General features: G+C 38.5%; 2 long non-coding RNA genes across 2 annotated transcripts; both read right to left on the reverse strand.

The window, feature by feature from the left end:
* Window positions 1-12,492: 12,492 nt before the first annotated feature.
* On the reverse strand, window positions 12,493-68,216 carry LOC141276257 (uncharacterized). Its single transcript, XR_012325526.1, has 5 exons — window positions 68,152-68,216; window positions 65,754-65,803; window positions 53,187-53,290; window positions 44,305-44,381; window positions 12,493-12,626 (listed from the first exon to the last, which is right to left on the reverse strand). It is a non-coding gene; the product is annotated as an uncharacterized lncRNA (long non-coding RNA).
* Window positions 68,217-85,117: 16,901 nt separating this feature from the next.
* Window positions 85,118-235,382, reverse strand: LOC141276258 (uncharacterized). Its single transcript, XR_012325527.1, has 5 exons — window positions 235,218-235,382; window positions 145,808-145,854; window positions 139,663-139,781; window positions 95,891-95,983; window positions 85,118-85,134 (listed from the first exon to the last, which is right to left on the reverse strand). It is a non-coding gene; the product is annotated as an uncharacterized lncRNA (long non-coding RNA).
* Window positions 235,383-243,793: the final 8,411 nt, after the last annotated feature.

The raw sequence follows: 243,793 nt of genomic DNA on the forward strand, positions 1-243,793 counted from the left end.
ACCCTCACCTGGACCCTAAACCGTCCCCGTCCCCTAAACCTAACGCTAGCCCGAACACTAACCCTAACCCTTCCCCGAAGCCTGACCCTCACCCGTCCCCTAATTCTAACCCGTAGGCTAACAGTAACCCACGCCCTCACACTTACGCTCCCCATAAAGCGTTGTCATACCCTCACCTGGACCCTAAACCGTCCCCGTCCCCTAACGCTAACGCTAGTCCGAACCCTAACCCTAACCCTTCCCCGAAGCCTGACCCTCACCCGTCCCCTAATCCTAACCCGTACGCTAACACTAACCCGCGCCCTCACACGTACGCTCCCCCTAAAGCGTTGCCGTACCCTCACCTGGACACTAAACCGTCCCCATCCCCTAACCCTAACCCTAGCCCGAACCCTAACACTTCCCCGAAGCCTGACCCTCACCCTTCCCCTAATCCTAACCCATACGCTAACACTAACCCGCGCCCTCACACGTACGCTCCCCCTAAAGCGTTGCCGTACCCTCACCTGGACCCTAAACCATCCCCGTCCCCTAACCCTAACCCTACCCCGAACCCTAACCCTAACCCTTCCCCGAAGCCTGACCCTCACCCGTCCCCTAATCCTAATCCGTACGCTAACACTAACCCGCGCCCTCACACGTACGCTCCCCCTAAAGCGTTGCCGTACCCTCACCTGGACCCTAAACCGTCCCCGTCCCCTAACCCTAACCCTAGCCCGAACCCTAACCCTAACCATTCCCCGAAGCCTGACCCTCACCCGTCCCCTAATCCTAACACGTACGCTCACACTAACCCGCGCCCTCACACGTACGCTCCCCCTAAAGTGTTGTCATACCCTCACCTGGACTCTAAACCGTCCCCGTCCCCTAACCCTAACCCTAGCCCGAACCCTAACCCTAACCCTCCCCGAAGCCTGACCCTCACCCGTCCCCTAATCCTAACCCGTACGCTAACACTAACCCCTGCCCTCACACGTACGCTCCCCCTAAAGCGTTGTCGTACCCTCACCTGGACCCTAAACCGTCCCCGTCCCCTAACCCCAACCCTAGCCCGAACCCTAACCCTAACCCTTCCCCGAAGCCTGACCCTCACCCGTCCCCTAATCCTAACACGTACGCTAACACTGTTCCGCCCCCTGACACGTACGCTCCCACTAAAGTGTTGTCGTACCCTCACCTGGACCCTAAACCGTCCCAGTCCCCTAACCCTCACCCTAGCCCGAACCCTAACCCTAACCCTTCCCCGAAGCCTGACCCTCACCCGTCCCCTAATCCTAACCCATAGGCTAGCAGTAATCCGCGCCCTCACACGTACGCTCCCCCTAAAGCGTTGTCATACCCTCACCTGGACCCTAAACCGTCCCCGTCCCCTAAACCTAACGCTAGCCCGAACACTAACCCTAACCCTTCCCCGAAGCCTGACCCTCACCCGTCCCCTAATTCTAACCCGTAGGCTAACAGTAACCCACGCCCTCACACTTACGCTCCCCATAAAGCGTTGTCATACCCTCACCTGGACCCTAAACCGTCCCCGTCCCCTAACGCTAACGCTAGTCCGAACCCTAACCTTAACCGTTCCCCGAAGCCTTACCCTAACCCGTCCCCTAATCCTAACCCGTACGCTAACACTAACCCGTGCCCTCACACGTACGCTCACGCTAAACCGTTGTCGTACCCTCACCTGGACCCTAAACCGTCCCCGTTCCCTAACCCTAACCCTAGCCCGAACCCTAACCCTAACCCTTCCCTGAAGCCTTACCCTAACCCGTCCCCTAATCCTAACCCGTACGCTAACACTAACCCGTGCCCTCACACGTACGCTCACCCTAAACTGTTGTCGTACCCTCACCTAGACCCTAAACCGTCCACTAACCCTAACCCTAGCCCGAACCCTAACCCTAACCCTTCCCCAAAGCCTTACCCTAACCCGTCCCCTAATCCTAACCCGTACGCTAACACTGACCCGTGCCCTCACACGTACGCTCACCCTAAACCGTTGTCGTACCATCACCTGGACCCTAAACCGTCCCCGTCCCCTAACCCTAACCCTCGCTCGAACCCTAACCCTAACCCTTTCCCGAAGCCTTACACTAACCCATCACCTAACCCTAACCCTTACGCTAACACTAACCCGTTCCCTAACACGTACGCTCACCCTAAAATGTTGTCGTACCCTAACCTGTAACCTAAACCGTCCTCGTCCCCTAACCCTAAACATAACCCTAACCCTTACCCGAAGCCTTACCTAACCCGTCCCCTAATCCTAAACCATACGCTAACACTAATCCTTACCCTAACAGGTACGCTCACCCCAAACCGTTGTCGTAACATAACCAGTACCCTAAACCGTCCCCGTCCCCTAACCCTAACCCTAGCCCAAACCCTAACCCTAACCCTTCCCCGAAGCCTGACCCTCACCCGTGCCCTAATCCTAACCCGTACGCTAACACTAACCCGCGCCGTCACACGCACGCTCCCCCTAAAGCGTTGCCGTACCCTCACCTGGACCCTAAACCGTCCCCGTCCCCTAACCCTAACCCTAGACCGAACCCTAACCCTAACCCTTCCCCGAAGCCTGACCCTCACCCGTCCCTAATCCTAACCCGTACGCTAACACTAACCCGCGCCCTCACACGCACGCTCCCCCTAAAGCGTTGCCGTACCCTCACCTGGACCCTAAACCGTCCCCGTCCCCTAACCCTAACCCTAGCCCGAACCCTAACCCTAACCCTTCCCCGAAGCCTGACCCTCACCCGTCCCCTAATCCTAACCCGTACGCTAACACTAACCCGCGCCCTCACACGCACGCTCCCCCTAAAGCGTTGCCGTACCCTCACCTGGACCCTAAACCGTCCCCATCCCCTAACCCTAACCCTAGCCCGAACCCTAACCCTGACCCTTCCCCGAAGCCTGACCCTCACCCGTCCCATAATCCTAACCCGTACGCTAACACTAACCCGCGCCCTCACACGCACGCTCCCCCTAAAGCGTTGCCGTACCCTCACCTGGACCCTAAACAGTCCCCATCCCCTAACCCTAACCCTAGCCCGAACCCTAACCCTAACCCTTCCCCGAAGCCTGACCCTCACCCGTCCCCTAATCCTAACCCGTACGCTAACACTAACCCATACCCTAACACGTACGCTCACCCTAAACCATTGTCGTACCCTAAGCTGTACCCTAAACCGTCCCTGTTCCCTAACCCTAACCCTTACCAGAAGGCTTTCCCTAACCTGTCCCCTAATCCTAACCCGTACGCTAACACAAACCCCTACCCTCACACGTACGCTCACCCTAAACCGTTGTCGTACCCTAACCTGTACCCTAAACCATCCCCGTCCCCTAACCCTAACCCTTACCCGAAGCCTTACCCTAACCCGTCCCCTAATACTAACTCGTAGGCTAACACTAACCTGTACCCTAACACGTACGCTCACCCTAAACCGTTGTCGTACCCTAACCTGTACCCTAAACCACCACATCCCCTAACCGTAACCCTAACCCTTACCCGAAGCCTTACCGTAACCCGTTCCCTAATCCTAACCCCTATGCTAACACTAACCCGTACCCTAACACTTCCGCTCACCATAAACCATTGTCGTACCCTAACGTGTACCCTAAACCGTCCCCATCCCCTAACCCAAACCCCAACCCTATCCCTAACCCTTTCCCGAAGCCTTACCCTAACCCATCCCCTAATCCTACCCCTTACGCTAACACTAACCCGTACCCTAACACGTACGCTCACCCTAAACCGTTGTCGTACCCTAACCTGTACCCTAAACCGTCCCCGTCTTCGTCCCCGTCCCCTAACCCTTACCCGAAGCCTTACGCTAACCCGTCCCCTAATCCTAACCCGTCGGCTAACATTAACCCGTACGCTAACACATACGCTTACCCTAAACAGTTGTCGTAACCGAACCTGTACCCTAAACCGTCCCCGTCCCCTAACCCTAACCCTGAACCTACCCCTAACCCTTACCCAAAGCCTTACCCTAACCCGTCCCCTAATCCTAACTCGTACACTAACACTAACCAGTACCCTAAAATGTACGCTCACCCTAAACCGTGGTCATACCCTAACCTGTACCCTAAACCATCCCCGTCCCCTAACCCTAACCCTAACCCTTACCCGAAGCCTTACCCTAACCCGTCCCCTAATCCTAACTCGTACACTAACACTAACCCGTACCCTAACACAAACGCTCACCCTAAACCGTTGTCGTACCCTAACCTGTACCCTAAACCATCCCCTTCCCCGTCCCCTAACCCTGAACCTAACCCTACCCGTAACCCTTACCTGAAGCCTTACCCTAACCCGTCCCCTAATCCTCAACCATACGCTAACACTAAGCCGTACCCTAACGCATACGGTTACCCTGAACTATTGTCTTACCCTAACCTGTACCCTCAACCATCCCCGTCCCCTAACCCTAATCCTAACCCTTACAATAACATTAACCCATACCATAATATATATCCTAACCCTAAAACATTCTCGTATCCTAACCTGTACCGTAAGTCATACCCGTCCCCTAACCCTATCCCTAACCCTAAGTGTAATCCTAACCCTTAGCTGAAGCCTTACCGTAACCCGTACCTTAGTCCTAACCTGTGCACTAACACTAACCTTTACCCTAACACTCACCCTAAATCTTTGTCGTACCAGAACCTGTACCCTAAACCTTACCCTTTCCTGAATCCTAACCCTAACCCTAACTCTAACTGTAACTCTTACCCGCAGCCCTACCCTAACCCTTACCTTAATCGTAACCCGTACACTAACACTAACCCATACCCTAACACGTACGCTAACACTAAAGTGTTGCAGTATCCAAACCTGTACCCTAAAATCGTACCCGTCCCCTAAGCCTATTGCTAACCCTAACCCTTCCCCGAAGCCTTAGCCTAAGCCGTACCCTAATGCTAACCCTTACAATAACACTAACCCATACCCTAACACGTACGCTAAAACTAAAACATTCTTCTATACTAACCTGCACGCTAAATCATACCCGTTCCCAAACCCTAACCCTGACCGTAACCATAACCTTAACCCTTACCCGAAGCCTTACCCTAACCCGTACCTTAATCCTCACCCATACACTAAAACTAACCCATACCCTAACACGTACACTCACCCTAAATTGTTTTCGTACCCCAACCTGTACCCTAAGCCGTACCCATTCCCTAACCCTAAACCTAACCCTAACCGTAACCGAAATCCTTACCCAAAGCCTTACCCTAACCCTTTTCTTAATCCTAACCCATACACTAACAGTAACTCGTACCCTAACACTTACACTCACCCTAAATCGTTGTCGTACCCTAACCTGTACTCTAAATCATAACCGTTCCCTAACCCTAACCCTAACCATAAACCTTACCCGAAGCCTTACCCTAACCCGTACCTTAATCCTTATCCGTACACTAACATTAACCAGTACCCTAATATGTATCCTAATCCTAAAGCGTTGTAACCTAACCTGTCCCCTAAATCATACCCATTTGCTAACCCTAACCCTAACCGTAACCGTAACTCTAACCCTTACCCCAAGCATTACCCTAAGCCATATACTAATCCTAACCCATACAGTAACACTAACCCATACCCTAACACGTTAGCAAACCCTAAACCACTGTGGTACCCTAACTTGTACCCTAAACTGTACCCATTCCCTAACCCTAATCCTAACCCTAACCCTTCCCTGAAGCCTTACCCTAACCCGTAACCTAATCCTAACTCATACACTAACATGAACCCGTACACTAACACGTAGGCTAACCCTAAAAGCTTGTCGTTCCCTAAACCGTACCTGTTCCCTAACCCTAAACCTAATCCGAACCCGAACCCTTACCCTAACCCATAGCCTAATCCTAACCCATACACTAACTCTAACCCGTACCCTAACACGTATGCTAATCCTAATCCACTGTCGTACCCTAACCTGTACCCTAAACCGTACCAGTTCCCTAACCCTAACCCTAACACTATCCCTAACCTACCCCTAACCCTTATCCGAAGCCTTAACCTAACCCATACCCTAATCCTAGCCCTTACACCAACACTAACACGTACCCTAACACGTATGCTAACCCTAAACCGCTGTCGTACCCTAACCTGTACCCTAAACCGTACCCTAAACCGTACCCGTTCCCTAACCCCCACCCTAACCCTAACCCTAACACTAACCTTTACCCTAGTCCTTACCTTAACTCGTAGCATAATCCTAACCCGTACACTAACACCAACCCGTACCCTAACATGTACGCTAACACTAAACCGCTGTCATACCCTAAACTGTACCCTAAACCGTACCCGTTCCCTAATCCTAACCCTAACCCTTACTCTAACCCATACCCTAATCCTGACATATAAACTAACACTAACCCCCCTGTTTTCCACAACAGGAGAGTTCGCGACAGTGAGAGGCCCGCGCACCACGATGATGAGTGGCCCCCGCTTGCCACAACTAGAGAAAGCCCTCGCACAGAAATGAAGACCCAACACAGCAAAAATAAATAAATAAACTCCTACCCCCAGCATCTGAAAAAAAAAAAAGCCCAACCAAGTACTGATCAACTTAAATGTACTTAAGACTTATCACTGTAAAGTTTATTTACATCGTGTCCTTATGATTTCCAGAAAGAAATGGATTTTTTAAATGTTCTTCAAAAGACTCGGAATCAAATTGGTGTCAGACTTCTCATAGGTAATATGCAATGCTTGCAGACAACAGTGTTTGAGGGAAATGACTTTCAACCAAGAGAAGTATACTTAGCAAAACCACCAATCTACTGGGAGAGGGACAAATTATATACAATCTTACCAGGCAAAGATTTAGACAATTACCTCCCTCCCTCACCTTCATAAGAAGTTACCTGAGGATGCATTCTAATAAATGAGACAAAAGAAGAAAGAAGAATACAAGCGATTTGGGAAATGGTACATCAAGACCCAGGGCAAGAGTGAATGAAAGACCCAGGACTGCAGCTGCAGAGCAGATCTTGAAAGCAACCAGTCCATATTGGAGCAGGATAATGTAAAACTCCAGGAGAAAATCCTCTGGATAATAAAGTGGAGACCATACTACAGTTACTATGAGTGAGAGACCAGAAATACCAAGAATGGGGAAAAGGACAAAAAATGCAAGGAAAAAAAAGACTACTTGAATTTCAAGAAACAAAATCTGTGCAAAAAATGTATAGTACATCATTGTATGAAGCAAAACACCAGTGCAGAATTGAAAGTCAGTGGCAGTCAAGTGATAATGCACATATGTAAATATGTGAGAAATGAGTCTAAAATTAAAACAAAAAGCTTTCATGTGCTCTTTCTTCATATGTATTTCACAGTCATATTTTTGTTGCCCCTCTCCTTTCTTCCTTTTACATTTCATGTAGTTAAGTTTTCTCGGTGCCTTATTTCTTATTTAAATTTGAGGCACCTGGTCTCGTATTTGTGACTTTTTCTTTCAATTTTTTAAAAGTAATTGTATTACACGATATTTTACATACATACACACAATACAGATACATATATATGTATGTATGCTTGGGAAACCACCACTTAACCTAAGAACTAGAATATTACCAACATTGCTGAAACTATCTGTGTGCCTCTCTAATTTCATCCTCTGTTCTTCTCTTTCCCACATCTAGTCATAAACACTATCCTGTGTTTTTAATAATTATCCACTTCCATTTATTAAAATATAATTTACCATATTTGTATATGACCAAAACATATAGATTGTTTTGAATTTATATAAATGGAATCATGTTGTACACATAATTAGAGACAGCTTTTTCACTCAATATCATGTATATAAGATTGACCCATGTAACTACCAATGCGTTTCTGGTTCATTCATTTTCACCAGCATGTAACATTTCACTTTGTGAATAAATCCAATTTTATATTTCCACTTTTTTCAAAAAAAAATGAAAATGGGAGAAAAGGAACTGATATAACAGAATTAAATTCCATTCTATCACAGAAAGAAGTCAGTATATAATGTCTAAAATTGATAACAGAAACAGACTCACAGATAACAGAGAACAAATTAGTGCTTTCCAGAGGGAAGAGGAGTGGGGTAGGGCCAAAATAAGTGAAGGGGATTAAGAGGTACAAAATAAATAATTTACTAGGATGTAATGTACACAGGACACAGAGTATAGTCAATATTTTATAATAAATTTGTATGGAGTATAATCTATAAAATATTGAATTACTATGTTATACACCTGAAACTAATATTGTAAGTCAATTATACTTCAATTTGAAAAAAGATAATCAGAATAAGATTGTAGTATGTTATTTATCAATAAGGATAGTACCAACAAAAGGGCTTTCTTTAAAAAAAAAACTTTAAAAATGAAGTGAAAGTTCTAAAGAAGAAAAAGAACAAATGTTAATACTCATTAAATCTCAATGATAAATATACAGATTTACTATCCTCTGTATTCCTCTAGAATTACACACACACACACACACACACACACACACACACACAAAGGTTGTGGAATCAAAAAGACTCAGTCAAACCCATAGCACTCCCAGAACTAACTAGCTGTGTGACTTAGGATAACTTCACTTCTCTGAACATCCTGGTTTGAAAGGTGGGTAATACTATCTATGACATATAGCACTGTTGTGAGAATTAAATGAGATTGAATATTTAAAAGGCTCAATATAGTTTCTGGCAGCAGAAATCTAAATTAACGACAGCTTCCTTCCAAAGTCCCTTCCCCTGGTGTTGATAATATAAAACTAGAACCTGAAGTCTACTTATTTATATTAACCCCAAAAGCAGAATTTCAGAAGACAATAAAAAGAGTCTCAAAATTTGTTTATTATCTAGGCTTTATAAAACACGGCCAAGGCAAGCTAAGCGTGGACCATCCTGATATAAATTTGTGAAATAACTAAGACAATCATTCAAGGAGCTCTTCATCAAAAAAGTACAAACGATTAGCCCCTACCAGTGATGTCATAAATGTTTCTGTAATAACCCTTGTTAGCTATTTTTAAAACTCCATGATTGGGCTTCCCTGGTGGCACAGTGGTTGAGAGTCCGCCTGCCGATGCACGGGACGCGGGTTCGTGCCCCGGTTCGGGAAGATCCCACATGCCGCAGAGCGGCTGGGCCCGTGAGCCATGGCCGCTGGGCCTGCGTGTCCGGAGTCTGTGCTCCGCAATGGGAGAGGCCACAACAGTGAGAGGCCCGCATACCGCAAAAAAAAAAAAAAAACAAAAAAAACCCAAAAAACTCCATGATTCTACATAGCATATGTGCCTATATAAAGTAATTAATAAATTTCTACTAGACACCTACTAAACGCTGAGAACTACAAAATAGTGTCCTCCAGGTTCTTATGATATGGTGGAATATATACAAAAAGGTGCATACCACACCGTTCCTGTTAAGTTCCAAATGACCATCTTCAGCCTTAGACTTGTCCTATTGAATTATAATTAAGATCTCCACTGTTAACAAATACAGCCAGATGTTACAATGGAAATATCACTAGGATTGATGTCAAGAAACCTGGTTTATAAGCCAACTCTTTGGGTGACTATGTTACATCACCACTTAATCTCTCTGAAATTCAAGTTCACTAGTAGTATACCATGTAGCCCGACTACCTCAGGTGCTGTTGTGAATGTTAAAATGAGTTGACACATAAGAAACTGCTCTTGAAGAAAACAGACTCCAGCTGGGAAGCTGCTCCCAGCTGTGTCCAAAACAGTTGCTAAATGTTCATTGATTTCCCCAGAGCAGATCCTCCAGTTTTCCTGTTCTTATTTCAGAAACTGATTTTAACCTTCTTTTGTCTTTCTTTAACCTTCTTTTCTCTTTTAGCCACCTCTCCTCCTGCAGTTACAAAACACAAGATCAAATCAGCAGCATTGCCTTTCTTTCCATGGGACAGAATTATCTTTACTTATGTGCGTAAATGCCTGAGGCCAGAAATATAGCCTAGGACTCCTGACTCCCAGCCCATTACCCTTGTAATGTCATACTGCATCTCTCTCTGCTCACAAAGACTAGAGCAAGGGGAAAAAGGCACCTCCAAGTAGAAATGTAATACCCTACTACCCAGCATTACCACAGCACCTCTACTAACCCACGTGTCAAGAGGTCAAAATTATCTTAATTCCATATTTTGATGATAGTGGTTTATCAAGTAATCAACTTTTCCCTATTCTTTTCCCTTTCCTCTATATTCTAATGTCTAATGTCATTGTTTAAAATCTGAAAATATTTATGATATATCAGTAAATACAAAGCAGTTGTATCATTGGTCTTGCGTGGTTACTTTATATGAAGAATTATTTCCTTTAGGCTAAGTGCACATGCTGGTACTACAATGAAACTTTGCAAACGTGAAATTATCAAGACCACATTGTCATCTGAAGCTCTTTAGAACTGATGCCTTCAAATCCAGAGAGTTAGGCTGAACTTTGCATAGATGATCTTATTGGTACAAGCTCTTACAGCCTCATATAACTTCACAACTTTGTTTCTAGGCAACCAAAGAGTCAGAAATATGACAACCTCATATTTGTAATGTAGAATCATGCTGGCTTCAAGATCATTTATTGTAATATTTCAGTACTTTATTTAAGCTTATAGGCTTAAATTAGGCCCTGGTTGATTTAAAAAAGTAAAAAACTATAGTTTACTTCCCTTTCAACCAACATTTATAGGATTCCAACTATATGTCCAGTACCATTTAAGGAAGAAAATTAAGTCAAGGTCCCTTCCCTAAAAGATCTTACAGTTTAATGGGGAACTCTAAAATACATATAAATATCTAAATCAGACAGTTATAATAAGTGTTATAAGGTAGGGATTTCCACACTTGCTAATTTCTTCATTTATTTATTGTAATTATTGGGAACCTCCTGCTATATGCCAGAGACTGTATTAAGTATAGGGACCCAAACATAAATGCTGTATCTACCTTCCAAGCTTACAAGGAAGGAAGGAAGTTGGCAATAAGAAACTGATTTTACATCACTATACGATAAGTACTGTATTAGATGTTCAGATAAAATATATGGCAACACGTAGGAGAGATATTTAAGGCCTTGTCCCTATGCTTGAAATGCATTCTCCACCCCTTACTTTACACACATACTCTTTTGTCATCCTTGTAATCTACTTACTCTAGAAGACTAAGCTCAATTCTCAACTTCTCTGATGCCACTTTTGCTACATACCGCAGGAAAATTAGGTTGCTCTATGCCCCATACACCTACCTAATGCTTAACGGTTAGGATATCTGGAACTTTTTCTTAAAGAATGGCTTTGCAGTGAGAATACTAATGCTCTACTGTATCATTTAATTTGGTATACCATGCTCTACTGTATCATTTAATTTGGAGACCTATACCTTCTCCTTAAAGAACCAAGAAATTTTGGCTACTCACCATATATGGACTCTGATATTTAGTAGTCATTACATTCAATTCTTTACAATGTCTATATCTGACACAAGTACAGCTTATTTCCAATTTAGACTCTTAGTTTAGCAAGTTAATACACCCAGTTCAAAGGTTGGAGCATCATGCCTTGTAAGATCCTAAATGAACATCAAGTACTTAGGAGGTTAACACTAAATGTTTGGTTTTTTCCAGTTCTCTGAATTTAAAGAGAGAACCCTCTTCATGCTATCATACTACACATCTGTCAGGCTTACTGACTCACAGGAACTTCACATTCTTCCCATAAATTAGATTGTTAATTGCCCTAAAATATGTGATTATTGAGAAGTGACATTAAGCATCAGTTGCCTATAGAAATATTAGTCCTAGAGCAACATCCCTCTCACCAACTCTCTCTTTGCTAAATATTTTTTAAGGAGTCTATTTCTAGTTCTCTTTCCTTTGTTCCTCTTTTTCTCTTCAATAGCCTAGCTTTATTACCTTTAGATGTTTCAGTGCATGCAGTCTCAAAATTATATTAAATTACCAAATGTATAGCAGAGTTGTTGCAGATCAAAGTATTTACTTAAAATATTCAGAAGCAGTTTCCCCTCTCTTAGAAAGTCAATTTAGTTGCTCTTCGAGACCCATTTATATCACAGAGTGAAACACACACACACACATGCACTTTCTGAGCTGAGAATTTTATATAGAAAACAAAAACAGCAGGAATATCGATAAATGCACAAAATTTTAAATGCAGATTTTATCTAGAAGCAACGGAATGTTATGACTAAAAATGAAACCAAAAAGCAAATAGCCTATATCTGTGTTTTGGTTACCTGCTGCTGTGTAACAAAATACCCCAAAACTCAGTGGCTTAAACCAACACTCTAGTATTCTCTCTCATAGTTCTGTGTATTCTGGGTTCAACAGGGTGGTTCTCACTTCGAGTCTCTCCCTGGATTCAGTTAAACAACATGCTGGAGCTGGGATGGAGCTATCTGAAGGCTTAACTGGCCTAGACAACACCTTCACTCACACATCTTTACCTCAGGTGGGCTGAGTGGAATAGCTGAGGAATATCCATACATCTCCATTTCTCCATGTGGCCTCACTTCTGGATACCTTGAGAGTTTGCTTATAGCATGGTGGCAGTCGGCTTCTCCCAGAGCACTTGTTTCCAAGAGACCTAGGTGAATGCAAGACATCTTATGACCTTGCCTCAGAAGTCAGGCAGCATCACTTTCACCACATTCCACTGGTTAAAAACTAGTCACAGGGCCATCCCAGATTCAAGGAGAGGGGACTGCTCAAGAATGTACACACTGGGAGGCATGGCTCAAGGGTGGGCCATCTGTGGAGACCAGCTAGGTCAGTCTCCAACAGTATTTGTTTAACAAGTGATATTTTAATTGAATTCTAAATTTTATGTCAAATGGGTGGTGCTCCAAGAATATAAAGAGACAGATAACTCAATGGATTTTATAAGATAATGTCTCACAATGATAGTTAACATTAGCAAATGAAAATGTGTTTGACTTCTAATTTTCTGTATTTATAAATAGTTCATATAAATAAAATTTATAGGTAATTCTTAAATCTTCATTTATGTCAGTATTAACAAACCCTATTTCTTTAAAAAAATAACTTTATAAAGAAGGTAATAAAAAGCATTTGTTGTATACTTCAATACAAAGGCTGTTTAAAAAAAAAGAGCACCTAATGCATTTGAGTTTTCTCTCTTTTGCTTTGGTACACATTCTAATAAGCAGTAGGCTGGCAAAAAAAAAAAATAGCATTAAACAATAACATGCCTAAAAGATGGCACAGAAAAATGAAGAGAGCTATTCCTTCCTGTTACTACTAGAAATGTAACAAAATGGGCTGCTAAGACTTGAGAGAGCCACGGATGTCAAAGAAAAACAATCTCTTTACCACAATATAAAAAGACATTCTTTGACTGTAAATTTTTATATCTCCCTCCTGAAAAGGCCTATGTTGCTTACAGTTGAGAGCAGGATGACTATGCATACTAATAATATGCCTTATTCCAGAACTCACTATTTGGTTAGAATTTATAACTTGATTTGGACCTGACTAGGGATATGATTCTGTTGACTAATCCATTTCTGTCTTAAAACAAGCAGATTATGTTTGTCAGTTTTTGAATACTATTAGGTTAATTCAATTTAGGAAAGCAAATTGGTTTAGTGTGTTATTTTTAAGAGGAAAAATTATTCCAAACCTAAGATACAGAGTAGAGATGTGTGCCTTCCTGAAGTGTTTAGAGTCAATGAAGTTTCCTTTCATAGGATGTACCATGACCCCAGGTGTAAATCGAATACCCCCAAAGTTTCTGCAGTTTTGAAAATCTGATGGGAGAGCAGAGTTTGTAGGTTGCCTGAGAATAAAGATAATAATTTTTTTCTGATTATGTTAGAAAAAGAAAGAATAACTTCTTGAACTAGGTAAGATGACATGCTTTCTGCTGGTCTATGTCTTGGTCCTCATTAAACCTAAAGATTACTCATCATACTGTGAGTTTAAATTTATCTTTATAAAACTTTTCAAGATGTCAGTTTAAACATGTAAGTGCGTGGTATTCCAAGAAATGAGAGTTAAGAGTATTGATTATTCTGTCATTTTCAGGAATTCAGATGATGTTTTCAGTCTCTTATGCCTCAATAACTGATTTGTGTCTAAACTGTATGGACATCATTCTGTTTTCCCAGTAACTATATAACATGGACAATAGTGTTTCAACAGAGGAGATAAACCACAACCCAGATAATTTGTTGCATTATATTTTATTTTGCAAATTTTCAGGAAAAATAAATGTATATTTTCTCTTTTTTGACATAGCCACTTTCAAATTAAGTAACAGTATTCAGATATTTCATTAGCTATAGTAATAATCTCACCTCAACACATGATGCTTTTTATTACTGGTTATTTGGGGGACAGATTGTTGTGTAATATCAGAAAAAAATTGTATTAAAAGAGACGAATGTATCAGGATTAGTTTGTAGAAATGGAGTCTATTAAGCCAGTGAACATTTACAAGTCTATGTCACTCTGGAGGAACAAACAGTTAAGGACAGGAAGACTGCAGAAATATTTACTTTCTTGTGACTCTGTGTGAGTTAAGCAAGGAATGAAGTAGGAAATTGACAGTGGAACAGAGAATTTATCTTGCAATAAACCATACAGGCCTAATTCTTGGTTGTCCTGGTAACAGTGCCACCTCCTCGTAACAAGGGTATGACGATGAGAAAAGACTTAAGCAAATGAAGTAACTACAGATAAAAGGTAGAGCAATACATGGTCTGGATCAGGGTTAGCAAATTACTCACTGTGGGCTCTTCTTATGTAGCCCTCAAGCTAAAAATGTCTGTTACATTTTAAAAGGGTTATAAAAAGAAAACAAAAAAGAGAGGACAAGGAGACCATATGTGGCCCGTAAGGGCTAAAATACTTTCTGGTCCTTTGCAAAAAGAGATGGCAGACTCCTAGACTACATCACTGTACTTGAGGGACACCTGCAGGGAGGTTGAGGAGAGGTATGCGTGATAAGTAGGACATATGCATGATAATAGGAACACAAGGAGTACGGGCTTAGATTTTGCTTCAAGAAGTTAGACTGCATCTTTATGCTTGCAAATAACTTAGGTATTGCACACCTACTGCATCTCTGGATGAATATGATTGTAGTCAATTTAAATATTTATTTAAGTATTTGCAGATATACGTTGCTCAAGCATAATAGTCTTGTAGCTACTGCAAATTATTCTCTTAAATTAGTTCTTCATTTCTTGTCTTAGGAAAAACCTAAAGACCTATAAACTACCATGCCCAGGCTCCCTTGCAGCTAAGGTTCTGGATGTAAATTAGGTTTCACTGCTTGGATACTCTCAGATGAAATTTGAAAAACAAAAACTATTGTTACTGGCAAGCCAGGTCATGGTGACATGATGGTTAAGACAGTTCTGGTGACTGGAATAAGTGCCTGAGTGTCCAGTCACCAGTTTGGTAAGTGTGAAGGCAGTTGTGAGAACAGTAATCACGGAAGCAACAGTGGCTAACAGAACTCTGTGTATTTTGTTCACAGCTATAATGATCTGCTCTTCTAAGTCCTTTTACACACTTAAATCCCAGTATTGAATCTCTTTCTATGTGAAATTGGAGTGACTTACGTTTCATGCACTAAACTCTGATTGTAATAGTGAGTCAGCTGCTACTATCTGACTACACTTGCCTCTTCACTAATTTCGATGATGAGAATGATTAAAATACCCTTTCATTCCTCTTCTCTGATGATTTTCTTCAGTCAAAAATACCTTTTTGGAGACCCTGGCTTTTAAGGTTTCACCTTGGGCAATAATATCTGTAAGCCTCCTCTTGTGGCAGATAATTGTACAGGCATCATTTTGAAGTTCATACTAATATTTAACATTAGTATACTAACATATTATGAACATTTCAAATTCATAACTCCAGTACAAGAAGTTTCCTACGTTTCTCTTCAGAAACACTCTGAAAATACAGAGCACATTGATGTGTACAATCAAATAAACTGCAATCCTACAAAATGCACACCAGAAAGGAATGAGAAACATAGGTCAAAAACACATTAGAGCAGAGTATGAGGCAGTGTGCCATAACCCCAAGTAGAAAACGTAAGCAATAATGTTTAGCAAGTGTCCCCATTAAAAAAGCTGAATGCACAGCAGCAGAAGACAGATAGTCCCTGGTGAGAAGCAGTGAGGAATATATCAGTGAGCACGAAGCAACCATGCTCTTTGGAAAACTAAGAGGCAAAAGGAACAGAATAAATCTCTTACCAACTAACAGCTATTGTCATTATCTAAAAAACATCCCATTTAAAGAGCCAGCATGGAAACAGCTATGGGTCATTCTTCGTTGCTACCTTCATACACTTGGGAAATTTTTTCCCAATAGATGACAGTACCCAATCATCTGTAAGATGCATATATGCTCTTAGTTGAAACTATTTATAGTAGAATATATAATCCCATACATCTGCATTCAGTCCCTTCCCATTATTCTCTATAAGAGCTTTAGAACCAAGATATGTAGGAGAATGACTGCTAATTTGACAATGACTTACTTTAAACTAAACCATATTAGGATACCTCTGAACTCAGATGACAGAATATTAAAATCTGAATTATGCTATGAAGCCACGTGGAACAACAAATATTAGTCTTACCAATAACACAAAGGAGAAAAACATTAAATTTATCCCTTAAGATAAGGAGTTAAAAGATGTAAATTCAATGAAAAGGTGATAACTTCCAAACACCATCAACCTGTATGGGATCTCATCTAACAAGTAAAGTGGTTCATCCTACTCCCCAAAACTAGATCACCACTCTTACACCGCATTCAACTTATCTTATTTCTATCACTAACACTGTAATTTATTTAGCTTTCATTTATTCATTCAATAAATATTTATTAAGCACCTACCTTATACCAAGGACTGTGCTACAAAATGAGAATACAGCAGAAAAAAGAATAAGAAAAACATGGTTGCTCTGCCTGGCTAGCAGATCTTGACACATTGTTAACGGAAAACCCACCCCATCTGCACACCCCCTCCCGAAAAAAAAAAAAAAAAAAACCTTTGCTCATGACTGAATTTTTGCCAATGTAATAGTAGTAGTTCCTTTTAACTTCTAGGTTTATGGAACTTGCTTGAAAATAGAGTCAATGGCTAATGTTACGAGGTTGGAAACAGTGCACTCTGCCCACTTTACAATAAGATTTTTCCACTATACTGCATTTTCTATAGCCTTGTTTATAAAAACAAAATATGTACCAATTATGAAGCTTAACAACCATCTCCCTACTGTATGGAACTTTAGTAGGGGTGTCATTTTCCTATTTGCCTCATTAGTACCTCTAATCACCATGACTCAGAGACTACAATTCCTAAAAACAGAAACTGGAAAGAAAATACTATTGTTCAATAAGAACACATTTTATCTTGGTCAATATGTCCCACAATCCAGATGCTGGAGGTTAGATATTTCCACATCTTAAGTGAATGTAATAACTCAGAGCATGCTAATGTCCCTGCAAAGACAACTAGAAAAATCTAATAAACTAGAATTCTAGAGAAGAGAGAACATTTCTTAGATGAGCTTACAATCACCCAGGGGCATTTACCAATTCTGAGAGTGGGCTGAGGATCAGGTTTAGCCCAAGAAAAAGTCTCTTCTGGAGGTAAAAGAAAAGTATAAAGACCTTAGTAGCCATGTGGAGCTGGAATAATAAATTCCAAACTTAAGGGGCCTCAAATTCACTGTATGTTTCTTTCAAAGAGTATTTGTTGAGTTTTGGAGCTGTGTCAGAGGCTAAGAAGTCAGAATGAAAGCTTATAAAGGTAATAGTAAATCTCCTGTAGTCTCACAGTACAGATAAAGAATGTTTTGGAAAGAGGGCCTTCCTCATTCACATGCCAGTCTCCCCATCAAGATATTTGCCATATTCTGAAGCTACATGGGGCTGGACTCTGGAGCTCTGGCCTAGGAAAATCAAAAATACAGAGTCGAATCTCCTAAATGCTTTGAAGAACACAGACACAAACACTTTAAAAACATTTAGTCAAAAGCCTAGAATGTTCCTAAAAGAACATGAGAGAAACAAAAGTAGACTAATCCATATGAAAACTATAATCCCTCTTAACTCCAGTTCAGTCCTTGATGGGCTTGAAGTGATCAACTCCTAAGTCCTAAATGCCTAGCAGAGGAAAGTGAGGCATCTCCCTGATGGAAGATCATAGGGCAAACTACTGCCCAAAAATTGGAAACACAGACAGCACGCTAATGCTCCTTCAAAGACAACTAGAAAAATCTAATAAACTAAAATTCTAGAGAAGAGAGAACACTTCTTAGATGAGCTTACAATCACCAGGAGCATTTACCAATTTAGAAAGTGGGCTAAGGATCAGGTTTAGCCCAAGCAAAAAGTCTCTGCTGGAGGTAAAAGAAAAGCATAAAAACTTTAGTCATACTAGGAATTCTAGATAATGCAATAAGACAAGAAAGAGAAGTGAAAGGTATATAGATTGGAAGGAAAAAACAAAATTATCTTTGTTCACAAATGACATGGTTGCCTATGTATAAAGTTTAAAAAGAGTCAACAGGGCTTCCCTGGTGGCGCAGTGGTTGAGAGTCCGCCTGCCGATGCAGGGGACACGGGTTCGTGCCCCCGTCCGGGAAGATCCCACATGCCGCGGAGCGGCTGGGCCCGTGAGCCATGGCCACTGAGCCTGCGCGTCCGGAGCCTGTGCTCTGCAATGGGAGAGGCCACAACAGTGAGAGGCCCGCGTACCGCAAAAAAAAAAAAAAAAAAAGAGTCAACAGAAAAACTCCTGAAACTAATGAGTGATTAAAGCAAGTTTTCAAGGTACAAGTTAAATATTTAAACCCAATTACTTTCCTACATATCATCAATAAACAAGTGGAATTTTAAATTGCAAAACATACCATTTACATTAGCACCCAAAAAATGAAATATGTAGGCATAATTCTATCAAAATATGTACAAGATCTATATAGGAAAATTATAAAACTCTGAAATTATAAAACTCTGATGAAAGACATTAAATAAATGGAGAAATATTTCATGTTCATGGATAGGAAGACTCAACATTATAAGAATATCAATTCTTCCCAACTTTATCTATAGACTCAATGTAATTCCAGTCAAAATTCCAGCAAGTTATTTTGTGAATGTCTACAAACTAATTCTAAAGTTTATGTGGAAAGGCAAAGACTTATAATGGCCAACATAACACTGAAAAGAACATAGTTGGAGCACTGACACTACCTAACTTCAAGACTCTCTATATGGTAATCAAGACAATGTGGTATTTGTGAAAGAACAGACAAATAGATCAATGGAACAGAAAACATCCCAAAAATAGAACCACATAAATATAGTCAACTGCCCTTTGACAAAGGAGCAAAGGTAATACAGTTTACAGGAGAAAGGATAGTCTTTTCAACAAACGGTGCTGAAACAGAATCCACATGCAAAAAACAATCTAGACATATAATATCTGCCTTCCACAAACATTAACTCAAAATGAATCACAGACCTAAATATAAAATGCAAAACTATAGACTCCTAAAAGATAACAGCAGAAAATCTAGGTGACCTTTGTTTGGTGATGACTTTTTTTTCCCCCAGACACCATGTTTTTTTTTAATTTTAATTTTTTACATATACATGTATCTGTTCTTTTTCAAACTCTTTTCCAATTTAGGTTACTACAGAGTGTTGAGCAGAGTTCACTGTGCTATACAGTAAATCCTTGTTCGTTATCTATTTTAAATATAGCAGTGTGTACACGTGTGTACATGTGTGTACAATTGTACAATTGTGTGTACAATCCCAAACTCCCAATCTCTCCCTACCCCTCCCCCTTTCCTCCTGGTAACCATAAGTTCGTTCTCTAAGTCTGTGAGTCTGTTTTTATTTTGTAAATAAGTTTGTTTGTATGGCAATGACTTTTTAGATACAACACCAAAATCACAACCCATGAAAGAAAAAATTGAGAGTTTGGACTTTATTCAAATTAAAAACTTCAAACACACTGGAGAGGATGAAAAGACAAGAAAAAAAATACGAGAAAATGTTTGCAAGCATATAAATGATCAAGAATTAATATCAAAAATGTACAAGGAGGGCTTCCCTGGTGGCGCAGTGGTTGAGAGTCCCCCTGCCGGTGCAGGGGACACGGGTTCGTGCCGCAGTCCGGGAGGATCCCGCGTGCCACGGAGCGGCTGGGCCCGTGGGCCACGGCCACTGGGCCTGCGCTTCTGGAGCCTGTGCTCCACAACGGGAGAGGCCACGGCTGTGAGAGGTCCACGTACCACAAAAAAAATAAAATGTACAAGGAGCTCCTCAATAAGAAAACCAAAAACTCAAGTAAAAACAATAGCTCGGTATATGTATAACTGATTCACTTTGTTATAAAGCAGAAACTAACAAACCATTGTAAAGCAATTATACTCCAATAAAGATGTTTTAAAAAACAGAAAAACAAACAATAGCTCGTGATCTGAACAGACATCTAACCAAAGAAGATAGACATATACAAATTATACAGATGGCAAAGATGCTCGCCCTCATGAATTATTAGGGAAATACAAATTAAAACTAAATGAGGGGACTTCCCTTGTGGCGCAGTGGTTGAGAATCCGCCTGCCAATGCATGTTCGAGCCCTGGTCTTAGGAAGATCCCATATGCCGCATAGCAACTAAGCCTGTGCACCACAACTACTGAGCCTGCACTCTAGAGCCTACAAGCCACAACTACTGAGCCCACGTGCCACAGCAACTGAAGCCCATGTGCCTAGAGCCCATGCTCCGCAACAAGAGAAGCCACCTCAGTGAGAAGCCTGAGCACCGCAACGAAGAGTAGCCCCCACTCGCAGCAGTGAAGACCCAACACAGCCAAAAATATAAATAAATAAATTTATTTTAAAAAATAACTAAATGAGATAACCAATATTCTGTGATAACCTATATGAGAAAAGAATCTGAAAAAGTGAATATATGTATATGTAGAACTAAATCATTTTGCTGTACACCCGAAACTAACACAACATTGTAAATCAACTATACTCCAATAAAATTAAAAAAAACAAGAAACTGAATGAGATACCACTACATGACTGTTAGAATGGGTAAAATCCATAAAACTGACTATATCAAACGCTGACTAGAATGTGAAACAAAAACAACTCTCATTCTTTGATGATACAAATGCAAAATATTACATCCAACTTGGAAGGCAGTTTGGCAGTTTCTTACAATGTGAAGCACAGTCTTGCCATATGATCCACACACCGGGTTCCTCGGTATTTAACCAAGTGAGTTGAAAACTGATGACAACCCAAAAACATGCACACAAATGTATAGAGCAGGTTTTTCAAAATTGCAAATGACTGTAAGCAACCAAGATGTCCTTCAATAGGTGAATGGATAAACAAATTGTGGTACAGTCATACAATGAAATATTCAGTGAAGAAAAGAAATTAGTTTCCAGGAACCAAAAACAAACGAAAGAACCATAAATATATATTGCTGAGTTAAAGAAGCTGGTCTAAAAGGCTACCTATTATATAATTTCAACTAAGACATTCTGAAAGGGCAAAACTATAGAGACAGTAAAAATATGAGCAGAGGCAAGGGCTCAGCAGGATGGAAGGAGGTAGGGTACACAGGGATGCATAGGTGGAACACAGGAGAGTTTAGGACAGCAAACTGTATGATACTCTAACAGCAAATACACGAAATCATACATTTGTCAAAATCTATAGACCTGTGCATCACAAAAACTGACTCCTAATGTAAACCAATCAATATTGGTTCATCAGTTGTAATAAATGTAACACAGTAATGCAAGATGTTAATAATAGGGGAATCTGTAAGCTGGGGGAAGAGGGAGTTAAGGGAATACTATGCTCAGTTTTTTGTAAACAAATTGTTGTAAAAATTAAAGCCTATTAATTACTGAAATACTCATTCTAAAGTAATCTGTTAAAAAATTATTACATATCCATTTGGAGTTCATATTATTTAGAACTTATGAATAAATGATGTATGCACCATATGTATACTTGGACTTTTTTTCTTTTTAAATAAACTTCAAATCTTTAAATACTTGGATATTTAGATCCTAACCCAAGGAACTAATATAGCATATATTGTCTCATAGCTCTGATATTTTGGCTAGTAAATATTATAAAAAGAAGTTATTATTACTGATTCAAAGTGAATAACATCATTTCTTACAAAATTAAAAATCGTCTACACTGTTCCAACACCTAGGTATTTGAAAACACACCCAAAGATACTAATCATCTCACATGCATAATTGAAATTGCTGCAATACATAATTCTGACAAATAAAGCTCAGAAGAGTCACAGAAACTGCTAGAGACCTGAAATTAAAGACATAAAGAAAATCAAAACAATCTAAAAATGTATACTGTTGGTGAAGAAGGGAGAAAGGGCATTTAATCTGTGAGGGCAAATGATTTAAGGGAATTGTCATTTTTAACCAACTGACTCAAAACACCACACATTTTTTTCATAACCATAAAAGGAGGAAAAGTAACAAGGGAGTTTTTTCTTTTATTCTCTTTTTTTAATTGTTTTTATTTCAATCTCAAATTTATAGAAAATTTTCCAGTACAGTATGAAGAACTTCTTTGCTTCAACGAATTGAGACTAAGTTGGAAACCTGATGCCACATCAGCCCCAAAACAGTGTGTACTTCCTACAAACGAGGACTGTTGCTTTCACAACTACCATACAATTACCAAAATTCAAGAATTTGATTGATCTGATACTAACATCTAATTGTCAGAAACTATTCAAGTTTCACCAATTGTGTCAATGGTGTACTTTATAACAAAAGGATCTACATCAATCCTATGTTGTATCTACTTGCAGTGTCATTTCAGAGTCTATCAGTCTGGAACAGTTTCTCCACCTTTCCTTGATTTTTATGACAATGACACTTTAGAAATCCCAGGCTGTTTCATGGTCTGTTCTTTAATTTGGATTTGCCTGATTTGTCCTTATGATTTGATACCAATAATACACCTTTGCCAAGAATATCACAGAAGTGAGGTGTTCCTCTCATTGTATCCTATCAGGTGGCACTTGATTTTGATTTATCCCATTACTGATAATGCTATGTATATTTTATCACAATAAAAATATAGAAAAATATATAACATGCATTGATTCAATATTTAATATTTCAATATACCTAGTAGATTTAAATGATGTCACATTACATAAAAGCTTTTCATTTTACTAAAATAAAAAAGTCACTTCTTTTCCCTTAGTTTTTCCTATAGCCCTTAGTTCTTAACTTCATATTATACCAATGTACTTATTTCATAATTCATCAGATAATATAGCTACTGTTAAAAATCCTTTAAAGATCTTAATAAGCAATGAATAATTTTATAAAAGTCATTACCCCACCATCCCCTACCCCAACTAGTCTATTTTGAAATTACTGATTTTCACATGTGGAGTTTCTTAAATAAACACCTGTGTTGTAAAAACATTTTGTTTCAGCTGTCTTAAAAGTGGTGATTCAGTTGTTGGCTTGTAATCTCCTAAAGTTTTTATTCACAAAGAAGACTCATCATTTTCAAAACAAAAAGTCAGTATATGAAATAGTCATCATTCTGACTAAATAAAGATTTATAAAGGCATAACAGATTTTATTTACTGCAATTACATGAGGGCTATTTCTCACAGAAAACAAACAGAAGGTATTGCCTCCTTCACTATTATAGCATTAAGTTTTTACCAAGAAATAATTTTATTTCATGTAGCTTCATTTATCAATGCTAAAGTTTACAATGTCCAAATAAAAGAGTAATGATAATAATTTCCACCTGTAGGTTTTAAGTTTCCAAAGAGTTTCCATATGCTTGCTTCTTTTGATGAAGACAATCTTGTGACACAATTTCAGTAGGTTTTATTCATATATTTTATACATGAGATAACTGAGGTTTAAAGAATTCTAATTGGTTATCTATGATTTCACACTAAAAGACCTCCATCTTAAACCAGGATTCTGTTCACCACCTTCACACTACCTCTCACGGCTATGATGACAGAAAACCTTTATCCCCAGCTTACCACTACTTACAACCTGCTTCATTAGCAATAAAGAAGGCTGGCAGGAAAAGTGTGTGGAATTGTGTGATTCCAACATTACCAAAGAAGGAACATCTCAAAGAACATATCTTATAGTAGCCATTGACATACTTTTTACATAATAATAAAGAGTCCAAAAAAAAAAAAAAGAAGAGTCCACAAAAGGAGACCTACCACTTCTGCAGGCATCATCCTATTTGATCGTTACAATATACATGTGAGGTAGCAGGCAAGACAGATGTTAACATGCCTGCTTATTTGGTAGACAAAGAAACCAAAACACAACCAGTCAAGTGTGTGGCATGGCTGTGTTGGGATACAGTGCTCATGGTGCCTAGATTTTCTCAGTACAAATCCTGGGTTATTTTACTTCATTAACGTGGAAGATGAAAAAAAACAGAGTGGATTTTATTACCTACATTATCTAATATTTCTGATGCCTAATGATGAACTCCCATGTTTAATGAATATTTTCCAATCTGAAGTTTTCAATTTTTACTTCTAGAAAATATTTTTCTATTAAAAATTATTCCCAAATAGTTCTGCTTGTTTTAAGATATTCAGCTGAATTCAGGAAATCCTTCATTTTCACTGCAGACATCTGTAATGCTTAAGATCTCAAGCCAGTTAGTGAGTAAAGGAACTTGTTTTTCTAGTTCTTTTTTTCCAAAGGATAAAAATGAAGAGTTTTCTCCTGAGAAAAGTGAGAAGCTGAAATATTTTCAGCCAAAAGGAACACTATTGAAAAGGTAAGATGTACACAACAAAATCCTGAGGTAACATCCTATATAACTAGAGATCGAATTCCCCCCTCGGTAATTACATAAATCATGTTTATGGGATGCTGCTTTTCACTAAATGGATAAATCATGGTTGCTAAGGGCTGAATGTACCCATGTTCCATGTACTCCCTGTGCTCCCTCTTGAAATCCTGTTTTCTTGAACCACGAATTTCAGCCTCTGGCTGCCAAGTATTTTTATGTCTTCAATAAACTAAACTGAACCAAGCTATTCTTACTGAATCGCAAACTATCAGAAACCAAATGTAGCTGTTGGTGTATCACCGTGGGAAATAAAAACTTATTATGTTCATTTTGCATGTAACCTAGGCAGTTGCATTTGCAAGCCATCAACATTTGCAAGGGCTGTTTCAGGTCTGGAGAGATTGCATAGGAGGCCTCATCACAGTTTCTGTACATGCTTTGGATTCCTAAGCCACCTGCCACAGAACTCGTTGTGCAGGAATTGAAGAATCAAAGTCCTCTTCCAGGCTGCAATGATATTTGCTTCACTCGTTTAAAGTAACCGTGTCCTTCATGCACACAAAAGTGAGCCCTATTTTTAAAAAATAATAACAATGTATAAAATAAAGCAATGAAGGGTGGGCAATAGCAGCATGGATGGACTGCATGAGGTGAAAAGCACCAACAGATTTCATGCCATAAGCATTCCATCACCAAGGACACCATAAAAGAAATACAATTTCCAGAAAAACAATGACTTTAAAACATCTTGCTAAAGAGAAAGAAAACAATTGTTTTTCCCAACACAATATCTACTGAACAAGTAGTATGACTATTAGCTAATATCTTCAGTGGAAGCCAGAAGTAGGTATAAAGGCCAGACCCAGATTAGAGCAACTATCTACTTAATTATCAAAGTTTCTCCTAGCCAAAGAGCTAAACCATAGCTGAGTAATCCAATACAGCATGAGATTCCTAAGCTTTATAAAATGTTTCAGAAGATAAATACACAAAACTTGGAGGCTTCCTCAAATTTTATCTTACTCTCTGGTGAGAGAATAAAATTAATCTTTTCATTAACTATTTAAAGGAAGAAGAGCATTAATCTTCCGCTAATATATTTTACACATTATACAGTAAAAACACATTATTCTAGTTAATTTTTCTACTGCTTCTGTGACCAAATTCATCTACTTCAGAAAGGACATGAAGTCCATGCAATAAAGCTTTATTTTTTCCAGATAGAAATGAGTTTGTATTCAAGCCTACTGACAATGATATTAGAACAATCTGAATCTATCACTTATAATATTAGGTTCTCTCCAAAGGTCTTTTTCAAAACAACTAGGCAAAAGTCAACAAATCTAAAGGAATAGGAAATCTCACTTTCCTTTTATTAAGAAGATAAACAATATTCTAAAAAGGAAACAGCCAAACACAAATAGAAAATTGAGTGTCTAGTCCATACCAAAAAATTACTGGCGTTTTCTCTTCTGGGTTATGCATGTATACAGAGCCCTCAGAGGTATTTCCAAATGATTTTAAAATGACAATTCCTCTCTTAACTGTAGTAGGCAGAATAATGACTCTCCAAAGATGCCTACATCTCAATCCCTGGAAACCCAGGAATCTGTTACCTTACATGGAATTAAGGCTGCAGATGGAATTAAATTTGCTAAATCAGTTGATCTTAAAATACAGAGATTATCATGGATTGTCCAAGTGGGCTCAATACAATCACAAGAATCCTTAAAAGTGAAGAGGGAGGCAGAAGAGTTGGTCAGTGATATAATGTAAGGACTATACCTGACGTTTCTATGTTTGAAGATAGAAGAAGGAGGCCACGAGTCAAAAAGACAATCTCTACGAGATGTCTCTACAGATGACAGCTTGCCTTGGAAGAGGCAAGGAAATGGATTCCCCCCTGGAGCCTCCATAAAGAAATACAGCCCTGCTTACACCTTGATTTTATCCCAGTGAGACCCATGTCAGACTTCTGACCTACAGAACTGTAAGAACATAAATTTGTGCTGTTTTAAGCCACTAAGTTTGTGATAATTTGTTACAGCAGAAAATAGGAATCTAATACACCAACCAAATTAAGATATTTTGAACATTTCCTTCTCTAAATTGCTATATATAATCAGAGGCTTGGAGTTTTTTTGCTTGTTTTTTTGTTTTTTGATTTTTTGCTGAGCTTAACGTGAAAAAATACATCTGTTTTTGGTTAAGAGGCTTTCTGGATGGGTCTCTATCCTGAGCCTTCTATCACGTTTCCACCATTTTCTAGGGCAGTGTTGGCAAATTTGTCTCTGTTAGTAGACAGTAAATAGTAAATAGTAAATAGTTTGGGCTTTGAAAACCATGCGGTCTCAGTTATAAGTACCCTACTCTGCCATTATAGCACTGAAGTAACCACTGACAACCATATAAATGAATCGATGTAGCTGTATTCTAATACAACTTTATTTACAAAAAAAAAGGCAGCATCCAGATTTGGCCTCCAGGCCATAGTTATTCAACTTCTGGTCTAGGGCCTTGGAGTTATTTGTTTCCTGTCCACTTCTAACTGGCCAGAACTTAATCCCATGTTCTAATTTATATATGGCTGTGAGTCAGTGAGAGACAGCTAAAAAAGTCAGTTTAACTGGGTGACTACCAAACAACTAACTTGGTGAACTATAGAAGTCTCTTCCATACCTTATTCATGCTTTGAGAAATTTTTTTTGATATTCCCATATGAGTTGTCTCACAGGCTCCACTAATCTTTGTACATACTACACGGTTATAGCACTCAATCAAAATCATTTAATTGTCCATTTGTCTATCTTCCCTACTGAACTATAAGCACCTACAGAGCAAAGATTCTACCAATTTACTTTTGTCTATTCTTGGAATACATCAGAGACATGAATAATTTTTCAAGGAGGGGCAAATTACCCAAAGCCTGAGGAAGACTGAAACCAGAACTACAAAGCAGAGATTTCCAGTTGGCATTTTTCTGTCAGTCATTACTTAATTACATAGCTCTATGTACAAACACCTGATTAAGTCTCTTCACACAGCTACTTATTACTGTATAAATATGCACAATCTCATACTGTTAACTCCTGCTTTTTCCTATTAAGGATGTCATTTCAGACCTACCTGCCTTATTTTTTAAACAGTTCTTAACCACTTGTAACTCTGGTTTATGCAAGCTCAGAGGCATGTCTGCTTAGTCAAGCAATTCACAATGCCTTTCAATCAAAAGTATTTAACATTCACAAGCTGTGCATCTCTGTTTTTTCCACGCTGGTTATCAATCATGTCTACAGCTCTAGAGCAGATCTCTGGATGCATCAAAACTAGAACACTGCCCAGGGGACTTCCTTCTCCTCTCTAGAGACCAGCGCCCTCTAGAAGAACACAGGGCTTAATTCATTCACTCAAGAAAGCTTGCTGAGCATCTTATTATGTGCCAGGTACTGTGTTAAATGCTAAGGATACACAATGAACAAGACAATCACAGCCATTGTCCTCAAAGAGCTGCCTATATGATGTCTAGAATCTCCATCTACTGAGCGTAAGCAAGCCCTTAGCACCTCCTGCCACTGTTCCCTCTGAAGAAAAAATATCCTGACGGGAACTCATGGTAAATTCTCCAGTGATCTCCTAACATCTCATCACTGTGATATCTGTACTGCAAAGATAAGGATACTGTTGTGGCCAAACTTTGGTTCAGATGTCAAGACTGATAAGACCATACAGGCACCATGAAGGTATTAAGATATTTATTACTCACAGAATGAGGCTTTCTGGGGAGAGCCAGGTCAAGCAGGTCTGAAAACAGCTTGATAGCAAAAAGGGGTAACTGACTTTGGCTTTTACTGTGGTTAAAAAGGTAGGGTTCACTAATGGTTCCCATAGGTGTGATGGCCTTGAGTGGTTTGAACTTCCCACCCACAGCAAAAGTGAGTGTTCACACTCTTTCTTGTCCAGATATGGGGCAAGAGGGAAGGAGGGAGGTGTGGGTCTTGAACACTGTCAGAAGTCAAATATCAAAAATGGAATCAGAGTCTTTATTACAGATATTGTCATTATTTTGTCACCATGGTGATTGCCCTAGTAACAAACAAAGCCTCTGGTAGCAAGGCAGTTTTTAAAAAGCCAATCTACAGAGATTGGAGAAAGCATCTTATGTCTCCACAGTGAATCAGTAAGTAATCATTTTGGCAGCGAAGAAAAAAAAAGTTAGTAGCAAGGATAGGGTCTGTCTGAGGAGAAGGTCAGTATCCTGGTGGACAAAAAAGTGCTCCCCATTTACATGTGTCAAGGCATAAGTCTGGTCCTAAATAAGCCAAGAAGGAACACACACACACACACACACACACACACACACACACACACACACACACACACACACACACACACACACACACACACACACACACACACACACACACACACACACACACACACTGATACCAGTGAGAGCTTAGAAAGATCACAACAAAACCTACCCCATCTAGAAGGAAGCAAAATGGAGAGTATATCCTAGTTAAATGATGAGGAGACCTGCCTCTAAAATACTGTTGTGCTTCCATAATTGATAACTTCCAATGATTTCATTCTGGATCAGAGTTTCAATTAAGTGACTATTTTAACTACTGAAACTTTAAAACATATGTAGCTCACACATCTTTGCCATGTAGCTATTGGTTAGCATTAGAATTCCATCATTTAATATTATCTGGGTTATAAGTAGCAGAATAGCCAATTAAAAAGGTTTAAACAATAACGTTGAGACTTCTGCTTCCACTCAGATGAATCTCTCCTCCTTAAATTTAAAAACCCTACATAAGCCAAAAAGCAAGCAAAGGAAGGCTCCAAAAGGAGGAAAGAAAGGAACCTTGACTTTGAGGAACATCATGGTGGTGAATTCTCTGGGTTTCCTTATCACCCTATATATCCTAGACAGGGGACTACAGAAGTCTCTGATCCAGAATTGCCAACAAGCACATACAAAAAGGAACTCTAAGACATACCTGTTTCCCCTAGCCAAAGAACTGAGGAAAGGGTACCCTAATACCAGAAAACCTTTTTGGCAATACCTAACCTACTCCAACCAAATGCCAACAGAAAAACCACATAACCCTTGCCTAGCAGTTTCAAAGGGGCCAAGGAGGGGAGTTGATCTTCATTTCTTTGCCCAGTGGAAGCAGGCGATGATTTAATTCTCCATCAGGGTGGTGTAAGAGGGGTCCTGGGATGAGCTGAGCCTCCACCTCCAGCCAATAACTAAAAGACTTAACAAGGTGGTGCAAGGCAGAGCTACTTATCCCTGGGCTTCACCACCACTCCCCCACTCCAATGTCAGCAAGGCCTAGTGAGCCTCCACCTGACATCCACGAGGTGTCCAAGGTCATGCAAATCCAGGTGAGAAAACACTCCACTTCCTCCTCTTCTGGTGTCAGAGAGGACCACTGCCATTCAGCTCAATTAAACTGAAGAAGCAAGAGGTCCCCCACATCTCTGGTGGGTAATTTCTCCTCTAAAGAAATTCAGACTAGTCAACACCAATTTCAGTGAGTTTTCTGAACTGCACAAAAGGGATATCCTGTGAGTAGCACTTCATAGGTCCACTCAATATATCACACAATACTTCTTGCACTATTCCCATTTGTTTTTTAAAAAATTCCCTCCTTTTCTTTCTCCTTCTTCACTACAGTTTCCATCAATTGTTATTACGTATTACATCTATTATTATATGTGTTATTATGTGTTATACTGAATATCAGTTATAAGTGAAAAGTCAATACCATGAACATCAAGAAGAAACAGTGATTTATCGCAAAAAATATGCCACACTTCATTTTTTAAGATCTCATGCATATCAGCCCATATGTTCATTTATTCATCCAACAAATATTTATTAGCTGCCTACTATGGATTGGCATGTAAACTTGTTCCCAGTAAATGAGTCAGCTGAGAATGGAAATGTTAATATATTTAAATGTCAATATTGCATGTCAATATTTGTCTGAATAAATGTGGCCCCAGTACAATCACTGTTGTCACAAAGCATGTGTATAGACATCAAGAAACAGACCTAGGAGGGAGGCTGGGACATACATCTACCCTGTTCCTCAGTAATCTTAAGCCCATGGAACCGGGGCTCTGTGTTCCTCTGCTATACTCCATAAAGGTTTGAAAAGTGTCTTGAATGCATCTAACACAAAACAAGTGATGCAGATTGAACTTCTGACATTTTTTTAAAGATTTTTTATTATTCATAGCAAAGATTACGTATAATATCAGATTTATTAGTAAACAAAAACTAAACAATACAGTTTGGACAAGTACCCTGATATTTACGGGTTTAAACACCATAGACAAATTTTCACATTTAAGAATGTGAAAACGCTGTCTACCAAATTATAGACCAAATGTCATATGAGGAAAGAAATGTACTAGGTTACATTGACAGTACCCTCGGCATGGGTTTTAAAGAAAATACTATGAACATTGCCAGTTTGAAGCAGCCTCAACCAGTTGCCCAGAACAGAGTTAAAGATGTAAATATAATGAGTATTCTTGATAGTCTTTCCCCTACAAAACTAGAAGACAGTTTTCTTGAAAGAATTAATTACCATATAACAGTAGTCATATTTTAAGGTCAGAAATCCATGTTTAAAAACTGTAACTTTATTTTCTGAATCTCATCTTGCTTTGGGGTTCCAATGCCCATGACAGCAGCAGGTAAGCGATGGAATAGGGAGAGGAATTTAAAAATTGCCTGTTAAAAGCAATTCAGGGTGCCAGGGGAGGGTGTGCCAGAGAGGGGCGCACAAAGACTCATTTCCGTGGGACCAGGCACCCCGACAACCTCTCTGCCACTCACAGCCCGTCCTCATCCCTGCATCACTGCTGCCAGTGGGGCCCGAGGGCCCGCAGGTGCCATGCGCTGTGCCAGGCGGAGCCTGTGCAGGTGACCCTCAGAGGACCGGGGCTGCCTGGTGGTGGCGGCGGGGACAGGCGTGCCTTTTGAGGCCACCGCGCTACCCGAGTCTGCGATCGCTCTGTGTCAGAAGCAGGGCTCGGTGTGCACCCCATGCACCACCGTGGAAGGGCAGCGGAGTCGGGGGCGTGGGGAGCCGGAGGGGAACTTCCTGGGGCCAGTGGCCGCCTGCTAATTTATCCAAGCATTTCTCAACTATTCCAGCCTGCCCTACAGTGACAAACTCATTTCTATGCTTCTGTACACCTACCATTTAGCCATGTGGATGAAAGGCTCTTGGTGCTCCAGCCAGGAGTCAGTGCTGTGCCTCTGAGGTGGGAGAGCCAACTTCAGGACACTGGTCCACAAGAGAACTCCCAGTTCCCCGTAATATCAAACGGCAAAATTCTCCCAGAGATCTCCATCTCAACACCAAGACCCAGCTTCACTCAACGACCAGCAAGCTACAGTGCTGGCAACCCTATGCCAAACAACTAGCAGGACAGGAACACAACCCCACCCATTAGCAGAGAGGCTGCCTAAAATCATAATAAGGCCACAGACACCCCAAAACACACCACCAGACGTGGACCTGCCCACCAGAAAGACAAGATCCAGCCTCATCCACCAGAACACAGGCAGCAGTCCCCACCACCAGGAAGCCTACATGACCCACTGAACCAACCTTAGCCACTGGGGGCAGACACCAGAAACAACAGGAACTACAAACCTGCAGCCTGTGAAAAGGAGACCCCAAACACAGTAAGTTAAGTAAAATGAGAACACAGAGAAACACGTAGCAGATGAAGGAGCAAGGTAAAAACTCACCAGACCAAACAAATGAAGAGGAAATAGGCAGTCTACCTGAAAATGAATTCAGAGTAATGATAGTAAAGATGATCCAAAATCTTGGAAATAAAATGGAGAAGATACAAGAAACGTTTAACAAGAACCTAGAAGAACTAACGAGCAAACAAACAATGATGAACAACACAATAAAACAAATTAAAAATTCTCTAGAAGGAATCAATAGCAGAATAACTGAGGCAGAAGAACGGATAAATGACCTGGAAGAAAAAATAGTGGAAATAACTACTGCAGAGCAGAATAAAGGAAAAAGAATAAAAAGAACTGAGGACAGTCTCAGAGACTTCTGCGACAACATTAAATGCACCAAAATTCGAATTATAGGCATCACAGAAGAAGAAGAGAAAAAGAAATGGACTGAGAAAATATTTGGACAGATTATAGTTGAAAACTTCCCTAATAAGGGAGAGGAAATAGTCAATCAAGTCAAGGAAGCACAGAGAGTTCAATACAGGATAAATCCAAGGATAAACACACAAAGACACATATTATTCAAACTATCAAAAATTGAATACAAAGAAAAAACAGTAAAAGCAGCAAAGGAAAAACAACAAATAACATACAAGGGAATCCCCATAAGGTTAACAGCTGATCTTTCAGCAGAAAGTCTGCAAGCCAGAAGGCAGTGGCAAGACATATTTAAAGTGATGAAAGGGAAAAAGCTACAACCAAGATTATTCTACCAAGCAAGGATCTCATTCAGATTCGATGGAGAAATTAAAACCTTTACAGACAAGCAAAAGCTAAGAGAATTCAGCACCACCAAACCAGCTTTACAACAAAAGCTAAAGGAACTTCTCTAGGCAGGAAACAAAAGAGAAGTTAAAGACCTACCAAAAAAAAAAAACCCAAAACAATTAAGAAATTGGTAATAGGAACATACATATCGATAATTACCTTAAATATAAATGGATTAAACGCTCCAACCAAAAGACACAGACTGGCTGAATGGATACAAAAACAAGACCCATATATATATGCTGCCTACAAGAGACCGACTTCAGACCTAGGGACATATACAGACTGAAAGTGAGGGGGTGGAAAAAGATATTCCATGCAAATGCAAATCAAAAGAAAGCTGGTGTAGCAATTCTCATATCAGACAAAGTAGACTTTAAAACAGAGACTATTTCAAGAGACAAAGAAGGATACTCCACAATGATCAAGGGATCAATCCAAGAGATATAACAATTGTAAATATTTATGCACTCAACACAGGAGCACCTCAATACATAAGGCAAATACTAACAGCCACAAAAGGGGAAATCGACAGTAACACAATCATAGTAGGGGACTTTAACACCCCACTTTCACCAATGGACAGATCATCCAAAATGAAAATAAATAAGGAAACACAAGCTTTAAATGACACATTAAAAACATGGACTTAATTGATATTTATAGGACATTCCATCCAAAAAAACAGAATACACTTTCTTCTCAAGTGCTCATGGAACGTTCTCCAGGATAGATTATATCTTGAGTCACAAATCAAGCCTTGGTAAATTTAAGAAAATTGAAATCGTATCAAGTATCTTTTCCGACCACAACGCTATGAGACTAGATATCAATTACAGGAAAAAATCTGTAAAAAATACAAACACATGGGGGCTAAACAATACACTACTAAATAACCAAGAAATCACTGAAGAAATCAAAGAGGAAATCAAAAAATACCTAGAAACAAATGACAATGAAAACACGACAACCCAAAACCTATGGGAGGCAGCAAAAGCAGTTGTAAGAGGGAAGTTTATAGCAATACAATCCTCCCTCAAGAAACAGGAAACATCTCAATAAACAACCTAACCTTACACCTAAATAATTAGACAAAGAAGAACAAAAGAGCCCCAAAGTTATCAGAAGGAAAGAAATAATAAAGATCAAATCAGAAATAAATGAAAAAGAAATGATGGAAACGATAGCAAAGATCAATAAAACTAAAAGCTGGTTCTTTGAGAAGAAACAAAATTGATAAACCATTAGCCAGACTCATCAAGAAAAAATGGGAGCAGACTCAAATCAACAGACTCAGAAATGAAAAAGAGGAAGTAACAACTGACACTTCAGAAATACAAAGAATCATGAGAGATTACTACAAGCAACTCTACGCCAATAAAATGGACAACCTGGAAGAAATGGACACATTCTTAGAAAAGCACAACCTTCTGACACTGAACCAGGAAAAAAAAGAAAATGTAAACAGACCGATCACAAGCACTGAAATTGAAACTGTGATTAAAATCTTACAACAAACAAAAGCCCAGGACAAGATGTCTTCACAGGCACAATCTATCAAACATTTAGGGAAGAGCTAACACCTACCCTTATCAAACTCTTCCAAAATATAGCAGGAGCAACACTCTCAAACTCATTCTCTGAGGCCACCATCCCCTGACATCAAAACCAGACAAAGATGCCACAAAGAACGAAAACTACAGGCCAATATCACTGATAAACATACATGCAAAAATCCTCAACAAAATACTAGCAAACAGAATCTAACAGCACATTAAAAGGATCATACAGCATGATCAAGTGGGGTTTATCCCAGGAATGCAAGGATTCTTCAATGTACACAAATCAATGTGATAAACTATATTAACCAGTTGAAGAAGAAAAACCATATGATCATCTCAACTGACGCAGAAAAAGCTTTTGAAAAAATTCAACACCAATTTATGATAAAAACCCTCCAGAAAGTAAACAGAGGGAACTTACCTCAACATAATAAAGGCCATATATGACAAACCCACAGCCAACATCATTCTCAATGGTGAAAAACGGAAACCATTTCCTCTAAGATCAGGAACAAGACAAGGTCGTCCACTCTCACCACTATTATTCCACAAAGTTTTGGAAGTTTCAGCCACAGCAATCAGAGAAGAAAAAGAAATAAAAGAAATCCAAATCGGAAAAGAAGAAGTAAAACTGTCACTGTTTGCAGATGACATGGTACTATACATAGGGAATCCTAAAGATGCTACCAGAAAACTACTAGAGCTAATCAATGAATTTGGTAAAGTAGCAGGATACAAAATTAATGCACAGAAATCTCTGGCATTCCTATACACTAATGATGAAAAATCTGAAAGTGAAATCAAGAAAACACTCCCATTTACCACTGCAACAAAAAGAATAAAATATCTAGGAATAAAGCTACCTAAGGAGACAAAAGACCTGTATGCAGAAAATTATAAGACACTGATGAAAGAAATTAAAGATGATACAAATACATGGAGAGATATACCATCTTCTTGGATTCGAAGAATCAACATTCTGAAAATGACTCTACTACCCAAAGCAATCTACAGATTCAGTGCAATCCCTATCAAACTACCACTGGCATATTTCACAGAACTAGAACAAAAAATTTCACAATTTGTATGGAAACACAAAAGACCCCGAATAGCCAAAGCAATCTGGAGAATGAAAAATGGAGCTGGAGGAATCAAGATCCCTGACTTCAGACTATACTACAAAGCTACAGTAATCAAGACAGTATGGTACTGGCACAAAAACAGAAAGATCAATGGAACAGGATAGAAAGCCCAGAGATAAACCCACCCACATATGGTCACCTTATATTTGATAAAGGAGGCAAGAATATACAATGGAGAAAGGACAGTCACTTCAATAAGTGGTCTTGGGAAAACTAGACAGCTACATGTAAGAGAGTGAAATTAGAACACTCCCTAACACCACGGACAAAAACAAACTCAAAATGGATTAAAGACCTAAATGTAAGGGCAGACACTATCAAACTCTTAGAGGAAAACATAGGCCGAACACTTTATGACATAAATCACAGCAAGGTCCTTTTTGACCCACCTCCTAGAGAAATGGAAATAAAAACAAAAATAAATGGGATCTAATGAAATTTAAAAGCTTTTGCACAGCAAAGGAAACCATAAACAAGATGAAAAGACAACCCTCAGAATGGGAGAAACTATTTGCAAATGAAGCAACTGAGAAAGGATTAATCTCCAAAATATACAAGCAGCTCATGCAGCTCAATATTGATAAAACAACCCAATCAAAAAATGCGCAGATCTAAACAGACATTTCTCCAAAGAAGATATACAGCCTGCCGACAAACACATGAAAGGATGCTCAACATCACTAATCATTAGAGAAATGCAAATCAAAACTACAATAAGGTATCACCTCACACCAGTCAGAATGGCCATCATCAAAAAATCTACAGTAAATTTTTTTTACAGTAAATACAGTAAATGCTGGAGAGGGGGTGGAGAAAAGGGAACCTTCTTGCACTGTTTGTGGGAATGTAAATTGATACAGCCACTATTCAGAAAAGTATGGAGGTTCCTTAAAAACTAAAAATAGAACTACCATACGACCCAGCAATCCCACCACTGGGCATATACCCTGAGAAAACCATAATTCAGAAAGAGTCATGTACCACCACAATGTTCATTGCAGCTCTATTTACAATAGCCAGGAAATGGAAGCAACCTAAGTGTCCACCGACAGATGAATGGATAAAGAAGATGTGGCACATATATACAATGGAATATTACTCAGCCATAAAAAGAAACGAAATTGAGTTATTTGTATTGAGGTGGATGGACCTAGAGTCTGTCATACAGAGTGAAGTAAGTCAGTAAGTGAAAACCAAATACCATATGCTAACACATATATATGGAATCTAAAAAAAAAAAAAGGTTCTGAAGAATCTAGGGGCAGGACAGGAATAAAGATGCAGATGTAGAGAATGGACTTAAGGACACGGGGAGTGGGAAGGGTAAGCTGGGACGAAGTGAGAGAGTGTCATTGACATATATACACTACCAAATGTAAAATAGATAGTGAGAAGCAGCAGCAGAGCACAGAGTGATCAGCTCGGTGCTTTGTGACCACCTAGAGGGGTGGAATTAGGGTGGGAGGGAGATGCAAGAGGCAGGAGATATGGGGATATATGTATATGTATATTTGATTCACTTTGCTATAAAGCAGAAACTAACACACCATTGTAAAGCAATTATACTCCAATAAAGACGTTAAAAGAAAAAGTTAATCTCATCCAAGAACACCCTCACAGAAACATCCAGAATAATGTTTGGCCAAATCTCTGGACACCCTGTGGCCCATTCACACTTACCTAAGTACTTACCCCAAATAAATAAATAATAAAGATACCTGCCCATACCAAAAACTTTATGTGATTTTTTTATAGTAATTCATTCAGTCATCTAAACTAAAAACAACCCAATGCCCATCATCTGTGAATAGATGAACAAGGTGTGGTATAAATACAATGGATTACTGTTCAGCAATTTTTTTTAATATACAGACACATGCTACAATATGGATGAATCTCCAAATCGTCATGTTATGTGAAAGCATTCTGCCACATTCAAAAAGGTACATATGATCTATTTATATGATATGCTGGGAAGGGTAAAATTATGGGAACAGAAAAGAGATAAGTGGTTTCCAGGATCTAGGAAAGGGAACTGACTACAAAGGGACACAAGGGAAATTTGGGGCTGATGTAAATCTATATCTTGATTGTGATCGTGGTCACATTTGTAAACCGTGTATGTTTGTAAAATTTTATCAAACTTTAACATGTAATCAGAGTAACTTTTTTCCCTCGTGTAAATTATACCTGATTTAAGTGGCACAAACTTTGAAGGGAAGGAGATCCAATTCTGTGATGCTAGCTGGTTTCTTAGGAATCTTCCACCAGTTGATACTTCCTTTACCTTTGCACTAAGCCTGTAAAGGACATTCCTTCTTCTAAGTTCCCTTCTCTCCCCAAAAGTGGGGCCTTCCCAATACTTCACCTCTGATGCCACTTATCTGCCAAGGCCCCTCATTTTGATTTCCATGTAGCCCATGCTCTGACCAGACCTGTTCTGAGTATTTCCCTTCTGAGAGGGACCCTCTCCTCAGGCAGTTAGTTCATCAATGCTGGGAACTGTTCTTTCCACTCCTCTATGAAATCCCCCAAGACTCCACTCCAAGAAGGCTCCAAGATGGATCCTTTGGTGTTCATTCATTTCCAAGCTCATACGAAAATTGAGGTTATAGAACTTACTGTCTCATTTTATAGGTTATATACAATTTTTTGTGTTCCCCTTGGTTCACATGATATGGGGACTGTAAAGAGATTTCTATTATCCTAACAGGTATGTTGTTCTGCATGTTAACTGTTTCAGGGGAATTTGTTGAAACTTCCTTTTTGCTTATTCTTTGATCAGATTTGGTAAATCTTCCGTATGTTCTTGAAAAGAATATGAATTGCCTTTTTATTGAGCACAGGAGCCATATAGTAGGTCAAGACTGTTAAATGTATTGATAAATTCATCTGAAGCTTACTAAATTTTTGTTTGCAGAAAAGTGTTTAAATAATCCATTAAGGGTGTAGATTTTTCAAATACTGTAATACATGTGAGTTTCCAAAATAAAATAACCTATATGAGGAAACTTTTTAACTATGAGCGCTACACACATTTATTATATTACCAGAGAAACAAATTAAATACATGACAACACTTGACATAAAAGTACCGATTAAAAATGTCCTGAAGGGAATTCATGTTGGATAATGAAGTAGGTACGACTTAGAGCATTTCTCATTAGCCAGAAAGGCTGCCTTAAAAACCTTTGCATAATAACAGTCAAAAGTGTCATAACCTTCGTATCTGTGAGTTCCCAGAAGATTTTATCTTGAACGACTACTGTTCCCAGGGCGTACCATGGATATGTCATTTTAGTTCTGTGTCTTCTAGCAAAGTCTTATTTGAGTTCAATAAATCTCAAGGAATCTTTTGGTAGAAGATATAAACCTTAGAGTCCCAAGGAAATCGATCTTCAAGGGGTTTTTTGCTTTTGTTTTTCTTTTTTTTTTTGGATCATCAGGTTTTACTGATACAAACAGGGTAGCTGGCAGTGAAAGACTATCAGCAGACAGAAAAATATATATTTTAAAGGTCATTGTTTTCATTTGTTTTCTCTGTAATAAAAAGCACAGCATTAAGACAAAGATTTCAAGGAGGCCTTTTAGGGTCACTGCAAGAAGTCACAGTTCGAAGCTAGAAGTCTGAGATCAGGTGCTAGCAGGATTGGTTTTTGGAGAGGCCCCTCTTTATGGTTTGCGGACAGCATCTTCTCACTGTATCCTCACACAGCCCCTCCTCTGTGCACATCCAGAAAGAGATAATCTCTAATTCTCTTCTAAGGATACCTGTCCTAGTGGCTTAGGGGCCCCCACCCTTATTACCTCATTTAAACTTAATTATTTACATTGGGTACTCATACTTTGACACATGTACTGGGTGTAGGGGCACAACTTAGTGCATAAAAAAAGATTAGCAAAATTAAAAGAGGTGTCTTAAAAGAAACATGTAATTAACACCAAATAATCCAATACATCTGAACCATAAACTAAAAATGGTGTCACAGATTTGGCACTAGGGGTCATGCAAACTGAGCTGAACTATGTAGACAGAATTGTAAATCTAGTTGATGCCAGTCAAAACAAAACACACCACAGTTTCAGCTTTAAATGAAAGAATGTACTCTATTTTTTATTGCTAAAATGAATTCTGATAATAAATTAGGTCTAAATTAAGTACACAAGGATGCAGAGTTTTGTTTTTTTCTTTTCTTCAGAGAGCAGGGGGTCATTTACTGCACTGTAGGAGTAATTTACTAAATAGCACTCCAGCATCTTACTAATTAAAGAGTGACTCAGGCCATGCACTTAAGTTCACAGAGTCCCCAGATGTCTCATAAGTCAACACACTACATAAACAACACTGTTTTGTCCTGAATTAGGTATATGGAACACTGACAAAGTTCAAATTTGCTAGAGTACATGCTTTGTAACCTGCACTCCATTTCAAGTATCTTGAGCAAGTGAAGCTAGCTGACAATCGTTTTTCCTTTGCTGATTCTGTGGTATAACATAACTGTTCAACCATGTTAATAACTTTGACCATATCCAAAACTATCTTGTCAAATTCATGAAAGCACTAGAGCTTTGCCAAGCCTTATCTCTTTAATTGGAGTCAAATAGCTGTTTCTTTGACACTAAGAGTTGCCCACCTAGATTTTGTAACCTAATTTGCTTAGCTAATGAGAACAGTATGTCACAGTACATGGAATTTATCTGAAAATGAAAGCAGCAAATATAACTGAGCTCTCTTTCCTAGGGAGGGTTACTCTGAAACCCAGTTAGGACACCACTGATTAAAAAGGAGGTAGTTTAGCTTCCACTAGCATTTCCAATGTGTGTGTTCTTGCACGTATAAATGATGAGACCAATATACAAAGTTAGTCATAATCGAGGGGGCTGTTCACTTGTTATTTAGCTGCTCTCTTACCCTCAGGTTAATGTTATAGCTGAAAACTGACATACCTAAAAATGGCTTCTAAAATTACCCAGGCATCAGATAAGAACTTGGAGCTGAAGAAGGTATAGAGTATTTGCTTATAAAATAGAATGTTAAGACTTTCAAAAAACTATACTAGGATAGTCATTTTTTAGTGGGAAGCTTATTGAGGTTCCCTAGGGTATTTTGTAAGTAAAATTAGGCCTTAGGTGTCTGTGAAATTATGAACCTTTTCACACATTAATTTGCACAAGGATAAATAAATTTCTGAATCTAGATCTAGGCTATATTGCTGTCTCTTGACATTACAGTGTCAACTTTACCTCCTAGGAGATCATTTCAACACCAGTGTCAACAAATACTGAGGCCTTTTATGTGCCAAACACTGCTCTAGGTGTTGCAGCTGACAGTCTAGTGGAGGAAATAGGCAATAAATAAGTGAAAAAGCAGACTTAATTACAGATGGTGATTCACTCAATGAAAAAATAAAAGAGAGGAATGAGTTAAAAGTGATGGGGAATAAGGACCATAAGGTAAATAGGGTGGTCAGGAAAGTCCTCTCTGGACATATGACATTTAAGGGGGCAACTGAAGGATAGGGAACTATCTACATGAAGACATAACGGAAGAGCATTCTGGGCTGTTGAAAAATCCTGAAGTGAGTATAAAAACGGTGTTTTTAAGGAACAGCAAGGGGGCTTGTGTGGCTCAGAGTACAAGGCAAGAGTGATAGGAAAGGAGTTGAGGTCAGGGAGCTAATTTAATGACAACTGACCCACTCCTAATGCCTATAGGTAGGAAGGACATGAGGGAAGGATATAATGTGTAATTTCCTATCTAGGAATGCGGAGAATCAAAAGCAGAACTTCAAGGGCAGTAGAAGAGAATGACCTCCTCCTCTGTGCTCCCCTAATATAATTATTTTTCTTTCCAGAGCATGGGTCAGCAAACTTTTTTTTCTTAAGCAGGGGCCAGTTAAAGGCCACGTGGTAAATAGTTTAGGTTTGGTGGGCCATAAAGTCTCTGTTGCAACTATTCACCATGCTGTTACAGCACAAAGTTAGCCAGTTGATACATAAATGAATGAAGGTGACTGTGTTCCAATAAAACTTTGTTTAAAAAAACAGGCACTAGGCCAGATTTGGCCTGCAGGCCATTTCTATTCTAGAGTCTCTAGAGAATTTCACATCCATGCAGTTCACATCTACATCAAAAATAGTGTCATTCTAATATAGTGTCTCTTTAGTAAGGAATACTAGGTTACTGTTATTCTACCAATGTTAACTGGAAAGAAATTCTTTATGAAAGATTTGAGTTCCAAATATTTAATAGTTAAATTAATTTGTACATCCTCAACTGATATATGGTATCAAGGAGGCCCCCCACACTGTATTTTCATTATCTCACTTTGCCCATCATTCATACAGATTGCTTCTGGGTAATTTCATCCTTCATTTCAAAACTCTTGTTACTAGGCAATAGGCCATTAATACAGCACATATATCTTCCTGAAGTCTAGATGAAGAATTTAATGAAGTTATAGGACACAAAATAATTACCAGTAGAATACATTTTTCCTAAATCCCTTATGGTATTATCAGCAAACTTAATGGTAGGATATTTCCATATATGATACATATTGGGGAGGTATTAATAAATTATAATATGTAAATAAATCACTACATCAGAGAAGGATTATGTGTTTGCCACGGTCAAAATACACAAAAAGGGAAGAAATCACACTTTTAAAATGATTGAGTCTTGAGCCATGAATATAGAAAAGTGCATAACTTCATGAATGAGTGTTAGGTCAGAATAGTTCTATCAAATGCTAATGTTTCATGCTCTAAAACGTCACTTCTGTTTAACCTCTAATTTTCATTTGCACAGCTTCTCACTTAGATCTCTATATACCTGGTGCAAAAATGTCTCTTGGTTTATCTCTAAGTCTCATTTCTAATTTAGCCTGTTTTACCCATAACCCCTAGAACAATCTCTAGATAATATTTTCATCATGGTATGACTCTGTTTAAAAATTTTAGAGTAGCTTGGAAATCTTCCCCCAAAAGGCAACCATATCTTAATTGATTCCTCACCCTTCCCCTGGAACTGGCTCTATACTATCTCAATGAACCAAAATTTGCCTGGTACACCTAAGTCTCTTCCATACATTAAACCTCTGCTCAGTACAATTTTCCCACAGTGACTGATGAGCAAACCCTTTCTTGGTCCTCCAGTGGTGAAGCCTTTCCCAACCCCACCAAGCATTAAGTCACTCCCTCTTTCATCCTTCATAATGGTGGCTATACCTCCTGGTTCAGGATTATCACACTGTATTATAATTATATGTTTAGTCATCTGTCTCCCCACAAACTAACTGTTCATTCTTAAGTGGTAGGTTCACTTTCATATTTATCTCTTTATTCTTACTGTCTGGTTCATCATGGGCACTCAATATGTGATTACTGAATAAATTAACACATTAATCAGCAAAAAATCTTCAGTTGTGTCAAGTTTTTACATTCAATTTTACTACCTTGATGATAAGAACTCCTTCTTCTAATCCAATGAGTGCTATTTCCAGAATTAAAATTGATTAAGGATATGCCCTCTAGATTTTCTAAATCATAGGTGTGAAAGAAAGTCCCAAGAACCAATCCTTTTTATTAGCACCCTGGGGATTTTGTAGCAGATGGTCCATAGACAACAATTTGAGCAATTCTGCACTAAAACATTCTTGGTATTGCAAAACCTTAAGTGAAGAAATTGGGGAGCTGCCCTCAAGGGAGCACTGCTACAGGATTAAAGGCATATTGGCCCTTTATTATGGTTAACCTAAGGTGTGGATATACAAAACTGTATAATATTTTGATTCTGATTTTACTTCTGACTTGTCTTTTTAAATAGCATTTATTTTCACTGAAAACATTTAGGCTGAGTTGAATTCTGTGAAGTAATGCCTAATAAATGGGAAAGAGAAGAGGGCAATATTTCAAGAAATGTAGTATCTCAATGGATAACCTTTGAGTAATTCTAATGGCTTAGCTCTGATTTTTTTTAGAGAAAATTTTGATTATATTTTCTGTCTTGGGTTCAAAGACCCCCTAAGCTGCACTCAAATGGATAACAAGGCTCTAGCGTAGCTTTTTGTTAGAGTCTTTAAAAGGGACTTTCTATCCAGTTATTTACCTCTTATGATAATGGAGCATTATTCTGTCTTCCATAATTCGTTGGCACGCACTACAGCCAGCTCCACACAGCAGCCTCTAGGAAGAAAATCGATTCCACCACTAGAAACTGGAGTCTCAGGAATTCATACCATGTGGAAAATCCAACTTCTTAAAACTACCAGCAAATTCACCAGCAGAAATGAGGACCTTCCAATGGAAATCAGTATCTTTCTTTCTATCTAGATCTAACCAAAGGACCAGTATACTGGAAGAAAAACATACCTTTTGTTTTAAGGGGGGAAACATTTGAGATGTCTAAGTATAAAATAAAGTTTCTGAAATGCATACCTAATAGACAACAGTAGTGTCTCCTAAATACCAAACCATATTAAAGTTTTTACACATTCAAAGAAAAATGAGAAAAATCAGACTCTGAGAGGCACCAGTTGATTCCTATTCACAAAACCACATCTAGAACAAAGCAAAACCCAAATCAAATCCCTTCTATCCCTGCGTGAGTGAAGTCTCATAACCATTTCTATAATTCTGCCTTTACAGTATGTACTTATCTTAAGCCATTTTGGAAACGGCTGTCCTGAGAATTATTAGCCTTCATTATATCACCAGTACTCAGTGTTGAAGTCTTTGGTCAGTACTGATTGTTACAAACTTAATTATAAGACCAAAAGTATAAGGTCTAATGCTGGCCCCTCGAGCTCTTTGCCCCTGGATCTCTGAGGATGTCATCTCCCTGAGTCGAGGTTTAGGTGTGAACAGCCCTCAGTGAGTCTTTCTTCAAGCTGACTGGTTCAGGATCACCTATTAACTCAAGTCTTAGGCTAAATGTAGAACAGATATCCAGAAAGAAGAGTGACCGTAGCATAGAAAATATTCACAAACTGATGGTTGTCTATTCATAAAGGTCTAGATTTTAGTCCTATTCTCCTATAGTCTATTCTACTGGATTCCTTGGTAGAATAAAAAACTAGAAAATATCATCATTATTATGTCATTATATCCCATCATATTCCAAACCTGATTTAAAAGGAGCCAGGAACTGAACACTTTGTAAGCACTTGTATGTTATGTGCTGTCTTGATACTTTGCATACTGTCTCACGTATCCTAACCACTTGCTATATTTTATAATTCCCATTTCACAGATGATAACATCAAAGCTGCCTGAGATTACCTTAAATGTTACACAGAAGCAATGTCAGGATTGAAATTCACATTTGTTAGACTTCAGCCCATTACACCACAATCCACTCAGTATATCAAGAAACTCTCTGCATGAGAAACTTGGATAAATCTATTTCTGCTGGTCTGAAGCTGATTCAGGTTTCGAAAGCAAGATAAGGGACCAAAATGACTCATCATAAATCTACTGGGGCAAGGGGACCCTATTCTGATAACGGTGTAATCATTCAAAGCATTTTGGATTTTTTTTTCTTTTGTATACAAATGCTTTCAGAAAACAGTAAATACGACACATACTGAAAAGCCAATTTTACTACTTCACAACCTTAATTTTCCCTTTTAATGCAATATAAATAAATTTAAAGCAATATAATTCAAATTGAACATACAATTTTCCCCTAAGAGTTGTCTCTAAATTACTTCTAGCTATTTCCGCACACATAATCCACCATGGGAGGACAAAAATTCATCAGTATTCAATATATTCAAAAGAAAATGCCACAGGCATGGTAAGTACAAGGTAAGATCTCAGAAAATGACTCAAACAATAGCAATATCAATGGAATAAGCTATTAACATTCTAATATGACTAATGTAAAGGATGATATTTATTTAGCGGTAAAGGTTCTGGTATATCTGGGTTTTTTTAAAGTATATTTTCTGCACTGATGTTAGAAACATAACATGTTAGAAGCAAACATTTAGAAAATATGTTTATACTATATCTAATAATACTATTCTAGTGATTTCATGACTTTAATAGAAAGTTAAATTCAATTTAAAAATACTATCTCCAAAATCTGATGGAATAATAGTACGATTGTAAAGATGATGGGAGGGTGGAGAAAAAGAGAGAGAGAGAACCAAGAGTTACTATTCAATATAACAGGTACTACCCTGAATTTTGCCTTTGAAACATTTGCTTTTATGATTAATAAATCTTTTTCCTTAGTAATTTTTTATTGATTCTTGAAGTGATAATATTTTCAATACATTGGTTAAAGAAAATATATTAAAAATAATTTTATCTGTTTTTCTTTACTTGTTGGTTACTGGAAATTTTCAAATTAACATATATGGCTTGTATTATATTTCTAATGGACAGTGCAGATTCAGACAATTCTTTCTTCTCCCCTCTTCAATGTTTACAATTTCTGTGACCTTTAACACCAAGAGTTTGCTAAGAAATAAACTGATAAGCTGTCTAAATTGTTAATAAGTGATGATGACTGAGTAGATTCATTCCCAGTTAACCTATTTTCATTTTTTTAAATTTTATTTATTTTTTGGCTGCATTGGGTCTTCATTGCTGTGAGCAGACTTTCTCTAGTTGCGGCGAGCAGGGGCTACTCTTCGTTGGGGTGTGTGGGTTTCACATTGTGGTGGCTTCTCTTGTTGTGAAGCATGGGCTCTTGGAGTGTGGGCTTCAGTAGCTGTGGCACGTGGGCTCAGTAGTTGTGGCTTGTGGGCTCTAGAGTGCAGCCTCAGTAGTTGTGGCCCACGGGCTTAGTTGCTCCGCAGCATGTGGGATCTTCCCGGAACATGGATGGTACCCGTGTCTCCTGCATTGGCAGGCGGATTGTCAACCACTGTGCCACCAGGGAAGTCCCCCTATTTTCATTTTTAACAGGAGTCCCTGATATCCACGTATAAAAGAATAACTAATAGGAGGAATTTTCTGATATCTTGACTGCCAGGTGGAAAAGATACCCTTGATTATATGCCTAATAAATCTTGACTGTCATTTAAATAAAAACAAATATCTGCTATTTATAGACAGTAAGTAAGTACTAAGTATGCATTTAAGCCATAGTATTTGTAGTTTTAGATTCTAATAATGTAAGAATTCTAGCTAAAATTATAGTGATGAAAATGCAGAAGAGGAGAAACCAGTGATACATATTCTGGTGCAATCTGGTCCCATAAGTACATGATACCTCTGCAGCCATGCCCTCTTCTTAGAAAGTCACTCACAATTGATTTTTTCCCACCTAGTCCACAGGTAACCTCACAATTATTCTCAACATAACCACCCAGACTTGCACCGTTAACAGATTGAAGTTGGCACTAAAATGAAGCTCATTTCCTATCCTAGGAGATGGTACATGGTCATCACTGACTCTAGGGAAGAAATGGAAGAGAAATCTCCACGTAATTTGGTTTATCAGTTTGCACTCCCTCTATCTCCACATGCAAACCAATTCAGAGAGACATTGCAATACATGCTATTCTTAGATGAAGGGCAAGGCAGAGCACCAGTGTTGAATGAATCATTACTACATTTAGAAATTAGAAAAACTCTTTAAGCTAAACATTATTTCTTTTGAGAGGAAAATGAGGTGCAAAGATGTTAAGGAACTTAGGTTCCTTAGGTTCCAGAAATAGTGACTGCTCAACTAAGTATGCTAAGTGGGTGTAATTTGCAAATAAGAAAGCTATTGTCCTGAATTTTATTATTGTGTTTACAATTTTTCTCTTGACTTGTTTTATATTTTCCATGTATACTATAATAGCAGATATAAATAGTGATAATGTTTTCAAATGTTATGCCTCTAATTTCTGTCTTTTTTCTAATTGTAGTGGCTGGTATCTCTAAAGAGTGTGGGTAGTGCTAATAATGGAAATCCTTAACTTGTTCCAAGTGTCTATAGGAAAAAAACTATCGCTTCCCTCAACAAGATTGATGTTGACTTTGGGGTTGAGCCAAATATATTTTTATCAAGTTAAGAATATTTTACTTAGAGTTTTAAGAATGTACACTGACCTCTTTAACAGCTTTATTGGTATACAATTCATATACCATTCAATTCAATGGCTTTTACAGAATTGTACAACGATCACTACAATCTAGTTTTAGAATCTAATTTTAGAATCTAATATTCATCACCCCAAAAGGAAACTCCAGACACATTAGTTGCCACTCTCCACCCCAGTCCCTTCCCCCATCCTAGGAAACCACCATAATCTACTTTCATTTCTATAGATCTGTCTGTTCTGGATATTTCCTATAAATAGAAGCCTACAATACATGGTCTTTTATAACTGGCTTACCTTTAATTCTTCCATTGCTTTTTCAAAAATTTCAAAATTGGAAATTGATAAGATTCATCTTAGATCTCTTACTATGATGAAGCATATTGATGCAATTTTTTCATTAGAACCATTCTCACATTCTTAGAATGACCTCTTTTTACTGACTACTGGTTTATCTTTGTTAGTAATGTATTTAGAATTTTTATACCAATATTGTCTTGTATATTGTCTTTTGTGGTACTTTTTGTTGGACTTTAGTAACAATGTTATGCCTAGTATTTCATAGGATAGATTTATAAGCTTTTCTTCATCATTTGGCTCTGGAGCAATTTAAATAGCATTGGATTTTTCCCCTGTGTAACTGTCTGGACACAGTCCTTTTTAGAGCATCAACTCTTTGACAACTTATTTCTTCTATGCTAATTATTCTTTCAACTTTTCTCCCCTTTCTGGAATCTGTTTTGGTAAATTTAATTTTCCTGGAAGACTATCCATTTCAAATTATTTCAAATGTATTTCCATGGGGTTTAGAAAATTAGCCTTCTATGATTCATTTCATCTGCCATTGATGTTATTTTCTCTCTCATTTCTTATTTAGTATATTTGTACATTCTCACTTTTTTCTGGCCTAGTTAACTGACATTAATCTCATATCATTTCTTGTTCAAAACCCAGCTCTTGGATACATATACAGCTTTACCATTTTTAGCTGTTTATCTTATTGATTTTGACTTCACCTTATTAATTTCTTATTTCTGTTTTCCTTTCAGTCTTTTTGTGAAACTCCTTTAGTTACGTGTTTAATTCATTTATTATCATTCTTTCTTATTCATTAATATAAGTGCATAATGATTTGTCCTCTGACCTTGCTTTTACTCATAAACCTCTGTGCTATTATATAGTGTTTTCATTACAAATATACTCTGCTACTTCATGTTTATTAATTATTTAAGAGAAAATGTCTAAATTTCTGTAAGGTGGGACTTTTCGATTCTCTAATTTTATTAAGTTCCATTTTATTGTATTTATATCACACAATTTTGTCTATACTATTTTATTTTATTATCGTTATTGAAGTTTCCTTTGTGGTATATGATATGGTCATTCCTTGTGACTATCCCACTGGCAGTTGAAAAGAAGGCATATTATCTTTTTTAAGGTACAAAATTTAATATGTATCAAATAAATCTACCTTAATATATCTTGTCCTTATATTTTTCATATCCTTTTTGTCCACTTGATTTTTTGTCCTCTTGATTTGTTATGGACTGAGAAAAGTGATTTAGTTCTATGACTATAGTGTTTCTATTTCACCTTATAATTTCCCTAACATTTCCTTTATGAATGTTGAGTCTATATTATTTAGGGCTTAGTAGTCATGACTATTATATATTTATTAGAAATTGTGTTCATTAGTAGTATTGGTACCTTTTTTAGTGTGTCTATTTTTTTCCATAAATTATATTTAACTAAACCCAATTCTCACTGTTAGTCCTTCTACCATAGTTTTCTCCTCATCACTTAGAAAATTTTAGTTCATCCTCTCATAATTCCTCTACAAAAATTCACGAGAAAAATATTCTCTGAGTACAGTTTGAGGCAGTGAAGGATGGACACAGGAGTGTCAATGAGTTCCAGTTTGCCCTTGCTTTTCCTGCCTCACGTCCACCTCTTCTTGACGATGGGCCATGCAGACCAACAGCGAGCCCAGGCCAAACACACAGAAGCAGAAGCAATGAGGAACCAATAATCCTCCAGTGACTTCTGCAATAACCCTCTTCATGGCCCCACTTCAGGAGCTGGATGTGGTTGCTTATGTATCCATCACCACATACTCTAAATATGTAGATTTTGTCATTGAATTTGTTGATTTTTTCTCTCTCCATTTCCGTAACCACTACCCTGGCTTATTATATTTCATCAAAAATAATACAATAACTTCCCTACCTCTGGCTTAACTGCTCTTTCTAAAACAAATTTTACACAACTGTAAATGTGCTCTTTCTTGAATATAAATCTGATAACATCATTCTTTTCCTCAAAACCCTTCAGTTAGATTCCACTGCCCACTGGAGGACACAAATACATCTTCTAATGACATAAGATTCCCACCATGACTTGATGTCTCCCCAGCCACCCACCCAATAGGTATCCCTCACACTTTGTTCTCTAACATCACTAAAATACACACTGCTCCTTTCACCACACCCTTTACATGCCTGAAATATCAACCCTCTGCCTGGATATCCTTCTACCTTTTCTTCCTCTGCTTACAAATTTGCACTCTTCCTTCAAGTGTCTTATGAAACATTACCTTCTCTATAAACCCCAAGGCAGATTCAGGAGCTGATTTTCCTGAGTTCCCACGACAATTGCATCTTGACTTCCCATTAAAACTGCATGTCTGCATCTAAATTAGACTGTGAATTTTTTTTTTTTAAGGCAGAGACAATGTATTTTATTGTTTTCTCTAGGATTTAAAGGAAAACAGAATAGAAGCCTGCAACTTCCCTCCCTGGATTAGAGACAGCAAACCAAGAACCCAGGAGATCTTACACAGCAGTGGTCTTTGAAGTGAATTTCTGAACCAAAAATAAAGATGAATTTTTTAAAAAATAAAATAAAATACAAAAGGGGGAAGCCTCTCTAGCTGAGAGCTAAATGATAACTTTTTTTTTTAACTGTATTGCTGTTTACTAGTCTAGCTTGTCAAAGTCCCAGGGACTCTGGAGGTAGTAAACAGGTTTTCTTGTCCTCACATCTGTTCAAAGAGCACTAACTCAGTTCTCACCTGGTGCAACTGTATGCTGGGTACTAAACCACACAGATGGAACACAACGCTTGCCCCGTGTGAGCTAATCTATCATTCTATGGCAATATGCTTTTTGTGTGAACCTTTGTGCAAAGGAATAGGATTGAGGTTCAGTGACTAAGAAAAAGCTTTGAAGTGCAAGGGATTAAGAATTAATCTTGGTAACTGCTAGGTGTCATCTGTAAATATCAACAGATCTCTGCAACTGAAAATCATTTTCTGAAATCAGCAGCTCTGTAGCAAATTTTAATTGACATTCACCTGGCCCTCATAACACACTCCCTGTGATATGCTTCCACAAACTTTGTCTTTCCCTACAGCAAGCACATTCAGAGTTCCTAAGTATTTCACTCCAAGATGGAGATTTCCATGTAAAGCAAATGTAAAGTGATCATAGAAAGAAATCTATCATAGAGATTTGCCAGCTGGAGGGACTAAAGAGCAGAAAGAGCTTTAGAACACTAAGAAGGAAAAAGAGAAAACCCAATAGGACTCAAATATACCTCCTGAACACAGGAAAGGAAGAGAGGGGTACCTCCAGGGAATGGTGTGAGTTCCCATCCATCCTTTTCAACTAATCAGTAGAAGTTAATTGTGTAGATTTTTTAATGTAGGTAAACAGACTGATGACTGCATGCTCTATAAACCCACAGAAGCTGACATCAGAAATAGTTCACAGGTAGGAGGTGGGATCAAGATGACACTGGGTTCGTCTCCCCTCATGAACACATCAAAACTGCAGCTACACATAGAATATCTCTCGCTGAAATCAACCTGGGGACTAGCAGGACAACCAAGGATATAAAGAAAGATCAACACACTGAGTTTGGTATGAAGGGAGGAGAAGTGATCTGGTCAGGACCCACACCCCTAGTGGGGGACACAGAAGAGGAGGGGAATATCACAGGCTCAGGGATCTTCCCTGGGGAGCTAGGGGTTCAAGCCACCTATTAGACACCACAGCCGTGGGGTCCAACACTGGGAAGATGAGCCCCCAGGCTGGTTTGAAAACAAATGGGGCTTACCAGAGGGCTGTAAGAAACTGAGAATCTGTTCTTAAAGAGCACACACACAGATGTGCTTACTCCCAGTCACAGCAGAGGAGCAGCAGAACAAAGACCACCTGGGGCTCTTGCTGGCTTGTTAGGATCACCCAGTGTACCCTCAGCCTATACTGCGCTCCAGCTCCAGCCCCTCTTGCTCTAGTGCTGCTCCCCACTAAGGCAGAGGCTGCTATTGCCAATAAAAGTGAGCATACTTGGAGGGAATGGAGCAAGTTTAGCCCTGCCTGTGACCACAGAGGAGGCAGCCACTGCCAGAAGGAGTGTTGGTGACACACTCAAGAGAGAGCAAGAATAGCTCCAGGGCAGAGACCTCTATCACAGGAGCACACATTCCTGTGCACACTCAGAAGAGAGCAGGGGCTAGTTCCAGTGGGGGAGATGTGCCACTTGAAGGTACGTCCTTGCATACAGCTGTGAGGAAACCAGCTCAGTAGTGTGGCACCAACACCTCCATCCCTGAAGCAGCCTCTAACTAAGGCTGGGAAAAAGCACACACACCAAGGAAAAAGTGAAACCAGCACAGAAGTGCAGCCTCAAGCCCTCAGGCCCTAGCCACACCCCAAACCAAGGCTGAGAATGCCACCCCATACACAAGAAACCCAACACTCTGAAGGCTCCTGCTCCAGGTCCTCCAGCCCTGAAGCCACCCCCAGGAGGCAGTGACAACCACTGAGCATAAGAGAAACCCCTGTTTACACCAGGCTCTGGCTCTAGCCCCACCAACTCCAGCTCTACCTTCCAACAAGGCAGTTCTGACCAGTACACACCAGGGGAAGATATGGTTTGTGCTTACCTTAGATGCAACTCTCTCACCAAAGCCACCAGGCACATGCAAACTGCACAAGGATACTCCCAGATAAGGACACACCTTCAAGCCAGGACAGGCAACTGTTTCACCTAATTCCATAGAAAGAGAGAGAAAGTTAAACAAAATGAAAAGACAAAAGAATGTTTCAAACAAAGAACAAGAAAAAAAAACCCTAATGAAACAGAGGTAAATAATTTACCAGGTAGAGAGTTCAAAGCAATAGTAATAAGAATGCTGACTGAACTGAGGGAAAAAAATAGGTCAATATCACTGATGAATATAAATGCAAAAATCCTCAACACAATATTAGCAAACTGAATTCAACAATATATAAAAAGGATCATACACCATGACCAAGTGGGATTTATTCAGTGGATACAAGGATGGTTCAATATCTGCAAATCAATCAATGTGATAAACCACATTTAAAAAAGAAAGGAAAAAAAAAACACAATAATCTCAATATACAAAAAAAGCACTTGACAAAATTCAACATCCAGTAGTGATAAAAACTCTCATCAAAGTTGATATATAGGGAACATACCTCAACATAGTAAAGGCATTTCTGATAAACCCACAGCTAACATTATACTCAGCAAAAAATATACTTTATACTTTCAGTAAAAAGCTGAAAGTTTTTTCTAAATTCAGAAGAAGACAAGGGTGCCCACTTTCACCACTTCTATTTAACATACTATGGGAAGCCCTAGACACAGAAATCACGCAAGGAAAAGAAATAAAAGGCAACCAAATTAGAAGAGAAGAAGTAAAACTCTCACTATTTGCAGATGACATGATGTATACATAGAAAACTTTGAAGTCTCTACAAAAAAAAACTATTAAAACTAATAAAATAATTCAGTAAAGCTGCACAATATGAGATTAATATAAAGAAATCTGTTGCTTTTCTATACTAATAATGAATTATCAGAAAGAGAAAGCTAGAAAAAAAATCCTGTTTAAAATCACATCAAAAAGAATAAAATACATAGGAACAAACATAATCAAGGAAGTGAAAGATCTATACTCTTAAAACTATAAGACACTGATGAAAGAAATTGAAGATGATACAAAGAAATGAAAAGATATCCCATGTTCATGGACTGGAAGAATATTGTTAAGATGTCCATATTACGACAGATCTACAGATTTATGAAATCTCTATCAAAATACCCATGATATTGCAACAAAAAGAATAAAATATCTAGGAATAAATCTACCTAAGGAGACAAAAGACCTGTATGCAGAAAATTATAAGACACTGAGGAAAGAAATTAAAGATGATACAAATAGATGGAGAGATATACCATGTTCTTGGATTGGAAGAATCAACATTCTGAAAATGACTCTACTACCCAAAGCAATCTACAGATTCAGTGCAATCCCTATCAAACTACCACTGGCATATTTCACAGAACTAGAACAAAAAATTTCACAATTTGTATGGAAACACAAAAGACCCCGAATAGCCAAAGCAATCTTGAGAAAGAAAAACAGAGCTGGAGGAATCAGGCTCCCTGACTTCAGACTATACTACAAAGCTACAGTAATCAAGACAGTATGGTACTGGCACAAAAACAGAAATATAGATCAATGGAACAGGATAGAAAGCCCAGAGATAAACCCAGGCACATATGGTCACCTTATCTTTGATAAAGGAGGCAAGAATATGCAGTGGAGAAAAGACAGCCTCTTCAATAAGTGGTGCTGGGAAAACTGGACAGGTACATGTAAAAGTATGAAATTAGAACACTCCCTAACACCATACACAAAAATAAACTCAAATGGATTAAAGACCTAAATATAAGGCCAGACACTATCAACCTCTTAGAGGAAAACATAGGCAGAACACTCTATGACATAAATCACAGCAAGATCCTTTTTGACCCACCTCCTAGAGAAATGGAAATAAAAACAAAAATAAACAAATGGGACCTAATGAAACTTAAAAGCTTTTGCACAGCAGAGGAAACCATAAACAAGACCAAAAGACAACCCTCAGAATGGGAGAAAATATTTGCAAATGAAGCAACTGAGAAAGGATTAATCTCCAAGATTTACAAGCAGCTCATACATCTCAATATCAAAAACAACAAACAACCCAATCCAAAACTGGGCAGAAGACCTAAATAGACATTTCTCCAAAGAAGATATACAGATTGCCAACAAACACATGAAAGAATGCTCAACATCATTAATCATTAGAGAAATGCAAATCAAAACTACAATGAGATATCATCTCACACTGGTCCGAATGGCCATCATCAAAAAATCTACAAACAATAAATGCTGGAGAGGATGTGGAGAAAAGGGAACCCTCTTGCACTGTTGGTGGGAATGTAAACTGATACAGCCATTACGGAGAACAGTATGGAGGTTCCTTAAAAAACTAAAAGTAGAACTAGCATACGACCCAGCAATCCCACTACTGGACATATAGTATGAGAAAACCATAATTCAGAGAGTCATGTACCAAAATGTTCATTGCAGCTCTATTTACAATAGCCAGGACATGGAAGCAACCTAAGTGTCCATCATCGGATGAATGGTTGAAGAAGATGTGGCACATATATACAATGGAATATTATTCAGCCATAAAAAGAAATGAAATTTAGATATTTGTAGTGAGGTGGATGGACCTAGAGTCTGTCATAGAGAGTGAAGTAAGTCAGAAAGAGAAAAACAAATACCGTATGCTAACACAGATATATGGAATCTAAGAAAGAAAAAAAAAAGGTCATGAAGAACCTAGGGGTAAGACAGGAATAAAGACACAGATCTACTAAAGAATGGACTTGAGGATATGGGGAGGGGGATGGGTAAGCAGTGACAAAGTGAGAGAGTGGCATGGACATATATACACTACCAAACGTAAAACAGCTAGTGGGAAGTAGCCGCATAGCACAGGGAGATCAGCTCGGTGCTTTGTGACCACCTAGAGGGGTGGGATAGGGAGGGTGGGAAGGAGGGAGATGCAAGAGGGAAGAGATATGGGAACGTATGTATATGTATAACTGATTCACTTTGTTATAAAGCAGAAACTAACACACCATTGTAAAGCAATTATACTCCAATAAAGATCTTAAAAAAAATACCCATGATATTTTTCACAGAAACTGAACAAATAACTCTGAAATTTGTATAGAAACATAAAAGACTTCAAATTGCCAAAGCAAACTTGAGTGGAAAAAAAAGAACACGGCTGGAGCTATAACACTCACTGACTTCAGACTATACTACAAAACTACAGACTATACCATCAAAACAGCATGGTGCTGGCACAAAACATATCAATGGAACAGAGTAAAGAGCCCAGAAATAAACCCACACACAGTGATCAATTAATCTTAAAGGAAGCAAGGATATACAATGGGGAAAACAGAGTCTCTTCTATAAGTGGTGCTGGGAAAACTGGACAGCTACATGCAAAAGAATGAAATTAGAACATTTTCTCAAACCATATGCAAAAATTAACTCAAATGAATTAAAGACCTAAATGTAAGACCATAAAACCATGAAACGCCTAGCAGAGAATGTAAACAGAACACTCTTTGACATAAATCATACCAACATTTTTTTTGATCAGTCTACTATGGCAAAAGAAACAAAAGCAAAAATAAACAAATGGGACCTAATTAAACTTAAAAGCTTTTGCACAGCAAAGAAAACCATCAGCAAAACAAAAAGACAACCTACTGAAAGGGAGAAAGTATTTTCAAATGATAAGTCTGATAAGTTTAATAACCCAAAACATATAAACAGCTCGTACAACTCAATATCAAAAAAAACCCAATTATAAAATGGGCAGAAGAACTGAACAGACATTTTTCCAAAGAAGACATACAAATGGCCAACAGGCACAGGAAAAGATGCTCAGCGTCACTAATCATCAGAGAAATGCAAATCAAAACCACAATGAGGTATCACCTCACACTTGTCAGAACGGCTATCATCTAAAAGACAATAATATTGGGTGGGCCAAAAATGCCCTGGTTTTTTAAGTAAAAATAAAATACACATTTTTCATTTTCACCAAGAACTTTATTGAACAATGTATTCACCCTTTTGTTCCACTACATTCTGCCATTTTTCAGGCAACTTTATAATTCCATCTTCCCAAAACTTTTTATCCTTTTGAGCAAAGAAATGTTCCAGGTTCCTTTTACAGTCTTCCAAGGAATTGAAATTTTTTCCATTAAGAAAATTTTGTAAAGACTGAAATAAATGGAAATCCAAAGGTACAATGTCTGGTGAATACGGTGGATGAATCAGAACTTCCCAGCCAAGCTGTTAACAGTTATTGCCTGTTCATCAAAGAAACATGCGGTCTTGTGTTATCCTGTTGGAAGACTATGCGTTTTCTGTTGACTAATTCTGGATGCTTTTCATCAAGTGCCACTTTCAGTTGGTCTAACTGGGAGCAGTACTTGTTGGAATTAATCGTTTGGTTTTCTGGAAGGAGCTCATAATAGATGACTCCTTTCCAATCCCACCATATACATAGCTTCTCCTTCTTTGGATGAAGACCGGCCTTTCGGGTGGTTGGTGGTGGTTCATTTCGCTTGCCCCACGCTCTCTTCCATTCCACTTTGTTGTACAGTATCCACTTTTCATCGCCCATCACAATTTGTTTTAAAAACAGAACATTTTCATTACGTTTCAGGAGAGAATCGCATGCGGAAATATGGTCAAGAAAGGTTTTTTTGCTTAACTTATGTGGAACCCAAACATCAAAGCAATGAACATAGCCAAGCTGCTGCAAATGATTTCCTACGCTTGATTTGGATATTTTGAGTATGTAGGCTATCTCCCCTGTAGTATAATGTTGATTTTTCTCAATTATTGTTTCGATTTGATCGCTATCAACTTCAACTGGTCTACCAGATGGTGGAGCATTGTCCAGCGAGAAATCTCCAGCATGAAACTTCGCAAACCACTTTTGACACATTTGATCAGTCACAGCACCTTCTCCATACACTGCACAAAACTTTTTGTGCATTTCAATTGCATTTTTACCTTTCTTGAAATAATAAAGCATAATATGCCAAAAATGTTGTTTTTTTTTCTTCCATCTTCAATATTAAAATGGCTAACAAAAATTCACCAATTTAGAAGTCTTTTTTTAAATGCATGCTGATATGACAGCTATCACATACCATCTAACAAAACTGTTTCGAATGAAGTTAAAGATAACTAAGTGCTACTAGAGCCATCTTATGGGAAAAAACGAACATTTTGGCCCACCCAATATATGTTGGCGAGGATATGGAGAAAAGGGAACCCTAGTAAACTTTTGGTAGAAATGTAAATTGGTGCAGCCGTTATGGAAAACAATATGGAGGTTCCTCAAAAAATTAAAATAGAACTACCATATGATCCAGCAACTCCACTCCTGGGTATATATCCAAAGAAAACAAAAACACTAATTCAAAAAGATATCTGCACCCCAGTGTTCATAACAGCACTATTTACAATAGCCAACATATGGAAGCAACTTAAGCGTCCATCAACAGATGAATGGAAAAAGATGTGGTAATATATACAATGGAATATTACCATAAAAAGGAATGGAATTTTGCTATTTGCAACAACATGGATGGAACTGGAGGGTACTATGCTTAGTGAAGTAAGTCAGAAAGAGAAAAAAGATACTGTATGTTTTCACTTATACGTGGAATCTAAGAAATAAAACAAACAAATGAATATAACAAAACAGAAAAGATTCATAGACAGAACAAACTAGTGGTTATAAGTGGGGAGAGGGGAAGGGGAAGAGACATGATAGGAGAAGGGGATTAAGAGGTACAAACTACTATGTATGAAATAAATAAGATACAAAGATGTAATATACAGTACAGGGAATATAGCCAATATTTTATAATAACTTTAAATGGAGTATAATCTATAAAAATATCAAATCACTATATTGTACACCTGAAACTAATATAACACTGTAAATCAACTATACTTGAAAGAAAGAAAGAGACAGAAAGAGAGAGAGAGAGGGAGAGAGGGAGGGAGAAAGAAAGAGAGAAAGAGACGGAGGAAGGGAGGAAGAGAGAAAGAGAAAGAGAGGAAAGGAGGGAGAGAGGAAGGAAGGAAAGGAGGAAGGAAGGAAGGGTTTACAGCTAAAGCCCCCAGAAAAGACTGACAATCAATGGATAAAGTTTGAGGTAATCCTAATTCATGAAATAGCAACTATGTGCTGGATACTTCTAGGTTTCTCAGGCAGGTAAAGTGAATGGGTTCTGAATTCTCTAAAAGGCAAGATAATCATTAATCATCAAGGGTCAGAAAGCGATAAGAGTGGACAGAAATTAGAGCTAAGGAATGAAGTTTACATTCCTTGATTGACATTGTATACCCAACTTTTTCTGTTTATGTATGAACTGCATTAAAAATTCACAAAGAGGGCTTCCCTGGTGGTGCAGTGGTTAAGAGTCCACCTGTCAATGCAGGGGACACGGGTTTGTGCCCTGGTCTGGGAAGATCCCACATGCCGTGGAGTGGCTAATCCCATGAGCCATGGCTGCTGAGCCTGCGCGTCCGGAGCCCGTGCTCCGCAACGGGAGAGGCCACTACAGTGAGACGCCCACGTACCGCAAAAAAAAAAAAAAAAAAAAAAAAAATTACAAAGATTTTACGATATATATAACTCTGCCATCCTCAAATGGTTCCTTTCATTTAGGGGCTCTTCATTTCCTCTAGGGCCTCAGAGTCTCTGCTGAGTCTTCTGAATATGGTCAGCTAATGAAGCAAAGAGAGAGAAGGTGGAGTATCATACACAATGATGAAGAAACAGTCCTGGGAGTGGCAAACATTGTTTCCACGCACATTCTGTTTGCAGGAATCAGTTACATGGTCCCACCTATGTGCAGTGGGCTTGGGAATATAGCTTAGATGTGTGTTCAGGAGGAAAAAAAAAAGTCTGTGAGCATGAAGTTAGCTATCTGCCACCACTCACCCATCTCACAGAGCCTAGCAACGTGATATAAGCATTGTGCTTGTAAAAACCATAGTTGTGGTTAAATACTTCAGATTTTTATTTAAAATTTTTTCATCAACAGTTAAAATATAAAATTTCCATAGAGAATTAAAGAATTGTTAAAAACTTGGTTTCACTCATTCTTCTAAAAAAAAACATTCTCTGTGTGTCTGTTTCTCCCTGTGTGTCTCTCTGTAGATAGAAAGATAGATAGATAGATAGATAGATAGATAGATAGATAGATAGGAGATGTAGATAGATGGAATCTCTCTCTGTCTTGGATTAAGAGTAAATAAAAATCAAACCTCTGGTTTGAGAGGCTAACTGAGCAGATATTAAAGTCCCTCCCTTCTACTCAATATATAGACAAATTACAGATAAAAATAGAAAAATCAGTTTGATATTACTGATATATTAAAAGATGCCAGTATAAAATAAAATAATATATTCAAATTGATGGAAGAAAATAACATCAATCAAGATATAACATATTCAGTAAAATAATCATCAAGAGTGAGGGAGAAATAAGGATAATTTCAGATAAAGATGAAAGTCATTGGTCCAAATATATCATTAATTACAATAATTATAAACAATAAACTCTTACTGAAAGTTAGAGACTCTTAGTGTACATTTTTTTAATCCCTGTATACACTTTGTGGAAGAAAAGTGTAACTAAAACGTAACAGTTTAAGATTAAAAATGAAAGAATGGGAAAAGATGTAGTAGTAAATATTGTCCAAAGGAAAGCTACTATGGCAATATGAATATCGAATATAATTTTAAAATAATATATTAATGAGGGGAGGGGACACATATCCCATAACACAAAAACAAATTAGAGAGCAATTTGGTAATATCTCCTAAAAATACACACACTCAAAAACCTAACCATTTTACTTCCAGAAAAGTTATTGCATATATTGCAAAAGGAGATAAGTATAAAGATGTTCCCTGCAACATTGGGGGGTAATAGCAAAAACAAAACAAAATAAATCAACCCAAGACATGTGATATCCACTGAGTTTGTGCAGACCAACCAACTCCCAGCCAACTCAGGAGATGACCATACAGACGCATTAGTAAACCAAGCTGAGAGTAGCTGAAGGACTGCTCAGCTGAGCCCAGCCCAAATTACAGCCCCACAGAACTGAGAGTTCAAAAAATGGTTATGGATTTAAGACACTACATTTGGCGATGAATTATAACACAGAAAAAACTAAGTGATACACGCATGTACAAATGAAACTGTTTATGTAAGTTTTATAAATTCACAAAATAATGCTAAATATTGTGATGCATAAGAACTTGCATGGCAGAATTATACAGTACAGATAAAGCTATATATGTGAAGTTCATGACAATGGATAGCACTGGAATGAAAGGAGGGGAATACAGGTAGGAAGGGGTAAAGGGGCGATTTTAAGTTTACCTATGGAGGGGGTTTTTTTCCCTAAAACTAAAAAAAACTTTCCAGGAAAAAACATAGGAGAAAATCTTCATGACTCTGGGGTAGGCAAAAATTTCATGGATAGGACGCAAAACTCACAGTTAAATTAAAAAAGTTAAATTGGACTTCCAAGTTTAAACTATCTGCTCTTTCTAAAACATTACTAAGATAATAAAGACAAGGAAAATTGGGAGAAAATATTTACAATGCATGTATCTAACAAAGGACTTGTACCCAGAATGCATGTTTTCAAAAATAGGACAAATAACCCCATTTTTAATGGACAGATGGATGATGAAAAAGTATATAATTTTCTCAACATCATTAGTCATCAAGGAAATACAAACTAAAACCACAATGAAATAGCTCCAACCATTAGAATAGCTAAAATTAAAAATACTGAAAATAACAAGTACTAGGTGAGGATATGGAGTAACTGGAACTCTAATACATTGCTGGTGAGAATGTGAACTGGTACAACCACTTTGTATAAATGTATGTCAGCTCCTTTTAAAGTTGAACACTTACTATACATCCCAGAAATTCTCCTCCTAGGTATTTAGCCCCCCCAAAAAAATAAAAACCTGGAAACAAATACCCATGAACAGGGGGATGGATAAATAAATTGTAAAATATCCATATAACTGAGCACGCTTGACAATAAAAAGAAATGATTTACTGATAAATGCAACAATGTGGGTGAATCTCAAAAACATTATGCTGAACAAAAGAAGTAAGATACAAACAAGTCATGATGTATAATTTCATCTAGCTAAAACTCTAGAACACAAATCTAATCTATAGTAACAGAAAGCAGATTAGAGAACTGGGGTGGGAAATTTCACCAGGAAAGTGAAAGAAAACTTTTGGGAGGTAATGGACATGCACTTTTTCTTGACTGTGTGGTGGTTACACAGGTATATACATTTACCAAAACTCACCACGCTAGATGATCAAAGTAGGTGCATTTATTGTGTATAAATCATGCCTCAATAAAGTTTTTTTTAATTTGAGAAAATGTGAAAATATCAATAATTAATTCTGAATTTTGAATGCTGTATCATTTACGGAGCTAGCAAGAAACGTGACAACCTCACTTGGAATTTGATGAAATTTTAAGGAAGGGAATATTAAAGGAGATATGGACAGAATTAAGGAAACCAAGCTGTATGTTGAAGCATTCAGGGACTTGCAACAACAGGCCAAGGCAAGGAGAGGTATCTTAATTACCTGAATCCAGATGAACACTAGGAGTCTCAAACACAACCTCTCTAATCCTCTTGGACACAGAAACAGAGCCAAGGAAGGAGGTAAGAGAGAACACAGACATTTGGATTTCTTAACGCTATTGGAGAAGAGGTGCTAGGGAACAGTGACCACAGATGAGAATAAACAGGTTTTTTAAAAGAGGGAGGAAGAGGGGCCTAATAAGCCAAAATAAGGAGTTTGGTTTTTAACCAGAATTCACTTAAGAGTTTCATGTAAAAAATGCATGAAAATGATTCCATTTTTAAATGATTACTCTGCTACTAGACATGGATTTTTTTTACTACTCTTGATTTAGAAAGAGTATGATTGCAGCATTATTAATAATTGCAGTAAAATTGTTATTATACATAAACTTCTGATGAAATGTTTTCTAGTTGTTTGTTTCTATTTTCTCCAGATTATTCTTTTTTAAATTTGATTAAAACTATTGACTTTATTATCTTAATTTAATCTGCTTCCCATTTGGAGATATTGTTTTCAGAAACATTTTCTCCTTCATTGACTTTTTAAAATTTCACCCTTTAATCCATCTGAAATTAATTTTAGTCTGTTATAAAGTATAGGCTATGATTGTGAGTGTGTAGCAAAGAAGCACTCAGCAGCTACTACTGTATCTTGCACATAATAGGCCTGAACGGTGATTTGTGGCATAAGTATTTGTCAGAGCCAACGGTTATAACAATTTGCCCACATACTTCATGTTATAGGCATCACTTTTTTATAAATTTATTTATTTATTTTTGACTGTGTTGGGTCTTTGTTGCCGCGCGCGGGCTTTCTCTAGTTGCGGCAAGCGGGGGCTACTCTTCGTTGTGGTGCACGGGCTTCTCGTTGTGGTGGCTTCTCTTGTTGCAGAGCACAGGCTCTAGGCGTGCGGGCTTCAGTAGCTGTGGTATGTGGGCTCAGTAGTTGTGGTTCGCGGGCTTAGTTGCTCCACGGCATGTGGGATCTTCCCAGACCAGAGCTCGAACCCGTGTCCCCTGCATTGGCAGGCAGATTCTTAACCACTGTGCCACCAGGGAAGCCCTAGGCATCACTTTTATCATTAATTACACTAGAGTATCCATAGCCCAGTGTTACAATAACAAGATGCAGTCAGTTTTCATTAATTTTTAAAATTCTGTTATTAATCATGATCAACCACCTAAAATTAACTTTAAAATAATGAGCTACTTTAAAAGTTTAATTGATTCATGAGTCATCTGTGAATTTTTAAAGGCAATGAGTGAGCTTTGTTGCCCTAAATACCAAGAAGAAACATGCTACTCAGAATGTCTCCTCCTTTACCTGGAAATGAACACCTTTGCAAATTATTTAACCAATGCCAATGTCCAATCACATGTTTTTATAGCTCAGAATCTTTTTATCAAGTACATACTAAAATAACCACAGTGGAGACATTTATGGTAAAGTGAAAAAAGTAAGCTGTTTCTCCAAGAACACCTCTGCTGCTCTTCATTATTCAATGATAACAAACACAAACATAATCCAGAAAAGTGCCTGGAACCAAATTTAGACTGAATGAAGAAATACTGATGGCATCATCAATAGCTATGTCTTAATTCCTCATCCAATTCATCAAATCTCTATACCATAAAATTTCTGCCTAGAATGATGGGGAGCCCCTCAGTTCCAGCTAACAGGCAAAGCCATCCAGGAAGGAGGCAGACCAGAGTGTCTGGGAGTAGCTGAGTCTACAGGAAAGAAGCCACAATCACTGGGCAAGAAAGAAGCTTTGAGAAAGCAAATCCCTTTCCCACTCTGGCCTTAAGCGCCCTTCCTTTTAGAATAAACACTCAGATTTAGGTTATTTCTAAGCACTTGGGGACTATGATGTTGAAGAAAAAGATAGCAAACATTCTGGGCTATTAGAACAAACCAGTGAATGACCAAGCACACAATCGGGCAAAGAGACAGCATTTGAATATGTCTCCAGAAGGCTCAAACGTAACACTCCAGGCATACCGACACCTCAAGCATCTGCTGTTGATGTGGGCAATGGGGACAGGTAAGAACAGGGAAGGTGATCCTCAGCATCACCTCAACATCTCTTATAAGGATGTGGGAAATGTTTCTGCAAGCAGAGAAGCAGTCCAGGTCAATAGCTATCAACCTTCAATGTCCCTCAACACCATCCCCAAACACAACTCATTCCCATCACACCTGCTGTTATTAGAAGCAGCCATTCAAAAACGGTACATGCCCTTCCCCTCTCTACAGAGAACATTTCAGAATATTGGTGAAGATATTTCTAAAAACCATGTAAAACATGTAATGGATGTACATATTTCTGCTTTGAATGGATAATACATTTACATAGTACAAAATGTAAACAATACCAAAGGCTATACAATGAAAAATAAATCTTCCTCCTATGCCTATCCCCAATTTCCCTCCCCAGAGCCACACAATTACCAATTTCTTGTGCATCTTTCTGAAGATATTCTAATATAACAGCACACACAAACTATAAACATATACTTCTTTTTATACAAATAGTAGTATATGTACTACTACATAGTTGAAAAACTTCCTCATTTTGCTTTCAGCTGGCTAGGATTCCATTGTATGGCTATATCATAGTATATATCACCAGTTCCTACGAAATTTTGTTTCCAATCTACTGCTATCACAGACCAGGCTACAGTGAGCATCTGTGTGCGTTCATTTTCTGGTACCTTTGCGAGTAAATATGGAGGATAAAACCCTGACAGTAGAATTTCAGGGTTAAAATGACTATATTTGTAATTTTTATTACAGATCATTTGGAAGACAAACAATAGCTGATTATAGCTACTTCCATAACTTTTAGCCAGATCTCGGTTCAGTTTCTACTTTTGCCACTTACTTTTGTCACAACTAGGCAAGTTAGTTCTTTCTAGATCTCAGTTTCACCATCTGAAAACAGGAATAAGAATTGTACGTGTTTTACAGGATCATTGTGAGGAACTGGTTAATAAATACATATAAAACTCAGAACAGTACCTGATACAAGATAAGCACTCAAAAAATGTTAATTCTTCTTATTATTCTCTTATTAGCTCATATCACATAAAATACAAGTTTGCATTATTGAATTGTTTTAATCTTTGCTAATCTAATAGCATTTTCACCTAACTCACTATGGTTCTCATTTATCTTTATCTTCTATTTTGAAAGTACTTAAGTATATTTTAATAAGTTTGAGTCATCTATAATTTCTTTTTGTGAACTGTTTATGACCTGTGCTCTTATTTTTATTGGATTATTGTTGCCTTATTAATGAATATAAAGTCTTTACATATTAAAGAAATTAGCTTTTTGCCTATGAAATGTTTTTTTTCTAAATTTTTTGTTATTTTTTTTTTTACTTATGGTTATTTTTGCCACAGAAGTGTTATTTTCAGTTAAATTTATGGAAAAATTCTTGTATGGCTTCGGGATTTTATATGACATTTTTATATGACATTTATATGACAAATGCTTTCTTATTTGAAAATTATTTAATTTTCGCTATGCTTTAGCTTAATACTTTTATTATTAATTTTTTACAGTAAAATCTTTGCTCCATATGAAATTAGGATGGGAGCCAATTTTATTTTTCTCCAGATGGCTATTCAGTTGTCTCAGCACCATTTATTGACTAATTCATCTTTTGTCCCCTGATTTTTCAATACCACCTTTAACACACACCAAATTCACAAATATATTGAGCCTATATCTGGACATTTTACTGTTTTATTGAACTATACATTATTTATACAAGTGCCAGTACCAACCTTTAAATTACTATATAACTATAACATGTTCAATATCCTGTAGGACTAACTATCCTCAGTGAGTACATTCAAAAGCAATAATTTTTATTTCCTTTTTTAGAATTTCCCTAAAAATTATTTTTATTTTAACATAAGAAAGTTAAAATAGTTTTTGTAGTTCATATAAAAATCTCTTAGTATAGTTATTGAGGAGAATTTTAAACATACAGTTTTACTGGGAGAGAATAAACATCATAATGATATTGAGTTTCCCTATCTAAGATGAGAAAATACCTTTCTATTTAAGTCTTGTTGGGTAACTCAGTAGTATTCTAAATTTTCATTCACTTTAATGTTTTATATTTTTTATTAAGTTTATTCCTAGGTATTTAATCTCTTTGTAACTGTGGTTAATAGGTGCTTCCCTTCAATTATATTTCTTCATCTTGTCTTAGATTGTATATAGGAAAACAGTTTTTTCTTAATATACCAACCACCTCACTGAATTTTCTTATTGTTATAATAGTCAGGTAACTCACTTGGGTTTTTAATACATACAACCATATTACCTGCAAATATTTTGTCTTCTCTGTTATAACTTCTACACTCATTTTTTCTCTAATTTTATTATGCTAGCTGGACTTCATTAAGAATGGTATCATAATGAACATCTTTCTCTTATTCCTAAATGTGAAGGAATGATTTCTAGATGTTCTAGATGCTGTTTTTTTAAAAATATGGTACAAAATTATGTTTTTATTATGTTAAGGATATTTTATGTTGGTATATTACATTGTATCAAGAGTTTCTTACCAAGAATGGAAGATGAATTACATCAAATACTTCTTCAGCTATAAAGAGATGATCCTGTGTTTTCTCTTTTCATTTATTAATTTGGTAAGTTATAGTATTATATATTTTGATATTGAGCTATACTTATATGTATACAGTCCTTAACTCAGCAGCAATCTTTACTGGCTCTAGGATTCTAATCTTTCATTTTTGTTCTATTCTTAAGGGGTTTTTTCAGGATATTGACTAGGGCAAAAATTCCCCAAATGCTACAATGTGTTAAAAACACTAGTGCATGCTTTTCACAGTATTTCAAAGGGCGTAAACTACATGCCAGAACAAGTTGGTCTGGAAGGACAAGGACCAGCCACAGCACATTTTCATAGATCAAGTTATCATCCTTGATCTAGAAAACAGGGGTTGGGGAGGTACGGTTGGTTAGGAAAGACAGAAAACTGAAGCCTAACAGAAAAATCTTATCAGTAAAACAAAAGTAGTAGATCTACTTTTTCACCAGGCATCAGTGACCTTGAAGCAGAGGTCAGGAAACAAAAAACAACAATTTAGGACACTTAGTCTTGGAGGAAGAAGCAAAAATTAAAGGTTTGTGTGAGCTAGTGAATTCTAGTTTGCAAAGTTTGCAAAACCTTGTAGAAATAAAAGTTAAATGAAATCATCAGTTTTTTTTTAATTTTGGGTTCTAAAAATGATACCTACTGGAATTGTGAAAGAGTTATTTCCATATTTTGCAGGACATTATACCACTTCGTGACACTCATCTTCTTGGGTTCTTCAGTAGTATTCTTGTTAACAACTCCTAATATAAATCAATTTCATCCTAAAAAATAAAAATGTAAAAACTAGGAGGGGGATGGAGAGCATATTTTATTTCTTGAGTTACTATTTTTTTCCAAATTGAACACTTATAAGTAAAAGTCATGTCCCTTAACAAAATTAAGACAGATCCTCCAAGGTAGAAATGGAGGAGGAATATTTATGGGAGGAAGAATCACTGTGAATCTCCAAGCACCCAGAGTTCCCTTCCCCTGGAAATATCCCAACAATCACCTTTATCAACAGTGTTTGACCGTGAAAGATGCTATTTTCTTTTCTAAAGCTCTGCCCAAATGATTATATAAGAACTTTGGGTTTCTTTTTTTTTTAATTTCCTAAGCATGAATGTAATAAAGCAGAATTAGTCAAACAAATTTTTAATAAGAAATTAATATTAACAAAACGGAAATAAAGTTTAGGAGTTACACACACCTAGCTATCCTGGCTTATGGGTATACCTTGTTCTCAGGAGCTGTCAGGCTATATCTCATCCTTGTGGGCCACTATAGGAAAAAGAACACCTCAAGGAGTTTCCATATTTCAAGCTCCAATCCCCATCCCCAAATTCCTCCTCTCACTTGTTTCCATATTATTTCCATCTTGAATTATCTCACATGCCAAAGGAGAAACCCCACACTACAAAGGTCACTTGGTCACCAGGCCTCTTTCTCATAGCAAGGATACCAGGAAGAACAAGAACATCAAAAAATAAGGTGGGAGGAAGGCATTTAAAAAATGATTTAAAATGTATCTCATGGAAGAATTCTATTTCATTAGTGACTCGCATTAGTAAAATGACTTTTCCTATTTCACTTAAATTGACTATTCTACTTTCTGGGAGTTAAGGAGGAATTATTATTGGAGGAGGAGAAATACAAAATGGTACAGAAGCTGTGGGGGTTCCGCCAGTGTTACAGTAAAGCTGTTTTTACTACACTCTTTGTTGTACACATCAGTGTGATTCCACAATTACCAGCAAAATCCTAACTGATGCCGCTAAAACTGTTGGCAATAACCTACATCACTATCAAGTCCCCACGGAGTGACTCCTTAAGCTTAGTGTTTCAGTTACCTCTCCAACCAATTCCCCATGGTCATCAAAACAGGCTCACTCCATGTTACTCTTTCCTACCTAAGAAAAATTTATACCAAGGGAAGTTTTTTGGGGTTTTTTTTTTTGCGGTACACGGGTCTCTCACTGCTGTGGCCTCTCCCGTTGCGGAGCACAGGCTCAGCGGCCATGGCTCACGGGCCCAGCCGCTCCGCGGCACGTGGGATCTTCCCGGACCGGGGCACGAACCCGTTTCCCCTGTATCGGCAGGCGGACTCTCAACCGCTGCGCCGCCAGGGAAGCTGTAGCCAAAATTTTTTAAACCAATTTTAAGGGGCAAGAGACAATGTGTAAGTCATATATGACATATCAGAAAATAATTTTTTAATGAAAAAGAACAGATGGTAAAAACAAAATTATTTGGGACCCTGTCATATGAGTAAGTACAAAGATAACAACATGCTTTGAATGATATATTTGTGCATTAGCATTGTCAAATCTGTGAGATAAGAAGAGGCTATTTTCTCACTTTGGTTCCACAAATAAGTTCAGAGAAGTTATGTGAGTTTCCCATACAGTCATACAGCTGTAGTGGCATTAAATTAACAAGACTGAAATGTGCACCCTAAGTCTAGTGTTCTTAGATACCTACTGCAGCAATGACCAAGGTAAAGAGAAGGGATTAAGAGCTAAAACAATTATAGACAACCCCAGGTAATTTTGGACGTGAATGTGAAATTTGATCTTATTGAAATTAGGCAAGAAAAGCAGTACAGAGAAGGACAAATGGGGCCTTCGATAAATGAGAAAGAAGTGTGATAATCCGGCAATCTAAAAAGAAGTGCAAAGGAAATGATGGGGGCTCTAGCAAAGTTCAAACACTGGTAGCGAATGAGGGAGAGCTTTAGACTATCATATGTAACTGCATGTCTGTTATAAGTAAGTGCGTAACTCCAACTCAACTAAACTTTATATTTTACTTCCATTACTTTTCTGCATAACACAAGAAATACACATTCTAAAGATACCAAAATTAAAAGATAATTGCCAGGAGTTGCGCTATCTAGTCACGTAAGACTGAATTAACTACTCCACCATAAATAACTAGAAAAGTGGACAAAGCATATGAAACCACGGTTTTCAGAATTGGGAAATAGGCAGTAAAGAACTATAATCCCTAAAAGTAGATTAGAGAGGGAAAAAATAGGTAAGCCAGACAATCATCTCAGCTTTCTGCCTGGAAGCACTTTCTAGATTATTAACCCACAGGGGAGAAACGGAAACAGAGTTTTCCAATAGAAACAGACACCAAAATACTGAGATGATAAAATTATCAGACAAGGGCTACAAATGAAAAACATAGTGACTTTGATTGAAGAAAGGACAAATGAAAGTTTCCAAATTGAAGTACAGAAAGAAAAAGGGCTGAAAAAAAATAGGAACAGTCACAGAAATCTCTTGGACAAAATTGAGAAACATATAAGTGTGAGAGGAGTTTCAGAAAAAGGAAGGGGCAGAAAAATATCTGAAGACATAACTGACAAAATTTTTTCAGATCTAATGAAAATATAAACCTAAGATCCAGGAATCTCAATGAACTTCAAGCAGGATAAACACAAAGAAAACCACATGAAATCACACCATAAACAAATTATTTAAAACTAGTGATAATGAGAAAATTCACAATATTTAATCAGGTATTTTTAATAGCTGATTAAAAATCAATAAACGAAACTCTACTAAAATAGACAAATCCACACAACTGATAATCAGTCACAATTTTGTTAAAATTTAATTGGAAGTAGTTTGGTCTATAACATTTTTATTTTATGTTACCTTGATGTGGATTACTAGAACACGAATGCATAAAAATAAAGATACTGGCTTTACCTTTCAAGAATTTATGAGTTATCTTGCTTTATATAAGCCTGAGACTGTAGATTTAAATTTATCTTTTGAGTAGGAAATAGGATTTTTAAAAAAGAGATAAATACATTTTAAAGATAAACATGTTTCCATGTAAATTAATTTTAGAATAAAACTCAAGAAGAGCACATAAATACAAAAAAATCTTTGAAAAGTATTTTCCAAATTGAAAAAAAAAAAATCCTGGGCTTCCCTGGTTGTGCAGTGGTTAAGAATCCACCTGCCAGTATACAGGACACGGGTTCAATCCTCTGTCGGGGAAGATCCCACATGCCACAGAGCAACTAAGCCTGTGTGTCACAACTACTGAGCCTACGCTCTGGAGCCTGCAAGCCACAACTACTGAGTCCATGTGCACCTACAGCCCGTGCTCTGCAACAAGAGAGGCCACCACAATGAGAAGCCCATGCACTGCAATGAAAAGTAGCCCCCGCTCACCATAACTTGAGAAAGCCCGCACACAGCAACGAAGACCCAACGCAGCCAAAAAATAATAATTAATTTTAAAAAAATCCTGAGTCTGTCATAAGACTCCAGAAACAAAGAATTTTCCTTAAACTATACCTAACAAGATCTCAAAATGAGAAGGGAAATCATTACATTTTTACTGTGCTGAAATGTTTTCAAAATAGGACATATATTTTCTGCTTAAATTCTTTTGTTATTCTACGTACCAAGAATTATTTTGTGATATGACCAATGTAACTTTAACAGAGATATACAGCTTGGGGTAAAACATTTAAAATTTATCTGATATGGGGGGGAAACTTTGCACGAAGTAACAAGAGATGTTTAAAAATGAAATTAGTATTCTTAGTCATTATTCCTAATAATTTCAGACACATAAATAAAGGTGAGCCTCAAACTATAAAGTTTATCTAGGGATATTATAGTAAATATAACAGTTTCTGAGAAAGGAAAAATTACAAAGACATGAATCTCCAAGGAGAGGCAGCATGAGAACTTTAATTTATATTATCAACAGCTATTATCAACCTGTGTCCAATTCAAGGAAACAATCTTCACAAATCTATGTTTATAAAACTCTTATTGAATGAATTATCTGTTTAAAATATAATTGAGGATGATTATGAAGAGGTGGGAGTGGCCACAGCATAGTTTTTGAATCTCTCAAAATTCATGAAAAATTAAAAGTAGCAAAAATAACATCTCCTAGAGACAATGAAAGCATAACCAAAAAATATGTTCACAGAACAGATAAACTGTAATTCACCTGTGTAATTAAGAGGCAGGGGCTTTGGGATTCACAACCATACCAGAATCACATTGATTGAGAAAGGGTGATTCCTCAAAGGAAGGAATACTGGCACACAGTCAAAAAAATTTTTTTAAAAGATGCTTGGCTACTACATGCAATGGAGTGCTGGTGAAAAAAAGTTCCTGTTTTGTAGCATTTGCTAATTACCATGGTGTAAATACTCCCACCGTAGCCAATTTTAAGCTACCAATATGACATCACTAGATGCTGAATTGGGGAGAATCAGCTCTCATGAGCTCCAGCACACTAACACTACATGTCAACAAAACGATGACACTTAATTTTTGAGACAGGAAATAAAATGGTAATTCATTTCTTCTGAATTAGGAAGTAAACTCCAAAAAATAAAAAAGGCCCTACCCCTAAACCAAATAGCCAAATGTTTCTCATATCCTGGCCCTGTGAATCAGTTCTTGAATGTACCTGAAACATACTCCTGGAATGGTCAAGAAACAACAATGAAACACTCTTCTTATAGGGTCAAATAAGAAAAGCATGTGTGCCACATCCACCCATATATTATCTTAGCGTGGATTCTTGGTACAGTTTTCCAAATGTCTGTTCCATCTCAACATTAATGCTTCTTATTCAACCTTCAGATATTTGTGGGAAATGGGGTGGAGGGGGACCAGAAATGAAAGACAGGAAGGATTTTTGGAAGTGATTAGTTCTTCCCATAGCTGCTAATGAAGAAAAATGACAAGCATATCAAATCCCCACTCTGTCGTACCTTGGCCTGGGTGCTAGGATACAATGATAAATAAAACCTACTCCCCATCCTTAGCAGCTCAGAGTCCAGTTGGGGAGACATACAAGTAAAAAACAATTGTTTTCTGTGCTAAGTGCACCACGGAGAGAAATACTAGTGAGAAGAGGAATTCTAGGTAAGGAGTGATAACTTTGTATGTAAACATATGTTGAATATTAAATAAATATACAGTCAAAATTTTAAAAAAAGAAAAATGACAAGCAAGCGTACAGGTCTACCAAACCCTGAAAAGATATTAAACATTTAAAAATTAGGAACAGAAATGTCTCCATAAAGCTAACATATTTTTCTACCTTGGTCTGTTTTTTTATTTATATATGTAACAGTTTAAAATCCTTTGAAAAATTTCTGGTGTTTTTATTCCTTCATATAGATCTGAGATTCCAAATTATGTAATTGTCCATCAGCCTGAGAAATTCCTTGTAGCATTTATTTTATTGAAGGTATTCTTGCAATTAATTCACTCTCCTTTTGTTTATCTGAAAATATCTCAAAATATCTTTAGTTTTTATTTATTTATGAGAAATGTTTTCACTCAATAATTCTATCATTCCATAAAACAATAAAATAAAAATAAAAAAATAAAATAAAATCCTTTGAAAACTTCACTTTTGTATATTGCTTCTTATTCTTCATTACCCCAACTCAATAATGCTTTGCTAAAGAAAAAAAAATTTATGAGTATGTTAATTTCCAGCTCTCTAATTTTTTATTGAGAGAAGGGGAACAGCTGGTCTTGCTCCTGGGAAATTAACAGGAAATATTCATGGAAAAAATTCCTAAAGCAATTATTGCTGGCTTTCCTGGCAATCTAATGGTAGAAATCAATAGCTGTCTTTATGGAATATATCTCCATGCACCAAGGGAGACAAGGAGTGAATAGTGGCCTAGTTGTTTAGTTCTGTGCTGATCTCCATCCTTGACAGCTGACAGCACTGAAATTGATAACACTTGGTCCAAAGGGAAAACATTATTATATTCCATTTACCAACAAACAGTTGTCCTTTGAAATCAACAAATTAAGGTGTCCTTATCAATAATTTTGGTGGGCACAAGTTGAGAGATAAGCAATTCTTACATTTATTTATTTAACAAATGTTTACTGAATTTCTCATGCCAGGCTCTGGACTGGCTTCAGGGGATATATCACAAAATGAGACAAAACATCTACCATTCCAATCATCCATGTTAGTGGTGGAGACAAAGAACTAAACCAGAATGTTATAATACATATGAGTTTACTGAGTGTTTTGGAAAGGGAAATATGGGAAATCTGGAGAAGTACAGGAGTATGTGAAAAGGACTAAAGGCACCTACCATGACCTGGGGTGGTCAGGAGGGCTTCCTGGAAAAAGTAACATCTGAGACAAATCCTGAGGATGAATAGGAGGAGGTACTCATGTAAATGGGGGTCAGGGATAGGGAATCAAAAATTCTTCAAGATAGAGAGAACGGCATATGCAAAGGCCCAGGGATAAGAGAAAATAAGGTACTTTTGAGGAAGTAACAAGAATACTAACTCCTTACATGTCTAAAAAGTATAGATACTGTAAAGTTTTCTCTGGAAGAACCTTAATAAAGAAAAATAATATAATGGCATTAAATATGCGTTTAAAAACAATGAAAAAAAAGCTATCAAACAACAGCTACTATTCTGTTAAAATTTTGTACAAAACCAAGTTCTTAATAACATAAAAGCAGAAACACGAATTTCCATTGATAGAGAATGGATAAATAAAATTATGGCATATTTATATAACAATGAAAATGTATGAATTACAACTACCTGCAACGACATAAGTACAACTTGAAAACAATGTTTAGGGAAAACAAAAGCATGTCCCAATAAATTTATAGACTACAATACATTTTCATGTAGCTCAGTAAGAGATAAAGCCAATGGGTATATTTAGGCATACATATATTTATTACAAAACTATTTTAAAGAAGCAAGGTAATAATACAAATTTAGAAACAGTGGTTGCCTTTGTTGCATACCAGGATTGCTATAGGCAGCAGAGAGGTGGGGTGATGGTAGAGGGAACTGATAGGTAGCCAAAAATGTTTATTGTTCTAGTTCTTGGATTGAGAAGTGGGTTTATAATGTTCCTTATAAAATTACCATTTGTAACTAACATGTAATATAGGCCACTTTTTTGCAAATGATACAGATTTTAAAAGATGATAAATGAGAAACATAAAAAAAAAATCATCTCAATCCTACTTCTAATTTCATTCAGTTGTTCAGAGAACGTATCCAGTACATCAGTAGTCTCTCCCACAAATTACATGACCATCTCTCTCTATAAAGCTTTCATTTAACTGACTATATTAATAACTTAAATAGCAGCAAAGTCCTTTTCTTGTTTTTTTTTAGTGCAATGGAAGTGTGATTAGAATTGTATTTTTTTAACTTTTCTTTTTTTTCTAACGTTTTTATTGAAGTATAATTGCTTTACAATGGTGTGTTAGTTTCTGCTTAATAACTAAGTGAATCAATTATACATATACATATATCCCCATATCTCTTCCCTCTTTCATCTCCCTGCCTCCCACCCTCCCTATCCCACCCCTCTAGCTGGTCACAAAGCACCGAGCTGATCTCCCTGTGCTATGCAACTACTTCCCATTAGCTATCTATTTCACATTTGGTAGTGTATATATGTCCATATATACACTACCACTCTCTTACTTTGTCCCAGCTTAACCTGCCTGGACCCGTGTCCTCAAGTCCATTTTCTAGTAGGTCTGCATCTTTATTCCCATCTTCCCCATAGGTTCTTCATGACCATTTTTTTCTTTTTTAGATTCCATATATATGTGTTAGCATACAGTATTTGTTTTTCTCTTTCTGACTTACTTCAGACTCTATGACAGACTCTAGGTCCATCCATCTCACTACAAATAACTCAATTTCGTACCTTTTTATTGCTGACTAATATTCCATAGTATATATGTGCCACAACTTCTTTAGCCATTCATCTGTCGATGGACACTTAGATTGTTTCCATGTCCTGGCTATTGTAAATAAAGCTGCAATGAACATTGTGGTACATGACTCTTTTTGAATTATGGTTTTCTCAGGGTATATGCCCAGTAGTGGGATTGCTAGGTCATATGGTAGTTCTATTTTACTTTTTTAAGGAACCTCCATACCGTTCTCCATAGTGGCTGTATCAATTTACATTCCCACCAACAGTGCAATAGGGTTCCCTTTTCTCCACACCCTCTCCAGCATTTATTGTTTGTAGATTTTTTGATGATGGCCATTCTGACCGGGGTGAGATAATATCGCATTGTACTTTTGCTTTGCATTTCTCTAATGATTAATGATGTTCAGCATTCTTTCATGTGTTTGTTGGCAATCTGTATATCTTCTTTGGACAAATCTATATTTAGGTCTTCTGCCCATTTTTGGATTGGGCTGTTTGTTTTTTTGATATTGAGCTGCATAAGCTGCTTGTAAATTTTGGAGATGAATCCTTTCTCAGTTGCTTCATTTGCAACTATTTTCTCCGATTCTGAGGGCTGTCTTTTCATCTTGTTTATGGTGTCCTTTGTTGTGCAAACCTTTTAGTTTCATTAGGTCCCATTTGCTTAGTTTAGTTTTTATTTCCATTTCTCAAGGAGGGGGGTCAAAAAGGATCTAGCTGTGATTTATGTCATAGAGTGTTCTGCCTGTGTTTTCCTCTAAGAGTTTGATAGTGTCTGGCCTTACATTTAGGTCTTTAAAACATTTTGAGTTTATTTTTGTGTATGGTGTTAGGGAGTGTTCTAATTTCATTCTTCTATATGTAGCTGTCCAGTTTTCAGAGCACCACTTATTGAAGAAGCTGTCTTTTCTCCATTGTATATTCTTGCCTCCTTTATCAAAAATAAGGTGACCATATGTGTGTGGGTTTATCTCTTGGGTTTCTATCCTGTTCCTTTGATCTGTATTTCTGTTTTTGTGCCAGTACCATACTCTCTTGATTATTGTAGCTTTGTACTATGGTCTGAAGTCCAGGAGCCTGATTCCTTCTGCTCCGTTTTTCTTTCTCAAGATTGCTTTGGCTATTCGGGGGCTTTTCTGTTTCCATACAAATTATGAAATTTTTTGTTCTAGTTCTGTGAAAAATGCCACTGGTAGTTTGATAGAGATTGCATTGAATCTGTAGATCGCTTTGGGTAGTATATTCATTTTCACAATGTTGACTCTTCGAATCCAAGAACATGGTATATCTCTCCATCTATTTGTATCATCTTTGATGTCTTTCATCAGAGTCTTATAATTTTCTGCATACAGGTCTTTTGTCTCCTCAGATAGGTTTATTCCTAGGTATTTTATTCTTTTTGTTGCAATGGTAAATGGGAGTGTTTTCTTAATTTCACTTTCAGATTTTTCATCATTAGTGTATAGGAATGCCAGATTTCTCTGCAGTAATTTTGGATCCTGCTACTTTACCAATTTCATTGATTAGCTCTACTAGTTTTCTGGTAGCATCCTTAGGATTATATATGTATAGTATTATGTCATCTGCAAACAGTGACAGCTTTACTTTTCTTTTCCAATTGGGATTCCTTTTATTTCTTTTTTCTTCTCTGACTGCTGTGGCTAAAACTTCCAAAACTATGTTGAATAATAGTGGTGAGAGAGGGCAACCTTGTCTTTTTCCTCATCTTAGTGGAAATAGTTTCACTTTTTCACCACTGAGGACGACGCTGGCTGTGGGTTTGTCATATATGGCCTTTATTATGTTGAGGTAAGATCCCTCTATGCCTACTTTCTGGAGGATTTTTATCATAAATGGATGTTGAATTTTGTCGAAAGATTTCTCTGCATCTATTGAGATGATCATATGGTTTTTTCCTTCAATCTGTTAGTATGCTGTATCACATTCATTGATTTGCGTTTATGAAGACTCCTTGAATCCTGGGATAAACCCCACTTGATCATGGCATATGATCCTTTTAATGTCCTGCCACATTCTGTTTGCTAGTATTTTGATGAGGATTTTTGCATCTATGTTCATCAGTGATATTGGTCTGTAGTTTTCTTTTTTTGTGACATTTTTGTCTGGTTTTGGTATCAGGGTAATGGTGAACTTATAGAATAAGTTTGGGAGTGTTCCTCTCTCTGCTATATTTTGGAAGAGCTTGAGAAGTATAGGTGTTAGCTCTTCTCTAAATGTTCGATAGAATTCGCCTGTGAAGCCATCTGGTCCTGGGCTTCTGTCTGTTAGAAGATATTTAATCACAGTTTCAATTTCAGTGCTTGTGATTGGTGTGTTCATATTTTCTATTTCTTCCTGGTTCAGTCTCAGAAGGTTGTGCATTTCTAAGAATTTGTCCATTTCTTCCAGGTTGTTCATTTTATTGGCATAGAGTTGTTTGTAGTAACCTCTCATGATCCTTTGTATTTCTACAGTGTCAGCTGTTATTTCTCCTTTTTCATTTCTAATTCTATTGATTTGTATCTTCTACCTTTTTTTCTTGATGAGTCTGGCTAATGTTTTATCTATTTTCTTTTTGTCTCAAAGAACAAGCTTTCAGTTTTATTGATCTTTGCTATCGTTTCCTTCATTTTTTTCCATTTATTTCTGATCTGATCTTTATGATTTCTTTCCTTCTGCTAACTTTGGGGTGTTTTGTTCTTCCTTCTCTACTTACTTTAGGTGTAACGTTAGGTTGTTTATTTGAGCTGTTTCTTGGTTCTCAGGTAGGACTGTATTGCCATAAACTTCCCGCTTAAAACTGCTTTTGCTGCATCCCATCAGTTTAAGGCCATTGTGTTTTCACTGGCATTTGTTTCTAGGTATTTTTTGCATCTTTTTTTTTTCTTGCGGTATGCTGGCCTCTCACTGTTGTGGCCTCTCCTGTTGCGGAGCACAGGCTCTGGATGCGCAGGCTCAGCAGCCATGGCTCACAGGCCAGGCCACTCCACAGCATGTGAGATCTTCCCAGACCGGGGCACGAACCTGTGTCCCCTGCATCGACAGGTGGACTCTCAACCACTGTGCCACCAGGGAAGCCCTCTACGTATTTTTTGATTTTTTTCTACGATTTCTTCAGTGATTCTTGGTTATTAGTGTACTGTATAGCCTCCATGTGTTTGTATTTTTTACAGATTCTTTCCTGTAATTGATATCTATTCTCAAAGCGTAGTGGTGAGAAAAGATACTTGATACGATTTCAATTTTCTTAAATTTACCAAGGCTTGATTTGTGACCCAAGATATGATCTATCCTGGAGAATGTTCCATGAGCACTTGAGAAAAAAGTGTATTCTGTTGTTTTTGGACGGAACGTCCTATAAATATCAATTAAGTCCATCTTGTTTAATGTATCATTTAAAGCTTGTTTTTCCTTATTTATTTTCATTTTGGATGATCTATCCATTGGTGAAAATGGGGTGTTAAAGTCCTCTACTATGATTATGTTACTGTCGATTTCCCCTTTTATAGCTGTTAGTATTCGCCTTATGTATTGAGGTGCTCCTATGTTGGGTGCACAAATATTTACAATTGTTATATCTTCTTCTTGGATCGATCCCTTGATCATTATGGAGTATCCTTCTTTGTCTCTTGAAATAGACTTTGTTTTAAAGTCTATTTTGTCTGATATGAGAATTGCTACTCCAGCTTTCTTTTGATTGCCGTTTGCATGGAATATCTTTCTCCATCCCCTCACATTCAGTCTGTATGTGTCCCTAGGTATGAAGTGGGTCTCTTGTAGACAGCATATATACGGGTCTTGTTTTTGTATCCATTCAGCCAGTCTATGTCTTTTGGTTGGAGCATTTAATCCATTTACATTTAAGGTAATTATCAATATGTATGTTCCTATTACCATCTTCTTAATTGTTTTGGGTTTGTTATTGTAGGTCTTTTCCTTCTCTTGTGTTTCTTGCCTAGAGAAGTTGCTTTAGCATTTGTTGTACAGCTGGTTTGATGGTGCTGAATTCTCTTAGCTTTTGCTTGTCTATAAAGGTTTTAATTTCTCTGTCGAATCTGAATGAGATCCTTGCTGGAGAGAGTAATCCTTGCTGGAGAGAGGTTTTTCCCTTTCATCACTTTAGATGTGTCCTGCCACTCCCTTCTGGCTTGCAGAGTTTCTGTTGAAAAATCAGCTGTTAACCTTATGGGGATTCTCTGTGTGTTATTTGTTGTTTTTCCCTTGCTGCTTTTAATATTTTTTCTTTGTATTTAAGTTTTGATAGTTTAATTAATATGTGTTTCGGTGTGTTTCTCCTTGGATTTACCCTGTATAGGACTCTCTGGGCTTTCTGGACTTGACTATTTCCTTATCCATATCAGGGAAGTTTTCAACTATAATCTCTTCAAATATTTTCTCAGTCCGTTTCTTTTTCTCTTCTTCTTCTGGGACCCCTATAATCTGAATGTTGTTTCATTTAATATTGTCCCAGAGGTCTCTGAGATTGTCCTCAATTCTTTTCATTCTTTTTTCTTTATCCTGCTCTGCGGTAGGTATTTCCACTATTTTTTCTTTCAGGTCACTTATCCATTCTTCTGCCTCAGATATTCTGCTATTGATTCCTTGTAGACAATTTTTTATTTCATTTATTGTGTTGTTCATGATTGTTTGTTTGCTCTTTAGTTCTTCTAGGTCCTTGTTAAACGTTTCTTGCATCTTCTCCATTCTATTTCCAAGATTTTGGATCATCTTTACTATCATTATTCTGAATTCCTTTTCAGGTAGACTGCCTATTTCCTCTTCATTTGTTTGGTCTGGTGGGTTTTTACCTTGCTCATTCATATGCTGTGTGTTTCTCTGTCTTCTTATTTTGCTTAACTTACTGTGTTTGGGGTCTCCGCTTTGCAGGCTGCAGGTTTGTAGTTCCCGTTGTTTTTCGTGTCTACTCCCAGTGGCTCAGGTTGGTTCAGTGAGTTGTGTAGGCTTCCTGGTGGAGGGGACTGGTGCCTGTGTTCTGGTGGTTGAGGCTGGATCTTGTCTTTCTGGTGTGCAGGACCACGCCCTGTGCTGTGTTTTGGTGTGTCTGTGACCTTATTATGATTTTAGGCAGCCTCTCTGCTAATGGGTGGGTTTGTTTTCCTGTCTTGCTAGTTGTTTGGCATAGGGTGTCCAGCATTGTAACTTGCTGGTCGTTGAGTGAAGCTGGGTCTTGGCGTTGAGATGGAGATTTCCGGGAGATTTTCGCCATTTGATATTATGTGGAGCTGGAGGTCTCTGGTGGACCAATGTCCTGAACTTGGCTCTCCCACCTCAGAGCCACAGCCCTGATTCCTGGCTGGAGCACCAAGAGTCTGTCATCCACACGGCACAGAATAAAAGGGAGAAAAAAAAAGAAGGGAAGAAAGAAAAAGATAAAATAAAAGTTATTAAAGTAAAAAACAAAAAATAATAAAAATACTTTTTAAAGTAATTTAGACAAATAAAAAAGAAAACAACCAAATCAAAAAACATATCCACCAACGATAACAAGCACTGAAAACTATACTAAAAAAAAAAAAAAACAAAAAACGGAAAGACAGAACTTTAGGACCAATGGTAAAAGCAAAGCTATACAGACAAAATCACACACGGAAGCATACACATACACACTCACAAAAAGAGAAAAAGGGGGAAAAAAAATATATATATATATATATATCGTTGTTCCCAAAATCCACCTCCTGAAGTTGGTATCATTCGTTGTCTATTCAGGTATTCCAGAGATGCAAAGTATATCAAGTTGACTATGGAGATTTAATCCACTGCTCCTGAGGCTGCTGGGAGAGATTTCCCTTTCTCTTCTCTGTTGGCACAGCTCCTGGGATTCAGCTTTGGATTTGGCCCCGCCTCTGCATGTAGGTCACCTGAGGGCGTCTGTTCTTCGCTCAGACAGGATGGGGTTAAAGGAGCAGCTGATGTAGGGGCTCTGGCTCACTCAGGCCGGGGAGAAGGAGGGGTATGGAACGTGGGGCGACCCTGTGGTGGCAGAGGCTGATGTGACATTGCAACAGCCTGAGGCACGCCGTATGTTCTCCTGGGGAAGTTGTCCCTGGATCACGGGACCCTGGCAGTGGCGGGCTTCACAGGCTCCCGGGAGGGGAGGTGTGGAGAGTGACCTGTGCTTTCACACAGGCTTCTTGGTGGCTACAGCAGCAGCCTTAGCGTTTCATGCCCGTCTCTGGTGTCCATGCTGATAGTCATGGCTCGTGCCCGTCTCTGGAGCTTGTTTAGGTGGCGCTCTTAATCCCATCTCCTCGGGCACCGCGAAACAAAGAGGCAAGAAAAAGTCTCTTGCCTCTTAGGCAGGTCCAGACTTCTTCCCGAACTCCCTCCCGGCTAGCTATGGCGCACTAGCCCCGTTCAGGCTGCATTCACACTGCCAACCACAGTCCTCTCCCTGGGATCCGACCTCTGGTGCCTGAGCCTCAGCTCCCAGCCCCCGCCCACCCAGGCGGGTGATCAGACAAGCCTCTCAGGCTGGTGAGTGCTGGTTGGCAGCGATCCTCTGTGTGGGTATCTCTCTGCTTTGCATTCCGCACCCCTGTGGCTGCGCTCCCTCTGCGGTTCCGAAGCTCCCCCCTCCACCACCCACAGTCTCCGCCAGTGAAGGGCCTTCGTAGTGTGTGGAAACTTTTCCTCCTTCACAGATCCCTCCCACTGGTGCAGGTCCCATCCTTATTCTTTTGTCTCTAATTTTTCTTTTTTCTTTTGCCCTACCCAGGTACGTGGGAAGTTTCTTCCCTTTTGGGAAGTCTGAGGTGTTCTGCTAGTGTTCAGTAGGTGTTCTGTAGGAGCTGTTCCAAATGTAGATGTATTTCTGATGAATTTGTGGGGAGGATGGTGATCTCCATGTCTTACTCTTCTGCCATCTTGAAGCTACCCCCTCAGGAACAAAGTTCTTAATCACAGAAAAGTAGAAACACTCCAAATATCCACTGACATAGACTAAAAGTATGCTATAGTCCTATAACAATTTAGTAAGTTTAACTAAATGTGATGACATATTTACAACCTTGTTTTCGCAAGCTTCCACAAAATGATTCCCTTTTTACCAGTGACCTCAGTGCTTGGCTTGTACCCATCTTTTCTCACTGCACCATCCACACACAGCCACATATCCACCAGGGATAGAAAATTGCTAGTCTTCAGTTAAAGGAATCTCACAGGACATATACATAAAACATCAAAGATCAGTAAAGTTTGACATTTATGCAGCTCAATATTGTTTAGCATCTATTAAGTCTCACACTCTCTTTCTCAGTAACACAAACACAATAGTGAACAAGCAAGATAAGGTCCTGTTTCTACAGAGCTCACATTCTGGATGAGAAAAACACATTTCCAAATAGCCTCGAGTATCAAAGTATGTACCTCAGAAATACTGGCTAGAGTTTTAAGTGCAGGAATAGTCATAAATTGTAAAATTCATTGCCAAAGAGAATAAATGTGAGGAGGAAAGGAAAAGAGAGGAGGAGGAGAAGAGGGTCCAGGACCAAGAGCTTAAGAGCTCCAATATTCAGAGCTTAGTTGAAGGAGGAGCCTGAGAAAGAGGAGTAGGAGCTCCAGACCCATCTGTCCAAATGCCTACTTATGATCCCCACCTGGTCATCTCATACGCATTTTAAAATTAACATGCCCAAAACTGAAATAGAGACATAATGGCAAGTGATTTAGGAGGAAGACACAAGAGAAAGTTTTCACAAAACCAAAGAGAGTAGAGTGCTTCCAAAAGGAAAAGGCTGTCATTCATGTTAATGCAGGAGAGAAATTTAAAAGAATCAGGGATCTAATATGAAACTGTGCTATCCCAAGTAAGGTTAGCAGAACCATGATGGGCAAGGAGCACAGGGAGGCTGGAATATGGAGTGTGACTTGAGGAATAAAGGGCATCAGACCACGAGGAACCGTAGGTATCCAAGTAAGGAGGGAGAGTTTGATTCCTGAGGTTGATGAAGAGCCTTTGAGGCACCTGCCAGCAGGGCACTGTCTGTTCAAATCTGCACTAGCTGCATTTTAGAAATATCATTCTAACTTCACAGACAGAAGGATCTTATGATTGTAACACATAATAATACTTACTAATTATTAATATTAATATAATATATAACATTATTAATACTGTAATATTGTTATAAAACATGTGTTCTTGCCTTCTTCATTATCATTTAAGCTCTGCTTAGATGGGGGCTGATGAGATGGAGGCTCAGGGAAAGGTAGGTAAGAGGGAGAAGACAGAACTTACCCATGAGTGTGTCTCTTCCTAACACAAAAACTGTAGGATTACCTAAGAGCCAGACAACACAAAATCATATTGCCCTTTGAATTATTATGTGGAGATGCTTAAAGCCAAGGCAGGATGTACAAGTGGCGCCACAAAGAAGGAACTATGCAAGGGGATGGGGGGAAGGGGCTAAACACTAAAAAATGACTTTAGGTAACAGGATGCTTTTAACTCTACACATTACCTTGTTTCTTTTAAGTTAATCTCAAATTGAAAAACTAGACCCCACTTAAAAGATTCAGTGATGGCACAGGACACACATATTTGGGTTAATTATTTTCTTTAGCAAATTAAAGTCTCAAAATATAAAATTTGGAGGATTCCAGGTGCATATCCTTAAGGAATATCACAACATTTATACTGCCAATAGCTAAGAAATTCTTCCTCAGAATTGGGGTAAACTTGTGCTTCAGGTTTCAGTAGCTGAGCATTCTCTCTCTGGGTCCCAGGAACCTTAGCAGAGGACTGCAGGTTCTTCAAAAATTCTGCTAAGCCGGCTGCTAACAGGCTAATGAGTCACATCAGAGAGCTGGCTCTGCAGTGAAAGCATTCCAGAACAGCTGCTTCTTACCTGACTGGAGTAAGCTCTGAAGTCTACTCATCCAGCTGCTGAATAAAGCAGAAAAATCAAGATCAAAGTCAAGATTCTAAATAGAAAACTTCATGGAATGCTTTGCAATTTACTTTAAGATAGATCAGTTTAAACTCCACCTTCCTGGTAATACCATACCTGACAACTCAACACCAGGCAAGAGTCTCTCAATTCTGCAGTGTGAGTTATTCTTACCCCTCTCTTGGCCCCAAAAAATACAGAAAATGGGAAAAGCAATGGATTTGGAGTAAAAAGACTTGGTTTTAAATGAAAATTGTACTCATTGACAGTCTAGCCCTGGACAAATCACTGAACTTCACATAGTACATATTTCTTCACCTATGAAATATGCATAAAAACACCTCACATTTCAAAGGACTACTGTGATGGAAAAAATTAAAAGCATCTCAAAATCCTAGGGAGGGTTTCACTTTTTTTTTTTTTTTTTGGCGGTACACGGGCCTCTCACTGTTGTGGCCTCTCCCATTGCAGAGCACAGGCTCCAGACGCGCAGGCCCAGCGGCCATGGCTCAAGGGCCCAGCAGCTCTGCGGCATGGGGGATGCCCCCGAACCGGGGCACGAACCCGTGTCCCCTGCATCGGCAGGCGGACTCTCAACCACTGCACCACCAGGGAAGCCCAGGGTTTCACTTCTGATTTGGATGCAGAACACCACCAGGGAATATCACTCTCTCCTGAACAACATAAACAAGCAATGTAAGCTACAAAATCATGGCTTGCTAAAACACATCAGAGAACTAAGAAACCAAAGAGACTCAAAGGAATCAGACTCAAAAAAGTGAGTAAAAATCTAATGTTTATCAACTAAATGAATAAATAAAATGTGGTATATCCATAAAATGGAATATTATTTGGCATTAAGATAATGAAGTACTAACACATGCTATAACATGCATGAACCTTGAAAATATGCTAAAGCCAGTTATAAAGAATCACATAGTATATGATTCCATCTATATTAAATTCCCAAAATAGGTAAATCTACAGAGATGGAAAGTAGATTAGTAATTACTAGGGCTGCAGGTGGATGGAGAGGGAGAATGGGTGACTAGGGGCTGATGGCTACAGGGTATGGAGTTTCCTTTGAGAAGATGAAAATGTTCTAAAATTGATTATGGAGATAGTTGCACAACTCTGAACATACTAAAAGCCACAGAATAGCACATTTAAAATGGGTGAATTAGAGGAGCTTCAAGATGGCAGAATAGTAACACGTGGAGATCACCTTCCTCCCCACAAATACATCAGAAATACATCTACATGTGGAACAACTCCTACAAAACACCTACTGAACGCTAGGAGAACACCTCAGACCTCCCAAAAGGCAAGACACTCCCCACGTACCTGGGTAGGGCAAAAGAAAAAAAGAAAAACAGAGACAAAAGAATAGGGATGGCACCTGCACCAGTGGGAGGGAGCTGTGAAGGAGGAAAGGTTTCCACACACTAGGAAGCCCCTTCACGGGCGGATACTGCGGGTGGCGGAGGGGGGAAGCTTCGGAGCTGCGGAGGAGAGCGCAGCAACCGGGGTGCAGAGGGCAAAGCAGAGAGATTCCCGCAGAGGATCAGTGCCGACCAGCATTCACCAGTCCAAGAGGCTTGTCTGCTCACCCGCCGGGGCAGGCAGGGGCTGGGGGCTGAGGCTCCAGCTTCGGAGGTTGGATCTCAGGGAGAGGACTGGGGTTGGCAGCGTGAACACAGCCTGAACAGGGTTAGTGCACCACAGCTAGCCTGGGGGGAGTCCTGGAAAAAGTCTGGAGCTGCCGAAGAGGCAAGAGACTTTTTCTTCCCTCTTTGTTTCCTGGTGCGCGAGGAGAGGGGATTAAGAGCACCACTTAAAGGAGCTCCGGAGACGGGCGCGAGCTGCGGTTATCAGCGCGGATCCCAGAGACGGGCATGAGACACTAAGGCTGCTGCTGCACCACCAAGAAGCCTGTGTGCAAGCACAGGTCACTCTCCACACCTCCCCTCCCGGGAGCCTGTGCAGCCCGCCATTGCCAGGGTCCTGTGATCTAGGGGCAACTTCCCTGGGAAAACACACAGCACACCTCAGGATGTTGCAACGTCACAAGGGCCTCTGCCACCACAGGTGCACCTCACATTCTGTACCCCACCCTTCCCCCGGCCTGAGTGAGGCAGAGCCCCCCGAATCAGCTGCTCCTTTAACCCCCGTCCTGTCTGGGCAGAAACAGATGCCCTCAGGTGACCTACAGGTGGGGCCAAATCCAAACCTTAACCCCAGGAGCTGTGGGAACAAAGAAGAGAAAGGGAAATCTCTCCTAGCAGCTTCAGGAGGAGTGGATTAAATCTCAACAAGCAACTTGATGTACTCTGCATCTACGAAACACCTGAATAGACAACAAATCATCCGAAATTGAGGAGGTGGACTTTGGGAGCAAGGATATATTTTCTTTTTCTCTTTTTCTCTTTTTGTGAGTGTGTATGTGTATGCTTCTGTGTGTGATTTTGTCTGTATAACTATGTTTTTACCTTTTGTCCTAGGGTTCTGTCTGTCCGTTTCTTTTTTTTTTTATTATAATTTTTAGTGCTTGTTATCATTGGTGGATTTGTTTTTTGGTTTGGTTGCTCTCTTCTTTCTTTCTTTCTTTTCTTACTTTAAAAAAACTTTTCTAACAATTATTTTTTATTTTAATAACTTTGTTTTATTTTATTTGTTCTTTCTCTCTTTTTCTCCCATTTATACTGAGCTGTGTGGATGACAGGCTCTTGGTTCTCGAGCCAGGAGTCAGGACTGTGCCTCTGAGGTGGCAGAGCCAAGTTCAGGACATTGGTCCACCAGAGACCTCCAGCTCCACATAATATCAAATGGCGAAAATTTCCCAGAGATCTCGATCTCAACGCCAAGACCCAGCTCCACTCAACGACCAGCAAGCTACAGTGCTGGACACCCTATGCCAAACAACTAGCAAGACAGAAAAACAAACCCACCCATTAGCAGAGAGGCTGCCTAAAATCATAATAAGGTCACAGACACCCCAAAACACACCACCAGACGTGGACCTGCCCACCAGAAGATATGATCCAGCCTCATCCACCAAAACACATGCACCAGTCCCCTCCACCAGGAAGCCTACACAACCCAATGAACCAACCTTAGCCACTGGGGGCAGACACAAAAACAATGGGAACCTACAGCCTGCGAAAACGAGACCCTAAACACAGGAAGTTAAGCAAAATGAGAAGACAGAAAAACACACAGCAGATGAAGGAGCAAGGTAAAAACCCACTAGACCTAAAAAATGAAGAGGAAATAAGCAGTGTACCTGAAAAAGAATCCAAAATAATGATAGTAAAGATGATCCAAAATCTTGGAAATAGAATGGAGAAAATACAAGAAAAGTTTAACAAGAACCTAGAAGAACTAAAGAGCAAACAAACAGTGATGAACAACACAATAAATGAAATGAATAATTCTCTAGAAGGGATCAATATCAGAATACCTGAGGCAGAAGAATGAATAACTGACCTGGAAGATAAAATAGTGGGAATAACAACTGCAGAGCAGAATAAAGAAAAAATAATAAAAAGAATTAAGGACAGCTTCAGAGACCTCTGGGACATTAAATGCACCAACATTCGAATTATAGGGATCCCAGAAGAAGAAGAGAAAAAGAAAGGGACTGAGAAAATATTTGAAGAGATTATAGTTGAAAATTTCTCTAATATGGGAAAGGAAATAGTAAATCAAGTCCAGGAAGCCCAGAGACTCCCATACAGGATAAATCCAAGTAGAAACATGCCAAGACACATATTAATGAAACTATCAAAACTTAAATACAAAGAAAAAATATTAAAAGCAGCAAGGGAAAAACAACAAATAACACACAAAGGAATCCCCATAATGTTAACAGGTGATCTTTCAGCAGAAACTCTGCAAGCCAGAAAGCAGTGGAGGACACATTTAAAGTGATGAAGGAGGAAAACCTACAAACAAGATTCTACCCAGCAAGGATCTCATTCAGATTTGACAGAGAAATTAAAACCTTTACAAACAAGCAACAGCTAAGAGAATTCAGCACCATCAAACCAGCTGTACAACAAATACTAAAGCAACTTCTCTAGGCAGGAAAATAAAAAGGAAGAGACCTACAATGACAAACCCAAAACAATTATGAAAATGGTAATAGGAACATACATATGGATAATTACCTTAAATGTAAATGGATTAAATGCTCCAACCAAAAGACATAGACTGGCTGAATGGATACAAAAACAAGACCCATATATATGCTGTCTACAAGAGACCCACTTCAGACCTAGGGACACATACAGACTGAAAGTGAGGGGATGGAAAAAGATATTCCATGCAAATGGAAATCAAAAAAAAGCTGGAGTAGCAATTCTCATAACAGAAAAAGCAGACTTTAAAACAAAGACTATTACAAAAGACAAAGAAGGATACTCCACAATGATCAAGGTATTGATCCAAGAAAAGACATAACAATTGTAAATATTTATGCACCCAACATAGGAGCACCTCAATACATAAGGGAAATACTAACAGCCATAAAAGGGGAAATCGACAGTAACAAAATCACAGCAGGGGACTTTAACACCCCACTTTCACCATTGGATAGATCATCCAAAATGAAAATAAATAAGGAAACACAAGCTTTAAATGATACATTAAACAAGATGGACTTAATTGATATTTATAGGACATTCCGTCCAAAAACAACAGAATACACTTTTTTCTCAAGTGCTCATGGAACATTCTCCAGGATAGATCATATCTTGGGTCACAAACCAAGGCTTGATAAATTTAAGAAAATTGAAATCATATCAAGTATCTTTTCTCACCACAATGCTATGAGACTAGATATCAGTTACAGGAAATATCTGTAAAAAATACAAACACATGGAGGCTAAACTGTACACTACTTAATAACCAAGAGATCACTGAAGAAATCAAAAGGGAAATCAAAAAATACCTAAAGACAAATGACAATGAAAACACAATGACCCAAAACCTATGGGATGCAGGAAAAACAGTTCTAAGACAGAATTTTATAGCATTACAAACCTACCTTAAGAAACGAGATAAATCTCAAATAAAAAGCCTAACCTTACACTTAAAGCAATTAGAGAAAGAAGAAAAAAAAAAAACCAAAGCTAGCAGAAGGAAAGAAATCATAAAGATCAGATCAGAAATAAATGGAAAAGAAATAAAGGAAATGATAGGAAAGATCAATAAAACTAAAAGCGGGTTCTTTGAGAAGATAAACAAAATTGATAAACCATTAGCCAGACTCATCAAGAAGAAAAGGGAGAAGACTCAAATCAATAGAATTAGAAATGAAAAAGGGGAAGTAACAGCTGACACTGCAGAAATACAAAGGATTATGAGAAATTACTACAAGCAACTCTATGCCATAAAATGCACAACCTGGAAGAAATGGACACATTCTTAGAAATGCACAAACTTCTGAGACTGAACCAGGAAGAAATAGAAAATATGAACACACCAATCACAAGCACTGAAATTGAAACTGTGATTAGAAATCTTCCAACAAACAAAAGTCCAGGACCAGATGGCTTCACAGGCGAATTCTATCAAACATATAGAGAAGAGCTAACATCTATCCTTCTCAAACTCTTCCAAAATATAGCAGAGGGAGGAACATTCCCAAACTCGTTCTACGAGGCCACCATCACCCTGATACCAAAACCAGACAAAGATGTTACAAAGAAAGAAAACTACAGGCCAATATCACTGATGAACATAGATGCAAATATCCTCAACAAAATACTAGCAAACAGAATCCAACAGCACATTAAAACGATCATACACCATGATCAAGTGAGGTTTATTCCAGGAATGCAAGGAGTCTTCAGTATACACAAATCAATTAATGTGATACACCATATTAACAAATTGAAGGAAAAAACCATATGATCATCTCAATAGATACAGAGAAAGATTTTGACAAAATTCAACATCCATTTATGATAAAAACCCTCTAGAAAGTAGGCATAGAGGGAACTTTCCTCAACATAATAAAGGCCATATATGACAAACCCACAGGCAACATCATTCTCAATGGTGAAAAATTAAAAACATTTCCACTAAGATCAGGAACAAGACAAGGTTGTCCTCTCTCACTATTATTCAACACAGTTTTGGAAGTTTTAGCCACAGAAATCAGAGAAGAAAAAGAAATAAAGGAATCCAAATTGGAAGGAAGAAGTTTAGTTGTCACTGTTTGCAGATGACATGATACTATACATAGAGAATCCTAAGGATTCTACCAGAAAACTACTAGAGCTACTCAATGAATTTGGTAAAGTAGCAGAATACAAAATTAATGCACAGAAATCTCTTGCATCCCTATATACTAATGATGAAAAATCTGAAAGTGAAATTAAGAAAACACTCCCAGGCTTCCCTGGTGGCGCAGTGGTTGAGAGTCCACCTGCCGATGCAGGAGACAGGGGTTCGTGCCCCAGCCCGGGAAGATCCCACATGCCGCAGAGCGGCTAGACCCGTGAGCCATGGCCACTGAGCCTGCGCGTCCGGGGCCTGTGCTCCGCAACGGGAGAGCCCACAACAGTGAGAAGCCCAAGTACTGCAAAAAAGAAAAAAAAAAAGAAAACACTTCCATTTACCATTGCAACAAAAAGAATAAAATATCTAGCAATAAACCTACCTAAGGAGACAAAAGATCTGTATGCAGAAAATTATAAGACACTAACGAAAGAAATTAAAGATGATACAAACAGTTGGAGAGATATACCACGTTCTTGGATTGGAAGATTCAACTTTGTGAAAATGACTATACTCCCCAAAGCAATCTACAGTTTCAGTGTAATCCCTATCAATCTACCAATGGCATTTTTCACAGAACAAGAAAATTTCACAATTTGTATGGAAACACAAAAGACCCCGAATAGCCAAAGCAATCTGGAGAATGAAAAATGGAGCTGGAGGTATCAGGCTCCCTGACTTCAGACTATACTACAAAGCTACAGTAATCAAGGCAGTATGGTACTGGCACAAAAGCAGAAATATAGATCAATGGAATAGTATAGAAAGCCCAGAGATGCACATATGGTCACTTTATCTTTGATAAAGGAGGCAATAATATACAGTGGAGAAAAGACAGCCTCTTCAATAAGTGGTGCTCTGAAAACTGGACAGCTGCATGTAAAAGAATGAAATTAGAACACTCCCTAACACCATACACAAAAATAAATTCAAATTGGATTAAAGACCTAAACGTAAGGCCAGAAACTATCAAACTCTTAGAGGAAAACATAAGCAGAACACTCTATGACATAAATCAAAGCAAGATCCTTTTTGACCCACCTCCTAGAGAAATGGAAATAAAAACAAAAATAAACAAATGGGACCTAATGAAACTTAAAAGCTTTTGCACAACAAAGGAAACCATAAACAAGACAAAAAGACAACACTCAGAATAGGAGAAAATTTTTGCAAATGAAGCAACTGACAAAGGATTAATCTCCAAAATTTACAAGCAGCTCATGCAGCTCAATATCATAAAAACAAACAACCCAATCCAAAAAATGGGCCGAAGACCTAAATAGACATTTCTCCAAAGAAGATATACAGATTGCCAACAAACACATGAAAGAATGCTCAACATCATTAATCATTAGAGAAATGCAAATCAAAACTACAATGCAATATCATCTCACACGGTTAGAATGACCATCATCAAAAAATCTGCTAGCAATAAATGCTGGAGAGGGTGTGGAGAAAAACAGAACCCTCTCGCACTGTTGGTGGGAATGTTAATTGATACAGCCACTGTGGAGAACAATATAGAAGTTACTTAAAAAACTAAAACTAGAACTACCAAACAACACAGCAATCCCACTACTGGGCATATACCCTGAGAAAACCATAATTCAAAAAGAGTCATGCACCAGAATGTTCATTGCAGCTCTATTTACAATAGCCAGGACATGGAAGCAACCTAAGTGTCCATCGACAGATGAATGGATAAAGAAGATGTGGCACATATATGCAATGGAATATTACTCAGCCATAAAAGGAAACGAAACTGAGTTATTTGTAGTGAGGTGGATGGACCTAGAGTCTGTCATACAGAGTGAAGTAAGTCAGAAAGAGAAAAACAAATACCATATGCTAACACATATATATGGAATCTTAAACAAAAAAATGGTCATGAAGAACCTAGGGGCAAGATGGGAATAAAGATGAAGACCTACTAGAGAATGGACTTGAGGATATGCGGAGGGGGAAGGGTAAGCTGGGACAAAGTAAGAGAGTGGCATGAACATATATACACTACCAAATGTAAAATAGCTAGTGGGAAGCAGTCGCATAGCACAGGGAGATCAGCTCGGTGCTTTGTGACCCACCAGAAGGGATGGATAGGGAGGGTGGGAGGGAGGGAGATGCAAGAGGGAAGAGACATGGGGATATATGTATATGTATAACTGATTCACTTTGTTATAAAGCAAAAACTAACACACCATTGTAAAGCAATTATTCTCCTATACTGATGTTTTAAAAAAATGGGTGAATTATATTTCAATAAAGATTTTTTTAAAAATCAGTTATATTTCTATATACTAGCAAGGAACATTAGGAAAATACATTTTTAAAAAACAATACCACGTAGTAGAAGACCAAGTGATGGAGAGGATATGGAGCAGCTAGAACCTTCTTGCATGGCTGGTGGGGGTTTATATTGGTAAAATCACCTTTGAAAACTATTTGGCAGTATCTCCTAAAACTTAATAAATGCCCAGGCTATGAACCAACAATTCCACTCCTATGTATAACATCCATGGGGGATGAGTGCTTATGTCCACAAAATCATGTTCAAGTTTGCTCATAACCACTTTAATAATAACAAGAAGTGGAAATAACCCTTATGTCCATTGAGAGTAGAGAGAATAAATAATTTGTGACTTATTCATACCTTGAATAGTACTTAGCAATTTAAAAGAATGAACTACTTTGAATGTACCACATTGTAAAACTTACTAGATATAACGCTGAGTGAACAAAACTAGATACAAATGGGCACAGCCATATGATTCCATTTATAGGAAATTCAAGACGAGGCTAAATTTAATCTATGTTGATAGAAGTCAGAAGAGGGGGCATGTGTAAATGAGAGTAAAAGTAAGACTCTCTAGGAACATGAAGAAGCTTCAGAAGTACTGCAGATATTTTATAACTTGATCTAAGTGTTTTGTAAATATGTAAAAATTGATCAAACTGTACACGTAAGATCTACGTACTGACGCTTCAAGTTTAAAATGTTTTAAAGAAAAATTTATATGGGAGCACCCTTTTAGTTGCTAGATGGGATGCTTCTCTGTTTATGGATTGCCTAATAAAGCCAATTAGCTCATTTTAAAAGTTATATGATTTAGCGTTTAATTTTTCACTCTTATGAAAGGAGGTTTTTACAATGGCAAATGCAAAAGCCAAGTGGTAGTAGATTGAGGAGTGGATACAGAGGTGAAGAAGTAGAGTCTGTGTGTGTAGACTAATCTTTCAAGATGTTTAATAATTAAAGGAAGAAAGAAGATGAACTTGAAAAGTAGGATCAAGAGAATAAACTTCTGTTACTGGTTCAAGGAAGGAGACACTGGTATATGCTTGGAAGTTAGGGGAAAGAACAGAATGCAGACAGCTGATGAAAGAACTAGAATTGATGGTTTAGCACCATGGACAGAAGCTTAAGCTTCTATGTGAGTCTCAACTCAGTCACTTATTCTTCATAACACTTTGCCCTTGCCACTTAAACTGTTCAAGATCAGTTCCTCAGCTATAAAATGGAAGGAAATGATTTTAACTTTTTATAGTGTTCACTTAATTTGAGTTCAATAAATATCTATTAAACCAATCCAAGGAGATTAGGAAGAAAAGAATTAAGAACACAGGTAGAGGAACTGAACTTATGAAATATCAGGAAGGAAGGAAATAATGGATTTTAAAAGGAAATGCTATGTTTTAAATAGCATGTGAGCAGAAAAACTAAGTTAACAGTAGATTCTTTACTTTTTCACAGTGAAACTGTCTTTTACTAAAATAGAGCCAAATTCAATGCTTACATAAGAATCCTCAAACCCTTTATAAGACTGAAGGAAATACTAAGATTCTGACTTTCCAGTATCATAATATTAGAATAGAAAAACCTATTTTCACTAGTGCTTATTTTCATTATAATCCTTTCCCCCTATGGAAAGTGAAGGGGATACCATTTGCATTCTAATAAAATGAAATATATGAATGATAATGTCAGTCTGGAATAAAACTATTCCAAACAATAGCTATTATAAAATATTGGAATTGGCAGTATTTACTGGTTTAATGTTTTTAAGCATAGAGAAACTACATTGCTTTACCGTTACGTGTGGAAACAAATTTTAAAAACCTATTAAAAAGCAAAGAAAAAGGGCTTCACTGGTGGTGCAGTGGTTGAGAGTCTGCCTGCCGATGCAGGGAACACGGGTTCATGCCCCGGTCTGGGAAGATCTCACATGCCACGGAGCGGCTGTGCCCATGAGCCATGGCTGCTGAGCCTGCGTGTCCAGAGCCTGTGCTCCGCAACGGGAGAGGCCACAACAGTGAGAAGCCCACGTACCACCAAAAAAAAAAAAAAAAAAAAAAAGCAAAGAAAGAGATAAGTGTAAATTATACCAAAGAGTTTGCCTGTTCTGAAGGCTTGGATATTCCCATATCTTGCAATTTAAAACAATTTTTAAATGTTAAATGAATGTTTACCTTTACTTATTCCTTTCATTGGGTGCAAGAGGAAAACAAATCTGGAGGTGTCTCCTTTCAACAAGGCTTTTCTTTCCCAGTTATTTCCAGATCCTAAAGGAGAGGAGTGTGACAAGCTGAGAAATGCAGGTGCAAGTAATTGACTAGGCAAGTGTTCTATTGTCATAGAAGCAAAGCACATCAAATTAATGAGGCCCACAGAGACCCAGAAGGCTGGGGCCAGTTAGAATCCTGCCTTGGCATGCTTCAGCATGTGCTCTGGGCAACCTGGCAGCCCTTTTGTTTGTATCCCAGACAACCTAAAATTTCCGGGAAAGAGAAATCATCTTCATATCCTTACTGTGTGCAAAGATAGGTCTTCATAGAGCACATGTTTAAAGCTGAAAAGTCACTATTTGAGCTCTATGCCAATTGTAGAAGAAAAATGATTCAATGAAACTTTTTTAGCTTTTTCTTGATGATGTTTGTTAGTATAAAGTGTATTGTTTAAAATGTGAAAAAGCACCTAAGAGTCAAAAAAATTGACTTCCTAATGTTGCCATTGGCCACTTTTCTCCTTGGGCAAGTCATGTTACTACCTCTCTGAGCCTCTGTTTCCTCTTCTATAAAAATGAAATAATTGGATTGATGATCTCTTCCACTCCAAAATTCTACCAAATACAAAAATGAATTTCTAAAAAAAAATTTCTGTAGTTTGAAAAATGAATTGTCTCCTTCTTTTAAAAGGTGAGCAGGGCTTCCCTGGTGGTGCAGTGGTTGAGAGTCCGCCTGCCAATGCTGGGGACACAGGCTTGTTCCCCGGTCCGGGAAGATCCCACATGCCGCGGAGCGGCTAGGCCCGTGAGCCATGGCCGCTGAGCCTGCGCGTCTGGAGCCTGTGCTCCGCAACGGGAGAGGCCACAACAGTGAGAGGCCCGCGTACCGCAAAAAAAAAAAAAAAAAAGGGTGAGCAATTGTGGGTTTTTTTGGGGGGTGGGGGCGTTGGTTTTGGTTTGTTTGTTTGTTTAACATCACTACCTCCAGCCTGAAAAGCCTGTAGATCTAAAAGAAATGGTTATGGCACAACGTTTTTAAAAATTAAGATTTCAATAATATAAGATCAATTGCATATGGACAAGAATAAGACAATAATGCATAAAAGTAGAAATAATTGCTACAGTAATGAGAAAGTTTTTTTTTCTTTTAACTGATGTTAGTTGCAATAGCGTAGAGAAAACACTCTCAGGTCTTTGACTCTTGGGAATAAACTGGTACTTCTGGGACTAGATCCAAATCTCCATTTGGCTTCTGCCTCTGTTGGCCCCAGCACACTCCATGGTAGAGGCTGATGCTGCAGCATATGCTGGAAATATTGTTGCTGCAGGTACAGATCCAGGCTCACATGGAGCTCTCTGCTTCTAGTGGTGAAGGCAACACTCCCAGGAAAACCAGAGAGTCCAGCCATGACTTGCCAAGGAAAAGAGAAAATGTATGAAGAGAGGATTTTTTTTATGGATGTCTTTCCTAAAATGAAAAGGTAAGGTTGGGTACTTGGGTAGTGAGTAAGGACCTTAAAAATTGAGTTGATTTTCTAAGGATTTAAAGTATAAGTAGAGTGGCCCAATAAGGGTTTATGCCTCTTGGAACAAAGTCAAATATAACTAGCCATGATCTCACATGAATAGTGTAATCTAAGCACATGAACAGACTGGTCCGAAATAAGAACATCGCAGGAATGATAATAACTTACCAACCTATCCCTCTGTGCCTTGGTAGAAGTGAAATGGGCTAATTAGTTGGAAAATTATTCAGTAAGTAATAAATGCTTTTAAAAATAAGGCAGGTTGTTTTCAATTACTGAAAACATAATCTCTTGTTGTTTAAGTGTTTGCTCTCTTCCTTGCTTTAGCTCTGCTAACTGGTTATGATTTAACTGCAGGAGGCAGGACTTCTGGGATGATGTTGTAACTCAGTGAAACCTCCCTCCTGGAGAGATATCTATTAAGCTGGTCAAAGTTAACAACAACAACAAAAAATTATCCAAAGTCTTTGGAGATTGGCAAAAAGGCTTACAACAAATTTAGAAGCATTTATCTAACAAAATCTATGGAAACTCAATAAGAACAGTAGGAGGCTATGGCATTTGAGAATGGGACTATACCCATCCACCACCAACTCTGCCTCTCAGAACTATTTCAGCAGGCCCAGGAGGCTCAGAAGCCAATTGGCAGTTTCCATTTCCACAGCTCTCTGTTAGAGAAGAACTATTCCGGCAGTTTCAGCAGCTAGTGGACATCAGCAGATCCCTTTCCCACAGCTCTGGGCTGCTGGGGGGCCTATATTTAGCTGTTGGTGACAGCTGGGTGGAACATATTGACTCCCACATTGACACCCACATAAGCATGAGAGCTGGTGGAGAGTGCAGCCCCCTTTTCCTGCACAGCTCTGAGCTGCTCCAGTGGGCCTGACAGCCAAGTGGCAGCTCCCATCTCTCATAGCTTCCTAGGACAGAGACCATGTGGCAGCTGGTGAATATCAGCAGTCCCCTGCCTCTCCAGCGCTGAGTTGCAGAAGATCCATCCTGGGTAGTGGCCACAGCCAGACAGTGGCACCTGTTCTTGCCTCTCCCTACCAACATACAAAAACAGTCCTGTCTTCATAGGATCTAGGTGGAGCAGCAAGTGAAGAATGAGTTCTCCATCCCCCAACCAGTTCCTTCTCCATAGGACAGAGGTTCTGCCCATGAGAGGGTCACAAAAGTCTCAAAAGACTGGCAACAACTTGTCTATGCCAAGGGACTTAACTGTAATTGAATCAGAATGTGGAACAACTAATGCCCCAGGGTTTATCAAAAACAATAAAGCAATCAGCTAGCAATTACTGGAAGCTACAGAAGGGTATGCTATGAACAGAGGAAGTCAAAGAGACCTTAGCTAAACCGACAGTTACCTCTAATAATCAAAACTGTGCCCTCTCAGAGGAGACAGAGGCTGTGCATTTCAGGGGAAACGGATCTCACTGAACTAGTCCAACCAAAGCACTAAACAAATAAAGAAGCAAACAACAACAAGCCGGTAAGTGCAAAGGATCAGTATCCAGAGTTGCCACAATGTATGTATGGAATATATGAGAGATTCAAAGAAACACAAACCCATACACAAGGCGGGGTGAGGAAAGCAGGCAACAGAAATTGTATTTGAGGGGACCCAGATGTTGGAGTTAGCAAAGACTTCAAGGCAACTATTATAAATATGTTCAAAGACCTAAAGGAAACCAGTCTTAAGGAATTAAAGGAACAAATGATGACCAAATAGAGAATATCAACAAAGAGCCAAATTATAAAGCCAAAAAAATGGCAATTCTGGAGTTGAAAAGTATGATAACCAGAAATGAATATTTCACTAGAGGGGCTCAGCAGATTTGAGGTGGCAGAAGAATCAACAAACTTGAAGATTGTTTTACAGATTGCATAATCTCTATAAACCTGAGGACAAAAAGAATGAAGAAAAAGGAATAAAGTCTCAGAGAAAGGTGGGACACCATTAAACACACTAACATATGCATAATGGGAGTACCAGAAGAAAAGAAGAAACATACATTTGCAGATAGACAAAAAATGAGAATCTGTTGTTAGCAGACCCCCCTTACAAGAAATACTAAGGGAAATTATTTAGACTAAAAGCAAGAATATCAGACAGTAATTTGAAGCCACGTGAAAAAAGAAGTGCCAGTAAAAGGTATTCTGTTGGTAATTATAAAAGATAGTTTAATTATGTGTTTTTTCACTTAACTGATTTAAAAAGCAATTGCATAAGACAATATGTATATAATTGTACTGTTGGGCCAATAACATGTAGAAATGTAATGTATTTGACAATAGTACCACAGAAGAGCTTTGTAAAAACAAAGCTATATTGGAATAAGAAAATGACACCAGATGGTAACTCAAAGCCATGAGAAGAAATTGAGAGACCCAGAAACAGTAGATAAGAAGGTTAATGTAACAAACTTTATAAATATATACTTGTCTTCCTTTCTTCTCTCAGCCCCTTTAATTTAGTTGTGGTTCTCCTTAACCATTGAGGAGCAAGAGGTGTTCCCAAACATGCCTGAAATTGTTATCACCAAATGGGACAACCATAGTACCTGCTGTACCTGAGAAACCTTAGCATTTCTATGATGTCATATAAAATATAGTCACAGACATACATAGAATATAGATATGTTTCCCCATTTTATTTACCCAATTCCTAATTAGCAAGAGTCCTCAAACATAACTACCAGACAGTTACCAATGAATACAGCCTTAGAATGACATTTATCTGGTAAGCATTAAAGCAAAATCCAAATACTATTTGCTGCCAATATGACTCATTTTTCAAAGAACATTTTCTTCTCATTTATTTCTACACATGCATGCCACTTAAGGATATAAATATGCTCTCCCATGGAGTAAATGAGCTTTCTCAATGAAAAATGGAGAACAACGTTAGTCTCACCATGTTGGTTTTCTTCTAAGATCTGGCTTTTGTCACAGTACACTATTTGTTCCCTATCATCAAAATCTGTCACACAGTATCTTGAATAATTTTGACTTTTTTAGCTTTCTCTTAACATTATAAAATAATAAGATAGCAGTTTAGACTATTCATGTTTTGGTAAACAACTAAAATATAAACTGTCTAGACTTCCAAAAGTGAGGAAAAATAGTACTCTTTAACCTAAAATTTTTCACCTCTCAGACCATCTATAATCTGATGGAGATTATACAAGCCACATATATGTTTGTTAATCCAGCAATTCATACTTTAGGAAATCTTTATATACACTTGAATAATTAGGATTTATTGGTATCATTTAAAATGGGTCCAGGTGAGAGTTGCATGGCAAGCTGAGGTTGTATTCTAACAGAGTTCTATGGAAGCAAACAAGTCTGAGAATGTTTAGAGTATCCTTTTCTTCAGAAATAAGTATAATACACACTCTTAATACACAAGACTTAATTTAGTGGTACATCATGGTCCACATGCTGAAAAATTTACTACAAATAACATCACCTCTTAGCTACTGTGCAGGGAAGTTTTACACACCTTAGCTGTATTAACCTTAACAATTCTAGTTCCTGAAGATGTAACACTCATATTTATCACCACATGCCATAACATAGATTAAGTTCCTTAGATACATTATATGTGGCTTGTATTTCAGGGGATACATCTTCAAGTTTGCTCTGGGTGTAATACATCTTCAAGTTACACTCTGGGTGTAAAAGCCACAAGTTGTGTCAACAAGGCTTTTACAAACATCTCTGAATTCCACTGAGCATCCAAATGAACGGAGCCAGCAAGCTGCCTTTCTCCAAATCCCAAAGTCCTGAGGGGCATGAGTGTTCATGAGGGTCAGTGAACTACAGATTCTGTAGAGATTTAAGAAGACAGAAGGTCAGTGGTAACTCTGAATTTAGAAAAGGATATCACACTGTTTTCCATTTGCCCTGAAGATTAAAAAGAGAAGAAGACTTGAGTAACAGATGCCAGACACAAAGAAAGCTGCCCACATTTTGAGTGACAAGATATAGGAAAAAAACTACTAAGAGCCACATTTGGAAAGTTCTACCTTTATCATAAGGAGACCGTGTCTTCTGAGAGAATTTCCAATACAATTCCTCTGTGAGATGAGTGATGGAGGAGATACACTACAGGTCTCTTCCCAATCTACAACTCAATGAAACTATCTTCAAGAGTAAGAGAAACCACAGACTACATCTGGTTTCTGAAGTCACAAGACCTTGGTAACATCAAGGTAATATCCCTGCTTTTGATACATATGCAGATAAACCTCTTCAAAATTTCTTTGTTTAACTTTAACCTTTACCACGAAGATTTCTGTCTCTCATTTAGCCTCTGCTCACTCAACTCTATGTACATCGAAAGTGGAGGGTAGGATGGAATTATATTACAATTATATTGTGATTACTATCATCACAATTATATTGTTTTCCTCCCAAGTTCATTATTTAATATCCCAAATCTAAATAATTAATAAGAAAGCATAGCTGTCATCTCTGCTCCATTAGTACAATTAACAAAAAATGGGATATTTAAAATATAATCTCCATTGTATCCACTGTAATGCAGTTATACTCCAATAAAGACGTTAAAATATATATATATATATAATCTCATTTTTATACTTATCTCTTATGGAATTTTCTTAAATTTGATTTTAGGCTGGAAAAAATGTGAAATATCAAAAAACAATTATGACCACATGCCACACAGAATACTCAAGAAGAGTGTAATAGCTTATGACCAACAAAATGCTGAGTTTCAGTGACCCACATAGAATGTTTAATACCTTTCTGAAGATATATAATCAAAGTAACAAAGGTACATCATTTTTTAGGATACACACACATTTGTCTCACTAATTTGTCTCACTAGAAAAGAACCATAAGAGTCAGTAGCAGATAAAGGAAACCTCAGGTGAATTATACTTCAAGCATTTAAAAAAAAAGACATTCTACATAACAGATGTCTTTCAACAATTTGTCAAAATTCTGAAAACTATTATATCCATGAATCTTCTTATACCCCATAATCAGAGAAAACTTCTTTAAAAGCATCTCTGTCTTATTAAAAGAGCAATTTATAATAATTTAAATCACATTACCAAAAGCCCATCATAGCTCTTTCCCTTTACATATCCTTATCTCAAACATAATTTCTACAGCTTGGCAGTGTGTAAAATCCTGTATTCTTCCCACAAAAAAAAAAAAATTATCAATTTCCTCACCATGGCATACACTATGCATCACACATCAGAGGGAAGAGCCCTCCCAATAATGAGAAAGTTTTAAATTATATTGAGTAATTTGGTATCAATTAATATTGAAGAATCTATCTAGAAGATTCATCTGAACTAATGTCCTTAACCCAGACAAGACTGCATTCATCTTCTTCCCACTTTGTCCTCACCTCCTTCTCCAGTCCTACTTTTACCTAGATTAAAAAACTCAGTTCTGGGGCTTCCCTGGTGGTGCAGTGGTTGGGAGTCCGCCTGCCGATTCGGGGGACACGGGTTCGTGCCCCGGTCCGGGAGAGTCCCACATGCCGCGGAGCGGCTGGGCCGTGGGCCATGGCCGCTGGGCCTGCGCGTCCGGAGCCTGTGCTCCGCAACGAGAGAGGCCACAACAGTGAGAGGCCCGCGTACCGCAAAAAAAAAAAAAAAAAAAAAACCAACTCAGTTCTGTTTTCCATATCCAGTACCAAATTTTACCCAAGTCTACAGATTTTGTTCTTCATTTTGGCACAGACAGCAGCAGAAAGAAAAGGCTTAACTGGCAACTTTAATCCAGTCCTCTCTTCCCACAACAAGCTCACCAACAACCCCTAATAAACATAATAAAAATAGCCAATATTCATTGAGCATATTTCTATTGGCCCTGCTCTAAATGCTTCTCCTATGTTATCTCCTTGCATCTCTATAACATCTGTACAAAATAAAGACTAATATTACCTCCATTTTATGGATGATAAAACTGAGGCACAGAGAACTTGAGAAATTTGCCCAAGGGCAAACAGCTAAGTTACAACAGAACTGGGATTTGAACGCAGGCATCATCTGGCACCAGAAACTATGTTATTACTAACTATGCTATATTGACTACTGGTTTAAAAAAAAAAAACAGAACGCTTATTATGCAAACAGTGTCGAGCCATGTGAAACAGATGTACAGTGTAAGGTAAAACAACATATTTTGCTGTAAAAAAAAAAAAAACAACTTCAAGGTAATTCCTTATCTTCTTTGTCCTAATAGATTTTTCTGATACCAAAAAGCTAACAGGTAAAGTTATTAAAATGTGCTTTTATAGACACTTCAGTGGACAAGAACTACATCAAGATCTCATTAGCACTGTCTTAACAAACCTTTTGAATAAGATGGCCAAATTTTTTGAGTGTCCTATAGACTGAATGTTTGTGTCTCCCCATCACCACCCCCTGATTCATATGTTGAAACCTAATCCCCAGTGTGATTGCATTAAGAGATAGGACCTTTAGGAGATTATTAGGTCATGAGGGTGGAGCCCTCACAAATAGGATTAGTGTCCTTACAGGAGACCCCAGAGAGCTCCCTTGCACCTTCTGCCATGTGAGGCTACAGAGAGAAGGCAGCCGATTGTGACCCAGGAAACTGGCCTTCACCAGGTAACAAACCTACCAACACCTTCATCTTGGACTTCCCAGCCTCCAGAACTTTAAGAAATAAATATTTGTTATGTAAGCTACCTGGTCTATAGTATTTTTGGTATAGCAGCCTGAAGAGACTAAGACAGACAGAATGCATTAATTTTTTATCTTTCAATGATATCTTAGTACTGATGACAGTCAAAGAAATTGAAGTAAACTGGTGACACTGTGAAAAAGAAAATTCTGATTTACCCTGTCAGTTGTCATGGATTCACATGTGCCACATACATTGAAATCTGAAGGTTGGAGCAGGTGCAGTTGAGAGAATATAAACCAGTTGAGTCTCTGGATGACTGACTGCCTTTGCAGGGTTCCAGGATTTTTTTTTTTCTTTTTTAAATTAACAGCCAGAATGCTCCTTAAAAACAGAAATGGCCTGAGATGCAGAGCCATCTGTTATGTAAAGATAAAATAAATAGAGGGGATTTTTCAAGGCCTCAACATTTAGGGTCTTCACGGTGCTAGTGACTAGGCAACAATGCAAAGAAACATCCAGTTATAAAAAGAACTTTCTCTACCACCTTGTGCTAAGAAAGCACACCTGAGGCTCAAATATACAGAACTGGTCCCTGATATAATTTTTCTTCATTGTCTCTGCAAAGGAATGACCTTGTTGCTCCCTTATTCCATACATTCTCTCAGGCCAAAATTGCATAGCTTTATCCCCCTTCAAGAGGTTTCCCAGGCAAAAACTGATGGAGGAGTGTTTGGTATTGTGGAGAGATCATTGGCCTGGGGACTGAGAAACCAGATTCTAGTTGCAAGTCACCAAAAAGCTATGTGATCTGAGCACTCTTTGTCCAAACTGGGCCTCAGTTTCCTTTATCTGTGAAATGGGAAGACTTGCAGTAAACGAAAATGAGCTCTAAAATATCTTCCACTTTTAAAAATATTTGGTTATCCTAGACTCACAACAAATAAGGGGTCAACAACTTAACTGCAAATGCTACCTCCGAAATGACTTATGCTTAGTGATCACATTTTTAGCTGATTTAAATATCACTTCCTCAGAGAAGTCTTTGTGACCACTATATGAATGGAGCACCCTTCCCCCATCCTTATCCCTCTACTCCATTGTTTTTCTTCCTAACACTTTCACCTGATAGCATGTGTATGTCCATATTCTATCTTCCCCTTGGGGAGGGTACAGACTTGGAACTCTTTCTGTATCCTCATTACCTGGGACAGTGCCTGATATTGGTTGAAATAAAGAATTGTGTCACTACCTAATTATTCTATTTTAGCAGTCTGGTTTTTAATACACCTATTTCAAATAACAATTTAATCTCTAGTCCTTAAAACTCAAAACATTAGCATCTCTTGATTATTATATATTTCATTGTCATAAGTCAAATCAAAATGAATCTGATAAAAAAGCAAAGAAACCGGGGCTTCCCTGGTGGCACAGTGGTTAAGAATCCACCCGCCAATGCAGGGGACATGGGTTTGAGCCCTGGTCCGGGAAGATCCCATGTGCGGCGGAGCAACTAAGCCCATGCGCCACAACTACTGCGCCTGTGCTCTAGAGCCCAAGAGCCACAACTACTGAGCCCGCACGCCTAGAGCCCGTGCTCAACAAGAGAAGCCATTGCAATAAGAAGCCCATGCACCACAACAAAGAGTAGTCCCTGCTCGCCACAGCAGCAAAGACCCAATGCAGCCAAAAATAAATAAATAAATAAATAAATAAATAAAATTAATTTGTTTAAAAAAAAGCAAAAACGCCAAAAAAGGTTTTCATTGGATTAGTGCTGGAAATAAAAGTAGCTTTGAAGTTGGAAAAATGTTGTTTGACTCTGGTTCTCAAGGTTTTTGTTTTTTTCCCTTACCAGTTCAGTTGGACAGATACTTCTTGACAGTCAACCATGAGGTAGGTACTAGAAGGTCAAAGATGAGTAAGACATGATCTATACCTTACGTGTAGAGTTCAGTAGGAATAACAAAGAAATAGACCACTTACGTTACTTCAGGAACAGACAAAAGAGGAATTTAGAATAAATGGAGCCTTCTGAAATGTGTAGTTCTGGAAACATAACCAGTCTACTTTTCAAATTTTTATATAAGAGCAATTTCTTCCTACATAGATGTGTGAAACCTCAAATAGAAAAATGCTTCATTATTTAGCAAGGTTAAAATTTTCTTTTGCTTCTATATATGATTTTTACTATGCATTTTAGTACCCAATTTGTTCACATTAGTTTAAATCAGTCCCATTAATGATGTTGGAGGAGATTAATATTGCAGTAATTTCCATGCTGGGTATTTTATGGGAGAGCAGAAAAAGCACCATGAAAACAATGGAGGGTACAAACACTCTTGTTGACTTAGATGGTTTTTCCTTCACTTTTCTCATTTTGTAGATGCTTAGCACACCCATCATATACTATTCAAGGGGAAAAATTTAATTACAGTCTATAAATAATAGTTATAACATATGACGTATAATTACATATACTGTATATAATTAATTATAAATCTAGACTACAATTCAAATTATATTTAATTTCTAATGCATTTTGCCACTTATTAAGAATTATAGTAAAAGAGATAAGATGGAATTCCTGCTAAAATTAGGGATTTGTGGATTTCAATTATGTCTCTAGAATTACCATGAATAGAGGAAAAAGGCAAAATCTGGAAATTCTAGTCCTAGGTGGCTAGTACAGTCACCCTTAGAAGGGCCTTTTAACTTCTCTCAGCCTAAGTTTCTTCATCTGGGGGAGAAAAAAGAAAGAGAGGTTGAAGAAGATAATTTCCATGGTTTCTTCAAGTTCTAAGTGTTCTAAGCATGTGTTACGAATAATTAAAAACTTGCTATTATCTCTCCAAATAATTGAAGTACAAACCACTACTTGTGGTCTGTGAGTGATCCAGACTTTTCCCTGTGTAAACATCATCAGCAGTATTATTCAAGGTAAGTTACTTTTGTGGAAATACAAACCTTACAACATAGAAAACTTTTTAAAACATTAAAACTTACCTATCAAAACAAGTTAAATAAGGCTACTGGCTATCAAAAGATGGCATAGGGCTTCCCTGGTGGCACAGTGGTTGAGAGTCTGCCTGCCGATGCAGGGGACACGGGTTCGTGCCCCGGTCCGGAAAGATCCCACATGCTGCAGAGCAGCTAGGACCGTGAGCCATGGCCGCTGGGCCTGTGCGTCCGGAGCCTGTGCTCCGCAACAGGAGAGGCCACAACAGTGAGTGGCCCGCGTACCGCAAAAAAAAAAAGGCATATACTAGTGGTGTCCAAACCTGGGTAGTAATCAGAATCACTAGGAATTTTTTTTTTTTTAACGGAATCAGAGTGTCTCATCATGGGGCCCAGGATTTTTTTTTCTTTTAATTTCCTCCTGTGATTTTGATGTGTAGTCAAATCTGTGAACCGCTGTTATAAACAATAAATGTTATGAGTTCTGAACACTGAGGGACCCCTGTGCTCTAAATTAGTTTGGGAAAGCTAATAATCATGTTTATTATTGAAATTGATTTATAATTTTTTCTTGATCAGCCAGTAATTGTACAAACAAAACTGAGAGTAGTAATTCCTTAGGGGTACAATAATCAACCAGACTTTTCATACAAGTGAATTGCATTCAAACAGACTCATATATTCTCCCTCAAATCTCATAACAATAATAAGTATTACACCTTATATCAGTATAGTGTTTTATGGATTATATTGTGCTCCACATGAATTTTCATTTGAACCTTAGTTATGTTATACCCATTTTAAAAATCAGGAAATTAAATCTCAGAGATAATCATTCCAGGATCACACAAATAAGTAGAAGCTTAAGTTTAAACAAAAGCTTTTCTGACTCTAAATGCTTCTTATCTAATCTCATAAACAGTAAAACCTGTTCTCGACATAAGATACCATCTAAAGCCGTACCATATTAAACTACTGTTTTTATAACTTAAGTTTATATTTAATTTAGGCAGGTAAGAAATTTTTTCTCAAAGACTTGCATATACTTTTAATTTATATGACTTCTAAGTCAGAATCACTCTTACCTCAACAGCTCAAAATTAATATTCAGAGTGATCTTAATTCTACTTTTTTAAGCTCCATCCAAAAACCTGGGGAAAACTCTCTGCTAGGCATGACAGTGGGTGAAAACGATCTCTCCCATTAGGAAGCAAACAAGCCTGAATGCCACAGGAGAAAGTTTTATAAATAAAAACAGAAAACCAAAAACTGTAGCTGTCATCCAAGAGAAAATTCCACAGGGTCATCCTTTAATAAGAGCAGAGCTCCTGAGACAGAACAGAAGAGCACAAACTTTGGAGTCAGATGAACTTGGGTTTAAATGCAGGCTGTGCCACTTAATAGTTATGTCTGCTTGGGCAAGTCATCTTACAAATGGAGATATATAAGATATATCCTATTGTACTAGTTTTCTATCTCTGCTGTAACAAATTACCACAAATTTAGCAGTTTAACAACACAAATTTATCTTGCAGTTCTGCGAGTCAGAAGTCTGAAGCAGATCTCACTGGACTAAAATAAAAGGTTGTCAGGGCTGCATTCCTTTTGGAAGCTGTAGGCCGAATCCATTTCCTTGCCTTTTCCAGCCTCTAGAGAATGCCTGCATTCCTTGGTTTGAGGCCATGTACATCTTCCAAGCCAGCAGTGACTGGTCAAGTCTTTCTCTCTCTGCATCATTCTGACACTGGCTCTACTACCTCCCTCCTCCACCTTGAAGGATCCTTGTGATTGGGCCCACCTGGATAATCCAGAATAACCTCCCTATTTTAAGGTCAGCAGATTAATAACCTTTATTCTATCTTCAACCTCAATTCCCCTTTACCATGTAATAGAACATAATCATTCACAGGTTTCAGGAGATACAAAATATTAAGATGCAGAGGCAAATCAGAGAGAGGTCTGAGATTTTGTCTGGCACCCTAGGTTCCTTCCTACTTTGGATATGTACTCTTTGGCCCAGAATAATAGATGGGATCTCTAAGGAAACTACACATAGTGGGGAGTATTTAAGTATGAAAGATCTCCATTTTATTCCCCCAGATAGTTGTATGACATTTGCCAGGGAGCCATGCCTGTTAAATTCATAAGATTGTTGGTTGGGGTGTTTTTTTAATTGTTTGTTTGTTTGTTTGTTTTAGGATATATCTAAGGACTCAGTCACTTTTCCATTTGTCCAAAAATTAAATATAGATGATCTCTTCTGTGTTCTGGGTTTTACTGAAAAATATAAAAAATCCTCTAGAGTCTGACAAAGCAGGATTTTTTTAGGACTGTCATTGGGATCAAAATGCCTAGGTTTTCATTTCATTTACTGGTAAATAATAAGAATCTTTCTAAGTGTTCATTTCCTGGTCTGTAAAATAAAAATACTAATGACTGTGTTACATGTTTACTGTAAGGACAGAAATCATCTTAAATTACCTAATACCATTTTCAGCACATATTGGCACACAATAAGTGGTAGTCATTATTTTACCCTATAGAATAGATGTTTCTACCCCTTGACACTGTCCCAATTGACTTCAGTTTTATTGCCTCTGCTTAATTTAGCCATACTTAAGTTCAAAGCCTCCAGGAATAAAGTCTTCATGTTTTTTAGGGGAATAAAGTCCTCCTCCTCCTCTAGAGTTTACTTTCTGCTCTGAGGAATAGGATGTCAGTACCAGCAACTTTATAGATATGGAACAAAAGTGGTGATTTACCCATGATATTCTTCAAAACTGGCCTGGTGCTCCTTTTCCAAAGTACTACTCCCTGCTCTCTCAAGGACTCCAAGAGTTTATCCATTGTCTTGCAGCTCATTTCTCTTGAGCCGTAGATGAGATTAACAAACCTGTCTTACCATGACATGTATAACCACCACCCCAAATCTGATTTCCTTCTAAGCATGTTCCAAAACTAGCCTACCTTGAGACCTTATAATTTTTCTAGGAAAGAGCACATGATTCTTGCATCTAGACAACTAAGGTTACTTATCCAAATAAACTTAGCCTCAAAACTGTTAGCATAGGGAAGGAAAGTCAAGTGAGATAGTAAGACAGGTAAATAATATAGTAAATTCTCAAATATTAACAAATGTGAAGAGACATTTATTATTGTTTTCTGTTCCCCTTTTTCTGGCACAGAAATGACTCCCTTAATATGTACCAATCATTGTACCAGATCCTTTTGTCATACACTTGTTTAAAGTTGGAATTTGGCCAAAGTCAAGCTAATCAAGTTTCCAACATAACCACTAGTCTGAAGTCTTCATGGCCATATATAGAGCCACAGGCCACTGCCAAATGACTAGTCTGATCCCTCATCAGTCAAATTCCCAGAAAGAGAATATGATCGTCCATTATCAAGTAAACGCATTGAGTGGTTTTGGGTCAGGTGTCCATCTCTATCCAATATTGAGTTGAACAGTGAAATTGCAAAAAGAACTAGGAGTTGCCAAAAAAAAAAAAATCTTTTAGAACTGTAATCCTAAAATTGAATGAATAAACAGTATTAAATAAAATGCATCTGAATAGAAAGTGTAACTCACATAGTGGTTTGAAGTTGACTGATATTGCTTAAAATAAAAGGATAATCAAAGGTTCTTTGATTTTAGTAGCATAGCATAGCCGTGGCTATGAATTACTTGAAAGTAAACTATGAATGCATGTTCCCAGGACCAGGCTATGTCAGAAGTATTTCCTGAAGGAGTTAGTCTTCCATGTGATACTTCCAGCAAAACATTCCCTGCCAATAATGGCTGGTTTTCCATAAGAATTGAATATTACCTCTCCCCTTCCACCAGGTGAATAGACAGAAGACAGCAGATAGCTGAGGGTAGGAATGCCACCAGCAAGGACAAGGAAGCCCTTGCAATAAAACCAAAAGAGTGGGGTCCTTAACAACCAGCAAAGCCCTGGCTTTGACCCAAAAGGGTCTAGAGTGAGAACATTAAAGTCCCAACAATTTACCTAGAAACAGGAACCTCAATTCTCTAGAGGCCAACAGCCAGAGTTTCTGAAGAAGTAGATCAAGACATTGTGAAATGGATCCAGAAATTAGGATAAAGGAGGATCCCACAGAACTGGGCCAACAGAACAACATGTGCTGCATTAAGGATGACTGGCCAGTGAAGAGATGCCAACTTTCCAGGTAAAAAAAGGTTTTGATGGTCTAAAAAGCTCACAATGTAAGCAAAAGACATGCAGACAGCTATGTCTGCTTTGTAAACATTAGTTGTAACACCCCACAAATTGTGTGAATCAAATAATTCTCTTACAATCTCTTTTGCTAGAAGGTACTGCCTTAAGTATCTTATTAGGTATTGTGGAACCTAAAACAGCTAAAATCTAAGTGGACCTAACCAGTGATATCCTTTCTGTATTGGTGTGCATGTAAAAACTGAATAATCCTAATTGATTCTACCTTTGCTCCCACCTGCTGGGTACAAAAAATAGGTTAAAATTTGCTAAGAGGGTAGATCTTACGTAAGTGCTCTTACCACACACACACACACACACACACACACACACACACACACACAAATGATAATAAAGGGGGCAGGAGGAAACTGAGAGGTGACAAATATGTTTATGACCTGATGGTAGTGATGGTTTCATGGGTATATACTTATCCCCAAACTCAAGTTGTATACATTAAATATACACAGCTTTTGGAATGTCAATCGTATCTCAGTAAAGTGGTTTTTAAAATGAAGAGTCATCCAGGAAATGTTCTGTCTCTCTTCCTGGTAACTAAAGAACAGTTACTTATAATTTCTTCTCACGTTTTTTTCAGCTGGGATATCTTAGGTAACAGGAATCGTTGCTTATTGCCTTATACAATGCATTTCTATGAAATGAAACATCATTTATCACCTTGGATAGAGACTTTTTTTTAGCTGTCAATACTTTGTGTGTTACATTCCTAAGAAACAATTAAAAAAAAAAAAACTAGCCCTTGCTGGTGTGGTAAAGTCACCATCTCATGAATATATTAGTCATTGCTGCTGAGAAACTGTTGATTGTAGATATACCCAATCTGTGTACACATATGAAGCAGGACATTTATATGAATTGTTCAAATATTTTCAGATAAATAACTCCCTAACACCTTTATCCCAACACATTTCTCCTCTAGCTTGTTTTATTAATAAGCACACTTTATAGAATGCCTTTCTTCAAGTGCATGGTTAAGGAATGAGGGACATGGGGCAGGGAAGATATTGCTAGTACAAGTTGAATACATAAATACATTAATCACACAGCAGTTGACATTACAGTGTGAGAGCAGCTCAGCCCCTGACTCCTACTCCTATCAACTCAATACATATTTATCAAGGCCTTACTCTATACCTAGCACTCTGGTGAGAGGTTGCAGAGAAGAAAGAGAGAGGGAGGAAGAAAGGGAGAGAGGGAGAGTAAACACTGCCCAAGGAATGCTGCCCTAGTTGGAAGATGAGACATACATACAGGAAACAACAAAAGAACACTACTCAACTATTGCCACGTTCTTTCTTCCTCTGACCAATAATTATTAAATATTTATTTAATAATTATTAAATTATTTAATAATTATTCATTGTCTATCATTACTACTACAAGGTATCTAAGAGAATTGGGACTCAAGTCAGTTATTTTTCTCCTATTTCATAGGTCTGGAAAAAGTCTTAATAGGAGAGGAGGGGAAAAAAATAAAATTATTGGTAAAAAGAAAGTATGAGATTATCTATGATTGTCATTTTCTGTGTCATAACATTTCCATATTATCATAGAAAATCAAATAGCTTTATTGGGTATTATAACATTAAAATATATGTAAAATATGATATATAGATATTATTCTACATATACAAAAGTCTATTTTCAAGGTCATGGTTTTCTTTAAGAATCAGACTGAGTTACATATTTAGAATATAATAGATCCACAAGGTCTTTAATATTAGGCAGACCTTGATTTGAATACTAATTCCCTGAATTCCTTACTTAAGACTCATATAATCAAGGGGAGATAATTTAACTTTTCTGTGCCTCAATTTCCTCTTCTGCCAAATAAAGCTAACTACAGCTAGTTGGAAGGAAATAATGAAGATTAACGTAAGTGATATGAATAATTTCACCTAGTACAGAGCCAGGTTCATAACACGTAATTAATAAATGCCAGTTTCCCTTCCCTCTAAGCATACAGGCAAATATATGATCTAAAGCTTAAAAAGAGAAATATCCAAAAGCAGAATTTGTATGTTGTGAAAATTAAGAAGACAACACACTGCATTTAATTTAAAATATCATCGTGAAGTAGGCATTTAACTTTAGTAAACATCTGTAGGGATCTCCCTCACTATAGGCTCTTGGTACTTAGCACAGACCTCTCTTAGAGTACTTAATATTCTCTTTTCGTGATTAACTGTGTGCATGTCTGTCTCTTCCATCCTATAATGAGCTCTATGAGGTCGACATCCAAATCTTTTATATAACATCGCATTGTTAAATGACTGCAGGCACATGTGAATGAACAAATGCATAAAAACCAGGAGATAGGAATTCAGAAACCATCTCTGTATGAATAAGATGCACTGCTATACAGCAATGAGAGCCTATGAACTTACTACCTAACCACAAAAATGAAATAAAGTCTAAGTAAAAAAATAAAGACATCTCAATAATGAGGAAAATTCTTGTGTTAGAATATTAAGTGGGAAAAGTAAATTTTGTATATCTGGAATGATAACTATGTTGAATTTTTTAACTACATAGTGAAGAAAAAGAAAGAAACACAATAAATATTAGTGGTCAAGATCAATCACTGCCTCTTAAAGGACACTTTAAATGCTCATCTTATTTTGATCTCTCTCAATTTGACCTTGACATTTTCTTCTCACTGTACACATTTTTCCTGGACAATCTTCCTTACTCATCTATTCAATCAACATATTATTACTTAAGTGCCTCCCATGTGCCAAGCATCCGGCTAGACACTGGATACACAAAAGGGAATTAGATGAGCAAAATCCCTGCCCTCACTGATCATGCCAGGAAGACAGGCATTTTAGGAGAGTGTTGAGGGCCAGCGGACTCAGGACAGTGTGTGAGGAGAGGACCTCACTCACTTGGGGAGCAGAGAAAGCCTCTTGGAGAAGTAACTTTCAAGCTGAATCACCAAATATAAAGCCTTAAGAGGAAGTGAGGAGGAAATCAGTGGGGGCAGAGGGGGCATTTCATTGCTTTACTGCCATCTATACACTAATCTCTCTCAGATGTGTATTTCTAGCCCAGAAGATTCTTATTACCCCCAAGCTCATATGTGGCCTTCAACCACCTTATACCCAACATGTCTGAACTGAAATCCTTTGTCTCCATTTCCTCCTCTGCATTCAAAAACAAGAGGAGACGAAGGCCACACTTACTTAATATTTCCAATCCTTCCACTCACCCGATCCAGAAAGCTTACTGTTCTACATTCCTCTCCCTCATCCTCCATATCTATGGGTCACTAAATACTATTCTAACACTTCATCTCTCAAAACTCTTCATTCCACAGTCGAAGTTCCTATCCAGGTCCTCTTTTTTAAAATGGTTAATGTGGTAAATTTTGTGTATATTTTGTCACAATTTTTAAAAAAAGACAAAATAAGAAACTTACGGATGAATTGCCAGAGACCTGGAAGAAATTTCTGCCAGAAAAAAATAACTGAGGGAAAGAGTATGTGGCAAAGAGTGTCCACACCTGCTCATGTTCCCATGTTGCCACCCTACATGTTGAAGATTGCTTACTAGGAACACCTGTGTCTCCTTGCCTGTGAGATTTTTCTAGCCATGAGAGCATCTCCACCTGTTCCTGAGCAAGTTATAAGAGTAAATGTCCCAGGAAGTGGCCCTCAGCCACAACTGGATGAAGGTAAACATCACCTTCCTTGCCCCTCTGTGAGGGTGACTCTGAAGTGTGTTCTACATGCAGCCCAGAGATCCCCAGTAGGATTGGGCTGCAGTCGCCCATCCGGTAACCTGCTTAATAACACACTAGGGGCTTCCTTCTCTTCTCTGGTTCTCTCCCTCATTCCCCTATTCCCTGGAATCACCTCCCAAATAAACTACTTGCATCCAAGTCCTTATCTTAGGGTCTCCTTCTGGATGAATCCAAACTAAGACAATAAAAATTCAAGGTTCTGAGGAGAGTTCCCCTTGCCAACGGCACAGATAGGAAAAACACCATGAGAAAAACATATTCCTTTTAATATCCAAGAAGCCCAGAGTTGGAGAAAAATTAAATAATATGACACAGACTGATTTTAATACTTTGCCTATACATTTAAGTAAAACAACATATCAAATCATGAAACTTAGAAGAGTGCTTTGCCACGTATTTATTTAATAAATAGATGACTAGCTTATTTAATGCTGTATTTATCATTCTACTGATGTATCTTTAAAGAAAATCTCTTCTTTCTCAGACCCTTTTGTAAATGGCTGTATAATGACATGACTCCACTGCAGTGTACTTTAAAGCTCTCCTTACTGTATATGCTAAATGTAAGCCTGTTTGGAACTGAAAGTTTACTGAGTACTGTGAATTACTAACAATATGTTTGCTATTAGCCCTGTGTACCCCTTCTGTTGGAGAATAAAACCACGCTGAGAAAATCTTCAGTTAAATGGTGTTTAAAAGGAAAACACCACTGTCATAAAAGCTTAACAGGCCTTCTGTCTTCAGGTTAGCAATCAATCCTTATTGCCTATTAAGCCACTTCAGTGTCACTATTGGAGCAGAGTATATACCATTATCTCCTCTGATCTGCAATTTAAGTCCCAATATTCAACCACTTCTGATTTACCACTAAATCCCTGAAGTCAACACTGATCCGTGGGAAAAGGTGAATATCAAATGTGTTGCTTTAAATGAGGACTGCTGTTATTTCACTTTTCCCCATCATCCTATTCCCCACTCTCCCTTGTGCAAATTCATCACTTCTGACAGGCCCCCTGTGAGGTATACATAGGGAGGCACCATCTCCATTGGAAAAGGGATTTAACCAACTATTAAAGAGCCAAAAGGGGAATGGAACCAGAACAGCTGACTCACACATCACAGCTTGAACCACTAGACTGAGCTTCCGCCCTGAGAGGGAATGAATCAGTCAACAGTGAGTCATCCCACCAAGGTAAATATGTTTTCCCTGTGATGGAGAAGTTCATTTTAAACACAGTAATCAGAAAATGTAAAAGTTAATAAAAAGAACAGTCCATTTAAATTCAACAGCCATGTAGATTTTTCAATTACAATATACAAATATGTACTGTCACGTGATCTGAAAAAGTAATAAAGTGTGAACATTGTTCATGGAAATGTCTGAAAGCAACTACTAAAATTTCAGTTAAAAACATCAAAAAAGGGACTTCCCTGGTGGTCCAGTGGTTAAGACTTCACCTTCCAATGCAGGGGGTATGGGTTCGATCCCTGGTTGGGGAACTAAGATCCCACGTGCTTCACAGCCAAAAAACCAAAACATTAAAAACAAAAAAAACAAAAAAAAAGGAAGCAATATTGAAACAAATTCAATAAAAGACTTTTTTAAAAAATCAAAAAAGAAGGAAATGTGCACTTTCACATATCTAAATCTGATAAACTAAACTCTCTAAAACCACTTTAATTTTAAAAAGTTAAACCATTATTAAAGATGACTCTTTAAGAGAATCATTTTAACTTTTGGCAAAATCACAAAAGAAGAGAATTTTTAATATAAACAAATTTGGTGCAAATGACTAGCTGAATTGGTACATTAATTTAATGAAAATAATGATAGCTGCCATTTATTGAATTCCTACTATGTGCCATCTCTAATTTTTGTAACAGCTCTCAAAATAAAATATTATCTGCATTTTATTGAGGAGGGATCAGTAAGTTCAAGGAAGTTCAATGATTTGCCCAAGGTGAAGTAAGCTTCTGTTATGGAATTCAAATTTAAGTTATCCTGGTTCCAAAACAATCCTGACCATTCGTCATTATACCATACTCTCTTTTACCTGCACCATTGGGCTGTGTATTGTAGGCACTCAAAATAACATCAGTGAATTGTACCTTCTTTATTAGCAAAAAAAGAGAATGATCTCTCTCTCACACACACACACACCACAGTCACACACAATCAGTTATTGGAATTATGAGTTTTTATAGCAAGCTTGTTACTATTCCCACCCAGCTTATTCAAATACTTTTGCTATATTTCTGTACAGTAGACTCAAGTAGGGTTGTTTAAGGTATTTCCTTACATGATTAAGAAGCAACCAAGGCTAAAAGAAGTGAATCTGAGATCACTGTACACTTCTCTAAGTTGAAACTGCCAATCTAAGCTCTGGTCACTCAAGGGTGCAGGCATATTTATACCTCTAGCCCTGCAGTTTTATTTTTAATTTGTATTACAAAGTATTTTAACAGTGGTTTTCACACAGGCCAAAACATAGAGGCTTTACCACACTTCTCTGATGCAAGAAGTATTATACACTAACTTTTATAAAGCCTTTCATACAAACAAGCCTAGAATATTTAAGACATTCACACTAGGCTCCTCAGGCCAATGTGATGGTGTGGCCAGTTTTGGAAAGTTTGATGGAATAGGTAGGATTATCTTATATAAATACAACAGACTACTTCAATTATTGTTGTTGTTGTAATAATAAATACATTTAATCTTCTCACCAACCCTCTAGTGTCAGTACTATTATTATCACCGATGAGTTACAAATGGATTATGTTCAAAATGTAGACAATGTGCCTTGGAAAGGTTAAGGAACTCAGATAACTGGAAATAGAGTTGATAGTCGAAGCCATAAATGCCTGCACTCCTAACCATGATGACGTACTGCTTCCCAGTTTCCAGAGAGACCTACAAGATACTATCATACCTTTCCAGTCCTTGAGGCCAAGCTTAGTTGTTCATCCCCGAAACTGCAAGCTATGTATGAGTTATAGTATAAGGACTACTGTACTTCTAAAGTGCCCAAAGAAGTATTCACTAATTATAATCAACTTCAAATCCACTTCAGAGTATGGTACTATTATGGCATGTTAGCAAGCCTATAGTAACTGGGCCAAGAACTACCACTGTCCATACCTGCGCTGCCAGAGGCAGCTATACTTGTGAACACCTGCACTCAGAGGTGGCACTGGGAGCCGTCCATGGTGCTGACTGAAAACGCTTGGCTGGAGTTTGCTTTTCCGTTATTTCCACTCGGATTCTGCCTGCCAACCAAAACCCAGTCTTCCGTGTCTGTAGATCTTGCTTCTAAACAAGCCTTTATTTATCTGCATTCCTATTACAATTTTGCTTTGTCCATATCTCTGTCTGCTGACTGTGCATCTTATCTAAGTTCTGCCTGTACTGCCACCACAGATTCATTTTCTGCTTGGATTCTTGACAAGTCAGCCTACCACTGTCTTGTCTATGGTTTTCTTTAAGAAAGGAAAATGTAAACAACATCACATGGTAAATAGGAATATTAGGATTATCCTTGTCATTTGTCCCTAAGAATACTGCTTAGATATATGGGCGGGGGGGGTGGGGGAAGAATCCCCCTCTGGCAACCACAAAGCCCCCAGCCAAGTGTTACTTAAAAGTTGTTATGGGAAAGGAGTCACAAGATGAGAAGGGAGGAACTGGCATGGGAGACACTGTTGGAACTGACTTGGGTTGGGGTGAGAAACAGGAGATAACAGGGAAGCTCTCACGGGGAAGCTAAGCCCAAATCATGTTATTTGTTTTCCAGTGGATATTGAAAGCTAAGCTTCAGGTCCTAACAACAACAAAAAAAACATAAAAGGGAGAAAATAATTTATAAGTGATTTGTCACAAAGGAAAACAAAAATCTGAATATTTTATCTTTGCTTAACATACCTATTTATAGCTATATCACCTTTGCAAACATAAATTTCCAGGCCTAATTTATTAACAGAATGCTAGGTCTCATTAATTTAAATTGTCTGATATATAAATAACTTTCACAAACTAATTCAAACTAGCAATGCATGACACAGTCTCAGCGACAGTGTGAAATTTGCTTTAAAAATTGCCGCTGGCTGTCCAATAATTATACACTGTGACATTGCAGCAGGATTCTTGCTTGGCCTCCATCTTAAATTAGAAAATGTTAAGCCAGTTAAAAAAAAAAAATGATGTACCAGCATGGTATCACCCTAGAAAATGCATACATACATTTAAATTTATTTAACTAATTGCCCCCTTGATAACCAGGTATTTATAGCTTAAATTGTTTACTTTTTTTTTTTAATGCTATCACTGTAGGAGTCATCCCATGGTCATTCTTCTCACTACATAACAATTTATTCTAGTCACAAAGATGGGTATTTTGTTGCAGATGGGTTTACCCTAATGACCACAGCTCAGCACTATTAATTAGTATCTTAACAAAAGGTTAGTACTAACAGTGAACAAATAACATGCATCCCCTTACTAGCAAACATATAAATATAAAAATGAGTATAGGATATTCTAACTTCTTAATATAAAATCCAAGAAGTTTGAGGAACTCTGTGAAGAAAAGGAGAATTTAAGAGGAAAATGTTTCCTCTTCTGAGGACCTACCTCAAAGACAATAGGCAAACTCTTCTTTTAATGTTATGTTATTTAGATGTCAGACCTAAGTCAGGGAATATAGTGCCCTCATGTTGTGTTTTCCTGTAGGGGGTCTGCCACCACAAACACCTCCCTTTCCTTCTAGAATCCATTTATGAAATTTTTCTGTGAAAGTTCCATAGGGGTCGTCCAATGAAACCTTTCATTTCACAGATGAGAAGGGAAGGCCCAGACACACCAAAGGGCTTGTCCAAGGATACACAGGCAAAACTAGAGCTTAATGCATCTGACTGCAAATAAAATGTTCTTTCCACCATGCTGTATTACTTCATATAGAATTTGTACTTCTACCTATCTTTTAGATACGGTTAATCATTGTTATGTAGATATGGTAAATAGAATTCTACAGTAATTATGAGTGAGCCAATTGCTATATGTTGCATCTGAACTTAGACTAAGATACTTGGTTTTCTTTCTTGCTTTATACTGAAAAGGAAAAGAAATTTTCATCATGTTATTCCCACTTGTATTATTTTTCAAACATATTCTACTCCTTAACTCCATCTAGAAACTGGAAAAAGTATAAGAAACCTTTACTTTATAAGAAAGCTAAATGATTTTATAATTTTGATTGTGTAAGGAAGAATAATCTATGATCCTTAGGCCACAAACCTCAAATTCTAAGCACACATATATCTGAATCTCAGCTACATTTTTATTAAACTTGCTAACTTATCCCTTTTAAACTCTACTCTGGGCTCTTAAAGACTCTTTCCTATTTAAAGGCCAAAACAGAATATCATAAAATGTACCTAACAGTGTTTACAGGCAAAAAGATTAAATGCCCCAGCATTTTTATCTTTTGAGATAATTCACATATAACATTATATTAGTTTCAGGTTAAAAAAAATAATTCAATATATGCATATATTGCAAAACGATCCCGACAATAAGTCTAATTAATATCCATTATCACATAGCTACATTTTTTTCTTGTGATAAGAACTTTAAAGATCTAATCTCGCGCTTCCCTGGTGGCACAGTGGTTGAGAGTCCGCCTGCCGATGCAGGGGACACGGGTTCGTGCCCCGGTCTGGGAAGATCCCACATGCCGCAGAGCGGCTGGGCCCGTGAGCCATGGCCGCTGAGCCTGCGCGTCCGGAGCCTGTGCTCCGCAACGGGAGAGGCCACAGTGGTGAGAGGCCCGTGTACTGCAAAAAAAAAAAAAAAAAGATCTAATCTCTTAGCAACTTTCAAAAATACAATACAGTATTATTAACTATAGTCACCATGCTGTACCTTAAATCCCTAGGACTTAATTTAAAGCTGGAATTTTATATCTTTTGATTACCTTCACCCATTTCAATCACCCCCACCCCTGGTTTCTGGCAATCACCAATATGCTCTCTGATTCCATGAATCTGAGTTTGGGTTTTGTGGGGTTTTTTAAAGATTGCACATATAAGTGAGATCATATGGTATTTATTTGTCTTTCCCTGTCTGACTTGTTTCACTTAGCACAATGCCCTCAAGGTTTATCCATGTTGTTGCAAGTGATGGCCCAGGTTTTATACAAAGCAACAGAGAAGGATTATTAGAGAAGCATACATCTACCCCAAAAAATCCATACAATACTTTGAAAACATGTCCATAACATCATACAGAAATTTAGAAATTCCAGAAGGCAAAAGTGCAAAATTAGCAAAAGCGAGTGGCAAGGAATCCAGAAAAGAAAGAGAAGATTATGGATACTATAATCATCATATATTGGGGGGGAAAATTGTATATCATAATTTTGTCATAAGAATGTTTGGTCATCATTTTTGTTCAGTTATTATCAGAGGTGATTGGATATGTATTACTACTCTGACACCAAAGCAAAAACATTTTACTGCCTAACTTGAGACAAGAAAATTACCCAAATAAGAACAGAAATTGGGGCAAAACACGAACACTGGGCTTCCCTGGTGGCTCAGTGGTTGGGAGTCCGCCTGCTGATGCAGGGGACGCGGGTTCGTGCCCCGGTCCGGGAGGATCCCACATGCCGCGGAGCGGCTGGGCCTGTGAGCCGTGGCCGCTGGGCCTGCGAGCCGTGGCCGCTGGGCCTGCACATCCGGAGCCTGTGCTCCGCAATGGGAGAGGTCACAGCAGTGAGAGGCCCGCGTACCGCCAAAAAAAAAAAAAAAAAAAAAAAAAAACACTGAGTCAGTGCACACTCAAGAAGATACCATAATTTAGCCAACACTGTGTGGTAAAACTACATGATTTCCAGGTGATAAACTCTTCCCTTAAGGAAACAATTCCTCTAGTTGCCATATATGCAACTCTCTTACTTCCTGGAGGACTTCAAGATGTCCAGCCCAGACTCAGAAGCTCCAAGCAGAAAAGGGACAGAATATACAAAAACTTCAGGTAAGTCAAACACAAAGACCAATGAGATCAACCAAGGCCAAGAGAAGTAAGCAGATAGTGTAGTCAAGGTAATAAAAAATGCAAAGACCAAAGAGTAGGAGGATATAGTCAGGATCCCAGGGTTTGGATATCAGGGGACAAAGAACAGTGACTTAGGCAGAAGTCTTTCACATGGTAAGATTTTTCATAACCTGAGCCTCATTTGCCTGTTCCAGCCTCATGCCTCAGTAATACTCATGCTGTCCCTGTTTTGTGCCTCTGCCTCTGCTTGGCATTCCCTTTCTGAATTTATCCACCCATAAATTTTAACTCTCCTTCAGGACAGAATTCAACATCATTCCCACAAAAGAGTTGGCTGTCGAATTCCCTGAAGACTTGGGCACACCATCATAATGTTCCCAGTGCACTTTATGCATACCATCATTGTGACATGTATGGTATATTTTAACTGCTTATGTGCCAGTGACCCCATTAGCTAAAATCTCCTTGAGAGCAGGCACTGCCTCTTACTCACTGATTTTCCAAAAACACCTAGAACACAGTGCCTGATGCACCACAAGCTCTCAAATAATTGAATAAATGAACACCTTTACAATAATATTTATATTCTGCCTTTTCCTTAAGAATAGGAGCTATCATATTCATTCTTTTCCCCTGGTGCTTAGCTCCAGTTCCGGCAAAGAACTTGTGCTCAACAAATATTTAACAAGTTAATAAATGAGTGAAAAACTCTTCCCCTTCAACTGTTCATATAGACCAAGTCTAAGAAGAATTGTACAGATAAGAATCCCAAAATGTGCTTTGAATATTGGAGTAACAATGGCAACAATAGCAACATTGCTGTGTCTCTTCAATCAAGTGACCTAATCTCTCTATGCCTCAGTTATTTTCATTAGCTGTAAACTGGGGATCATAGTACCTAGTGTCATAAATAGTCATGGTATTGTTGTGAAGATTAGAAGAGCACCTAACACATAGGAAGCACTATTTCAGTATTTGCTGCTGCTGCTGTTAGAGTTCTCAGCTAGCAAGGCAATTTTTTAATGAGAGAAAGTGAATGGCTATCCAGTCAGAAGTGTTAAATGTTTCTTCTCCTTACAGAGAAGAATTAACAGAACAGAATTAACGAAAGAACAAAAGAAAGCAATCCGAAGTCCCAGCAATAAAACTTACTAGCCATTTGACTTTGCTCAGTCCATTCATCATTCTGTACCTTAGTATCACCTTTATTCATTCAATAGTATTTATTGAGCAAGTGCTATGCAGGATAGGAGGGGTACCATGGTAAATAATACAGACATAAAGATTACAGACAAGTGAACTCAATTCCCTTCACTCTAGAATGAAAGTGTGGTTTAGAGATTTGAAATGAGTGTCATTTCCCCAGGACTTTTTCAGACTACTTCCAAAAACCATGCCCACTTCTCTTCTCTGTTGGGATCTGCAGTATTAAACCACTGTTGCTGATACGACTGGTGTATCCTCCAAATGTGTTGTGACAGGAAAGGTAGAGGATTATTAGATTAGATGTTCTGTGTGATTAATCCTCCAGTTTCAGTGTCATGAATAAACTACACCATAAAGTTATTATTCTAAGACATTATTGCCCTAAAACCACAGCCTTCACACACAGCTACCAACACACAAATGCATGCCACTGATATAAAAATAAAACTACAAAAACAGAATATTAAAAATCTATCTTTTCCACCAGCAAAACAGTTCCAAGTGTCTTTCTGTGAGTGAATGAGTTTTCCACTCTTTATAGATACATATATAAAAACAAAATAAATCACAAAGAAAAGTAATGGTCAACAGCATAGAAGAGTACAATAAAGCAAGCCCGGGAAAATGCAGTAAAGGTTTAGATGGAGGAAAGATGTTTGGGAACCAGGAACCTATTAGTAAGTTACATGTTAAGAAAAGCCAGAGTTGTAGTCAGTACAGAGGCTGGGCAAAAAACTGTTCAGTTAAGTGACACTGATCAAAATAATCCCACTAGTGTGTGTGCTATATATTAGAAACATTCACTCAAGAAAAAAAAAAGTCAAGGTAATGTGAGAAAAGACAATTTAAATTTCCAATATGTGCACAAAGAACAATGAGGCCAAAAGAAAGATCAGATATTTTTCAAGTGATTGATGTGATTAAAGTTAGAACAATGAAAATCCGGCCACGAACATTCAAATGAGACAGCAGAAAGACTATGTAGTAACACAGATGCTCTGACAAATGTCTTAGACCTTTTTCTTTGAGAAAAGTGAAACATGCTACCTGGTATGCACCTAGACTCTATTTTACCTTAAAAAAATAATTTGTCTTAAAGTAGGATGACCAGTTACTTATCAACATGTCTGAAACACCAGCAAACTCCCTTATTAAGTTTTGCAGAACCCCATGATTGTGGTAATAAAGTAGATGTATTTTTCTTTCAAAATGATAGCCCTTAAGAACATAAGTATAAATACTTCCATAAAGATGGAATAGAGTCAATAAAAACCAAAAATATTTTTTATCCAATTTTTTAAAAAATATTTTACAAAAACATATTGTACATATATGCATATTTGTATACATATATACCCTCACACATACATAGTTCTCAAAATTACTGATAAAAACTTAATGTGGACCAGATTCACATACAGCTTTTGACAAATTTCACACACATTGAAAAAGATTTAGAAAGAACATTAACATCTAACCAAAAGTCAGCATCCTAAAATAAAACTGCACAAGTGGAAGGGGAAGCCCCATCCATCCTCTAATGTTCCCAATAAGAGAGTTGACCCTGACCAAGAAAGTAAAGAGCAGAACCATTAAATGGAGCCTGCAAAGAATGTCTTAGTCCCTCGGTATCTGAGGGGATTGGTTCCAGGACCCCTGCGGATACCAAAATCCACGGATGTTCAAGTCCATTATATAAAATGGCATAGTACAGTCGGCCCTCTGCATGTGCAGATGCAGAACCCACAGAACTCTCACCTCTTGGTCCAGTAACCCACAGAGAAGTGGCCTTAAAACAGACCTTTCACATGTTGTTGATAAAAGTGTAAATTAGAAGATCTATTTGGAAATTAATCTAGCAATATGTTCTAAAAATCTTAAAAAATTTTCTTAGCCTTTCACTCAATAAACTTAAATGTGGTTATTCATTCTTAAGAATCTATAATGCATTTTCTAAAATGTAAGACTATTCACAACTCTATGGGATGCCTTATTATCATCTAGTAGGAATAAGAGAAAGTTTAAATAAATTTGTTAGCAAGTTTATTTCTTGACATAGGTCATATTCTTTCACATGATAATTTCATTTAGACACATTACGAATGTGATGTGAGCACAACCTAAAGTGAAACACCAATTTTTATGGCAATTAGTGGCTTTCAATACTGCTAATATTTAATGAATTTAACCCTAAGGCATTTCTAGTTAATCAAAATATAAAATTGTTACTCCCGTTACAACTACTATATATAAATATCCTTTTTAAATATATAAAAGCTGTGTGTGTAGTTTTTCCTTCCATAGTCAATTACCAGTTATTTTCTTTAGTGAAACACTGCAATTTAAAGACAGGTTTTAAATACAAAAATATCTTTCACAGACATTATTTCAAAATGTTAATATACTTTTCCTCCTTTCAGTAACCAAAAAATTATCCTTGAATATTATCAACTAGTTTCATCTATGTATTCAGGATCAATCTCACTACACAATAGACAACAGGGGAGCTGTTTTTTTAATTGAATGAAAGATTCTTTAAATTCTACAGTGCTTTACAGTTTTCAAAAGTTTCACACAGATGATTTCGTATAATCTCATAATAACCCCATTTTTTTCCTCCCACACGTATATTGCCCCCCTTTCCCTCTCCCCACTGGTAACCACTAGTTTGTCCTCTATGTATCTGTGAGACTGCTTTTTTGTTATATTCACTAGTTTGTTGAATTTTTTATATCCCACATGTAAGTGATATTATACAGTATTTGTCTTTCTCTGACTTATTTCATTTAGCATAATGCCCTCCAAGTTCATCCATGTTGCTGAAAATGGCAAAATTTTGTTCTTTTTTATGGCTGAGTAGTATTCCATTGTGTATATACCACATATTCTTTACCCATTCATCTGTTGATGGACATTTAGGTTGCTTGCTTATCTTGGCAACTGTAAATAATGCTGCTATAAACATTGCTGTGCATGTATCTTTTTGAATTAGTGGGTTTTTTTCAGATATATACCCAGGAGTGGAATTGCTGGGTCCTATGATAGTTCTTAGTTTTTTGAGAAACCACCATACTGTTTTCCACAGCGGCTGCACCAATTTACAATCCCACCAACAGTGAACAAGGGTTCCCTTTTCTCCACATCTTCACCAAAATTTGTTACTTGTGTTCTTTTTGATGTTAGCCATTCTGACAAGTATGAGGTGATATCTCATTGTGGTCTTGATTTGCATTTCCCTGAATATTAGCAATGTTGAGCATTTTTCCATGTGCCTGTTGGCCGTCTGCATGTCTTCTGCAGAAAAAGTTCTTCCACCCATTTTTTAATTGGGTTGTTTGTTTTTGATGTTGAGTTGTATGAGCTGTTTATACATGTTAGATATTAACCCCTTATCAGTCATATCATTTGCAAATATCTTCTCCCACTCAGTATGCTGTCTTTTCATTTTGTCAATGGTTTCCTTCACTGTGCAAAAGCTTCTAACTTTAAATAGGTCCCATTTATTTTTGCTTTTTTTTCCCTTTGCTTTAGGAGACGGATCCAAAAAAATATTGCTACGGTTTATGTCAAAGATTGTTCTGCCTATGTTTTCCTCCAAAAGTTTTATAGTATCTGGTGTTAAATTCAGGCCTTTAATCCATTTTGAGTTTATGTACATGGTGTCAGAGAATGTTCTAATTTCATTCTGTTACATGTAGCTGAACTGGGGAGCTTTTAAAGGACCCAAAGTCCAAGTCCACCACCAGAGACCCTGGTACAAGTGGTAGAGGTGGGACCTAAGCGTTAGCATTTCTGAAAACTTCTCAGGTGATTCTAATGCATAGCCAGGCTAAGACGGCTGTCTTTTTTTTTTTTTTTTTAAATCTTTATTGGAGTATAATTACTTTACAATGCTGTGTTACTTTCTGCTTTATAGCAAAGTGAATCAGCTATACATATACATATATCCTCATATCTCCTCCCTCTTGCATCTCCCTCCCACCCTCCCAACCCCACTCCTCTAGGTGGTCACAAAGCACTGAGCTGATCTCCCTGTGCTATGCAGCTGCTTCCTACTAGCTATCTATTTTACATTTGGTAGTATATATAAGTCCATGCCACTCTCTCACTTTGTCCCAGCTACCCTTCCCCCTCCCCGTGTCCTCAAGTCCATTCTCTACATCTGCGTCTTTATACCTGTCCTGCCCCTAGGTTCTTCAGAACCTTTTTTTTTTTTTTTAGATTCCATATATATGTGTTAGCATACACTACTTTTCTCTTTCTGACTTACTTCACTCTGTATGACAGACTCTAGGTCCATCCACCTCACAACAAATAACTCAATTTCATTCCTTTTTATGGCTGAGTAATATTCCATCACATATATGTGCCACATCTTCTTTATCCATTCATCTGTTGATGGACACTTAGGTTGATTCCATGTCCTGGCTATTGTAAATACAGCTGCAATGAACATTGTGGTGCATGACTCTTTTTGAATTATGGTTTTCTCAGGGTATATGCCCAGTAGTGGGATCGCTGGGTTGTATGGAAGTTCTATTTTTAGTTTTTTAAAGAACCTCCATACTGTTCTCCATAGTGGCTGTATCAGTTTACATTCCCACCAACAGTGCAAGAGGGTTCCCTTTTCTCCACACCCTTTCCAGCATTTATTGTTTGTAGATTTTTTGATGATGGCCATTCTGACTGGTGTGAGGTAATACCTCATTGTCATTTCGATTTGCATTTCTGTAATGATTAGTTATGTTGAGCATCCTTTCATGTGTTTGTTGGCAATCTGTATATCTTCTTTGGAGAAATGTCTATTTAGATCTTCTGCCCATTTTTGGATTGGGTTGTTTGTTTTGATTTTGAGCTGCATGAGCTGCTTGTAAATTTTGGAGATGAATCCTTTGTCAGTTGCTTCATTTGCATAAATTTTCTCCCATTCTGAGGGTTGTCTTTTCGTCTTGTTTATGGTTTCCTTTGCTGTGCAAAAGCTTTTAAGTTTCATTAGGTCCCATTTGTTTATTTTTGTTTTTATTTCCATTTCTCTAGGAGGTAGGTCAAAAAGGATCTTGCTGTGATTTATGTCATAGAGTGTTCTGCCTATGTTTTCCTCTAAGAGTTTGATAGTGTCTGGCCTTACATTTAGGTCTTTAATCCATTTTGACCTAAGTGTTCTGGTTTCATTCTTTTACATGTAGCTGTCCCGTTTTCCCAGCACCACTTACTGATGAGGCTGTCTTTTCTCCATTGTATATCCTTGCCTCCTTTGTCATAGATTTGTTAACCATAGGTGTGTGGGTTTATCTCTGGGCTTTCTATCCTGTTCCATTGATCTATATTTCTGTTTTTATGCCAGTACCATACTGTCTTGATTACCGTAGCTTTGTAGTATAATCTGAAGTCCAGGAGCCTGATTCCTCCAGCTCCGTTTTTCTTTCTCAAGATTGCTTTGGCTATTTGGGGCTTTTGTGGTTCCATACAAATTGTGAAATCTTTTCTTCTAGATCTGTGAAAAATGCCATTGGTAGTTTGACAGGGATTGCATTGAATCTGTAGATTGCTTTGGGCAGTATAGTCATTTTCACAATGTTGATTCTTCCAATCCAAGAACATGGTATATCTCTCCACCTGTTTGTATCATCTTTAATTTCTTTCATCAGTGTCTTATAGTTTTCTGCATACAGGTCTTTTGTCTCCTTAGGTAGGTTTATTCCTAGGTATTTTATTCTTTTTGTTGCAATGGTAAATGAGAGTGTTTCCTTAATTTCACTTTCAGATTTTTCATCATTAGTGTATAGGAATTCAAGAGATTTCTGTGCATTAATTTTGTATCCTGTTACTTTACCAAATTCATTACCTCTAGTAGTTTTCTGGTAGCATCTTTAGGATTCTCTATTTATAGTATCATGTCATCTGCAAACAGTGACAGCTTTACTTCTTTTCCGATTTGGATTCCTTTTATTTCTTTTTCTTCTCTGACTGCTGTGGGTAAAACTTCCAAAACTATGTTGAATAATAGTGGTGAGAGTGGGCATCCTTTTCTTGTTCCTGGTTTTAGGGTTAATGGTTTCAGTTTTTCACCATTGAGAATGATGTTGGCTGTGGGTTTGTCATATATGGCCTTCATTATGTTGAGGTAAGTTCCCTCTATGCCTACTTTCTGGAGGGTTTTTAATCATAAATCGGTGTTGAATTTTGTCCAAAGCTTTTTCTGTAAGAGACTGCTGTCTTATTGTAACCACAGACATTAAGATTAAGATTAGAACACAGCAGCAGCAAAAATGTTTCTGAAGCCAGGCCAATGACCAGGCTTGAGCTAATGCACCAACTTCTGCCACAGGTGTACTGTCACCTTTTCTACAGAGGATGAGGGATGCCTCCTACAACTGGCGTCACACTGCTGTCTCCAGGTGCTCCTCTGGCTGGGGGAGGTTCAGAGATGAGTTTTAGCTTCTTGACTGGCTTGTTGCACCTGTGTGTCATTCGTCCTGCCTTTACCACAGAAGGAATGACTCGTTCTAAGAGAAGCATTTTCTGAAATTGTTCACACAGAGACGTCCTACTTAGGACACACACACAGAAACACTCTCACATCAACCTCCTTGGTGGAATTTTTTCATTTATTTTTCTGACCAGAGAATACCTATCAGAAATTGCTAATCATACACATATTTATAGAAATGCTCCCAGGATATCTTAGTCTCCCTTTATCACACTTTCCCCACTATGGCCCCTTAACTGGTCCCCTTCAAGTACTCAGGGTTTTCATGCTCTGAGTACATCCCTTCCCTCTAAACCTGTTCTTAAGAGGTGCTTAATTGTCCCCTTAACACTAGTGTGTGTTGTGTTTGCTGTGTTGCCTCTTCAGACTTCAACTCTAATTGTGGAACTCAGGGTTTTGTCTCCCTTGTAAAATGATTCCTTGCAAGTAGGGAAGATTTCCTTTAGATGGGTAGTCTTTCCTGGCACAACTGAATCAACATACAGTAGGAAGCTATTGACTCCCACACACCATGCTAAGAATAGTATACAGCCCATGTTAAGAAGACGCAGACATAGAGAATGGACTTGAGGACACAGGGAGGGGGAAGGGTTAGCTGAGACGAAGTAAGAGAGTGGCATGGACATATATACACCACCAAATGTAAAACAGATAGCTAGTGGGAAGCAGCCACACAGCACAGGGAGATCAGCTCGGTGCTTTGTGACCACCTAGAGGGGTGGGATAGGGAGGGTGGGAGAGAGACGTAGAGGGAGGGGATATGGGGATACATATATATATATAGCTGATTCACTTTGTTATACAGCAAAAACTAACACAACAGTGTAAAGCAATTATACTCCAATAGACATATTAAAAATAAATAAAATCTTATCTTAAAAAAAAAAGAATACATGCTGTTTATTAAAACCATCAGAAGAGATGGAAAGATAAAGAAAGGAAAAAAGTAACCTTTAGTCTGGTTCAGTTGCTTCCATTCAAACAACTGAAGACAAGTCTGGAAGTTCTAGGGTCACGGCTTCCTTCCACTGCTCCCAGAACCATCTTTCCTAAGTTGCCCAATTAACAGTACTTTGCACAATGTAGAAAATGAAACTATGTGAAACAGGGACTAAGAGCTTAGCAAACTTCATTTTCAAATATTTCTTCCTACAACTATGATGCTAAGGAAACCCATTTTAATTAGAAAAACACATGGGAAAACTCATAATAAGCATTAAGTAACCACATTTGCAGAGAGATTTTCTCCAGGCGTGAAGCTTCAATGTCAATAAATAAATCCAAAGAGAATTTCTGGGATGCATTGCTACTAATTTTCTCACCAAAATAAAACTTTTTAAGAGAATATTACTCACTTTTATATTTGGCCCAAGTTACTGTTCTAATAATATTTACCTGTTTGTTTTCCTTCAAATATCAGTTTATTTTGGTCAAGTAAAGCTTTTTCCTTTATGCCACATCAGCCTTACTTTTTCTTTGTTGCCTAATAAATAATTTCTACCTCTATTCTCCTGTCATGATAGATCGTAGCTGAATATCATGTACACATTCATACATTATCCAGAAGCAAATGCATTTCTTAGTGCTTTTGTGAGTCACCAAAGATGCCATGGTTGATGTGTGTCTTCATCCTTAGCCTTTGACTTAGCAAAACAGAATATTTCTAAAGTCTTATATGTGCTTTGATTAATAGATACTTTAATGGAAACTTCAAATTGAATTTATCTACCAAGACAGAAGAAATTCTCATCCAAAACTGTGTATGTGTTAAATATATATGTATATGTAATATTCACAGACACACTTTTATACTTTTTCTAATTTCTTTCCATCAATTAATATTTATAAGCATAATAATTTGGAAGTCAATCTAAGACAGGGATACAATCTCTAGATAAGACAACACAGATGGTGGCATGCTTTCTTGCAGACTATTTTTATATTGACTCTCTTACAAGCAATCTGTTTCATCAGCTTTCCAATGAATCCACAGTATGAAAAACTCCAAAAAAGAAAATTCCAAGATTCTAAAAACACTTGGCTGTGAACAGATTTAGCGAGTATAGCTTCTCCCCCCTGCCAAGTCTCTGGAATATAAGAACTAAGAATATAGAGCATCATTTCCTTCTCCCATCCTGTTTCAGAACCTTGTTACTATATTGCTATATGCTGGTGCAGTCACTACCAAACTGACTCTAACGAAGATAGATATATGAGCTTTGGGCTATAAGGATAATGGAAATTTGCTACAGAATATGGTGGAAATGTATTAGACGTAAGAGCTATGTGATCAAGGAATGAATTAACAAACAGAATGACACCACACAAGCAATATTATAGGGTCATAGTTCAGGAACAATCTGTCTGCAGATTGTTATCTGAAAATGATCACAAGTAAACCAGACACAGAGCCTATTTCTTATACGCATATAGTAAATGAATACGCAATCACTACAGTAACATTAAGAGAACAGTCAGCTTCATGTCTACCCATTAATGATCAGTAATAAAAGTGGCAGTGTTTGTTCAGGGAGCAAGTGGGGGAGGAAGCTGTTTCCTATTGAAAAGAACACAACACAATTTAGTCAAAAGCTATTCATCTATGCGGGGATGGTGCCAACCTTGCCTAATTCAAAATAAATGAGTCTGGAGCTAAGCTCTGCTTTCAGTGGTTAAAGATAGCCTATTTCAACATGTAGAGCCTCTGAATTTTGAACTGAGGTAATACAAAAGCAAAGAAAACAAGTTAAATACAAATATGAAAGCATTACTAGAAATTCTAGGTCATTATCATTTAACTAGAAACAATGCCAGAACTTAGGATCTCACACTAACAGTTTTAACATCACTGTTTTCTAGACAAGAAGATTGAGCTCTGTTAAATAGCTAATTAAAGAAGTTGTTAAGAAGCCATTTCACCATTTAAATAAGTAACTCAATTAGCAGGCAGGCTGAGCTCAGAGCAACTGTGATATGCACAGGAAAATAAAATGAATTTTATTGGTTGGGGAAAATGTTCAAACTAAATATTAATCCTTATGGTCCCTTGGATTTCAACAATATCTGTAAAAAGTGTTTGTGGGAACATAATACTATATTATGGTATAAAGAAAAAGTCAAATGTTTTTAAAAGGGTTAGAAATTAGGACTTTATTTCACTTATAACAATCTAATCAAATTTGGAAGAAATTTAATTTTTTAGGTCAAGAAAATTGCCATAGATGGTCTAAAATTTCTAGAATCAGTGGCAAACTCAAAAAAGATATATTAAAGAGATACATACATGTTCACATAAAACAGAATTATTATTCCTCTAAAATTATCAGCAAGAGTATAAATAGAGCCAGCCCCAAAAGTTTAATAGGTAAAGGTAAAATAATCACAATTGCCCTCTGGGTGCTCAATCCCTTACATTCTTCTGTCTATGTAAAAGGGAGCCACCAACAATAGGGTAAATTTGAGACATCATTTAACTAGAAAATATAGTTTGAACTGAACCATAATGACCCTTCCCACTGTTGCCAGAACTTCCATGAGAAAACTGATTAACTATGCATTCATTTGATGGAATTGAAGGTACTCCAGCTAAGTAGCATCATAAAGTAGCTTTCTGTCACCATCTTGACTCAGAACCCATCATAGTTCTAATATATAAATGGTTAAAGGTAAGTCTTCAAATTTTAACCTGACAAACATGGACACTTCAGAGAACTGTACCAATGGGGCAAAAAACATGAAGCTCTGAGGCAAGACACTTTTAGTTCTATCTTGACACTAACTGGCCTTTTTACAGAGGATAACTCACTCAACCTGTCTGTTTGTTTTCTCATCCGTACAATGAAACAGTTGAACTAGATGATCTCAAAACATCCCATCCCAGCTTTGGTGATATAATACTTCAATCTACTCAAAAATTTACCTACCCCATTAAACACCTATTTTCTAGAATAAAAATTAAATTAGTTAATATTTATTGAACTCTTAGTAAAAGCTGGGTATTAACTATATTAATTGCTGGGGAAAATACCCCAATCTAACAATGAAATCGAAAAGAATGCCCAGTTTCAATTTTAAAGGGGGGGCAGGGAAAGACCTACAATTCTTACTTGTTTACATTCTTCAGTAAGTTGAAATGAGGCATCAAATAAGAGAGTTTATTTTAATAAAATGTACTACAATAGTACTCTATGTTGTTGGTTTGTACAAAATATGACCATAATTTTAAAGTATTCCCTATTACGTTTTACAATGTTTCTTTATTCCCTAAGATATATCATACATTGAGACACAAAACAAATAATAAATTTCAAAAGACTGAGATCATATATACTCTGGCCAAAATTAATTAGAAATACAATTTGAGGGGAATAAATCAAATATTTGGAAATTTTAAAACACCCTTCAAAATAACCCATGGATCAAAGAAGATAACACATGGGAAAGTAGGACTCTTCAACTGAATGGTAATAAAAACATTTTGCAAAAATTATGAGATATTATTTGAAGACTTTCTCTAAATGTACAGTAATTAAGACACTGTAGTAGTGGCAAAAGAATAAAAACACAGATCAAAAGAACAGGACGGAGAGGCCAGAAATAGACTATGCAAATACAGTCAACTGATTTTGAATATGAGTGCAAAAGTAATTCGATTAAGAAGGGACAGTCTTTTTAACAAATGGTCCTGAGACTACTGGACATCCATATGCAAAAAAAAATAATAATAAATCTAAACAATACTTCACATCACATAAAAACTTAACTGAAAATGGATCATAGGCCTAAAAATAATATGTAAAGTCGTAAAACTTCTAAAAGAACGTAAAGGAAAAAAAACCTACATGACATTGGGTTTGGCAGTAAATTTTTAGGTAAATCACCAAAAACCCAATCTATTTTTAAAATGATATATCACAATTTAAAAACTTATCAAAATTGGGCTTCCCTGGTGGCACAGTGGTTGAGAGTCCGCCTGCCGATGCAGGGGACACGGGTGCGTGCCCCCGTCCGGGAAGATCCCGCATGGCGCGGAGCGGCTAGGCCCGTGAGCCATGGCCGCTGAGCCTGCGCGTCCGGAGCCTGTGCTCCACAGCGGGGGAGGCTGCAGCAGTGGGAGGCCCGCGTACCGGAAAAAAAAAAAAAAAAAAAAACTTATCAAAATTAAAAACTTTTAATCCACGAAGATTTTAAGAGATGAAAGACAAGTCACAGACTGGAAGAAGTGTTTGGAGGTCACACATATGATAAAGAACTTACAATCAAAATATATAAAGAAAAACAAAATTCAACAATTGAAAAACAAAAATCCCACTTTAAAAAGTGAGTGAGAGAAAATTCTTCACCAAAGAAGATATATGGGTGGCAAATAAACACATGGAAAGACGCTTAACATGATTTTTCATTAGAAAAATACAAATTAAAGCCACAATGCAATACTATTACACCACTAGAATAGCTTAAAAAATCTTAATGACGATTAAAAATGCTGGCAAGGATGAAGAGCACTAGGAACTCTCATTCACTGCTGATGAGAAAATAGTAAAGCCACTTAGGAGGAAGGTCTGTATTTTCTTATAAACTTAAACAGACTTAACATACAGCTCATCAATGACATTGTTAGTTATTTACCCAAATGAATTGAACACTTGTTTTCATACAACTGCAGGTAAATATTCATAGCAGTTTTATTCATAATCATTAAAAACTAAACAATCAAGATATCCTTCAGCAGTAAAAGGAAAAACACAGTACAACCATACAATACTGTGTATATACAGACAGAGACAGAGGAATACTATTCAGTATGCAGTGATTTAAAAAATGCAACTATTAATACCACAACCTGAATTAATCATTTTTAAAATGAAAATAAAAATAAAATAAGTGTTTCCTAAATCTTAATGAGATTTTATTATCTAATTTTGAAAATTCAGTCACTCCAGCTTTCAAGTACAAAATTAAATATTTGTGGTATTCCATACCCAGTGGTTCAAGAAAATTTACTAAGATATTTGCATTGCTTAAAATAAAACACCAACACAGAGGACAAAGAGTTATACTATAAAATATATTTTTTCAAATCAAATTAGAGACAAAAAAAAATTTGTTTCTCCTATAATTAGAAACATAATGGTATATATGTTTTTGCTATTTTATTTTAGCCCTTAAATTTGTCTATATTTGCAAACTTTCAGTTATGAATTCTTCTGAGTCCTGGCCGAAGATTTAGGACAGTTCTGCTATTAATAGAATACATTGACCCATCTCTATTTATAAAGTCCCAAACCCCAGTTTGTTTCCACCTGACCGGGCTCCAAAAGGGTGAAGGCAATGGAAAAGTTTGCATACGACGGCACAATGGAATGACACCTAGGCAGAGAGCACATTGCATAGAAAGAGGCACAAGGGAAATGCACGTGTGCTGCAACTCACTTGCCTAGCAACTCACTTGTCGAATAAAGTAACCCAGGAAGGTACGTTTTCCAGATTATGCTAAAGCTTTACTTAATCCCTTCAGTCATTCCTTCTTTATGTTTCAGGGTAATCTTTACAGATGATTATACCATAAAATAATATGGGCATATATAAATAATATATACTGTGAAATAACACAGTGATGCTCTCAGAGGACACTGCCCTACACTGAAGAGCTCAAATTATGTATTCAGATGTATAGGTTTCTATCTCTTCCTTTGCTGTCAGGCTAGCCACTATCTTAATTCTTTACACTATTTATTAGCTCTATCAACTGTCTAAATGTTTGTGCTTTGTCTCAAGTGCTTCTGCTTTTTCACTCTAAGTGAAAGCCTAGAAACTCTATGTAGAATCAAATATATAATACAGACTTTGATGTCAACAATTTACACACTTGTAAGTTTTTTCCTTTATTCTTTCTCAGAATCGTGACTATTTCAAGAGTTGGGGTAATTTAAATCTAATTACTAGATACTGCATTACTATTATTTGTATATATTTGTTCTTTTCAATCAATTTCTATTTTTCGAATCCTTTCTCAAGTTTCGGGTCTTGTCATTCTTGACAAGTATTGGCATTTTAATATAGCTGATATACAGAGTATGACTAAAAATTATTGGAAGATTTCACAGAAGTATTTCTAGAAGAGTAGGAGAACATTGTGGACATAGAGGTGACTACTATAAGAGTTTTTCCAACTGGAGATGAAGTACTCGTAAAATTACTGGCCAATGATAGAGAAAATACAGATACTTCCATTATTTTCTATTCTTAAATTATTGACAATAAGAAAAAATAGATTACTTCATTCTTTAAATCAAAAGCATTTGACAATTCAGAATATTCGAAAGAACTACTATAATCTAAGATGCTACTATTGCATTTTTTTAATGCAAAGGTGTTTGTTTTTTTTTTTACTTTTTTACTATTGCATTTTTATGAGCACTTAAAGTTCAGAACTATAGCTATGAACAAAATCAAATCAAACATCAACCCATTTGTTAAATCAGGTGCCTTGCCATATGTGACAGCAAGATATACTAAAAGTAATAAGGAAAATTTGTATCCGTCACCAAATCTTTTCCAACCTATTCATTATAATTTTAAAGACAGTTCAATTTCCAATGGATCATCAATTGTTTTCTAACATTTCAGCTCTAGATTTCTCTGCTAAACTGGTAAGACAAACAGCTAATGGTCTGAAAAATACAAAATACACAAGAAGGGGCATTACTAAAGTAAAATATTTTTTCAGTACAAATTATTGCCCTGAATAACTGTTTCATAAACTCTGATTTGAGATGTGCTCCAGAATAAAACATGAATTAGAGTTAAGGACACAAAAAGAAGGATGTTCTAGATAGAAAGTCATGCTAATTTGTCATTGTTTTAAACTATCATGAGTATTTTAAAACAACACGCATAGGTGAGTCCTATTTCCAAGTTCAGACAACTTCTCACTGTCACGCCAGTATAGACAGTAATTAGCAGTCAACAATCATATTAACATAAAACTATGAGTCCCGGGCCAGAAAATAAAATCCAATGAATAAATAAGATTAGATAGTTGTTTTATATTGATAAAAAAGGTAGAAGACATGAACCATCATGCACTAAGCATATCAAGCAAAGCCTAATGTAAATACAAGGAGAAACTGACAGAAATCGTAAGTGTAGTGGGAGATGTACTTCTGTTGGTCTATGGCATTATAAAGTAAATGTGTATATGAGGAAAGTAGGTTTTAAACACACATGTATGCTGTATTTCCTACAAAAAATACAAGATTCTTTCAAGTGTCTTCAGAATGTGTATTTTTAAAAAATGGTATTTTGAAAGCTTTGGAACAGAATCTTCAGAGAAAAACCCAAAGTGGTAAAATATAGAGATCACACACTTTGAAGATAATGCAACTAAATTATAAACTAATAATAAAGCTTTACATGAAAAACTGATTATTTTTTAAAAAAACAAAACTATGATCTTATATAACAAATATTCAATTTAAAAGGAAATGTAACAAAGCTAAGAACATTCAATTTATTCAAATAACATTTATTTGACCCTTACTATAGGCTAAGCACCGTGCTTTAAAATCACAAAGGATGAGAAATCTTTAATGCCTTCATGAGAATTAAAGTCTAATAAATGGAGAGAGGTATAAAAACAAACAAACAAATAAGCAAAAATAAAGTGTGTCACACATGCTCTGACAGAATACATAGAGTATGGTAAGTATCCAAGGTAACCAGGGTTTAATTCTACTTTGGCTAGGGAATAAGTTTCATGAAAGTAATAACCTTTAAAATAATTTGCCCTGAAATAGGAAGAGTTTTAAGAAAACTATAGGGCTTGGTGACTTGAAATGGCAATCTTTTAAGCAGTGGGAAAAGATATAAATCATCCTGGCAGGATCAAGAATGATGAAATGTTGATCTGAGTCTTAAAGGATGAACAGGAGTTTAGTAAATAAACAGGAGAATAAAGATAGAGGGAAGAACATATGCAAAGACAAAAAACTACCTGGTATATTTGAGGAATGGCAGCAAGTTATGATAAGTAAAACAGAGCTTTGATGGTCTAGCATAGTGAAAGAAGAGACTAAAGTGGTAGGAGGCAGATAATAAAGAATTCTGGGTGTCATGTATGAGAAATTAGACTTCATCTTGTAGGCATGGTGAACACCCAACAACCTACACATATCATCAATATGTGCTTGTTGAGTAAATGTATTAATCATCTTTTGCTGGTAATTAATTACCCCAAACCTTAGACACTTAAAACACCAAACATTATATCAGTGTTTCTGAGGGTCAGGAATCCAGGAGTGGGTTAGTTAGATGGATACAGCTCAGAGTATCTGATGAGGCTGCAATCATCTCAAGGTTCAATTATGGCTGGAGATGATGCTTTCAATCTCATTCAAATGACTATTGGCAGGAGGTTACCATCCTCCGCAATGTGGGCTTCTCCATAGAGCTGCTCACAACATGGCTTCTTCCAGAGTAAGTGATCCGGGGAGTGGAGTACAGGCAAGCAACAAAACATCCAGAGAAGACAGAGAGAATGGGGCAGAAAGCTTACTCACAGAAATAATGACTGAAAACCTCCCTAACTTGGCCAAAGAAACAGACAGCCAGATCCAGGAAGCCAAAACAATATCAAATAAGATGAATACCAAAAGATCCATGCCAAGAATCATTATAATGAAACTGTCAAAATTTAAAGACAAAGAATCTTAAAAACTGCAAGAAAAAAGCAACTTGTTATGTACAAATGAACCCCCATAAAATAATCAGTGGATTTTTCAGCAAGCCAGAAGAGAGTGGGATGATATATTCAAAGTGCTGAAAGAAAAATAAACTGCCAACCAAGAATACTCTACCCGGAAAAGTTGTTCTTCAGGATTGAGGGAGAGATGAAGAGTTTCCAGAACAAAATAGGCTGAAGGAATTCATTACCACTGGAATGGCCTTACAGGAAACTTAAAGGGAGTTCTTCAAGCTGAAATGAAAGGATTCTTATTATTAATATGAAAACATATGAAAGTATAAAACTCATCAGTAAAAATAAATATAAAAATTCAGGACATCTTATACTGTAGTGGTTGTGGGAAATCACTAACGACTCTAGTATAAAAAACAAAAGTATTAAAAGTAAAACTATAACTCAATAACATGTTAATGGATACACAATATAAAATATATAAATTACAACATCAAAAGTATAAAATGTGGGGTTGAGTGCAAACATGTAGAGCTTTTGTATGTGTTCCAAGTTAAGTTACTATCAGCCTGAAATAGGCAGTTATAACTGTAAGATGTTTTATGTAAGCCTTATGATAGTCTCTTCATCTTTAATAAATAGTGTTGGAAAACTGGATATCCACATGCAAAAGAATGAAACTAGACACCTATCTTACACCACACACAAAAATCAACTTAAAATGGATTTAAGGGGCTTCCCTGGTGGCGCAGTGGTTGAGAGTCCACCTGCCGATGCAGGGGACAGGGGTTCGTGCTCCGGTCCGGGAAGATCCCACATGCCGCAGAGCGGCTGGGCCAGTGAGCCATGGCCGCTGAGCCTGCGCGTCCGGAGCCTGTGCTCCGCAACGGGAGAGGCCACAACAGTGAGACACCCACGTACCGCAAAAAAAAAAAAAAAAAAAAAAAATGGATTTAAGACTTGAATGAAAGAACTGAAACTATAAAACTCCTAGAAGAAAACATAGAGAGTAGGTCTCTTTGACATTGGTCTTGACAGTGAATTTTTGGATTTGACACCAAAAGAAAAGGCAACAAAAGCAAAAGTAAATAAGTAGGACTATAGCAAACTAAAAAGCTTCTGCACAGCAAAGGAAACCATCAACAAGACAAAAAGGAATGCAATGGGAGAAAATATTTGCAAGCCACATATCCAATAAGGGGTTCATATCTAAAATATACAGGAAAATCATATAACTCAATAGGAAAAAAAGAATAATAACCCAATTGAAAATTGGACAAAGGACCTGAATACACATTTTTCCATCAAAGACATGTAAATATCCAACAGGTACATGAAAAAGTGCTCAACATCACTAATCATTAGGGAAATGTAAATCAACACCACAATGAGCTATCAACTCACACCTTTAGGATGTCTATTAACAAAAAGATAAGAAGTAACAAATGTGGATGTGGAGAAAAGGGAACCCTTGAGCACTGTTGGTGGGGCTGTAAACTGGTACCATCACTATGGAAAACAGTATGAAGTTTCCTCAAGAAATTAAATTAAAATAGAGTTATCATATAATCCAGGAATTATACTTCCTGATATATGTGGAAAGGAAGTGAAATTATTATCTTGAAGAGAGATCTCTACTCCCATGTTCACTGCAGCATTATTCACAACAGCAAAAGTACAGAAACAACCTAAGTGTCCACTGACGAATGGATAAAGAAAATGTGGTGTACACACACACACACACCACTGGAATATTATTCAGCCTTTGAAAAGAAGGTAATCCTGCCATTTGCAACAACATGAGTAAACCTGGAGAGCATTATGCTAAGTGACATAAGCCAGACAGAGAAAGACAAGTACTACATGGCATCACTTACACGTGGAATCTAAAAAAATAGTAAACTCATAGAAATAGAATCTAACGGTGGTTGCCAGGGACTGTGGCTGGGGAAAATAGGAGAGGTTGGTAAAAGTGTAAAAAGTTTCAATTATAAGATGAATAATGTCTGAGGATCTAATGTACAGCATGGTGACAGTGGTTGATAATACTGTATTGTATAACTGAAATTTGCTAAGAGAGTAACACTTCGGTGTTCTCACAAAGAGAAAAAGAAAAAGGTAAGTATGTGAGGTGATGGATGTGTTTATTAACTCAATGGTGGGAAATCCTTTCATACATATATATGACATATATAAATCATGTTATACACTTTAAATACATTATAGCTTTACTTGTCAATTATACTTCAATTAAAAAAAAAAAGCATTTGACACAATTTAACATCCTTTTATGGGTACAGGCCCAGATAATTTCATTAGTGAATTCTAATTAGTATTTAGGAAAGAAATGTTACCAATTCTACACAAACTCTTCCAGAAAGTTGAAGGCCAAGGAATTCTTCCCAACTCATTCCATAATGCCAGCATTATCCTCATAAAAGAACCAAACAAAGACATTACAGGAAATAAAACTACCTAACAATATCCTTCATGAACATATTTGCAAAAATTCTTAAAACCTGAGCTAACTGAATGTAAAAATAAATAAAAAGGATAATACATCATGATTCAGTGGGGTTTATTTCCAGAATTCAAAGTTGGTTTAACCTTTCCAAAAAATTCAATATAATTCACCATATTAGCAGACTAAAAAAAAAAAAAACCATATGATTATCTCATAGATGCAGAAATAGCATTTCACAAAATCAAAATGATTCCTGATAAAAACTCTCAGAAAACTTTGTGAAAGACTAAACTTTCTCTCTAAAATCAGGGACAATGTAAGGATGTCACTCTCTCGTAAACACTGTACAAGAGGTTTTAGCCAGAATAATAAGGCATTAAAATGAAGTAAAGGCATCTAGATTAGAAAGGATATGGTAAAGCTCTCTTTATTTTACAGATGAAAGATCATCTATATGGTCAATTCAATGACAACTACAACAAAAGCTAGATCTAATAAGTTAATATTAATCTAAAAAGTTAATATTTTTAAGATATTAATTCTCCCCAAATTGCTCTAGAGATTCAATGCAATTCCACTCAAAATCCCAACAGATTTTTTTGTATAAATTAAGAATATTCTAAATTCATATAAATACCAATTATACCTCGATAAAGCTGGGAAAAAATGAATTCATATGTAAATGAAAAGAAACTAGAATAGTCAAAACAACATTGAAAATGAAGAATAAAATTGAGGGACTTACACTCCATGACTTCAAGAGTTATTATAAAGCTACAGTAATTAAGATAAAGTAGTGCGCAGCAAAGGAAACCATAAAGAAGACCAAAAGACAACCCTCAGAATGGGAGAAAATATTTGCAAATGAAGCAACTGACAAAGGATTGATCTCCAAAATTTATAAGCAGCTCATGCAGCTTAATAACAAAAAAACAAACAACCCAATCCAAAAATGGGCAGAAGACCTAAATAGACATTTCTCCAAAGAAGATATACAGACTGCCAACAAACACATGAAAGAATGCTCAACATCACTAATCATGAGAGAAATGCAAATCAAAACTACAATGAGATATCATCTCACACCAGTCAGAATGGCTATCATCAAAAAATCTAGAAACAATAAATGCTGGAGAGGGTGTGGAGAAAAGGGAACCCTCTTACACTGTTGGTGGGAATGTAAATTGATACAGCCACTGTGGAGAACAGTATGGAGGTTCCTTAAAAAGCTACAAATAGAACTACCATATGACCCAGCAATCCCACTACTGGGCATATACCCTGAGAAAACCATAATTCAAAAAGAGTCATGTACCAAAATGTTCATTGCAGCTCTATTTACAATAGCCCAGAGATGGAAACAACCTAAGTGTCCATCATCGGATGAATGGATAAAGAAGATGTGGCACATATATACAATGGAATATTACTCAGCCATAAAAAGAGACGAAATTGAGCTATTTGTAATGAGGTGGATAGACCTAGAGTCTGTCATACAGAGTGAAGTAAGTCAGAAAGAGAGAGACAAATACCGTATGCTAACACATATATATGGAATTTAAAAATAAAAAAATGTCATGAAAAACCTAGGGGTGAAACAGGAATAAAGACACAGACTTACTAGAGAATGGACTTGAGGCTATGGGGAGGGGGAAGTGTAAACGGTGACAAAGCGATAAAGAGGCATGGACATATATACACTACCAAACGTAAAGTAGATAGCTAGTGGGAAGCAGCCGCATAGCACAGGGAGATCAGCTCGGTGCTTTGTGACCGCCTGGAGGGGTGGGATAGGGAGGGTGGGAGGGAGGGAGACGCAAGCGGGAAGAGATATGGGAATATATGTATATATATAACTGATTCATTTTGTTGTGAAGCTGAAACTAACATACCATTGTAAAGCAATTATACTCCAATAAAGATGTTAAAAAAAAAAAAAGATAAAGTAGTATTGATATACAGTCAAATAATGAAACAGAATACATGTAGAGAAAACAGAAAGAGACAGACATATTTGGTCAATTGATTTTTGAGAAGGTACAAAAGCAATTTAGTGGAGAAAGATACTATTATTCAACAAATGGTACTGGAACAACTGAATGTCCACATGCAAAAAAATAAACTTCAACCCATATTTCATATGATATACATATAACTCAAAATGATTCACAGACCTAATATAAACCTCAAATTATAAAACTTCTAAAAGAAATTAAGAGAAAAATCTTTGTGACCTTGAGTTTGAATACTTTACCAAAATCATGGCCCACAAAAGGAAAAATTAATAAATTAAGCTTCATCAAAATTAAGGGTTTATAGCAGCTCATGCAGCTCAATAACAAAAAAACAAACAACTCAATCCAAAAATGGGTAGAAGACCTAAATAGACATTTCTCCAAAGAAGATATACAGACTGCCAACAAACACATGAAAGGATGCTCAACATCATTAATCATTAGAGAAATGCAAATCAAAACTACAATGAGATATCATCTCACACCAGTCCGAATGGCCATCATCAAAAAATCTAGAAACAATAAATGCTGGAGAGGGTGTGGAGAAAAGGCAACACTCTTGCACTGCTGGTGGGAATGTGAATTGGTTCAGCCACTATGGAGAACAGTATGGAGGTTCCTTAAAAAACTACAAATAGAACTACCATATGACCCAGCAATCCCACTACTGGGCATATACCCTGAGAAAACCAAAATTCAAAAGGAGTCATGTACCAAAATGTTCATTGAAGCTCTATTTACAATAGCCCGGAGATGGAAACAACCTAAGTGCCCATCATCAGATGATTGGATAAAGAAGATGTGGCACATATATACAATGGAATATTACTCAGCCATAAAAAGAAACGAAATTGAGCTATTTGTAATGAGGTAGATAGACCTAGAGTCTGTCATACAGACTGAAGTCAGTCAGAAAGAAAAAGACAAATACCGTATGCTAACACATATGTATGGAATTTAAGAAAAAAAAATGTCATGAAGAACCTAGGGGTAAGGCAGGAATAAAGACGCAGACCTACTAGAGAACAGACTTGAGGTTATGGGGAGGGGGAAGGGTGAGCTGTGACAGGGCGAGAGAGAGTTATGGACATATACACACTAACAAACGTAGTAAAGTAGACAGCTAGTGGGAAGCAGCCGCATGGCACAGGGATATTGGCTCGGTGCTTTGTGACAGCCTGGAGGGGTGGGATAGGGAGGGTGGGAAGGAGGGAGACACAAGAGGGAAGACATATGGGAACATATGTATATGTATAACTGATTCACTTTGTTATAAAGCAGAAACTAACACACCATTGTAAAGCAATTATACCCCAATAAAGATGTTAAAAAAAAAAAATAAGGGTTTATGCTCTGAAAGACACAAGAGAATGAAGAGACAAGCCACAAACTGGAGGAAACATTTGCAAATCACATATCTGACAAAAGAGTTATATCCAGAATATATAAAGAACCCTCAAAACTCAACAATACGGAAACAAATATCTGAATCTTAGGGAAAAAAGGCAAAGTATTTTAAGAGACACTTCATCAAAAAAAGAGATATGTTACCAAACTAGGTCTGTTTCCCTGAGGAACAGCAAACCAAACGCTGAGATGCTGAGGTTTGTGGCAAAGAAAGGGTTTAATCACCAAGCCGCCAAATCTTAAATCTGCCTCCTCAAAGGCGAGGGACGGGGAATATTTATGGGATATAGATGAGGTGTGGGAAGCGTGGGGAAAGACAATTGAAGACAAGAAAAAGTGAGGTAATCCTGGTTCTGCACAGATGCAACTAAGGTACAGGCTTCTTCCTGTGCCACTTACTCAGAAAATAGCGGCCTTACCATGCTGAGGGTGGAGCTTTTAGTCCTCTGATGTGAAAACGTCATGCCTAGGGAATAGAGAAATCAATAAAGATTATTTTCATGTTTCAATAACCAAGAATCAATACAATTCGGATGATATATGTCACTGTTTCTGGAAATAAGGAAACAATAAGAATTTCTAAAAATTTTCAAGCCAACATAATTTCAACTTTCCCCAATTATACTAAATGCACCCCAAAAATCCACCTTCTTTGAATTTTAATTCATCAAAAGAAACTAGATAATCATGGTGAAAGTACAACTTAAGAAAGCATCTGAGTTCCCAAGAATAATATAAAGGAGCTCATATTTTCACTCTTATAAACGTTGCTTTGGTTTGGATGATCACCAAGTTCCCTCTATGTTCCTGGAGAGGTCCCTGCAATAGTACAATCATGTGTCTCTAGGAGCCCAGATGGATTAAATCACAATCACCCAACTACTAGTAAATAAATGATATGTTGATAAAGTCAAGAGAATGGAAACTTGGGTTGTCTTCATCTCTCTTACTAGTTGACGTAACCAGTATTGACCAAAGGCTCAAAGCTTCTCTCTCACCACCTCCTTTGCTGATGTGACCTAATTAACTGCAGTTGAGGACTGAAGCCGCAAAACTCTCAGAGGTCTACTTCATTACAAGAGCAATGAGAGAGGGCTGATAATGCCATTTTCACATCATTTTCTTTCTCTTATTCTGCTTCTCTATCTAAAGACCTCTCAATAAAACATCCTGAGAAAGCTCCTGTAACTTCTACAAGAGACTGACTCTTTGTCTTTAGGCTAAGCAAGCCAGCTTTCTTACTCCTCCCTTTTGTCATACAAAGTGCCTGCACTTCAGAAGTCCATATAAAAGCTATAAAGAGAAAGAAATTACATTAGACTAAATTTTATCTTTACTTTAAAATTCCTCTTCCCTGGGCTTCCCTAGTGGCACAGTGGTTGAGAGTCCGCCTGCCGATGCAGGGGACACGGGCTCGTGCCCCGGTCCGGGAAGATCCCACATGCCACAGAGTGGCTGGGCCCGTGAGCCATGGCCGCTGAGCCTGCACATCCGGAGCCTGTGCTCCGCAACGGAAGAGGCCACAACAGTGAGAGGCCTGCATACTGCCAAAAAAAAAAAAAATTCCTCTTCCCTTTTCTCTCTCACATACACATTTATTTCTTTGGGGTGGGGGAGTGGGGTGCTGGATGGATAATGAATGTTATTTTCTCCCTATAAATAGAATTCCTTGCTCTCAATGCAAAGGAATCTTTCTAAGGTATTTTTCAGGCAGTAACTCCTGGCAATTTTGTTGCATGCAAATTAGAAGAGCGAAAACAAAGTTTCAGCTTTTCCATGAATCTAACACAATAACAACATGGAAAAAGTACTAAGATATATACAAATAAAGATGAAAATTTCTGAATTGTGGATGTTTGAGACAGGCAAGTGTATGTCAGGAGGTAAGAGAGATTCAGGCAGTGGTGTGCTATAGCAGACCTTTATCAGTTCATGATTATACCAGCTTGTTATACCAGTTTTGCCAATTATTAAATTTTCAGAAATTTTGCAAGGTGGCAATTAAATCGTTGGTACCTTGAAATCGGCCATGGAGGAAGTACTTACATGTAAATCAGCAAATGCTACAAATCAGGGCTTTATTTTTGATGAGCCTGTTGTTAAACATTTATCAGCATACCATTGGAAGAAGGATGAGAGCAGAGTCAAATACCCACCCTGCTGTGTCATAAGTAGAGAGGAATCTTACTTTCAGCCAGGTTAACTTAAAGGTACTGTTCTGCAAATTTGCAATATTTACACAATCTCTTAATTACCAGAAAGAGTGGTAACCTGGCATATTAAATGTAAAAAACAATCGGAACTATACTAAAATGACAAAAATACACTGTATAAAAAGAAATCTAGCAGTTACATTGTAAATATGACAAGCTTTTATGTCAAGTTTCTGAAATTCTCTTCCAAAAGTCATATTCCCTAGACCTGTCCAAACGACCAGTCCCCAGTTGACTTCCAAATTTAGACAAACTCTAAGTTCTGCAGGTGCTGTTTATTGAGTGTTTTGGCTGCAGACTCATCATCTGTAAATATTTCAAGAGATTCTGAAAGCACAGAATGCTTCAAAACAACCACCTGAACAAAACAGAACTTTTGCAGAAGATAAAAGCAATTAGGGGATAGATTTAGAAGAAACACAGCATTCTCCCCCTTCTTCATTGGAAATCTGTGTTGGAGAATGAGGTCATTGTGGGTTGGAAATATCTTTGCGTCTCTTTATCGACTGATGAAATAGTTTAAGATCAGAGCCAAGGGAATATGAAGTGAAAATAAAATTCATAAGAGTAAGCAGTCCAATTAAAATTGTGATTCCACAAAATTTTCTGAATCGACTGTAGGAATCATAATGTTTTAACTACCAAATTTGGAACACTAACAGTTTACTAAAATAATAATATTAGCCACATCATTATATACTTTCAAAATTAAATGTGGAAATAAGAAATCCTTTTTAAAAATTATAAAAGCCCATGGATATTATGAGTACTTTTTTGCACCAAAAATGCACTCATTTGAGGTTAATGAAGTTTAAGACTCAACAAATAACAAATAAAAGCTTGACAATAGAAACCACACAATACTGAAAGTGAGATATGCCTGAAATTTTTAAATAGTGGAAAATATAATCATAATATAAATTTCCTTTAAATAGCAATGCAACTTGATGCAGAGCAATTAATTTTGCTCCTAGAGACCCTTTATTTTTTTTCTGTTTGCCGCAGAAGTAGAGACTGCTTTAAACCATGTATTTAAATGTGCTATTACTGGATGGATCTGATTCATTCAAGGATAGATCAATGGTTGATTAAATTTTAACCATAACATTCTAAAAAAAAAAAGAAAAACTTGAAAGGAAAAAGTTTAAATCTTCATTAGGGAATTGCCTCCCTCCAAACAGATATGTGACTGACAAAAAATTGTATGAATCCACTTAAGGAAAACTCACAATGCAAAAATTCACTGTCAAGGAAATAACAGTTTAGGAGCATGATCGTTAAAACATAGTGGATATTCCGGGAGAACACACAGCATGCCTCAGGCTGCTGCAACGTCACAGCGGCCTCTGCCGCCACAGGCTCGCCCCCTCATTCCATACACCTCCCTCCCCCAAGCCTAAGTGAGCCAGATTCCCCTAATCTGCTGCTACTTTAAGCCTGTCCTGTCTGGGCGGGAACAGACACCAGAGGGCAAGTTACATGCAGAAGTGGGGCCAAATCCAAAGCTGAACCCCAGGAGCTGTGCAAACAAAGAAGAGAAAGGCAAATTTCTCCCTGCTGGCTCAGGAGCAGATTAAATCCGCACAACCAACTTGATGCACCCAGCATCTGTGGAATACCTGAATAGACAACGAATCATCCCAAAATTGAGGCAGTGGACTTTGGGAGCAACTGCAGACTTGGGGATTGCTGTATGTGACTGACTAGTTTCTCATTTATATGTTTATCTTAGTTTAGTTTTCAGTGCTTGTTATCATTGGTGCATTTGTTTATTGGTTTGGTTGCTCTCTTTTTTTATTACTTTTTCTAATTTTTTATTTTAATTATTTTTTTTAATTTTTTCTTTTAATAACTTTATTTATTTTATCTTTCTTTCTTTTTTTACTCCCTTTTCTTCTGAGCCATGTGGCTGAAAGGGTCTTGGTGCTCTGGCTGGGTTCAGGCCTGAGTCTCTGAGGTGGGAGAGCCGAATTCAAGACATTGGACCACCAGAGACCTCCCGGCCCCAAGTAACATCAACTGGCGAGAGCTCCTCAAGAGATCTCTGTCTCAAAGCTAAGACCCAAGTTTGCTCAATGACCAGCAAGCTCCAGTGCTGGACATCCCATGCCAAACAACTAGCAAGATAGGAACACAACCCCACCCATTAGCAGAGATGAGGCGTAAAATCATACTAAGTTCACAGACACCCCAAAACACACCACCAGATGCAGTCCTGCCCACCAGAAAGACAAGATCCAGCCTCATGTGCCAGAACACAAGTACCAGTCCCCTCCACCAGGAAGCCTACACAACCCACTGAACCAACGTCACCCACTGGGAGCAGACACCAAAAACAACGGGAACTACGAACCTGCAGCCTCCGAAAAGGAGACCCCAAACACAGTAAGTTAAGCAAAATGAGAAGACAGAAAAAAACACAGAGCAGATGAAGGAGCAACGTAAAAACACACCAGACCAGGGCTTCCCTGGTGGCGCAGTGGTTGAGAGTCCACCTGCCAATACAGGGGACACGGGTTCGTGCCCTGGTCCAGGAAGATGCCACATACTGCAGAGCGACTGGGCCCATGAGCCATGGTCGCTGAACCTGCGCGTCCAGAGCCTGTGCTCCGCGATGGGAGAGGCCACAACAGTGAGAGGCCCGCGTATCCCAAAAAAAAAAAAGCACCACACCAAACAAAAGAAGAGGAAATAGGCAGTCTATCTGAAAAAGAATTCAGAGTAATGATAGTAAAGATGATCCAAACTCTTGGAAATAGAATGAGGAAAATATAAGAAACATTTAACAAGAAACTAGAAGAACTAAACAGCAAGCAAATAATGATGAACAACACAATAAATGAAATCTAAAATTCTCTAGAAGGAATCACTAGCAGAATAACTGAGGCAGAACAACGGATAAGTGACCTGGAAGATAAAATAGTGGAAATAACTGCTGCAGAGAGGAATAAAGAAAAAAGAAAGAAAAGAATTGAGGACAGTCTCAGAGACCTCTGGGAAAACATTAAATGCACAAACATTCAAATCATATGGGTCCCAGAAGAAGAAGAGAAAAAGAGAGGGACTGAGAGAATATTTGAAGAGATTATAGTTGAAAACTTTCTTAATATGGGAAAGGAAATAGACAGTCAAGTCCAGATAGTGCAGAGAGTCCCATAAAGGATAAATCCAAGGAGAAACATGCCAAGACACATATTTAATATCAAAAATTTAATACAAAGAGAAAACATAAAAAGCAGCAAGGGAAAAACAACAAACAATATATAAGGTCATCCCCACAGGGTTAACATCTGATCTTTCAGCAAAAACTCTGCAAGCCAGAAGGGAGAGGCAGGACATATCTAAAGTGAAGAAAGGGAAAAACCTACAACCAAGACTACTCTACCCAGCAAGGATCTCATTCAGATTTGATGGAGAAATTAAAACCTTTACAAAAAAGCAAACGCTAAGAGAATTCAGCACCACCAAACCAGCTTTACAACAAATGCTAAAGGAACTTCTCTAGGCAAGAAACACAAGAGAAGGAAAAGACCTACAATAACAAACCCAAAACAATTAAGAATGGTAATAGGAACATACATAGCAATAATTACCTTAAATGTAAATGGATTAAATGCTGCAACCAAAAGACACAGACTGGCTGAATGGATACAAAAACAAGACCCGTATATATGCTGTCTATGAGAGACCCACTTCAGACCTAGGGACACATACAGACTGAAAGTGAGGGGGTGGAAAAAGATATTCCATGCAAATGGAAATCAAAAGAAAGCCTGAGTAGCAATTCTCATATCAGACAAAACAGACTTTAAACACTATTACAGGAGACAAAGAAGGACACTACACAATGATCAAGGGATCAATCCAAGAGAAGATTAACAATTGTAAATATTTATGCACCCAACATAGGAGCACCTCAATACATAAGGCAAATGCAAACAGCCATAAAAGCGGAAATCGACAGTAACACAATCATAGTAGAGGACTTTAACACCCCACTTTTACCAATGGACAGATCATCCAAAATGAAAATAAATAAGGAAACACAAGCTTTAAATGATAAGTTAAACAAGATGGACTTAATTGATATTTATTAGGACATTCCATCCAAAAACAACAGAAAACACTTTTTTCTCAAGTGCTCAAGGAACATTCTCATGACAGACCATATCTGGGGTCACAAATCAAGCCCTGGTAAATTTAAGAAAACTGAAATCGTATCAAGTATCTTTTCCGACCACAACGCTATGAGACTAGATATCAATTACAGGAAAAAAATCTGTAAAAAAATACAAACACATGGAGACTAAACAATACACTACTAAATAAGCAAGAGATCACTGAAGAAATCAAAGAGGAAATCAAAAAATACCTAGAAACAAATGACAATGAAAACATGATGACCCAAAACCTCTGGGATGCAGCAAAAGCAGTTCTAAGAGGGAAATTTAGAGCAACACAATCCTACCTCTAGAAACAAGAAACATCTCAAATGAACAATCTAACCTTACACCTAAAGCAATTAAAGAATGAAGAACAAAAAAATCACCCAAAGTTAGCAGAGGGAAAAAAATCATAAAGATCAGATCAGAAATAAATGAAAAGGAAATGAAGGAAACGATAGCAAATATCAATAAAAATAGAAGCTGGTTCTTTGAAAAGATAAGCAAAATTGATAAACCATTAGCCAGACTCATCAAGAAAAAAAAGGAGAAGACTCAAATCAACAGAATTAGAAATGAAAAAGGAGAAGTAACAAATGACACTGCAGAAATATAACGCATCATGAGAGATTACTACAAGCAACTCTATGCCAATAAAATGGACAATCCGGAAGAAATGGACACATTCTTAGAAATGCACAACCTTCTGAGACTGAACCAGAAAGAAACAGAAAATATAAACAGACCAATCACAAGCACTGAAATTGAAAGTGTGATTAAAAATCTTCTAACAAACAAAAGCCCAGGACCAGATGGCTTCACAGGCGAATTCTATCAAACATTTAGAGAAGAGCTAACACCTATCCTTCTCAAACTCTTCCAAAATATAGCAGAGGGAGGAACACTCCCAAATTCATTCTACAAGGCCACCATCACCCTGATACCAAAATGAGACAAAGATGTCACACGAAAAGAAAACTACAGGCCAATATCACTGATGAACATACATTCAAAAATCCTCAACAAAATACTAGCAAACAGAATCGAGCAGCACATAAAAAGGATCATACACCATGATCAAGTGGGGTTTATCCCAGGAATGCAAGAATTCTTCAATGTACGCAAATCAATGTGATGCACCATATTAACAAATTGAAGGAAAAAAATCATATGATCATCTCAATAGATGTAGAAAAAACTTTTGACAAAATTCAACACCCATTTATGATAAAAACTCTCCAGAAAGTAGGCATACAGGGAACTTACCTCAACATAATAAAGACCATATATGACAAACCCACAGCCAACATCATTCTCAATGGTGAAAAACTGAAACATTTCCACTAAGATCAGGAACAAAACAAGGTTGCCCACTCTCACCACTATTATTCAACATAGTTTTGGAAATTTTAGCCACAGCAATGAGAGAAGAAAAAGAAATAAAAGTAATCCAAATTGGAAAAGAAGAGGTAAAGCTGTCACTGTTTGCAGATGACATGATACTATACATAGAGAATCCGAAAGATGTTACTAGGAAACTTCTAGAGCTAATCAATGAATTTGGTAAAGTAGCAAGATACAAAATTAATGCACTGAAATCTCTTGCATTCCTATACACTAGTGATGAAAAATTTGAAAGATAAATTAAGGGAACACTCCCATTTACCACTGCAACAAAAAGAATAAAATATCTAGGAATAAAGCTACCTAAGGAGACAAAAGACCTGTATGCAGAAAACTGTAAGACACTGAGGAAAGAAATTAAAGATGATACAAACAGGTGGAGATATATACCATGCTTTTGGATTCAAAGAATCAACATTGTGAAAATGAATATACTACGCAAAGCAATCTACAGATTCAATGCAATCCCTATCAAACTACCAATGGCATTTTTCACAGAACTAGAACAAAAAATTTCACAGTTTGCATGGAAACACAGAGGACCCTGAATAGCCAAAGCAATCTTGAGAAAGAAAAACAGAGCTGGAGAAATCAGGCTCCCTGACTTCAGACTATACAACAAAGCTACAGTAATCAAGAGAATATGGCACTGGCACAAAAAACAGAAATATAGATCAATGGAACAGGACAGAAAGCCCAGAAATAAACCCATGCACATATGGTCACCTTATCTTTGATAAAGGGGGCAAGAATATACAATGGAGAAAAGGCAGCCACTTCAATAAGTGGTGCTAGGAAAACTGGACAACTAAATGTAAAAGAATGAAGGCAGAACACTCCCTAACACCATACACAAAAATAAACTCAAAATAGATTAAAGACCTAAATGTAAGGCCAGACACTATAAAACTCTTAGAGGAAAACATAGGCAGAACACTCTATGACATAAATCACAGCAAGATCCTTTTTGACCCACCACCTAGAGAAATGGAAATTAAAATAATAAATAAACAAACAGACCTAATGAAACTTCAAAGCTTTTGCACAGCAAAGGAAACCATAAACAAGACAAAAAGACAACCCTCAGAATGGGAGAAACTATTTGCAAATGAAGCAATTGACAAGGGATTCATCTCCAAAATTTACAATCAGCTCATGCAGCTCAAAATCAAAACAACAAACAACCCAATCCAAAAAAGGGTAGAAGACCTAAATAGACATTTCTCCAAAGAAGATATACAGACTGCCAACAAACACATGAAAGGATGCTCAACATCATTAATCATTAGAGAAATGCAAATCAAAACTACAATAAGATATCATCTCACACCAGTCCGAATGGCCATCATCAAAAAATCTAGAAACAATAAATGCTGGAGTGGGTGTGGAGAAAAGGGAACACTCTTACACTGCTGGTGGGAATGTGAATTGGTACAGCCACTATGGAGAACAGTATGGAGGCTCCTTAAAAAACTACAAATAGAACTACCATATGACCCAGCAATCCCACTACTGGGCATATACCCTGAGAAAACCATAATTCAAAAAGAGTCATGTACCACAATGTTCATTGCAGCTCTATTTACAATAGCCCAGAGATGGAAACAACCTAAGTGTCCATCATCGGATGAATGGATAAAGAAGATGTGGCACATATATACAAATGGAATATTACTCAGCCATAAAAAGAAACGAAATTGAGCTATTTGTAATGAGGTGGATGGACCTAGAGTCTGTCATACAGAGTGAAGTAAGTCAGAAGGAGAAAGACAAATACTGTATGCTAACACATATATATGGAATTTAAGAAAAAAAAATGTCATGAAGAACCTAGGAGTAAGACAGGAATAATGACACAGACCTACTAGAGAATGGACTTGAGGAAATGGGGAGGGGGAAGGGTAAGCTGTGACAAAGCTAGAGAGGCATGGACATATATACACTACCAAACGTAAGGTAGATAGCTAGTGGGAAGCAGCCACATAGCACAGGGAGATCAGCTCGGTGCTTTGTGATCGCCTGGAGGGGTGGGATAGGGAGGGAGACGCAAGAGGGAAGAGATATGGGAACATATGTATATATATATAACTGATTCATTTTGTTGTAAAGCAGAAACTAACACACCACTGTAAAGCAATTATACTCCAATAAAGATGTTTAAAAAAAAAAAAAGTGGATAGTTTTCTCCAGATGATGGCAGAAGCGGTATTTAGAGAGAGTCCAAGTATGACTAGGACCTGAAGCACCCTTGTGGCTTTGGAGATGGAGAGGGCCATGTAAGAAGGAATGTGGGTGGTTTCTAAGAGCAGGGAGTAGTCCATGGCTGATGGCCAGCAAGGACCTCAGACCTACAGGAACTAGATCCAGCCAAAAACCTAAATGAGATTAGAAGCTTATTCTTCCCCAGAGCCTCCAGATAGAAGCCCAACACAGCCAACACCTAGGTATGAGCCTTGTGAAACCCTGAGCAGAGAAGCCCATCCCACCTCTGACCACAGGATTGTGAGATAATGAATGGGTGTTTTTTAAGCCACTGTGTTTATTGTAATTTGTTTTGCATCAATGTCCCTATTCTGTTCTGCCAATAAAGAATGGCTTTCCAGGCAGGGTCATTTGAAGGAGCATTTCCTTCAAATCAGTTTAGTCCCATGAGAATAAAACTTCTGGGAAGTTATTTGCGTTTTGAGACTTGAAGTCATTAATGTTTCACACGATTTTAGTTCTACATAAGTTTCCAAAAGGCAGTAGAATATTTTACATAGAGAGTTTTCGTTTTGTTTTGCATTTCATGTTGAGATCAAAAAATTTCCCTGAGACAATGTTTCCAATCCATTATGCCAGTCACGGTGAAAACAATTCCATGGTCTGAAATTTGTTTTACAACCAATTTTGGGGAAAAATAAAACAGTATCATTAAATAAAGCACACCCGAATATAGGTATCTTTTTTAAAAATTAAGGATTGAACATTCTCGAATTTCAGTAGTGGAGCAGATTAATAGGAAAGAGAAAGTTTTCTGAAAACTAACTCCTACCCTTGTCCCATTTACTACAATTAGCCTTTTTTTTCCAGCCACTCAACAGAGCCATCCACGTTAGGATATCAGCTACTCAACCCGACAAATTTAAGGCCATCTTCTACACTGAATTTAGCTTTTACTAGCTTTAGACTTCCTTAGCCTGCAAGTCTACTCACTGTTCTTCTAACTTCTCAAATCTAAGCTTCTCTAGAGGAACTGCACTTTACACCAAAAGCAACTTTAAAAACTGATTTTTGTTTCCTAACCTCTAAATCCATTCCTCAAAATGCAATTGGAATTCACTCCCTACTGTCTAAGCTTATCCCAGGAGTAAAATATAGAAGATGGACTAAGTGATGTCTGAGATCCCTTCCAAATTTAATATTTGATGGATCAGGCATTTAATGTAATTGGCAATAAAGCTAGAATATAAACGTGTTTTTATAAGATTTGGGCTAAGAGGTCAAGAGAATAACAAATGCTCCGTCATAATATGATAAAATGTCCTTTGAAGATCTCAGGGATCATTAGGCTAATACTGGCTAGTCTTTGCCCACAACCAACTACAGGCTTCACATCATTTCTACCATCTCCTACTCCAACTAGATGGCTCAGGCACAAAATGTGGAACCGAGAAACTCTCCTGAGCTAAGGAACTATCCTTTTTATTTTAGGTATGTTTCTTTCAAATATTCTATTATTATCAAAAGGCAGGCTAGAAGAACACATTTTCACCCACCCCCAAATCTAGCTAAGGATTGTAACAAATTTTCCACTGGTATTTTAATTGATCTTTCCACAAAATGAAAGAGGAAGGTGTCTATTAGCTCCTTTCATTTCATTTAGCAGTAAAGTATTAAATAGACAAGAGAGAAGGATGAAAAGCAATAAAAGACAGCAAAGAAGCACAATCAGATTTTAATATGTAGAATCTGGATGACTTGTAGATTTATATTCCCAGAATTTAGGGAATTACCATATAATGATTGATACTTTGGAGAAATCATCAGGATATGAAATTAATTTCTTAACCTAGAACTTTGACAGATGAAGAATTAAGACATAACTAAAATCAAATATCTTTTATTAGTCATAATTCTCCTCAGCAAAATTACTTTGTACTCCCACCCACCAACCCTCATATCCACTCTTAAGATTTTGATTTACAATATGATATCATCATCCACTTTTATTTTTAAACTAGAAGAAATAATGTAATTAAACCCAATTTCATTTGTCACTCCTACCTTAAAGAATCAAGTCCAGAATTAAAAATAAGATTAGGAGCACTGCCCTACTAGACTCAGTTAAAAATACTTTCACAAGGAAGCATTTTACACATGATTTTAAAAGGACAGATTTAAGGACAATCAGCAAATTGTCAAAATGCAATTTCAGTCTTTCAAGGATAACTTTTTCTGCACAGGATATATAATTTTATGCCTCCAGGTTTTATGTCCAACTGGCCTGCAACCCCAAACCTCCCCATCCTGAACCCTATTCTTATTAATCACACATAATTTCTTCTTTAAAGTCCAGTCCAAATGCCACCTCCTTCCTGGAAATTTCCTGTATCAAGAGATCCCAGGTCATTTTTCTAATTCCTACTCCTATCTTTCTCCTCACTAGTCACAGAATAAACCTAGAGTTTCAAGAGAAATAAGAACCTATGCAAGGGTGCCGTATAATATAAACTGGAGAAGGAAACGCTGCCTTAGCATAAAAAAGCCAAGTCTTTCCTGAGAAATATTGGTAAGACATACTTTTAATATTTTAATTAATATTTAAAATACTAATAATTAACATTAAAATAGTAATTTCTTACTCAGTGTGGAAGAAAAAAACAATTCTTTGATAAAGAGGCACCCATTTCAAGCTCGCGGAGAAAGCCAACTGCCAAACAGGGTAAAAACCCCTTATGTTTTCTCTCCCTATCCCTATGCTGTACCCATTCAAGGGTTTGTCCTCACCTCTCCCTTCTGCAAGGCCAACACAGCTGAGCAGAAGAGGAAGGTCTGACATTCATTTGACAATGAGGGCAATGAAAATGCAAGGAGAGAATAATGGATTGAGACAAATATTTGAGAAGATGGAAGGGAAAAGCATGGAACATACCAAGATAAGTCTGGGAGAACAGAAGGACACTGAAGACACCTACAGGGAACAAGTTAAAGAGAAAGTGAAAAAGAGGAGGAAGTTAGGGAACAGCGAACAGCTTCCATGTGGGACAGTCCTCAAGGTTTAGGCAGGGAGCATCATTTTGTAGAATGCAAAAGAACGTAACTAGATATACAGAATGAAGCTAGAGCTGAATTTCTCCCCAGCTCAGGGTGGCTTGGGAAAATTACCTGGACCATTCAGTAGAGAACTGCTTAAACTTTCATCCAGGTTTATTAGGGAGGCATTACCCAAGACACAGAAGGTTAAAAACTCTTGCTGTTGTCATTTAATCAACCTCCTGTCTGAGGGCCACTGAACAGCAAGGGGTATCAACCACAGAGTAGGACTCCACAAGACAGCCAGCAAAACTGCCCCTACTGTCCCTGCAACCCCCATGTCCCAAAAGGAAAAGACTCCTGTGGTCTACACTTTTATTTGACATTTGTGACTTCCTACTCTACTTATTTGTTTACTTGTCTGCCTCCCCAAACGTACAGAAGTTCTGTTTCGTATTGGTGCCACACCCAGCCGTATGCCCATAATAGTTATTGGTAGTAGACACTGTTCGTTACCTAACTAACATCCACCCCTTCCTTCCTTTCCTAAAAAACTCTGACTTTATTCAGGTAACTCCAGAGGGCATCCTGATTAATTTCTAAGCCAATCAATGCATTGTATTCCCCAGATGACTATTATTGGTGTGGAGTGGGAATGTAACCAAAGTTGGTACAACCAGACTGAAGGGAAAGACTTGTACTCTATGATTGAGGGGGGAAAAATGTCCTTTTCTCTTTATTTTGCTAGACATGCACCAGGAAATACATGGCTCATCGACACTGGCAGCCATCTTGGAATCACAAGGGACATCAGGCTTAGGATGAAGAAAACACCAAGGAAGACAGAAGACAGACACTAAAGACACCCTGGACATTGTCTTCATCACTGAGCTCATGACTTCATCATGCCTGTGCCCTGGCAGACCTCTGGACTCCCAGTTATGTGAGACAGTATCCTATTATGTTTTGACTCAGTTTGAGCCACAGTTTTCAATACTTGACTATAAAGTTACAAATGAATTTTTTTAATTGAAGAGCAGTGAATGGCAGTTATTTATGCATACTTTATAATAGTTTTAAAGAGTTGTTAAAAAATAAAAGGTAAATATCACAACAAAGGCTTTGGGAGCTTGGGAGATGGACAGACCATATGGGACTGAATGGAGAAAACACTAAACACTAGCCCCTTAGGTATAGAGAAGATAGTGGGCAAACACAGGCACTGGGTTTCAAGAGACAAGATTTCAGATCGTGCAATGACCAGATGGAAAAACAGGAATGGATTGGGATACTGGACAGAGAACCAAGACAAAGATTTAAACACAGAGACTAAAGGCAATCTTGGTTACAGATCTTGGGCTATAAGTCGGTGGCTCGGTCAGAAGTTTTGCAAGACGTACTTCCTTGAAACAGAGTATGATACCAAGACAGTTTTCAATAATTCAAGTGACATTTGAGAACCTGCTCTGTGCCAGGCACAGTGCTAGATGCTAGAAATATAATGGTAAGCAAGAACAAAGTCCCTACCTTCATGGATCTTATAATCTAGCGAGGAAGTAGGCATTATTCAAAGTTTAGAATTGTAAAATTGTACCAGAAATGTGAAATTAAGGAGAGCCACCCACTTCTGGGAGAACATTTAAGCGGGGGATTGATTTGAGCTGGTGGGATGGCAATTAAGAAAGGTCTCTCTGAGGTAGACATTCTTAAGCAGAATTAAGATCCACAGGCAGGAATTAACTAGGTAAAGACAGGAGAGAAAAGAGCATTCCAGGAAGAGAAAAGAGTACATGCAAATGCCCTGGGACAGGAGGAAAGAGGATGCTTGAGAGAGACTGGACAAAGCCCACTGTTACAAAGAGGAAGAGTGAAAGGAAGGTAGGCAATGAAGCTAAAGAAGTAGTTAGACAAGCAGGCAACATTGAGCCATGTAGCTCATAGTCTTTATCCTAAAGGCAATAAAATCCATTGGAGCTTTCTTAGCAAAGGGGGTGTATGAATTAAGATTTGTGTCTTGAAGAGATTACTCCAGGCTGCAGATGGACACATGCAGTTGAGGAGGACCTGACAGGAAGCAATTACAGTCACCCAGGGAACATATATTGTCTAGAGTAGTAGCAGTGACAAAGGTGAGAGGTGGATGGATATGAAATAATCTAGGTGATGAAAAGGATATTATATAGGTGTTATAGAGAAAGAATAAAGGAAGACCAATGCCTAGGTGAAAGAGAAGAAAATGGGGTCATCCTCTGCAAAAGGGTGTACAGGGTATAGGCCAGTGGGGTTGAGTTTATTTTTTGTCTTTAATGGATGATTATGAATTCATCAGTGGTGCTAACTTGAATGTCAAGGCCTGGAGGCATATAGTACCTCCTCCCTCAACAGAATAAAATTTGATTATTCTAGTTGTAAGGATAATAGTTCCCCAGACTGAAATGTTCACTCATGATGAACATCAACAGTTACCAAGTCATTAATACACTCACCTCCAAGCTGACATGTACCCTCCATTTATTCAACTCTCTTTCCTTCCACTTCTCTTGTTGTCTCCTGGTCTCTTTCTGAAACCCCAATAAAAATTTAGTTCTTTTATCTAAAGCTTTTCAACAACCTAGGGGCAAGACAGCAATAAAGATGCAGACCTACTAGAGAATGGACTTGAGGATAAGGGGAGGGGGAAGGGTAAGCTGGGACAAAGTGAGAGAGTGGCATGTACATATATACACTACCAAATGTAAAATATATAGCTAGTGGGAAGCAGCCGCATAGCACAGGGAGATCAGCTCGGTGCTTTGTGACCACCTAGAGGGGTGGGAGGGAGGGAGATGCAAGAGGGAAGAGCTATGGGGACATATGTATATGTATAACTGATTCACTTTGTTATAAAGCAGAAACTGACACACCACTGTAAGCAATTATACTCTAATAAAGATGTTAAAAAATAAATAAATAAATAAAAATTTAAAAATAAAGTTTTTCAATTGCTTTTTTCCCCCACAAGAATCAGGAATACTCAATGGAGACCCAAAAAAAATTTTTTCAAAGGAAATATATCACCTTTGCCAGAAGTGACAGTGATTCTTAACTGTTATTTTATATAGCCACATGGCATAAAGAAAAATTATCTAATTTATTTTAACCTTCTTACTTAAAATTTATTTAAAAGGTAAAAAATACAGTGGTATAAATTATGGCAACTACTCTTAAAGCAACCTTCTTTCCCTGGGATAATTAGGAAGCTCCTCATTTATACCTACAAAGCAAGAGGCCTGGCCCTGTCTATGCACAGAAGATTTTACTGAAATTAACAGATGATTAGAAACTAACCTAAGGTAGACACTAGATTTCTATTTTTCTTAAAGTGGCCAAAATGGCATGCATTTATGAACAAGCATCCTGACTCAAAGGACAATTGTAAAGCACGGAATTTGCAAAACTAATGGGCTCTATTTCTGAGTGGATAAGACCTCTGACTAAAGACAGTGCTAAGTATATTTTCTTTGATAAAAAATAAGGTTAGCTTTCAAAGTAACTTGACTGACTTTTTTATCAATTTTGCCAATCCAAAACAACCATTCATATTCATTTAGGGATATGAAAACGTGGTAAAACTTCATTAGTGGGTGGCTTAGTTCAGCAAAAGACTAATGAAAAGTCAAATTCTTTCTTCCTTCATTGCCCTCCACTAAATCATGACAACTGGACCTGTGAATGCTGTCCCTGGCCACACATATGTCAAATTAGGGTTGAAAAATAATAATGATACTCTTTGTCAGATAGCATCTTATATGAATTATCTCTAACACCCACAACAATAATGAAAGGTAGAAAATTTTATCTTGATTTCATAAATGGAAAGAAACTTGAAGAGATAGTAAGTTGTCCAAGGCTAGAATGCCAGGAGGTGATAAAGCTGGGAATCGAGCCTGAATCTCCTGACTCCAAAATCCATACTCTTTACCACATGATACTACACTATCAACTTGAACTACCAAAGTCCATTTCCGGTGCAGCTTTGGATCCTACAGTTGGAAGAGTTAAAGTTTCAGTAGTACAAGCTCCTTCCAAAAAGGGAGAGAGGCAGCTAAATTTCGAGGCAGCCAACAAAATAAGGTGGAAAATTTTTTCCTTGGGAGGCATTAGTGAAAAGCTCTAGCTCTAGAATCAGACTGAGTTTGAGTCTCATCTCTATCAATGTGTGAGCTCAAGGAAATTTCTCTCTGAGCCTCAGCCTCCCTAGTTATCTGTAACATAAAGTATCTATCATAGGGTTATTGTTAGAGTTTAAGGAAGTAAAATAAGATGTTTAGCACAGTGATGGCACATACCAAATGTTCAACAAATGTTAGCTATAATTATTTCAAAGAGTAAAACTAGCTTCACTGTAACTGGTACCTATTCATTCACCTTGGTGAATGAATGGCTTTCTGGAAAAGCACAGGATAACTCTTCTATGGCAATGAAGCTCTTCAGAATCATCCCGTTTTTACTACCGTTCTCATATGGTGTGACTTCCTGCTCCCACACATTGTTATTCAGTAAGAGATGGACTAGAGGGATCACTATACAGCTGGTTTCTATTAGCTTGTGGTCAACTTAAATCTTTTTGATATAAACAGATGTTAAGCCACCTCGGTTCATAATACTCATTTACAACTGACTTAGGAATTTAAATGCAAACATTTAAAAACGGGCTTGTTAAATATCACCTTGCTTACAGAAGACATTCACAAGGACCCTGAGATGATCCATATGACAGACTGCATTGAAGTTTTTGTGGAGTTAAAAGTTCTCAAAGCAGGCACTAAACTTATGTCAACTGCCCTTCGGAGAGTGTTGTTTTTTTGTCTAATGCCACGATATCAGCATATCACCACAGATGGCAGCTTGAACAAATATAAGAATGTGATCTTTTCAGCTATTATTGGATTCTGTATAATACACCCCCATGGAGTCTATATATGATCATTTCAATTCATGTGGAAAAGAAGTTCTAAATCAGCATGTTTGCTGACATCAGAAAACAAGCCATTTATAGAAAGAATTCCTCTAAGCACAGATATTTGTGGAAAGGATCCTCTTCAGGTGGTAATTTGTGACACATTTTTGACTGTTTGCTTGTCTTAATTATGCATTAGCCAAGAAATATGCATCAAGTGTCACTTTATCTTCCTACATCTGATTAAAAGTTATCTGCTAACGGGACTTCCCTGATGGCACCGTGGTTAAGAATCCGCCTGCCAATGCAGGGAACACGGGTTCGAGCCCTGCTCCAGGAAGATCCCACATGCCGCGGAGCAACTAAGCCCGTGTGCCACAACTACTGAGCCTGCACTCTACAGCCCACAAGCCACAACTACTGAGCCCACGTGCCACAACTACTGAAGCCCATGGGCCTAGAACCCGTGCTCCACAACAAGAGAAGCCACCACAATGAGAAGCCCGTGACCGCAACACAGAGTAGCCCCCGCTCACCACAACAACTAGAAAAAGCCCACGCCCAGCCACAAAGACCCAACACAGCCAAAAATAAATAAATTTATGGAAAAAAAAAAGAAAGTATCCTCTAAAGGTAGGTACCAAAAGTTTGAACTGCATTAGCAGTTCTCTAATTGGCTGCACATTAGAATCACCTGGCGAACTTCTTAAAAATACAAATGTCCGGCTTCCCTGGTGGCGCAGTGGTTCAGAGTCCGCCTGCCGATGCAGGGGACACGGGTTCATGCCCCAGTCCGGGAAAATCCCACGTGCCACGGAGCGGCTGGGCCCGTGAGCCATGGCCTCTGAGCCTGCGTGTCCAGAGCCTGTGCGCCACAACGGGAGAGGCCACAACAGTGAGAGGCCTGCGTACTGCAAAAAAAAAAAAAAAAAAAAAAAAATATATATATATATATATATAATATACACACACACAAATGTCTAGACCTCACCCTAGATTGGTTAGGTCAGAAGCTCTGCAGTGGTTTTTTTTAATGGTTATTGAATTTTATCTTATTTTTTTAATTAATTTTTATTGGAGTATAGTTGCTTTACAATGTTGTGTTAGTTTCTACTGTACAGCAAAGTGAATCAGCTATATGTATACATATATCCCCTCTTTTTTGGATTTCCTTCCCTCTGCAGTGGTTTTCTTTTTTTTTTTTTTTAAGGGTTTATTAATTTATTTGTTTTTGGCTGCGTTGGGTCTTCATTTCTGTGCGTGGGCTTTCTCTAGTTGTGGCAGGCGGGGGCCACTCTTCATCGCGGTGCGCGGGCCTCTCACTATCGCGGCCTCTCTTGTTGCGGAGCACAGGCTCCAGACGCGCAGGCTCAGTAGTTGTGGCTCACGGGCCTAGTTGCTCCGCGGCATGTGGGATCTTCCCAGACCAGGGCTCGAACCCTTGTCCCCTGAATTGGCAGACAGATTCTCAACCACTGCGCCACCAGGGAAGCCCCTGCAGTGGTTTTTTGAAAGCTCCTCAAGGCATTCTAATTTGAGTTGAGATCAGATGATCTCTGAAGTCCCTTTCACCTGTCCTTCATTTTAGAAATACATTGAAGATTTTCCTCCCCCAAGATGCTTTCCACGATCTTGCCTACTCACGTTAAAAGTAAAAATTGAGAAAAAGTATTCCGTTCTCAATAACTCTGCATACACACTTGTTATGCTTAGACTAAACATCTGCTATTTTCAGCAGAGTTTCCTCTAAACAAAATGCACTTAGCCAGAGCAAATTTAAGGATTAAGTGAAAGAAGCTTCTATTTTCTTCTTCCTGAAATCAGAAAGTACAACTCAGACCTCATTCCTTTTTCCCTGAATTGCTGCATCTCGTCCTCCTCCTTTCTCAATTCTGAATCCCTCCCACTTCCTTCCTGTGGGATCTACAGATCCTCACTACCCTTCCAACCCTCCTCCCCCAAAAAAAAGCTAGAAATCGACTGCTTCCTCCCTCAACTTTTACCCCATAAACAAAAATACTGAAGCCCAAACTATGAAATGTTACAACAGGGAAACTAAATTCAATCACGATGGTCCAATAATTTTCACCTTGTCTCTCAGAAGTCACACAGATTTTCCTAACACTACTAAACTTTTCAGAAATCAAGAATATACTAAGGGAAAGACATGCATATTGAAGTGGACCAGAATGAAGGACACTGATACCAATAACATACTTTGAAACGCATCAAAAACTGGACTGATGGATGGATAGATGGTATAGCAAAGTGATGGTAGTGTAGAACCTGGAAGGAGAGTTTGTGTGTGCTCACTCACAATCCTTTCAATGTCTCAGTGTTTGACTTTTTTTTAATTGAAGTATAGTTGATTTGTAATATATTATTTTCTGGTGTGTGACATAGTGATTCAATATTTTATAGATTATGCTCCATTTAAAGTTATTACAAAGTAATGGCTACTTTTTAACTAAAATATTGGGAGAGAAAGAATGTCCTAGAGAAAAATCTGGATGCATCTCACAGACATAATGATAAGTGAAAGAAGCCAGACAGCAAAAGAGTACATATTTTACAACTCCAATTACATAAAGGTCAGGAATAGTGAAATAATCTGTGGGAACCCGAATAGTGGAAACCTCGAGGTGGGAAAATATTGACTGGGAAAGGTCATTAGAAAGCCTTCTGCAGTGTTGGAAATGTTCTGCATCTTGATTTATTTCTTGTTCTGTTTCTGGATGCCTGAAGATAGATAGATAGATGATAGATAGACAGAATCCATTGAGCTCTGCAGTTTAGTACGGTAAGTTGTATCTCGATTTTTTAAGGAAAAGCTTTAAAGAATTTACCAACGAAAAGTAGTCATATGAGTTTGCTGTATTACTTTTAATAACTCAGTGTTATTCATGTGGTATTAACTTGCACTCTGGAGCAAAGAACCACTTAATCATACATAGAACTGTAACTCCCACAGATTTTGCTCAGAATCCTCCTTTTCCACACTGAAGGCCTAGGCTGGGGAGACCACAGGTGAACTTCACGGGCTGCTGATCTGCCTCTCTGGAGACCTAAAATAAAGATCACCCCAAGCTAAATGTAACCCAGTTTAGAAAGTCTAAATGCAGGAAGAAAGGAGGGAAAAGAGGAAAGGAGAAACAAATAACCTACCACAGTTACAATTCTCGTCTGTGGCCATTCAATCTTTTGTGTTATTCATCCTTTAGCCTTTGTGCAGAGAGAACAAAAAGCCTTGTGGGTCTTTTCCTCCATTTTTCAGCTTAATGCTACCCAGCCCTTCCCCAGGGAAGTCTGATGGAACAGGATGAAACAACAACAATGAAGCAAAGCTGCAGAAGTGGGTGACAAAAGAGGAGCACCCTTTCCCATCAGTGTTTTTCATCTAAAAATTACAATGATTCTATGTAAAATCCTAAACAATAGGCAAATCAGATCACTTTTTACTGACTTATCATTCTGAGGTTTTGTGATGATAAAACAAAAGAGGAAACACAACAAAAGAGAGGCAGAAAAGTATATGTGATGTTCATAACAACCAACATAGAGAAGTATCTCTTGAAAAATCTAAGACCAGTTACAGGACACAAACCACGTGAAACATGTAAACAATGTGTAAATCCCCAATAATCGCTATAAAGGAGGTTAGTCACATATTTCTCTTGATATCTTCCGAACTCTGCATAGACTCAAACTTCTTTCACCTAAATCTTAAGGAGTTTAAGAACCAGAGCTTTTTCTCATTTAAAGCCACACACTAAATCAATATGCAGGAAAAAAATTTTTTTGTATTTTCCCATTCCTTAGGGGAAGAGAGAAGTTAGTGAGAGTTCTTAATTCTTTGCCTGAATGCTAAAAAGATTCTGAAAATATTTTGACTTGAGTGGGGTAATCCTCTAGAAGAAATTTGATATTTGCACCAAAGGAACAAGATGAATATTGTCAATCTCCACCAAATTATGCTTTATTCAGCTTCTTACTTTTCAAGATGCAAAGTATGATCTCAGATTGTCTGCTACGAAAATTTCCCAAGAAGTTCCACACTGATCAGTGTGATTGTTGGGCCCTGAGCTAAGCTGAAGAGAGCCTAGCTGTCAGGTGTCAGAGTAGCCGATTAAGACAACAAACCAAAATGAAAGTAACAGTCAAGTCTTTAATCACTTATTGCAATAGTATCAGCAAGAAGCCAAACCAAAGAAAGTGTCAACTCCTCCCATTCCATTTTCTCCCATGGAACATCACCACTCATCAGTCACCAATCGAGTGTCAGGTGAACCAGCACAGATAGGGTCATTTCACTGCCAAAGGAGCCCCAAACAAAACGTTCCTGCAGCTTTATGGGCCCAGAGGATAAGGGGAAGGGAGTGGGAAGTGCTAGGCGTGGAAAAGTACTAAGTATTTCATCAGGAGGAAAGTGTCTCTAAAGTCTTCCGCTGCCTTCGCCATAAAGAAACTTCTGCCGAAGGCCCAAGGTAAAGAGGCCTCCAAATGGAAGAAGCTGGGCTAGGGATGCAGCCATGTGTAAGAGCATGGGCAGACAGAGAGTCCCAAGCCCTGGATGATAACTCCTTTCAAAGGCGGCAATGCACTGGCCGTGCCCCAAGTCTGGTATGCGGAGGGCAGGTTTCCCCCGTGAGGCCTGCCACGTAATTACAGTTGCAAAAATTATTGATAGTCAGGCTTAAAGATCACATAGATTTTGGCAAGGAGCTAGACTCCTCAGAGGTAACTTTTGAAAAGATTTCATTTTGTTTATCTCCCACATTGACCTTTAGGTTGTGAAAGAAATTCAGTGTCACCAAGATTGGAAAGAAAAAAAAATATATATATATAGTATATATATATATATATATATATATATATATGGAACATACTGTAAATGTTTTCACAAGTACATAAAAACACATAATTTCACCATAAATCAAACCTTAGGAAAGTAGAAGGGAAGAAATAATAAAAATAAGAGCATAAATTAATGAAATTAATTTGAAAAAATTTGAAACAAATGTGTAAGATGGACAATTACCAAAGTGAAAATTTGGTTCTTTGAAAATAATAATATTGGACAATCCCTAAGATTGATTAAGGAAGAAAATAAGGCAACATAAATTACTGATATCAGGAATCAAAAAGGAGCAGCATCTCAGATGCTGCAGACATGAAAAGATAATACAGACAGGAAAACTAATAAAAGATGAGAGTACTTAAACCTTCAGGCCAATAAATTTGACAACTTGGATGAAAGAAAAATTCCTCCAAAAATACAATTTATCATAGCTATCAGAAGAAGAAAGAGAAAAATCTGAATAGTGTGACATTCATTAACAAAATTGAATTCATGATTTAAACTTAAACACACACACACTAGTGAATTCTCCCAAACATTCAAGGAACAAAACACAAATTTAGCGAAAGTTCTTCCAAAGAATAGAAATATAGGAAACATTTTCTAATTATTTTTATAATGACAATAAAATGTTTATTCAAAACATTTTTTTTAAATTGCAAATCTAAACATGAAAGGTAAAAAAAAATAAACTTTTAGAGGAAACGTAGGTCATCACTTTGGAGGAAAAGACTTCTTAACAAAGATACAGAAAACACTAAAACATAAGAGAAAAAATTGATATATTGGAATATATTAAAACTGAGAATTTCCATTCATGAAAAAGCACCATTAAGAGTGAAAACCAACACACAAACCTAGATATTTACAATACATATTACTGCCACCACACTCATATTAGGAATACATGAAGAACTTCTACAAGTTAATAAATAAAAGGCAAACAAGCCAATAGGGAAAATGGTCACTTCACAAAAGAGGGTATCTACATGGCTTATATGCATATGACAGGTTCCCAACATCACTAGTCATCAAGGAAATGCAAATTAAAATCACCACTTGCCAGGAACTAAAAAGATACAATGAGCCAACACTCATAAAAAGTTAAAAATAGAAAATACTTTGGGACTGTTGAAGAGGCAACCAGAACTTTGTGGGTGGGAATGTAAGTTGGTACATCTATGGAAAACTGTTTGGCAGTATCCAGCAAAGCTGAACATGGGCAGTACCTATAACTCAGAAATTCTACTCCTGGATATATATTCAATTGAAATGCATATAATGTTCACCAAAAGATGTGTAATAGAATACGTGTAGAGACATCTTAATAATAGGTAAATGTCCACCAGTAATAAAATGGATAAATAGTGGTATATCCTTACATTGTAATACAAAACATCAATAGAAATGGACAGTCTACAAATATACCCAACAGTATAGATGAATCATGCAAACAAAATGTTCAGGAAAATAAGCCAGACACCAAAGAGTGTACATAGTGACTACCTATGTAAAGTATAAAAACATGTGAAACTAACCTATATTGTTAGAATCAAGGTGACAGTTACCCTTGGAAAAGTGCTGAGGAAGGACCAGAAGAGTGTTCAGGGTGTTAGTAGTGTTCTATTTGGATACAGGTTATACAAATATGTTCAGTTTGTGAAAATCTCCTCAAGCTGCACACTTATGATATGTGCACTTTTCTGTGTACTATATCCAAGGAAAGGGAAAAAAATCACCTGTATATTTAAAAGATATGATAGGATTTATAAGTATTTAAAACACATCATGTAAACTTGCAACAATGGTTGCCTTTAAAAAAAAAACTGGGAAAACAAAGACAATTTAGGATGGGATTAATATCTTTAATATCTTTTTTTAACCACAAATTTTTCTGTATTATTTAAAATTTTACCTTTTGTACATATTACCAACTTTGCAAAAAATTTAAATACAACATAACAACATTAAATCAAGTGTTGCTAAAATAAATGCCACCAAGGCCAATAAGCACATGAGAAGATAATCTTTTATCATTAGTCTTCAAAGAAATGCAAATTAAAACCACAACGCGATACAACTACACAACCACTAAAATAACTAAAACTAAAAAGACTGAAAATAACAAGTGTTGGCAAGGATGCAGCACAACTGGAACCCTAGTTCTGCTTTGGGGGTGTAAAATAGTTCAATCACTTTGGGAAACAATTTGGCAGTATCTTATCAATCTAAACCTGCTCCTACTATCAGCCCAATAATTTCACTCCTAGGCATTTACCCTAAAGAAAAGTAAACATATGTCCATGCAAAGACTTATTCATAGCAGTTTTATTCATAATAACCAAAAGCTAGAAACAACTTGAATGCCCTTCAGTAAGTGAATGGATACATAAATTGTGGTACTATACCCATACAAGAGAATACCGCTCAACAATGAAAAGGAACAGACTACTGATACTCACTACAACATGGGTGAATCTCAAAAACATTGTGCTGAGTGAAAAAAGCCAACTCAAAATAGTGAAAAGTTTTTAAATGATAATACCCAAAGCAGGATTAGGTGAAAAAAATTAGATATTTGTATTACTGCCTGTAGAACATAATTGATGTGATTACTAAGGACAAGGTAGTAATATGTATCCTTATTTTTTGAGCCAGTAATTTTTACTTTAGAGAACTATCTTAAATAAAAAATAAAAGATTCAGATAAATATATATAGAAAGTCATTGAAAATATTTTTATATTACATACAATTTATATGTCCAACAATAACCAAGTGATCAAATGATGACATACTCGTGACTACTTTGAAAACACTGTAATGGGATAGGAAGATATTAATTATAAGTGTTATGTGAAAATAGCAGGATTCAGCTCAGCATGCACAGTGTGATTCTCAAGATATATTTCTTCTCAAGGAAACTCCTCACCCGAACCAACTGATTAATCATTCAGCCCAAATCCATATATTTTGGTAAAACTCAAGGCACAAATGATCATTGAACTTCATTAGACTTTACCCTGAAAACAAATTTGGATCAAGTATTGACAATCATTTCTTGCAACTGAGAGAATGGTGAATAGTGATGGGCGGTTGCCTTGCTATCCTCTTCCCTACCTGTCACAACATCCTCTGGAGTAGCCAGCTGTGTATACTCAGTATTCTCCAAACAGTCAAGGTGAATAATGAATGCAATCCACCATCCTCCAACTTAATTCTTTTCAACACAGAAGGCACTCATCTCAAATCAGCAGTCCTCTATTCAGAAGCCACGAGTCTTCACTGGAAAATTATCGTGACTTAGCAAGAGTAAGAAGCACTCAAATTCATGAAAAGCAAACTTACCTGTTCATTCCTTTGCTATAAAATGTGTCAACTGTCATGGGTATAACATGCCGAGAGCTTAAAATTGGGGGGACATAAAGCATTTTTCATATACCTTCTGAACTTACGCATTACCCAATTTCTTATCATGACAAGGCATATTTGTGTTAGGTGGGTCATGCAATATTATTATTCCAGATTAAGAAATTAATTTAAGTAGTGATGAACCGAAAGTGGCAATCTGACTGTTTTGACTATCCAAGTGTCTTAACCACAATGTGAAATTAGTGGTGAAGGGGTGCATTTACCCAGTATTACTTTTGGTGAAAGGAGAGTAAGATCCAAATTAAAGACCTAACTGATGTGGAACGAGAAGATTCCAAACAAGGAAACACAATGTGGACTTTAAAATAAAACTGCTGCTCCAACCAGCTGTTGGCAGAGAGTTCTTACACTGTGTCCTCACTCTTGTAGAATGATGCATAGAACATGACATTCTGAAGCACACAGAGCACACAGCAGTTAGAGAATATGCTCCTGGCCTGAAGTGTCTATCCTTGTCACAGCAATCAGCACGCTGCTCACTAGACAACCTGTTCATCATTGGATTCCAGTGCTCAGTGTGGAGTAAGAATTAAATATATTTGCTGATTGATGATTATATGAATGAAATGAAATCAATGAGTGACAGACCCAGGTCTAACCTATGTAATTTTATCCTAATGAAGATCTGTTTCCAAAAGTTCGTTCTGTTTGGCCAGAACTAACCAGCCAAACGGTTCTGTTTATCATTCTCCTATTAGGTCATCAGGGTTCATTATGCACTCAGTAGGCCAGTTAATTGTGGCAAGTTCTACAGTTAAAGATTGCAACATCAACTGTTCAACATAGGCACACATTTAGAATCATTAAAACTTCCTAACTTATTAAAATAGGAAAGACATTTTGTGAAAATGCACAACTGAGTGTGGATTTTGAAAATGTTTCTCCTTTAGTTCACGAGTCAGGTCCAGGACAAGATTATGTTAAAAACAAAACAACATGCCCAGGCAAAAATAGAGACACAGATGTAGAGAACAAACGTATGGACACCAAGGGGTAAAGTGGCCAGGGGAGAGGGTGGTGGGATGAATTGGGAGATTGGGATTGAATATATACACTAATATGTATAAAATAGATAAGTAATAAGAAACTGCTGTATAAATAAATAAATAAATAATTTTTAAATGCCCAAAATGGAGTCCCTTATGCTAAGCTCCATGTCAGCAAACCAAGACTTAATTACCATTTCTGCTCTCCCAGAAACAGAATCTTAAACCAATCAAGAATTACCTAACCAGCACTACTTAGGTAATCTGCCTGATGGATCCCTGCTATGCGCTAAAGGAAAGTTACTTTGCAATAACCAACCCACTTTTTTCTGGGACTTTTAAATATTCCATTTCCTAAAAATGTGAGTGTGCAGCAACTTTAGAATTTAATATGTAATTCTTACATTAAAAGTTAACTCAGTGAAATAAGTCAGACTGAGAAAAACAAATACTGTTTGATCTCACTTATATGTGGAATCTAAAAAAACAAAAAATAAATTCATAGAAACAGATCAGATTTGTGGTTGCCAGAAGCAGGGTGGAGGTGTGGTGGAATTGGATGAAGGTGGTCAAAAGGTACAAACTTCTGGTTATAAGATAAATAAGTACTGGGGATATAATGTACAATATGATGACTATAGTTAGCAATGCTGCATGTATAATTTGAAAAAGAGTAGATCCTAAAAGTTCTCATCACAAGGAAAAAAATTTTATAACTATATGAGGTTACAGATATTAACTAAACTTAATGTGATAATCATTTCACAGTGTCTACATATGTCAAGTTACTAAATTATTTAAATTTAATACAGCACTGTATGTCAATTAAATCTCAATACAACTGTAAGGTAGGTAAATAAATACATACATATATATATATACATATATATATATGTGTGTGTGTGTATATATATATATATATATATATATATATATATATATATACACACACACACTCTTCCAGTTTGGCTTTAACTGATTTAAATTGATTTTTGCTCAAATAAACTCTTAAAACTGAAAAAAATAGTTAACTCATTTTCCAAAGTCTCATTTTACAGGATGTTCAAGGAGCAGCTAGCAATTTTCTTTAGGAATACCAATTCTGTGGCTAACTTGTCATTTTTTAAAAGCACATTACAAAATAAAAGTGGAAGTATTTAATATTTAAGACTATCAGATCCATTTTAAAAGAAAAATAGTAACTAGAGTCAGAATAAAATAGGGAAGTAGATTCCAAGTCAGTTCATCTCAGGGGCTTTCAATTACTGGGACAATTATTATCATCTATAGAACATCATTCGAAGATCCCCCCTACTAGCTTGACAATTGCTTTTCAGACCAAGTGCCAGTCTGAAATATATAACAAGACAGCTCCTTTCGCAGATGGTAATTTTCCACATTTTACTCCTGTAAAGCTGCTTTTAGGAGTCCTGAGTTCAGTAAGAAGATAAAATAGAACCAGTAGAACCAACTCTTTCTAAACTTTCTATTGAAATATGAACGCATATACAGGTCAAAAGTGTAAAGGCCAATGAATTTTCACAAACTACCTTGCACCCAGATCAAGAAACACATTATCAGCACCCCCAGGAATGCCACCCTGTGCTCTCTTCTAAGAACTAGTCACAACAATGGTAGTCAGTATCCCAACTTCTGACATCTAGGTATGTTTTGTCTGTTCTGTATTTTATGTGAGTCATCCATATTGTAATTTGTTGTTGTAAATTCTTTGCTCTTGTTGCTGTATAGTGTTGCAGTGTATGGATAGAATACACATTTGTCAAGTCTACTATTGATGGGCATTTGAGTAGTTTCCAGTTTGGGGCTATAACAAATACTGTTGCTATGAATATCTTAGTACATATCTTTTGGTGAACATATGGACACACTTCTGTTGGCTATATAGCTAAGTGTGAAAATGCAGTCATAGGAGTGCATATCTTCAACTTTAGTAAGTAATGCCAATTTTCAAAAAAGGTTGTACCAATTTATACTCCCACAGCACCACAAGAGTTCCCTATTATATCATTTATCTCATATATTTAAATGATCAATGTACATGTGCATCTCCTTAAGTGGTTGATACAAGGATGAAGGGTATGATGGGAGACACCATCAGACACAGGCAAAGGATAAAAATTAGTTTATTTATGTGAAGGAAAGTAATCATCTGCATATAGAAAACTACACAGGATAGGGGCACAACGTAGTCCTAGGTGAGGGGAGGAAAAGGCAGGCAGGTTTCCATAGCGAAGAGTTTCCAACAAAGCTCCCAGTGGACCAAATGTAAAATAGATAGCTAGGTAGAAGCAGCCGCATAGCATAGGGAAAACAGCTCGGTGCTTTGTGACCAGCTAGAAGGGTGGTATAGGGAGGGTGGTATAGGGAGGGTGGTATAGGGAGGGTGGGAGGGAGGGAGACACAAGAGGGAAGAGATATGGGGATATATGTGTATGTATAACTGATTCACTTTGCTATAAAGCAGAAACTAACACACCATTGTAAAGCAATTATACTCCCAAAAAAACGTTAAAAAAATATTACTCAGCCATAAAAAAGGAACAAAATTGAGTCATTTGTTGAGACACGGATGGATCCAGAGACTGTCATACAGAGTGAAGTAAGTCAGAAAGAAAGAAACAAATACCGTATATTGACGCATGTATGTAGAACATGGAAAAATGGTACAGATGAACCGGTCTGCAGGGCAGAAGTTGAGACACAGATGTAGAGAACAAACGTGTGGACGCCAAGGGGGGAAAACTGCGGTGGGGTGGGGATGGTGGTGTGATGAATTGGGCGATTGGGATTGACATGTATACACTGATGTGTATAAAATTGATAACTAATAAGACCCTGCAGTACAGAAAAACAAACAAAAAACTAATACTAAACTTTCTTTGGGTTATTTATATGGAAATATGTTAATATAAATGTTTCAGACACTACATGAAATTTCAAAAAATCTTATATGTTCTGGTATAATGTTATAAGTCATAATTCTAGTTATTACTTTAAAATGTATATCTCAGAAATAACTAAATTTCCTTGTCAACTGCATTATTATGAACTTTCATCAAATCTTTAACCGTGGTCTTTTTTTTTTTTTTGCGGTACGCGGGCCTCTCACTGTTATGGCCTCTCCCGTTGTGGAGCACAGGCTCCGGATGCACAGGCTCAGCGGCCATGGTTCACGGGCCTAGCCACTCTGCGGCATGTGGGATCTTCCCAGACCCGGGCACGAACCCGTGTCCCCTGCATCGGCAGGCGGACTCTCAACCACTGCGCCACCAGGGAAGCCCCCATGGTCATTTTTAAGTCTTTTGTCATTTACAGACAGTTCTGGGTGTACTCTGATGCTTCTGCAAAAATGTTCCTATAAAAGGGTTTCATCTTCAAGGAACTGATGGAAAAGACCCTGACAAGTACAGGTTTCTGGTAACTGACTATACTCCTGAACTGAATGAATAAGCATTTTCAGAACTCAGATGAATTCATAAAAGTGCTAACAAAAGATCAAGATGAAAAAAAATTAATTACATGGGACTGAGTGAACTGATGAGGATGATTACAATTTTTGTGACTTTCTGTTTGAATAAAAAAAAAATTTTTTTTAATCCCATAAGGACTCAGAGGCAAAAAATATACAAATCAATTTTCACTGCAAAGTAACGGAGCTGTTACAGTGGAGGATTACTGGACTGAATGTCAATATTATGACATAGTATGAGTGTGTTTCATGTTTGGTAATTGCAATCATTGTTGCTTTTGTTGTGGTCATCCATTTACAATGCTTGGTGTCCGTTTATTTATCTCTTGTAAAAATAAAATACAGTGTGTATGTGTGTGTGAAAATAAATAAAATAAATAAAATAAAATAAAATTCCCTGACGACAAAAAAAAAAAAAAAAAAGAATCCGCCTGCCAATGCAGGCGACACGGGTTCGAGCCCTGATCTGGGAAAATCCCACATGCCTCAGAGCAACTAAGCCCATGCGCCACAACTACTGAGCCTGCGCTCTAGAGCCCGAAAGCCACAACTACTGAGCCCATTGCCACAACTACTGAAGCCCAGGCACCTAGACCCCATGCTCCCCAACAAGAGAAGCCACCACAATGAAAAGCCCACACACTGCATAGAAGAGTAACCCCCACTCGCCGCAACTAGGGAAAGCCCACGTGCAGCAACAAAGACTCAATGCAGCCAAAAAATTAATTAATTAATTTTTAAAAAGCCCCCAGTGGCCAATGATACAAATTGAGGTTCTACCAAGAATTCCATCCACCTGCCTCATCCTCAGAGGATCTTACAGGTTCCTGGGTCACTACTGTTCTGGAAGCTCTTGCTAAATATTTTGTCTGCTCACCTTGGGCAGACAACTGGAAATAATCTGAGTCCCAATACATACCTGAGTGTTTATTCTTACTGTGAGAGTTGGAAAAATCAAGCCAACCCCTCAGTAAACCATATTCATAGCAAAAAGCCCACCTGAGATACTTTCTCCAATAAACTATAAACTCCTCGAGTATAGCATATTGTTTAATCTTTTATCCCAAATATTAATGCACTATATAGAACACAATGGGTTCTCAACAAATGCCCTTTGAACTGAACTGCGTAAAACAATTATTATCATTCCCACTTTACAGTTGAGCATAGTGCCAGGCACACAGTAAGCCCCCAATTATGGTAGCTTCAGCTAAATCTTACTCCAAAGCAATGCTCTCTGTACTACACCACTCTACTTGACAACACCACACTGAAAATAAGTTTATTTTGTGTGACCCCAAGGAATAAATTTAGGAAAAGAGACTTCACTTCAATATAAAAACATTTCTAATAGTTGGAGATGTCTAAATATCATTTGCTTCAGAGATTACTACTAATAAAAGCGCCACTTATGAAGTACTTACTATTCTTACTCCACAGAAGATATTTATTGCACACAGCACAGTTGCTTTGTATACATGGAAAAGCAGAAATACTTCTGGTTTATGTGTTCATCAAAGTGACGGCAAACATATAATCAAAAAAAGGAATGTGGGCTTCCCTGGTGGCGCAGTGGTTGAGAGTCTGCCTGCCGATGCAAGGGACACGGGTTCGTGCTCCAGTCCGGGAAGATCCCACATGCCGCAGAGTGGCTGGGCCTGTGAGCCATGGCCAGCCACTGAGCCTGCGTGTCCGGAGCCTGTGCTCCGCAACGGGAGAGGCCACAGCAGTGACAGGCCCGCGTACCGCAAAAAAAAAAAAGGAATGTATAATTTTAACTGTGATAGAGGTACATGGTCTATGATATACTAGAAGGGTGAGGAGGCTTAAGCTAAACTACCACTCTCCCTAAGAAAGTGATATTTAAAGTTGACATCTAATGACTGGTTAACTAGAAGATAAAGGCCCCCAACCAACAGGAAGAGTGAAGTATTTGAGGAAGTACAAGGAGACCAGTGTGGCTGGAATAGAAGGCTAAGAGGAGGATGCAAAGACACTAGATTGGGCCAGCTCACAAAGGGTTTTACAGACTCTATTAGGGATTGGGGGCTTTATCCTGATATGAGTAAGTGTGGGTTTACTCAGTGTAATGTCCTGACTTTCTCTATCAATTTTTGGTAAGCAGCAAGCAATAACAAGGACACAGAAGGTTAGTGAAGTCAGGTGAAGAATTTTAAGATTCTGGTGAGGACTTTGTTATAATAGCTAACCCTGGGATCAGGGCCAGTAAGGAAACAAATTAAGTCTGAAGGAGCAGGTAATGAGGGGGCAGACAAAAACATCGGACTGTCACGGTGCACAAAAATAATTCAATCGACAGTAGTAAATGAAAGTGGTTGCAAAGGTAAGGAAACTATTACCATAGAACAAAATTTCAGATTTTACCCAAGTTCAGAGTAATTTTTATCGAGAAGCTCAAAGTGATATGAAGGTGACTAGAGTTAAGGACATCAAGAAAATATTATGAAGCTATAATTTTAGAAGGGTTGACACCATAGAAATCAGGACCTCTGAAGAAGACTTAGGAAAGAAAGGGTAACTTTCAGACAGATGGTGAAGTCCTTAAGAAATGTGATGAGAATATCTTGAAGAACAGGTCTGAGTGATAAAAGATGGAAAGGGACAAGAAAATTACCAAAAAGTATTTAAGATATTGATCAGACCTTCTCAAATCAAGTGTTAGCAATCAATTCACAATGGCAAATAAACAACTCCTCTTAGAAGAACAATTTTCAAATATTAACATAAAAAAGGGCTGTGACTATAGTTTGGGGAGCTTTGTTTTCTTTATTCAACTTCTTATTTAAGGTCATAGAAATCCAAGATCGACAAGTTGTTTGTTTGTTTTTAGTTGTGGGTAGGATGTAAACATCTAACTTTTTTTAATTATAGGAATTAGAATATACAACCCTCAAGTGATCTAAAGAAATTCCACTAAGTATTCTTCATGAAGAACTCCATCTCTTGTGCATTACAGGGTGCAACTTCTAGATCAGAGGAATCTTGACATTTTTCTAAAATGTATTGCAACATTACTAAGAATGAGGAAAGAGATGAAGGTGAAAAGCCCCGTCTGAAATGAGACCATTTTAATATCATTAGAGAGTTTGAGGAGTGAAAATTCATGAAATTCTTTTAAAATATGAAATGGTAAGAAAGGGGATTTCTAGAAAGTAATCATCCACATATATGCTTTCTTGATCAGATAGAAAGGGTAGGTCTATGTAAATCCAAAATATGAACTCTTCATGGAAAATAAGCATCGTACTCAGGCTGCCAAGTAAATGATCACCTGCCACATGACTTAAACATTGTAAACTGACATATTCCGAAGCACATTTTGGAAACTGCTCAAAATGCAGGAAGTGTCTGCTTCCAGCCTACACGTTTGTTCTACGACTTCAACTCGAAGCATTCCATTTTTCCTCTGAGGCCATGGCTTATAAATCAGATGAGACTGGTCATCTTGCAACAAAGTGGACTTTTAAAATGTGATTTTGAAAAGATTGGAAAGTGTAATACAACAGTTTTTTCAGTCTTCAGGGCTGAGAAATGATTGTCTTATTGACCACTCTACTGAGAATGATATTACTCCAGAGAGATGTAGACCTGTAACATTTCCAGGGGCCACATCATTAGATGTTTTATTTCAGGGACTAAATGGTCAGATACCAATTATGTGATTTATTCCAAAATAGCTTAAGGGCTCCAATCATTGCTTTTATTTCTGAGTTAATCATGATATTTTAACAAATCCACAAAGGAAAGCCTTACTGATGAATTCCAGTGAAATTTAAATACTCCAATATAGGTATATGGTTAATGACAATATAGATGGGTGGTTCACACTTTAAATGTCACTATCACTGAAGAGAAAAATCCAAAGGAATGCATTACAAAATGGTTCTATATTTGCATCTGTAGAAACAATGTATTTCTAGTCTTCAAATAAACATACACAAAATAAGGAACAGTTTTACAAAGTCAATACCTTGCTAAATTAATTCACTGTTGCCTTTCCAGGTATCCAAGCTCTAGATGGCCTTTCACCTTTTCGCCCACACAGCAGTTCAGAGAATACTCATTCGCACCATCTCCCCACCCACTGGCTTGCATTTAATGACTAGAATTCATGCAAACTGGCTGCTCTTACAGGCGCATAAGGAGATGGCAAAATCTGGAACCAGGTGTATGATGGCCAGTTAATTGGCTCTTTCTTTGCCAAACACCAGGGAACAGCTGGTTTTCATTGTTGTTCTAATGAGCTACGCTGAAAGTGAAGCTGGGCACATTAGTTGGAGCTCTTATGGTGCTATGTACAGTCTTGGAAATCATGCTTATCACTGCCAGAGGCTTTTATTGTGAAAAGAATAGTTTCTATATTTAAAAAATGCAATCTGATATTAGGAGAAGGCAGCAGTGTGTCTTGGTTGCCCCATTTCAGTCCTCATGTTTCTAAATGGTCATTTCTTCTGCCACCTATTCCCTTGCATGGGCACATATATCTGATATAAGTGCACATGTCTGAGCACCACAGGCACACACACTTCGCTGGGTAATCCCCTGGGAGAAGAGGCAGTACGGTTTCAACGGAGGCAGAATGAGTTTAAGCTTGCAAGCCTGGTAGCCAGAGCCAAAGGCCAAAAGCCATTTTAAAAATAAGAATAAGCACAACTATGGAGTAGCTTTGTAAATCATACTCTTTAGGAGGCAGGCCAGTGTAGTGTTAACACCTTCCTTAAACATTTTGGAATAAAAGACGGGGAAATTACTTGGAATATTCCCATTATAAATGTAAGATTTAGGAAATGTTAGTAAATTGACAAAAATCCAGAATCATAAGACTCTCTCCTTTCCCAATAATCCAGTCTCTGAGATCCCTCACTGGTTACATAAGTAAAAACTCAACCTTTAGCCAAGACTGCTAAAAGCAGTATAATTGGGTCCCTGTTTTTCTTTTAATGTTTAGGAGAGACATGAGATGCCTTTTTTTTTTCAATATGAACTGTTAAAATGGTTCCAAATGGTGTCAAAATACAAAAGATTTAATAAAATACTTAAGCTTTGAAAGGTTTTCTCTTTTTTCAGGACAGTGAAAAGGCACACAAAGAATGATGAAGTTAAGCAACTATGAAAATATTGATGAAACTGAAAAGTTTTCTGGCAATGAACTGTTCCTTGGCTCTTGTTTTCACAAATATCCTTTGATTTTCTCTTTTACTCTGAAATTTAAGATCTTTGCTTTTTCTCTTGGAGCATTTAAGTCTTCCTCTTAGCTACCTAGAGGAATGCGTCATGCTGCAACGTTCCCTTGTAAGAGACTCATCTAAATGATAATGAGCATGAAAAACTGATTATTTCCTACATTGAACTGGTCTTTGTGATTTTCATCTGGCAAGTCTAACAGTTCTAGACTAGGTCTCAAAGCATAAACATGCCAGCAGTTCAACTAATAAAATAGTTAGAGGCAAATCTGCAGGATGTTACCTGTTGTCGGCAAAAAGCTTCTCAAATAATAGTGATTCATATCATAATTTCAACAGAAAAAGGCCAGTGTGAATTTTTAACTTCCTATTTAAACTTGCATGTGGACTGTTTTCTTCAAACCCTCTATCCAAGGCAGAAGATAGATTACAGAGTTTTCAGGCATACCAAAACATGAATTGCAATGACCTAGTAGTCCTCTAATAAATAAATAATCTGACAAAAATATTTGATGAAAAAAGTAGTTATGTGTTGAGGCTTTCTGGATCTTCATCTTCTTTCCAATTTTCGGTCCTTAATTTTTTATATTCTCCCCTTTAAAAAAATATATCCCCTCTAAGATTTCAACTTTATTCTATGACATTTCCCAAGCTATGGCTCTAACCTTAATCTCCCTGCAGATCCAAGTGCCCATAGTCTCCATCTGTATTGCATACTACCAAAACATGTCCTAATTCAGCATCCACAAACCATCTCCTTCTCCTGGTTTCCCCATTTCTGTTAATGATGGCCATTCATTTTCTATTACCCTGTGGTTCTCTCTATCATAACATGTTCTGCTATTTGTGATTTTCTACCTACTTCCATGGGTACCATTGGACTGAGATCTTCAAGGTAAATGATGCTTTATAGCTAGAAATTCATTTTCTATATCCTTAAATATTGTTATTTAATAATGTTGAATGAATGAATATATAGATTAATCATCCTATAGAACTTTTCTCATACTACTACTATGGGGCTATCACATTCAAATTTGAAAATGAATAATATAAAAATTCATCAATATCATCAAAAAGTGGATAGCAATTGGCAAAATTTGAATATGGACTGAATATTTGATAATATTAATGTTGACTTTTCTAAATTTTGTTATTACTAAATGTTAGAATAGCATGTGATTGTGTATTAGAATATCCTTGTTCTTAGGAACTATGTGCAAGAGTATTTAGGAGTAAAAATATTAAGAAACCTAGAAGTCACATGGTAGTTATCATTATTGTTGATGCTGGAAGTAATGACTTTATTTTTTAAATAAAACTCTTAAATAATGTAATAAATTCAGATTTTGTAGGATCTGGTCCTGTACTAAACCAGGACAATTCTGGAACCTAATTAAGGCTTCTTAATTCCTAAAGGAGTTGTCATGCCTAATCTCATATAATTCTAATATAATAAATACCTGACATCCCAAAACCAAAAATAGTCAGGATTCCAGAAGATGCTTGAGTGGTTAGATGCAATAATAGAACAAAAGTCTGCTTACACAGTCTATACCATGTATGATACATTTTTACTGAATATGAGCCTGATTTGCCTGCCAAGACTTTTGTCAAATGTGTTAGGAAATGTTAAAACCTGCAAATTGATAAATTCAACCTCAAAACATTGTGATCTGAACCCAAAAATTCCATGGGCAATAGAAACTAAGTCTACAAGCAAGAACAACTTTGCACTTTCAAATGAGACTCAGATATTCGCCCCTCAAATCCCCACCACTTTTCACCTGAGAACTTGGAAAGAAATACACATCCTCGGTTTTCATCTGTTCCAGGAAAAGGAGAGAGAAAAAGAAACAGAGAAAGAGACAGAGAGAGAAACAGAAAGAATATGAATCTTCCCTAGACAATAATTTGTCATTGATTTTCATGCCCCCCCCACCCCCAAGATGGACCAAGATTCAAACACTTCCAGGACAGAAAAGAAACTTAATGATCACTCACCCAGAGGTGTTTCAAACTGTGTCCCAGAAATTCCTAGAGTTCTTTGGCAGACTTTAGGAGCCATGCTGGGAATTAAAGGATAACCTGACCACTGCTTCCACCTGAGCCATCCTACTTTTATATGCTTTGCATACTGAGGCTCTGGCTAATATTTCATTTGAAAAACTAGGTTCAGTTCCATCATGAAGATGACAAAACTGAGATTAGAAATGTTGAGTGACTTGTCGAGTCCACACAGCTAGCATCAGAGCAAGACTGGAACCCAGCTAGCAGATATTCAAACTCCCAGTGCTCTTACCACAGCAGCAGTGATTCCCAAACCTGCCTGTGCATCTAAATGACCTAAAGAGCTCATTCAAGTAAAGACGCCTGAGCCTTCATCCAGGGATTCCAATTCAGTTGGTCTGAGGTGAGGCCTGGGAGTATTTTCCAAGGTGTTCCAGGTTATTCTGATTCAGCCAGTCCACAGACCAGCATTTAGAAACCACTGATGCCTCTATTAATGCATGCATTAAATCTCACAACAAAAGTAATTTATATTTAATCAATGTCGAGCACGGGGCTCAGCCTCCTGCCACACAGGATCCTGATCTCAGCTGATTCAGGAGTGAAGAAAGCTTAAAAGTTAATTTAGCACCAATGAGAGAAGTGATTTATAGCGCGTGCGTGCGTGCGTCCGTGCGTGTGTGTGTGTGTTCCCCAGGGACAGCTCTCAGAGGCTGGAGAAACAGCATGTCCGCCTTGGCCCTAAGGCCTCTTCCAGATGGCTCCTAAATGAGCTGGAGGAATCAGCAACAGCTTTTCAAAATCCTACATACCCACCCACATGGTCTAAGCAAAATGAGTACTTTTAATGAGTCTTAGAAATAGGAAGCGAACTTACTGGGTGCAGGAGACAAATGAAGAATTGTACCAACTGTCCCCCTGGAATTCCCCTGCTCCCCACTCTCTCAACATGAGCTCCGTAGCAGAAACTCTCAGGGAGAGATGTAGCTGATAACGCTTGCAAGGTGGACCTTGTGTGTTGGCAATGCTAAACCAGCAATATGGTCCCTGCTGGGGAAAAAAGAAGAAAAGTGTGGGAAAATGCCAGCCACAGCAGCCCCTCTTCAAGACAGGAGCCACAGTCCTTTTATCATGTATATTCCACTGGGTAAACATTACAATTGGTCACAAGTAGCAGGGTCTATTCTCATTCCTGGGAAACTACTCTTTCCAGCCTCCCTGCCATTAGGCAGGGTCGGGTGACTAATTCTGGCCAATGAACGTAGAGGTACCATGAGTCCCTTCCAGGTGAAAGGGAAAAGCTCCCACTCAAGACTCTGGCTCTGCTTTCCCTGTCACTGTGCACTGGAATCCATGTGCTGATATACAGAAATATTAGAAAGGAGCAGATGAGGTTCCTAAATTGCTGCTTAGGACAGAACAGAGCTACCCTACAGAGCATCAGGGTCTGCAACATATTATGCATGATCAAGAAGTGATTCTTCACTGCATCACGTCACTGAGATTGCAAGGTTAATTTGTGTCTTGAACAATACTTAGCCTGTCCTGACTCCTCTCCTCCTCTCCCTAACCCTAGCCCTCCCTTCTCCTGATTGTGTGTCTCCCCAAGACTGTTACATCAGTATCAGGGGCTTCATTCTCGTTGGCCAGCTCGTCTTTAAAAAGTGGGATCTGAAGTATTAATGGATCCCCTGCTTTGTGATGTTATTTATCAAGATAATGAAAGAAATTAAGACTAAACACCTGTTTTAACTTAATCCACAGGTAGAAGAGAAGAGAATATAAAAGAGACAGAGGTCCCTGTGAAATCCCAACATTATGATTCTGGTTTCAGGTTCTGAAGCAAGAGTGATTGTCTTTTTAAAAAATACATAGTTCAGGGCTTCCCTGGTGGCGCAGTGGTTGAGAGTCCGCCTGCCAATGCAGGGGAAACGGGTTCGTGCCCCGGTCCGGGAAGATCCCACATGCCGCGGAGCAGCTGGGCCCGTGGGCCATGGCCGCTGAGCCTGCGCGTCCGGAGCCTGTGCTCCGCAGCGGGAGAGGCCACAGCAGTGAGAGGCCCGCGTACCGCAAAAATAAATAAATTAATAAATAAATAACATACTTCAATCACAAAAGTAGAGGCTCAAGGCTGCTCCAAATCAGCCCAGGTCCTTGGATACGTTCAAAATCCTTAATTTCACAACAGATGCAAATACAGGATTAAGCTACTCTGAGTTAAGTCTTTCCCTTCACACTGGTAATTCACAGAATTCCCACACTTCCCTGCACAAAGGTGAACTCCCAGACCCATGCCTGCCTTAGAAGTGGCCTTTACAGGACTCAGAAAATAGGCATTAGACATGTTGATCTCCTTACAGAGCTATACCAACAAGCCTGGGTGTGTGCTACATCCAGGCCTGCCGAGCAGAACCTACATGGAAGGTGGATGACGCCTTTGCAGTTGCTGTCTGTGTGATGGTCTAAGTGAAGGAACCATGGTTCATACACACAAGAGAAACACTCCAAGGTGTACTGAAACAGGGCTTCAGGTGCCTCAGCCTAACCGTGACCTGATAAAACCAGCAACAGCAGCAGTCCCATACAAAGGTGGCCCAAGAAGTGAGGAGGAAGGACCTTGGTCAAGGTAGGCTTGCAAGCAGCTGGAAGTCCAAGTGGACAGAAATCAATATGGGTTTTTTAGCCACTCTCTCCCACAGACAACACTGATGCCAACCATGACTGTGAAATGTTGCAGACTGCTGATGGGGAACAAACGAGGGACTGGTTTTTCCTGGCCTGCAATGATCCACAATAGTAAAATCAATTTCCAAATACTAACTGAAATGCAACTACATACACGGAAAAGGAGTAGTCACTCAGAACCCAGGGTGGGAGCCCAAGCACCACCAGTGTGGTTCCAGGTCTCAAATCAAACCAAAAGAGTGCATAACTTAGTAAGAAAGTCCATTCTCCTAGGACAGGGAGTCCAGGCTCCTGAAATCAAGACGGCTTTGGCCCTAAAACCAGGGCCAGCCACAGTCCCTATTCTCAGGAACATTCCTCTAACTTCTCCTTTTCAAGGTAACTCAAAGCTTATGCAATGACTGAAATCTCAGATACCTCTAAGCAAAGAAAGGAATACAGGGGGATACTCTAGGGTCCTTTTCTAAAATTTAGGATCTAGTGTCCTATGACAGCAACTCAATGACACTTTGTGCTACTTTTCATGATCATAAGAAGCATTTTCTGCACATAACTCTACCCACAGTTAAGTACGCACAATAAATCTGCTCTGATTTCCGCTAAGTCATGATGAAATTCAAATCTAAACCTTGTGCTAAGGGATCATATATTACTGGCGTCTTCTGATTTCAAAGCCCCTTTGCCAGGCCAACTCTGAAAACATTGTTTTAGTTGAATAATTATTTAAATGTGTGCTCATAAGAAATATTATCAAATTATAGTGAACGAACAAATGCAATTAAATAAAGCTATGGCTCCTCATGAGCACATAATGATCTGAGATGTTTGGCCCCAGGAAATGTGGATAGAGTAGACATTAATCTCTGTCCACTGACCCAGGTGTGCAAAATAATCAATTTTTTAATAAATAAACTTAATTTCTGGCTTGGCCCCCATCCTGCAGCTTGGTGAGGGGTGCCCCTTTCTCCAGGGTCATGTTGAGGTCATCTGTCTTCATAACTTATTGCTGAGATAACCCACTGTCATGAACTACATGGTCTCTTCAGATCCTGAAACTTCTTATGGCTTCTATGCTCTGCCAGAGGTAGAGAGATACATGTAAAGCTGGGAACTCTAAGCCCGAGGTCAGGCCCTCTCCTATGCACCAGGCAGCTGTTCTCTTTGGGATCTTACTGCCTCACTAATTACCACCATGAAAATGGGCCTGGGTCCTCACTGTTTCTGCACTCACAGGGCCCATCTGGGAGAATCATGTCTTCAGTCTGGTAGAAGTCCATATTTTCCTATTGCTTCTTCCAAATCAGTCTGTTTCTTCCTATAAACCTTCTCTTCTCCCTTCTATTACCTCTGCAAACCATCTCATCCTCTTGTGGACTTAGGTTTTTGGCAACAAACATGATGATGCATCACTGGCTATTTCTGTGTTCAGTGATCCAACTCAAAGAACAAAATATCTCAACCCTTGATTTGAAAACATAAAAGCAAGCCCAAGTATACAGAGCATTCTCTAATCTGTTGTGATACATTCCAATAAATACTAAACTATTTTTAGAGTCTGACCACAGAGCACAAAGCAAGAAGGGTAAAATATTAGAAGTAAATTAGAAAAAAAAACAATTTTGAATAACTATAATGCAGAGCCTATTTGATTGCCTTCTCTTCACCAGTTAGTGTCACTCAATTAAATCAGATGAATTTTCATTTAGTCCACTAGATTCAAGACTAATTAAAACAACTGAATGACTTCCATTGAGTTTTTTTTCCTTCTGCTCATATACCCCATCAGATTGGCTCACAGCCCCACTGAGAGGCTGTTGGCAGCTCCAAGTAAACTATATTCAAGTTATTCTCATATTTCTGCTAATTCAGTCTAGTTTTTTTGGCTAAAAGATAGTATCTCCAAGTGTTCATAAATATGCATACGGGAGAAATTTTAAAACTTAGAATTTTTCTTTCTTTTTTTTTTTTTTTTTTTTGGCCTTCCAGGAATTTTTGAAGTCACAGAACTCTGGGCTAAGAAGAAATACAAGTAGTCAATCACCATGCCAACTTTACTAGAACTCAAAGAATTGAAATATTAAACAACGAGACACCTACCACTTACCTGCTATGAAATTGGCACTTTTTTAAGCACTATGGAGGCATTGGTAAGACTGAAAGGAATAAGGAGGGGCACGTTCATATGCTGTTGGTGGAGGACAAGCTAGCTGATTTAGATAAGGAAGTACTTGGTGCTGTAAAGGATGAACCCCTAATGTCAGTGGCTTCGCACAATGAGTAGTGAGTAGTTCTTACTTACCTAGAGTCTGAAATAGCTAATCCTGATTGGTGGTAGGGCTCTCATCCTCTCACTCATAAAGAGAATGACAGAATCTGATGGACAGAGTCTCCACCACCTTTTGTGTGGCTTCCAGGTTCACCCGGGCATCAACACTCAGCTGATAGATGGTAGCATTCAACTTGGAAGTAACTTGGAAGCATTCAAGGTCTGAGGGATTGACTCTGGATAAAATATTCTGAAGGGACCGATTGACAAACTAGAATGCTGATTTATTCTTTTGCAGTGAAAATACACAGTGAAAAATATGCAGTGAAATTTTGCTACTAGAAATGCCTGTTTCTTTTCTCTAAGAGCTTCTTCACCCTGTTATTGAGAAACTAGGAAATCAAGTTTTTTTAATCAGAAATTATGTCATGAGCTCAGTCCTTGAAAGAAAGGGAATTTGATGTGCTTGAGACTTTTTTCCAGACTGGAGAATCCTCAGCCAACATTTAATGCACTCCCACTCTATGACATGGATTGTGTTATACCCTGAGGATGCAAAGATGAGCAGCACAGCTGCTCAGAACTGAGAGAGGACTCTGCAAGGCAGACACAGCAGTTGTGATCTGTGAGCAGAGCTTAGTGGGGGATGGCCATAAAGTGCTATGAAAAGCACCCAGCCCTTTTTCAGGGATCAGGAACTCCAAGACAAGACAGTATTTGAGTTAAATCAAAAAGGACGAGAACAGCTTCCATAGACAAGCAAAGTGAGGAAGGACCTTCCAGGCAAAAGGACAAAGAAGATACTGAGAAATCAAAGATTGTACAAACACTGGAGAAATGCAAACAAGGTTCCCAAATTGAAATGGTATACAAAATATACAAAATACCAAGCCTGATGCTTGGGACAGGGTAGGCACTCAAAGGTCAATTTCCTTTCTCTTCTCCTTCCCGAACTCTGAGTAACTGAAGCAGAATGGGGGGAAGGTTTAAGTTTAGTAAAGTTTCTATATATAGGGGGTTCTTTCCAAGAAAAAGAAGCTTTCAGGAATGAAGAACTTACTCCACAGCGGCAAGAAGAACTCCCTCAGCTGTGAGCTCCTACAGGGATTGCCTCAGAAGAAAGCTGCTCACCCAAGGCACCTTCTGCTTCCTGTGGTATGCTGTGAGGTGTAAAGATTACTCCCTCTGCGTAGGTCCAAGTTGACACAGAAACTGAGAAAACTAAAGTATCATCATGGGTCCCATTAGAATAGAGGTATATGGGGCCAAATAATAAACGAGGTCCTGACCCAGGTCCAGTTCACAGTCAGTGCAGTAGGTCCACTGACTGGGCTGGTGGTCATTTTCCTGGTCTCCAAATATGTAACTGGAATGGACCCGCTTCTAGCTGCCAGAACGCCCATATTGGTTCCTTGGCCTACGTGATGAACACTAGAGCCATGTGGAAAGCCAAATGGTAACTGCTGAAATTGCAAACGCTTACCACCACCACCAACATAGAAAATCAAAAATAATACCGCCTCCCAGGGAGAGAGGCAGAGATCAGTAACATATTTAAATAATTCAATTCTATTCCTTTAATTAACCATTCAGATTCCCCACAAAAACGAGAAGTATTCCACAGTAGACAGGATTACCACAAATTCAACCAAGTAGTGTAACCCCACTTGCAGCTGCTGTGCCATATGTGAAGTCTTTGCTAGAGCAGCCTTGGGTACATGGTTATGTGACATTTGATCTGGCATAGGCATTCTTTGCCATCTCTCTAACAAGAGAGCAGAAACAGTGTGCATTCACCTGAAATGAACAACAGTAAACCTTTATAGTCTTGCCCCAGGACCATGATAACTCTCCCACCTTCTGCTATAATATAATCCAGCATGACTTGGACTGACTGGACATCTCGGAAAACATCACACTGGCCCACTATATTAATAACACTATACTCATCAGAGCAGATAAGCAAAATCTGGCTGGTACATTGGAGGCCATGGTAAGACACATGAACTCCAGAGTATGGGAGATATTCCCTCTGAAGATTCAGGACCCCAACATACCAGTAAAAATTTCAGATGTCTAATTGACTTGGGTAAGCCAGGACTTCCCCTCCAAAGTAAAGGACAAATACTAAGATTTGCATTTTCCACTATGAAGAAGGAAGAACAAGGCCTGATAGTCTTCTTTGGGTTATGAAGGCAGCATATTCCATACCTGAGAATATTGAGAATATTGCTTCAACACCAAGTTTCCAGCTTTTAGTGGGGGTCCAGGGCAGGAAAAGTTGTCAGATTTTCATTAAGATCAGAGCAAGAAAGGGCTATGCAGCAGGTCCAGGCTGCAGTTCAAGCAACCCGGCCTTTCGGACCATATATCCCAGCAGATCCTGTGGTGACAGAGGTTTCAGTGATGAGAAAAGATGTCATGTGCAATTTATGGCAAGTACCAATAGGAGACTCATAACACGGATTCATAGGGTTCTTGGGCATGACACCTGTAACGGAGAATTACACACCTTTTAGGAAATGGTTCCTGGCATGTTTCTGAGCCCTGGTAGAAATAGAGTGTAGGACCATTGGACACCAAGTTAGAACAGCCCCTATGAACTGGGGATGTCAGCACCACCAAGTCACAGGTTGGACAGGTCCAGCTATCAGATGGAAATGTACATGGGGGACTGAACACAAGCAGGAGCACAGAGCACAAGCAGGCTGCACAGCAAGTAGCCCAGACCCACATATCATCCACCACCGTGGCGCCTGAGCCTCTTCCTCAGTGCACATGTATGGTCACAGGAGTGATCCCTTTGGACCAGCTGATGGAGGAGGGAAAAAGCCTGAGCTTGGTTCATAGATGGGTCAGCTCATCATGTGGGTGAAAACCAAAAATGGATGGTGGCTGTACTATATCCCTACTCACAATTGGCCCTGAAATTCAGTGGTGAGGGAAGATCCTCCCAAAAAGCAGAGCTTTAGGCAGAGGTGTGTAGATAGACATACCGGAATAGAGACAAGGTATGACAATCTTTATACCACATGTCAATGCCCATCAAAGACAATTCATCACAGAAGAGGAAGTAAACACTCAGGTAGATAGAATGACTCAGCCAGCTGATATAAGTCACCCTCTGTCAATAGCCACCCCATGACAGATACAATGGACACATGAAAGAAGTAGTCATGGTGGCAGGGATGGAGGCTATGCATGGGTTCAAAGAATGACCTTTAACCCACCAAGGGTGATCTAGTACTGTGACTGCTGAATGTCTAACCCACCAACAGCAAAGAACAATGCTGAGTCCCCAGTACAGCTCCATTCTTCTAGGGGCCAATCACCCACTGGTAGCAAGCTGATTACATTAGACCCCTTCTTCCATAGAAAGGATAATTATTCATTTTCATAGGAACAGACATATATTCTGGGAGATACATTTACAAAAGATTTGCCTTTCCTACACTAGGACCTTAGCCAGCATTACTATCCAAAGGCTTACAGAATATTTGGTCCACTGGCAAAGTATCCCACATAAATTGCATCAGGCCAAAGAATGAATATTACAGCAAAGGAGCTGTAGCAGAAGGAACTGACCATAGGATCAATTTCTCATATAATGTACTGCAATACCCAGAAGCTGAGAGCCTGATAGGATGATGGAACAGCCTATTGAAAGCACAGCTAAAGTGCCAACTCAGAAAAACTACCTGTCAAGGGCCATCCTCCAGGATGCAGTACATATTTTAAATCAATGATGTTTACATGAGTACTGTGTCCCCAGCAGGTAGAATATATGGGTCTGAGAAATAACGAGTAGAATCAGGAGTGGCCCCATATACCATTATTCCCAGAGTCCCATTTGGGGAATTTGTGCTTCCCCGCCCTACAGCTTGGGGCTCTGTGGTTTTACAGGTCCTAGTACCCAAAGAGGGAATGCTTCCTCCAAGGGACACAGCAAGAGTTTCACTGAACAGCAAGCTGTAGCTTCCACCTGGGCACTATAGCTTCCTCATACCAAGGGCTTAGACCCCTTAGACCCAGAATGAAGGTCTGGGTCACACCAACAAGTAAGCCACTAAGACCAGCAAAGGTATCAATGAAGGGTGGTGGGAATCGAAAAAAAAGAGTAGAGGAGGGTGATGATGAACATCAATTGTGGCCCTAAGACTTTCTGCAAATCAGGGGCTATGGTTGTCAAATTACCTTCTTTTGTTAAGTTTACATAAGGGAGAAAACGGCCCACTGGAATCCTAGAGAAGTTGCTTCCAGAACTGACACAAAGAAGTAGATCATAATGGCCCAATGAATGGACTGTGGTGACTGTGGGGATTTGCTACCCAGACCCCCATTAGGAAAGAAGACTTACTCCCAGCCTCTGAGAGTGCTGAAAGCAGAAGCTCTCAGCTGTCAGACCCCTACGTAGACCCACCTCTGCTGAAGAGAGCTGTCTCACCCAAGATCATGCTTCCTTCCTAGGATGGCCAGAATCTACCAACTGATTGACATGGGAGTATAATGGCCTGGTCCCTGGCTCAACTCAGGGCAACTGTGAAGAGTCATCCCAGGTTCAGAACTCCCCAGAGAGTTGGCTGAGACATCTGTTGAGATGCATCACAGCTCAACCTCTCCCTCTGCCCTGTCCTGCTTCCTGAATGTTCCCGTATGTTCCTCTTCATCTCAGAGTCTGTTTTTCAGGGAACTCAACCTGTGACATGCACCAGAATACAAGCAACCAAAAACATCTGTGTCTGCCAGATAAGTTCTCTCCTTTGAATGGTACTTGATAAACACCAATATGTTCACCGTCCAACTTGCCTACATCAGTCTCTACTAATAAACAAGCAAAAATATAACTGAGTTGTCATAGTTTCTTTTTATTAAATATAAATATTGATGAGACACTATTTACTGTAAGGGGTCAGAATGCCATCTTCCAAGGTGGTTCCAGATTTCCAGAGTTCAATTAGACGTTTTCTTCAAAGATGACTCACTACCAACCTCAGATAAAATATCTGATTCATTCTTGTTTTGAAAGTAGGTAACTGCCAAAAAGATTAATTACACTTCCAGTGGGCTAGCCCTTTCAATTACCAGGTTGCTCTCTGGTTTTCAGCAGCAATACTTGGGGTCAGATCATTGCTTGTGATTTCTTGAAGTTTCTTGTTTTAAGATCTCCCATCTTGGGCTTCCCTGGTGGTGCAGTGGTTGAGGGTCCACCTGCTGATGCAGGGGACGCAGGTTCGTGTCCCGGTCTGGGAGGATCCCACGTGCTGCGGAGCGGCTGGGCCCGTGGGCCATGGCCGCTGGGCCTGTGCGTCTGGAGCCTGTGCTCCACAACGGGAGAGGCCACGGCGGTGAGAGGCCTGCGTACCGCAAAAAAAAAAAAGATCTCCCATCTTGGCTGTCCTAGAAAAACAGAAGGCACAGAAGGACTCTCTTCTACCTCCTCAGTTCATTTTTTCCTGCAAAGTACTCTCCTATTACCTACGTTGGCCTGCAGCTCACATAAGCACTCCAGGATCTTTTAATTTCTAGGAAAGAGCAAGAGAGCTACTGTCTTTAACCCTTCCTATCCCTGTTCCCCAACATGGCACTTCCCCTAAAAGACTGCTGTCTTTTCCAGCTCCGGAATTACACGAATTTATATGTTGATTAATTTCAGGTGGAAAAACAGTAATTCAACTAGATATGAAACTACAAATCTGTACAAAATAACAGAAAGTTCCAAGTATGACCTGGCCCTCTCCATATCAAAATGGTGTCAGGGAAATTAGGTAACTGAGTAACTTTAGACTAGAAGAGAAGAGGTGATAAAAGGATAGTTCTGTGTGCTATACCACTTATGTTACCCAGGACCTACAAATGTTCTAGTGTTGAAGATCGTTTGTTAAGAACTGGTCCTGTTCATAATCAAAATAATAGTAATATATGGCTTCTCTGTTTCCCAAGATCTCACCTCTCTATATCAAAGAAATGCCTGGACTAAAAACAATGGATTATCATGATATAAAATAACCGTAGTTAAGGCGTTTAGGGTTCTTGGCCCATATATGCTGCTGAAGATGACCCACTTTCATCTCCTGACATCTCCTTTTCATCATCTGTTTACAAAAATGGGGAAAGTAGAGGGAGGGCTAATGTTTCCAAAATATTTTCTAATAAGCATGTATTACTTTGTAGTGGAAATAATTTAAAATATTTTACTATTTCAAAAAATAAAGGTAATTTCTAAGTTTCTATCCAATGCTAAAATTTTATGAACTTGCATGTGGTCATGGTGAGCTAAATTGCATTAGCTAATCAATCTCAGCCCATATTTCACCCAAAATGTGGTTTCAGTAACAATTTATATGTCAACAACTTCCAAATTTACATCTCCCAGACATACTACTCCTCTTAGCTCCAGACTCGTATACAACTGTCTGCTCCATATATCCATTTGGATATCTGAAAGACACCTCAAATGCTCCCTCAGATGCAAAACAAACTTCATGATTTTCTCCCAAAATCTGATTCTCCTCCAGTGATCCTTATTACAGTGACCAGCACTCTTGCCTAATCATTACAATAAATCAAGTAGCTGTAGTAAGACTTGACTCTTTCCACTTCCTTTACCTTCTAGTTCCAATCTATCACCAAGTGCTATCAATTTACCACTAAATAACTCAGATCATCCATGGGTCTCCAGCTCCACTTCCACCACCTAATCCAAGCTATGATGACTTCTCACCTGTGCTAGTTAATAGCCTCCTCACTGGCCCCCAACATCCTTGCTTGCCCCACACCCATTCTCCACACTACAATTTGTGATGTTTCAAATAAAAATATGATCACGCCACAGCAGAAACTAACACAACATTGTAAAGCAACTATACTCCAATAAAAATTAATTTTAAAAATAAATAAATATAAATAAAAATATGATCACGCTATTCCCCTGATTAAAACCTTCGAATGATTTCCCTATTTTCTTAGAATAATCACAAAATCTTTAACTGTTACTACAAGGCTCTGGATCATCTGGCCCCTGCTTATCTTGCAGCTTCACAGTGTAAGCCCTCTATTCCTCCCTTAGAGCTCCAGCCACACTGGCCTCTCTAAGTTTCTTAAAAGCTCCTACCCACCTCAGGACCTTTGCACATATTGTTGCAGAGCTTCAGAACTCTGTTATGGATGGAATGTTTATGCGTCCCCTCAAAAGTAATATGCTGAAATCCTACACCCGAAAACGGGACCCTCGCCAGACCCAAATCTGTCAGCACCTTGACCTTGCACTTCCCAGCCTCCAGACTATGAGAAATAAATGTTATTTAAGCCACCCAGTCTATGGTACTTGTTATAGCAGCCCAAGTTAACTAAAACACACTTCATTTTCTTTGCCTAGTTAACTCCTACTTTTCCTTCAAATATCAGCTCAAAAACCACTTTTTCAGGAAGCCCTTCTCTGACTCACAGGCTTTCTGTTACAAGTTCTCATGGTACCTCATGAATTGTCTTTATACCACTTATTATAGTTTGTAATGATGAATGAAGGTAGTTATTTATTCAATATCTCTTTCTTACCAGAAATTTTTATAGGGCTAAGACTTTTGTTTGTTATTCATTTTATCCCTGACATTTCACTCAGTGCTTAGCACATAACAGGTACCCAATAAATATTTCTTTAATGGATGAATAAAAGCAGGGGAAAATGGTGAGGCATTTTTCTCATTATTGCTTTTCTTCAAAAACCTACACATTTTCCTCTTAACTTTATTGTACTTTGTGAAGATATAATTTGAGACTGCTGCTCAAATTTCATCAATTTTAGAGGAGAAAAGGTATCTACTTATCAAATTGAATTGTTAAAAATGATCGCGGGCTTCCCTGGTGGCGCAGTGGTTGAGCGTCCGCCTGCCAATGCAGGGGACACGGGTTCGTGCCCCGGTCCGGGAAGATCCTGCATGCTGTGGAGCGGCTGGGCCCGTGAGCCATGGCCACTGAGCCTGCACATCCGGAGCCTGTGCTCCACAGAGAGGCCGCAACAGTGAGAGGCCCACGTACCGCGCAAAAAAAAAAAAAAAAAAAAAGAATGATCGCTTATTATTTCCATGACAGTTATAAGATGTCAAGTAAAATTGATATCTTTCTGGGGGAATTATTAGCAGGTCAAGGAAACTAGAAGCTAAGAAATGTTTGGTATACTCTCCAGAAATGAGATATCAGCCCTGAGTATTATACAGTGGAAAAGTTTTGAATCACCATCAGCTTTACTTCTCTATAACTATCCTAAGTCAAGTGTCTAACATACGTCAATCTTAGACATTTAATGAGGTCCCCAAACCATTGTCTAACCTGGAGACCACTGGAAAGGGAATGAGGAATGTTTCTAGTGCTAAGTAGGTAGACAGGTACACCAGTCTAATGAAAACCAGAGAAAACACACAAAAGGTGTTGGGGGGGCGGGGCTAGGAGTGAGTATTTTCTGATTCGGCCTCTGATCAGCTCACTTCCCTATACTTATGTCCTTGGATGTGAACTTTGTAATGCAATCCCCAACTACGAATATACATAGGACATTCATTAAGTCCTTGGGACCTTGGACTCAAGGACACTTGAGTCAACAAGGCACTCCTCTTGTTTAACTTATCCCTCACTGCTGCCTTTTGGCCAGCTCTGCCTTTAGGGAACAAACTAACACCAAGATTCTAAGTCAGGTCTTTCATCAGCACCAAATTCAATTTCTAAAACCCCAAGTGTTACCTCTTCCAGTGAAAATGCTCCAGATGATGCTTTGGAGGCAAGTCATGTTGAAATTGAATCTTATGTCTCACTGAATCCCTAAACAGATTTCTCCTTCCCTCTACACCCTACTACTTTCCTATATTTCTGAACTAAAGGAGGAAAAAACAGAAAGAGGGCCAGGCAGAAATCCATCACTGAGGCCCAAATTCCCTCTTCATATGACCCAGATGAGCAGTTACTGCCTTCTCATGGTCTTCCAATGTGACTTGAATAAATCTCTCCTCCTTAAGGTAGAGCATCAGTTGGTCCTGGACTGCAGAGAAATTTACAAAAGGATGCATCAAAAGGGAAGCTTCAGAACCACACAGACAGGCACCTGAAAACAAGACCAGCCACTTGTGCCATTTAAGATCTCCTCTCCCATCAACCTTTAGGTCCTCAGGATAAATAGTTCCCATAAGCTCGCAATGCAAAGAATGACGCTCACAGGGAGCATGCATCTGGTATAACTAAGAAAAAGAGAGGCTTAGAGTCTTTTTTTGTGAAGCCATCCATGACAGCTTTAACATACTTAGTGGCACACACACAAAGAGACACACACAGACACACACAGGCACACGTCCCTTCAGTTATCATAACACGTTTTGTATTTCTATTATATTGCTGGTCATAGTATCAGACAATTATTTTTTACACATTTGTGTACTCCACTGTACTGGGAGATCTGCTGGGGCCTGCAACCACATTATTCTACATTATAGCTCCATCACATAGCACAGTAAGTGTTCAATCAGTGTTTACTGAATGAATAAGTGAATAAAAGAATGCAGGAATCTCTCAGGATCAGCCAATTAACTCTTTACCTAGTCAATGTAATAAGTAAGATTGCTCTGCCAATTTATTCCTTTTAGTTTTTTTATTTTTTTAACATCTTTATTGGAGTATAATTGCTTTACAGTGTTGTGTTAGTTTCTGCTGTGTAACAAAGTGAATATACCCTCCCTCTTGCGTCTCCCTCCCACTCCACTTATCCCAACCGTCTAGGTGGTCACAAAGCACTGAGCTGATCTCCCTGTGCCATGCAGCTGCTTCCCACTAGCTATCTATTTTACATTTGGTACTGTATATATGTCAATGCTACTCTCTTACTTCATCCCAGCTTCCCCCTTCCCGTGTCCTGAAGTCCATTCTCTACATCTGTGTCTTTATTCCTGTACTGCCCCTAGGTTCATCAGAACCTTTTTTTTTAGATTCCATATATATGTGTTAGCATACAGTATTTGTTTTTCTCTTTCTGACTTACTTCAGACTCTATGACAGTCTCTAGGTCCATCCACCTCACTACAAATAACTCAATTTCATTTCGTTTTATGGCTGAGTAATATTCCACTGCATATATGTGCTACTTCTTCTTTATCCGTTCATCTGTCAATGGACACTTAGGTTGCTTCCATGTCCTGGCTATTGTAAATAGTGCTGCAATGAACATTGTGGTACATGACTCTTTTTGAATTATGGTTTTCTCAGGGTATATGCCCCTATTACTTTTATTTTTAATCTTTTTCTGTTTATAGATATAGTTATGTTTAATGCATGAATGTGCACAAATATGTGAAGACTAGCACAATAAACATTAGGGTATCACCTTTCTTAAGAAGCTAAACATGACCAATACAGTTGGAAAGTTGCTTGTACCCTCCTCCCTTACCCCCACCCAGAGGTAAGCACTATCCTGAATCTCATAAAGTAATCATTTTTAAGTGTCATTTCTTTAACTCAGCATGAACAGAGGTTTGCCTTACACAAAACTTCAGGTTATGACTGCGTTTATTTTTTTAAGTTGCACAAATAAAAACAAACTTCATAATGATTTGAAATGGAAACCAAGGGAAATATTTCCAGCCAATCTACATGCAAACAAGGAATTTTACCTATCTGCTTCAGGAAGTCTTTTGACTCAAATGTTACCATGCCCCAGTGAACAGATTTTAACCCATTTTATCCTCCCTTCAGTGCAATAGAGATTACAGTAATCAGGAAAAAGAAGGCATGGTCATAGAGAGTACACCGGGGACTGGGGTTAATAATGTTCTTCTGAAGCCAGAGGAACAAGGTGAAGATAGGTCCATACCTTAAAAAGTAAATGCAATGGTGACTATAAATGGTGACTATTAATAGGTAACATAAAGAACTACTTACACAATTCCATGTATGCATGTGTCTGTGTGTGTAGACAAAGTGCAAGAGAGAGAAACGGAGAGAGACAGAGAGAAAGAGAGTAAAACTAGCTGGAAGGGGAATGATCAAGCATCCCAAGGGAAATAAGAAAGCAAAGCAGGATCAGATCACTTTTTTTAAATTAGTCATTGCCAAACTGTTTCCCAAACTGGTATCCTTTCACAACTCCTAGTAGCAGTGTACATGAGTTTCCACTGTTTGTCATCCTTCCAATACTTAGTATTGTCAGACTCACAAATTTTAGTCTATCTGATAGTTGTGTAATGGTATCTCACTGTGGTTTTAATAATTTCCCTAATGCTTAATGAACCCCATATTATACTTATTGGCCATTTGGATATCCTCTTTTCTAAAGTACCAGCTCAAGTATTTTGCTCATTTTTCAATTCAGTTTTTTTTCTTTTTCTTATTAGCTATTCTTTATAAGTCTTTTGTTTGTTATATGTGCTACAAATACCTTCTACTTTTTCTTGTCCTTTTTCTTTACAACTTTTTGAGATACAATTGACATATAACATTACATTAGTTTCAGGTATAGAATATGATTCAGTATTTGTATATATTGTGAAATGATCACCACAATAAATCCAGTGAACTTACTACTTTAAATGAGTTCAAGTCTTAAGGACCACACAAATTCTACTTCAAGAGGATGAAAGATTACCCAGGTTTTATCTCTGAACCACCAAAGATATCTTTTGAGGAATAATTAGGAAAAAAGATCATTGCTCCAATTTATCAAAAAAAGAAGTAAAGGATGAATCCCAGGAACACCAGAAAAGTTTTAGACCAACTTATGAAACAATGGATTCATGAATATACAGAAAATAATGTGTTAGTAATCTCTAAAACCATTTCTATAATGATTTTTTTGGATATGAAACCTAAGGCACAAGCAACAAAAATAAACAAGTGGGATACATTGAACTAAAAAATGTCTACACACGGGCTTCCCTGGTGGCGCAGTGGTTGGGAGTCCGCCTGCCGGTGCAGGGGACATGGGTTCGTGCCCCGGTCCGGGAGGATCCCACATGCCGCGGAGCGGCTGGGCCCATGGGCCATGGCCGCTGAGCCTGCGCGTCCGGAGCCTGTGCTCCGCAACGGGAGAGGCCGCAATGGTGAGAGGCCCGCGTACCGCAAAAACAAACAAACAAACAAACAAAAAATGTCTACACAGCAAAAGAAACAATCAACAAAGTGAAAAGACAACCTATGGAGTGGGGAAAAAATATCTGCAAAGCATCTATCTGATAAGGGGTTAATATCCAAAATATATAAAGAATACAACTCAATAACAAAATAATAATGATAATAATCATCCAATCATTCAGGCAAAAGACCTGAATAGACATTTTTCTAAAAACAATACAATACACGAATAGCCAACAGGTACATTAAAAATGCTCAACATTGCTAATCATAGAGAAAAGCTAATCAAAACCACAATGAGATATCATGATTAGAATGGCCACCATCAAAAAGACAAGAAAGGGACTTCCCTGGTGGTCCAGTGGTTAAGACTCCACACTCCCAATGCAGGTGGCGCGGGTTCAATCCCTGATAGGGGAACTAAGATCCCACATGCTGCATGGTGCAGCCAAAATAATAAGGCAAGAGAACAAATACTGGCAAAGGAAAAAAGGAAACCCTTGTGCACTGTTGGTAGGATTATAAACTGTAACAGCCACTATGGAAAACAATATGGAGGATCCTCAAAAAAACTAAAAATAGAACTATTATACGTCTCACCAATTCTACTTCCAAAGAAAATGAAAATGCTAACTTGAAAAGAGATCGGCACCCCATATTCATAGCAACATTATTCACAATAGCCAAGACATGGAAATGAGCTAAGTGTCCATGAACAGATGAATGGGTAAAAAAAGTTGTGGTGAATACATATACAATGGAAAGTCATGCAGCCAGTAAAAAAATGTGGAAATCCTGCCATTTGTAACAACATGGATGGACCTTGAGGGCATTATGCTAAATGAAGTAAGTCAGACAAAGACAATTGTTACTGTATGATCTCACTTAAATGGAAAATCCAAAATAAAAAACTCATGGATCATATTTGTGGTTACTGGTAGTAGGGGGTGGAGGGTGGGGAAACTGGAGGAAGGTGGTCAAAAGATACAAACTTGCAGTTATAAGATGAATAAGTAATGTACAACATGATGACTACAGTTACCACTGCCATATGATATATATGAAATTTGTTAAAAGAGTAGATCCTAAGAATTTTCATCACAAATTTTTTTTCTTTTTTTTCTTTATATTAAATCTATATGAGATGATGGATGTTAACTAAACTTACTGTGGTGATCATTTCACAACATATGTAAGTCAAACCATTAGGCTGTACACTCTTAACTTATACAGTGTTGTATGTCAATTATATCTCAAAACAACTGGAAGGAAAAAAACATTGCTAGGTCACTAATAATGTATGGTAATTTATTCTCTTTTTTTTTTCTTCATAAAGCATTTGACAAATTCGCCCATACTGTTTCTGGATAAGATGATAAAATGTAAGTTAGATGATAATGGAATTATAAGGATTTAAGCTAGTAGAACTAGAAATCAGGTAGAGAGATGACAGATAGACAGATAGATAGATAGATACAAAAATTTAAGACCACTGCAAACTGATCCATTCTGTTGCTTGTTCCTTTATTTCATCAAACATTTCTTTGGTTTCCTGTAGGCTGATTGCCCATTCCACAGCCAACTCCCTATTTTCCTTGGTAACAAAACAGTGATTTTGTTTAGACAGTAATAGTTCATTTTCCAGGCAATCAATCTTGGTCTACACCAAGCATAGCAATCTCAATCCATTTGGCCCAGTGATTTGGCCCAATAAGAAATAAAAAAGAAGTCTGCTGGACAGTTCTGGGAAAGATTTTCCTCTCTAAAAAAAGAAAGGTGTGCAAGAAGAAGGTTGTTTTCCCCTTCATTCCTGCTGTGGATATTTTTATGCAAGAATGTGATGCTTGGAGCTGTGGTGGCCATTTTTGAAACCAGGAGGTCACAAACATGAAAATGAACCTAATCCTCTGAAGATAACAAAGTAGAAAGAAGAAAAGAACCTAGATCCTGATGACATCATTTATCCATCAAACAAGACTGAGATCACATTCTTCCAAGCTTCTTTTAAGTAAACACGAGATCTCCTTATGGTCTGAGTCACTATTAGCTGAGGACATCTTAACTGAAATATTTGTAAATACTCAAGAAATGAGAAAATGACCTAAGAATTTGCAGTTAGCAAAAAAAGTTTTGAGAAGCTTCTAAAACTGGTGAAAAAAAATGTCTTGGTGTACATATTTATGTATCATATAAATCATATATCACTGGAGTATCATGGAGACCAACAGTAACATTCTATAGTCTCTTGGTTCAACTTCATTTAGTAAGTTTTCTTTAGATCAGGGTAGTATATGTTAGGAGGCACAGTGGAAAAGTCAAGTATAAGTAGCAATTAAAATGATGTATGAACAAAGATATATCTTAAGAAAATAGATGAATTATTTGAGGCTGTGTAATAAAAGACAAAAAGAATCATGATGGCTAATTCAAATGTCGAAGGTTTTTGATGCTGTATAGACAAGAGAACAAAATGTTCTGCCCTACCTTGTCACAAAATTCCTCCTCTTGCTTTCTCTATCTCTATAATTACACAATTTACCCAAGTGCCAGTGTCAAAAACTGAGTCATTTTTCACTCCTCCCTTCTCTCACCTAACCTCCATATCTAGTAAATTACAAAGGTTTCTGGCTCTTTTTAGAGTCTCTAAAATCCCCCTAATTCTCACCATTTCCAATGTCACATCTTAGGCCACCATCATCTCTCACTTGGACCACTGCAAAGCCTCCTGACAGGTCTTCCTCCAGTCTCACTGTTCCCTAGTACAGCTCCCAAAATATGCTCTCTAAAAAAACAAATTTGACCAAGTTGCTCCCCTACTGAAAATCCTTTAGCGTTCCCTGCTTGCCTTCAGAGTGAAAATCTTTCATAGTTTGGTCCGTATCCTCTCTTTCCACCCTCATCTTATTACTTTCCCACAAATACCCCATGCTTATGCCAAACTACTTGCAGGCTCTTTAAAACATGCCAAATAATTTCAAGCTTCTGTGTCTCTATCTTCTCACTCCATGTCCATATGAAAAACCCCAACATTCCCTTCAAAATTCTGCTCAAAATTCTACTCCATCATTAGAGTTCCTAAAGCTTTTTTCTCCCAGACAGAGAAGTCTGAAGGACACTAGCATAGTACTGCAATATAAGTATGTATGTGTGTGTGTGTGTGTATATGTATACATATATATAAAGTATTCCAATACCCTGGATCAGGCAGGAGAGCAGGGAAGATACGGCATGCAATAGAGAGGACCACCCAGGAGGCTGGATTCAGATAAACTATGTAAATGAGACTTTGCCCTCATGGAACCAGACAGAAAGGTAGAACAGTAAATATCAACAGTATGTAAAGGAGAGAAACCAGCAAATAACCAATATCTGAAATGAACATGAGGAACAGAGTCTGAATTAACTATTGGAGCCAATTTTAGGTGTGACTATTGAAATTATGTATTGCTATTTGTTTCCCCCTTTGTTCTATTTGCTCATCTGTAATCTATACTTCCCCAAGCCATACCAGTGAAGGCATAAAAGAAGGATGAAATTAACAGTCAAAACTGTTATTTCTCTGTCTCTGTTCCTACGTATTCTTTGGGGATCCTCCAAATCCCTTCAAATTTCTCCTCACTCAGGAGTCCCCTAGGGGTACTCAGCTAGTCCTGTCTGTCACCATGTGCTCTCTGCCATTTCCCTTTTCTTCTGATCCTGCCCCAGCTCAAGGAGTGGTGCCTTCTGTGACAGTTAAGTCCCTCCTGTGAAACTGCTGACAGCACCAGCATGTCCAGTGAAGCTACCATGTGGATTACCTCTAGAATCCACCAGAGAAGGCAATGTCCCTGTCCTTGTCCTTGAGTCAATCCACTTACAGCTTCCTGCTGGCCCAGTCCTCTGCTCAAGTCTCAGCATTTTCTCTGCCTTTATCTAATGAGCTCCAAAAGTAAAGAGAACTGAGCTCTTCGTTGCCATCTGCTTTACAGAGGCAATATTTCTGTGAGCTCATCACTGAAATTTTGTAAAATGATTCTGAGTCTTATCTGTGGCTCCCTGACCCATGGAGGGTTAAACCAGAGGCCAAAAGAGTCTTAAAATCCTCCTCTCCTCAGAATAGTCTTTCTCACCTGACGCTTCAAGGGCCTTGACAATCTGCCTTTAGGATGAGCCTCTCATGCAAAACAGATACATTAGTCATTAGGGAAATGCAAATCCAAACCACAAAGTGAAACTACTTTACACTCACTAGGATGGCTATGATCAAGAAGATGAACAATAACAAGTGCTGGGGAGGATGTGGAGAAATAGGAACCCTCATGTATAGCTTATGAGAATGTAACATGGTGCCACATTTTATCATAGAAAACAGTCTAGAAGTTCCTCAGAAAGTTAAACACATAATTACCATCCGAGCCAGCAATTCACTCCTAGGTATAGAGAACTGATAACATACATTTTCATCAAAACTTGTAGTCCTAATATTCATAGCAGCATTATTCGTAATAGCCAAAAAGTGGAAACAATCCAAATGTCCATCAGCTGATTTATAGATAAAATATGGTCTAGTTATACAATAGAATATTATTCAGCCATAAAAAGAAATGAAGTAGTGCTATATGCTACAACAGGGATGAACCTTGAAATCCCATGCTAAGTGAAAGAAGCCAGTCACAAAAGGCCATAGGTTAGGTTATATGATTGCATTTATATGAAATGTTCAGAAAAAGCAAACCCATAGAGACAGAAAGTAGTGGTTTTAATGGGTTGGGAGAAGGGAAGAGTGTACAGTGACTGCTAATGGATGCAGGGTGTCTTCTGAGGGTAATGGATTAGATAGTAGCGACGATTCAGAACTTTGTGAACATACTAAAAACCACTAAATAGTACGCTTTAAAAAGGTGAATTTTATGATATATGAATTATATCTCAATTTATAAGTGCCTCTAAAAATAATTAGGAGGATGGGTAGACATTATATCATTACAAAGTATAAATCACAAAGTAGATTTTGGTTCAATTTTTTTAAGTACTTTCTACTTTTAGAACTAGACATGCCCACCTGTAGAAATAAATTCCTCATTCCAGTAGTGAGCTGCCTATCCCAGACATTATTCAAGATAAGCTTGTCAGGGGTGCTACAGGAGGAATTCCTACACTGCATTTGAGATTGGACTATCTCATAAATTTCCTGTCATGTTAGGTACCCCCTAGTGCCCTATGCAAAGCAGGCACTCAATCATAAATAAATAAATGTCAACAAACGCCTGGTGCATAAGTTAACAAACAAATCCTCACAAAGAATTTATTAAGCATATCTTTGCACATGATGCTGTGCTAATTGGCAAACGCCAACCTTTTCATTGAAAGCTTAGTGTGGATGGAAGCCAATCTGTCCCTGATAGGCAGAGAAGTTAACTTCACATATTCTGTGTTGGGTTTTGTCAGCTGTTAGAGAAGTTATTTAGAAGAAAACCAATAATGGCTGATAAACTCCAATTGCTCAGCTGAGTGAATCTAAACACCACTGGCCAAGGTGCTCACACGTCCCAATGATGGAGGGCAGGCAGCCCCGTGGAGAAGGGGGCTGGAGGTCAGTGTTAGTTTTCAAATCCTGGGAGAACAAGAGACATAATCAGAAGAACATCATTCCCGGGGCATCAGAATAATGTCAACAAAGTCTGCAGAAGACACTTCACGCCAACACTTATAGTACTCAGCCCAGTGCTGGGCAGAGAGTTGGCACTTTTTTTTTTCTCTTTCTCTCTCAAAAATAAAATTTCTTTTTTTTTACATTCCCCTACTCCTATGTTATGAGTTGAATTGTATCCAAAAAAGATACATTGGAGGGAATTCCCTGGCGGTCCAGTGGTTAGGGCTCCGCGCTTCCACTGCAGGGGGCACAGGTTTGATCCCTGGTGGGGGAACTAAGATCCCGCATGCTGCACAGTGCGGCCAAAAACAAACAAACAAAAGATACGTTGGAGCTTTAAACCCAGTGTCTCAGAATATGACCTTATTTGGAGATAGTAGGTCTTTAAAGAGGTAATCAAGTTGAAATGAGATCATGAGTGTGGGCCCCTAATCCACTATGATTGGTATCCCTATACAAAGGGGAAATTTAGATACAGACACACACATATTTGGACATGAAGGCAGAGATCAGGATGATGCAGCGGAAATCAATCAACAATAAAGATTGCCAGCAAACCACTAGAAACTAGAAGACAGGCAAGAGCAGAGTCTCCCCAACAGCCCTCAGGGGGAACCAACCCTGCTGATACCTTGATCTTGGACTTCTGGTCTCCAGAACTGGTAGACAATCAATTTCTGTTGTATAAGCCACCCAGTCTGCAGTGCTTTGTTTCTGCATCTAACAGCACCTAGCAGACTAACACACCCTACCACTCACCTTGCTATCCTTGTCATTTTCTGCTCCTGACTTCCCCATACCAAGGGCTAAGTTTAAAACCCACACTGAAAGTCCAGCCAGCCCAAGCCTCTCAAGTGTCCAAGACCATTTTCTCTTTGTGAATGTACTCCATCTAATAACCTGCAGCAAATAAAAGGGGCTAAAATGTCATGATCCCTCCCACACCCATTCTTTTTATTATATCATTCATTTTTACAGAGTGGGGGAAAAAGTTGCCCTTAAACTGGCAATTTCATGAAGTTAAGCATGATTTTGGATAAGTGAGCCCCAGGGGCTCAATAAACAAATATGAACAGATGTTCCAAACTGTGGAAGGAATGTGGCAATAGAAGAGGGAATAATGTTTGCAGGCTGACATTTCATACCCAAGGCCCTGTCTGAGATCCCAGTCACCAGTACACCTGCTGCAGGAACAGCATTTCAATATGATTTAATATACTCAGTAATAAGTTCAAAAGTGCATCATGCACATAACTTCATTCTAAGGTCTGTAAATTAGAGTGCTCTTCTAATGAAGGGTAATAAGTCGCATTTCCCAGCCTGCACTTAGGAAGCCACAGCAGAGCCACTCTCTGGCTCACAGAAAAGGGTCCTTCTGCTCTCCCCTCCGTGCTACAGCCTTTGAGGTCAGACGTCCAGAGGATGGCACCCCTACCCCAGCTGCAGCCAAGCTCCTGTCCAGGTACTGGTGGATCTACAGAGCTGGTGGGAGGGGAGAGGGTACACCAGCCAGTAACACCCAAGTACTGCCCTCCCCAAGCTCAAAGTCAGAGCCTCACGGTTTGCTAAAGGCAGGAGAAGATAAAGAAGCTAACAGAGAAAGCAGAACCATGTGCCCTATGGAGAAAAAAACGTTTTGCACCCGATCATATAAAGACTATTTCAAAGAAAACATATTTAGTTCAATGATAAGGTTACAGCTTTAGAGCAAGATAATTCCTTTGTGTGCTTCAGCAGCAGCCAGCCAATCTGTAAGTCATCCTTGCGTACCTACCATGTGTCAAACATTGTGCAAGGTGCTAAGGTAAGCCAGTGAAGAAGACAGACACAGTTGCTGTCCATGGAGATACAGTGGTGGGCATGGGAGTCAGACCCCACTAGATTCCAATCTCGAGTCCATCATTTATTCGCTGGGTGATCCTGGGGAGGTCACGTGACCTCTCTGAGCCTCCGCTTCCTCATCCGTAAAACAGAAATAGTAATATGTCCTATAGAATGTTTTGTAAATTTTCCAGTACATAGTAATCACTCAAAAATGGTAGTCATAATTATTATAAACTAATGTATAAATGCTGATGGATACACTGTCGTTGTAGATTTGTCTTTAACTGTCCTTCACAAGCATATTGCCTTCCCAGCTAGAGGTGAATATTCTTAAGGGCAGAAACCGTCTTCTTTTTCTTTTGTGTCTTTAAACTGGTTGCAGCACAGTGATGGCTAGCTGAGTTCCCATACAAATATCCTAGACCATCCATAAGAAAAATGCCAGAAAATTACATAGTTGAGAATTGTAAGCTATGATGCTTCTCAGGAAGAATTAATGGGGTACCACTGAGGTAAGACTTGTAAACTAATGATTACCATGACTGGAGTGCCTTGCTCTAGTTCCAAAACAGAAAGCTTAAAAGTTTTGCTCTTCTTTCTGTTTAATGCAAAGCAGTCTACACTTAAAACAACACATTCTCTGGCCCCAGAAGCAATGAAAAGATTATTAATCCTATAGAACTTCTTGGCATTATGTAACTTCATATAGCATGTGTATGTTCCTATAGAATACTACAGTTTTGAAATCCACCTACTCCTGAATTACACAAAATATCCTTCAAACAATTTCCTCATCCTGAGATGAGAAAATAAACTGTTTCTTCTGAGAAATCAACAGCTTTCCTAAGGAACAAAATGTTCTCCAGGACAAAAATCATTCGCCTTTCAAAGAGAGACTATTTTCCCTCTTCATCAACAAGAGATAGAGTCAGCCGCTTTTAACTCATAAGGTACATTTAACCTAAAATGGTTCAAGAATGTTCTCATGCATTATTTGGATATTTCAAATAATTCTATGGAATATAGTTTTCCATGTTTTATCAAAAGTTACTCTGATATCTTCTTAGGGAAGAATAGGAATAAATCGGGTTATAAAATTCAATAAATTCCTCCTTTTCTCAAAAATGAGGTATTGAATGATTAAAGGGGAGGTTATATTTGACAAGGGAAAAAAGATCATTAACTGTTTCCAAGAAAGTCACTGAACATAAAGGAGACTGTCACACACATTCAACCCTTCAAGAGGCTTACAGCTCCCCTAGATGCTCCTAAAAGAACTGATGAGGTAGACAGTGGCTTTATGGGGAGTAGACAGTCCATAATCTGGCCACCATTCCTAACTCTTGATTCATTCTCCAGCCTCTGCAGCTCTGCTCACTGGGCTTGGCATGCCCATTTATATACTCTCAAAGGGCCTAACCTTTCCAGACTTCAGCCAGGTTGCTCCTCCCATGAACTGCTAATGGACCCACACTGGCTTGTCCCGTCCTCCCTACACCTGGGCTCTGCCTTCAGGGGCAGCCCTGACAAGCATTGACCATGACCCAGAAGAGCTGATTCTAATAGCCAAATGCTTGTTTTGAATGATTTAATCTGCTCAAGACTAGCAACTGGAATGGATAATATTTTGAGACTTCCAGTTTCCATAATAACAATTTATGAATAAATCTTCCCACTAGAGCTGGATAGAGATATGTCCTACACATTTAAACCCCAAACAGAGAAAAATATGACTGGTCCTATAGAATGTTTTAGGACCAGTCATATTTTAAACGTTAAAATATTTTAACCTCAGTCCAGACCAATTATCAACAGCAGACTAGCAGACTGGTTTAGTCCTTTCAAACTACAAGCTTTTCTATGGCATAGATGTGTCAAAAATTAGGTGAGAGGGGCAAATAGGGGTGAGAGTAAGATGAGCATCTTTATCTTAACCTAACTAAGAGCAGATTATCCCTCACCTCTGAGGTTTGAATAAAAGAGAAAGAAAGCTGAGGAAAGCAATTAAGATGGCTTAATAAGGGTCTGAGAAGGTTTTGCTGCAAGCAATAATATAGCTTGGAACATAGAAAGCAAGAAGAACATTTCAATGCTATTTAGAACCTCTAAAGCCATATCTGCATGTGGAACTGAATGAACACTGGTCATTTGTATTTGGATAATTCACCAGTTGCCACTAAGAAATTACCCTAGGGAATGTTTTCTGGGAAGGATCTGGGGGAGGGGAGCAAAGGACAGGCTTCATCCTTTCACCTTATTGTTCAGAGCCTGGACTCATTTGCATAGCCCTCCGAGGATGAAGTCTTTTCTGCCATTTGGTAGATTGCCATCAAATTTCAAGTGACATGATGCACAGTCGATTTACGCACTGTGAAGCAGATACTGCAGGGGTTTGGTGTATTTGTGTTTCATTTCCAGTTAAACAATACACAGGGGGCTGTCACACTAACAAGGTTTATAATGATTGACTTGTTCAGCCATATCGAGACCTTTTACTTCTACAGAGCAGAAGCCTCAATAAACAGGAAATTTATATTTGAACAGATGTCTGTCTAGAAGAGTGGTACCGTATTTCTGCCTGACTTGGTTCAGAGTGAATCAAGCGCATTTACCCCCCTCCCCAACACTCCCAAGCACAGCACACAGCTAAATTCTGGACAATTTGCAGGATCTCTGGGACACTGACATCCTACTCTTATAAAACAGAATCCCATAAAATGTCCTCTGAAAGAAGTCCTCTGAAGGAAGTATTACCAGGCATAATTCAACATTTGGCTGTGCTCATTTTTTAACATGAATTCATGATTTTGAAAAATGCAAATATCATATCAGAACAAAAAGAAAGCATTTTTATCTCTGTGTTTTGGATCAATTTAATTTCCTGAGCCTCAACTTTCTCACCTATAAATTAGGAATAGTTTAACCTACTGTAAGGGGTTATTGTGAGAATTAAGTGAGAAAAAGTCTGAGAGTCTAGCACACAGTTGGTGTCCAATAAATGCTTGTTTAAAAAAACACACAAATGATATAAGTGACCCTCTAAACACACTTGATTTCATCTTTCACAGGTGAATTCATATTATCTGTTACAGAATTAAGAACAATCAAGACATTTAGGAACAAAGCAATGCCATACACAGAGAAGAAAATGCTTTCCTGGACCTGATAAATCCAGTGAGCCAGGCAGATATGACAAATGTGGCCACTGCCAGGGACTGGGTCCCTGAAGAGCTAGATTTAACTTGCTAAGGAATATTAAGATATGAAAGAGTCAAAAGAAAGTTGAAGAGAGTAATTTCTTCCCTTGGATTCAAAAATACCTAGATATTTGTTGAATGAATGAATGAATGAATGAATGAACAAGTGAACAAAAAAACACTCCTGACATAATCACCTCCTATTGGTTCAGGGTTTTTTAATGAATGATTTACTGATTCATAATATATTATTGGGCACATACCATGTGCCAGACACTGATACAGGGGTGGGAAGACAGAATAGTCCTTGCCTTACAAGCTCATAATCTAGTAGAGAGACAGATAAATAATCACATAATTAACAATAAAAATCATAATAAGTGCTATGATGGAAAAGTACAGAATACTACAAGAGAGTTTTTACACCTTACGAAGCTAACTTCTGAGACCGGAAGTATGTGTAGGAGTTAGACAAGTAAAGAGTGGGGGAGAGCTCCAGGCAGAAGGAATACCATGTAGGGAGTCCCTGAGGTAGGAGAGAGCTTGGGTCATTCTGGGAGCTGGAAGAAGGCCTCAATGGCTGGAATATCCTAAGCAAAGGGAAGATTGGCAGGAACCAAACTGGTCAGAGTCTTACCGGCTGTGTTATATTACTTTGTAGTTTATCCTAAATGCAATGGGAAACGTCAATTTGATCAAATTTCGCCTTTAAAATGTTATTCTGACTACAGTGTACTGAATGAATCAGAACTATAAAAGTGGATTGCAGAGACCATTAAGAAGCTACTGCAGTAACCCTGACAAGAGCTGATGCCAGCCTGCATTAGGATGTGGAGATGGATTTAGTGTGCATTTTTGAAGCAGAATTGACAAACTTGGAGTTCAATTCGCTGTGGCCCGGGCAACAGGACACATAGTGATACTGCCCACTAAACAGAATATAACAGAGGAAGAGCAGCCTGGGGGGAGGGAGTGTGGGATAAGATCAAGAACTTCATTTTAGACGATCTGAGTTTGAAATTCTGCAACCACTAAAGTGGATGTGTCTAGAATGCAGTTGTATATAAATGTCTAGAGCTCAAAAGAGAGATCAGAGCTGAAACTATAAGTTGGGGCGTCCCATGCAGAGACAAACAGTAATTAAGATCACAGAAGGGGCTGAGATTGCCCACGGAAAGTGCAGAGGAAGAGGAGAAGCAGGCTTGCATTTCAAGGTCGGTGGTCGAGGAGACTGGGAAAGAGGAGCCATGGATGGGAGAAAACCAAGAGGGCGTGGTGCCAGGGACAGCCGGAGAAGAAGGCATTTCAAATAAAGGAATGCTGAATGTTGCTACATATAAAGTAAAATGAGAATGAAAACAAGTCCATTGAATTTAACACAGGCAAGTAACCTTAGTAAGTGCAGATATAATAGAATTGTGAGAACAGAAGCCAGGCTGGAGTGGGTTAAAAAGACAGCTGTGAGGAAATAACACCAGCCATGAGCAGACCAGGCTGGTGGCTGTGAAAGTACAGTAACAGGACAGACTCGGGTCAAAGGAGGGTGGTGGTTGTTTGTCATCATGGTCTTTGTTGTTGCTGTCACTGCGGTTGTTCCTGGTGGGAAATACTACAACATATGTTAATATTGATCAAATAAATCCAGGTAGATGGAAAAGGAGAGAGGGAATGGGGTTCAAACCACACATGGAGCAAGTGGCCCTGGATAAGAGGAAGGTTGTGTCCCCCCATCATAACTTGTGAAAAGAGCCTGCAGACACAGGCTGCCGTGTACATCATGCAAAGGGAACAAGCAGGAGTTTCCATCTGAGAGCTTCTACCTTCCCTTTTACATTTGAGACAAGGTCATCTTCTGAGACTGAGGGAAAGTTAGTTCTAAGGAGAAGGGAAAAGGTATGAAATAGTCCTTGAGGAAAGCAGGATGGAGCTTACTAGAAAGAGTAGTACTAAGCTTGCCACACAGTGGGGAGAAACTAATTAAGTTTGATTATTGTGAATCCATAGTGTTGGCATCTGCCAGGTTGTGTCCAACAAAGCCAAGACCTTCGGGGCTTCCCTGGTGGCGCAGTGGTTGAGAGTCCGCCTGCCGATGCAGGGGACACGGGTTTGTGTCCCGGTCTGGGAAGATCCCACATGCCGCAGAGCGGCTGGGCCCGTGAGCCATGGCCACTAAGCCTGCGCGTCCGGAGCCTGTGCTTCGCGACGGGAGAGGCCACAACGGTGAGAGGCCCGCGTACCGCAAAAAAAAAAAAAAAAGCCAATACCTTCAGAGTGGGCCTGAATAAGGTTGATGGCTTGGTTCATCCAGAGCTGGAGTTTTGTCAGGTGGGCAGGACAGAAAGAGATTGAAACATGAGGGTATTTGCAACAAAAGAATGGTCATAATGGACAGTGAAGGACAACCTAGACCAAGGAATGTGAACACAATTCTGATGGAGAGAGAAAACAAAAGGGCCAATGGACTGGAGATGCAGGGGGGATGGGAGCAAGTGAGCAGGGAAGATACAAAAAGTGGCTCTCAGGGAGCAAGGTGTGGGACTTAGATACCGTGCAGATGTGGCAGTCTCTGGTGATGACAGCAATTAGGGCGTGGCTATGGGAGAGGGTTGCTTAACATAGGAGTGGAGGAGAAAGCCAATGCAGGTGAAATGTTCAAAAACCAAAAGTTTGGAATGAATAAATGTAACTGTGGATATTTACATTACCTCTGATGAGGGCAGAAGGTAAAGTTGACAGAAAGATTGAGAGTCATGGTTCTAAAATCTTTAGTGAGAGAGAGTAATACCAAAGAGATTTACTCACAAAAGAGTAAGTAAATTACGACAAACGGGAGGGGGAGAAAGTGGTGCAGCCGGATGGTTTGAGCCTCAAAAGACCAGGAATTTTTGTACAAGGAGAAGGTAGTTATGGTCTGCAAGTGTCACGATGAAGGAGGGCATCTACCCACTGTCCAACCCCAAGATAAATCATATATGAGAAAACAGTCTCTACTCAAGAGCACCTCAAGGAATATGTAACAAAAACTACAAATGCTGAGAGTGCCAACCCTGTGCTAATAACATTTTACACAGTACTTCACAAAAACTCTTAGGTATTATGATTCCCATCTTACAGATGAGGAAACTGAAGCTCAGACAGAGTTAAAGTTACTTGTGTTAGTCATATATCTTATAAATGGCAGAGATGAAGCCATAAGTACAGTTATTGAAATGTTCTCGAGGGTTTATCATACTGACAGGATGCAATGCTTTATTTCTATCCAGAGGGGTCTTGGAGAAGCCATCATTCTGTGGGGTAATGATGAAGTGATGACAGTTATGGTGGACTGCCACATCCAGGCGAAGGTGATCATTTCATCCTGTGTCCTTAGGAAAGATCTGGCCTTGGTCCTTCTCCTCCCCTTCCTTCTCCCTCTCCTCCCTCCCTTCCTAGAATACAAACATGTGAAAGCCCTGTCATTCATCTTTGTCTCCCTGAGTCTGACAGACTGAGCTCCTGACACATAGTAGTTGCTCAACAAGTATTTGTTGAACTGGAACAAGGAAAACATAAAGAATAAACCAGTTTACTGATTTTCTCTTGCTCAAAGAGACAAGGAGAAGGGAGAAGACATGCAACGGTTTCTCTTTACTGTCATTTTCCTGCCTCCCTAGCCCCTCAAGAACAAATCAGAAATGCAGTCACCTTTTCTGACATAACAGGAAAGTGAATACATGGGCACACTGAATCATTAGGTCTTGGTCTTGGTTTTATGAGAGGTCTCAGGCCGGGAGAGCACAACGCAATTTCACATTGGCAAGAAATCTCTAATTCTCAGGGTTTAATCTTCATATCTTCTCCAAGGCACAGGACAGAGGAAAACTGGTTCTCCTTTACTAAGAACTTCTCACCCACTCTCCCCCATTTTCATCCTTGAAACGTCTAGGCTTTTAAAATAAAAAAATATAGGAAGAGACCTTCAAGATGGTGGAGGAGTAAGACGTGGAGATCACCTTCCTCCCCACAAACACATTAAAAATACATCTACATGTGGAACAGCTCCTACAGAACACTTGCTGAATGCTGGGAGAAGACCTCAGACCTCCCAAAAGGCAAGAAACTCCCCATGTACCTGGGTAGGGCAAAAGAAAAAAGAAAAAACAGAGACAAAAGAATAGGGATGGTATGTGTACTTCTGGGAGGGAGCTGTGAAGGAGGAAAAGTTTCCACACACGAGGAAACCCCTTCACTGGCAGAGATGGGGTGGTGGGCGGGGGGGAAGCTTCAGAGCCACAGAGGAGAGCGCAGCAACAGGGGTGCGGAGGGCAAAGCGGAGAGATTCCCACACAGAGGATTGGTGCCGACCAGCACTCACCAGCCCGAGAGGCTTGTCTGCTCACCTGCTGGAGCGGGTAAGTACTGGGAGCTGAGGCTCAGGCTTCAGAGGTCAGATCCCAGGGAGAGGACTGGGGTTGGCTGCGTGAACACAGCCTGAAGGGGGCTAGCATGCCATAGCTAGCCGGGAGGGAGTCTGGGGAAAACTCTGGACCTGCCTAAGAGGCCAGAGACCATTGTTTCGGGGTGCGCAAGGAGAGGGGATTCAGAGCACCACCTAAATAAGCTCCAGAGATGGGCACGAGCCGTGGCTATCAGCACGGACACCAAAGACGGGCATGAAATGCTAAGGCTGCTGCTGCCGCCACCAAGAAGCCTGTGTGCAAGCACAGGTCACTCTCCACACCACCCCTCCCAGGAGCCAGTGCAGCCCGCCACTGCCAGGGTCCCGTGATCCAGGGCAAACTTCTCCAGAACACATGGTGCACCTCACGCTGTTGCAATGTCACGGTGGCCTCTGCCGCTGCAGGCTTGCCCCACATTCCAATTATGACTACGGTACCCCTAGCTCTCCCCAGCCTGAGTGAGCAAGAGAGCCCTAATCAGCTGATGCTTTAACCCCCTCCTGTCTGGGCGGGGAACAGACACCTGAAGGGGGCCTACATGCAGAGGTGGAGGCAAAAACAAAGCTGAACCCCAGGAGCTGTGCAAATACAGAGGAGAAAGGGAAATTCCTCCATGCATCCTCAGGAGCAGCAGATTAAATCCCCACAATCAACTTGATAAACCCTGCATCTGTGGAATACCTGAATAGACAACAAATGTTCCCAAAATTGAGGCGGTGGACTTTGGGAGCAACCGTAGACTTGGTGTTTGCTTTCTGAGTCTGATTTGTTTCTGGTTTTATGTTTAGCTTAGTTTAGTTTTTAGTGCTTATTATCATTGGTGGATTTGTTTACTGGTTTGGTTGCTCTCTTCTTTTTTTTTTTTTCTTTTTTTAAATCTTTATTGGAGTATAATTGCTTTACAATGGTGTGTTAGTTTCTGCTTTATAACAAAGTGAATAAGTTATACATATACATATGTTCCCGTATCTCTTCCCTCTTGCGTCTCCCTCCCTCCCACCCTCCCTATCCCACCCCTCTAAGGTGGTCACTAACCACCGAGCTGATCTCCCTGAGCTATGCGGCTGCTTCCCACTAGCTATCTACCTTACGTTTGGTAGTGTATATATGACCATGCCACTCTCTCACTTTGTCACAGCTTACCCATCCCCCTCCCCATATCCTCAAGTCCATTCTCTAGTAGGTCTCTGTCTTTATTCCTGTCTTACCCCTAGGTTCTCCATGACATTTTTTTTCTTAAATTCCATATATATGTGTTAGCATACGGTATTTGTCTTTCTCCTTCTGACTTACTTCACTCTGTATGACAGACTCTAGGTCCATCCACCTCATTACAAATAGCTCAACTTCATGTCTTTTTATGGCTGAGTAATATTCCATTGTATATAATGCCACATCTTCTTTATCCAATCATCTGATGATGGGCACTTAGGTTGTTTCCATGTCCTGGCTATTGTAAATAGAGCTGCAATGAACATTGTGGTACATGACTCTTTTTGAATTATGGTTTTCTCAGGGTATATGCCCAGTAGTGGAACTGCTGGGTCATATGGTAGTTCTATTTGTAGTTTTTTAAGGAACCTCCATACTATCCTCCATAGTGGATGTACCACTTCACATTCCCACCAGCAGTGTAAGAGTGTTCCTTTTTCTCCACACCCCTCCAGCATTTATTGTTTCTAGATTTTTTGATGATGGCCATTCTGACTGGTGTGAGATGATATCTCATTGTAGTTTTGATTTGCATTTCTCTAATGATTAATGATGTTGAGCGTTCTTTCACGTGTTTGTTGGCAGTCTGCTATCTTCTTTAGAGAAATGTATATTTAGGTCTTCTGCCCATTTCTGAATTGGGTTGTTTGTGCTTTTGTTATTGAGCTGCATGAGCTGCCTGTAAATTTTGGAGATTAATCCTTTGTCAGTTGCTTCATTTGCAAATATTTTCTCCCACTCTGAGGGTTCTCTTTTGGTCTTATGATTTCCTTTGCTGTGCAAAAGCTTTGAAGTTTCATTAGGTACCATTTGTTTATTTTTGTTTTTATTTCCATTTCTCTAGGAGGTGGGTCAAAAAGGATCTTGCTGTGATTTATGTCATAGAGTGTTCTGCCTATGTTTTCCTCTAAGAGTTTTATAGTGTCTGGCCTTACATTTAGGTCTTTAATCCATTTTGAGTTTATTTTTGTGTATGGTGTTAGGGAGTGTTCTGATTTCATCCTTTTACATGTACCTATCCAGTTTTCCCAGCACCACTTATTCAAGAGGCTGTCCTTTCTCCACTGTACATTCCTAACTCCTTTATCAAAGATAAGGTGACCATACGTGCATTGGTTTATCTCTGGGCTTTTATCCTGTTCCATTGATATATATTTCTGTTTTTGTGCCAGTACCATACTGTCTTGATCACTGGAGCTTTGTAGTGTAGTCTGAAGTCAGGTAGCCTGATTCCTCCAGCTCCGTTTTTTGTTCTCAAGATTGCTTTGGCTATTCGGGGTCTTTTGTGTTTCCATACAAATTGTGAAATTTTTTGTTCTAGTTGTGTGAAAAATACCAGTGGTAGTTTGATAGGGATTGCATTGAATCTGTAGATTGCTTTGGGTAGTATACTCATTTTCACAATGTGGATTCTTCCAATCCAAGAACATGGTATATCTCTCCATGTATTTGTATCATCTTTAATTTCTTTCATCAGTGTCTTATAATTTTCTGCATACAGGTCTTTTGTCTCCTTAGGTAGGTTTATTCCTAGATATTTTATTCTTTTTGTTGCAATGGTAAATGGGAGTGTTTTCTTGCTTTCACTTTCAGATTTTTCATCATTAGTGTATAGGAATGCCAGAGATTTCTGTGCATTAATTTTGTATCCTGCTACTTTACCAAATTGATTGATTAGCTCTAGTAGTTTTCTGGTAGCATCTTTAGGATTCTCTATGTATAGCATCATGTCATCTGCAAACAGTGACAGCTTTACTTCTTTTCCAATTTGGATTCCTTTCATTTTCTTTTCTTCTCTGATTGCTGTGGCTAAAACTTCCAAAACTATGTTGAATAAGAGTGGTGAGAGTGGGCAACCTTGTCTTGTTCTTGATCTTAGTGGAAATGCTTTCAGTTTTTCACCATTGAGGACGATGTTGGCTGTGGGTTTGTCATATATGGCCTTTATTATGTTGAGGAATGTTCCCTCTATGCCTACTTTCTGGAGGGTTTTTATCATATGGATGTTGAGTTTTGTCAAAAGCTTTCTCTGCATCTATTGAGATGACCGTATGGTTTTTCTCCTTCAATTTGTTAATATGGTGTATCACATTGATTGATTTGTGTATATTGAAGAATCCTTGCATTCCTGGAATAAACCCCACTTGATCATGGTGTATGATCCATTTAATGTGCTGTTGGATTCTGTCTGCTAGTATTTTGTTGAGGATTTTTGAATGTATGTTCATCAGTGATATTGGCCTGTAGTTTTCTTTCTTTGTGACATCCTTGTCTGGTTTTAGTATCAGGGTGATGGTGGCCTCATAGAATAAATTTGGGAGTGTTCCTCCCTCTGCTATATTCTGGAAGAGTTTGAGAAGGATAGGTGTTAGCTCTTCTCTAAATGTTTGATAGAATTCGCCTGTGAAGCCATCTGGTCCTGGGCTTTTGTTTGTTGGAAGATTTTTAATCACAGTTTCTATTTCAGTGCTTGTCACTGGTCTGTTCATATTTTCTATTTCTTCCTGAGTCAGTCTTGGCAGGTTGTGCAGTTCTAAGAATTTGTCCATTTCTTCTAGGTTGTCCATTTTATTGGCATAGAGTTGCTTGTAGTAATCTCTCATGATCTTTTGTATTTCTGCAGTGTCAGTTGTTACTTCTCCTTTTTCATTTCTAATTCTATTGATTTGAGTCTTCTCCCATTTTTTCTTGATGAGTCTGGCTAATAGTTTATCAACTTTGTTTATTCTCAATGAACCAGCTTTGGGCTTCCCTGGTGGCGCGGTGGCTGGGAGTCAGCCTGCCGACGTGGGGGACAAGGGTTCATGCCGCGGTTTGGGAGGATCCCGCAGGCCATGGCTGCTGGGCCTGCGTGTCCGGAGCCTGTGATCCGCGGCGGGAGAAGCCATGGCAGTGAGAGGCCTGCGTACCAAAAAAAAAAGAAAAACAAAAAAGAACCAGCCTTTAGTTTTATTGATCTTTGCTATCGTTTCCTTCATTTCTTTTTCATTTATTTCTGATCTGATCTTTATGATTTCTTTCCTTCTGCTAACTTTGGGGGGTTTTTTTGTTTTTCTTTCTGTAATTGCTTTCGGTGCAAGGTTAGGTTGTTTATTCGAGATGTTTTCTGTTTCTTAAGGTAGGATTGTATTGCTATAAACTTCCCTCTTAGAACTGCTTTTGCTGCATCCCATAGGTTTTGGGTTGCCGTGTTTCCGTTGTCATTGTTTCTAGTTATTTTTTGATTTCCTCTTTGATTTCTTCAGTGATCGCTTTGTTATTAAGTAGTATATTGTTTAGCCTCCATGTGTTTGTATTTTTTACAGATCTTTTCCTGTAATTGATATCTAGTCTCATGGTGTTGTGGTCGGAAAAGATACTTGATACAATTTCAATTTTCTTAAATTTACCAAGGCTTGACTTGTGACCCAAAATATGATCTATCCTGGAGAATGTTCCATAAGCACTTGAGAAAAATGTGTATTCTGTTGTTTTTGGATGGAATGTCCTATAAATATCAATTAAGTCCATCTTGTTTAATGTATCATTTAATGCTTGTGTTTCCTTAATTTTCATTTTGGATGATCTGTCCTTGGTGAAAGTGGGGTGTTAAAGTCCCCTACTATGAATGTGTTACTGTCAATTTCCCCTTTTATGGCTGTTAGTATTTCCCTTATGTATTGAGGTGCTCCTATGTTGGGTGCATAAATATTTACAATTGTTATATCTTCTTCTTGGATTGATCCCTTGATCATTACGTAGTGTCCTTCTTTGTCTCTTCTAATAGTCTCTATTTTAAAGTCTATTTTGTCTGATATGAGAAATGCTACTCCAGCTTTCTTTTGGTTTCCATCTGCATGGAATATCTTTTTCTATCCCCTCACTTTCAGTCTGTATGTGTCTCTAGGTCTGAAGTGGGTCTCTTTTGTATCCATTCAGGCAGTCTGTGTCTTTTGGTGGCAGCATTTAATCCACTTACATTTAAGATAATTATCCATATGTATATTCCTATTCCCATTTTCTTAATTGTTTTGGGTTTGTTATTATAGGTCTTTTCCTTCTCTTGTCTTTCTTGCCTAGAGAAGATCCTTTAGCATTTGTTGTAAAGCTGGTTTTGTGGTGCTGAACTCTGTCAGCTGTTGCTTTTCTCTAAAGGTTTTAATTTCTCCATCAAATCTGAATGAGATCCTTGCTGGGTAGAGTAATCTTGGTTGTAGGTTTTTCTCCTTCATCACTTTAAATATGTCCTGCCAGTCCCTTCTGGCTTGCAGAGTTTCTGCTGAAAGATCAACTGTTAACCTTATGGGGATTCCCTTGTGTGTTACTTGTTGTTTTTCCCTTGCTGCTTTTAATATGTTTTCTTTGTATTTAATTTTTGACAGTTTGATTAATATGTGTCTTGGCATGTTTCTCCTTGGATTTATCCTGTATGGGACTCTCTGTTTTTCCTGGACTTGATTAACTATTTCCTTTCCCATATTAGGGAAGTTTTCAACTATAATCTCTTCAAATATTTTCTCAGTCCCTTTCTTTCTCTCTTCTTCTTCTGGAGCCCCTATAATTCGAATGTTGGTGCATTTAATGTTGTCCCAGAGGTCTCTGAGACTGTCCTCAGTTCTTTTCATTCTTTCTTCTTTATTCTGCTCTGCAGTAGTTATTTCCACTACTTTATCTTCCAGGTCACTTATCCGTTCTTCTGCCTCAGTTATTCTGCTACTGATCCCTTCTAGAGTACATTTTATTTCATTTATTGTGTTGTTCATCGTTGCTTGTTTCATCTTTAGTTCTTCTAGGTCCTTGTTAAATGTTTCTTGCATTTCCTCTATTCTATTTCCAAGATTTTGGATCATCTTTACTATCATTATTCTGAATTCTTTTTCACGTAGACTGCCTACTTCCTCTTCATTTGTTAGGTCTGGTGGGTTTTTATCTTGCTCCTTCATCTGCTGTGTGTTTTTCTGTCTTCACATTTTGCTTATCTTACTCTGTTTGGCGTCTCCTTTTTGCAGGCTGCAGGTTCGTAGATTCCCGTTGTTTTTGGTGTCTGTCTCCAGTGGCTAAAGTTGGTTCAGTGGGTGGTGTAGGCTTCCTGGTGGAGGGGACTAGTGCCTGTGTTCTGGTGGATGAGGCTGGATCTTGTCTTTCTGGTGGGTAGTCCATGTCTGGTGGTGTCTTTTGTGGTGTCTGTGGACTTATGATTTCAGGCAGCCTCTCTGCTAATGGGTGGGGTTGTGTTCCTGTCTTGCTAGTGGTTTGGCATAGGGTGTCCAGCACTGTAGCTTGCTGGTCGTTGAGTGAAGTTGGGTGCTGGTGTTGAGATGGAGATCTCTGGGAGATATTCACCATTTGATATTATGTGGAGCTGGGAGGTCCTTGTGGACCAGTGTCCTGAAGTTGGCTCTCCCACCTCAGAGGCACAGCACTGACTCCTGGCTGCAGCACCAAGAGCCTTTCATCCACACGGCTCAGAATAAAAGGGAGAAAAAGTAGGAAGGAAAGAAAGAAAGAAAAGCAAGAAAACAAGAAAGCAAGAAAGAAAGAAAAGAAAGGAAGGAAGGAAGGAAGGAAGAAAGAAAGAAAGAAATAAAGAGCAAGAAAGAAAAGAAAGAAAGAAGATAAAAGAAAATAAAATAAAGTAAGGTAAAATAAAATAAAGTTATTTTAAAAAGTTATGAAAAAAAAATTTTTAAGTAAAAAAAAAACAAACACAAAAAAAATGGACAGATAGAACACTAGGACAAATGGTGAAAGTAAAGCTATACAGACAAAATCTCACACAGAAGCATACACATACACACTCACAAAAAGAGGAAAAGGGGAGAAAATAATAAATCTTGCCCTCAAAGTCCACCTCAATTTGGGATGATTCGTTGTCTATTCAGGTATTCCACAGATGCAGGTTACATCAAGTTGATTGTGGAGATTTAATCCGCTGCTCCTGAGGCTGCTGGGAGAGATTCCCCTTTCTCTTCTTTGTTCGCACAGCTCCCGGGGTTCAGCTTTGGATTTGGCCCCGCCTCTGAGTGTAGGTCGCAGGAGGGCATCTGTTCTTCGCTCAGACACGACGGGGTTAAAGGATTCGCTGATTCGGGGGCTCTGGCTCACTCAGGCTTGGGGAATGGACGTGTACGTAGTGTGGGGTGAGCCTGCGGCAGCAGAGGCCTACATGATGTTGCACCAGCCTGAGGTGCGCGGTGTGTTCTCCCGGGGAAGTTATCCCTGGATCCCGGGACCCTGGCAGTGGCGGTCTGCACAGGCTCCCCAGAAGGGAGGTGTGGAGAGTGACCTGTGCTCACACACAGGCTTCTTGGTGGTGGCAGCAGCAGCCTTAGCGTCTCATGCCCGCCTCTGGGGTCCGCGCTGTTAGCCGCGGCTCAGGCCCGTCTCTGGAGCTCCTTTAAACAGCGCTCTTAATCCCCTCTCCTCGCACACCAGGAAACAAAGAGGGAAGAAAAAGTCTCTTGCTTCTTCGGCAGGTCCAGACTTTTTCCCAGACTCCCTCCCGGCTAGCTGTGGTGCACTAACCCCTTCAGGCGGTGTTCACGCCACCAGTCCTCTCCCTTTGCTGTGACCGAAGCCCAATCCTCAACTCCCAGCCCCACCCGCCCCAGCAGGTGAGCAGACAAGCCTCTCGGGCTGGTGAGTGTTGGTTGGCACCGATCCTCTGTGCGGAAATCTCTCTGCTTTGCCCTCTGCACGCCTGTTGCCGTGCTCTCTTCCGTGGCTCCGAAGCTCCCCCACCACCACCGCCACCCACAGTCTCCACCCGCGAAGGGGCTTCTAGTGTGTGGAAACCTTTCCTCCTTCACGGCTCCCTCCCACTGGTGCAGGTCCCGTCCCTATTCTTTTGTCTCTGTTTAGTCTTTTTTCTTTTGCCCTACCCAGGTACATGGGGAGTTTTTTGCCTTTTGGGAGGTCTGAGGTCTTCTGCCAGTGTTAAGCAGGTGTTCTGTAGGAGTTGTTCCATGTGTAGATGTATTTCTGATGTATCTGTGTAGAGGAAGGTGATCTCCGCATCTTACTCTTGCGCCATCTTCCCCCTCTCCCTTTTATTTTATTTCCTTTTTTCTATTTTTGTGATTGTGTATGTGTATGTTTCTTTGTGTGATTTTGTCTGTTTAGGTTTGTTTTTACCATTTATCTTAAGGTTCTGTCTGTTCATTTTTGTTTTGTTTCGGTTTTGCTTTTGTTGATTGTTGCTTGTTTTTTTATGAGTGTGTGTGTGTGCATGTTTCTTTGTGTGATTTTGTTTAGTTTTGCTTTTACCATTTGGTTTGGGATTCTATCTGTTTGGTTTTTTGTTTGTTTTTCTTCCTTTTCTTGCGAGCTGTGTGGCTGGCAGGGTCTTGGTGCTCTGGACTGGTGTTGGGCCTAAGCCTCCAAGGTGGGAGAGCAGAGACCAGGACATTGGACCACCAGGGACTTCCTGGCCCCACATAATATCAGTCGGCGACAGCTCTCCCAGAGATCTCCGTTTCAAAACTAAGACTCAGCTCCACCCAATGGCCAGCAAGCTCCACTGCTGGACACCCCATGCCAAACAACTACCAAGACAGGAACACAACCTCACCCATTAGCAGAGAGGCTACCTAAACTCATACTAAGTTCACAGATACCCTAAAACACACCACCAGATGCGGCCATGCCCACCACAAGGAAAAGATCCAGCCCCACCCACCAGAACACAGGCACCAGTCCCCTCCACCAAGAAGCCTACACAAGCCACTGAACCAACCTCACCCACTGGGAGCAGACACCAAAAATAATGGGAACTACGAACCTGCAGGCTGCAAAAAGGAGACCCCAAACACTGTAAGTTAAACAAAATGAGAAGACAGAGAAATATGCAGATGAAGGAGCAAGGTAAAAACCCACGAGGCCAAACAAATGAAGAGGAAATAGGCAGTCTACCTGAAAAAGAATTCAGAGCAATGATAGTAAAGATGATCCAAAATCTCGGAAATAGAATGGAGAAGATACAAGAAACATTTAACAAGGACCTAGAAGAACTAAAGAGCAAACAAACAATGATGACCAACACAATAAACGAAATTAAAAATACTCTGTAAGGAATCAATAGCAGAATAACTGTGGCAGAAGAACAGATAACCAACCTGGAGGACAAAATAGTGGAAATAACTGCCAGAGAGCAGAATAAAGAAATAAGAATGAAAAGAATGAGGACAATCACAGAGACATCTGGGACCACATTAAACACACCAACATTCAAATTTTAGGGGTCGAAGAAGAAGAAGAGAAAAAGAAAGGGTCTGAGAAAATATATGAAGAGGTTTTAGTTGAAAACTTCCCTAACATGGGAAAGGAAATAGTCAATCAAGTCTGGAAGACAGAGTCCCATACAGGATAAATCCAAGGAGAAACACACCAAGACACATATTAATCAAACTATCAAAAATTAAATGCCAATATTAACAAATTGAAGGATAAAAACCATATGATCATCTCAATAGATGCATAAAAAGCTTTCGAGAAAATTCAACACCGATTTATGATAAAAACCCTCCAGAAAGTAGGCATAGAGGGAACTTTCCTCAACATAATAAAGGCCATATATGACAAACCCACAGCCAATATCATTCTCAATGGTGAAAAACTGAAAGCATTTGCTCTACGATGAGGAACAAGACAAGGCTGTCCACTCTCACCACTGTTACTCAACATAGGTTTGGAAATTTTAGCCACAGCAATCAGAGAAGAAAATGAAATAAAAGGAATCCAAATCAGAAAAGAAGTAAAGCTGTCACTGTTTGCAGATGACATGATGCTATACATAGAGAATCCTAAAGATGCTACCAGAAAACTACTAGAGCTAATCAATCAATTTGGTAAAGTAGCAGGATACAAAATTAATGCACAGAAATCTCTGGCATTCCTATACACTAATGATGAAAAATCTGAAAGAGAAATTAAAGAAACACTCCCATTTACCACTGCAACAAAAAGAATAAAATATCTAGGAATAAAGCTACCTAAGCAGACAAAAGACCTGTATGCAGAAAACTATAAGACACTGATGAAAGAAATTAAAGATGATACAAACAGATGGAGAGATATACCATGTTCTTGGATTGGAAGAATCAACATTCTGAAAATGACTATACTACCCAAAGCAATCTACAGATTCAATGCAATGCCTATCTAACTACCAATGGCATTTTTCACAGAACTAGAACAAAAAATTTCACAACTTGTATGGAAACACAAAAGACCCCGAATAGCCAAAGAAATCTTGAGAGAGAAAAATGGAGCTGGAGGAATCAGGCTCCTGGACTTCAGACTATACTACAAAGCTCCAGTGATCAAGACAGTATGGTACTGGCACAAAAACAGAAATATAGATCAATGGAACAGGATAAAAGCCCAGTGATAAACTCACACACTTATGGTCAACTAATCTATGACAAAGGAGGCAAGGATATTCAATGGAGAAAAGACTACCTCTTCAATAAGTGGTGCTGGGAAAACTGGACAGCTACATGTAAAAGAATGAAATTAGAACACTCCCTAATACCATATACAAAAATAAACTCAAAATGGATTAAAGGCCTAAATGTAAGGCAAGACACTATAAAGCTCTTAGAGGACAATATAGACAGAACACTCTATGACATAAATCACAGCAAGATCCTTTTTGACCCACCTCCTAGAGAAATGGAAATAAAAATAAACAAATGGGACCTAATGAAACTTAAAAGCTTTTGCACAGCAAAGGAAACATAAACAAGACCAAAAGAGAACCCTCAGAGTGGGAGAATATATTTGCAAATGAAACAACAAAGGATTAATCTCCAAAATTTACATGCAGCTCAATATCAAAAAGACAAATAACCCAATCCAAAAATAGGCAGAAGACATAAATAGTAATTTCTCAAAAGAAGATATACAGATTGCCAACAAACACATGAAAGGATGCTCAACATCACTAATCACAAGAGAAATGCAAATCAAAACTACAATGAGGTATCACCTCACACCAGTCAGAATGGCCATCATCCAAAAATCTACAAACAATAAATGCTGGAGAGGGTGTGGAGAAAAGGAAACCCTCTTGCACTGTTGGTGGGAATGTAAATTGATATAGCCACTATGAAGAACAGTATGGAGGTTCCTTAAAAAACTAAAAATAGAACTATCATAAGACCCAGCAATCCCACTACTGGGCATATATGCTGAGAAAACCATAATTCAAAAAGAGTCATGTACCACAATGTTCACTGCAGCTCTATTTACAATAGCCAGGACATGGAAGCAACCTAAGTGCCCATCGACAGATGAATGGATAAAGAAGATGTGGCACATATATACAATGGAATATTACTCAGCCATGAAAAGAAACGAAATTGAGATATTTGTCGTGAGGTGGATGGACCTAGAGTCATACAGAGTGAAGTAAGTCAGAAAGAGAAAAACAAATACTGTATGCACATATATAAGGAATCTAAGGGAAAAAAAAGGTCATGAAGAACCGAGGGTTAAGACGGGAATAAACACACAGACTTACTAAAGAATGGACTTGAGGATATGGGGAGGGGGAAGGGTAAGCTGTGACAAAGTGAGAGAGTGGCATGGACATATATACACTACCAAACGTAAAACAGCTAGCTAGTGGGAAGCAGCTGCATAGCACAGGGAGATCAGCTCGGTGGTTTGTGACCACCTAGAGGGGTGGGATAGGGAGGGTGGGAGGGAGGGAGACGCAAGAGGGAAGAGATATGGGAACATATGTATATGTATAACTGATTCATTTTGTTATAAAGCAGAAACTAACACACCATTGTAAAGCAATTATACTCCAATAAAGATGTTAAAATAAATAAATAAAAAGAGTCATGTACCACAATGTTCACTGCAGCTCTATTTACAATAGCCAGGACGTGGAAGCAACCTAAGTGCCCATCGACAGATGAATGGATAAAGAAGATGTGGCACATATATACAATGGAATATTACTCAGCCATAAAAAGAAACGAAATTGAGATATTTGTCGTGAGGTGGATGGACCTAGAGTCTGTCATACAGAGTGAAGTGAGTCAGAAAGAGAAAAACAAATACTGTATGCTAACACACATATATGGAATCTAAAAAAAAAAAATAGGTTCTGATGAACCTAGGGGCAGGACAGGAGTAAAGACGCAGACGTAGAGAATGTATTTGAGGACACGGGGAGGGGGAAGGGTAAGCTGGGATGAAGTGAGAGAGTGGCATTGACATATATACACTACCAAATGTAAAATAGATAGCTAGTGGGAAGCAGCTGCATAGCACAGAGAGATCAGCTCGGTGCTTTGTGACCACCTAGAGGGGTGGCATAGCAAGGTTGGGAGGGAGGCACAAGGAGGAGTGGATATGGGGATATATGCATACGTATAGCTGATTCACTTTGTTATACAGCAGAAACTAACACAACATTGTAAAGCAATTATACTCTAATAAATATGTTAAAATAAATAAGATAAAAAAAATTTTAAATAAAATAAAATAATGTGGAAGGGTTAAGATAAGAGCCCACCACTTAAACAGAGGGAGCTTGGTCCATGATGATATCAGGTACCTAAAAATGGCAATTTATTAAGTCTGAGATTTCCGTCTTGCCTGATTCAGAATACAAGTGTTGTGTTTGAATGCTTCCACAGTGGGCTAATTGATCCCTGCTAAAATCCCACAGATAGTTTGCTTCTCAGGAAGATGACTATGGTTCCAATAATTACCTATTTCACTTATTCAATCGGATATCACTTCATTCCTATTCAACTAATAACTGCTAGAAGCTACAAAATGTCCCATGATGGTAATTTGTGTCACAGTCTGCCAACCTAGCAAGGTCTCCCTGACTGATGCTAACACTGGAATGACAGTGGGAGGACCAGAAGCTTCTGCATCAGAGGTCGGAGCAGTTCATGCCTACACAGATCCAGGTCTGACGTGGGAACAGTGTGGACACAGGTGTGGCCAAACTGCTCTAATTTAATCCATCTTTGTCCTACTGTGTACCTGAAAAAATATGCCAACTTCACGAAAAGGGCGGCCCTGGGGTCCCAAGGCCCAATCTCCGTCCTTCTAGGAGACTAAAATGCACAGACTCAGAATAGCTTTTCTTTCAAATGTCATTGTAATGCTAATTTCCTCTTTTTAATATTTCAGTATTTCAAGAGGAAGGGGGAAGCTTTGGTTGCAGTGTTCCAGAATTGTCAACAATTCCCTGCATCTCATTGCTTCTTTACTGTGAGCCTGTTTTGTTGATGAGGTTCCAGGTGTGTCCTTTCAAGAAAGATGGAGGTGGGCTGGTGGTCTGAGTCAAAGATACAGACTAAGGAAGACTGAAGGGAATAGCTGCAGAAGAAGCCATTTCCAGCAGCCACCACTTTGGATCCTTCTAGATCTTTGTGTATCTGCTCAGACCCTCCTCAGGGAGATACAAGAACACTATGGTCCATTTACCAACTTCTACCTAAATTTTATTGGCTCAGTACGGTCACCAAATAATAATACCAATGCTTACTACATGCCAGACAATTTACTGAGTTCTTCAAATGCTCATGTCGTATAATTCTTACTAGAATCTTACTATATATTATTCCCCTCCCCATTTTATATATGAAGGAAACTGAGGCACAGAGGTACTGCTAGTAAGTGGAGGTGGGATTCAAACCCGTACGTCTCAGGCTCCACAGACCCAGTGTGCAGGAGCCTGGGGAACAGAATATAAGAGAACAGGAAATGTTCTTGGTTTCAATCTCACATACAAATTATGAACCAGTTGGAATTCATCAGAAATTTTTTGTGGGCCAACTTTTCAGTGAAATGCTTTGCTCAGTCTGGAGAAGTGTGAAGAACTGGCAGCTGACTTGTGATGGCTTGCTCTGAGTTGAAATCTGGGTTCATCCCAGCAGCTTACGTCTCCAGGGCCCTCCGATGCCCAGGCAAGTCGGCAGTGTAACCACAAAGAAGTTTGTCACCGGGGACATCACACTCAATTAAATCGTATTTCCTTCCAAAGCACAGTACTAAATAGCGTGCTCCTCCCTGAAGGGCTACAGGCTTACTTCACAGGAGCATGTGAACAGAGCACAGCTGTTTCTCCCTCCTCAGGGAAGACACCTAGTCCTGGGTGCTTTGACTTCTGCTCCCAACTTTCTCAAGTTTCAGGTACCTCTCCTTACTCTTCATGAGTAACACAGTGAGGACAGTAAGGTGAGTAAACTGAGGCACAGGTCGGGTAGTGACTTGCCCACATCCAGGTTGTAAGTTAGCATAGCTAGGATCCAAGTCACTTCACATCACAGTCCAGGGGGTCTACTCTGCACCAGGCATGGTGTTTATCCAAGATGACTAAGGCACTGACCCATACTTGGGAATTGACAGTCTACTGGGGTGTGCTTCATCTCATGGGCTTCAAATCCAGATTTTCTGGCAACTTTTTAAAATACCATTAACTACCCCAAATCACCTGTTGTCTGTTTTGTTTGTTTGGGATGTAGCAAAACTATCTGAAATGATAGTTCTATTTCTATGGGCCATATTTCTAACTGGATTTTTAGCTCTTTTAAGGCAAAAGCATGTGTCATGAACCCTTTTGCATCCCCTTACCTAGCACTGTACCCTGCACTTAATGGGCTGGCTCAATAGGTGGGTTTTGATACTGTTGGTTGTGGTGTTCATGCAGGAGAATGTTTGCAATTACACTAGGACTGAGGAGAGAAGCAAAAGGGTTAGAGAGAATTTGTTCCCTCAATACCAACAGAAAGGTGTGTCTGTATGAACATATTAGAGGATTAAAACTCATTTAAGCAAAGCACTACAAACTAGTAACCTATAATTCAGAGTAGAGGCTCTCAAGCCAGACTGTATACATTAGAAAGCCATTCCTACCATTTATTTATTAGCTCTGTGACCTTAAGCCTGTTACTTAATTTCTCTGTGCCCCAGTGTTCTTATCTGTAAAACAGTAAGATTATTAGTAAGAACACATTCTTGTGAAGATTATATGACTTAATACATGTAAAACACTCAGAACAGTGTTTGACACATAGTAAGTCCTCAACAAAAATTAACTCCTGTATTATCTTAAGTAATTTTGCTTCAGTGCAGTTAATCATAAAGCATATAATCATAATATTGGCAGAGACAAATCACAGGATAACAAACCCTGTTCATAGATTTTTTTCCTTTTTTTTTTTGAAGTATAGTTGATTTACAATGTTTCAGGTGTACAACAAAGTGATTCAGTTATGTGTGTGTGTAGGTATGTATGTATATATACATTCTTTTTCAAATTCTTTTCCATTATAGTTTATTACAAGATATTGAATATAGTTCCCTGTGCTATACAGTAGGTCCTTATTGTTTATCTATTTTATATATAGTAGTGTGTATCTGTTAATCCCAAATTCCCAATTTATCCCTCCCCCCATTTTAAATAATAACTTCTAAGTGACATTCTGGGTTCAGTATGTATTTAGTTCAATGCTTCTTCATCTATAGAATAATAATTTATTCAACGAATATTTATTAAGCACCCATTGTGTGCTAGAGGACAGAGACATGAAATATAGCTTCTCTCAAAGAGCTCAGAGTCCAAAGGAGAATTTAGCACAGGAAGTACAGGGACAGGGGTACTGTGGTACAGGTGAATTTAGCACAAAGTATCAATACTATGGAACACAAAGAAGGGACATATAACCTATCCTAAGGGGGTCAAAGGAGGTCTCTTGGAAAGGCCACATCTGTACCAAATTTTGAAGAACAAGTATCAACAGAAGTGAGACAGATAAAGAAGGGAGAGAAAAAATGATGAAACAATAATTACATTTATAATTACAGCACCACGCATTGCCGTATATTTTTACAATTTACGAAATGTTGTACTGTCAATTACCTTGTTGGTAACTGGTCTAAAATATGAGCTGCACCAGACCAAGCAGGGTCTTTTCCTGAGGATTTTTCTTAGTTTGTGCTGTGGGGAACAGTGTCTTTATCTCTCTGGTCACAAGCTCCAAAGATGGGAGGACAGAGCTGCCTGTTGCCATGTCCCCAGCTGAGCAGAGAAGCAACTTATAAGAGAGAATGAGGCTTCCAGGCAAAGAGACAGAAATGAGAGATGGCGTTTGATATGCTGGATCTAGTTGTCCCTACAGCCAGCTCACCCTGACCTTTCCACTTGGGGTTACATGCACTGATGATAACGATGAACACCTACAGTAACAATACTGCTGATGAACAGGTACTGGGTCCTTCATATGTACCAGGGGCTGTGCCAAGTTCTTCTCACTTCCAGTAGCACAAAACTCTTCTGTAAAATGAATGGCAGGCAAGGAAGGAATCCGCTACTGTGTGGCTATTTCTCATCGAATTGAATTCCTGCTTAGCGAACAGCTAATAATTGTGTCTCACCTAGGCAGCAGCTCTAGATATTTAGTATAGACAATGAAATCTTGTTGCTTGTTGCTATTTTTTAAATCTCCTTCCCTTTAATTGACCTATAAGTCCAAAGATGCTTTGTACTATGGAAAGAACCATTGTTAAATATAGCCAGTTTGGGATCCCTTGCAGTCTTGTATATGGGAGGCAAAAGGAGACACAAGCTCTCACAGAGCATACATCCCAACCCACCGTCACCTTGCTAGTCTCTGACGCCCCGAAGGCCACCATCCCCTGCCAAACTCATCTTAAAACAAATACCTCTTTTCCGTCAGCAATGGCTGCTCAGGTGTGAATCTTAATACCAGCCATCTGCACATCTCAGACAAGGTGCCACCTTCTAGCAAGTGATCAGAAGGGTCTTTAAAATATTCCTGTGGTCCCTGGGACTTCTTTCCATTGCCAAATGCAAATTCTCCCTCCATCAGCAAAGGCAGTTCACTCTGCGCCACAGCTCCAAACTGCCTGCACGCTCATCCCCAAAAGTATAAATTGTCCTTCTTCAATATTCTATTTACTGCTGTTGCCAAAGACATCAGAAAACAAGTCGTACTCCACACTGTAAAAAGTACTGGAAAAATAACAGTAATAAAACCTCATAGTGTTTTAGCCCTTTACCATATTCCAAGTACGTGTGATTTATCTCATTGATTTTTTTAACAATACGGGGATTCTGTAATACGATTTAGACAGATATTTTTACTCAATTTTACCCACACTGATTTCCTCAAGTTACCAGACCATAAGTGACAGACCCAGGCAAGGACCCCATACGTCTTTCCTGTTGTACTATCAGTAAAGGGCAATCATTATAAGGACCTGAATCCCAAACCAATAATAAAAGTCATTTAAGTTAAAGCCTTGATTGCCTTTTCCTTCATATTCCTTTCAGGATATATGATGCTTGGCTTTAATAGATGCATATTATGTTTGGAGAGAAATGATTATTTATCTCCTTTGGATAAAGAGTCCAAAATGTTCCAAATACAACACAATTTTTTTTTCATTAAGTGCTCTATGTGGGATGAGCAGTGGCTCTCAGGCAAACCATTTCTCTTATCATACCTTGAAATGAATAGACAGCAGTGGCACAAAACTGACAGATAGAAAATGTCCATTATAAGGACTTCAGACATGGCTTTCGGAGTGATGTCTGAGTGTCTCCCATGCTTTACATCATTGTTGCTTCCTCATGGATAAGTCAGAAAACTCCAGAGAAAGATGTTTTCTTCCCATTTCCTTCCCCAAGAGAGATTTTAAATGTTGATCACTTTCTCATTAGAGAAGCAGTGTTCATTCAAAAAGGAGGACTTTCCAATCCTCTTTAAAACAACCACTACACAGCCCAAGAGAGTCAAGCAAGCAATCATCAAATGGAACCATTTTGATGGAAAGGCGGAATGACAGGAACTCAAGCAGCAGCAGCTAACTGGGGACTGTACCACAGAGCCGCTGTGCCCTGTGTCTCTGGCAAAGAGAAAGCCAAAGGATGATTTCTTTCTTTAACTGAAAAGTTAAAACAATAAAACTATGCCAGTGACACTTCACGCTCTAGACTCCAGGGGTCGCTGTTAAATGTCGTAGCCATTTCTCCAACCAGCCAGCCTCCAACCATCCAAAGCAAAACAATTCTTTTCCAGCCAGAATTTCATAACCCTTGCCAAATACAGGTGACACCTATTAAGAGAATATTTTAGGACCTTGACCTTCCTTGACATATCTATTACTATTTTTTGAAACACCTTCATTATGGCTTTTTACAATTTTTTTTTTAATTTTAAGGAGAAAAAAGTGATTCTTTTTAACACCTCACAGCTAGTCCCCGTCATGTGCATGACTTTTTTTTTTTTTTTTGCAGTACGCGGGCCTCTCACTGTTGTGGCCTCTCCCGTTAAGGAGCACAGGCTCCGGATGCGCAGGCTCAGCGGCCATGGCTCATGGGCCCAGCCGCTCCACGGCATGTGGGATCTTCCCGGACCGGGGCACGAACCCGTGTCCCCTGCATCAGCAGGCAGACTCTCAACCACCGTGCCACCAGGGAAGCCCTGCATGACTTTTGAGGCAATCATTAATAATACTTTTGCTTCTTCCTCTAAAATCATCTATTTTCCAAATCTGTACAGTTTAGAAACACATAGGGAAGAAAAGGTTGAATTCAGATGTGGGCAGGAAAAAGGCCAAGAATATAACTTGAAGGATTATACTTTATTCACATATGTATATGTATATATGTAGAATATCCATGTAGGTAAGAACAGAATCATGTACTATATATTCAGTATACTTAGATGTAAGTATAGATAATGTAATGAAAATCCCAGAAGGAATATTAATGTCTTATTTTTCAATTTTCTTAACTTAGCAAGTATACAAAAGTAGCAAAATAATTTATCTTAGTATTGCTAATTACCAAGGATGCTTAAGCAACCAAAAACTGAGCAGTCATTTAAAAAATAAGCTTATTTAAATTTGTTTCTGGCCTATAACAACTTTTTCCAAACTGCATTAAGCAGTTCAGAAATGCTACAAACCATCTCCCTCTTTTGGAGAAGCACAATGCACAGAAAAAGAGCTGTATAATCTAGCATTTAACCTAGCTGTTTAACCTGGCATTTCTTAACTTATTTGACCACTGAATATATTACTCATTAAACACCTTTTAATTTCTCATGATATTTATATTGTTTTATAAATAAAAATAACAAAGTATAAACACGGTTTGGAAAATGCTGACCTAGGGTTTTAATTAGAGCCCAGAAGACTTAAGAATGTTTAAATGTTGTATATATTTACTTTTATTTTGTTCTTAACTTTTGGAATTTCCTTTTGGGAGATTATCTTACCATCCAGAAAATCTATGTCAATATACATTATCATCCAAGTCTGTCCATTTTATTTCCATTTATCATGGTCTACTGCTATAAAAATTTACAGTCAAATGCTAAGCTTTACCATTTTCACATAATAGTAATATTTCATATTTCTCCAAAAGAAGCTCAAAGGATACTGCAAGCATTTCGTAACAGATTTTCATAACACCACTGTGACACAGGTGGAGATTTTACAGATGTAGAAAAGGCATCTTAGAGTCACAGGCAAAGTTGGAAATAAAACTCACTTACCGAGCCTTCAGAATGTAATCTTTCATCTAGATGGCAATGTTCTTCTGTGAATTAAAAGTATGGTTCTCTCTGTGTATGGCCATCTCCTTGGAAAAAAATAAAATAAAATAAAGAACAAGTGAAAAGTGCTATCTATGGAATCTTCTCCTCAGTAGGAACATTTGATCAAGGATCTCCGCCTCAAAGATTCTGAATAACAAGCTAAGGGAGCAACACACTCCCCCCACCAACCCCTGCCCCAGGCAGGAGGAGAGAACACTTGGTGATATAATTCTCACAGGGAACCAAAGAGCTCAGTATCCATCATGAATTTACAGCCATCTACTTTTCCTTTTCAAGAGCTACAACCAGGTATTGTATAATCGTTTGCCCTAGGCCACAAAATAAAATACAATACAGCCAAATCAGTTGAAATAACTTAAAATCCTTTAAAATAATAGAATCTCCTGCATTCATTGAATATGCTGAAAAGAGTTAATGATTACTGAATCAGAGTTATTGTTATTATTCTTACCCTCAAATGGTTTGGAGGCTATCATTTAAGGAAAATCTTCCTAAAAGCTTTCCCAGTGCCTTACATCCTCTTACACACACACACACACACACACACACACACGCACACAATTATCTTCCCGTCCCTGCCAGGACATTTCTATTCCTTTCACCAAAAAAAAAAAAAATCAAAACAGAAACTATAGGATTTTTTATTTTGTATCATTTTTATTTTTAACATTTAACTTGGCCTTCTGGTGCATTTTACCCAGCAGAAATGCTTATTTGGGCAAAGCCATTTGTGTCTCCATTCCTAACATGACAACCCAGCCCACTATCCCAGAAGTTCTCACTTCCACACCTAACCGCTGCGTAGTCCTAATCTCTAAATTTAGGCTAATACTTGGCCAGGGAATTTAGGAATCCATAGGCTGAGGTTTGATGCTGGAGTAATGCTCTGTTCCTTTATCACTGGTGCTCTTCTGCCTTTTGAGGTCTCCTTGGAACCAAAGTCTAGTCCCAGAATCTCATGCCAAGGCTGGGCTCAGCTTTTGGCTACTCCAGCCCCCCCAGATGCCACCCACTGTCTTCATGGTCTCGACAGAGTTCCATCCTCTATCACCCACTGCTCTTATGGCTGGGCTCTGCCAACTCACTTAGATCATTTCCCATTTCCAGCCTCCAGGCACAGTCCCCAGAGACCTAGTTACCCTGAATGCCATGTCTGTTCTCCAGTACCTTCCTCAGCCACCTAGACAGTCCATCAAAGTACTAAGTTTCATGCACTTGAGTATAAGCATCCAGAGTGTTCAACTATTCCAAAGACACTGCAAATCTGGAAGAACCAGCGTCTGAAAGTTTCACTAGGCAGACAGTAGACACCCACAGTGACAAGTACAGGGAAGATGCTCAATACATACACTGAAAGAACAACTTGAGAGCCCACCACTAAACACAGATACCCCCCACCCCAACCTCTGCCCCTTCCCTGTGAAACTGACCACCAGACATCAATGAAGAGAAGGTGAATGGTCAGACTGTGGTGTGGTGGCTCACTATACAGACTTTGGGTTCCGAATGCCTTGATTCCATCCCTAAGCATCACTTACTATCTGTATCATCTTTGGAAGGTGATCTTCCTAATCTCAATGTTCACATTGGTAAAGTGGGGGAGGTAATCACTTAACTCACTAGGTTTTTGCAAGGACTAAATGAATTTATCCACACAAGGCACTGAGCAAGTACCTAGGCTAGAGCTGACACTGGATAAATGTTAACTGTTATTAGCATTAAGCCCTTTCCCATCAGTTACACCCAAAAAGGGGAATAAGAAAGAAAATAAACAAAACAACTGGTACCAGAGAATATCCAAAGAGGCTGTGCCTAACTGTTGTATTTTTCCCCCACTTTCACTTTTATTCCCCACTTTCATCCTGTTTGCTAGGGGCAGCAGCCCATGACACTGGGAACCAACAGGTCAACATGGCAGCATTTCTCAGCCAAATAACGTGCCCCACAAAATTCACAAGTCACCTGAGTTCTCAACGTGCCTCAGAGGGGTGAGAATTGTGTTTCTGCTTGAGGAACTACTAAAAATCAAGATTACTTGCATCCTTGAATATTCTTGAAGAACCCTTGCCTGAAGCTGGTCAGGCTTTCAAGTCTTTATTCACTGGCTGGATTTGTCCATATAAGGTATTAGGCTGCTGGGACCAGCTTCTAAGGTTGGAGTTCTCAGTGTTCCAGAGCAAGCCAGATTTACAGCCTTGACCTCCTTCAGAGAGAGAATGCCACCTTCTTCAGGGTCCTCTAACACCAATTTCACCCTGGCTACTCCTCACAATGTGAAAAATCCTCTAGAAGGATGCTGAAATGAATAACACTGTGCAGAGGATTTCTAAAGAATAGCAAAAGCTATCCAGCCAAGGGACTGTTTTTCAAAAATGTGGGCTCTGACCCATTAGTGGGAAGTGAAGTGAAGTTGATCTCAAGAGGCTCATTTTTAGTAAAGTAGAGCAGAGGACTGGAATGGAATGGAATGGAAAGGAACGGGATAGAAGAGACAGTATCAGAATATGTTCCACATAATAAAAGCTATTGTACTGTGTTTTATAATACATATATAAGTATGTATGTATTGGATCGTAATGTAAAAATATAATTCTTACTACAGATTAAGATGAAATACTTTTTAAATCACATGTCTGATGGGATGACAGTCAGCACTGATCCATTTTCTTCTGCATGTATCAATAACATTTCAGTCTAAGGAGACTGAACATTGGAAAATTACCAGGAATATGTAGTAAAACTTAGCTGCATGTCTGAAAGTTATTCAGACAGATTTAGAGGAACTTAATTCAAGACTCAGCTTATATCAAACAGCTAGAAACTAAGCAGTAGTTAGAGAATACAGGCTTGACCCCAAGCTGCAGGGACTCAAATCTTTGGCCCTCATTGGCTGTGTGATCATGGGTCAATTTCTTAATCTCTCCAAGCATAAGATTCCTCATCTGTGGAATAGGGATAAAAGTAGAGTGACTAGAAAAATTAAATGAATCAAAAATTAAATGAATTATTATAAATAGATTATACAGCTCTTAGCACAGTATCTCTCACAAAGTAGCTCTATTAGCTGTTATATTTGCCATTGAAACTGGTGGTTATCATTGTTGCTTATTACCTGTAAAAATACACTGTTGTCTAAACAACTTTGTCTCAGAAGATAACACCAAGCACACCATAAAGACCAAGTAGCTATATTCCTTCATTAAGCCACCCAGCCTAGTAAAACTCCTGGTGACTTGAAACATCAAATCTACCTGCACAGGCAAAGAAGTCTAGAGCTTCATTTCCAGCCCAAGCTTCCCCCAAAGTGGGTGTAAGTTTGGAGATGTGGGATCAATACTCTGATAGTTTGTTCCATGTAGTAATGGCCAGCATGGGTTCAGAAACAAATGCAAATACTATATCTAAGTGGTCATGTTTGAAGAAAATTTTGCCTTTTAATCATTTTTTCATAAAATACCAAAAGAAATTCCAAAGCTTGAAAGAGCTTTGGCTATTTCACAGCCATAATATTTGACCTGAAGCTAGTTTTTTTCCTTCTTCTTCTTTAAAAAAGAAAAGTTATTTCTCTTGCCTACCTGCATTAGTGCTTTAAGGACTTTCTCCAGGGCTCAACAAGAATACTCAGCGAAGGAGGGTGAGGTGTAGGTGGGTGGCGGCAGGGTAGGAGACAGAATTGGGACACCAGAAACCCAACCACGCCTAAAGATTGATAAGGACAGCGTTTTCTTGCTCTTATTTCTTTGGTCTATTCCCACTAAACACTGTGTTCTGCTTCACAGAAGCAAGGAAAAAATAATGCAGAACTTTCCTGCTGCTTTAGGGTGGGTTGAATGTGGAAATCTTTCATAAAGAGGAAGTTTCTCCAAGACCCACATTGCTTGAGCAGTTTATAAATAAAATTACGGTGACCTAGACATGGACATTTTTAAAACATCCTCCTCCTGTGGGGTTGTCTTCATCCTAGCATGCAGTCCCACTGGCCCTCAGGTCCAGTGGCCAGTCCCCAGACAGCCAGCCAATCATATTCTTCAAGCTACCCTTCAGCTGAAGGCTAGCTTCAACGTGTGACAAAAGGAATTTCTTAGAGCAATGGCAACAGATGATTCTGTTTCTAATTTGGATACCAGCTTATAGAAATAAGCAGACATGTGAAAGAGAACTATATGCCCAGCGCTATGGTAGTACTTTATATATATATTATCTCACCTAATCTTTATCCCATGAAATATGTGTGTTTATTCCCATTTTAGAGATGACAAAACTGAGGCTAAGAGCAGCTAAATAATTTTACAGCAAACACCCCAGTCTTCACACTCGCCTTCACGCCTTCATGAAGCATCTCACAAACCTCTAAGAACAGAGGGGAGGGTGTGAGTGGGGAGGTGAGCTGAGCAGAGAAAAAAGGAAGGCCAGTGGCTATTTTGTAACTTCCTCCCATTTGCAAATACCCCCACAGATCAGGGTCAACAGTGACATCAACAGAGGTTGGGTTCTCATCCCAGCTCTGGAAAAATGTGTTCAAGAGCAGTTTAGCACCAACCAAAGTGAGAGCAAGAGAGGGTAGAGCCAGACTTCTCTTAGGAGTAGGGTGACAGAGCAGACAGGCTGGGCATTCTTAGTGGACAGGAAGCCTCGCTCAATTTTAAAGAAATAGCACTGTAAAAGATCACATTTTTAAAATACTCTCAATTTGTCATGTCTCAATAAAAATCACCTCCACTTGAAACAACAGGCTGAAGATACCATAATAACTAGTTAGTTTTTCTAGGGCCAAATAATAGTATCATTATGTTCTAGCCATGTTTGAGCTAGAGAAAAATGCAATGAAATTTTAATGAAAAAAAAATCCTTTAAATTCATATGAAATTTCCTAATTGAAAATAATGCTCTGTATTCCCTAAGAAATACACAGGATGCAGACTATGGTTATTGTTTTAAGAAGCAGGCAATCCATATTAATATGTTGTCTTAAGAATCCTTTTTTCTGTTGAACATTTGCCATAACTCAGGGAAATGTTTGCACAACTCGGCATCATTCAAAATCAAAATGCATATACAATTCAATCTGAGTTCATTTTCAAAGCCCTGCTCCTATCAGATGTTCAGACAGATGAAGAAGTTTCATACAAAGCCTCTATTCTTAATGAAAATACATCTCTCATTCCTCACTTCCGGCCGATCATGACAAAAAGAAGCTTTTCCCTAAAGAAAGTGGATTAAGTAAGAATGTGGAAAGAGAGACATAATGTGTATTCAACCCTCTGCCTGCTTCCAGCTCTTGGGATTTAACTGGCTTTGAAATATGTATAAGCTAGGGTGATTGTTGTATTATTCATCAAAGATTTAACAGACCTTTAAACTCAATTACACATAGTGACCATGGGACACTTTACAATAACAATAATAACAAAATGTGTAATAAAATAAATCTTTTAAAAATATGTTAAAAAAGAAAAAACAGAACAGTTGTTTAAAGTTAATATATAATCCTCTAAATAAAAATTGTGGCAAGGTTCCCCATCCCCCAACACTTAGTTTTTAAATTAATAACTCAGTATGCAAGGGTCCCTGCTTTACCTGGGGCCCCTGAGAAACAGGGTTTACCTACAGAGAATCAGCACATTCGTTTAGGAGATAAGCATTGCAACAAACCTCTGCAAAAGTCATTGTGGCCCAAAAAGTTGAATTATCCTTTAAAAAAAGGAAAAGAACAGAAAATACTCTTCTTTTCCTTTGCAGTCCTAGCATTGGTTTTTGTTTGTTAAACACAAGAGAACTTGGCAGCATCCACTGTGACTTTCCAATTGTACAGATCATACAGATGGGACTTCACAGATCTAATTGCACAGATCTGAGCCCCAGCTATGATGTGACTTGGCCAAGGTCACAACCAGATAATCATATTCATCACTTTATTCAACAAATATTTATTGAGTCCCTAGTACGTGCCAAGTATTGTCTTTTTTTTTTTTTTTTTTTTTGCAGTACGCGGGCCTCTCACTGTTGCGGCCTCTCCCACTGTGGAGCACAGGCTCCGGACGCGCAGTCTCAGCGGCCATGGCTCACGGGCCCAGACACTCCACGGCCCGTGGGATCCTCCCGGACCGGGGCACGAACCCGTGTCCCCTGCATCGGCAGGCGGACTCCCAACCACTGCGCCACCAGGGAAGCCCCAAGTATTGTCTTAAGCACCAATTATAGTGATAAACAAAACAGCCCTGGTCACTGCCCTTCAGGGGTTCAGTGGCTACAAGGACCACTAGGGTGTGTACCTCCACTGATGGTCCACTCCTATGCCTGGGACTAGGCCAGCCCATGACAAGGTTTGCACCTGTTGGAGGCAAAAGGTAAAAAAATACAGAGAGTGTAGGTTTCCATGAAGCTAGATGTACTCAGCTTTAAAAGGTATCTTTTTTCTCAAGACTATCTTTCTTATTTTGTTTTGTTAAAATTTCCTTCCTTTTAATGAAATGATAGTGGTAAAAGATTATAGGGGCTTTTTTACATCCTTACTCAGGAAATTAGGTTTTCTTTTTAAAATCTACTGTTTTATAAAATCCAAGTCTGGGATGCTCTGCTTTGCACCACAATACCCCCTCTTCTAGGATTAGCAGATGATGATGTCTTCAAATATCACGAAAGCAAGGGCAGGAAACACCCCAACTGGGGGGTCAGTTGAAGTGGACTGGTTTTCGCAGCTATTTCTTCCTACATCTGGAACTTCAGCTTGAAAACCTGTGATAACAAAGTTAAGAAGGTGTGTCCCTTGGCTCTGGGACTAACTGCTACAGTTAATATCTGTGAAGTTCTTGAAAGTGGTAACAGGTTCTATTCATGCCACACACCATCAAGGTTACAGAAATGTGATTAGAACTGAGGGGGTGTGTTTCTGCAGGACGCATTTCAGGAAATCTCTAAGGATTACATCATTAACCTAAACATAAATGAGCAAGATTCTTATCATTTCTTGGGTGTATTTCCTCCTGAGAAAAGGATCAAGAGCTCTCCAAGTGGCTTCTCTCCCCTCTGGATGCAGGAACAGCAGTGGCCTTGTTTCTATGGTTGGATTTTCAAACTTAGCTTATCCCAATTCTGGGCCCTTCTGCCAGAGCAAAGGCAACAGCTAGGAGAAGTAAAGGGGTGGGTTCATAAATGCTTCAGCATTGAGCGTTGAAGCACAGCTCTTTTTCATCCTCTGTTGCCAAAATCCATCACTGGACTCTACTGTGCTCCTAGTGGGAAATGCTTATGCCCAAAAGTTGTGTCTTATAAAATTCCTAGAATCCTAAAACAGTGGCCACTATGGAGTGCTTACCAAGCATCAGGTCTTGTGCCAAGTGCCTTCCACACATCATGTTTTTCCACTCCCATAGCAGTTCTTACTAATAGGCAGCAGCATCCTCAATTTCTAGTCAAAGAAATTGAAACCTAAAGAGACTAAGTAACTTGCCCAAGATCACCGAGAACAGGACTTGAACCAATCCCAAAGCCCTGCTTTTAAACCATGATGTCGTGCTGCCTCCTGCAAAAGACCTAAATAAAGCCTAAGGAAAGCAGGCAGGTTTCCTCTCCAAATGAAAATTAAATTGATTGCAGTGGATGCTGTGATATAGCCGAGGTGCTCATTTCCAGGGCTGCTGGGAGTAACGTCTACTGAGAGCTCAAAGCTTGTCCCTCTACAAGCACTGCCCTCAGCCAAACTGGGGGCTGGACCTTCTGCCTCAACTCGGGACAACTTTAAAAGCCCTCTCAGCTTCAGAGCACACCATGGGATCAACTGAGGCCTCTGCTGCTGCTGCATCCCAGTTCACCTCCCCCTTTGTCCAGTCCTGCGTTGCATAATTCCTTGTAAGAGCTGTTCCTAAGACCACTCCCCAATTAACCACTTGCACACAAATCCATCTCAGAGCCTGCTTCCCAAGGAAGCTAGAATACAACATTTATAATAACATATGATTCCATGGAACACACCTACTATTATAACAAATGCTATTCTGCAGATTTCTCTATAACAAGAAATTTGTTTTACCCAACAGTCTATGATTTAACGTTCCAAATGCCCCTTCCTGACCTGCAATACCGAAGCATGATATGCCGTAAGAAACCTCCTGTCCCTCTATTAATTATTGATATTCTATTATTGATATTCAAGTCATGAAAAGACTTGAGGACAATATTCTTGCTTTGAGTGTAGAGGCTGCTGAATGAAGGGCTGGACCATGGAGAGAGGAGGAATTTAAGCCCCATGGTGAGAGGCAGGATTTAGGGAAATATAAGAAATATTTTGAAGAAAGACCTTAATTGGTACCATCACCTTTATCATGATCCTTTATCCTTTTTATCAACAGATCATTTAATCACAAAGTTGACAATCTAGAGTTGTACTGTCCAATACAATAGCCACCAGCCAACACATACAGCTATTTAAAATTAATTAAATTCAAAAAGTTAAAAATTCAGTTCCTCAGTCACACTTGCCATATGTCAAATGATCAATAGACACTTGTGGCTAG

The sequence above is a fragment of the Tursiops truncatus genome, chromosome 13 (assembly GCF_011762595.2).
Source record: "Tursiops truncatus isolate mTurTru1 chromosome 13, mTurTru1.mat.Y, whole genome shotgun sequence".
NCBI lineage: Eukaryota > Metazoa > Chordata > Mammalia > Artiodactyla > Delphinidae > Tursiops > Tursiops truncatus.